The sequence below is a fragment of the Lates calcarifer genome, linkage group LG2 (assembly GCF_001640805.2).
Source record: "Lates calcarifer isolate ASB-BC8 linkage group LG2, TLL_Latcal_v3, whole genome shotgun sequence".
In the NCBI taxonomy this organism is placed as follows: Eukaryota; Metazoa; Chordata; class Actinopteri; family Centropomidae; genus Lates; species Lates calcarifer.
In genome coordinates this window covers 23,088,916-23,377,273 of record NC_066834.1, presented here as the reverse complement: position 1 = coordinate 23,377,273, position 288,358 = coordinate 23,088,916, and the positions used below count along the sequence as shown (strand labels likewise).

The 288,358-nt window shown below is 40.9% G+C and overlaps 4 protein-coding genes and 1 long non-coding RNA gene across 13 annotated transcripts; 1 reads left to right on the top strand and 4 right to left on the bottom strand.

Annotated features, from left to right (window-relative positions):
- Nucleotides 1–56,396: 56,396 nt before the first annotated feature.
- cd276 (CD276 molecule) lies at nucleotides 56,397–120,282 on the bottom strand. Of its 2 annotated transcripts, XM_018666865.2 has the most exons (8): nucleotides 120,008–120,282; nucleotides 113,704–113,799; nucleotides 102,353–102,703; nucleotides 99,842–100,138; nucleotides 77,774–77,911; nucleotides 73,968–74,009; nucleotides 69,236–69,274; nucleotides 56,397–57,286 (listed from the first exon to the last, which is right to left on the bottom strand). In XM_018666865.2, exons 2-7 carry the CDS (start codon nucleotides 113,747–113,749, stop codon nucleotides 69,252–69,254), a joined length of 897 nt encoding a protein of 298 aa, XP_018522381.1. In that variant the 5' UTR covers nucleotides 113,750–113,799; nucleotides 120,008–120,282; the 3' UTR covers nucleotides 56,397–57,286; nucleotides 69,236–69,251. The 2 variants fall into 2 exon arrangements, with proteins under 2 accessions (XP_018522381.1, XP_018522380.1); XM_018666864.2 differs by lacking the exons at nucleotides 113,704–113,799; nucleotides 120,008–120,282 and adding an exon at nucleotides 105,103–105,292.
- A 590-nt stretch (nucleotides 120,283–120,872) lies between these two features.
- ubl7b (ubiquitin-like 7b (bone marrow stromal cell-derived)) lies at nucleotides 120,873–125,532 on the top strand. Of its 3 annotated transcripts, none has more exons than XM_018666862.2 (11): nucleotides 120,873–121,031; nucleotides 121,452–121,628; nucleotides 121,731–121,850; nucleotides 121,963–122,048; nucleotides 123,621–123,705; nucleotides 123,799–123,856; nucleotides 123,974–124,107; nucleotides 124,380–124,429; nucleotides 124,533–124,709; nucleotides 124,812–124,925; nucleotides 125,147–125,532. In XM_018666862.2, the coding sequence occupies exons 2-11, from the start codon at nucleotides 121,454–121,456 to the stop codon at nucleotides 125,285–125,287; spliced, it is 1,140 nt and encodes a 379-aa protein (XP_018522378.1). In that variant the 5' UTR covers nucleotides 120,873–121,031; nucleotides 121,452–121,453; the 3' UTR covers nucleotides 125,288–125,532. The 3 variants fall into 3 exon arrangements, with proteins under 3 accessions (XP_018522378.1, XP_018522379.1, XP_018522377.2); XM_018666863.2 differs by having other exon boundaries at nucleotides 120,935–121,031; nucleotides 121,448–121,628; XM_018666861.2 differs by lacking the exon at nucleotides 120,873–121,031 and adding an exon at nucleotides 121,110–121,130.
- Nucleotides 125,533–129,406: 3,874 nt separating this feature from the next.
- On the bottom strand, nucleotides 129,407–225,054 carry zgc:158464 (uncharacterized protein LOC791139 homolog). 6 transcript variants are annotated; one of them, XM_018666785.2, is made up of 8 exons: nucleotides 224,200–225,045; nucleotides 208,323–208,455; nucleotides 157,178–157,396; nucleotides 156,122–156,220; nucleotides 146,784–146,930; nucleotides 140,103–140,277; nucleotides 139,781–139,900; nucleotides 129,407–133,012 (listed from the first exon to the last, which is right to left on the bottom strand). In XM_018666785.2, exons 1-8 carry the CDS (start codon nucleotides 224,629–224,631, stop codon nucleotides 132,826–132,828), a joined length of 1,512 nt encoding a protein of 503 aa, XP_018522301.1. In that variant the 5' UTR covers nucleotides 224,632–225,045; the 3' UTR covers nucleotides 129,407–132,825. The 6 variants fall into 6 exon arrangements, with proteins under 6 accessions (XP_018522301.1, XP_018522302.1, XP_018522304.1 ...); XM_018666786.2 differs by having other exon boundaries at nucleotides 146,814–146,930; XM_018666787.2 differs by lacking the exon at nucleotides 129,407–133,012 and adding an exon at nucleotides 133,022–139,466 and having other exon boundaries at nucleotides 224,200–225,054.
- A 14,380-nt stretch (nucleotides 225,055–239,434) lies between these two features.
- On the bottom strand, nucleotides 239,435–255,914 carry LOC108876881 (uncharacterized). Its single transcript, XR_001960045.2, has 4 exons — nucleotides 255,751–255,914; nucleotides 253,045–253,120; nucleotides 252,749–252,791; nucleotides 239,435–239,582 (listed from the first exon to the last, which is right to left on the bottom strand). It is a non-coding gene; the product is annotated as an uncharacterized LOC108876881 (long non-coding RNA).
- Nucleotides 255,915–270,782: 14,868 nt separating this feature from the next.
- Nucleotides 270,783–284,420, bottom strand: ube2q1 (ubiquitin-conjugating enzyme E2Q family member 1). The gene is given in 14 exon segments (XM_018666893.2): nucleotides 270,783–274,065; nucleotides 275,543–275,609; nucleotides 278,243–278,338; nucleotides 278,481–278,529; nucleotides 278,675–278,733; nucleotides 278,829–278,919; nucleotides 279,013–279,073; nucleotides 279,704–279,767; nucleotides 279,769–279,789; nucleotides 280,389–280,529; nucleotides 280,966–281,019; nucleotides 281,341–281,463; nucleotides 283,198–283,302; nucleotides 283,704–284,420. Coding segments are annotated over 14 exon segments (1,122 nt in total). The 5' UTR covers nucleotides 283,863–284,420; the 3' UTR covers nucleotides 270,783–274,033.
- Between the last annotated feature and the right edge of the window lie 3,938 nt (nucleotides 284,421–288,358).

The following is a 288,358-nucleotide window of genomic DNA, read 5'->3' as shown; positions in this document are numbered from 1 at the left end:
GCAGTTGAATCAACTAAACCAGGGCTCATATTTACCCAGTGTCTGGGAGTAGGAAATTACTTCTAATTGGCCCAAAATTCTCACAGTGAAGCACAGCTGTTCTTACTTTTAGATGTGAACAAAAGAATTTTACCAACATTTTTTTTTTCTTTTAAAATAACTCCAATCATCTCCAGGACAGCTTCTGAGCTATTTTTAATGATTACACGCTTCACCCAAAATGTTATTGTTGCCCACAATGTTACACTGAACAGAAATTCATATGAGCTTTAAAAAATGAATAGGTGTATTGGCTTAAATTGAGATGTCAGCTATTTAAGATGAAATCTAATGTAATTTGAAAGTTCAGTCATTTTCATCTTATCTACTGTCTACTGTGTGCTACTGTCTTCTCATTGAAGTTGTGCTATTCTCAGTAAGTAATTATCATCTTTCCTGCATCAAACTGAATTCAGTTGACTACACACTGGAACCACTGAGAAAAAAAACTTAATACTTTGTAATGTCACACTATGATGTCATCTAAGGGTGAACTCACACTAGGCGACCTGTACCATGCACTGACCCCCAAGTTCATTTGACTAGTGTCGCCTCTCTGCACTCTGCATGCCCACTTGAAGAGGTAAGCTTGGGCCTCTAGTTCAGTTGGACACGGTACGTATCTAGAGTGAATGCTAACCTTCCCCAAGCCCAGTGTAATGTGTGCGCAGACCAGTGGGGGGTGGAGAGGGGGGACTATCCTGCTCAGGCATGGTACAAGTTGGTGCAGTGCTGGCTTGCAAGAAAATCTGTTGAACCAAATAGGAAGTGAAGCCACAAACTCTTTTAGCTCTGATACATAATTATAATACATAAAACCAGCATTTTGGAGCTAAAAGAGTGCGTGGCCTCATGTCCTATTTATTCTACATACACAAATGTAATTAGTTTCAGTTTGCTTTTCTTTCTATACACAGATACCTTAATTCTGGATGCACAATAGTGTCCATGCCTCCTGTGGTATTTCTGTGATAAATAACTAACACAGGATGGTTCCCAACAAACCAAATAATAAAGACCTACTGAGTAAGCACATTTATGAAAAAATGAAAAATGTCTTTCACTTCACGAAAGATAACAATTTTCCTCACAATTTAATTAATGTGAATAGCAATTAGAGAATTAGAGAGCAGTTAAGACAAGAAAGGGATGTCAGAGGTAGAAACAAGTCTGGTGTCACCAGTGGGTTTGAAGGACAACTGCTATGGCTTTAATGTGTCTTTAGTGCACAGATAAAGAGGAAATTGAGACTTGGAGGTGAGAAAGACTGTGTGTGCCAGCATATGTGTGTGTGTATGTGTATGAAAGAAAGGGAGAGCAAGAGAGAGAGAGTATGCAGCCATGGCAGAGATAGAAAAAGAGAAGGAGACAGATGAGCCTGTTTGTGAGAGAAAGTGAGGTGATGCGTACCCAGGCTGGAAAGATTATCTTTATAATATCCTTTAGACTGTGGCACACTCCTATTTTCTACCTTGTAGTTTGAGTGCATGAACAATTTAAGAGAAGATAATCAGTGAAATTTCTTGTGTTGTGTATTGTAAAAAACCTGCGATGACGAAGGATTTTAAAACTCCTCTAATCTGAGCGCTGCTTTAAAAGTTGCTCTTTGCAGCTCAGCCTTTGGAGGAAATTCTTGGCACTTTTTGCATCATTTAGGGGAGCTCACAGTGTGAGTGAAATTAAATAATTAATCAATGTGTAGTTACCGACCTGCAAGTTTTTGAATGTCCTGTCCTTTTTATTTTTTATTTTCATACAGATACAGTAATAGCATAATTAAGTACAAATTAACCAAAGCTAATTTTGGTATTTATTGTCATGATATACTGTATATTTAGCACAGCTGCACTTAACTGAAGAAATATTCACCTGTGTGTTAAATTACAAGAGTCATTGGCGTATTCTAATTGAACCAACAATAACTTTAAAGTATGTTTTGATACTTACTGTATTTATATGTGATTAAAGCAACTCTTCATGTTTTACATTTTAGCTGATCTATGGCTAAAGAGCATCTGTTTGTTTGTAGCAGGGTTAGCTGTTTACATTTTTAGGTCTGGTATAAGTTATTACTGTCTGAAAACTGGTGTTTCTAATGGAGACTGGGGAGATTTTGCAGATGAAGCTAGGCTAATATCAGGGTTTCACATGAAGTTGTTTTACATGTAGTTGAGGAATGTTAAGATTCATGATGCAATCTTTTGAACACCTGTAACAGCTTGAATAAGACGTCTAGCCCCTGCCAACTGTGTATTTGTCAATACACTATACAACACGTCTGGGAAGTAAAGTTTTATCAATGCTCCAGAAATACTACTTTATGCGTAAGCAGCCTTCATACAGCTCTGTAACCTGCATATATCATAGGGTTACGACCCAACTATAACTTCACACCGGGTCTATTCATCAGGGTCTGTGATGCATGGTGTGATTTTCAGTGTCAGCACAATGTGTACAGAACAGTAAATCAGATAGGCTTTATGTATGTATAGACGTAGGTGTGTGTGTGTGTTTGTATATCTGAAGAGTATGTTTGTACTGTGCACAGACAGAAGCCACCATTGACATTACATTGAAAGAGACAATGTGATTACAATTGATTAAACTGAGCTTTGTTGTGTCTTTCTGTGGTGCATGTTAATGGTATTTTGTTAGAAAGAGGGTGCACTTCATAAACCATTTCAAAGCAAACAAATCAACTGGTAACATGAAGGAGATGATGTGTATGTTTGTGAAAAGAGTCTAAATCTGTCATGATAACACACTATGGAGCATATTTTCTTTTCATGAGCTTATCTGAAACCATATGTCACTGCTTCTTATTTTATATTAATATTAATAAGCCCTATATGTGCACACAACTACAGACAGAATTATATACTTGCGAAAAGCTTTTGATGACCTTGTGAATAGATTAGTAACCAACAGAGATTGTCTTATTACACATAATGAGTCAAATTCATCATCAGAAGTACAGGACTTGCTATACATTTGCAAAATCTTATCAACACATTTACTGTTGATAACACGCTTCTCACATTACTGTCATAATTTGGCTTGGCTCTATAATATATGGTTGTATTTTATGTAACTACATTATGGCCTTTTACTGAATTAACAGGCCTTATAATGGTGATGATGAAGTGCTTTGAAGCACACAGCCCTAATTGTGTTTCTGGGCATCTTAGCAGTAGTGTGTTGATGGAAATTAGTGATTCATTCAAATGTAAGCCTCAGCACTAGAGACGCTGAGATGCTGATCTGTCAGACCACACAGTTCCCGAGTGTCTCTAAATATCAGTCCTCCTGAGTTACTGTAACACACAGTGCAACTGCATGAATCTGAAGTCCCACAGTTCAAATTGGATGATGACACAGTAAATTTTAAATACCACAGAACTGTAAGCTGCAGCATTGATTTTTGTAAACACAGGATGATATATGGGCTTATGTTTTTAGTTGAACTTGAACTAATAGTACAGCCAATTACAATACTCAGAATCCCAAAGGACTGTCAGTTCTACACACACAACAAACATTAAAACATACGTGTTAGCATATGGAGACACATATGCAGTGAGGGCAACAATATTCTCATATTGCAGGGTTGAGCAGCTTCATTTAACATTTGCTCATGCGCCATTGAGTGAAATTAGCCTACTTTAGGCCAAAGCAACACAGTCAATTCGCTGTGAGAGCTGCTTCCCAAGAAGTCAATAGAATGTATTGTATTACATGCTGGCAATGATGAGGGGAGCAGTCCAAAGGGATAATACAGACTGAAATGCTGCATACCTTAGAGGGTTGCACTGGAATCTACAGTATAATATGGGCAAGCAGAAAAATAACAGCCCCACTCTGTGGAGTGGAACCGGAGGATTCAGAGATCAAATAGATAAGCCACTTCAGACCTTTCCATTTCAGCGCATGATAGAGCTCACATCTCTAAATTCTTGCTTGGCACATCATCCCTTGCCTATTTGATCTCTGCTACTGATGCTTAGAGTACAAGGCTTGCCTGTGTTAGAGGACTGTGATCCAAACTAAAGCTTAATTAAATTCTTAATTATTCAATTGACCCAGCAGCTGGTGATCAGTGGAAATGAAGCATGAAGAGGGTGTTTTATTAAAACCCGTAATCTTAAATTATATAAGCACTGTCACCTCAAATGTGCATTAGCCAGCTTCTGCATGATGCTAATTAGAACAGGAACTAAGTACACATCTTATTAAAAATCATAGTTAATGCCAACGTCTTGCACTCACACGGTGAGTAAACTCTGGAGCTGATGTCACTAAATAAACAGATGTACTTAAGACTGGTAATGAAATTACAGACAGGACTATTTCTGGCTGAGATCCAGGATAAACTGAGAAAAAATGAATCCATCAGCCTTTCGTGGAGGCTCTCCCACATACTTCATCCTTTGTTCAGAGCGCCACTAACTGCTCACGGCACCTGAGCTACACCACCGCTGAGAGTATGGTACACAAGGAGGAAAACACTTAAGTAGATATTTACTTCTCTTCAAGGTCTTCATTGTGCATCATGCTTCCTACCACTGTCCCAGTGTAGTGGCCCCTGCCTCAGTTTGTCAACACTTATTTTGTAGTAGACTGGGAGCTGGAGACAAAAAAAAAAACCCTGATTACGGAATCCCAAGTGGCGCTTTCACTGTAAAGACACCATTTTGATTCTGCCGATATCATTTCGCTGCAGAGCCTACGTGCAGAATGGCATGAGAGGCCAAGAGCATTCTTCTGCTGTCAAATGAAAACTTTTATCTCTTAATTCTTCTAGGACTTAAACCCTAAGACTCTAAATGCAGTGGTAACAGTAACCCTGCTCCCAGCTTAGTTTATTTTATAATTTTTCCTCAGTTCAACGGATTTACACTACTTCTCTCTTTTGTACTGAGCTTTTAAGGGCTTTTGATATTAGAGAATAATCCACCTACTTACTTTTGTAAACAAAGGTGAAATATTGCTCTTCCAGGTTTTCTTGATACATGTTTGCAAGCATAAAATGGATTTGGAGAGGACTATGATTCCTGCTGTAATAGTCCTTCTGCTTAGTGACATGCAGGCTTGGGAAGTGACAGTCCCGCTGGAGCCCAAGCGTTGATAAAGGCCAGATGTTGCCTTTGAATGCATATCAGCACAGCATGGGGAGGATCCCTATGGAATCACGCTGCTCATTATCCTGCCTGATTGGACACTACTCTGACACACCAAGTCCAATAAATGGCACGTTTTACTTGTATCATCAACCGTAATTACCTCCACCACCAACCTGGTGAGAAGAGACGAACAGATTGCGGAGACTGCGCCCGCACACACCCAGTGATAAGTTTACAAAGTGAACCTATGTCCTTTCTTGGCATTCTGGAACTCCAGCTCCAACTCATCAAGGGATTGCCGCTCACTTTGATGTGTTTTCAGTGAAACACTTGTAATTATCTTGTTTGTGAAGCATTACAGGTTTTATCATGAAAGAGCCATTTGATCATCCGAAATCTTTGATACAGTCGGCCTGCACACCAGTAATAACATGCAACAATGATACAGACGAAGAAGAAATTTCCACAGCATTGAATGCAACATTATCCAGCACATTGCCTTTGGAAATGTATATCATTGAATTAATATTTAAAGTCATAAGCTTTCTTCTAACTCCTCTTTTAAAGAGCCTGTAGGATATTTAAGCTTACTTGCATAGTCTGTGAGCTTAGCCTGTGAGCTGCTTTTATTGTTACATTTCCTGCATTTTAGCTGTTAGTATTTGTAAGACACACATCCAGTATTTCACAAAGGTCACCAGAATGCATGCTCCTTCAACCTTGGGTGTCCAGTAATATCTTTCAGCCCCTTGCAGAGTGAGAACAGATGGAACCAAATCAAAATGGAGGGAAATGAAGGAAATGTATTTGAGTCGTATGGGCTGAAAGGGCTGGGCCTGAGCCAGACAAGCTACAATGTACCGGGAGCTGTGTTCCGACATATGTTTTGCTATTTCAGTGTGTTCCAGAAGAGTGCATTTGTCATGATCCACATGGCCCAATATCCTGAAAGCAGATTGGGATCTCAGAGACCTGGTGCCATTTGACAGGAGACTTGAGAGTGACCAGTTTCTTGGCATCCTGACAAAGCAAAGCTATAAAAATCACAAGAAATCACATGCAGAGACTGATCTGAGACATTCTATATTCATCTCTTATTATATTTGATTATGTTGCCATGCAAATATTAGGTGGCAAACAAAAGGTGCCTTTAATCAAACCGTAGGTGACTGTAATCATACAAAAGCCGCAGCCAATAATTGGTGTTTACTGAACTGCCTCATATTAGTTGGAAATGCGTGAAATGTCTTTTGAATGCTATCAGTTATGTGTTTGCACAGGTATTGATTTAATCATGCTAAGAACCCAAAGACAACACTTAGACTTAGCTTGTAAAATTACAACAGTGAGATTTAATTTAAAGAAGGTCTGAATGAGTAAACTAACAGAGTTACACAACCTCCCCAGTAGTACAGCTACAAAGATTAGTTGATTAATTGATCAGTTAGTCTAATCAAACATTTGATTGTTCCAGCTTTTCAAATATCAGGAACTGTTGGTTGAATAAAACAAGCAGTTGAATACACTGGTTTGGGCTGAGGGAAATTATTACTTAAAAAAAAAACAAACAAACATTTTCTTACAAATCATGGATGAAATGATTAACCCAGAAAATAATCAGCAGATTACTATATAATGAAATTAAATAGCCTTACCCATTATATTGATGAATGACAGAAAGACACAGAGAGGTGGAAACAATAAGGATTGTACTGTATGTCTTTGGTGCTAGTATCCTTGTATTTCTGTTAATTAGCAGGATGTTCCTGATTTCAGTGAAATTCTGTCATAAGTTGGACTATAAACCAAGTAAAAAATTGTTTTAGCAATGGCAACAAATTGTGGACATTTATAAAGCAATTTATTTTCATACAATAATTCCTATCAACAGGTGAAAAAGCTAAATTCTTGTATGTTGCTGAACTCTTTGGGTCAAGATAAATGAGACCATAACCATTTCCAACAAAACAAATGGAATCCACCACATGGAATCTTTTTCCTCATGTAAACCTTTTCCCAAATTCAGTACATCTTTGAATGATCACAAAGTCAGTCAGTGTCATCTCTTGGATCTGGATTTTGACGTTACTATAATTTACTCTTTACAAACATGTTTCCGTTGTTTGTAGGTCAAACGCACATCCTCCAATTGTTGCAAAGCGATCTCGCAAATGATGGAACTTCATCCCTGCGTGGTGCTATAGTAAAGTGATAAAGTTAAATGGTCATAGCTCAATTCAAATTCACTTGAGATTTTTAACAATTCATCCAAGGACATACTGTAGAACCATGTACAATATGTTGTAAACATTATGATGGTCTATGTCTGCATTTTGCATTCATCTCAGGCTTCCCATTTTAGTATGAGGAGAATGTCGCAGATGAAAATCTGGGCACATCCCTCTGCTGAGTGTCACTATTTGGGCTTGAACCTGAAGGACTCTTGATAATACAGGCCTAAAGGCCTCAACTTGACCCCTACAAGTGAAGTCCCAGTCCTTCTCCTAAAGGCTTTTAGTTTGGGTAAGTGGGTTGGACCATGGGGCAGATGGTTGTAGGTAAATGGGGGACCAGACCAAAAAAAAAAAAAAAAATGTCACTCACTCTCACTCTCTCACTCTCTCTCTCTCTCTCGCTCTCTCGCTCTCTCTCTCTCTAACGGATGATTTGAGAGGGATGATCTGAGATTTCCCTTAGAGCCATACCTTGGTCTCAGAGAGACACATTTATTGCCTGCTATCTCAGAAAGGAGGCCAGAGAAGACAAAACAAGGTTGTGCATGCTCTCTCTCTCTCTCTCTCTCTCTCTCTCTCTCTCTCTCTCTCTCTCTCTCTCTCTCTCTCTCACTCACTCACTCACTCACTCACTCACACACACACACACACACACACACCAATTCAAGGTAGGGTACAATAAATCTTAAGTCAATTTTAAAGGATCAAGAAAATAGTACTCCTGGTCAATGTGACTGCTCTTAATTCTTCATGAAATCATACCTGTTTATGCATCATAACTGGATTTTTTTCTGGTACTGCATTCACTCATTTGTTGTGTATGACAGTTGTGTTTGTATTGTTCCACATCATAAACCTTTGCATATCTACATGAAAGCTTAATACAATTGCCAAAAGATAAGCTAATGACAGATATGATGTAACTGTGATTCTTATTTTCTGTAAATTCTTTGACAAAAACAGTTACAGGTAACCAAAACCACACTTTAAGTTGAGCTTGAAGTACAATGCAGCTGGCTTTAAATAATGATGTGTGATGTGTCCTAGGTGCAGGGATTAATAGAGAAGTAGCAGGGAGTTGTGTGTGACAGGGGAAGAAGGTGAGTGCAGGCACAGGACGGAGGATTAGACAGGGCTTTCCTTTTCTTGACCATACACTTGTATCTTTAGGCGTGGCTTTTACCCTCCTCCTTGGGGGCTGGACAAATAAAAAAAGTACATTAGACCTTCATCAATTATCCCTGGATCCCCATAGCAAAGCCCAAGGTGAAAGCAGCATCCCATTAATAAAACATTCAATTAAATATGATCATATGTCTTTGGCTCTCAACACAAAGTGTGCATCAAAGTGATTCCCCTATAGTACAATATTCTAAATATAATCAATAGTTCACCCAGAAGGAATAAGATCTACTCTGATGTTAAAAACATATAGCCTTACCACAAGGAATGTCTACTACTTAAGTTAAAATTATGATCAGATTCTATTGCATAAGGATAACGATGCAGCCTTGGTGTTATTGTATTGGTGTTATGGTCCTTGCATTATGGGTGCCTGTGTGTATGGGCAGGCACATGTGCACATGTGCATTGGTTTCAGGGAGTTATGGTTCTACCCTGAAAAGAGGCAGCATAATAATGGCATGAGAGTAGTATTTATCACATGAAATAACTATTCCCCCCTGACACGGGAGCAGACCTTATCCCTCCAAGCCATCTGCACAAGAGGGAGCACCATGCACCGAGAGACCATAAAATCCAATGTTCATCTGAGCATGTAATATAATACCATTGTAAAGATTACCCATGTTGGTCAGCTCACACAGAGGCCTACTGCGCATGCACATGGAGTTTTACCACAGCTCTTCAAAAGGAAGACTGGCAAATATTATATACACTTCATCAAGCCATTATCCTTGACCACACAGAAAGGTGTGGACTCTACGTTTCATATTAAAGGGGAAATCAATATTCCTTTCGTTACACACTATCACACTGATACAATACATCATGTGCAGTTTTTTCAACTTGATAACAGTAAAGTGGGTTGAAAAGCTAAAGCTCATTCAGAGACAGCTTACCTGCTTGGCCAATCATCCTGGATGTTTCTGGAAGTGTTTTTTCCCCCCACTCACTGAAAGTGCTGCAATTTCCTTTACCTACCAGCAACTCTCTTTCATGCAGAACCAATGTGTGCAGATTGCTGAGCTATCTTTTGTTTTCATAGTCAGCCCTCTTAGCAAGTGGTTGTCATGGAAATGCTTTTTCCAGACTATGACCTGTACTTACTAAATGTACATTGACCTTCAAAATTGAAATGACAGGCACATCGTGGATGAACAACAGCAACCCCATTACCACCCCCCCCAAAAAAAAAAAGTGTAGTTGTTTCAGTAAACTTCCCGGAAAGCCTCAGAAACTGATGGCTCACATACTGGTTTGTCATCTTGAAAATGGCTGTGAAGTATGAAAGAAATAAAGGATGACAAGGTTAACACAGGCTTTTTCACACCACTGTGAAGTTGCTGCACATTTTTTGGACAGAGAACCATAATGTCTGCCGTTGCAAAATCAAAGACAAAAGCACAAAACTGCCTGAGGGAGTTTTGTTATGAGTTCCCTGAGAAATTTATTTGATACTTTATGATGCTCTTTTATGGCATCCTCATTGGCAGATAACACATATAAATATGGCACACTTGGTAACAGTGGTCATGTGAAGTAAAATACATAAATTAGGACTGCAAAATGAATTCCATGAGCGAATTATTAATGTACTCATTAAAAACAAAAAACCCCCCTTACTTGTGAAAAGGCACAGAAACTTCAGAATCTGAACTACTTTAATGATCAAACATAAATACTGTAATAATACAACCCTTCCATATAAGAAAATGGCCATTACCCAGTTCACTGTATATCACAATCACGACTGAAGTCCTACCCAGTACATTAACTCTTTTACACTTGCTACATTATTCTGCACATCTGGTATAGGGACTGGGGAAACATCCTCTTGTGCCTAGGAAGTAATGAGTTTTGCATTTCATGTAGAAGAAACAATGGCTTCTGGATAAATAAAAGAATTGGTAATTTTGCATAAGACAGTGGCCGCTGGAAGAAAAGACACCAACAGGGGAAAAGAAACTGAAAATCCAAGAATACAGATGTACTCACTACAGTGTTTGACTGACAACTGATCTCTGCAGAGTGCAGAAATCCCTGCTTATCACCAAAGAAGAAAGAAGTTTTAAAAAGTGTTGAGGATAACAACTTCCACAGGACTTTTTTTTAACTAATGAGGCAACATATTGGCAACTTTGGCAACTTGACATTTAACAGTCTTTACAGGAACACTTGGTAAGAGCACAGAATTGGTAAGTGAACCTCACATATAGTAAAGTTAAACATGAAGAATATACAACCTAAATCCTGATATCCATGACAAAGCATTCATAGAAAGAGCAATAATAATTTTGCAGGCCGGTGCTCTCTGTTCAGTGTCTGGGCAAAACCTAGAACCAAAGTATTAGGAGACAATTTGCATTCGGGAATGAGGAGCTATAGGGGCAGCCATCTCTGCCTGCTCTCTTAATTTGTCTCACTGTCATTTCTTCTCTCAATCACTGAGATGCCACAGACATTACAGGCAGGCCATGGACCCTGCTGGGAGTGCAAACAGTGATGAGTATCAGTATTGACATTGGTCTAAAAGGATCAGTTAGCCTTCTCTTTACCCTGCAGGCCTCGCAATTCCCTATTCATACAGAAACAGCCTACAAATGGGCCTCTCCCCTGGTGCTCTTACTCTCTGGTGATCTCTAAGAAAATACAAGGAGCACTACACTGCCTAATGCCCCATAAAATTCTGACATCACCTTTCCACAGGAGAGGAGGACACACTCGATTTGATGGGCTAATTGTGTGTGGCATAATTAATCAATGTCTCCTGAACGACAAATTCCCACATGCACACTCCCAATGTCTCGTGAATGCTGTCGAAAGTATAGGGGGTAATTGAATTTACATGTATTTATTCTGCATTATCAAGTGATGTAGTTGTAACTGGCAGATATCTGTCACCTTCCCTCATGGTGAGGAGAAGTGCCAGATGTCATGACAACTGTGCACTGTGGACTGAGTTTACCTTCAGTAGGGCACAAAATAAAAAAAACTAAATACTGTGACATAATGGCAAAAATTACCAAGCTTAATTAACATGTAATATCAGCGTGTGATAACAAATCTATAAGTAGCATCTACTAGTTTCAGTGGACACAAAAGAGATAAAAGAAAGACCCTGCAATGCTGCCTAAAAATGAAAACAAAAAATGTTCCTTTCAAAGCTCCTAATAAATTGCATGATTTAAAGGTACCCTGTGACCACCAGCAGCATTATGGGGCAATGTCTTTACATTTCCATAATATAAGTTAATTAAACTATGTATCTATAAACATATACACTTAAAAACAAACTGCTTGAGTGGCTGCAAATGAGGTAAATTGAAGTCAGCTCCAACTAAATTAAGGCAGTGTTGTTCTTGTCTGCACTCTTAATAAATACTAAATAAATAAATGATGCCTATATACCACTGTGATCTTGTGTAGGTCTTGTGAAATCATACACTATGTAATGTTGATACATACAGAGCACCCATTACAACCTGCCCATTGAAGCGTTAGATTATTCAAACTCTCTGGAAGAATGAAAGCCACTCTGGTATTAAATGGTCTTGCCTTACCCTCAAGGAATTATGATCGATCAAAGCAATAACTACCCCAAAGTGAAGTTACAAGCACAGAATATAAACATGAACAGGAATACAGTTCATCTATTAAAATTATTACATAGTTATAGCAAGCACATGAGGTAAAAATGATAAATAAGTTAGTGTTAAATGTTAACATTCAGCTCTCATCACATTAAAGAAGTCCACCAATTGAATCCTTCAGTGGATTGGATTTCCATTGCTCAGCAAACAGATCAATTCTAAATGTCTCTTCACTTAGTCGTCTCCCCCATTATGGAAAAAACAAGCAATCACTGTCTACAGTCCGTACTGTGTACCATACCAGCAGGCTACACCCAATATCTTGAGAAAGCTGCAAAACAACATTTGAATAAATCTCACAAACAGAAGATGGGTCGATGGTTGTCGTGGGTGCAGTGAGACTATACTGTTGATGTTGAACTTCACGGTGGTAAACGAAAAATTACTATATACTGGTTGGGCTGATGAGTTGCCTTTTTTGTCATTAAAATTTCATTGATTGGCAGAAATGGCTGCAAGTTACCTAAATGAAGAGTGACAGAGGGGATGGAACGTGGCAAAGGAAGATTAATTCTCCTCAAAGTCCTCATGAAACCTCAACGTATTAAGAAGTCACATTTTGGAGATAAGCTGCATTCTGTAGATAAATTCGGAATAAGTCACATAAATCGCAATGTAATGTAATTTACGCTGCCATGACACAACTAAGTACTGCTATGACCCTGAAAAGGTTCTATGAGGAAAAAAAAACTGCCAGGGTACAGGTACAGATAGAGGTTTAAATGTTTTTGCCACTTTCCCATGATAAAAATAACTGAGATTATAGCTGCAGGGACCATTGGGCTCCAGTCCAGCAGTTTAGTCATGGAGGGGGAAAAGGTGATTTAAACATTGTAACATTTATGCAGAAAGCACCATTCAGTACTAGAAGAGAAGGTATCATTCTGCGAGGGCTGGTGTATTTTTATTCATGGACAGGCACATTTTTTGTCAAAAGACATGATTACTAGAAGATCAATGAGCACCAAGGGTCAATGCACCAAAGGTAATGTGAAGTAATTAACTGTACAAAAGGGATTAATGTGGATGTGGACTGCAGTCATAGATTAGTTTTGCAGATATATTCAGAGTTGTTTTCCAAAACATCTGAAATTGGGCTGAATGAGCACTGAGATATGGCATGAAACATCTCCTCAATAAGAGCATATGCACCTTATGCACAAACTAATCCTACATTGTTCATAAATGGTTACTACTTTATTGTTGCCTTCTTTCCTGCAATTGTTGCCACAGTGCTACATTTTTTTTGGACATTATCACCACCAGTTGTTGACCAGTGAGTGGCCTAAAACAGGCAAGGAAATGCATATGGCGTCACATGCGTATATGTGCATCCTAGGATATAGGAATGAGCCTATAATGAAGTATAACAACACCACTCTATAGTCTTTGCCACAAGTACTTGGTAATTGTGTCTTTTTAAATTGCAAGCTACTGGGAAGTGTGCAAGAGTTATTTTTGGGTGGTTTGGTGCACTCAATATGTTTTTTAAAAAAAAAAAAAAAAACATTTGGCAGACAGATAGTCCAAAGTGATTTGCATAAACTCCACACTGCATGACAGAAAAGAAAAGAAGATGGGGGGAAAAACAGAAACAAAAAAGTATAAAATGTATAATTTGCAAAAGATGGTAGGATACATGTATTTTACTGTACAATACTACATGATGTGATATGATGCCATGCATCAAAATACAACAGAAATCTGAATATAACTGAAATGCTGGTCATACAAAAATAGACAAAAGAAACATATCTAATAATTAAACAACATAAACATGAATGTGGTAAAGAAATCATAGGATGTATGAAAGCATGAGTAAGCAAAGATTTGCAGCAGTAAAAAACAGTAAAAACAGTTTGCTTCATTGACATAAGTACAGGAAAAAGCCAAACAATGCCTCGATTTTTCATCTTGTGTTTTTCATACACAGGCAGTGCCTTGCGTCTACATTTGTTACTGTGCTAACCACGCGTTAGCAGCTGACAGTCTGTGATCAGCAGCAACAATGTGGGGCAGCAACAATCTCAGTGTCTCTGTGTAGAGATTACTGACCAGCGAGAGAGAAATGAAGAGATGCTGTTTGACGTTCTCTCAAAGCATATGAAATGCAGCACCGCATGTAGCTGGGTGTCTGACTTTGGGAGGACGGATCTCTTTGATGGTTGCAAAGATCAAAGGCAGGAGATTTGCTACTATCTGCAGTAATTTCAGAGCCCCCCCACCACACACATACTCCTATATACACTCACCCTCCATTAATCTATTTTTCTTAAATCAAAACAGTTCATGTTTGTCAGAAAAAAACACACTTCAGTAAATTTAACATCAATGAATAAACAGCCTGTTTCTCATTGATGAAGATAATAAAACTAAACTGACAGTTTTACATTACATTCTACATCATACAGCAAACAGTCTTCACGTTAATTCTGTTTACTTTAGTGCAGAGCCTGGGCTCTGGAAAGGGCTAGCAACTTTCCAGTGACTTCACTGAAGCCAAAGGGACAACAGACATCTTTTCATCACGGTGTGAGCTCCTCTGAAAGAACTGCCAATAGTTGAGGTAGACACGGAATAGCCAGATGTCAATGCACTATCATGCACCGCTATAAAACATTTATGAGCCATTAGACTGCCATGCCAGAGAATGCTGCTACTGCTTATGAGGTCTGAAAGGCACAGGGAGAGAGCAGAGGCGCACACCAGGTGAATTTAGCCATCTCACAAGCCAGACCACTCTTTTCCTTCAGTGTATGAGGAATATTTGCACACCTAAACCTACATGCGAATTAACCACTGAATCCAGTTGAAAAAAGCAAAAAAAAAAAAAAAAAAAAAAAATCATATTTCAACATTAAATCACTCAATGCCCTGAGAGATGAAACATTTCCTCTCATCTGCTAGACTGTACCGCAAGTGGATATCACACAGGCCTCTTCACTGCATCATGTCAGCTGAGAGGCCAGCGTAGATATGGAAGCTAAAGCCCTTTTTCTAAGGGATTTCTCTGTAAGAAGGTGATTTTGTTCTCTTGGTGTCTGTTATATTACTTTCAGCATTTCTGCCGCTAAGACGAGATCTCATTTCAGCATCGTGTCTGAGAGAAGAGGCTTAAGGGAGATGACAGGCCTCTGTCAGAGCCTCCGTGCCAGGAAAATTAGGGTTACACAATTACACACAGTTCCACAAGCATCACCAAAAAGCCCTCTTCGTAATTGGATCCATTTTAGGGGGTTTAAAGCCCGTTTCTTTGATATATACAGTCAGAGGACCCTAGGAACAAAATTCATCCTCCTTTTTCTGTCTACATCTCTTTTGCATTTAGACTGGCCTGAGGAAGAACAAAACGGAAGTGAAGTTAATCCTGTCACATTCAGTTGTACTGTGCAGATGCAACATGTCATTCTAAATCTGAATAATTATATCAGCCTCTATTTTTATTTTTGTTTATTTTTTTTACCAGAAAGGAAAGACACCTCTGTCATAAGCAGACCTAGAGAACGTTGACTGATGTGACAATATAATGGAAAGTACTGCATATGTTGTTTTAAGTTCTATTTTGAGCATTAATTGCTTCTCCAGAGAGGTAAGGTATCACAAAGCAAGCTTGGATGGATACAATGGTAACTTATGTTTTTAGCTAAGCCTTAGCAGCTGCAAGTGTAAGTACTGTATGATACCCCTCATTAATGAACAAAATAAGTGCATGCTACTGCTTTTAATTTGTGAAAAACGCATTACTGTTAACTAATGCATGCATAATACTGGAGAATCTTATAGTTATTACCCTTCAGATTTTCATTACATCAAATTAAATTTGTGTGAATATATGGGTAGCATTTTTTCAGCATTAGTAATTTAATGTATTTTCATTCAGTGCTTACTGCTTTGTACAAGAAGTTACTGAGAAATGCTTTTAGCTATTCCAAGATAATGCTTGTAATTTTATCTTATTGGAAAGAATGCTGGGGCTCAAGGTTTAGTCTTTACCTTTCCTGTCTCTCTCCATCTTTCAAATAAAGCAAAAATACAGAAAAAACATAGAAGGATAAAATAAAAATGTCTCTCTGTAGCAGAATACAGACATTTTCTGTGCGGTTTCTCTGTTGATCAGTTTTAAATACAGCAAGGAAAGAATGAAAAAAGGAGACATCCTCAGAGATTTCTTATATTGTTCTTTATGTTGATGTGTCATTTTCCATAAGATCTCAAATTACAAACCTCAACATAACTAGTTTTTTGTTTGGTTTTTATTTTGCTTGAATTTTCAAGAGTTTCAAGTTCAAGATTTTTAAAAATCTCTATATAAGTTTCAGATTCAGATTTCAAAACCTAATTTGACATTTTGTCAATAGATTTCTAGTGAATGAGCAAAATATTTATAGGCACATGCATGTACACTGACGAATGGCACCAATCCTTACTGAAAGTTAGCTCCCAAACACGTGCACTGAGTCACAGGTTCTTTTTGTAGCCTTTAACTACTCTAAGAGTAAAAGTGGGAGATGGGCCTTTAAAAGCTGCATAAAAAGTCAGTAATTGCAAAAAAACAATGAAACTGGCTTGTCGAATTTATGAGAAAAGGTCTTCCACAGCCTGTAGGGGCTGCAATGGACAGGCTCAGCTGAGCACTGCACTGCCTAAAGATCTCATGCTGAGCTTCTGCTCGTAACGGGTGGGGAGAATTATTTAGATGAGTCAGAAGATTTATGAAAGGGCTGAAAGAAATGGGTGTACAGTACATTTCATCCTGCTACAAACTACAATCTATCTACATCCAAGTATGTAACATACAGTCATCAGTGTTCAAAAGAACAATTTAGTGGTTGAAGGAGCAGCAAATTCTGCCTCTTTGAAAAATGTGTTTTGATATACTGTAGACCAACCTACACACTGCAGCTCACATACTAATTAGATCCTTCAATCTTTAATGTCAATTGAAGGAAATACATTCATGACAAAGTAGGCTATCACTTCTCTCTTATCACAAAACGCCAACTGCGTGTCACCTCGTATTCCCCTGGGTGTTTATTACAGCCCCTGGGGATCAAACTGTCTGGGGGAGACTATAAAGGTGATTGCAGTGTTTATGAGAACTGATTTTCAATCAGGCAAACGCAGTAGAGTGACTTTCCTCTTGAGCACAATTCAACCCTTCACATGCTGAGGAATAATTGCAGCTCATCTGAAAAGGTTGTTTTCATGCTCTCTCTTTCAAGGTGTAGCTTCTACATTTGCTATGTTCGCCATTTTGGATCTGTTTCTTAAATGTGCATGACTCAAGGAAACAGTAGAAGACAATAAGATAAAGTTACTGGAGCACAATGTCATTCCCCTCAGGCAAGGTTACATTAAACTTTATCAAAAGCCCAACTGTAAACTCTAGTTTTGCACTTGGCACAGTTAAATAATTTGTACATTGGTAAAGAGAGGATATTTGGATCTTTGCCAGCGTTGAGTTTAATGCAAGAAAGTGAGAGGAAGGGAGTTGTCATATATATCCACACAGGACCATCCACACAGGCACACTTACTGTATGTACACAAATTCATACAATCAACCTGGCACACTTGTTTGCCTTCTGGCTTCATTAAAGTACCTCGCTGTCTTCCCTCCCCCACAGCACATACAACCCGTCTTCCTCTCTTCATTCTCTTCATTTTCATCAAAACATTGCAGATGAGGTCCTGAGCTCAATTAATCATTCTGCAACCCCTCCTGCGCTGCACCCCTATTAATCACAAAGCCCACCATACTGCAGGGCCAGGCCTCAGACACCCTTCTTTCTGGGAGTAGTTGTGTTGTCATTCGATGTGTATACATACCTACACCCACATGCAAGCGCTCACACACACACACAAACATATCTAAAACTGCCATCCTTGTACCATAATCTATTTAGGGAATAGGACTTAGGCTTATTTCAGGGTCTTCCTTCTTTACTGCGGACAGCCTGCTCAAAATGAAGTGATAAAAAACTATTTACCACACAGAGAGCATAAATAAGGAATTCCACTAGTAGTCTCATGGGAAAAATATATCTCATGAAATATGAGCAGAAAATACATTCTCCTACATCGAGCTGCGATTGTCCAATCATAGCTCAGCAATCCCAACTAGGCATGGTAGGGCATGTCAAGCTTTGGATTACACCACATGCTGAAATGGTGTGTATGAGGTTTCAGTAAGAGTAATATTAGTATCTAAGGAGTTAAGATGGTGGTGTCTTTTTTTAGCCTTTACGATTCCAAAAACAAGAGCAAAAGTCTAAGGAAGGAATGGATTAAACAGTGTGTTAATCTGCTCAAACTAAGCTGCAAATGTTAGCATGGCTGGCTGACTGGCTTACTACCTACAAATGCAACCTGTCATTAACTAACAGCATTATTTTGTAGGGTTACAGATTATATCAGAAAAATACCTCAGTCTTACAGCAAGATATCATGTGTACAGCCATTGAGCCATCCTGATACCCTAAGCTTGTGAATATTCTCATTTATCCAGGTCATAGTTATCTCAAGGAAAGTTTAATCGAAAGCAACTGGACTTAGTTGTAGTCTAGGAAGACGTTTCACCTCTCATCCAAGAAACTTCATCAGTTCGTGTTCGCATCTGACCAGGCTGGGACTGGACCAGTCCTAGACTACAGCTAAGTCCAGTTGCTTTCGATTAAACTTTCCTTGAGATACCCTAAGCTAGCTACAGCTGATAAAATCTGCTGGCAGAAGTTGTTATTTCATCTTTACAAAAACTCAGTCTATTTTCTTCCTTCTGTGTTAAGAGTTGTTTAAAAAATGGCTGCATATTTTGAGAGGTAAATTCTTCCACTGTAAATTGCATATGTGCCCTGCCATAATGAAAAGCTTGACATAGCAACAGTAACTAAGGAGGGATGGTTTGGTGACAGGTAAATTCAGCAAGACAATTCATCCCCAAATGTTTCCTCCTCTGCTGAGTATAATCTTAATTTTCTTTGACACTTTGTTCTTTAAATGTATGCAATTGTACGTAATTAGGTATAGCTTTGTAATTATATTAGTAACAAACTAATGGACAAATTGTCAAATTAATTTTTTAATAGGGAGAATTGGCTAGAAAATTATATTTTTGTTGCAAAGTCTATTCAAAATTAGCAATAATAATAAGGTATAACTTTCCGCCTCTGTATCATCCAGCTGCAAGTTACGCTTGTCAAGGTAACTGATGTGAAAGCAATTCCTAAGATTAGCCCAGATATGGCTCTAATTGATCAATATTTATTTATTTTTCCTTGACTTCCTTTGTTCCTCTGGTCTGTTGTCTAACAGAAGTAGAGAGTACAACAGCTTGAGAGGCAGGGGCAGCCTGCTTAATTATAATAAATTTGTGTCTCTTATCTGTCCTTAGTCAACCTTGGCAATTTTTACTGCACTCCTTTTACTGCTCACTCCTCCAAGGCACAGAAAACACCCATCTTTGCGTCAAATATCTGCTTAAAACACAAGACAAAGCCCTATCTACAGGCAGCTGTGAGCGTGCTAAGAGAGCAAATGATTCAGCTCCTCAGTACAGCACAGCTTGGCCTGTGATGCATTGGATTTCTCAGCATTCAGGAGACAGTAGACTCTCATTTTGTGAATGGACATGTTGAAATTATTTCTTGATAATGGACATTACATCTGGAATATTAACAGACTGAGCGCTGACTATAGCTGTAAACCAAGCTGTTATAGATCAATAAGACTGTTTTTCTTATGAGGTTATGAGACAACACCTGAATCTCTCAGTTATTATGACAATACCGCACAAACAGAGCTGTTGTCTTGCAGATGCTGTCGATGAAGCAAGCAAATAACAATCTCCCTGCAGCGAGAAAGTGGAAGGCAGTGGTGATGGAACACCAGACCAACAGCACATTGCAAGAACACTGCATGAACGCCACTGAGAATTCACAAGTTGGTTGTGTTCCTATCAGACAATCTGCTGCTGGTGCAGTCACAGTCAAAACAATTCATGGCCTCTCTAGACATCCTATATTGTACTGGGCACATTATAGCACTAGTACTGCATAACTAGAGACTGAGAGTCCACCCATGTTAAACATGAAGCCATGGTGCTGCTAGGATTTCTGGTTATAAACACACCTGTGTAGCCAAATGCTAATATATAAATCTCTTACTTTGAGTCAGTCTTACAAACCCCAATCCGGTGCTGTAAATACTCACTAGAACACAGAAAATGTAGTAATTTACTTCTAAATGAACTGAACTGCAATACTCAGCTATATTAGGACATAACTCAACCTGAAAATGAAGCTACACATCTGAAACCCATTTGTAAAGGCCTTCCACACCCACACAGGTGTTTCATTTATTTGGGCCAATTAGACCTCTCCTTAGGTTGAAGTTGTGTGGAGCGTTACTGAAAATTATGTGATGTCATTGGACCCAATATGAATGATAAAGAGGTAACATCCCTGCCCATGCAGAGGGAAGTCAAGCTTAGTTGGTGCACACCCACATAGCCCTCAGTAGTCAAAATAATTGAAAACACCTGTGAATGTAAAGATACTGTGTAGGGCCTTTAAAGTTTTTTTTTTTTTTTTCCCTCAAGTAGCAATGAAGGAGTGTGGGGCTGAGTGCCACAAACAGGTTAGGAAAGTTAAAAGTATAAAGTAAGGATGGGATATGTTGACAATTTAAAAAAAAATCGAGAATAATGCCAGTCTAATCCCTTAAAAAGTAAATCATCTCTCAAGACACTGTATTCGAAGAATTATATTAATCCATTCTTATTAATCCATGCAAATTCAATATCATATAAGTATAATGTCTTACGATTAACTTCTTTGATCATCCACGCCTCTAAAACTTGAGTAAAATCCACCTGTGACAAATTCAATAAGCATTTCTCACTGCTGACAGTTTGATATGTTATAGCTGGAGAAGAAAAAGTGTCACTAATACCATTAATGACGGCTCAGCTCCATCCCAGGTGTGCCAGTAAGCCAATGAGACAGCATGAAGGAACCTGGCACCAGAGCAACTTAATGGAATGCAGCCATTAATGATGTTGTTGGTTACATTTGTGTTTGACAAGCCAAAATTTCTGCTGAGGAAAGTCTCTTGCTTAGACATGACTCAGTAAACACGCACTCAGTTCACCAAGTCATTTCTTCTTTAGATCACTCAAGGAAAAATAATCCCCACAAAGTTGCATTTCTTCATGAAAAAGTGTTTCTTAATGAAAAGTGTTACTCATCAAGCTGTCAATACGCCTTAAAACGTGTCTGAATCGTATGCAATGAGAGTCACGCTCTCTCTAGCCTCCAAAGCAGCATCAGAAAGGCTGTGAATGCTAGGTTGCCTGTGAAGCCGTGGTTGGTGCACACATGGGATGTGCTGGCCTCTTTGCAATGCAGTGTGTTTGACAGCTGGTTGACTACAACTGGTAATGCATTATGCAAGTAATATATAACTCTATGTCTTTGATTACACGCCATCTATAGGTGATCAAAGGCTCATTCAGAAATTCAAAGCAAGTCGATTTGACAAAGTAATCCATTTTAACCCTTTGAATAAACAAAAAAACATGCTGGTTAGTGAGTGTAGCTCATCTGGCCACTGTTAGAGGATGCTAGGTTGCAGATGTGAAATGGTCAAGAATGCACAGTCCCAGTCATTTACAATAGCAAGCAGCTTACAATGATATGTAGCCACTGCAAACATTTTTCCTGGGTTGACCTTTTCTTGGTCTAGTGTAAGATACCAGGCCATAGTGATACTTGATAAGGCCACAGAGTGTAATAACACTCAGTTATTATAGTTTTAGTGCGAGTACCAAGAGAATCAATAAAGGTGAGGGAGCCTGTGTCTGATCCTGACACACAGATTACAGTTTGGAGTAGTGCAATGAAGATTATTGCCATACACATGTTGCATTTCTTTTAACCATGGCTATATTCACCTTGACTGTTTACATCCTCTCTCAAAAATTACTGTAGTGTTGCAATTTGCACTTCTGCTTCTATTTGAAAACAGATTCCTGTATCACTGCAAGACTTAGGCACCCCTTGGCATAAAAATGTAGTGCACTCTATGGTCCATGATTGTAGGACAATCACAGACCATGATTTTATTCAGTGTTGTGATGTTGAATACCCTACATGCTCCACTGGTTCAAACTCTGAAAGGTGGAACCCATTCTCTTTATGCTCACATTCATTCTTTCACCAATAAAGTTTCTTGACTCCACAGGGAAGGTAATTAACAGAAAAGCAGTGGTGTGCACATTTGCAATGCCCCAAAATCATAATTTGCACATCAAACAGCCTCCACCTTCATCCCGGTCAATTTGCATATAATACCACAAAGGTGCATCAATGTCAAATGGAAGTCTTCATTCCAGTGCAGGATTTACATGTCTCATCTGCTGGGATGCTGAGGTAGGTGCACCTGAGATACTCAAAGCACTTGGTAAAATAAAGAAATATAGGGTCAGATGATGAGCAAAACAGATACTGAAATCAGGAAAGGAAGGTGTGTTATACTTTAAGATATTGTAATCATGATGAATTATCAGAGAAACAAAGGCTGCTTTCAAATATCTGTGTTTCTTCTTTTGGCTCTTAGAGTTTTCATCACCATGGCCTGGGCTGTCTCATAGAGTGTACTCAGAGATTTCTGGCAAAATCCAGTTGAAATCAATGCAAATCAAAGCAGATGAACAGGGAGGTGGGACATCTTGGCAAGAATCAATTGAAAAAGTCAGTCACAATCCAAAGAAATCGATATATTCAGATAATACATTATTACTGTCACAATTAATATTAAAACAAACTGCTCATAGTTCAAGTTCAGGTACAAAGGTAAGCCAAGGTTTGCCAGTTGTTGCACTCAAATGTAGGAAAATGTCCATGTTGAATGATGAAGGACAATGTCCCATAATGTTTTTTTTAGTTTTGTTATCAGTATGTAGTATGTGAGTACATATCGTAAATTGAAGACTGATAGGACCGTGATCATCAGCCATTGTTACATTATCCATGCCATAAAGTATGGACACATAAAATATTAAACACTTGTAATTCATATGTGAAAGAAATGACACAATAAAAATAACTTAAAACAGTCACTCCATGAAAACATTCCCTATTACAAACAACTTGTCAGTTTAACTAGGATAAAACAGTTATTTGATTAGCATTTGTTTGCAAGGTTACTTCAGTTCTAAAAAAAATCTAATTTTATTGTGGTGCTCAAATGATACAGTAATGCTATGCAACAGTAATAGCATAATAATAGGAGTGCATCTGTTATTCCACAAAAATCTTGATTGAACGATCAAAAACAAAAAAAAAAAAAAACTGTATTCTGCACACATGCACACATTATTCAGCATATTGTTAATCTGGTTATAGTACTCAGCATTTTTCACACACACCAAACAGATGTATTCATCACATGATTCTGAGGGAGAGAGGTTTGATAATGTAACCACTGACTGTAGCTGCACTTTAACTATCCAGCTAGCATAACACACTGGTTTGGATACTTGCATTATTTATGCATTTTCTCTCCTTGGAAGGACACATTAAATATTTGTTAACTTATAAAAGCATCATGCAACAGTCTGCACCTCAGGACTATTAATTTTCCACACACGCTTTATTGTAAAGCTCCATCTGCTACACCACTGGTCCTATTACAGCAAAGAAGGAGGACTTGAATATTGGAGAGGAACAGTTAAACTTCAAAGATGGGTGAGAACACGAGGGAGAGACTCTATATCGACAAATAAACAAGGCAACATTGTGCAGTCACTCTCAAACAACTATTGCAACATCTGAGCTCCCAGTGATGTTGAATATTGGCAAGAAGTGCACAACAAAATGAGACAAAGGGCACAGTGACTTTGATAAGTGTTTTTTATACTTTCACATAAAATACTAGCTCTGTTGTGTTCTGTTCATACTAGCTTTGTTCGCGTCTTGTTCTTGTGGACAAAACAACCACTCCAGTTAAAATCTAAATAAAACTGACAATGTTTGTTTACTGTAAAGGAACTGGGACCAAATATCACATTTAAACTTTTCTGCCCCCTTTTCCACACTTCTAAAAATTCAACTGTCTTTGGGATAACTTTCAATAATCTTAGGATTAAAAGCAGGGTGTGCATTGCATTAGTCATTGTTTTAATTTTTATTCTCTAAATAGTCCCAATAAATCATCTTTAATCACTAAACACCCCATGTTAGTATCCCTAATTTCACTCTATGCATGCAGATAGGCTAATTACACTGCATTATAAATAGAACTTGGTTCTTTTCTGCAGTGATTAATTAGGTTCTATGTTGCTTCATAGAAACAAGATTGTATTACAGATTCCAACATGTTTAGACTCCAAACTAATGAACATGAAAGAAACCATAGTACAGATTACTATTGAATTCTATAGGTTTTGTTTATTTGTTTATGTCTTTGTTTATTCTTTTCCAATTAAGATTAGACAAAAAAATTAGGCCAGAAAACTCAAACACAAAGCCTTCATTCACTGTTTACGTGCCCCAGCATGAAGACCAGTCCCCCATCAACCGCCTCTACAAAACATGCCAGAGATCATTTATTTCAGCAATCAGCACAAACAGTGATTTGATGTTTCCGGGTACCATTATCTCAGACTGCAACTTGGGATTCACAGACTGGATTGTCAGATATGTGACAAACTCTGCTATGGTTGAATTGTTGGTGTTTAAAATACTGGAAAATAAAATGTATTTTCAGAAATGAGAGTATCTCTGTGATGTACTTGCTATCACACAGAAATAAATTACACATACCTCTAATCACAAAAGAGTGTATCACACTGTAAGTAGCATGCATAGCTTCAAGCTATACAGTATGAAGGTTGCATTGCACTGTTCATGCTGATGTACTTATTTTTACAACTACACTGGATGGCTGCTAGAGAGTGAGTAATAGCACCTATAACAAAAATAAGTATTTTTAATATTAACTAAAATAACATGATTACAACTACTATGACAAATACAAGTTAATATGCACCTGATTAGTTAATTAATAATCAGGCTACTTTGATATCCCTGCTAGTGCACCGCTGCAATGGAAGACTGACACAGTGCCAAATATACACGACTATCAATACTTGAAAGTCAGCTTAATTCAATGCCATTGGCCCCCTTACATTGTCAGTCATGGTTACCAACATCATTTCAACATTGTTTTAAAATCCAAAACTTGAAGCTGTCTGGATAAACTCCTGTGTATGACACGATGCAGCAACACAAATATTCAATACAGACTGTTAGTAGCCACTGACATTGAACTCCAGACAAAAACAAACACAAAGATCTTAGAAAGTTGCTGTCTCAGTGGTCTTCTGCTGTGTCTTCTACCATATAGCTGCACATATTGCACAAGTGTGTTCATTTTAAACTGTATGATTCCTGTCCTTGTTAATTCAAGCTTGTGTGGTATGTTTCAGGGATTAGAATCTACTATTCTATTTTTGATTTAGCAAGAACAGTTGGCAAATAAGTTCTCCTAGTTTGATCAAATCAGACCTGAAGGTCATTCACTCACAACTGCACATAATTCTCAACTTTAAGACGGAATCTGCATCAATATTTTTCAAACTTAAATTCAATATTTATTGCCTGTGGATGTAATAGAGAGTGTTTTTTTCTGATCAACTGCCTGAAGAACTCACAGGGACAAATCTAGAGGCACTTGCAGCCTCCTTGCCACATGCAGTGCACAGAAAAAGGTTTTAATAATTTAAGGACAACTCACAAAATATAACAACTTTTCTTGGGGTGAAATCAAGTGAATTGGTAATTATGTGCTGATTTACTGCATGTAATTGTTCAGAGGGGAACGTAGCATCAGTTCATGTTTTGACAAAGAGCTTTGATTGCATTGCATAATCAAAAGTTCAGTTGCTCCCTTACGTGCACCCACTAAAAATTCTTTTAAAGCTCAACAGGAAATGTTCCATTGCCAACATCGATAAGCGTCTCCCTAGAGTATAAAATTCCTCTTCCTGTCTGTAGTTTCACCTTAGGATACAATCAAGGCCACTATTATTTAAATTCTTTTTGTACCCTTGTGATTACATTTCAAACCTTTAAAATACCTCTTGTTTTTAGTGGATGAGCCACTGCATTGTGAAGTAATTTAACACTCCAGCTCCTTTCCTCTTGGCATAATTAACATATCTAGTGTGTCTCTAATTAAGCAATCTGGATATGCCCATTTGTAACATGTTTAAAAAAAAAAAAACACTGAAAGAATATCATGATCCATTTTTTATCAAATCTGATGGGGTATCAATTTCCATCTCCCTATTAATTGAAAATATGTTTCAGAGATAAACCGCAATATATTCCATGCCCACAAGACATGATTATCCTCCTGATTGAGTATATCAGAAACACAGATCAAGACAAGGGAAGCAGACTTCAAAAATGTCAGAGGATCATCCTGCGTATTGTCACAGGATTTCAATAAGGTATCAATGCAATGTCTGGTCCATCATCGTACTATGAAAATCCATGGCAGACAAAGAATGAAGGCTGCTAAACAAACAGGCAGAGTTTAGAGGGCTGGCTGAGGCTGCCCAGTGGGTCGTTAAAGCAGCCTGCCTCGCTTCTCTTAAAAGCAGCTCCACTGGAAGAGTCGCCCATAGAAACTCCAAACTGACAGAATATTTCATTAGGGCCTTTGAATATTTCATTTGAATACACATCTTCGGATGCATTTCCTCTTTTCCTCTCATACGTTGGGAATTCGGCACTGCAACAATTAAACACACTCATCTGCATATGAAAAGGAGCCTGTAAAATCCTGTAAATCCCCAGGCTCGGGTGTAGCATCGAGGCCCATCAGCTCGCTCGTCAATACATCTCGTAACGCTCATTACAGCCCTGGCTACTCCACGCCCTGTCTGACATCCTGTGGCCCATAGAAACCAACATCCAGCTCTCCCGACCCGCCTGGCACTGCATCACCATGGCAACCACTCTCTTGCTCACAAACCCTCATAGATTTTTTTTTTTCTCCACAGCTACATTTCCTGAAGGCTGGTTCCAAACATGACAGCTAGCCATCCAACTGGTGTTAAAGCACTTCAAGGTGAAGTTATGACAGTGTCATGTCTTAGATTCGCCCCCCTCCAAAAAAAAGTGGGAAGGCAGATGAAAATAATTCAGGACAGCTGTGTTGTAATCATTTTAGAACTGATCTCATTAGTGAATTACCATAATGCACTGAAGCTATTCTTCTGAGATGTGGTAACTGTTATTGTATCTTAGCCATTTTGTTTTCCTGAGCTGCTGCTTATTTATGAGATATGCCAACCGCTTTAGCACTCAATCTCAGATCCCAGATCCGGATTGTCATTACAATAAAAACAAAGGCTTCGAGAGAAACTAATCAGATTATATTGTTGTTTTTTTAAATCATGAATATATTATAGTGATGTCAATTTGCATGACTTATTATTCCACCTCCATATTCTTACCAAAAAAGTGATATTTTACATGCAAACAATCAAACATTTGTAGATAGTGAGAGTGAGAGTTTGTTTTTGTGAATATTGTTTTTCTGTGATTACTACATGTGAAATAACTACAGCCAATTCTGTTTCAAGATCATCCGTGTCAACATAAGGACATTTCTATTTCATTTTAACCTGGACCTTCTTTTACTTCTCATTGCCAAAATTTGCTGATCAGAATTTTATCAATTATGATTTTTCACTTTACAGCTTCATATCTTTTGATTTTCAGGGAGCATGTTATATATTTCAACAAAAAACAGAGGGCTATCCGAAGATTGGAACTTAAGTTCCCTTGTGAGACACACTTTATGAGTGACTTTTTTGCCTATCTCCTGAGTGAGCTTTAATTCCAGTCCACGGGTGCCATTCTAATTTTTATTGCAATAAAACAGACATACCCTAGCAGTTGCTATGATTACCACAGACTGATGTAAGTACCATTAGCTATTGTTCCTATTTTGCTTTTGTGCTATTGTATCTTTAGTGAAATGTACAAGTTAAGTAGCCATCATCAGTGAAGCTTCAAAGGTCAACACGTACTTACTGCGATTACTTTTGCCATGGAAACCAAAGTAATGGACAAACAGTCTTTTATTGCAGCAGTGATCTAGTTCTGTATATATCATATGGTTATTTTTCTTTCTTGTTTAATAATTGAAATGTTTCTTTCTTTTGGTGTGATTTGTCTCTGTATGCCATAATGAGGTGTGTACCACACTACAGATCACATCCTGATCCACTTCTACCCATCTACTGTATCTTCCTCACTCAATTCATTAATTTTCTTCTTTTCATTGTCTCAGTGGACTGTTACTATATCTGGCATTCACTGTTCAAGCTGCACATGACAATTAAACTGACATGATGACAAGCTTTGTACTGACAAGTTAACAGCTGCTGACACCTCAGCTCTTGTCACCTTTAATATCAAAGTAACAAACAATGACAACTCTGTTAAATTCAGCATTCAAAAACGCAGGCAAAAAAATAGTGTTTGAACAGTATTGGTCATTAATTCAAACAGTGCTGTTGACCCCACCAATAGTCACCATTATTTTTTGTTAACAATGAGCAAGTAGTTGGTTTCATTTGCTTTAAAGGAACTACTTGTAAGTTTTGCTATCACTACATAGCCAATGCTAGAATTAACAACTGTTTATTTACCAGTCTGGAATAAACATTTGGCATCAAACCCTTTCCTTTGCTCACCAAGACCTGCCTCTAGCAGTGGAAATCAATGCCAATGTTAACTATCACCTTTTTTCTAATGAGTAGTCTGCCTTGAAGACAAAGCTCTGCTCAGGGGGCATATTGTAACCTCTTGTATTGTAAACACAATTATGGCTGAAGGTCTTGGCAAGCAACCATAACCACCACCTGCTCCAGGCAAGAAACCATGTTCAGAGCCACAGAAAAATTCCAAATAGCCCCTTTAAATCCCCTGAAAACTTGGTTTCAAGTATTTCTCTAAAACAATACATATTACTAAATATAAAAATAAATAAATAAATAAAATAAAATAAAAAACTCAGGAGCTTATCTGGAAACATAAGCAAACAATCTACCAACTGTCATCAAATTCTAATTTAAATGTCGCTAAATCCCAACTGAACCACGGAAGTAAGTGAGTCACCTTTTTCCAACAAAGCCCCATCCCCTTCAAAACAATGAGAAAAGCAGAGAAAACCACAAATACAGAAAATTCTCCTGTGAACTAACCAAACTGTCAACTATCAGAAAATGCTGTGTTCATGCAGGACCCCATAACTCATACTAAGAAGGTGATGAAGAAAATGGGTTTTCAGGGCCTGCATTATCTTACATGATGCAGCAGATGAAGCATATGATAGCAACAAACCTTTTCTGCTTTAATAGGTGATATTGCACAACCTCATTGCTATGGTACAATTAAATACTAAATAAATTACTGAGTAACTAATGGTTATTTGCTTCCCAGCGCCTGTTTTACTGTTGACTATCATGAGCTTGTATTTATGGTCATTTTAAAACACACTGCTGTTCTCATAACTTTCATTTACAATGGGGAGGGAACTGAATGCTTGCACCATCTGGTACCATTTCTACCTCAAAGAGAAAATGCTTCAAGTCTCAATAGGGATTTTCATTAAAACCTGATCTACAATGAAATACTAAGGCAATGATGCCACTTAAAATTTCATTTGACTAATCCTTTACTTATGTTGATTTCCTTGTGCAGTCACATACTGTTTTAAAGAGGTAATAATCACTACAGCAACAATTACAGTCATAGTTGGATATTTAGGCTTTCAAGTACAAAAAGTCTAATATTAAAGCTAAATAAATAAATGCCATTTTCACTGGATCTGTACCAATACCAAAATCTGAATGCAGTGAGATTTAATTTACCATGAGAGTTCAATTTGCTTAAGAAAAACCTCTTCATTGGTGTATAGTAAGGTCAATTTAGTGTGAAAGCATGAGAGCAGTTTGCAACAGTTGTGTCCATGGAAGCACCTTTGTGTGTGTTGCGATAAATATTGCATGCTCAGATGTGTTTTATTGTACTATATATGACAGCTGGCCACAGCGTGTGAAACTGCAGTGCATCTAGATGGCTGCTTTTGGGTCGGAGACAGATCATGATGTCTCTGAGCAAAGTGGAATCTAGTATCAAAGGGCTGCCTTGGAGAGGCGACACAGAGGAAGAGGGCCTTATGTTGAAGCTTGAAATATTTATTTGATACAACAGACACTTACAGTTGCTGCAGCGCAAGAGAGACATGATTGAAAACCACAGCAAGCCATTAATGTTTCACATGTGGTTGTGTGCGATCCAAATCTATTTTTTATTATTCTCGTGTTATTTATATAGTCAACAAAGACTTGGACTTGTAGGCAATTAATCATTTTGCTCACTTTTCTCCCCATTTTTCCACAATGTTCACTGAACATATTGTTTCAACTGAAGGCGCCGCCTTAAATGAATTCTTATTAGCCATCTAAAAATAGTCTCCTGGTTTCAGGGTCTAGCCTGCCTATAATCTGACAAGCACAGAGGGAGCATCATGACCAGCCAGCTGCCAGAGCCTCAGTGAAAAACATAAAGAATATGGGCATTATATAAATCTCCTGTGGAATATCAGTAGCTGCTATGAAAGATTTCTTGCCAATCATTAGCACTGGAAAATCAATATGAGGAGACAGCCACTGCTTGTCTCATGTCGCACAGTACGACTGTAATACTAGTGTATTTTTTTTATCCTTTTTTTCAGATAATGTTCTATCATCATCATCATCAGCTATTGGTGTTGATGACATAAGCAGATTTTATGAGATCTCATGCTGTGCATTTACATTAGATTAGTTTGCTGTGCTTTACTATATGTTTTTATGTGCTTTGTAACACTGCATGCTTTATCTATATCTGCTCATTGTCTATTTATGTGTTCGTTTACAGTATATCATTATTGTCATTGACAATAGAGTCACTAGTCAGAGGTTTTTACATGATGGGTTTGCAGTGCTTACGTTAAGATTAGTAGCTTACTGGTGTTAACACAGTAGCAAAATTCTGAAAACAAAACTGCCATTGACATTGTCAACCCAGTATCCTCTGTTGTGATACATGTTGCAAACTGCAGTTCTGTTATTGGCCCCAAAAGTAGCCAACAGTGCGATACATCTATGGATATATAAGTCACCAAACTAGAGTACAAGTCAGTTGTTAAGGTCGAAGTCAGGGTAAAAGTTGAAACTGATCTTCCAATATGAGGGTACTGCTATTCTGGCCCACTGTACACTGTAAGTTTAACTTTGCTTTCTATTTTTGTCCCATTTTAGCAGTTGATTGGTTTCAATTTCTCTGTAAATATGATGACACCAGAAGACCTACATGTTCAGAACAAGTTATAGGAAGTTGTATCATTTGCTTTGCTTGACTGTAACTCTTGGGCTGGAGTGAGGTTGAGAGATAAATGTGTGCTCTCACTTCATGCTAAAAACTGTTCATGAAATCCTCACTAGACCATTTAACTCATGGGATCAAGAATCAAACACCAATGCGATCAATGTGCACATACACAGAGGCGATAGATGGTGAGCTAAAAAAAGAGCAATTGCTTTGGGAATATCAGTGTCTTTGAGTGTAATCTGTCTTCTTGCATTCCCTTCAGTCACCATGGGCAACGTTTCAATGTCTGCAGTGCAACGACCTGGATTCCAGTCCACTGGGAAGAAGGTGGGGATGCAGGATAACAAACTGCACGAGGGACCTCAGCAAGGATTGGCTTTAACACATGCACCAATTACAGTGAGCACAGCGTGCATCCTTTTCCAAACACTGCTGAGCGCGCCACACACCCCCTGAGAAAACATCTGCTTCCGTACACAGATCCCAATTCTACTCCCACATATACACGGGTATTATTCTGGTACACATGAGCACACACACATACAAACGCAGACAAACCTTGCAAACACACACAATTATGCACTAAATAAAATAACAGCTTTTTGTTAAATAATATAGCACATTTTAATTTCCTTCTTTCACATCAAAATAGAATTGTAATGAATATCTCTTTTGCTATTATCCTTATGCTCACCAACTGTGAAATTCTAAATTATTTCCAAAAGCACCAAAACAATCAATCTAATTTAATCTTTTATTATTTCTATTTTCATAAACACGAACAAACCATTTTATGAAATTCAATGCAATTTTAACTTTGCTGGTCTGTGAGATTTACAAACTCTGTGCAATACAATACTCGACATACTGTATAGTACTGAGTTTGTAAATGCATGTTCATATGTTTTGATCACCCAGTCAGTACTAATATATAGTCAATCACCACAATGGCAATAAGATTATGTGTACAGATCAACTTGTAGAGGTAGGAATCAAGTCCCAAAATTAAGAGGTATCAAGCATTCTTCCAAAGAAAAGAAAGAATATAGTATAAAATACATGTCTTTGCTTTATTTAATAACAATATCCTATGATTGGATATTCAACCCTCTTTACATATTACATGTACAATATATGTTGGGTTGCCCACTCAACAAACCATCATGTAATTATAACCTAAGCTGCCTAAGCTAGAGAGACAAAATGCCCCTAATTTGCATGCAGATGGACTATTGGGACAAACGGGGATCTCATGGTGCAAAGTGGGGCCAAAATTACGATGAATGACCCAAGGTTTATATCTAAAGATAACAAGCAGTATATATTCCTAATTCAGCCTCTGAATAACAAAAGTTATAAACTCTAAATAATTATTTCTTCTGGTTTCGACTTTTTATCCAGGGATAATTCGATCGTTTGTTCAAATTTCATCATGTTAAAAAATGGATGAAGCAGGAGCACAAGCCTTAAGAGTCCTAATGCCCCCTTATGCCAGGATCAGACTACATAATTTTTTTTGTCTTTCACAATGGCCCCAATGTCAGATTAGGCAATCATTGAGCCATAAATTCTTGCAGCGTCTCATCATAGTTCATGCCCATGCATGTCGTCTTGGAGAAGGGCCAGGCGATTGTTAACACGTTGTTAAGCATTGTCAAGAGCATACCAAACCTACAGGTGGCGATATAACTCTAACACCACGGTTTCACCAGACAGCATATAGATCAGCGAGAAGGAACACATCGTAGGAGTCACACTAGGCAGGAAAATATTCAAAATTCGGACATACTGGATGTTTTGTTGCAGTGTTGTGAACCATCCTAGACACCATATTGCTGTTCTCCAATTGTGTCATATTACAAGGCCATGCCTGTGCTCAGACCCAATGCTGAAAATTTGTTGACTACTACAACATCATGTCACAATTGGGCTGAATGTGTAGTCTGAACTGGGCCTTAATCATAATCTACAGATAAACTTAAGATACCAACCTAAAAATACAAATATATAATGTCCTCGGTTTACAGATAGTATAATTTATTCAAAGATTTAAGAACCACATGTACCAAATGCTTGTATTGTCACCTAAATGACCTTCAGATAACATCATCATTACTCGGTGGGTGTAGATCTGTTCACACAGGTGCATGCTACCCATCAAATTTAGTTTTCAGCAGTTTGATCTGATTATGTATTCCCTTTTCCCCATTTTTATTCTATTTGTCATTTGGCATATCTTTTTTCTTTTCCTTTTTTTGCACATTCATGACCTGCAGTTAATAGCCCAACATCACAGCCTTGTATTCATCATTTATTCATCATTCATCTTGAAGATCAACAGACCAAGACAAAAGGCACATCAGAAAGAAAGCAACATAAAGCAATACCAAAGTTAGGATTTATTAGTATGGGTTATCTCAAAAATAGAAACTGGCTTGATAAGAATATTCAGAGTATAAGAAAATTATTACAGCCAGTTTTTTCAGACACTCAAAACTCTAATCTCACCTGTTGACACTGAGGAGGGTGGAATTTGCAGTTCAAATTGGTACAAATTTTGGTATGAATTCATGCCTGTGTTAATGCAGATATCCTGCTCTTACAAAGGCAAGAGAACAGAGCAAATTTTGAGGCAGTCAGTAGGCATAAACAGATCTATCTACCATCTGGCTTTGCCTTTCTCACTTTGATAAAAAATATTCTCACACATCATAAAGGCTGTGCTGGGTTACATTTATTTGCTGATTCTGACCAGCAGTCTTAAATTTAAAAAAAACATGGTTGCATTTTAAATTGATATTTGTGTAAATGTATTACTGTTTAATGCTGCATTAATACCGGCAATTATTTCCCAGTTTGACTGATCAACAATGTGAGATCACAAAAATAAGTCTTGCCTTCCTTTGAATGCTGTTACCTAATACTAGATATTTTCACATATAGGTATTGAATAAAACCCCAAAAAGACACAGGTGTCCCTGCCAGATAGTGATAACCTGTCCTCATCATCGTCCTGGAAGATGTATTAGGGGATCGTCCCTTTCAATTGGTTAAAGAGGGAATATTATGTGCACTGCATCTGCACTCTCTAACATGAGGGGTGTGCTCTGTGTGTTTCCCAATCACAAATCACAAAGACAAGAGCCTCAATTAAATTTTGGGAGAATAAGTGCATAATCTCCTGTGCTTGTATGCATATCAAACTGTTTGGCTATTCCATCCAGATTCCAAGTCTATACACTGAAATCATTCTCACTCAGATTATATAAGGATCAATGCACACTGAGCCCCCATGAAAGATCTCACAGCACTTTCTTCAAAACTCCAGACACCATTTTCTCTGGACAATCAAAATCATATTTTATGTTCTGCAAATGGGATTATTATGGAGGCCTGTTGGTTTATGAAGTAACGTACTATAAGTGCTTTAAAGAGGCTATATTCCTTTTCATGCAGCATTTACAGCAGTGCTGTTAGTGCACAGATGTAAATGTACCCAAATATCACCAAAAGAATAGCATTTTTTTGTCTATTAAATAAAGAAATAAATCCATATTTTTCAACAAGTTGTTGTAGTTTTAGCCAAATGCACAGTCCTGTTTGCAATATTATTGATAAAAACATGGTGATGAGAATTTCACTGTTGCCTAAAACATAGGGAACATGATCTTCCCACATATTTGAGGTGCTGCTCATTTATATTTTGGTTGCTGCATGTAATATTTGTGCTTTGAGACTTTGTACCTCCCACACAAGAACGTCCTAAGAGAACAGGAGATTGGCCATTATTAAAACCTGCAGTGGTGCAGTAGGACTTGCAAACTGATGCAATATTCATATAAATTTGACAGAGTTCATTCACATTTTTCTGTTGCAGAATAAAATACAACATGCATACTTGTCACTATATGAATAAGTACATGTCTTTGCTAAATCCCCTGATTTGTCATCACTCACTGCCAACTGTGTGCTGTCTCAGCACACAATGCCATGAATCAAGAGTGTGGGCAAACAGAGTGGTGGAAATAATGATGGTGGAATTCCAGCCTGTCTTTCTAACAAATTTAACTACAAAAAAGTTATGCACTGTAATCCAATTTTTGTGAATACAGACTTGACTAACCCTGTAGCATGCTGATGACCTACCAGAAGAAGCAACCACCTCTTGACAACCATAACTATGTAAGGCTGACAAACCCCACCTCTGTATCCATGACTTGACAGTGACTATGTAGGTCAACATCCTCTGACAGGCTCTATATGCTTAGGGAGGGTAGCTGCACATTGCAGAGGTAACTCGCGCACAGGGTGACAGACACAGACACACACAGAGACAGAGACACACACACACACACACACACACACACACACACACACACACACACACATACCCTTCAACCATTAAAGACTAAGCAGTCAGGACAGGTGCAGAAAGAGGTCATGAACATCTCAGCACTAAGCAACTGATACATCTCTGTAGCACCATGGAAGATGAGGACACAGTGACATCACACAGCTCACCTCATTTCACTCGACTACAGTACTTCACTACAAAAATGTTATGGCCAAAGTGGGCTGTTAGCATCCAGGAAGCTCCCAACATAGAAACCACTACAGTTCCATTCAGAGATAAGAGCAAGATACAAATCCACATTTCACTCAAAATTATGTTGTAATTAAAAGGCACAGCATACTTAAACTTACGTTCCAGAGGATAAGTGAGTGAGATGTAGTCATTCACAGGCATGACAGGCAATCACACAGACAAATTTCAACACTCACTGTAGCTCCTATACATTGGCAGGTTCATAAATGTAAGAAGAATTATTTATCATGCGAAAGAGCCACAATACACTGGCCATAAGGCAGGAGTCCCTAATTACTGCCTTGTGGGGCCTTGCTTATCATCAGCAGCAATTTTTGTGTGGCAAATATTCCCACAACAGCCTTTGATGTAATTACTTTCCAAACAGCTCCCCTCTAGCCAATATCCTGTTCTAAATTCATGGCTTGGCTTGTTTGCGACGTCACTGGAACACACACGTTTTTCATTTGTTGCCCTGTAGAGAACAGAGACGCTGCAACTCCACTGACACAAGGGAGCAAACCACAAATTATTCACCACCACAACAGAGAGTAAACAGGTGAAGTGAAGACTACTGAAGACACGCTGGTAAATATGATTCATAATTTTAAAAATGGTATGGCCAATTCAAAGATTTTTAGTTTAAACAAAAGGCCTGTATTTTTGTGAAAATGCAGTGCAAATCTGAATGACTTTTTTAATTCAATTGGTGTTGCGTGTAATCTATGTGATCAACAATTTGAATTGTGACTATAAGCACACTCTGTGAAAGATGAAATTCATGGGTTCATCACTGAACTCAGTAAATAAATCAAAATGTAAAATATCTAATAAATAAAAAATCTAAATATTTTCTAACAATGTAATCAAGAGACTGACTGTTATAATCAGAGTAAAATGTCTAAGCCATGTCAGCAGCTCTACGAGGCCATACTATCTAAAGCCACATGCTAAATCCTCACACATCTTAGTTTAGCAAGTTAGCATGCTAAGATTTGCTAATTAGCACTAAACACAAATTAAACCATGAATGTACTAGCAGAGAGGTTCACTCAACTCATTACAATCCATCCTCAAGGGGACATGAATGTGTACATTTTAATTCTCAATTGAAGACATGTCACTGAAAACCACAAATGTCATCTTGACCCATGAATACAGGTAGGGCTGAACGATTTATCAAAAACGAGCCACAATTGCGATTTGAACAAATGTGATTTGCAAATCACAAAGACTGCGATTGTTTTTACAACAGTCAGTGCACACGTCATTACACTTTTTTTTAGCTGCCTCACGGTTCACACACAGAGCACTGCAGGAGCAACAGAGCGATAGGCTGTAAACTTCACAACCAAATCGAGTTAGATACTTGAAAACGGAGGGCAGAGCAACAGCACGACACAGTCAGTGTGAGTCGCCCCGATTCTCTCCGCTCTGGTGTCAAGTTCTACCTGCATGCCCATCCTGAGAATGGACACAGCTAAAGCCGGTGTTATGACAAATTAAAACCGATGGACAGTGTCATCAGGCTGGCAAGAGAGATAACTGAGCTGTAACCAAGACGCCAACAAGTCTGCAGTGTTTCTGCTATACATATTATGTAGCAGCAGCAGAAAATTATTGCCACTGATATTATAAAGTTGCAGAATACCCGGTTGAGCCAAGAAGGAGAGAGAGAAAGAAGAGAAAAGGAGAGAAAATGAGCTAGTTAACATTAAGTTAGGTTTGTATTAGTATTTTGTATTTTCTACCGGGACAAATACTGTAGAGTTTTAATTGTCTGTGTCTGTTTCTACCTGCTCTGTGGGCCTGTCAGTCTCCTGTCTTGACTTTCAAAATTCAGGTCATTCAAAGTCAAATCGCAATCGCAATATCTGTCAGAAAAATCGGGGGCTAAAGGAAAGGTCAGGGCCTCACCAAAGTATTTAAGATCATCTTCTGGAGACTATGAATATGATCCAAATTTCAATGCAATCCATCAAATAGTTGTCACTAAAACACAAAAAAGTCAAACTGTTGGTGGTGCCAGAAGAAACGTCGGGGGGGTTAACCAGAGTCAGTAGGTTTCATTATCTGGGAACCAAGACTGTCTGTACAATATTTCAACTTTATTTGTTCTGGTCGTTGTTGAGACATTTCAAGTCCAAAGCAGTGGACCGACCATCTGACTGACAGGCAGATAGAGTATACAGAAGAACCATGCCACTATGGCTGAAAATTAAAAAAAAAGAAAAGTTACATTTGCAACAGTCAACATAACTTACTCAAGATTACTGCTAGCAGCTCAGCAAACATCAGATTTGAATTTATGTTTAGTTACCAAGCAGCCATTACTGTCCATCCTTTATTTCTTAGGTGTTATAAAGTAGTCAGACATAATAGTGTTGTCTTACTCCTCCTAAAAAGCTTCCTCACACACCTTTTTTTGGTGCTGCCTGTTCTTTGTTTGCTGACATTGATATTTCAATAGAATTCAAGTTAATTACATTTTCTCTTTGCCACCACACCAAACCACCTTAGTCTTAATATACCTGTGCAAATCCACAGTTGTCCTTTAGAGGCAGAAAATTCATGACAAGTAAACCAAACTACCAGGCCTGTGTGTCCGCTTGATAAATAACACACGTCTCCAGGTGTAGAATACAAGGATCAAAATGCTTAGTAAATTAAGCTCAAAGAGGCTTCAGAGGCATTCACAATTACGTCCTTTTCATCACAATGGCACTCATTAAGGAGAGCTAACTCTACTGAGACAATGTACTCAGGCAGTTGTCGGAGCTCAAAATACGTATACCATAACATTGTCATGTGAATAAACTGGGATTCATTTAACACATTTTCATTCAGCAAACTGACTAAGGCTAAAGTCTTTGTTTGTGCCTTCCCTTGAAGTCACTGCCCCACAACTTTTATTGTGTTCCAAGGAATGAAGTGGCCAATAAATAGTGAAATGTGCCTTTTCTGAAGATCTTTTATTCATGTACTGCTTCTATAGCTATAAATCAAAAACAAATAAGTCTCACTGTAATGTAAAGTAACCTGTTTTAGGCATTTTTCATCACATTTTCTGACTATCGCAACTTTATTAGTGACCGAAGTGTTCACCCAGGCCACCAACCTTAACAAAGTGCAGGATCCAATTTCAGTTCTGGCTTTGAGAGCGCCAAAATGATCACTTTAAACAGCCAGACATAATTTTGCCTAATAGAATACATTATCACATGGCAACGGCCAGAGTTTGTTTTGTCACAGAAAAGATTATAATGCCCTGCTGCAAGTTTTCTGTTACACACTGTGAAATAAAGATCACAAACTGAAGGTTTTCAAATGAATGTGACCTTTGAACCAGATATCTGTCAGCACTTTCACAAATGCATCACCATCTTCATAATGACTTGATGAAATCTGCTCCAAAAGATCGTTACATATTTTGGGTGGGGTGGAAAGGGGGAATGCATTTCTGCTCATGTAACTTGACAAATTGTGCTTCAAGGTTTCTATTTATATCTTTCTCATCTCACAGGGAGGGTAGAATCTTCCCAATTCCCTTGCCGTTTGCCAGAGGCTTAGTGTGACATATTGCTAATCTGGTTATTATGCAATTTATCAGCCGTCTCTCTTTTACAGCCGTGCATGGATATTATGCAGGTTTCTTATGAGCCTAACTGCAATAACACTGCAAGGAGCTAATGAGCAGCCGCTACTACTGTGGTAATACATCTCAAGTCACTTCAGGGTACTCTTGTTGCAACAACTTGTTAGTCTAAGTCACTCCATTAAACTAACCAAATTATTTTTTTGCTAATGATATAGAGAGCCTCTCAGGCTGGAACCAATGGATTGTGAACAAAACAAGCGAAGAAGATGTCATCAGAGTCTACTGTTTGACAGCAAATACTTCAGGAAAGAGAAGTTGCAGACCTTGCAGCAGACCAAAAAGCCTCACGTAACCAGTACCCTGAATGGATGCAAAGGGAAGCGGGCATTTCAGCAAGGATTCATTATTGCCTCTGGCATCTCTCAACATATGAGGTATGGCCACAGCCAAAGGAGGAAGCTGTTTTTGCAATGTGAGCGCGGCTTGATATGGATGACAGATTGAGAGTGGCCTGAAGCAAACATCTTCCAGAGCCTTAGATGGTCATCCTTTTTCAGCAGTGGCTGCATTTTTGCACCATCAGCTAATTAAGGGTGGCCTGTCATTAAAGACGCGTAAATCAGACCTTAATGTGATTCAACAGTCTTGGTGAGACACTGGGCGGGAAGAATGGGGTCCTCTGATTTAATGGGCCCTGAGCAGAAGGGGATATAAGTCTTGATAATGATGGCCAAGTACAGTGTATTGATCACCGCTCCCTCTGGTGTCTATGTGGGTTAAAGCAGCCAGGAAGGAAATTGAACTGGGATTTCTCAGCTGTGTAGAGCAAGCTTACACAGAGGCGAGGTGGTCAAAATAACTTGACTAATGTGTTTGTATAAGACCACTCTGGTTCACTTTGTCATTTCTACAAGATGCCCACTCATTTGTCCAGCTGGCCACAACTATAGCAAAATAGTCAATTCTGTAGGGATTTTGGTAATAGATTGTTCTTGTCACATAAAGTGTTCTCTTTCTAAGGGAAAAAAAAACTAACTTTACCTAACTTGCAGATGACAACTGTCCCGGAATATTTCTGCACACAAAGGATTGCGTTCTTTGTAAATAGTTCTCTGATTTGTGACTCTTTAATTGTCAAAAGGATAAACATTCACACACAGTGAGTGCCAAGTACCAAAATTAATGGTAAACTCTTAAATCTGCAGTTCCAACTCTGTTCTACACACAATTCCCTTCCCTGTCACCACTCCTTCATAAGAGTGTTAAATGCTGGCAGAGGCTGCACTGGGAAATTGTTAAGACAGTTAGGGCTTCCTCTAATTATAAGACAACAGGAGCAAAAGTTTGACAGTTAGCAGTTTGGCATTTTGCATTCCCATCATTATTGAAATGAAACATTAAATATTTATTGCATACGAGTCGGGGGGGAATCATTTGGCCCAGTGTCATTAAGATTTTGGTTAATTATCACGGCCCATTGGGTCCAGCACCTCCTGCAATGTGCTACTACCCTCTGTCCATTATCCACTATGTAATTATCAACACACACTGTCTTGCCACCATCACAGCATTTGCTCTTGGAAACATGTTCATAATTACCTCAAGATGTTGATTTGGCAAATGCTGTTAATGGAGGGCTCCTGTTAGTTTCCCTGGTTTTGAAATCAAAAGGCATTTATGGAGACTCTTGGGAGTGCGATCTGCAATTACCTGTTCCTGCAGTTTTCAACTCAGTGTTTTCAAAACTGCTCTCTTACCATGTTTTCATCACACTATATTTTAAATCAAAAGTGCAACAATGGTGTCCTGTCTTAGTGTAATAGCAATCTACTGTCTGTCAAGCTGAGTATGGTGTCTTTCAAAAATGAAATATTATTGTTTAACAAGAAAGATGTTGGTTGTACTTAAAAATATACGCAACACAGCCCATTAGGTCAACACAGTGTCAGGAAATTCATCATTTTCTGATACACAACATCCACAGAAAGATCTAATAAAAACAGCCTACCGGACAAGACTGGCACAAACCTTGGGAAGATCTTGCAGAGAAAGGGTCTCACTTCCAACGCAGTCCTTCCCTGAGTACAAAACAGCAGGCAGAAAATAATGGAAATTCCCTTTAACAACACTAATTTTAGATACACTGCATATTAAAAGGTTTTTGAATAAAAAAACTATAAAAATATTTTACAATCTTACAATATGTAAGGATGGACAAATCACAAATGTAACATGTTTTTTATAGCAGTCCTGTAGCTAGTCCCCCCAACAGAAATGTTTGTATTTACTATTGGTTTACACTGTATAGCTCCTTATAAAGTATCTTTATTTCTGGCTAAGGAATCTTTACCACTGACAGCGTTACAGTCTCTGTGACTCACCAGGGTTCAGAGGACTTTAATAGAGATAAAAGGAGTACGCGTTCCTCCTCCGGTGAACAGCTTCAACCCGTTTTCAAGGCAAACAGAGCAAACAAGAAAGAAGGACGTTATCATCGGCTGTTTCCTCATATGAAAACACTGTCATTAATCATCCGCTAATTTCAGCTGACTTGCTAGTGTCTTGTTTGGTTGCTAGCTAACATGTTTGCAAGAGCTGCTTACCTGCTTTAGTGGTGACTTAGTTACCGAGATATAGGCTACACCACATTAGACTTAATTTTACCATATATGGTAATCTTCACTTCACACCCCAAATAAGGAAGTTTCAGTTACGTAAAAGGACATAACTTGCACATTGCTGTTTAGTTCACTAATGTTTATGTGGACTCGCGCATTTGCGTCAAAGATCCGGGGACAATCTAGACTGCTCACTGATTGGTTGCCACACCCTCCTCCTCTGATTGGCTGTAGGAAACATTGGTTTAATGAGTTAAAATTAAGATGTACGATATAGGCCTTCATAGTTATCATGTCTTTTCTACACCATGTATTATTGGTGCAGAAATAACTTGTGATATGGCACAAGTTACATGGTTTTTGTTGCTGCTTCTCTATTCATCATGTCAAAAATCAAAAGCAGTGTGCACAATTTTAAAGCAAACTAATCTTAATATCTGCCTATGGTGACACTTGAAATCTTAAAAAAAAATACTAAATCTATTTTTAACTCAACTTTATATGGTATTTACTTATAAAACTCACCAGTTTCACTGAGCAGCTGCATTCATCGCAAACATATGGAAAACAAGGAACGTCACAGACTGATGATATAATCGTGCAAAAGTATCCAAGGATAGAAGTTCCCTTTAATGTCAGAAGGCACATTAAAAAAATTGACTTCTTTGCATTTGGCTGTATGCACAACATTTCTGTGTAAGTTTAAATGAATAATAATATAATTTGGCTAGATTGTGGTAGAAAAATTAGGATTCATGAACATATTTCTACATCACAGAGGTGGAGGCCATCATATGGCTGTGAAACATTTCTTTCAGGCCCCTAGTGTGTCCAGTGATGACAAACAGTAGGAAAGAAGGACTGAACAGAGCAGTGCTTTCCTTTGCCTCATGCCTCTTCTCCTGCTGAGATGCAACTGCAAGTGTGTGAGTGTTGAGATTTCATGTAACATGCTGCCTGTCATGTGTATTATACTGCCAGGCATTAATTACTTGTTTTGCTCATGAGTCCCTGCATAGCATCTTGCGCTCTGTGACTCCTGACAGTGTGGATCAAGCCCGATCAGATGTGAGCAATCCTTCCTACGCTTTTCAAAATCCCCTGGTCAATTAGCAGGAAGCTGCAGGTCACATGACCTGCCCTGATCACAAATGGCATATTTGGCCATCTGTCAGCAGTTTGCAGCAGTCAGCTTTTGGGAGTAATAAATGAACTTTGTGTGTAAAAAAAACATATTTCCTGCTTATGTCATGTAAAGTACTGAGCATCTTTGAATGACATAAATCACATGTGCCTGATTGATGATTAAAATTAAATGTGATTTCCTTTAGTGGATGTACCGCCTTACGTGTGAAATATAATAGAGTAAACATGTATGTCAGTTAGAAGTCAATAGATTGATTGGAGGACAAACCACAAACTGCATCACCACAACTCTGCTGACTGCATGATATAACTTCACCATGATGATTGTGAATGACAAGAGATTTGTAGCATTAATCCTCAAAATTGTTCTGAGGGTTTATTCTGGCTTAATGTAAACATAATTAAAGTGTCTGGCTATTGAATGTGCTACAGTGGCTTAGTGGCAAATGTTGCATATATAGTCTTCTCAAATCTGAATCATGTGGGTTTCCTCCATTTCTATTCTTTATGCTCATTCACCCCAGCATAGGCCAATGTTTAATCATGCTCACATGCTATAGAAATTTAAAGGATATTTTGGGAAATACACCTCTTTGCTGACAAGCATTAGATGAGAAGATTAGTAACAAAACCAACCTACCGCCTCTAATCCACACTCATTAACAAGAAAAGCCCCTGCTCAAGAAAAGAGGTATAATCAAAGACAGCTTATGCCCTGAACGTAGCTTGCTGTATGACAGGTTAACTTGATCTTAACCCCAGGTCTCACAGTGGTTTTCTGGCTGCATCTCTCCACTGAGCGTCAGTTTCATCGCCAGACCAGACTGACACGCTCCAGTCCTTTTTTCATTGTGCTATGGCTGTGAGTCAGAGAACCTTTTTATTTTAATTTCTAATTCTTCCAACTGCCATAGTGCTATCTAGCTATGCAAATATTGTAGTTTTGAGATCTCTGCCAGTAAGACCACATGTTCTCATTCTTTCTTTCTGGGATCCCCCTCAGAGCTCCTAATGCTCTCTTTTCATTTCCTACACTGCAGTGACACATCTGCACATCACAAAAAAAGCACAATTATTTTTGTGATTTGATGCTTTCCTGTACATGTGCTTAGGGGAAAAAAACAAAGTAGGTCTATCTTCTACATTTAGTCCCAGTTATTAGCATAAGAGCCTGGAGGCTGGACAATGGACAATTGATTGCCGCAGAAAAATTGATGGTGTCATACAAAATTGAGCTCATTATGCTAACCGATTTGTAAAGGAACAAAGGCCATGTTGTATGACTGACACAGCAACACAAGTTGCATTCTTAAACAGGCTTTTCTGTTTTCCTTATATAGCTACTGGTTGTAGAGTTTCTCCTCCAGTGGTGATACAAGAAGTTAATCAAGACAGCCAGTGGGGGGGGGCGTCTTTCAAAATGAAGGACCTACGATGGCTATGAAAGCTCAAAGCACATAAAAAAAACACAAGCAAATTATTTTTAAACATTTTCATCAATTTACCAATACATGTGCTGCAAATACACACAACTGTGCATTTGTTTATTTTGTTGTGATGTGTGTATTTGCAGTGCATGCGGACAACATTGGAAAAAGCTCAGCTGCTTTTTTTTTCTTTATTACCTTTTGGCTATTACCTCGTTTCACACTTTTTGTGCATAAAGAAAGCCTCTCTGACTATTATCTTTGTATTTAGCATGGCAGTGGCTCATGTGGCCTCTACCTGTCAGCATTAATTTATCAAGAATTAATCAAATATGAACCAAACACACCATGACTGACTCTTCACTGTTGCTTTTTTTTTTTTGTAGAGGCTTTACTCCAATTTGCAGCAGGTCAATATTTGAAGACATGCAGCGTGGGGTCACAAGGAGTTTCACCAGTCCCTCCCAGAGAAGGACTGGACTATTTTCATCACCAAACACAGCTGCCAACATCCAATAAAAAGTAAGAAACAGAGGTACAGTGCCCGATATAAAGCTTAAATGACCTTACTTTTATTTTTCTCCTTCTATTCATAGAGGAGGGGGTCAAGGAGATGAATGCCATTGAACAGCTGTGTTTATTCATTATTCTTATCCAGTGTGATAATCCAAAGTTTATCTGATATGGATTGCTGAGAGCAGAAACACGCCACAGGAAAGCATGGGTAATTTGGCAGAAATAGCAAGTAGCTCCAACACCCCCACCCCCTAACCCCACCCCCACACAGAGCCTAATCTTTTATTGAACAACCTGAATAACACAAATGAATTCGTGCATCTTTATTTGTAACATTCAAAGGGACCAATCATTATCTTTTAATTACTAGTACCCAGTAGTGGGGCCCATTAAAGCAAAGTAATTAATCTAACACTTTGGCAAGGGAGGGGATCTGCTGTACAAACAGCAAGTTCATTGAAACTGATTTTGAGCTATTATATTTACACATGACAAGGCACTGAATAGCGAAATTAAAGGTGCAAGCAAGGACTAAAGTGAGGCAGTACAAACAACTGAAGGTAGTCATGACATGTACACCACACTATAGTTTATCAGACGCTGTTTATTTTTTCGACATTCCCTTTTATTTTCTGGCTCCATTGCTGAGCAAAACACCCCTGGCACAATGGCTAAAGATAAAAGAACAAAAATAAATCAATAAAGAAAGAACAAATACATTATGATCTCACCACAATGGCTTGTGCACCACACCTTTGTCTGCATACATATGAATGCTATTTATATCCCTTGTTAACATATGATTGTGTGCTCTAGCTATGTTGATGATTGATTAACATGTCAAATTAAATCACTGTCAAAGTAACGTTAGCTTCGTTGATATTCCAAACAGACCAATTACAGGCATTAATTGAGTGAACCTGCTCAGCTCTCAAGGACAAGGGGAGACGACCACAACAATCTGATTTCACTGTATGTAACCGCTAACATCTTTGGTGTGGTTTATAAAACCATTCAATCAATTAACATATTCTTATAGATAAATGTCACCAAACATTTGAGCTCTGACAAAGGCATCTTCTTTGCTCTTGTGCCAACCACAAATTCCACTCTCATCAAGTGTGTTTCCACCATTGCAGCATGTTCATGGCAAAAACTACTAAGAAACTTACTGCTAGCAACCAAAAGTCAAGACAAACTAAGGCAAAATACACTGTGGTAAAAAGGTCAAAATAAATGGTACTATATTTGTTTAATGAACTTGTACATATAAATAATTAGGGAATATAATTGTATCATTGCTAATTAGCGAGATGTTATTTACAATATATAAATATGCAAAAACGCTGATAATATAAAAAGACACATACCTCGAGGGGCAATATCCACAGAATTTCCTAAATCTGCAGTTGGTCTCAAAAAATTCCAGCATCATATTGCTCTTGCAGTATCCATTTCCCATATTGGAAGTGAATATTGCTGTATCGATTTGCCATTTTGATATTGCACATCCATTTTCTATGTCAGTAATGGACATCTCAGTATCTATTTCACACAAAGATATATTTTTTATGACAATAATCCTGCGTCATAGTCATATGGTGCATACTGTAAAAGACTGAGAACCAGTCATGACACTGTGCTACTGCTAGTTAGTTCTCAGTTTGATGCTGTGTGTTCAACACACAATTTAAATAGATTAGTACAACATATCACCATACCTATCTTGCTAAAATCATAAAAATACTTGGGAACTGCAACTGCCCTCTAAATAATATGATAGAAAATATATTTCTAGCTTCCCCTTGTGAAAAAAATTGAACAGCGGGCACAACTAATTACACTGTTTTGCAAACTTTTTATTTTTGCCTCAAGAAAAGAGAAACCATCATCACCATCGGAGGAAAACAAGAACGTACGGCTCTAGAGGAAGATGCTTAGGAGATTTGACAGCCCTGTGGTAATTTGTCAGGGTCGTTTTCCATGAGCGTCTGAACATCGTCCCCACACTTCACACAGGAAATGATTCATCTGCATCCAGGAGAGAAGCAGAGCGCCATTTCGAAATTACCTATGAGTTATCTCCTCAATAACTTCTAATCAGACAGCTGCCGTTTCCTCCACTGTAAACAAAAGTAATTACAGTAGATGTGATGGATGGAAAGAATAAGACAGCTTCTGCATGCTCAGGACCAGTCTGGGACTCTGTAGAGCAGAACACTTTAATTAGGGATGGCCTAGCCCAGCACAACTGAATGAGTCTGACAAAGCACACGTTTCAGTGGCTAAAATAAGCCTCTGCCTATGCATTGTCTTTTGTTTTCCCAAGTTTGGGCCGGTGATTTACCTCAGCGCCTCTGAAGAAGTTGTTTTGTGAAGCGAATAGAATCTAGCATGATATCACTCCATCCTGATTAAAGGTAATGAGATTCTAAATAGAATTTAGGAGAAAAATCAAATATGCAACCACAGAGTCAAATAAAAACTGTGGTTTTCATTGGCCAACCAGGAGTGTCATTACTTATTTGCTCTTCAGTGCACTTGGTGATTGATCATTATTTATGAAATGTATAAACTTGGAGTAGATTGGGACACAGATAAACTCCATATCTTGTGTACTCAATATTCGATATAGGGACACACAGTGCATTTATTATCCAATACTGTGTTATCAGGTACAGGAGCTTGGGTGGCATTGTGAGAGAACCATGCTTTTGTGTTGCACAACCAAATACAAATAAGAATACAGCAAATGTTAACATGCTACTGCAGTGATTGTGAATACGTCTTGTCACCTTTGGAATAAATTATATTGCGAAGCCCTAAATGGGTATTTTACAAATGACATGGAGTTGGGTCCATGTGCACCCCCTGCAGGTCAGGGGGGAAACATTGATATTTTAACAATAATTACACAATAATTAACTTTTAAATAATTGAGAACAATTAATTATAATTAGAAATCTGTAGGCTCTTGAGATGTGTCAGTATGCTATATGAGAGAATAATTTTGTTTGTAGACTGTTACTTAAAAAGTCATCCTGCCTAAAAATGTGGCTATTTCTGAGAGTCCTTCATAACAACCTAAACAGCTGTTCCAAAAGGGAGTCACACGGGTGCTTTCTGTTCTGTGACCTCCAGATCTGGGAAAGTTTAGGTAACTAAAACTAAAATAATAGAGAGATCCCCTTCATGGTTTAAAGAAACCAATACTTACAGTTACAGGAGATGGAACACAAACCTCAGTCTGCTGTGTCTAAGTCAGATGCTCTGTACACCTTCCACCCCAGAGTCTTCTGTGGTGGTGGAACAATGTCATGCCTCTGCTGCTGAGAGAGAACAGTCATTATTTGCATGACCACAACAAACAGCTCAAGCGCTGAAAAACAATCTATGTAGTCACCCTGCGGTAGAGAACTGATCCAAATTTTAAACAGTATTTTACAGTAGACACATTGTGACATGCTGAAGTAATGCTGCCTTTACAAGAAGCAGCAGCTCCTTTGATTTTCACTGCAGCTCTGGGGTATCCTTTTCTGTGACTCTGCATAGCCTCCTCAGATCTGCTCCCTGTAATATGCGTATGCACAAAGTTGAAAATGAACCTAAGATGGAAGGTATCAACCTGAATTAATGTTCTCTTCAGTCCAACATGATGTGACACAGATAAGCGGTGATTAAAGTTTAATGGCATTACAAGAAAATGCTTTTACTTCATTGGAAACCAAACATGCAGAAATGGATAAAGGGTGTAAATCGAACCAACACTGTTGTGCTCATATGAAATATGAATGAGAGGTTTTAGGTGCAAGAAAACACTGAATCATGAATAGAGTCTGGTCTTTATTGATTAGGATTTGGTGGCAGAATATCTTGACTATAAAATCTTCATGAGCATGAGCTCATCGCTACATATATGTCAGACTCAGCCATGCTGTTTCCATGCAACCAGTATTGTTAGGGTTATATCTACTGACTGCATCTTTATCAAAATTGCATCGTTAAGATATTTTGGCATAGTTTGGAACAAAAGATATTCTCATTTATGTGTTCGACTGCATGATCTTTTATCTTTTGTTGGACCTTCCTTTGATGTTTATTGTAGTATCCAGGGATCTTCAACCTAACAGTAGCCTACATATTATACAGTATACCACTAAAAGGGCCCTCCCCTCTGTGCTCAATGGGTACAGCTCCACTACCTGTTGTACCCAGTGCACGTACTGTACATGTCTTTGATGTTTTTTTTTTTTATAATAAACTGACCTTTTCTTCTTGACTTCTTTGGAGACCCACATGCTATTGCTTGAACTCTGGCAATAATTTCACTTAGCATGTCTCACAGAATACTGATCAGTGAGCATGAATGCTAGTTGAAAGAGCATGTTCATGTTGGTATAGGGGGCATGTAGCTGTCACACATTCATTTGGCAAATCATGGTATTTTGATGAACTGCCTTGCCAGGTTCAGTTAGCGGGAGCCAAAAGTTGGATCAAGACCAGCGTCAGTGGCCAAGGTTTCAACAGAGTAAGTACCATACATGAAATAAGGTTGGGGCACTGCACACCTGCTAAATATGCAGGAGATGTGTGCAAATTTGTGAACTCATGCATACTGCTGGTGAGTGTAAGTGTGTGTTTAATGTTTGAGTATAGAGAGTTTTATTGAGAAGTACCTACTGTATTGCTAATGGGGGAAAATCTCTTGTATTTTTTTATCTTTTTATTTTTTTTTACAGCCAGCAGCAATATAAAATTTGTGTGAATTTTTTGCTGTTACTGTTTGCCAATAATAATAAGCCTGTCCAAGTGTTTACTTCCAGCCTTTTACGTTCATGGATGGGCTTTTCCTCACAGCATGAGGATGACACTAGGTCAATGAAGTAGGTGCCATGTTATTCGTTGTACAGGGGAGCTATAGCTAAACTGGAAATACTTCTCTTTTTTATTAATTAGACACATTTCACTCATAAATTAAAGTAAGACTACTGTTTGAGAACCAGAGGGACACAATGACCCAGCATGCAAACATGCACCTTAGTAACACAATTAATGACATTTCAGAAGAACAAAAATCTTTGAATCTCAGTCTTTTCATCCATTTTTTTTTTTTTTTTAACCATTTACCTTAATCCAGCAGCCCAGACTCATTTCTACCCAGCCACATCTTCCCTCCTGGGGGACCCTAACACCCTCCCGGGCTGATGTGTTCTTGGTCTACCAAGTGGAACACCTCCACAGGGAAGAATCCGGAGGGCATCCTGATTAGGTGCCTATTACCACCTCAACCAACTTCTTTAGACACAAAGTAGCGGTGGTGCAACTCTGAACTCATTTTGGACATCTAAGTTCCACACCCTGTCCCTTACGGTGAGCCGGGATTACAGGGTGGAGGAATGCTATTTCAACAGCTAGAATCTGCAATCCTATTCTTTCTTTACCCAGAGTTTGTGATCTTAGGTGAGCTTTGGAACTGGTAAATCAAAAGCTTTGCCTTCAGTCTCGGCTCCCTCTTCACCATGACAGTCTGGTATTATGCCCACCACAATATTAATGGCAATCCATGATCTTATCCTCTACATCACTGCTAGAAATATTAGTCGTCCTCGTTTTTTTAACCTCAGCTATATCAAAAGGTCAGACGTGACAGTGCAGTCTTAAAGCTACAGAAAAATCCCTTCAAGGAATTCTGTGTATATATATATATTCACCGCTGGTAAAATTTGGACTGAGGCTTTACTTCTCAAAACCTCAATTCTTTTTTTTTTCTTCATTGTAGCTTCGCTCTCCCAGCAGAAACCTTCATTGTCTGACTCTCTTAAATCCTTACGCCAACATCTCATGCCCACTAAGGCTGCTTGACATTCAGTGAGGAAGATAAGAGTGTTATGAATTCAGGTGGGTTTTTTTGTTTGTTTGTTTGTTTCTTCTCCCACTTTCACATCATGACTCACTTGAGGAATTTCGATCTAACCTCAAAACCAGCTCTTTTGCCCTTGAAGAAGACACCCTAGTGTGGATGTACAGCTTTGAAAAGAACATGTGAAACATCAACAAGGACATAAGGAGCTCTTTACAAGCTTTTCTTCATTTATGATTTCTTCAAATTCACCCATCTGTCTTCACACATTTTACTTTCTGATATTCTGGCCTAATATGAGATATTCTGGCCTAATATGGGGGTTTGATGAAAGGTCAGTATCTTAAACTCAAAAATTAGGTCTCATCTATCACTGATATGATTAACAAAACATGGAGGTGTATTGGTCTGCAATTGTTCTGGCACTCACACTGATGCTGCTTCAACTTCAATAATTTTATTTCTCTTTTTTTGGTCACCTCAAGCAGTTTGACACCTCAACTCTCTTGCTGAGATTTAGAAGAAAAGATTACTTAAGAGAAAATACTCTTGCATCTGTCTGTTAAATGTGAAGCTACAGCTAGCTTAGCAGCTTAGCACAAGGAGAGGAAATAGAGAGAAATGGCTAGACTGGTTCTGCCCAGTACCACTAAAGCTCACTATTTGGTATGCTACACATTGTTTTACAAAAACGTAAATTACAAAAACAAAAATTACTTTATGTGTTTTACACATAAAGTAATTTTTGTGTGCCTTTTAATCAGGGGCTTAGCTTAGCATAAAGGCTACAAGCAGGTGGAAAACAGCTAGCACAGCTCTGTCCAACAGTAAAAAAAATCTTGATATTGATTGATATTTGTGAACTAGAAATGTAAGCAATGATAATTTTTTCATTTTCTTATTTTCATTTTTCATTTCTTACCACTGGACAGAGTTGGGCAAGCTGTTTCCCTGTTTCTGTGCTAAGATAAGATATCGATCATCTCCTGGCTGTAGTTTCAGATTTAACAGGCAGTTAGGAGACTGGTATCAATCTTGTTATCTAACTTTCTGCAAGAAAGTGAATGAGTTTATTCCCCAAAATATTGAACTTTGATGCAATAACCAAAAATGTAAGTAATCATGTTTAATTCCCTCAAGGATTGAGAGGGGAAGATTCTGTGCTTTAAAGGGTTAGACGTCAATGCTTGAGGGGTTACAGCAATCCTATAATAATTCTAGGGAAACTTCATGGTAATCCCACAGTTATTACAGAAGTCCTTTCATCCCAAACTAGGAGATGCAGTCTGGCTGAACAATGTGTTGGTCTTAAAGGAGTACCCACTCTGACAAACAGACCTATAGCCTATGTTAGTTTCACATTATATGATTATAAAGAAATTGGGATTTTATCTGAAGTAAAATTTGCAATTTCATTACGTGTGATATATGTGTAACATGAATATTCTCTGAGCATTAACACTGACTTGCCCTGAAGATTCTTTTGATTCCATGGCTGTATTTTTGGTATGAAGACTGTCATCATGGATTTCAATGGAGACCTAAGGAGTGAATGCTATTTCCGAACATGGAAAAAAGTATAATTATTAGCAGTTTCATTACAAAAATATCAATCTCAGTATTGGCTTTCAAAGCCTCATGTTTGTAGAACACGATCACAGTTGCTTTGCCTGTTTTATGTTTTGCTCCAGCCTCTGCATACTAAATACATTATCGAACCTCCTCAGGAGAAATAAAACACAGTGTAAAAATGCTGGCAGCATTTTCTCCTTAAGCGGTGAACAAACCCAGCAGATCGTAAAAATGATGCAAGGATGCTCACGGTGAGCAGATTTCTTAGCAAGTGTTTACATACTACGCTTACATCCAGAGTAGCTGACTACTGGCCGTAGCCCAAGCTATTTACATGCACCTTGATAACTTGTGATAGAGTATCCTACGTTTCCATGAATAAACCAATTACACAGTGGTCTTCAATCCTGGTCCTGGAGCTGGCTTTCTTTACTACCCTCTACTTAATTGCATTCACTTGCTGTCCCTGGTGTGAATCAGTCCCTGATTAGACTGCTAGAATGAAACGGGTAGAGCCGTGGGGTTCAGAGAACTTGGACTGAGAGCCACTGACCTCAGGTGTCCCATCCCAAATAGAATATGGGCCACTAGCAAGTATGAAAGGGAAGAACTGCCAGCTGCCTCCTCTCTATTTGACTGAGGTTATTTTTAATAGAGGGGACAGAAATTATTCATGTACTAGTGAAATTATATAAGAGATGTACATGCTAACTTTGAAGTGTCTGTTCAACAAAAGAGAAAAAAAAACTCAAATGGGGATATTTACTAAAGAGAACACTAAGCATTTATTGTGTACTAAAATTTAAGGAGCACAGCTGGCTCTATTTGAGTGACTACTTTACTAGGACCTCATGTTCAAATCAAGTCAAATGCTGAGTAGCAGAAGTGCTAATATAAATCTATTGTGGTGTTTGAACCATAATCTGAGCCAGGGTGTAAGAGCCGCGTGGAGTAGGAGCATGGCTGTGTTATTCTGCCTGGAGTGCAGAGTAGCTTTTTGAAAAACAGGAGCGCTGGTTGTTCTCTCTCGCTCCTACATATTGTATCATCCCGTCTGCATTGATAGCAAGTTTTTGCCAGGCTTTATTTGAGTGAATGTGACTGCTTGAGTGTTTGTTCAGTATGTGTTTTTTAGCCACAAACAGCCAACAGATGTGTTCCCAATAACAACATGCACTAACTGAGTGTGTGAGGCGTGCCTCTGCGTGTGTATGTGTGTGTGTGTCTCTCCTCTGGATCCTGTCTCCGCACATTCATGGAACTTGGGAAACCTGCAACTTTTTGTCAACGTGAGCACACACATCTTTGCCTGTGTTTTAGTGCTTAGGTCTAAACTCTTTTTGTTTGCCCCTGTTATTATTTCTTGATTGACTTTGTGTGCACTCATGTCACCTCTAAACTTGAGTAAGCATTGTACCAGTACACATGAAGGGCAGCATTTACCTTATTTTGCCGTTGGACTGGAGCTGGGGCAGGTTTTCTCTCACCATGAGTGGAGAGCGAGGGGAGGGATGTGAGTAGAAAGCACAGTGATCATAGAAAACTTGAATGGGACTGGAGATGGCTAACACTCGCATACTCTGCCCTAAGCAACTGAATCACAGTGCTAAAAATGTGTAGAACAAAATCCAAATAAGCAGGAATTTCACAGACAAATATTTGATATCTTATCTTGTTATTTAATTTGTAATTTATACTTCTCTAATTTAATTCAGACTGTACCTACCACATTTGAACATATTTTCCTTCCATTTAACCATAACTAATTACTTTTCCTCTTTTGACATGTATCCATGAAACTACTAAAAGTACATATTAATAAGGCCAGATACCTAAAAATGATTCAGTTGTCTAAGCAACAAGAAGTATGATTCACAGTTGCATCCCAGGGACCCTCAAGTGTTCTGTGTGTGATGGATCATTATTTTCCAATCTTGTCACGTGAGTATATTTGGATTCAAATATGAAATCATTCTTTATGTGTATGCATATCTGTCTGAGGCTTGGCTGTGGGGCAACTAAAAACCCTGCCAAGATGACACTGGCATCTTAAACAATTATCCTTTTGAGCCCAGGACTGTGAAAGGTGATGTTAAGTGTGATCAATAACGTATGTAAAATAACTCAAGTGAAAAACTATACCACCTGAGAGCAGGTTTGTGCTGCATGCCACTTATTGGACTTATTTGTATTTTACAAAAAAAGCACCTTTTCTATAGTGACCACCTTCTTCTTGCTTTTTTGATTTCCAATTGATGGTCATTAACTAATTTGTATTTGAAGGTCGTTTGAAGTGAATGTAATTTGGAATTAGGGACTAAGAAAGGCTTGACAGACTTCCAAATTAAAGAGGGCTTTTAATTTAATTCATAATTCAATTTTAATTTCCAAGGTTTACATTCAACAGGGCCTAAAGAAACGTTGCTGCTTCACCAGACTTCTTTAAGTATGACGTTTCTTTTCTATGATTTTTTTCCCCCATATTTTGGTTCCAAGCACCCATATTTCACAACTCACAAACTTATTTCCACTGGCCTTGTGTCCCTTCTTCCTACAGTGTAAGATTTAGAGGTCTTTGCAGACATTTCAGTTTAGGGGACCACTGGTTCCAGCACTCACAGTAAGAAGAAAGAAAATGTCTTCAAGACTGGCATTTTCTTCTTTAAATCCCATGACATTTTTTTTCCAGTCCCTGAATGAGAGAATGAGCGCTTCTCAGAGAGGGGCCAACCAAATAAACCCCTCTTTGGGCCTAGAGCCACTAATCTGTAATTTAATTTCAGGCGGGTGTCTGGGCCATGAGGACACACAGCAAGGTCAAGGGCTACTGTACAGAGAGATCTGCGCAGTTGGGCACAGCCTGGGGTTTGATCAACAGTCTCATCCAGCTTAGGAAGAGGACACAGTATGTCTGCGTGTTCCTGTGCGTGTGTGTGTGTGTGTGTATGGGTGAGCTTGAGAAGTATTTCTGCACCACTTATATAAGTCAGACTTGATGCAAGGTAGCTATTTCGCATATGACAGCAACAAACAATCACAGAGAAAATCCATTATTCAAAACAAGTGAAATGTTTGGGATGACTGAGCATCTGCAAACAGAGAGGGATTAGCCCTAAAATAGGACTGCATCTAACTGGGAACAATTCAACATGTCAGTGTTGATCTGCATGTTAATGAAATATTTGTATTACTTTGACCATAATTCATGTTTCACTCATTATGTAGAATAGTCTAGTCGGCAGATAAATCAACTAATGGAAAAGTGGAGGGATGAGTTTGAGCAGCACGGCTTATCCCGTGTGTGAAGAAATGTCTGTAATAAACTCAACCTTGTTCTGCCTGAATGAGCACAAAGCGGCCCCGGGACGGGACCAATAATTACCAATGACCAGGCAGTTTCACCATGTCTCTTTAATGTAAATAGGCACTGGGTTATCTGACACAAATGGCTTTGGCACTCATACATGGCGGTATGGTATAGGGACTTGCTGAAGTACCTAAAATATAAAAAGAAAAGCAGTAAAACAACCTGTACAGCCCCTAGCCTGGAAGAGATAAAACATTCCACACCAGCAGTAGCAACTAGCTGAGATAGTCTGTGTTCATTAAAAACAATTTCTTACATATAAGGCTGTCAGGTCAGTGAGAAAATCAGGGTGTATCCCATGCACCATTTGCAGTTTGTTGGAGCTTAGCTGGCATTCAATTTCAATTCCCTCAAGTTACTGAATATAGGAGAGCGGCACACACTGACAGGTACAAGTTACCCCAACGACAGACGCTAATTAGCAAGTGCAGGAGTAATGGGGAAGCCAAGCTCTCTCTCTGGCAGAGAGACAGTGATGGCAACTGAGACAGGGTCATCTCTTTAAGTGTCTCACTTCCTATTAGACAGGAGATCTCTGGCACATGCCCCATCACAGCCCGTACGGAGTGATGTCAGCGACAGAGAAAGGATCCTGTCACATCCTGTACTTTTCAAACAGAGCTTCTCTTTTGCATACTGCATAGAACACCGACCCACTCAGCTGCATGCACTCACCGCCGCGGCCCTCCATTGACAGAGAGGGAAAGGAGGGCGATAGAAAATAATGGCACATGATGTGTTTATGTGTTTTGATGGAAACTCGAGGGAAAGTCTTAGAAAGAGGATGATGGACTCATCTTCTGCTCAGCGAGGCTTTGACATTCTGTAGGGGACGCTGGAAATAGTCTCCAGGTTGATGGATAGGTGGAGTGGGATTACCCGCCAGACTCATCTCCTACCCACCGTCTGGCCCCGACTCCTGGAAAAAGACACGAAAACACAGTACATATAATGTCAGGCTGTTCACTGCAGGAGAGGTTATTAGCTTTGAAAAGTAATGAAACACTGTAGGCTGGTCACAATAACCAGCCGCTAACCCAATAACTAAAGCGACTACACCACTAGTAAGATTTGGGCTGGTAATAATAATTTTCTACCATATTTATTATTTGTAATAATGAAAAAAACAAACAAACAAACTGTAGTGTTGGAAAACAAACAAAGGTAAGATGCATTTCCAAGGATGCAACAACCTTCAAGTCTCTCTCCATCTATCTTGCCATCCTCTCTTCTGTATCACAAGTATCTTTTTGAACTTCTAATGCTTCTCCTCACTTGTAGCCCCTGCGGACCACCCCTCTGCTACCACGGTGAAAGAAATTGTTCTCCCTGCATCATTAAACAGTTTGAATTAACTTGGGTGGAATTTAATTATGTCACACATGAAGCTCTTCTACTTGAAGCTTTTAAAAGCAATATAGTTGGCTATATGCTTGGAGGTTCAGTTTTTAGATACATTATTCAAAGCAGTCAGCTATATCTGCACGCAACTGGACTCCTAAATGAATACAGTGGGCTTTGCCCATCAGGACGGATTCTTTTAATTTCTGTTTCCTGGTGAGATATGGTGCCCTGTGAAGGAGCTAATAATCTCTGCCTCATAGAAGTGGAAAATCAGCTCACACTTTTTGTTCCATTAAGGCTTTAGCTATTTGTCTAAACCTATCATGAATCTATTTATGATTTAGATATACTGTAACTTGAATAGCTTTGACTCTGTGGACTCAGTGAGCAGATGTACTCCCTGTGCTTGAAGTACTCACCTGTGTCTATCCTAATATTTCATCACAGGATATACAAAAATAGTTGTGTTAGTGAGCTTCTCCTACCTTCCTAATTGAAGCTCATTATCATCCCTTTATTACATTTTACACATGACAGGCTGGTGTAATGTGGATAAATCCTAAATGAAACCCTAAGGGCATTGCCAGCAGCTTCAAAATGTCAAAGCAAAAACTGATACAGTTATAAAGTCTGTCATTCTAAATGATAGAAATCTTTGCAAATTGCAAAGCTCACTGCTGTTTTATGGAAGCAGCGCTGTATTTGAAAATGCACTCTGGCTTCCATTTGCTCCCTGTCAGAAGGTAATCCAACTTGCCAACTTATCCATCACCAAAATGAACAAAACACAATTTTCACATGTGCATTTTCTCATCAGATTCAAATCTACCTCTCCGTGCCCCTGGAGAGATCTAAGGACATGTCTCTCAAAGAGGAGTCATGCTGAAATGAAAGACCTCTACCTTCACCCAGACACTTGGATGAACTACAGCAGAGTCAATTAAAATCTTAGAAAATAACAGGAACAATTGCCCTGCAAAGACTTTTTATTCCCTGGGATTGTTAACACTGGCAATCAAAAAGTAAACTCCAACTTAAGTGTTTAAGAGACAGCTTCTCTCTGTCTGAGAATCCAAAGCATCCATGGCAGCGCTGCACCACTCCTCTACTCCCCACACCTGAGACACAGGCTGATGGACAGATTCATTTACAGCAGGTTCACGAGATTGCACACTAATTTACTCTGGCTATAGGAGACTGTTCATGTGAAAGATACAGCGGCACAGTGGATTCGATCTAATGAACCATTGTAAATCCACACTGTGCCCATTTCTTTCCTAATTTACATTGAAATGTAAGTGCCATATCTCATTCTCTCCGTCGGTAACTTCCCTGTCTTTTTTTCATTTATATAATTCTGGAGCATCACACCAAAAAAACAGCAGGCCTGCTGCTTGACACTGACAGAAACAACAACAATCAAAGACAAATACCAGGTATGGGACTATGAGAGTAAATGTTTGGTAATAACCTTGGAGAAGTTTCTGGGATAATGAGGAAGTAGCTTAACCTTGGTGATTCTTAAAGATCATTACAAGATGATCAAACACACCGTGACAATTTAGCTACGCAAGAATGGATAATTATACAGCATAATGTATACAACCCAGAGAGGATATACAGATCGGCTTTCATGGATACATTTACATTTCAACAAATAACCTAAGCCTTAAAGCAGAGGGCTGCAATAGAAATAAGATCCCATGGGTCCTGCAGGACACAAATAGTGGGGTGTGGGAGATATTTAAATAGCGGTTCGTATCATCAGTGTGGGAAGAAAAATAAGAGGCTATTATTATTAGGCTTAACCATGCGTGTAAATGCATAGCCTTCAAGTAAACAGTATGGTTTATGCCTCCAAATATGCCACCAAATAAAGTTAAGCACTGCACTGTCTCCCCTGTCGACCAGCAGTTGACCTCATTCTATAATAAGTTTTGAAGTTAGTTACAGTTGAGGACAAATTTATCAGCCCCCCTATGAAATTTTAAGTTTTTCAAAATTTCCCAAGTAGTTTAATATAGCATTTCTAAACATACTAGTTTTCTTAAGACAGCATCAATTATTTCTATTTGCAACAATAACAGAACCATTTCAGAAAAAACAAAAATTACCAGGGTCAATATCATTAGCCCCCTTAAGAACTGACCCTTTTATTGAGCCATAACACCAACCACTATTGTTCAATGATGTGCTTTAACTTTGTAATGCTCAAATAATGCCTGTAATGCTTGTAAAATCAAGTTAAAACTTATCTCCCAATTTAGACACAGTATAAAAACTTCAGTAAGGGTTTGAGCTGTCACTTGAGAAAGCATCATGCCAAAAACAAAAGAAATCAGTTTAGCTTGAGAAAAAGAATTGTTGATGCTCACAAAGCAGGAGAAGGATGTACAAAGTTATCACAACGTTTCCAAATGTGAAGAACTGGAGTGAGAAGTATCATCAAGAAATTAAGCCACACAGTACAGAACAAGCCTGGCAGAGGTAGGAAGCGAAAGATTTTAAAGACCCTGGAAAGAAAACTAGTGAGAGACCTATCTAAAGACCCCAGAACAACTGCCAAGACACTAGTGAATGACTTGGCTAATTTGGGAATTGTAGTCTCAAAATAGACAATTACTAGAGCTCTGCACAGGAATGGACTGCAAGGTTGCAGACCAAGAAAAACTCCACTTATGCAGAAGAGACACCTTCGAGGCATACTGAAGTATGCTGAACTGAAGATGAAGGTCCATGCCAAAAGGTCATCAAATATGGAGGAGCTTGAGAGATTTACCTAAGAAGAATGGGCTGGGATTTCTCAGGCGATGTGTCAGAGACTTGCTGAAAACTACAACAAACGACTGCATCCAGCAAAAAGGATACACTATTGACAATTAACATCAGGGGGGCTAATAATTTTGACCCTGGTAGTTTTTAGTTTTTGTGAAATAGTTTTGTTATGTGTGTGAAGTAAAATAATGTAAGCATCCAAAATAATACTGGGATGTTTAAAACAATTACATTTTCATAAGGGGCTAATAATTTCGTCCTTATCTGTATACAAACATAAGAGACATTAGAAATTACCATTCACAATGTAAAGCTGATGAATATATAAAAACACATCACATCTCACTGCTGCAGCATCAGAGAAACTTTAAAAGGCTTTTAATAATGCCTTTTTTTCAGGTACTGTCTTCTGATGAAGGATTAGTAAAATAACACTTGGATATTTTTAAAAATATGTTTTCTTTTTGTATGACAAAGTTACAGCCAGTGGTCGGTTAGCCTAGCTTAGCACAGGAAGTGAAAAATGGGGTAAACAGCTAGCAGGGGTCCTCCTACTAGGACCTTTAAAGATAACTAAATAACATTTTTTTTTTCAATCTCTATGACAAACAAAATTTAAATACAACATGTTGTGGTTTTACAGTTAAATTTTTTGTTTTTTTTTAAAAAAAAAAAACAAAACAAAACAATGTATTATAATGTATTAATTTGTGCTGGTTAGAGCCAGACTAGCTGTTTCCCCTTATTTCCAGTTTAACACAAAGCCATGCTAACAAGCTGCTAGCTGTAGCTTTATATTGACTGGGCAGACACAAGAGCGCTATCAATCTTCTCACCTAATTTCCATCAAGAAAATGAATGTAGCATTTAACTTAATCATTTACTCAGCATTTCTTTTAACGTTCATTAGAGTTACACATGTCTTGTTCTCTGCAGCATGGGACAGGTAGTTACTTAGCCAAAAACAGCATTGCAGAACTGTGTAGGAAATGTCTCCAGGAGCAGGTCTATATGGCATTGACAAGAAATAAAAAAACAAACAAAAAAAAAAAAAAAACAGTCCTGTGCAGTGATAATTTACAATGATCACTATGAATGATGCAGTAATGCAGCAGCTCTTGCTACAGGCCTCTCCACTTTGTCCCAATAACAATAAGCCAGAGTGAGGTGTATGACAGGTCATTCTGTTACCACTTTAGGTGTTATTCCAAAGCAGCAGCACACACCACACTCTAACAATCTCACACCTTTATCAGCTCTTTTCCTATGGTTGAGATAACCCACCCTCGACCTCGTCTCCAAAAGCAACCTGCAGCCCCCTGGTGTTAATTATAAGTCTTTTCCCCCCAGAGCCCAGGTGGGACATGGAAGTGTATTAATCTTCATTCTTCACTTCAGTCTTAAGGATTGTTTGAAGAGACTCCTGTGGTAAGCCCCAAAGGCGAGGCGACTCAGAACCAAAAGAAGGGTAGAAGGAGGGGAAAAAGTCCCAGTTTATACTGTGATCATGCTGGGATGCCAGCCACCTCAATAGGCGAGTCAATCATTTACCCTATATCACATACTCTCAGTATGTTAATCTAGATGAATATTTTGAGTCACACAGGGTGACATGCCATGACCGTCTTCCACCTGTGTTGTGATTTATCTATTTGCTGATGCAGCGTGAAGGTGACTGTCACCTTATATGCTGAACTGAGCAGAGCTGAAGGACTGTGACATGTTTAAGTCAATGAGTTTGCATTCAGCCCCATTTCATCTCACACTTTAGCCTATCATGGGTATGTAGAGGTCATTGTCATGGTTACCATTTTAATAATCTATACATATACCACATAGTCGTTTTGCTCTTTTAATGGTGTAGAATAACACTGTTTCATGATGTGTAAAAATATACCTACTGTATAGCAATAAGCCATTGCGGCTTGATGCACAATTACGAGGACCCCATTGTGTCTCTGCACCTCATTGCTGCCAATGTCACATGACAAAAATAGAGGGAAATGAAAAAGACAATCGTGTAATACCTTACAAAAAAAGCCCTGCAGACTGGAAGGCAGATAGGCCATAAGTGATTATGACTGACAGGTCTGAATACGCAAGTCTTTGAGACAATGTTCAACCAGAGCAAATGAGTGTAAAATGATCATATTAACTGACTGACAGGTTGAATATTCACTAATACACTAATTAGCTGCATGTGACACAATAAAACAGTCACATGTGAGCTTTAGCTTCTTCTTCGTCTTGCCAAAACATTCTCAAGTCAGTGTTATCAACAGCATCATTTCTGTGGACTCCCATTTTGAATGACACTCTCTGTACATTTGATCATGATCCTCCTTATCTAATTAGTTAATCTACTGCTATGGTTAAAAAAAAAAGTTTCAAATGCAGAGACATGCATGTTTAAACTTTGTCTATCTAAGCACATGCAACTGGATAATGTGTGCACACTTCAGAAAGCTACACATAAAAGTCATCTCGCCATTTTATAAACAACATGTTCAGCATATTCCTATCACAGCGGGAGGGCTGTTCACTGTTTAGGTTTGTGCCATCTGTAAATTCTCTGGTGCTGAACATATTCCCTTTGATAGCCATCCTTTGTAAACATTCGGCTGGGGTCCATTTAAAATCACCAACTTCTACTTGTGATAAGACTAATTTAGATTTCAGGCATTGTTGGTCACTGCAAACTGGAATCCATTTCAAATGAGCAAAAGTTCGGAGACCCCAGGGGGAGACTTGGATATCATGTTGCCAAAACACAGCAAAAAGGCTTGGGTTTGAAGAACGGTCAGTGAGCGTTGTCTTTGTTCATGTACGGTTCTTCAGACATGTCGGGTAGGTAGGGAAACTGACAGCGAGCACCCTGAGTGAGGAATATTAGGTGATGCTAATATGCTACGACAAAAGCCATGGCCTAGTGACCGCACGTAAAGCAAAGCATGTCATCACCATGGAGCTCTCAACTGCCCACAACACTGCAGAACATATATGTGCTGTGGGGTCACAGGTGCTGCTGCGTGTGCTTGTGTCTGCATGTTTGCAACATTTAAGAAATATCATGTAGATTACAGATCCGATGCAGCTTTTTGCATTTTACATTACAGTTTTCATTGCTCCATCTGGTGTCCATACTTGTTACGGGCCTTTTTTTCATTATCTATACATTGATAACATATCTCAGCATCACAGTGTCCCAGTTGTCTGTATTCATGTGTGCACTTCCGTTTGGTGTGTGTTTTTCAACATCACCACATCCCTGATCTTGTACACAGTCTCTCATCTGCATTATGAGTAATCTATGGTAGTTAATTGAGCCCAGAGGCAGTTGGTTTCAATGAGGGCTCCTGTGCATTTCTGGCAAAAACAGTAGAAAAAGAGCTCTCTGGAGAAGGTAGCTCTCTGTCGAGAGGCAAACAGAGCAGAACCCCTACCGTGTTCATTAGTTGTCATTGATCAGTGATTCAGTCGCTGTGCAACTCCTACCACAGCTCGAATATTACCGGTTTCATGTCCTAAAAAATGTATATAAACGTATGAAAGTGGAGCAAGCGCAGCACTTTCCTCATTATATTTTATTTTTCACTGCACTATTTTGATGTGGATGGATGTTTGCCAAGGTTTTCAATGGTATGCAGAGATTGCTACGCATGCACACTTGTCCATTCCACAGTTTTCTGATATCAATATGAGCTACTATATTCGGTTATTGGCTTCCCTCAGAGACTATCATTGCTGCAACCTATTCCATCACAGGTGATGTACTGTAGAATGAGGCTGCAAGGTATAAAAATGCTGATAAATGGCTGAGACAAAAGCATAAATAATGCAGAGATTAGATATACTGGAATGGGGAGTCAAACTCCACTTCAAGACACCCCACACCTCCCTGGAAAGAGTCCAATGTAAGTGTCCTGTCTGACATCATCAGTGTCTGCCAGGCCTCACCTGCCATATACAGCAGAGAGGAACTGAAAGGAGCTTCCCTCTGTCTTTCCTAGTCCCTCACTACGCCTCCCACCGACAAAAAAAAAATCTGTTCATCCGAGGGCTCACATCCCATCTCCTACACCTGGCTGCAGCAGGCTTTTAAATACACTTAGACTAGTTTTCTCCTTTCAAACTTCACTCTATTTTATCCCCTTTTATCTACTCCACTTCCTTTGAGGAAGGGCTCCCTATGCACAGTCTGTACTTATAAAACCATGACAGAGTAAACTCTGAGCTATTACTGCAAAAAAGAATAACAATGAGATATATTCTTAGCATGACAGTCCAGAGTTTAAGTGAATATATAGGGGTGAATTAAATCAATATTTCACAGCTCTGCTGAAGGTGCAGGGACCGTGCCATTATGTAGCACTAATTGCACCTATAGGGCCTATCTTTAAAAAATGTAATCTGCACTCTCATTGGAATTCAGCGAAATGTCCTCAGGTAGATGACCGGGTATAGTCCATGCTGCTCCTCATTTCACCGAGTTTTCTTTATTCCCTTCATGTCTGCCTTGAATATTTATTCTCTTCTCATTTGCAGCCAACTCAGGCTAGGCCAAGGTTCTGCACAATACCATTCCTTATTGCCCCTTTACATATAAAAAGAACCAAAAAAGACTTAAAAAAAAATCATTGTAAATTATGAACTCAGGTCTTGCAATCCAATGCAGAATTTCACCTGGAAATTTAAAAGGTTTCTTTAGACAGTCTTACTTCTAAGATATTATCTTTTAGTGCCCAAAGAACAATCATACTGATATTCAGCTTTTTTCAAGTGTTGCTGGAACCAGCATTATTCAGATACTGTGGTTACACATCAGTCAGGGGATATCTTTCCAATGGTGAAAACACGGAGGAAATTTCAAAGGAAAAAGCCAAAAACTGTGGAAAATTACCAGCGACTCACACAGTTCTCTGAAGCCTCACATTAGCTTTTGGTCTATTGTGGATTTTTACCCATATTTACGACAGTGGTTCTGACCTATTAGGACTTAAATCTGCTGGGTCAGTAAGAAGAGGATAACTGCAACAAACCATTACTTGCAACCATAACCTGCTTACAGAATTTCATTCATTTCATTTCAACAATGATTAACAGCCACCTTAAGGTCTTTGTGTGACCAGGTTGGCATGATGATCAGTAACAGTAACATTTGTGATAGCACACAGTAAGTCTGAGCCACTAAAAATGGCAACAAAGCAGTGTGCACAATCTGCAAAGTATTGAGTGTGCTGCAGATATCCATTTACTATGTTATCTGTGCTTGGCTGCTATAATGAAACAATAAAAGTTTTAGTGGATGAACATAAGTCAGGAATGAACACGTGTATCGATAAGGTAAAGGTTTATGAAAACAGCGTGCCCCCGACTCTAAAACGACTTAATTAAATGCAGGACCTTTCTTTATTAAATAAGATATGCTGCACTCTGCATAAATGCATTAATCGATAGCAAAACTGCCACACAAATATTAGAATAATTGATCCAGGATGATTCAGCAGCCGAGAGGTCTAGGGGCTGGGGGATATTACCTAGCAATAACAGTCTCGGTGAAGGTCAGTAGATACTATAGTAATGACAAATGTCCTCTCTTTGACTCCTACTGGCCAGACTTTATTTTGGCTAGTTACAGGAAATTACTTTCTGCACTTTCCATCACCTTCAACTCACTCGGCATGCTGTGGCTTTGCGGCAACAACCAATCAGTGTATAATAAAAACAAGCGGTAACTGTCCAACCTTGTAATAAAACATATTCACACACAACTGACACCATGCTGCTGCTTATTAAAGTAATTCAGTAGTTTGAGGCAGAGTGAAGAACAGATATAGCATGGGTCCATACTGTATGCTAATGTGAGATAGTAGTGAAGTTAAGTGTTAAGTGTTAAGTGTCTCATAGACAGTGGTGTGACTGAGCAGTATCCAGTTTATTTTTCTCTACCTCCTCCGTAATAAATATGTGCCCATACACTACAGACACATACACAGACATGGATGCCAAATATACACAGCGTGTCAAATCTGCTTCTGAGTTGCTGCTAAGTCTCAGGAATATAGGGATTTCTAGTACAGATTTCCTTTATTAGTTGAATGAAGTGGTCTTGTACGGCAAAAAATATTCACCAACAAACAGCTAAATTAATCAAAATGTGTCTGATTCTCTGACAAAAGACAGACCAGCTACACTGTCCTGTTATCTCTCCAGCACCAGAGTGACAAAAAAACTTGACATGCCATATCAAAATTGATGGGAGTGCCTCTAAAGTGTCTCCAAAAATATCGCCATCCGATATCAAAACATCTATGTCACAACAAAAGGGAAATTATATTTTCCGCCTTTGAACACAAAAATATCCTCAGCCCCAACAACTTATGTCCTCTGTTGTTATATTCCTGGCCTATAGAGGTCCGTGTGCTGGGTTCAGTGAGGGAGAGCCTGACACAGGCTGGCCATGGTTGAGTGCACATGGGACCACTCTTGGGAGTATCCCATTCCTCTCCCCAAGGGTCACAGGGTCCAACATTGCCAGCACCCTGGCTCCCATCACTTTGGGAAATGCCTGCCTGCCTGCCTAGCACTGCATTACTGCTGCTGTTCCAGGTCCAGGTCACCCTGCTACTGGAGTAGAGTTGTTAAAAAAATAGGCAGCCATACAGTCAACCCTCAGTCTGACAATATAAGTGGGTTACTAGGAAAAAAACACACACACCATCATTTTTAAACTTCGGGACACGGCTGCCTACCATTCAAACCTAGTCAGGGCAACACTTCTTTAGCAACTGGAGACTGAAGAAGTACTGAGGAAAGGTCAGCACAAGAATGATGACCTACACCAGGTGATGATACTGGCATACCATAACTGAGGGCCCTAAGATCCATACAAAGATATGAAGTATAAAAGGCATAAAACCAAACGTATAAATACCCTGGTTTCCAGAGAACATGTGGTTGTCCCTTTCATGCACCCAGGAGGTAACAAACAGAGTCTGTTCAGGGGAAGCCATGGAAGCATCTCTGGCAGGGCAATTCCAGACGATATAGGTATAGCACCTAGTACAGCATCCCACCACCTGTGCTGCCATTTCTTTGGTGACTCCACATAAAGCAGCGGTACTGATGAGGTTTCTCTCAGTCTGGTCGCATCATTTCCAATGTTACTTAACAATTCTTCACGATTGTGCTTCCATTTATAGCACTCTTCCTTCACTTCAAATCAAGCAGGCCTGTCACAGCACCGGTATCCAGAAACCAATGCAAGTCAGAAAGTTATATCAGTAACAGTCTCACAGGCTGCCCATTCCTATGTCAGTGTAGGGAGTGTAACTGTCCATGGTGCTGAACGTCTGTTCACCCCAGATGAGGCTCAATAATACATAACATATAGCATATTTCTAGCATATGGTATTTGTAGTGTTATATATTTCCATTTTGGTGCATAAAATCATGCATATGCTCTGAGAACTATACTTTGTGTTGCTACTCTTGGGGACATTTTTATATTTCAATATATTATTATAGATTTTTCATTTCTGTATTATGGATGGAATCTATTTTGTGTATAATGTAACTCTGTGTTGATGTACTGTGCTCTGCTGTACTTAATACTTGGATCATCCTGTGCCTTTATACTGATCACACACTACACAGTATGTTTTTATTAAGTCTGATGAAGAGTGACTCATCCAACAGTGCTTAGAACTACTTTGGTGCATTATAAAAGACCCTGCATTGTGGACTGTTCACCTCATATGTTCAGCTGTGTTTCCATGCTGCAGGGTGACATAGTCTCAAAGACTTGGAAAACTGCAGCAATCCACCTCTTAAGATCAACAGCCAGACTGCAGATTGGGGGTCGTGACTCTAGCCACAAGTCTGCTTTTCAACAAAGAAGTAAAACTAGCACTTGGACCAATATTATCCCATAAAAAGCTGTGGCATTAGTTAAATCAATACTAATAGGAATAAAGGAGAAGTTGACTACTGTGCAAGTGTCTCTACAGTGGTAGCTGGGATGTGTAGCTAGCCAGCAGGATGGTGAGGCTGGCATATCCATTACAAATTCACAGTAAATACTGGGTAGTGCAGGCGTAGTTAATGGGAACTTGGCTGTAAGCAGAGAATGTTTTCTTTTCTCCTCTAGTTTTGCTTATAAATACATGTAATGTTCAAGATGGGGCCCAAAAAAGCAGTGGCACATTGCTTAAATGTAGCAAAATGATCCTATTAACCTTATTATGTAAGGCTGTGTTGTAAACACCAAAATGGTCTGCTGTAGCTCCTCGCAAGCTGAAGCTGGCAGCTTGAAAACTTCATGAGGATGACACTGAATATGCATAGTTTCCGACAGAAAGCAAAAGAAAGACAGGCTGCAATGACTCACACATTAAATGTTTACCATTAATCAGACTCTTACAGTGGCTTTGAGCAGGCTGGGGACTTTGGGTTTGCATGCCAGATAAAATAAAATAGATTTGTCACATCAGCCAGTGACCCTGTGATTCCTGAAATCAAAATGTCAAGACTTCTCATATTCCCGACTGTCTGCTGAATTAATGCAGCCTAGCCTCATTACAGCAGCACTTACCCATAGCCTCCAGAGACACTGTGTCCTCCAGAGCATTACTGCTGAGAATACCAGGCAATTGTGATAAGGAGAAAAGAAAGTTTGACACCTGAGGAACGCATAAAAACACAGATGTACTTAAAGGCACAGGCGTGCACATATTGTAATCATACTCACCTTTATTCTCTTGGCCTTAACTTTTCAGTAGTGTCATGGCTGAGGAAAAGAGAACAAACAAGAATGAATACTTGAGCTCAAAATACAGTATGAACAAAAGATCTGTCAACAGAGCAACTACTGTTAAGTGCTCATGCTGGCATCCACTTTCATGTCAATTGTCTCATGGACCAAAGCAGTTACACAGGCTTTGTAGTTGTTATCGCATCCCCTCCTCCTTCAGCGTCCCTCCCTCTCCCCTGCTCCATCTCTTCGCACCAACCTTGCCATGGCTAACAGGAAGCAGAGGGCACAGCGCTTTATTTAATTAGTCACAGCAGCTGAGTGCTCATGTGGAACCAAACAGGGGAGGCAGATTGGGGTAGTGAGATGGATAGGCACTCTCCCACCGGGCCTTGGCTGTGCTGTCAGAGGAGCATAGATTACATGACAGAAGGGGGAATGGAGGGGGGCTGGATGGCAGGAGGATGTAAATGGTGCCAGTAGAGGGGGATTCATCCCAGGAAAAAGATTGCCTTCACTCCTAAAGTACCCCTGTCCTCTCACAAAAGCACTCTTTTATACTGTTACTTTTGTCTAATATGCAAACCACCGAGCAGTGGGACTGGCCTGTTGTTGTGATGCACAGCACTGAGTGGTTTGACTGCTTTTATTATCTGTGACAACACTCATTATTCCAAATGATTTAGGAGCTGCTATTTTTCCCTCTATCTCTTCTGACAATGATCAGGTGGCCTTTTCCTCATGGACCAGCAGATAACCTCTGCGAGGTTGCAGAAGTTGCTCAGTGGGCAGCACAAGATTCTTGATGAGTTTCTTCCTAAACTCAAGGGGAGGAACAAAAGGAGAGAAAAAAGTTTCTCAAACAGCTGGCAATTCTTTTCTATTTTATCCAATAACACTTTCTCAGGCTGAAGATATGGAATATATAGAAATAACAAGAGAAAGCAAGTGCAAGGAATATCTATTTGTACATAATTAGAGAGTTTGGTGTGGTGTGAGACCTATATGATTTATGTGATAGGAGTTTTATAATTCCCATTATTGTCAAACCAATGGTACTTGGCCTTCAACAGCATCTGAGTTCACCCTTGGAGAAAACACAGTAGTAAACATGTAGTTTACTGTATGGTGCTGAACCAGCAAGGAACACGAGTGCAGCAACTTGAATAATGTGCGCGCAACTACTAAGCAATGGTGTGCAGGGAGCTCTTTTAATTAGGGCTCTTGAAGTTATCCAGTGACCCACATCTAATAATGAAGGCAACATGAATGTTCTATTTACATATGTTTAGTCAGTAATGTGTGACCGCTGGGAGAGCCCAGGGGCTGAGTATGTGGTGCCAGTGAAAAGGGAGGGCATGTCAAGCAGAGCTGCCTGGGGCTGCTTTCTGGGGCCCTCTCATTTCGAACTGTAGCAATGTGGAATGGTATGTTAGTGACCTGCAGGTCTGTCAAACTGGGTTATGTTATAAGAATACTGTATGCAACTTTTTAATAAGCCTTGGTCTGGTAATGCCACATATTCCAAGAAGTTTTTTTATTCAGTGGGCCATTAAAACTCCATTTCAGGGATTTTTGCCATAACCTTTATGCTTGGTGGCTTAAAGTAAGCTTGTAAATTTATGCCATTACAGGTACGTAAGAAAAACAAACTCCACAGGGGTAACTTTAAGGTCAGATTTTGGTGACAATCAAGACTAAGGAACAGCCAGGTTTTCCAAACACAAAACTTATTTTATCAGTTTTGTTATTCGTTACTAATTGCCTACAGTCATCCCATTGCCAATCTGCAATGCAGTTTCTATGGTTAAATTGATCTATAGTCAAATTTGCTATATGTATAATGGATTATATACCGTGAATATTGTGTTGCCCGTGTATTATAGTGTTATATTTTCATTGCTATGTGAATAACTAAATAGACAAGCGAGAGTGCTGATATAATAAGCACAGAGGTGACTTTGACTCTGGTACAGCTGTCCTTGTTTCTGTCTGTGTGCTCAAGAGTCACCTTTACACAGCCTTAGCTAGACTCTTTAAATCAACACAATATTTAGGGTGATGAGCCACTGGGCTTTTAGTGGTGGACCTGACATGAAGGAGTCAGAAGACAGTGAAGGGCGAGGGCCTCTCTCTGCTATCTGCTGTAAAAGGTCCTGGTATTTCCTAACCTTCCACCTTCATGGGACCTTGCCTCGGTTAAGAAGGGTTAATAAATCCGTTTTTCATACGGAGCCTCCTTTTCAGAGGGCGTGTCAAATTGTTCTTTCCGACAATTCTTTGTCTATGAAAGAACTGGGTCACTGACTAACACTCTCTTCCGGGGGCCTTGTTGCTAAGGCCCAACGCCTTCAAGAGTCCGGGATTTAGGGAGACAGGGGCTTGTGCACACAAACTGAAGCCAGCTTCTGACAGGAGGAGCTGCACTTGCGTGACTGCATCCCCTTCTAAACAGCATCATGCTCAGATTACCAAACGCATTTAAGAGAGGAGGTGGGGAGGTGAGGGATGAAGGCAGCAAGAACTGTACACACTGCACATCTCTGCATGCGGATGTACATTAGTGCATAACAGTGCCCCTCTCTGTGTGTGGTGTGGGTGTGTGTCCCTTTGCATGAGGCTGCATGTGTAGACCTGTGAGTGTGCACTTTGTGTTTGCATGAAGGGGTTGCTGTTGGCTTTAGCACCTGGAAATAAATCCAGAATTTGAGCGCCACTGTTTGTTAAACATTATTTGCTTCTGCTGTAAAGGCAACAAAGGGATCCCACTCCACTGCAAATGAATGAGCCCAGGTCCCTAGTTATCACTGGTTATTGTTCCAATCAGGCTGGCTTTGAAAAGGGAGGCGCGCTCTCCTTTGGACAGTTCATTAAGATAACACACAAATGTGGCTCCCCATCATCCTGGGTTTATTAAAGTGGGGGCTCATTTCAGCTCCTTTGTCTCGTGCAGGAACCTCTGCCTTTGTCAGCGCAATTGGAGCCAGATGGCAAAACAAAGCTGCCTGTCTGAAGTGCTTACTGAGTGATCTCAGAAGGCAGAGCTATTAGCTCAACTTCACCAGCTCACCGCCTACAACGTCCACCTGGATCAACCAGGTGTGTGGACGATGACGAACGGTGGGCGCTACAGTGGTTGCAAGTTGCTGTCTTGTCACTGGAGTGCGGGCATACTACAGTCCTATTCCCAGTCCCCCTCTCCTTTGCCCAGTCCCTTTAGCTAAACCTGAACTATTAAGTCTCGCTAGTTGTGGGTTGGCTGACCCCGCTCCTGGCTGCACAGATCTCACTGAAACATTCATGAGAGAGGCATTAGAGAATAAAAGCCATTGTCCCCCTTCACTCAGAGACTCTCCTTCACCTCTCAGCTTATTAAAATCACATGGTATTAACTTTGCTGTTCACAGAAAGGCTAAATAATTCAATCAGACTAAAGAAGGAGTCAAATGAATAACTCTAATGACATTAACGCTTGAGGGAGAATCCGCTCAGGACTGTGAGGGGTAGTCCCTGAGGCTGGGCAGGCAGAAGAAGCTTGCTCTGCTTGCTAATGGCGAAATTAATTCTGGACTCATAAGGTCATATTCATACTAAGCAAAATACCACATCACTCTCATCATGGAAAAATAAGCACACACAGAAGTATTTTATCCTGGTTCACTTGCACTCTTGAAGAGAAAAGGATGAGTACAGAGTGAAACCTATGACTTCCAAGAAAATCCAAATTCTGTAACTGAATAGGTATTAAAGGAATAGTTCAATGTTTTAGGAAACATTACGCCTGTTTCATTTGGTATGTAATAATACTGATACCACTGTAACATCTGCACAGTAAATATAAAGCTATGTAGTCAGCAGCATGTTACCTTAGTGAGGTACAAAGACTGGAAGCAAGGGAAACAATTAGCCAAGCTACGCCTTGGTAAACAGCATCATTTGGATATAGGACATGGCAGCTCTATTGTTGGCATTTTGTGGGACTTGGAACTTGGGGAAATTGTTACCATTAAATTTATAGACAAGATAGATTTTACAGTTACGGCTGTAGCTTTGGGGCAACGTATAATGTAAAACAGCTTGTTGGCATCACTAAATTAGTGCGTCCATCTCCCTCTTTCTCTCTCCACCTCAAACACTTACACACAGTGGAAGAGTTATGCCACTAGGGCTGCTGTATGGGATGGATTCGGTGCCTGGAGCTGGGTCTCATTTCTCACATGCACTCATGCTTCATCAGCGTTCACTCACACTTAGGTAATGAAAGATTTGTATTGAAAGAAGACAGACTATGGGTGATTCTTATGTTATTTGTCATTTTTGTAATTTCAGTGCTGTGCACAGTAAATAAAATAAGTAATAATGTTTGAAAAAATACAATTCTAGATCAAATTTCCAATGAGATCTAGCACATGTAAAGAATTAATTGGCTGGTTGGTTTGCCCACTTGATACAACATTCTGTTTTTCAGTAGTCTTCAGTGGATAAAATGTTCTGATGCCTGACAGTGTTTATAGACTTGCATGATTACACTGCTCAGAGTGCTGAATGCAAAATATTAAACATATTTAAATATTGCAATATCAGTTTTAGCTAAAGGATGTAAAACGTTTAACAAGTGGATTTTCAACTGCTGTCTCTGGACCACACAGGCCTGCACAGCAGTGCTAGCTAAAACATACAGCAGGTCTCTGATGCATGCATCGGCTTGACCAGGTGTGGACTGGCTGACCTGTCTTTGACTCCTCTTCTTCCAGCACCTTGGCCTCTTCAGCTGTGGGAAGACAGAGGAGCCATTATCAGTGGGAGCCACAGTACAAAGGCAAGCATACAATGTAGTCACTTCATCACAAGCCCGTGGTGAGCTGATCCTTCACAGCTCAAAGGACAGGCTGTGATGAGACAGCCTATATGACGACGAGGCTCTGCACAATGGTACCCCAACCACATCCTACACACACACACACACACACACACACACACACACACACACACATACGCACATACGCACAGAGCCATACCCACCCCTTAACCTCCTATCCAGCCCTTTCACAAAGACAGTAATCACATTAGGCTTTAGCTGCTGGCTCTCTGAAAACCCACTGTCAACAGAGTTAGGGAGGCAGCCCAGTGATGGCTGTCACACTTACATACACACGTGGCACATATTGTGCACATACGCACACACATACAGGCTAAAAATAGGCCTGGGAGAGAGTATCCAAGTGGCTGATATTAATTCTGTGACACCATTTCCACTGCAATTGGAGTCGAGATTCACTATTTAGTGTCAGATACATGAGATTAAACTGATAATGGAACAAAATTAAATGTCAAGGCAACACAATTCATTTGTTTATATTCCTGTACATTTGTCTGATTTTCCTTGACTTTGACAGCAGAGACTACAATCCTCTGGGGAAATTAAGCAAAAATCCTTATTATTACAGCAGCAGAACGTGCTGAGTTTCCAGATTCAAATACCCTGCATATGCATCTATCCATACTGCACTCTTAAGGTTCTCCTCCTTTGTGTTATGCTGTTTTTTTTTTTTGTTTTATAAAACCACATTTTACTGTCTTATGTACTCTATATGCCCACACATTATTGTTAGACAGCCAAAAATATGGCTTTTGTCAGTTTAAGATTTTGGGGGATTTTTTTTTTTTTTTTATTCTGCAGACTGGTACAAAGAGGATCTTTTGTTGGCAACTTCTAAATGAATGCCTAGAATACAGTTTAGAGTTAAACTGTTAACACTTTGAGAGTGAAATCCACAAACCCTCCTTGGAAAAAAAAAGCAATATATACCTCTGCCTCATATGGTATTACATCCAGATACAGTATGTGTGAGCCCATTTACCCTCACCGCTTTATTCAACACCTCCATATCGACAAACAGTCCCACCACTGTGGCAGCAGTGGAAATACCTTGGGGGGCAAGGCTTTGATAGGAGAGTGAGGCTCATTTAAAGGAACCTTAAAGTCAGGGTGAAGACGAGGGCATCCACAGGGCAGTGAGTGAGAACTGTTTCCGTTGTACATTGAGACTGGTTCAATTTTATGGCCCTATTGGCTACATGCCACATGAGTGGGGGTATAAGAAGGGGGGTGGTTATGGCTTAGGCGCAAAAGCTGGACAAACCACATATAAGACGAGAGAGTCAGGGGACAGAAACAGCTACTCACTGGAGCCAGGAGAGTGTTACTGTTCCTCATCATCCTCCCTTCTGCCTCTGTGTTTTCTTATACTTTCAGTGGCACAGCGCTGCTGCTGAATCTCTTCAAACACTGCTGTGACATCATGGGTGATTCAAATGTAAGCAAACGCAAATGGCTCCAGTTAGCATACCTACAGTGCTATAAATACACTGATTAGTGGGTCTAATTAATTTATTCTTGCACCCTAGAAACAGCAGAGCCTTCTTCATCTTAAAACCTTTGTGCATAAGTCTTAATGACAGCAGCATTTGTGCTGCGTAGGTTTTAATTCATCCTCTCTCCCTTTGAATATCAACTATTGATGGCAAAAATGAAACAATCTTGCTCATTATGAACATAATGAACAGCTTTCTTTTGCCAATTTTCAGGGATCAGGGATTTTCACAAATGTCTGTTTTTATGAGTAGCTTGTAAATAGAGTAAAATCAATCTATGTGTCTCTTATTTCGTGGATTTCATGGTTTCACATGCACATGTAGGCGATCAATTGCAGCATGAAGTAAACCCGAGGGTTAAACCCTGTGAAACCTGTGCACCACTGTGGTAAAAAGCCCTCAGGGAAACACTTCTTTCCTTACGACTTTCATCTGTCTCACAGGGGAAATCCGTCGCATGTCACCCACACATGATCTCAAGAGTAGGCCTGATTAAATCATATGCTTATCTAAATGTAAAATGAGCTTTGGAGAAATGGAACAGTAGCCCTGGATAGGCCATTGAAAGCATATGCTAGATACACAGTCACAGTCTTTATGGAAGGAAGAACAGAGGAGAGTGATGAAAGAAAAAAAATACATCAGAGAGATCAGAGCCTTGCTGGTGTTTGGATACAACACTGCCCCTGGAATTGAGCTTTCTCTACCAGCTGCAATACCACTAGCTGCTCTGTTACCATACACATTTGGGTGCTCCACATACATTATGACAGGGAAGAAAAATGACTTACTCACTTCTCCACTTTTACTGACCCTTCCACCCTCACTACCCAGACACGGTGAAGAGAGAGTCAACTTCAATCTGGCCATACCCAGGAACACCATTAAAAGATAAGACAACCACAATTAGGTTGCACTTCCCTGCTTCCTGCCCTCCCCACAGCTCTGGATATGTGCATAGCAATCCTATTTTAAGCCCCTCCACATCTGTATTCAGACAGTATTATTCTATCAGGAGTATAAAAGTCTGCATGATATGTGAATAAGTCAGCGTTCCCAGTCTTCCGATTCATGCTTGGGAAAACACCAAAGACTGCGGAAACATTGCTGGCAGGGGACAGAATAAGACTTAACATTTCAATAAGGCAGACAGTGGATGACCAGATAATCAATCCAGCCGTCAGTGTAGGAGCCGCAGGAGAGAAATGCAGCTCCTCATCCAACCCACTGAAGAAAAGGGCCGCACAACCCTGCGAGCCCTTTGCCCGTGGGAGGAACTGCATTATATTTCTCTCTTTCCATTTCATTTGATTTCATATGTTCCACGGAGCTATTTACTCTTTCCTCTGAGTCTGTGTCACTTCCATATTTATTTTTAAACCTCTGGGCCCTGGTGCAGACACTGGCTGACCTTTATTTAAATGTCTCCTCCACTCTGAGCAGATCTCATTACAGCAGAGCTGGTGGCTTTGCACTATCTATCTCATTTCAAAACTTTTTCTCTTTGCACTTGCGGCGATCCTCAGCTATTCCGCAACGCTAATTACTGAACCCGAGTAATGATGTTCCTCTCTGCCGAAGATATGTGTCCCACCATCTGAGATCCTGCCTATACGCATTAAGCAGAACTCCCTCTGGATTCTCAAAGTTCCTTGAGCAGTTAACGTCTCATCACTGCTTTCTGCTCTATCTCCCTCACTCTCGATGCGCCTCCCACATGATCTAGGCAACACGTCGCAATTATGCATATCATCTACTGGCCCACTCTGAGGAGTATAAGGAGTCATTCTGCATTTTAATGGAAGGCCCTGAGAAGGGTTGAAAGGGCCTGGGAGCATGATAGGTTAGCATCTATTATTCAGCGAGCCCTTGAACTGTGTATGCAGCAGGCCAACACAGCCCAAGAAGAAACAGGAGATCATTTCATTATCCTTTTTTTTTTTTTGCACATAAAGTTGCCACTGCTCTGAGATCCAAGTTTCATATTGCTTCTAATGAAGGCAAGATAGCCCAAAAACATGCTTTTATCTAACCTTGGGGATTAAACACAGATTTTCAAGAGAGTCATCACCAATGAATTGTACTCCTTGTGAGAATATACTGGTTTTGAATGTGCAGAGTCACCCCACCCCTTTTTTTCCTCTCTTCCATTCCATCTACCTTCTCTCCTGGCCTCCTCGCAGCTCTCCTTGATCTTCCTGCGGCAGACAGCAGCCAGGGCAATGAGCAGCACCAGCAGACACACAGCCAGGCCAACAGTTACCCACAGAGCCACCGGGGGGAATGCGATGTTCTGACCTGAAGCAAAGGGCAGAGGGAGAGAGGGGGCAGAGAAGGGAGAGCCTCATTATTCACTCTTGCAGAGCTAAAATAAGAGCACAACTGTCACCGCTGTATCCATCACCATTATTTCGCCATTTGACAATTTTGCTGTTAGAGTCCCTTGTCATAAAAATCCTGAATTATCCAGACTGCAGAACTACTAAAGCACAACATGATGACACTGATGATGATTATTGCCATTATCATCTCCATCATCATCACATCCACTCTATATTAGGCTTGACTTTCACAAACAGGGGAACCGCCGGAAGAAAACAGAAATGCATGTGAACCTTTGAATTGAGTAAGATCTTCTTTACTAGTGTCCAATTAAGACACTTGAGTCTTTCAATTGAGTCCAGATGGCAGATAACGTACCAGGCGCACATGACTGTGTTGTCGTTTCATTCAAACAGCAATGGCACAGCTTTAAGAGGATGTTGGCATAGAGTATCCCACCCCCTGCCTTCTGCTTCACATGTCTAAATTCAGATGCATTTACTTCATATATATATGTGTGTGTGTGTGTGTGTGTGTATATATATATATATATATATATATATATATATATATATATGTATGTATGTATGTATGTATATAATGATGAGGAATAAAAATTGATCAACAGGACAAAAACGATATCAGACACACAACCAGATTTCCATGTGGTATTCAAACTGCACAGAGGGAGAAGAAAAGGAAACAGCAGAATAGAGCCACTAAATAGCTGTGAGCCTGGCTGTAGCACAAACAGACCTCCTTCAGAGAGTGCCTGCTCTGGGCAGAGAGGGAGCGACAAAAAAAAAAAAAAACACTGAAAAATGACTGGCATTGGAAAGAGGAAATGATGAAGCATCTGTAAGGACTTGGCATCAGCTATGATGACAGGCAAACAGGCTATCATACGGCCCAGCCAAGATGGAGGGCAAATAGAGGCATCCTTTTGGAGGTGATCAATTCTCAGATGGAAATCCAGTCCATCTGATGCTGAGAAACAAATGTACCTGATTGTTCCACAAAACAGACTTAATGAAAGAAGCCCACAGAGGCTCATAAATGGGAGGACGGATATGCATTTATAGAAAAGGGTCATTCAAAAAAATCAGTTCAGCCTTTATCATGCTGTCGTGGTGGTCAGTCCACCACTTTGGTCCAGACTGAAATATCTCAAAAACTGACAATTGCCATCGTCAGAACAAAATTTCAATTTACCTTGGTTTTATTTATATCTGCAAAACTAATGACATTCCCACAAGCCTCAAGTGTTCTTTGTATTTAGTGCTAATCAGCAAATGTTAATACACCATAGAAATCTGGTTGTGTGTCTGATATCGCTAAACTAAGAAGGTGAACATTAAACAGTAAACTTTATACCTGTTTAATATCAGCATGTTAGCATTATCACTGTGAGTGTGTAAGCCTGCTGATGTTAGCTAAAAGCACCGCCGTGCCTAATTACAGCCCTGCAGAGCTGCTAGCATGGCTGCAGACTCTTTGTCTTGTTATTGCTACTCTGTGCTTTTTGGTGACTTGATTGTGTTAAATGGTGGTATCACATTAAAATGAATCACTGCATAAAACCACTTACTTCGTAGCTAGATATTAATCTAAACTACATATCGTGCATTCTATGTAATTATTACAATTTAATTTTAAGGTCGCTGTAGGTTGTTTAACATTATCTATTTCAAGACAGTTTCAATACACAAGACACTAAAGCCTCTCTAGAACTGCTGCTGCAAAACAGGATAAACAACCAAATGTCACAGAGAAAGGATAAAATCTGGAAAGTCAATCCTGTCATTTTGATGAAGCTGCGTATGCCTCCCCAGGCTAGTCATGACTGATGATGCTGTGGCTCGCTGTCCACTGAGCCCTTCACTCTGCTATATTTAAAGAATGACCATCTGAGAGCCACTTCAAACTAGCAGCGAAACCACAAAACATGTATGAAAGGGGAATAATCATACACGAGCTGTTCACGACTCATAAAGTCAGAAAAGTAACAAATGTGTCTAGCTCTTTGTGACGAGTAAAGAAGACGGGGTGCTCTTTGTTTCTATCGTCTTTCTCATTCTCTTTTTATTCTCACACCTTCCCACCACGCTCTCCCTCCCTCAAGGCAGACTGATAAAGACAAATGCCATAGTCGGCTATCATTGCTACGCCAGGGCCCAAAGGGCTGCAGGATCATATTTTTCTTTTTCTCTTGTTTGATGATGTGATTTTGTTTTCTTCAGAAATAGATTTGTCTCTAATGGCTCTGTTTACCTATCGTCTCTTTCCCCTTTTCCCTATTCCCTCTGTGCAAGGGTAAGGATGGAGTGCTTTGGGCTGCACTGTCATATTACCTCGAGTCTGCAGACTTCAGATCTGCACCAAACGGCAAACTTAGACTTCACACATTTGGCATTGTCTAGATTCTACAAATGTGTAGCACTCATCAGAATACTCAAAGTCATATATTAAAAGAGTCAATTAATATGATTAGAAAAACTAACTTTGCAGTGAGCACTGCTGGGAGAGGAAGGAGGTCCTGCATTAAGCTGACATGATGATGATAGAAAATGAAACAAGACAATCATAATAACGGACATAAATGTCACATGTTCACCAGGGTTCCTGCGTGTATTTACATCCTTGCACACTCAATGTCAGTTGGCTAGTCAAAGTACATAAATCACATAGGTATAGTGGATCTTGCCTTTATTGCCACATGAAAGCCTGAAGTCATGATGAAATTCTGCACATTTCAGCACATTTAAACTACATGCTACATTTTATGAAATTAGCTTTTATTGGATAGTATATGTTTGATGTGTGGAAGTAAAGCTGCACTGGCTTAACATTTGCATTTTGGCAGGGCCACTATTTCCAGGGAGTCTCTCCACAGTACTTCACTGTGACATCATGAATTAAAAGTCACTTTTTCATATGTAGCTCAGTAATTTCTCATTAGTAAAAATGTCACAATGATTATTTTGCAAACATAAAAAAATGAAAGCAAGTAAATTGGAGCAGATCACCACCGTGTGCATTCTTTCTTATTTTGAAATTATAGAAGATTTAGCCAATGTATTCACTTCATTTCATTCATTCATGAAGGACCATAGCCCACAGCTGTCTGAACAGGTAGAGGTCAGGTCTGTCTCATACTTCACTGATAGATCCAGTAGGTGGACACAGTTGCAGAAACACCTGCAAATATAACACCTCACTTATAATGTTCAGGTTTTATGGAAACTGTGTCTGTGAGGCATTGAGTCAACACTACAGCAGTTTAAGAGGCTATAAAATGGTGTTGTTGTATTATTTACTATTATAATATAAATATACTGTGATGTGCTATTGTGTGCATTGTTTGCAGCTTTTTTGTTGTTGAACACAAAGTTCTTAAAAACATTATATATAATGAAAAGATACCACTGGTAGCTACAAATGTACCTTCAATTTATGTTTGCAGTATTTTTATACAGGTTACATCGACCATACCTGGAGCACATCACCTACTGTTACTTCTTATACATGGTGGTGTTTCACCGTAGGTGTTTTGTGTATCATAGGAGGCCACAGCAGGCTGCTCAGGTAAAAATAGATATTTAATGGGGGCAGGCAAGAGTATGATAAAACATCACCTCCATATGGAGCCTCTAACACAGGGCGCATCACCAGTGAGAAATGAGGCTCCCTTAGTCTCTGGAAGACACTATAGGGGACTCACAAGGGGCCAGCTTAGGTATTGTTTGGGCTTCAGTGAATGTGAGAGCCAAGATTTGCAGGCATTTTTACAAGCCTGAGTGTTTTCTTTCCAGCACCTTTGGTGGAATAAAGTGCTCCTAAGACTCCCTTGCCTGTCATCTTGGTTCTGCAACGTGAAGGCGGTGGAGATCAAAGCTGCTTTCTCTCCAACTGTCACCCCAGTTTTACCTGCCTAGAAGATACCTAGCCTCTTAAGCTGTGACCAAAGGAGAATAATGTCCTTTGACAGGAGGATGGCTTCAGGCTAAAAAGAGCCTCAAGGCTCATTGTAGACAAGCTGGAGGGATGAGGAAGAGGAGAGGAAGAGTCAATTAGGTTTTTCTTTCATTGTCAGGATGAACAAGCTGGCCTTATCCTGCCTGGTTGTGAAAATAGAGGAAGAGAGAAGGGGGACCTGTAGAGGAGGAGTGTTGATCACAGAAGATCGAGTTGGACTAGGGGCTAGCCCAGGGGTTGAGCAGCAGCAGGGCCCAGCCCTGCTGGAGGGCCTATACAGCCCTAGAGACTAGAGAGGCACAGCCAGCAACAGGACTGGAAATAGGTTTATATATCTCTCTAACAATGAGTCACATGGCAGAGATGAAGACATTCATTCAGACAATACAGTAAGGCAGGGTAGAAACAGTAAAGTGAATGAGATATAAAACTCAGTGAGACAAAACAGGAGCTCACACTTAAATCACATTCACCCAACACTGGTGAGGTGATTGATGCATACTACCTCAGCGAGTGCAAACAGGCTCGCCGACAGTGGTGATTTAAACTTCTTTATTCAGTTTCTGTGTAGCACCGCAGATCTCATAGGAAAGAGATTGGCAGAAACAATAACAACAGTGCTAATGGAAAGAAGATGGCCTTGGTGTCAGAGGACACGGATTAGCCAGAATGAAAAACATGAGCATGAATATTAGCATCACATTCAACGAATGACTTTGAATTTGTTTCAGCTTCAGTTTCAATTACCGGCCTTTATTATCAACCTCAGAGGTGTCCATCAAAACCTTTAAACCCTCCCCGTTCAGCCCTGGCATGAAAAGCTTGTGACCACGCAGGCACACCAGCTCTAGGAACACCTCTCCTCCCTGGGAGAGGACAAGAAGCTCACTTGTAGAGGAAAAACTTGGCAAACTGAGATGGATGGCGACAGGTTTTTGTCCTGTCAGCATCTTTGCTCTGAGCCTTCTCTCCTCTTTTTGCATTTCAATAAATTGCTTTTCAGCGAGATGCTACCTCACTGTCTTATTGGCATGCAGAGACGCAAAGCGCTCGTCTCTAGGACGACCTAGCGCCCATTTACTTACACAATTTGTCTGACATTATTGCCCTTCTCTTGACGCCATGGGCTTGTGGCAAACATGAGTGTATGATGTGCAGACGATGGCACATTAAAACAGAGTAATGGCTCTGCATTTATAGGAATAAAGTTTCTAACAGCCCTCTTTTTTTTTCTCAGTGGGAGAACTATAAAAGCCATCTGGTGGCAGTGGGGAGACGTGGTGGAGAGTAAGAGGGAGAGTAAGGTGGATGAGGTAAGTGAGTGAGTGAAGGGTGGAGGGGATGGGGTAAGTGGGTGAGTGACCGAGCAACCCTAGTGGGTGAAAAAAACAAGTGAGTGAATGAGTTTGTTGGTTCATAAGCAAACAGGCATCAAGGTAGTAACTGTGTGAGGGTTTTCAGTAGAATATTCCTTTAAGATAGACCATTGGAGGCTTTTAGCAGCACATGAGGACACTGAGCTACTGCTTATATATATATTAGCTTATGTGCATTGCTATTCATACATAAATATACATTATTCAAAAATAACTACTAGACTGAGGCTTGGTGCTTCAACGTACACATAATGTTTATGTTTATTATTACTATATGTCATGTTACCACATCTACATACAAGGAAATGTGATTTCCAGCTGCTTTAATAATGCAGGGGACATCTCTTGGTGGCTAACGCCACATAAAGTTTACAAAAATGTCCATAGTGTCATACACTGTAAACAAATGGCTAAGACAGAATTCACTGAAGTAATCTCAATGACTGTCTGGAATCTTTTTGTGTATTACCACGGTACATACAGTCAAACCTATGATGACAGTCACTGATTTATCTGGGAGGGAGACAAGGGGGAAGCTAAGTCACAGGCACATTCAAAGGGATGATTTCAAGTCTTACTCAGCTATGCCAGAGGCAAGGTTAGAGTGAATTTTCTCATCTTTACAGTTGAAGGTAATCCCATACCCAGCAGACTGGCTAATTAACTGAATATACAGCTCAGAGCCAACTGTATGGCTGTCGTGTTAGCGAGACAGATGCTATATTACAGGCAGAGGGGGTGTGAGGATGTGTAATAGCTCTGTGCAGGAATATATAAACACATGCCTGGGGTAGAGGTGAGCAGTATAACCGGAATAAACTTCACACCGGTGGAGATTCGTGCCCTGATGTGGATTTGGCTACACCATTTGTTCTGGTACAGAATGGATTTTAAATGTCACGTCAAAGTGCACCGCAAGCATCGGCTTACTGCATGTTAACCAGCGAGCATACGCTTCTCTTTTGCACTAAAACAAATGCACATTTGCATGCTAGGAAAAGGGCATGTGAAGAGATTGAGTCAGACAGCTCAATAGAGACAGGAGCAAACCATGAGGAAACATGTCAGCAAGTATGAGGGATGTTTGAGAATATGCTCCCGCTCTGACACAAGCAGCACTGGCACTGGTGTTAAAAAAAGAAAAACCACAGTGCAGACATTGTTGCCAGAACATCTGTCCTAATGATGAGACAAGTCAGCCATGGAAGGACATAGTGAAAACATGGGATTCATGGCACATAAGGCACACTCGCAAATATTTCACCCAAAACAAAAATGAAGTTTGTACTGCAGCTGTTGTGAGAAAGTGAGGCAAACAACACACATGCTGTGTCAGCTGTGGAGTGTGTGCTCTTAATTTCCACCAGGTATGAAACTCTCCTCCACAACTAAACTATATTAATAGTTAACCATCACAACAATAATGTCAGATAATAAATTGTTACCATCCCAGACTGTCCTGCATTTGGATATTCGATTGCAATTATGAGAAAAAATACATATCGTGATATATCTCATTACTATCAATATTTAAAGTACACTGTGCTATAACTTTCATGTCATAAGGGCCAGCCCTTGTACGGGAGAGAGATGAAAGTGGACGACTATACTGTCTCACAACAGGTCTGCCCACCCCATTTAATACCGGCCAGGCTAGCTCTCTCTCAGCATCCCCCATGTCCCTCCCAGCCCCACTGGGGCCTCAATTAAAAACTCCTCTGATGTCTAGTAACTGACAGAGACTCCATCACTTCCACACATCCCTCTCCACTGAGAGTGGCATTAAGATGTTGGAGGCAGAGTGGACTATTGATTTTCTTTTTTTTTTTTCCTTCTTTTTTTCCCCCTCTGGTCGCTCCATTTCTTCACTGGGCCATCTTTGCAATGCAGGCGGAACTTGGGTGCAATAATCAGTTTACAACGTTGTGTTGTCTACATTTTTAATTGGCTTTTAAACGAGCTGCCTGTGAGATGCTGAGGATGTGCAGGAGAGAATCACTAGTGACAGCTATCAGTACCAAAACAGACTATTTGGCTGCTTGATAATGCCAAGTGGAGGAGCTAAGAGCAGAGTGACAAGGACAAATAGGTATGAAAGGACTAAAGAGTCATTTAAAACAGAGGGTATGCATTGATCCTACCAAACAAGCTCAAACTTGTTCTACACGTGAGCTACTTTTTGTTCCTATTAAAGCAGCATTAATGAATTTTTGAGCTGTTAACACATCATTGACACATTATCACCTTATAAAGACGTTGCCGATGTTGAACATTGCAGCAAACAGTTACCAACACATCCACACCCAGCAGGCACAGGGCAACATTAGCATTCATTTGTGGTTGTGTTTCTGGCCATCGCACAAATGTTATGTCCAATATTCACTAACCTTTTAGCTCTTTTCTTTTTCTCCACCAGCCTTTGGGAGAAATATCTTGCTCTTTAGCTGCTAAATGCCTCACTGCTCACAAGGTGGTTGCTAGCACTGTCAGCCTGCCATTTAGCACTGGTCATGTAGCATACAGTGGATTTATCGCAGGTTTTTTTTTTTTTTTTTGGAACAGACGCCTGCTGCTGTCATCAAAACAATGAGCTGAAAGACACTAAACTGCTTAGTCAGGTGATAACTCTTGTGTTGTTGTTTTTTTATTATAAGCAACTCCTTTCACATTACATTCACTCATTCAAGTCATTGTTAATATAAAAATATTGAGTAGTGCAGCTTTAAAGTGTGTCTGCATATTTACATGCTGATAATAGGAAATTGCTTTGTGTATGTGATTAAGTCCATAGATAAAAGCATAAACAGGGCTCACTATACATAAAATACTTCAACAACACATACAGTAACTAATATGCAGTACTTTTGCTGCTAAAAACCCATGCTAACTTGGTGGATGAGCTAAAACTCCATTGTACTTATTTCAATGGCTCACTGCACCAAGAACAAACTGCAGCTTGAAATTCTCTGCAGTTAGTCTGTGAAGTGCACACCTATTGCTGAAACAGCTCCTGTGTTGCATCAGTATAGTGCAAAGTGGGTGAGAAATATCATCCGGGATATGAACTTTAACATGACACTCACTGAACATTCAAGTTTATTAAGTCATGAACACACCTGGTAGTTGCACTAGCTTTTGTAAGAGTCTTTTGCTTTTTGTCTACTCAAGATTGCTATGAAGCTGCTATGACACAGCTAAACAGCATCGGCACTTAGCCCTTCTATCTTGTGTGCTCTGCCTTATCTCTTACAAAAGTTTTTTTTACAGTCGCTGTTGATTCTGTCTAAAATCTTCTGGTTAGACTTTAAGAAGTAATCCACAAATTTCAAAGTATCAGTGTTTGTTTTTGAAGAAGCAAAGCCATAGTTCAAATCCATGGGAACAGTTGCTGCTTACATGATAACATCTCTGAATACAAAATGACAGGATATGAGCTTAGCCCTACATCACAAAGCAATGCAAGTTCTATCCGAAGCATTAAAGTACTGCCTGGACCTCTTCAAAGAGCGCAAGTTCTTAGTATGCTTCTCCCACTGCAGTATTACTAGGAGAATATATAATGACAGATTTTTTTAAAAGACATGTCTCTGTATGTCTTTGCCTAGGGCTCTCATTATAAAACAGCATTTCTCATTTTCCTCTACTGCAGTGTTTGGTGGTTACTGGAGAGACAGATGAATATTCTCAAGGCACTCGAGCTAGGCCGGGCTCAGGCTCTGGAGCAGGTCAGCTCATTCCTGTCAGCCGTTCATCTCAAGAACAAAACCAAGCGTCTTCACATGATTATTTGCGTAGTTAACATAAACAATGTTGAAACACCTCTACTTAAAGAAACAACAGTGTATTCATTTATTCAAAGCATTTTTAAGAATGCAATGTGTTTGTTGGTAGGAGAATACCTACCTTAAACAAAGTTGAAAGCAAAACACAAATATGGTTCATACCATTCAATGCCAATGAGTAACCCTCTATGTTATCATTTCAAATTTGACCTTAAATAGGCTCATTAGCAGCCTTGTACCACATTTGGCTAGAGGGACAAAATGTAGCTTTGTTTCAAACTGACATTTTTGCAATCACTTAACTCAGCTTAAATAAATGACTGCAGTCTCTAAAATAGCAGTATGTTCTATTGTCAGAGGAAATGATTTAAGTAGATAAAGATTTTAGGCTTTTAAACACTGACACATCTTTACCATGTCCATTAAGGGCTCAGCTGGATCAATACACACAGCTCCTCTTTAGTCAGTTATTGAGTTTAAAACATAAAACAGTTTCTCCACTAACTTTTGATTGACTGTGCTTGAAGTTCTTTTAAAATACCTTCTAACCCAAAATCACCACTCAAACTGGTGAGAGTATCATTATTTATTACTGAAATTACATTAAAATGTAACATTTATGGCACATTTACACGGTTTCTTTATTGCAGTCATTTTACAAAAGCAAAAAGCTACTTGGGGCTGTGCTTTGACAGTTCCTTTAGAAGAGTCCCTAACAATGCCTCTAAGCTGTTCCAAAATCACTGTCAAGTGCAGCTTCTCATGGCTTATTGCTTAAATATACTTTGTCTCCTTCCAGCACTTTTAAAATATGATATCTTGGACAGACTGAAAAAAAATGACTCTGTAAATCTCTTTCTCAGTGGAATACAGCTAATCACAGTCTCACAACTTGTGTGTAGCAAAGTTATTTAGCCTGTGAAAATGCTTAGCCACTGGCTGAGAGAGGAGCCAGGGACTATATGTTCATACCAGTGTCCCACAAGGGTAGCGCTTTCCACACAACTAATACATTATGACTAAAATAAGGCCAGCTAATGCACAAATAAGGACATTTATCCTCACATTTACTCTTCACATGTCTACACTGAGGGCTTAGAGCCATGTAAGTAGGTTCTGATACACTGATAAACAAATTTCTGCCAAAATTGCTTCTTGAGCCCTTCTGGCTGCAAGCCTTGAATAGATAAATACAGAAAAAGGCAAAAGAGGTAGAGAGAGCAATAAGAAAGAAAGAAAGAAAGAAAGATAAATATATGGATAAATAATATACAGTCATTTTCTAAGAGTTTACATGGCAGACAGCAATCCACAGGACTGTGGGCTACTGTTTAGCTGTCCTTGAGCAAGGCTTTAACTCTTATGAGTCTTTTGTGGAGCTCCTCAATGACCGGCAGAACGAGACTGGTTGTTCCCAGGTGTGAGCATGTAAACCAGGCCGCTGCTATAAACAGCATGCGTGCTAAGTAAGCATTTTTGGGTAAATAAAAACAAAACTGACTCTTTCAGTTGGTCCATGACTTTCAGAAAATGTTCTTCCAAAAGAACTACAAATGCCTGGAAAACCAGTCACAACTTTACAGTACATTCCCAATTTCAGTGTCCAAACTACTTCAAAACACTGAGACGCGATTAAGTCAGCCACATTTACTACATGTGATGGGAAATGTGTTCAGATACATACTATATACCCGACTTAATAGCACATACTACAGTGTGGATTATCATTACCTCTCTCAGCAATTAGTCTCTCTGTATTGTTCTTTTTTTAGTTACACAATAGACCCCAATAGCCCCCAGTGAACCTAAATGACAGGGAGTCCTTGAAGCAAATGTGAAATTGAGTTTGTCCTCTTTTCCTCCCTTTTTATCATATTTTGACACCATTACGACGCACATTGCTGTTGTCTTTGAAGCTATGTCTGCCCCTTGCTTTAAAATGCTTGATAAATAACAAGAAAATACTGGGAGAAACATTATTTAAGACATTCTTGGAGAATCAATGGCAGATTTACAATGTACAGGATTACAACTTGAATCCTATTTTACTCTGTAACCTTGACAGCTTCTTTCCCTGCTTTGGAGTGCCGGCACTAATTCTTCCTGTGGTACACAATACAAAACAGGACACACTTACTTTCATCTCTGGATGTAAGTCATCACTCTGCTGAAGCAGCACATATTTCAAACCTATAACCATTTACATCATCGCGCCCACAATGTCATCACATAATGTTACGTGGCTTTATGGAGATGTAGTGAAATATTGAAATCCAAGGACATCAGTTGTCAGCTGGGTTTGTTACTTAGCAGGTATATACATAACCTGCAAAGACATATTCAATTTGTGGGATCATGAATGAGAAATGGCATTGAGAATGGGACATCCCTTTTAAGAGTGTACAGTGCATCGTGCAGAAAATGTGTAGTACATATGAGGGATTCATTTATTAAATTTGGACAGTTTTTCCATCTCCATTTTATATTACATAGTTTCTATCCCTAATGTTTAAACCAACTATGGATGTTAAATAGTTTTATGGTATATTAAAGGAATACTTCCACATTTTGGTAAACAGGCTTTTACACTTTACAGGTAGTTAGCTTCAGTTACTACCAACATGAAACACAGATGTTAATTAGTCAACTTTACAGGTACTCTTAGACAGATCTTTGGGCAAAGCCAAACTCACTGTTGGCCCTGTTCTCAGTCTTTTCTGGTTGGAGCCTTTTTGTATATTTAACAGACAAACAGATATAAGAATGCGAGTACAGACCCTAATACCTAACTCTTCAACAGAAAGAAAATAAGCTTATTTTCCAAAATGTAAAACTTTCCCCTTAATTAATATTTAATGTATCTGCAAACCAGTTAAATTGGTTTAAAAATTCTACTCCCTTTCCAAACATCCATCTTCAGCTTGGTTGAACTAAATTTCTTGGTTCCACAACACAGCCACGGTACTCTGAAAACACTCTGAGCAGCACAACCCTGTTTGGATTGCTTAACCCCTCTAACAACCACATCAGGAAAACGACCCGACATTACAAATGGCATCACTCTCCATCTGGTAGAATAAGTGGCTGAAAGCATCGTGAGAGATACATTATAGATATGACAGACTCTTGTGGTGTGGGTCACTGAGCTGTCTGTGCCGTTGACAGAGAGTTGCACTCACTGCGGCAGCACACACGAGGAGGGCAAGTGATGAAATTAAACACAGTTGACAATATTAATAAGGTAAGAGGAGCGAGTTTGTTTCCTCGTGGACAGTTTGTCTGTAATGAGCTGCAAGTTGTCAGGCTCTGGGGAGACAGGCGTGGCTACAGAGTCCGAGCCTGCGGGAAGATATTAATGCAACCTGAAGGGGATGTGAGTCATCGCGAGCCCGCTGTCCATTCAAACTGGTATCATAAGGAGCACGACTGCAGCACGACTTAATCACAGTCATTACAGTGGTATTTGACACTGGGGTTGAAATGAAGGGCTCTGTAATAGGTGTGTTTCTTATCACAGAGTGAGTCAGTGAGCTCTTACGTATTTTTAAGACAAGCTGTCAGTACAGGGGGAGGTGTGTGAGTTGAGCACTACGCCCTCTCAAAACTGTTCTCCTCTGGGACATAGCCACACTCAGTCTGTTCTTAACTTCCATTTCACACTTGGTAATCAATTACTGGTCTCTAGAGCTATCGAAGAAAAGAGCCACCTATCCTGAGAATAAACTAAATCTCTCAACGCCTCCTAATTGAAAACACATTATGGCGCTAGACAATGCTCTTTGTGTGTAGCCAGCCACTAATTTGGACTGTTTGCATGCACAGAACAAAGCAATTTACTGAGGTTGCAAACATCCTTTGCAGGACAATAATTCATGGTGTTATCAGGTGCAGAGTTTAAACATCAAATAAACTGGCTGAATAATTAAATAACTAAACTTTGAAGGCGTGCCCAGCTGTTTGTTGGTGGCTATTCTCCCCAGTGACTCTGAAAAGCTGAAACTAATATGATTTCATATCGTGAAGCCAAGACTGATGCCAGACCTCCCGAAACCAATCCCTCTTACAGGATTTAGAGGGAGCTGTGTGAAATGTACACTGCAGGGCCCCACCGGTCCCAATGATAGTCCTTGCTGTGAGTCCAAATCAAAATGAACCCGATCAATAACAAAAGAGGGCTTTTGTGCGTTTACTGCCATCATAAATACAGTGTCCTGAAAAGGAAAGTGAGGGAGGACAGAGAGAGACAGGTTTCTACCAGGCCGGGGACAGACATAAAGATGTCAGACTGCTGTTTGTGGGAAGGTGGCTGCAGGAGGAGATCACACTGCCATGATAAGGTGGTTTTGGAGGCTGAAGACAGGAATGAACTCAAGGATGCACGTAGACAAACACAACAACAAAACATAGGCATACATGCACATATGATGCACACACACACAGACGGATGACCTTTTCATACAGAACAAATGCCAAACATACGGTAAAGAGGAAAACCCACTGTCTAGTAGAACACACTACATCAATGTAGCTTTTAACTGTGGCAAAGAAAACCATTTTGTCACCTGAACATTGCAAAAAAAAAAAAAAAGAAAGAAAAAAAAAGCCTTTAACACGAGAAAGTCAAGATGGCAGAAAGGAGGCGGGAATGAAGGGAGAATAAATCCCAGCACAAAAGAGAGGAGCTCATTTTATCTTTCTGATTGTACCATTCTAAAAGAGCATCACACAGACCAGAAACTGCCCACAGCTGAATCCAACCCAACAATCCCTCAGAGCTGCTAACAGTAAGACTGGGAGCATGACAAATAACGTTGCCTGGGCAATAATACAGGGATAAAATTTCCTATACTGAAGGCCCAGAAGACGACGTTTAAACATCTCAAAGTACTGACAGCGGCAAGTGGCCCGAGTTAATAATCCTGATAGGAATTAATGTGCTTACAATGGTGCCATTGCTGCCTACCTGAATTTATTTTAGATTGCCTACATTACTTCATCTGTCTGTTTGGTTGTTTTCCCTGGCTGGGCTCCTGATAAGACAGAGCATGCATTCAGCAAGAGAAAGAAGGCCTATTTGTGCACTGGACACTAATTAATACAGTGCTCTGACGGGAAAGTTGCCTGCTTGCTGCTCTACTGACAACAGATTCATTTATACTGCTGTTTTCTGCTTCTCCGAAGGCTCTGTTAATTGCATTTAAATTAGTCCTCGTTCAGTAGAGAACAAGGACAGGCACAGTGGTTTGTTATAAAAGCTGGGAGCTGGAAACATGATTTTGGGCAACATATTACTCCAGAGTTGACTGACGGAGCTTTTGATAGAAGATCCTACCAGAGAAAGGCGCAAACATGCTTTTAAAATATTTCAAGAGTAATTGCAATTACTGCAATTTCACCACAGCAGTTGCTCTAATGAGAGAACCTTTGAACCAGTAGAGCTCTGTGTTTTTCTGTTTGGCCCTTTGGCAACACTAGCACAGAAATGCTTTTACTCTGGGTTAAAACACAAAAAATTCCCTCACAATATTTTCAGAGATTCAGTTGAAAAATACATAAAGTATGAGACAATATTCAGAGAAAACACTCACTGAGGGACTTCTAAGAGACAATATTGGAATGAGCACTTTATGGCTCGAGTAAGTGCGGCAGGTAGCTATTTAGATGGCAACGTGCTGTCAGGATCAAGCTCTGAAGACATAATAACATAGTCAAGTAAAAGGGGCAAGAAACAAGCTGGCACACATCTAATGAAGGAAAAAAACCTACGTAATGAATAGCTTGATGCTCTCACACAGACCACCTACCATTAGCACCTGTGTTAGATTCCATCTCCGAGATAAAGGTCAATGTTTATATAGCAATTAAAGATGTTTTTTAACCTTGATTTATCCAGTGAGGGTTGGTTTACCATGAATGTGCTTCACAATCATGCAGTAACAAACATTCCCCTTGGGGAAATATGCCCCACAAAAACAGTATTGTACCTGAAGTAGAATAAGTTGGTGAAGAAAAGACTCTCTGAAAGAAACTGGAAGGTCTCAGCAAACTGGAGAAACATGCGAGTGAATGTGGTCCAGGAGACATGGGGGAAAAACACTTCTCAGCAATTATTTTTATTCCTGCACGAGGGAATAAACGTGGAATAAGCGACCATGAGTATTACTGCACAGGGGCCTTACATTACTTCACTGCAGCAAAGAAGGGCTGGGTGAAGGCCCATGACAGTTGGTTGAAAAACACACAAAGGACACACAGTGTTGTTGGTGTATAGACAACTAGAATTACCAACTTGCAGTTGTATGCCTCTGCCTACTAGTCCAGTTGAAGTTAGTTGGTGTTTGAATTCTTGAGTTATGGCCAAAAACATGTTTTGTGAGGTCAAAGTGATCTCTGACCACCAAATTTGAAATAGATCATCTTTGAGTCCAACTGAACATTTGTGCCAAATTTTAAGAAACTGCCGATGCAGACACTTTAATGTCACCATCTAAGAGCAGAGAAAGTAATAGCCTCTATAATGCTGACAATTCTGACCTTATATTTTGAACTTGCAAATTGTAAAAGATTTGCTATATTTTCTGCTACATACTGATAGAGGTAGAGTTTAAACTTTTCTGAGTGTTCCTGTGTGACAGGGATCCTATGCATTATCTAAGACTTTGGCTTTTACTTGGGGAACAGTCATATGGAACATGAAATCAAACATAATTGTTGATGCTGAATGTTACTTTTGACTATACATGCATATGTGGAGAGGTTGTATGCTGCTGTGATGCCAATGTTTCTTAGATGCCTAAGACAAAATTATCCTAAGGAAGACAATAAAGGCTAAGGCTATTCCTATTCCAAATCCTAACCATATTTTAATTGTCCAAGGAAGAAAATTTAAACATATACATATATACACAATATAAAAAAATCAGCATAAATATTCAGCAATATCCCTGGATGTCATTTTATTAATTTACAATTTTTCATATACTTTGGTTTTACACTTATGACCCAATGGTCCCAATACTTAGTCTCTGACTCTCACCACTCACTGGAACATAAACTAGGGGTTATCAGAAACCTGCACCACTGGATTGATAATGTGTCAACAAGAGCCCAGGCCCACGAAATGGAGTACAAACATTTGAAGGATGCACTTAAAGCTTGTGGATATCCTGACTGGACCTTTGTGAAAACAGCCACAAGATTTAGGAGGAAACAAAAAAGAAGAATAAATGCAACAACATTGTCATCCCATATTTGTCTAAAGTATCTGAGAAACTCAGGAGGGTCTTCAACAAGAACGGCATCTCTGTTTTTTTCTTTAAACCTAGCAACATGTTAAGACAGCACCTGGTCCATCTAAAAGACCGCACATCCAAACACAAAAAAAGCAATCTAGTGTATGCGGTCCAATGCAGTGAGGCATGCACAGACATATATATGTTGGTGAAACTCAACAACCCTTCAACACATGGCTCAACAAAGGAGGGCCAACTCCTCAGGTCAAGACTCAGCAGTTTACCTCCACCTTAAGGGACACTCCTTCGATGACAACACAGGACAGATGGTTTGAAAGAGGAGTGATGGATGCTATCTACGTTTAAGTAGAGAAACCATCCCTCAACAGAGGAGAAAGGTCTACAACGCCACTTAAACCCCACCTACAATGCTGTCCTTTCCCCTCCCAGGAGATTTTACAACCTCAGCCTGATTTGACTCTAAAAACTCTAATGACTGTCATATACACTTTACTCTTTATACTTAATGGACCTGGATGACTGAAAATCTCCACAGATTCACTTCTCAACATGGGCATGCAAGAATTGATTTAAAAGGGAACTCATGACATGAAAGTCTATTTACAGGCTTTGTGAAGTGTGAAGAACTGTGTGAAGTCTGCTAAACTGCCCCAAGTTTGAAAATGAAAAAAATCTAGAGGTATGGATTCAGAAAGTGATCTTGCCAAACCTCTGTAGCCTGCTCCTCGTCTGTGCTCGAGGCTAGTGGCTAGAGGCTACGTTAGCCGTTACAAGCACAACATATCCAAACCTCCAACAGAAATGTTGCCATGCCATTCAAGTTGATTTTTGGGTAATGTAGGAGCCAGGTTTTGACAATTATGAAGAATCGATTGAATAAAAAAGACATTTCTCTAATATTCTCATTCATTTAATTTATCCTGTATCTTAGTTAACATTTGGCCATGTGGATTAACAAATACAGACAGTTAAAAACAGCCAAATAAAGGCAATTTGCACTTTCTAAAACTTTTATCCATTTGTATGTCTTTGGAATGTGTGAGGAAATAATGAGCATGTGCTGGTAACCCACACAAAAAAGCACAGGGGAAGCATGCCAACGGCACACAGACAGGACTGAGACTGGGAAGCAAATCTGGGATCCTCTTACTGTGAAGCAACAGTGCTAACCACTGAGCCACTGTGCTGCCCAGTGAAAAGCCAGGGAATGCCAGCTAAATAGTAAAATTCAGCAGAAAGTCTCCCTACACCACGTGGGGTGATCTCCCTCCCCGTCAGCGAGTTCATCTCCTGCCTGTCAGGCCGTAGTGCCACAACTCCGAGCTCAGCAAACGTTTTCGTCTCCATCTTGCTTCCTGTCATCCACTTCTCACCCCTCCTAACCCTGTCTCCCTGGCTCCCTCTCTCTATCTTCGTGCCTCATCTCTCTATCTCCTTCTTTCCCCCACTCTATCTATCTCCATCCGCACACTGTTCGCTGTAAATGCTGTGCCAGCAGAGTGATGCCGGGGAAATGGTGCCATCCTCATTGAGAGAGCAAGCAGACGGACTGGGGGTGGTGCTGGAGGGCGGGGGGGTTGCTCAGTGACAGGCCCTGAAACCCAGCCATCAGACAACACACTGCAATCACACAGCTCCAGTAGATGGGATACATAGCTAAAGCTCCGCATTCAGAAAAGGATCAGTAAAAAAATGATAGGATATAGACTCTTGATCCCCCAAAACTGCAAAAACATTATTCTTTTTGAGGGGAACAAAGTGGTCAGAATAGGCTGGGAGTGTGAGACAGCAGCAAGCCATCAAGACAGGCGGAGGAGGAGAAAGAGGAGGAGGGGGGTTGGTACATAAGCACACTGGCCAGGCAAGCAGACAGGCCACGGTTCATTTGAGGACTGAAGCTGCTCCTTTCCATCATTCGACTGTTCATTAATACCAGCTGTTCCTATGGGTCTCTCCGCAACTAAGCCTCGCTGCACTCTGCAAAATCTATCAATATCCCAGCAACACAAAAACACTGCCTATTCTAGAGCTCGGCTGAAAAACTGACCGGCAGCACTCCGCAGGGCACGTTCACAAAAATAACCGTCTCTGAGATGCCTGATAACAGTGTGCCATGTGCCGTGTGCATATGCCGTTGACAGCCGGGATGTTTCTGGTGGGGTAGTTAAATTGGTGGTGACTATAAAAGAGGTAAGATTAACATGGATGACTTAACAGAGACTCTCAAAGTGCAGCTCATGCCAGCCCACATAGTGCTCCGCTCAGTGTGGGTAAAGGGTTCATTTTCTCAAAATTAACCTTGTCAAACTCCTGTTCTGCCTGGGGGAGATTTGTATTACTATTGTAATTTTTCAATCAGAGATTGGGGAGAGTGTGAAATTTTAACATGCTTGTTCACTCTCTGCTGCCCCCCCCCCCCTCCCAATCCCACTCACCCCCATCTCCCTCTCTTTCCTTACTCTCCTATTTCTTACTCTGTTTTTTCCCCCCTCTCTCATAGTCCATTTAGAATTTTAAGCAGATTTTACCCATTCTTATAATAGGATTCTCCACTGCCTGAGTGTGTTGTGTATGGGGTGTTGTGTGTTTGGAAGTGTATACAGCAAGCAAGTGTGTTTGCTATATCAACTCAGGCTCGGCACACTCCACACTCTGCTACTCCAGCAGAAGAGTTCTGCTAGGGTCAAAATTAATTACAGAAGCTGTTAAGCACACACCAGCTGTTGTAAACAAATGCAAATGCATTTTCATTTCAAACAAGCCTCCTTGTATCGCGGCACACAAAATACTGTAAATCTTCTGTGTGTTTACCAACAACTTTGGGCCATCATCAAGCTGTGCTGGTGCTCCTACTGAGAAATTACTCTTATTCGTGTACACCCAGTTGCTAAAAATCACGACTGCCACCGTTTTAATTATGGGTTTTCCTCAGTTTATTTGTGGATTTACTTCTTTTGCTGTCTCTCTTTTAGTCTTTACAACATCACACTTCAACAACGCCAACTGCTCTTTAACTGGACCTCTCTTTTTCAGTCTGTTTTGCTCATGGCTTCTTTGAGTGAGTCTGTTCAGAGTGATTGCTTTATTTTTTGTCTGAGACCATGACACTCTGGATTAAGAAAAATGACAATCAAAGCCTATAAAACAGCTCAAATGTTGTATCTTTTAATTCTGGTATGTTGAACAGATGTGAACCTGGGTGGGCACAATTTAGTGCAAGTGCAACCTATTTAAATAATAAGTGAATTCATGAAATTTATAGATAATGAGGTGTTAACTAAAATGGCTCCAGCAGACGGCACACACTTAGCAACAACTGGGCAGCGGTCAAATAGTCCTTTTTGCTTAGGCAAGTTCATAAATGAGAAATTAAATGAAATGAAAGTATCTCAGCGGCAGCTGAGCATAGGATACACTGGACGTTCCTTTATTAAAAGAAAGGAGAGAATGCTGTCCCATAATTCCTTGCAGCAGCAGCGTTTAAAGCGACGCACCGTCGTAGTTACACTGTGGCAGATTCACATACATGTAGATGCAACAGAACACCTGTTTTATCCTTGTGACATGATCTGAAACCTCTGAAAATCCTCTGAAAATCCTTCCCCCCTCTAAAAAAATGTATTTTCTCCACTTAACAAACTAAAAAAGGTCAAAGCACCTATGACAGGAAACTATATACTTCTGTCTGAACTGAAGTTACTCTGGACCCCTGCACAATTCCTTTTTCTATCGTTCTTTTAATTGTTTGACTTTCTTAACTTGTCTACTCCTTTCACGTTATTGTATTATTAGTGTTGGACAGGAACCATATTGAATTGTAGCCTGCTGTCACTGTACGTCTTCCATGTGTTATAAATAAAGTTAGTTTAAGAAAAAACACCTAGTGTAAGTGCAGTTGAATTCTCTAAATACTGTGGTTCTCTTTTCCTATTTCCTTATCAGTTCTCCTTGCTGCTTTCCTTGACTTCATGACGTTTTCCACTGGGGTTAAGGAAAAGTGGTTAGGAAAGGAGATTTTTTTGAGATTCGACCGCAGCCCAGGTCTCAATTCATATATTCATACAATTTCAGTGATGACCCTAGCTAACAGTCCATATGACTGCCGCTCATTTTGAAATGTTAAAATGTCCACATTCACATCAGGGAACCAGCCTGTAGAGTTAAATGGTTTGGCTTAAAATGTATAGTTTAAACTAAATGGTACTGAAAAAAGGAATAGGAAAAAATGGAAATGTCACTGTTTCACATCACCTCCCTTGAAAAAAGATAAAAATGCATGACAATCTAAATCACCAATCCAGACGACTCAATCAATTTTTTTTTTTCAAAATTAGAGTCTCATTTGTAGAGGGGAAATAGAGGAGACGAAAAAACTGACATGAAAGGTAATAAAACAATCATATCTGTTTCAACCAAACCTAAAATAGTGTATCAATCCAGCTAAGGGAGAAGGGTAATAGCAGCCACAGACTATTTTAACTGTTACCTCACAGTCGTATTTCATTCTCACCATGTGTTTAATACCTTTCCACTCCCCCAATGGTCCCTCTGACCGGTTATCTGTGCTGTTTTGAGAGTGGCCGACCAAACCGTTAGAAAGGCCACCCTCCCTCGGCCCGTCCAGCGAGGCTGCCCTGCCAATCGGCCATCCTGTTTCCAGACAGCACAGTCATTTCCCAGCCCAGTGGAGCAGCACTCCCTGACCTCTGCCTCGACCTCCGCCTCAACAGCCCCGGCTCCAGCAACAGCTCCAACCCAGAGAGCAGGCTCGGACCACCTTTACTTATTTATGAGCCATTTCACACAGTGCTGCTCCCATTAGAGACCCAGCCTTGGCCCACCTTACAAGGCACTCTCCTTGCACTTAACACATACGAGTACACCAGCAGGGCCGGGGGGACATGGGCACCATTAGACCTATTGCATCGGTACTGTGTGACAGTACCAGCTCAAGATTACATCAAACAATCAGAGAAAGGCAAACATATCAATCTACATCTTGGTTAGCAAACATTTCCTGCAGACAGCCACTAGGAGACCAATTGCTCCATCTTGCACAGTCTTTTATTACTGTATTGCCTTTTGAAATGTGTGATGAATAGCTATTTGACTATCCTCAGGGAAATAATCACCCACTGATCTCATTTAACGATGCACGAGAACTGATGGGTTATGCTTATTGGACCATAATTGGACATTTCATTATTTCTCATTCATTTCTTTGGCGCCGAACTGTTCCTCTAAGCAGGAAACAAAGAGACTTGGAAAGACAGGGACGAAATTTGAATCTCTACAGCATAAAATTCAAATGACAGATTGATTCATGAAAGCATGCAAAACTTTAATGAGAAACTCTGTGTATGCATGACTGAAAACAAGATTAGTCTGTGCTGGTAACATTTAAACACTGCAGGGAGCCAGTGAACATTAGCTTGTTTACCTTGCACTAGAATAGAGGAGACAACATTGACTGAACGACCTAGAAGCTATTTATAAATGGAGATGTGGACCCACACCCACCTGTGATTGTGACAAAGGCGTAGCCCTCCTCGCCCAGCAGCGGGTTGATCAGTCGGCAGCTGTAGGTACTATTGGGCTCCAGCACCACTGTCAGCACGCTGGTCATGGTGAACAGCCCCTCCTCATTGGCCACCACTGAAGTGGTGATATTGTCCGTCAGGTTGCGCCCGCCCCCATCCTGCCATATCACGCCAGCCTCTGGAAAACCACCGTAGGCCACACAAGTCAGCGCCACCTCATCACCCGGCCGCAAGTTGGATTCAGGGTTCAAAGTCACCACAGGCTTGGAGTAGGGGGCTGAGAAAAAGGGGAGGTGAGCGCAGAATTAGGAGAAGGAGGTGAGGTTTGAAAATAGGTTTCAGGAGGGGAGGGGAGGAGAAGAAGAGGTAGGAGCGGGTGAAGAAGGGGAGAGGACAGGGGAACAGGAGATACATACTGAATTTAGTTAGATTCTCTGCAGCGAGAGTCACCCTGGGAACTGTTTGACATGATTCCCATTAAATTCTTAATTATATTTAGGGAGCTTAGCATAACACAGTGCTTACGATCCCACAGATACAAGACAGCATCTGTGGCACATCCTGATGCTGCATCCCTACACTCTAACGCCGCTCTCTCTAGAGAGCCAAAGCGCTGAGCCACTCCCAGAAAGGAAATACGGTGCCAGCCGGGAGGTGGAGGTGGGCGGGCCTGGGAGAAAAACTGGCAAGCTCAGAGATTTGGGACGACTCAGCCTATGGCGTGGAAAAGAACGTAGAGGGGTGGAGGTGAGGGGTGAGTCGTCAGCCGAGGCTGACATCATGCTTCTCCAATCCCCAGAGTTAGAATACAAGTACAGAGGTGGCGGAGAAAGAGGCTGCTGTATTCCCAGAGCCAATCACTGCACAGCAAACAATGGGGTGGAGCTGAGGGTGAGATGAAATAAGTTTGTCTGAGCTGCTTTTTGAAAAGTGGACTCTCAATACAAAGATAGATTAAGTGTGATGGTGCACACTGACTTCCCCAGTTGCCCATTTGACAGGCAGATTTCCATCGAGGGCCCCTTTCATTTTCTTCCGGCACAGCATGAAGGAAGTCTACAATGTTAACTGTAAATGCCTGCTAAAAATAGAACATCTAAAAATCTAATGCATAAAATGGAGACAATTTGTCACTGTTGGAGACATTGTTTTCCTTCTCCCAGGCCAGGAGGAAAAAATGTTATTCATTAACACCGCCTAATGCACATCCATCCTCAGAGAATACAGAAACAATCTCACAGCAGATATAGAAATGTGAGAAGGAAGGAAAGGCACACAGTATCATTATAAATAAATAAAAGGCTCTCAGCTGTGAAGGTGGACGATGTAGTCACACAGCAGAGAAGATGTTAGTGATGGCTGATTGACCGTAACAACAGCTAATAATCAAAGTCAGCAGATATTGACCATGACAGAGACCACAATCAGCGCTTATTGACCAAAACTGCTCAGCGCCCCCGAGCAAACTGCTTATCACCTGTTTATGTCTTTTAGAAGAAATGATCCTAAATCACAGTCTACATTAGTAAATGTACAATACATTTTATTGCATACTATTAGTGCATTTGCGTGTGTAAGCACTGGGGTCAAATCACTTTCAGCACAATCAATTCATAGTGTAAAGTGACGCTACTGTGCAAACACTAGCTGATGAAACAGCATTTATTCATTATCTTGTCATCACATAGGAATGTACTGTACTGAATGAATCCTTCAGACAGCATTTATTTTTCATTTGTTACGTTACTGGAAAATTTAATATGATAATTATCTTGCACTCATGATTCTCATGATAAAACCAGTGGGAGAGAGTTAAAGGGACATTACGCTTTACACATGAAGATCAATTCACTCATTAAGAGAAATATTCAGCCTGCGAAAATAGTAGGGGCATGGAGTTTGGAACATGTGGGCATTTATTGGGCAGGAAAAGTCTGACAAAAGATGTGGTTACACTGGATTGTGGGTAATGTAGGGTTCAGGATTTTTGGAGCTTGACCCATAATAGAGTCAGGATGCCTCAACCTCCCTGCTGTTTAAACTTTGACCATTTGTTCTTTCAAATTGACCTCCTGCTAATCCTCCAGCTTAATGACAGCGTAAAACTTAATTGCTTGAATAGTCCTTTAACATGAAAGGAAATACATACATTTAGGACTGTAATTAAGCAATTAATCTCCCATTTATTACTATTCAATTGATGATTACATCTATACAGTGTCAGAATTTCTTTTTTTTTTTTTTTTTGAAAGATTTGATGGAGGGGAAAAGCACATACAGAGGTGTGGGAAATTGTGAGCCTTTTTCTTGACATTTTTGCTTGAATCACCGATTATGAAAATATTGTTTTTTTGTTCATTTAACTGGAAACAATACTGTGTTTTTTGTGTGTGCGTCTGTCTATTTTCTGCGTGCCACTAGTCGTAACAGTCCATGTGCATGTTCATCTGTTTGTTTCTATGCGTGTCACAGGCGTCACGGCGTGACTCACCGGCCACCTGCAGCAGCAAAGCGGCACTGCCGTAGTCTTGCACCCTCACGAAGCAGGTGTAGCTGCCTTCATCAGCCACCACCACCCTGCTCAGCAGGAGCGAAGCGTTGCCCAGGCCCAGCTGGGCGGGGAACAGACTGGTGCGGTTGGCGAAGCTCTCGGCCTGGTCCGCCAGCTGGTCGTGTCCCTCCCAGTACCCGTGCACACTGCGTTTGGTGTCTGTCAGCTGCCAGAAGACGCTTAGATCAGACAGGTTGAAGGAGCTGGCGTGGCTGAAGGAGCAGTTGAGTACGGCGTCTCTACCGTGCAGTGCCACCACTGGCTGGTCCGGGACTTGCACTTCCATCGCAGCTACAAGAAAGCAGGTGAGACATGAGTGATAAACAGAAAACACTCTTGAACTGAAAAGTAATTGTGTTTTTATCTGCTTAGAGTGGTGTTTTGCTATATGTTAGAGGCTGTCAGGTGGACTGCCAACCACAGAAAAATATATGAAGTACATCTTTCCTGCAATCATCTAGACACAGAAACCTTTGCTGTGTCAATCTTTTCTATCAAACGTAACCTATTTGTCACCGCGGAAGTCTAAAATAGACAATAAACAGGATTAGTAGATACTATTTGGCCCAGGTTTCGTATAAACATACAGTATTCACTGAATCGCAGCATTAATTCAGTGTGCTGTGTTCAAATGTGGCAGACTGACACCTACTCAAATTTGAATGTCTTTGAAAAAAAAAATCAATGCAGCATTTAGAAATATATGCTGTTACTGCTTCAGAAACATCCACTATGTTTGTGCAGCATGGTAGCAGGCAGCAGGTGAGACGGGATGAAGGCGAGGGGGAAGAAGAGGAAGGATCTGGAGGTAAGCATTAGGACTTTGTTTGTGTTCCTATAGGCTTTGCCTCCTGGCGATGGCTCAGTGCACTGAAACTCCATGATGGAAGCAACAACATCTGTACAGCTTTAGTTAAATCGTTAGTTAAATCTAAAAAAAAGAAGAAAAAAAATCTGGTGGTGGGGGAATAACTGCAGCAAAACTCTTGAGTGTGTGTTTTTGTGGGGATGAAAAGTGATGCCTCTACTCAAAAGCTGCAGATTTTTCAGTGCACCTGTGCGTATGCATGTGTGCATGTGTGTGTCTGTGCGTAGGCTATTGTTTGTCTAGACTAGGCCAAGAGCAAAGAGTACACTGCATAATCATTCTGGATTAGTAGCCATCTCAGGCAGTCCAGAGTACATCCATAGTATTCTCAAGAGTCAGCATTCTCCATTGATCCCTGTCTGCTGTTATACAACTCTGAGACACTCATCAGCATCACAGGGGAAGAAAAAAAAAGCCACTCAGCCCCTGGAGCAACACACTCCTACTTTATGCTCAGCCTCTCTAATTGTTATAATCACAGCAGCATTTTAGCTGCCTCACTTCTTTTTGAGCTCTGTCTATCACACGGCTAACATCAATGTTGAATAACTTTGCCATGAAGGAGATCTGACTGCTGCAGAGGTGCAATAATCACTTCCCCTATTAACAACAAACAAGTATTTCATCTGAGAGGGTTCATATATGGATAGGTATTGCTAAGCCGAGGCAGACCTATTTTCAATCACATTCAGCCAATCCCAGCAATGTAGCCTTCTCCACATCACACCACCACTGACCTGCTCAACTGTAGGAACAGTGCCACCTACTGCCTAAGCTTGCAAGTGCAGAGCAATGGGACAGAAAAATGCACATTTGCTGCCAATGCACTACACTCTGTGTGGTTCTTAACCTGGGGCTGTTGCTTAGCCTTAGTTTTTTGTTTTTTGTTTTTTGTTTTTTTTTTGATATAATGATTAAATGATACAAACAAGTACAGGGCACTTAAAATAAGAAAAAAAAATAGATAAATAATGACATAAAATGTTTTCCTCCTACAATATTATGTCAAATGGAAATAGAAACAGGAAAACAAAACTGTTTTGCTATTGCAGTCCACTATTCATGTGTCATGGGGTCATGGTTTGGCAGTACAAATTCTGACCTGGAGCAAATCAAAGTCTTTATACCAACCAAGTGCTAGTCACACAACAATTCTCTGACCCCCATGGTGAAAACAGAGTTTTTTTCCCCCCTTTACTGTGATTACAAACGCTCTGCTGTTGCTGTGGGGGTTTTCTATCACCCCATATTCTGCCCACATTCACCCAGCAGGGGCAACAGCATGGCAAACAATACAGACGAGTTATCAGGGCAAAGCATGGCAAAGGGAGGCGGCACCGTGCCACCGTCAATAGGGATAACTGAGCAAATTTTCTGGAGCATGTATTTTGGCTGTTTTTGGAGGTGGCCCAACCTTTGCGGTAATGAATAGGTCGCTGGTCGCTGTTTTTTGTACGAGTGGAGGGTCAGTGACAGCCCTCTCCGAGATGTGCATGTTTGAAGGAGGAGGAGAGAGAGCAATTAAATCACTCCCCAAGCAGCCTGGGATGACTCACACCACTGAGTTCATACAGGAAGGGGGATGGGAAAGGAGCGAAACGGAGGAGAGAGAAAGACAGGCCGGCGTCGAGCTCACACTTAAAAAGATAATATCGGGAAACAAGCCAAGGAGGAGGCTGTGGTGGAGCCTCACACACTAATCCCTTAACACGGACCAAAGCCATGTCAGAGAGGAGACAGAGATAGAAACTCCCCTTTTTCCTTCTACATCTCCGCCTTACGCTACATCTTTCACTTGCTGCTTCTTTAACCGGTGACCTACCAGTTGTTCCGAGGCCAAGGAAAGATGCAGCTCTCTGCAGGGACCTTATGTGGAGACACTGACCCGCTCTTGGAGAGAGTACACAACAGGAGCATTTTGCATTTGCATCAAGGGGAGGGGACTGGGCAGGAGAGGAAGGAAAGCTAGGCCGGCTGACGTCATGGAAAACGAACATCTGATGTCCTATTCGTCAGAGGTGAAATTCCACGAGCCGAAGCAAATCACTGCACACTTGGCTGTTTTTGATCTGGTGCTGCTTACAACAAACAGCGTGTTCTTTGTACAGTGGCTAACCATTTGATCGTCTCTCCTCAGGTCTGCTCTCGACATGAAAACACATGCATTCTCCAAAGAAACACGCGGAAGTAGTAGAGGTTAAAGATTAGAACATAAGTGGTCTTTGGTGAGAGGGCTGGGGCGCGCCTTGTAGTCCGGCCCGTGGTGCCCTCTCAGAAGGGTAAGTGGGGATCTCACCGGCCTCTCCCTTCTCCCCCTCGATAAAGAGGTGCTCAGAAGCCATAGAGGGCAGGCTGGAAGACGTCAGGCTGCAGGGATTTACACACTGCACTTTGTGTTTATGGGCCTCAGCTCTGTTTGAGTGCCTGCGAGACAGAGACGGGCACTTTCACAGCCGACATGAAATAAACTCATTACAGTCTTTGCGAGCGCTGGCAACAGGGCCCCCGCTTAGCAGTGAGGCACAGGGCTGGCTAGAAAAGGCTGCAAGTGATCTTCATACTGCTCTCCAGTGTTCTTTCAAGACTACCCACCACCTTGTCACTATCAACACCTCCCTTCGTCCTGCCTTCCTCAGGTACGCAGAGCATTGGTGCTGTTGGATTTGCTTCTATCTAGTGTTTTTTGAACTTATGCTAGCTAGGCACATGAGGTGCACATAGAGGCTGAGACAGCGTAGGATGCAAGCAGACAGCAAATAGGAGGATCACAGCATTTATAGGGAGGGTGCATGCAGGGTGATGTATGAGGCTGTTGGTAAATAAAATCCAGTGATACATCTCACATCCCCCTGGCAGACAGATAGGTGAGTGTATATCCACATGCACTTACACATACAGTAGGTGCACAAAATCAGGTAAGTGGACTGGAATTATAAGCCCTCACCAGTCAGCCTAGCTCGCACCTGATTGTGATGTGCACATAAAATGAAACAAATCATACTTGTGTTGGTTTCACAAGTAAGCAAACTCTAATTTAGAATAAGAACACGAACAGGATCACCTCTACAACTACTGGTGCTCTTGGAGAGGAAAAAAATTCATTTTCAAAAGGAAAACATATGCTCTTCCCTGGTAGATTCCTTTTTCCCTCTTTAAAGGGACTATGTGTATGTTTTTTCTGTTTTTTCCGAATTTGGTTTCTTGCCAGGAGCAGGTGCCGGTGATTGTTGCTTGCCAAGAGCTTCAGCCATTGTTGCATTTACAATATAAGAGGTTTTAGTATGGCAGACTGGACGCTACAGTCACTATCGGAAAGTAATGAGACAGGCTGGCTGGACCGGGGCCAGCTGTTTAGCATGCTGACTTCAGTAGAAGAAAAGAAGTGACACAAATAGAAGTAAAACAAGAATCAACATTGGTGTTGCTTTCCACCACTAGAGACAGCTCTTGGCGAGTAAAGGAATGAAGTCTGATGCTGAACTTGCTGTTTTTTTTCTAGACCAGTAAGTAAACAGTTGTTAATGCTAACATCAGCTATGTAGCAATAGCAAAAAACATACATATAGCTCCTTTAAAAAACAAATATAATCTATTTTTTGGGACTGAATATTTACTTCAGTATATTATCATATGAAGAATATGCACTCTGCAGCATCACAACATTACAATATACTGCTAGGTATATTTCAGAAAGAGGAGAAATCAGTGCACCTTATACAAGTACACTTAAACAGTGACAGGTCATAAGGCATACATATTAACATCACAGCAAGAAAACAACAGGTATAATACCATGAATAATGGCTTAATTCCATTTACCAGGGCTCTGATATTGCGTGTAAGTAACAAACCAAATGCTGCTGATGCAGCTGCAATTTGCAATATTGTAAATAAAAAGTCAAAAGAAAAGCCAAATGTGGAGTGTTAACTGGAAACTTGTCCCTCTCTCACTTTCCTCCTGCCCCTTACTCACAAATGTACACTGCATACAGCAAAGTGTATGCCCCAGCAGCCTGTGCAGAAAGTTTCGTCCTATGTATTAATTTTACAGTTTTTTTTATTGTGTTATCCTGCAGCTCAAAAAACGAACCAAATGGCTGACATAGGTATGTGCAACACACCTTCAGACAAACACAAGTGCACAGAGTCAGAGATGGTTATCGAGAAGCAGAGCCAAATTAGGTCCTGTTTGCTGACAGGTCAAAAGTGAAACACCTATCACATATTTTCATCATTTTTTATTGTGTACCATAAGCACAGTAGCAGTCCCAATAGACACATAGATCAATAACAGTTAAAATGTGATGAGCAAGGGAGCAGCTATTATTTATATCACCTATCTATCTATCTATCTTTATCTATTGTCATGGAATACAACTTGCTAGGAGATGGAAATTGAACATTAGCAGGGTTCTGGTGAAAATATGACTGTTTGGAACATACTGAGTATACAGATGAGACGAAGTACAAGAGTTTTTATAGTGACTTATAGTGACTCTGAAATTAAATCTAACTTTTTGCATTTTGCATCTACAAAGAAGAGAGGGTTTGATACTCAAACCAATTTAGTAGTGTGAACTTGAGAAAAAGTGTGAAATAGCAAAGCTGTGTCTTTCTCAAGGGCTGTAATCACTCTTTTGATCATCCTTAATTTATATCCATAGACACAAGCTCAGCTTGAGCCGCGGCATGCACCAGTGGTAGTGAGCTGTATCAAACTGTTGATCATTGCAAAAATTCAATCAGCTTATCCCTCCTGGGAAAAAATACTCCCAACAACTGAACATGCCAGAAATTATTATTTAATTAGTCCTGACATTTATTGACTTAACAAGAAGAAAGGACTGGTGTTGCACAAGATCTGTTGTGTAAAAGCGGGAACAAGTCATGAGTAGACTTGCATTAAAATGGATCACTATCTCTTCCATTGCATTGTAAGGTATAAGTATCACAGTATCGTTAAATATTGGTATCAATAAGCAGTTTCAATGATACTGGGATTAATAAAATCCAAATAATATCCAGTCCTATACACATATTCATACCACCCAACACACACACACACACACACACACACACACACACAATTTCATACAGGAACAGACACCCAAAGGCCAGAGAACACATTGATATTCCACACCTGTATGACTGCTGACAGCTCCACAGCAACACTCTGTCTGAGGAATTGGACACGAGGTACGCTGACACTACAATGGAGACGCTGTTACAAAGCTGCTCCAGAGCAGAGAGGTTCCCATCAGCATGACCAGCAACAGCGGTCGCACATACACAAACACACACATGTACACAGCGCTAGCACACAGGTGTCCGTGGCCCCTGTACTGTCTCTGACACACAAAAACATACACACCACAGGAGGGCTGACTTTGTTGTTCAAAGTACTAATTTCTACAGCTTTCTACAAAGATTATTCTCACATTTCACTGACCCCAGATTCAGTTCATATGTTCCGTCAATGACCACAAGCATGCACAACACACACTTTAACATGCAATTCAATACTCATTTAACAACACAACTTCACTCCAACTTGACTCAGTTCAATACCATTCAACCACACAAAGATTAGCACCCTCACAGTCTTTCATTGGCGACTGTTCAGTGACTAAGTAGAGCTATTTACACTACCAGTGGGGCCACTTGTTAAACACAGTGAGTATACATGTTTAAATGGTATCTCTGAAGCCCTGCTGCAACATATGACACAGGAGGAAATGTTAATATGATTTCATACATAAGGAAAGCCAAGCACCAGCACTGGAGGACAAATTGCAGAGGCAATATTGACACAGAAAAGTAAACAGGTGCAATACTAACAGACCGCAGTGACAGTAGGTTTCAGTCCAAGAGGACAAGCAGGAGAAATAGGCTTTTACAACACTGCCCCCTACTGTTCATAAGTGTGACTGCAGCTCAACACATTTTCATTCTGGACAATTTTGCACCACCTGTACATCAAAGAATTCCACTCAAAGAATCTGTGAGCCCTTTCATACCGATTATTCTTATGATATAACCAATCCCTGTTGAAGTCTGAAGGGAAAGCTACCTTTTGATTTCATGCTGCCAGGAGCAGATGTGGATGTCCACAATGCTCCCATTCGGGAAAAAAAAAAAAAAAAAAAGCATCTGGAAAACATTAAGGGAGCGATGGGAGTGTGTGCATGGTAAGCATGATTTGGTTGGAAATTAGCAATCTGAAAAGAGCCTTTGTCTTGAGCAGGGGTTTTCAAATGGCTTCTCAGTGAGAAGTGAGGCACAATATGGATGAGATTAAGTGTGACTTAAAGCCTTCCACAGTGTAAAGGGGTCACTTTCAACATTATGCTGTGAACATAATCTCTTCCTTTCCCATTTTTGCTCCAGGAACTCATCATGGAGCGTGAGTGTCCTCACTCAGGAAGAGATACAGATGATGGCAGATCGGGAAGACAAGGACTCTGACTTGCTTATTTTCAGCAATGTCATAAATCAAGATGGGAGTCACTAGTATGCTATTTTCCTTTTTTTTGCCCCCATCTCTCTTTTTTCCTCTCTGCTCTCTCATCTCTGCTTCCTCAGTCTTGCTTCCTTTGGAGATGTATGCCATCTCATATCCCGTCAATAACCTGTTAATGGGCTCCGGCAGTCAGATAATAGTGCTGGCTGAAGAACAGTGAGCAGATAAGGCCAAGCCTCTGGCTTACGAGCCTGAGAGACAGAGAGCCTTTGATGAGCAGGAGGCTGGGGGCAGAAAAGAGAGGAGTGGGGACAGGCAGACAACGGGAGCACCTCAAGGTAGCAGGAGGGTCACGGGGCCAGATCTGATTTGAAAGCAGCTAATTTCTAGTAACAGCGGGCTACATTGAGATCTACATACACTATGGCCAGGAGCCAGAAAGAGTTGATGAGGAAGACAAAGAGGCACAGAGGGATTTTCCTGATCCCTCTGATGAGACAGGTGTTTTACAACTGCTGCCAAATGAAATGAAGTTTTCAGCTCTTTCACAGGTTCATATCCTTTGCTGATTCATAGTCTCAAACACCGGTGTGATGCGAGGTCAAGCAAGGGTTGGTTTGCCACCAGCTGTGCGTTGTCTGGATGACAGAGCCACCGCACCCGACATCACTGCTGCCACGTCACAGAGGCAGCACCCTGAAGATGGGTGTCTCTCTGTGTCAGCTGCATGGTGTTGCTTCCTCAGCAACTCAGTAGCTGTGATGCTTTCCAAGCATAGATCAGCATCCGTTCAACCCATTCATCACAGCCCACTAGACACACAGCAGACCCACACATGGCTTCCGGGCCCCTCTTCCCCTCCAGAACTGCTATCTGTGCATATTACCCATATCAATTTTTTAATGATCCCACAAGGCAGCCTTTTTAGGACTTGTTGAAATAATCATGAGGTGCTTGTTGGGTAATGCACTCCGTTTCAATGAGCGCTCTGTGAGAAAAGAAGAGCTGGGAAACGGTGAGACAGAAGCAAGCCAATGGAGACTGGTCATTATGTATGCATTGCGGCGAAACCAATCTTTGTTGAGCCTGTCCTCGATTGTTTTTAAAAGGATACTTCACTGGACGCAATCAAATTAGCAAGAACATCACTGATATGGGGTAATAACCCTAAATTGAATTTCTGCACAGGCTTAAGTGTCCCCTCACTGCAGAATCAATTGCTGTGAAGAGAAAAGGAGGACAGGAAGAGGGCATTCATAGTTAGCAGACCTTTAAAAAGTACACCAGAGATGCAGGCATGAGCAGGCTATTTTCACGCTCCGGGGCCCGGCCATAATGTGTGCCTGCCGACTACTACGCTAGATGCAATCTATCCAATTATGCTAATTAATTTGAATTACCTTACAGCCCCCATCACTGACGGTGAAAGCAGGTCAGCTTTCCATTTCTGGATTTGCATGAATACGATTCTCTTTCATTGTTTGGTTGCTAAGAGCTGCACACGGCGAGCTCTGGCAGCCTAGTGGCTGTGCTAACTGAACAGAGAGTATGACAACAACAAGCAATTAGCTAGACAGCCTCCTGTTAGCTCTGCCACTGGCTGACACTGCTGTATACCGCGCTGGAGTGAGCCAAGGATGTTACTGTACTCAGCCACTGCTGTGGCTCACTCATTACTGTACATATACATTGATGTTTTATGCATTTTGCTGACATTTATAACCACAATAAGTTATAATTGGTGTTATAAAATGAAACATAAGCTATTATAACTAACCAGTGGGGTCAGAGGGTGAAGCCACAATGGGTTGGTGTCATAAATTTTCACACCCCCGCCTCCTCAATAGTGTATCTAAGCACAAAAACAACAACCCCTTGCCAACAAGCGTCTTCACGGCTACTGTGACACAACAGCTGTGCAGTGCTGGATGTGTAACATCAGGGAGAGGTTGCAGTGAGAATGATCCATCATCTGACTCCTGAGTCTGTTTACAGCTGGGAGCTACAGAGACAATGTTACTGCGATGGGGATGACAGTGTTGTCATGTGCTGTCCTTGTGTTTTCCCTTCCACAAATAGTCTTCTCACAATAGGATGTGTTTTGGCAGAGACCACAAAGTGTAATCGTGTCTACTGATATGGGCACTTGCTGGAGTTATCGAGCAATGGTGCGGGTGAACGCAAGGAAGATTACAGCCAGTAATCCCAGCTGAGGGACCTGGAGACCTGAGAGACCCTGGATCATATCAACACAGACGTGAACGCCAGTACACACACAAACACACACAGCTGCTCATATAACTACACAGGTCTGAAGGTTCTCTGTTTGTGTGGACAATAAAAGCAAAACTTGGCTGTTTATGAACGAAAGACAATCAAGCTGACCTTTAATTAGTTGCCCAGATAATTACAGTTGTCCCATAGCTGGTAAAAAGAAAGAAAAGAAACGCTGTGTATTCATCTGTCAGCCCACAGTGTTATCAAGCACATACCAGCGCTCCCAATGAAATGAAGTTAATTAAGATTGAACTTATGAGTTGTTGTGAAATGCACCTGAAACTCTCTTTAGGGCTGGTGCCACAGTTTAAGCTACTAACAATACATTATAAATTAAACAAACTCCACAGAGCATGTAGTGTTTTTGTACCAGCATACAGTGTTACATATGCAGACTATAGCATCAAACTAGACTCCAACTAATTCACTTAGTGCTCCAGTTAGCAGAGAGAAACGGAATCATTGTATGAGCTACAATAGCCCATTACCCGTGAGTTAAAGAGCTCCATCAGTCTCCGACGCCTCCTCCTCCTCCTCCTCCCCTTCCCTCCCGGTGAGAGCGAGTTAGGCAGTGGATGCCACACAGCCAGTAATGAGCAGGCCGCGGGCCCATTTTTGCTGGGAGAGAATAGGTCCCTAATGAACCACTGAAGACACTTAGGTCCACTGAGTCAAGATTGAAATGTGCCACTGATGGCCGATAGGAGGTTGTGTCAGCTCAACCAGAAAGCACAAAAGGCGAAAAATAGCTCTTTTTAAATGATGGCGTTTTGGACAATAAAAGTTCCTTAAGAACTTTGCAGGTTTTGGCAAAGTATGCTGAGCCCATGTTTAACCATTTTGCTTTCGGCATGCATTAATATAAAGGTATAACACCCACCATGAGATTTTAATTTACATTATGCCTCAGCCCCAAATCGACTGGGAAAAGAGTGGTATTATAATATATGCACTGTTGATCCCTCTTTTGACATGCTCAATTCCCTTCTTTTATTTACCGTGTCGTGAGATGTTATCACGCCAGCTCAGACTATTTGTTTCTCTTTTATGATGACACAAGTTTTTCCTCGCGCGCCATTTCTACTGAAGTAAAACTTCTGAGCGTGTGAGTTATGAATCCTCAATTGCAACATCAACCAACGCCGCGCTTCCTAGTGTTATAAATATAAGAGGATGACTTCTTCACCACACTCCCTGAGTCACAGCAGAAAAACTGCACTTGTAGCGTTTTTCACAGAGGGCCTCACCCTCGCCCCAAGCTCTCTACTCTTCACCTGTCTGGAAAAGGTCAAAGCTATCCTGTTTTACAAGCTGAATTATGAGAAAAATATATAAAAAACACACTCCCATATCATTGAGCTGTAATTCCTGTGAAAACTAAGCTTAAAGGAATTATAGTGAAAAATGTCTTTCTACTCCCTCGGGCGGGACGTTTGTATAAATAAGAATATGTTCTTTGTCAACTCATCTGGATGGATGAGAGTTTAAACAGAGGGTTTATAACTTCCCAACTACCACCACATTATTTTTGGGAGCAGCCTCATTTGAACTGTTGTTTTGCCCAGTGAAGCCTTTGAAGGGTGAAGACTAATAGGCCCTGCAGGGTGTATTGTTTAACAGGCAGTGGCATTTCCCACCGCCGTGGCTCTGCCCTAATGGCAGGGCACGGGCAGGGGCGACACCCACCCATAGCTTGGATGGCTAGCATCGCAGGCAGCAGGAGGGACAGCATGGTCTTCTGGGGTGGATTCAAACCGCAGGTCAATTTCTTCAGACACAGCACTGCAGGGGTGAAAAAAAAACAACAAAACACATCAGACATCTGAGGAGGCGGAAGATTGTAATGACACAGAACACAACAGTACAGCAAGACAAGAAGATGTGTGGATAGAAGGGTGATTAGGAGGTGACAGTCACAGGGAGGGGTGCCTTCTACGTCTTTGTTTTAGCTCGCTTGGTAATGCAGGCGGGTGGACTTTGAGACAATGAGACACTCCAACATATATCATGAATTATAGGCAGTTTGAAAGTCTAGAATTATTTCTTGTGACTTATCTAAAAGTCTGAAGGTGATGATCAGGCTTCTCTCTGGCCTGCTAAAAGCTTTTCTCTTTCAGAGGGAGGGGGTGGACCTGTGATGACATATGGGGACTTCCAAAGTTGAGAGAAAACAGCCAAGTCATTCTCTCTGCCGTCCAGGGGGAAAACACTACTTTAGGAGTGACCAGAGACAGACAAAACTATCCCCTCCACATCTAGTTCCACTCTGTCATGCATGAAATATTTATGAGATATTTATCTCAGAGAGATTGGTAGAGGTCACTATCTGTATTTGCTGAGACAAAAACCTGAATTTGTATTTTGGAAAATACTGGAGCTGAGCTTTTTTATTCATTGATATGAGGTCACTGATCTACAATCACCGATTATAAATAATAAAAATAGTTAATGTCACAGTTCCATGTTTGCTTCGTTGCCTGTCTATTGGGATGAATGCAAAGCTGTTTGGTAGCTTTCATAATCTCTGACCACCACAACAACTCAGTCTGTCAGCATTACCACATTGTGATTAGAAATGATAAGTGACAAAGAAATAACAGATTGTCTAACTCATGTAAGTTTCCAGTCTCTGCAGGTCGATTTTTTTGTTTATGGAAACCAAAAGCGTTTCTCAAAGACATGACAACAGGAGAATCTGGAGGGGTTTTTGTGGGATTAAAAACTGGAAATAAACACCCTTTTCAAGTTTTTAAAGAAGAGAAAGGTTGATGTTCTGTGGCCAAAACCATGTTTTCTTCATATGCTTTTCAATACGAATAGTACTGAACAAAGTCAGAAGGAACATATTTGAAAAATAATAGTAAACAGTATGGATTAACAGTATGTACTATATGCAAGTGTGTGAGAACAAAAAGAAAAAGAGGAAGATGAAAACAAAAAAGGGGGGGAAATTCTATTATAAAACAGGCATACTCAGCATTTGGAATACTAAGCAAATGGGGTGTTTCTAATTAATAAAAGATTAATAACCCCACTATAAAATGTATCTAGAATGATTCTACAGTCATTGAAGTCATTGGATATCTTCACTGGATAGCTTTATTGTGTTAGAATAACACAATGTGCTATTATGTTGCTGTTCATGTGCTTCAAATAGAGGGTTTCGCAAGAGACATTTCCTTTAGCAGAAAAGGAAGCAAGCAACTATCTACCAGCAGTCATACATCTTGGTTTCACATCGATCACTTATTTAGCATGACATCATTTCTTAGCTTAGGAAAGGACACAAAGGTCTGCTTCTTTTGTGTCTCTTTACACTCATTTCCTCCACATCCTCCTTCATCATCCTGTGTACTTTCTATTCTTCTTTTCCTACAAAGGCAGGTTTCTGTTCGATGAGACAGTGTGTGAGAGCTGGATGAGGAAAATTATGGTGGATAAAAGCTGCTATGTGTAGACTTTGTGTGTGATTATAGCATATTTCAACTTATTCTGCACAATTTTTTGTTTAAAAATGAGCTTGGGAGCTGGGGAAAACCGATGCAGCGTATGTGCGTGTGTGTATGTTTCAGCCCATTCGCTTCAGAGGCTCCAGGTAAGATTAGGTGTGTGTATTTTTTATACTACTACCACTGGGAGTCACTAAATTTAGACATTTTCAAATTCTGCACACAGGGGTCACAATGAGGGAATACGACAATTAACGAGAGAAGCAGGCTGTGTTTTGGGGCTGGCATTACAAATCAGCAACACATCAGAAAATTGAAGCAACAGATACTCATACTGCTGGTTGGTATAAACTGGCACAATGGCACAAAGACCCTCCAGGTGGTTGTTAAATGAGAAAGTGAGGCGTGAAATACATGCTAGTTTTGCAAAAACCTGGTATTTGTGTCAGACATATAAATGTGAGACTAAAATCAACTGTGTAAAATGTTTTCTGTCCAAACCAGTCACAACATTTTGAAAAGTTCTACGTACACAGTGGAGCATCAAAATCTGTTTTAGCGTCATGGCCATTAACAAACGACAAAATGGTGCATTATTGCCCCCATCATGTAAAGGGGGTAGCTTCATGAGCAGACTGTTATGCTAAGTCCGGTTCATCTGGCTAGATTTAGCAGCTTAATACTCCATTTTGACCTCTGTGAAACTCCAGCCATCACACAGCAGCACATACTCTTCTTAAATTGGGTTTATCTCCATAAAGAAGGACAAAACATCAATAGTACTGGCAAGTAATTCTGAGAAACTCAGATTTCTATATCCACACTGTAATGCATAACCTTTCTTTTTTACATTCATTTCCTACTGAACATGTTTTCAAATCAGAGAGAGAAGAGGAGTATTTTCAGTTTTCCACTTTTTACCACAACTGGGGAGTTACCCAGTGTTTACAGTAACCACTGTGGGTGCTACACAACTTTGAACATCAAGGTGTGGCTGAACGCTGGGTAACTCCCACCACCCGAAGAAAAGTGATGAAATCTTATCAAAGTCCTCCTCCTTATAACATCTCTGACCTTATGGCTGAAAATATCTGTACAAATCCTCAGCTGCAATTTCAGCATACTTTGTTTTGATATGTTTTGGACATGTAGAAATACAAATCCAGAGCAAGCAGATCAGTTGTGGTGTTTTGGCACTATGAATCATTTCAATATTGCTGTCAGCTGTAGCTCCACCTCGTGACTTAACCAGAGCTTTTTCCATGAGGCTCCATTTATGGCTTCAGCAGAGAGGATGTGGGCAGGAGTGCAGCTTCATCACAAAGTTTCCATAACAGCGCTGCTCACCACTTGCTCTCTGGACTTTCAGAAGGCACTAGCCTGCCAGAGACAAGCTCAAGATGCTAGGCAGCAGTATTCCGATCTTCCTACATATTTACCCTCAAAGGCAGAGAATAAGCACAGACATTCAAGAATTGGAGTAAATACTAAATCAAAAAATAACCAGACATATCACAGCCTCCTCCTTAAATATATCTGTAAATTTTCCTATGATCCAAACTATGCCAACACACCAAACCACAGTCTGACTTTGTCTGTGTTGTCCAGACACCAGGAAGCCATCAAAGGTTTTTTTTTTTTTTTTTTTACTGTGAATGACTCAAGCACTTTACTGACTGCCATGCACTTTTTTCTTCCTTTCATTTTATGATTCAGCTTTAACGATTCAGTTTAAGGTCAGAGATCAAAACAAGCTCACCGCACACGCAAGTCCCAACCTAAAGAATATGATGTAACTTTCACTGTAAAAGGTTAAAAAAAAGGAAGAAAATGCTATGATATCTGTCACTATATTACAACAATGAATCAATAGTACTGCCAGCTCTTTATTCAAGTTTCAATGCTGTTCATGGAATTCATTAATAATAGTGCTCTCTAAAATGAAGGCCATTAAAATGAAAAAGAAACAGTCCCTGAAAGACTGTTTGACAGCCTGAATATCTTGCATTTCTTTCAGTGGTTGGTCGTCAGCTTTTGAGACATAATCACCAGTGTATTTCATTTTGACACTGCGCTAAGGATTATTAAGCTTCTCACTGAGGTCAAAGGAAAGAGAAATGATTCTTGAGGTATCACAGAACATTAAGATTTACAGTTCTGCTGTGGTCACTGTACCATTGTACTATTCTTCTGAGAAAATCTGACAAAATCAGTTTGTCTTTTTACTGACACTACTGTTCTTGAGTTCCACTCCTCTCCTGGATACTGAGGCTGTTCTTAAACACTGTTAATGTAATGAATCTGACTGACCTTCTGGGCTCAAATGTCTCATTGGCATCTGGCTGGCATCATTGCCAGGCTTCTCAAACCATTGGGAACCATTCAACCCCTGATGATAGGGACATTTTCAACCTGGGTGGCACCAGTCCCATTAAGGGGAAGCGGCATCATGGGATGAAAGGTAGTCTTTCAAATCCATATGGCAGCAGTGGTTAAAATTCACCAAGCCTTCTTTGATGAGGGGAAATGTGCCATGCCATGTCGATTAGTACAATATCTAGTCAAACAGTACATTAGTTTGTCAAACTGGGGAAAGAAGGGGTCCATAAACTTCAAGAAAGCTTTACAGCTAAGAACTTGTATGAACTTTCCAACTTTCATTAAAACTATGGAAAATCTAATCTACAGTTCAGACTAAGCCACGCATCAGTCTCATACAGCAATCCAATAATAGGCAAGAGAAGGCAGAACTAGACTGTATATTTTTATCGGCCAGATAATTAACAGGTGAGACAGTGACAACTGTAAGGCGGATGTGTCTTCTCAAAACCAGAAAAGTATGTAGGATCAGTGACAGATTCTCCAACATCCTGTGTACGTGAAGCCACGGCAGCCACTTTAGTGTAACCTTTATCTTATGGCAGCTTGACATACTGTACCTATCTGTGCAAAAATACAGATATGAAATAATGGCATGAACTGCCTGCTGTCACAAACTGCAATCACATCTCCAGCAAAAATTGCAGCGGAGCATCTCGTACAATGTCAGATAACATCATTATCTTTCTGCTGTATCAGTGATCATTTCCCATACAAGTTGTCAGAATGGTAAATACTTTCCTCCTAAATCCCAAAGGAAGCTGTACCTGCCAGCAGAGCACAGCTGCACTATCATGTGATAAGGGCAGCATGAGGACAGGCAAACATTCTAGCCGCAGCCTAAAGCCCCAGGACCAAACTCCGCACAATGGGGACTGAGCCTTTGCAGCAACCGCTCCATGGCTCTGGAACGCCCTGCCTGACCACCTGAAGGCCCCGTTGTCTGTAGACTGTTTCAAAAAACAGCTCAAGACTTTTCTGTGTAGGAAAGTGTACTAAATGAATTCTACTTATAATTTATGTTTTACACCCGTTTTTAACTGTTTTTATACTATTGTTTGTTGTTTGGCACTTTGAGATTTGTCCTCAAATGTAAAGTGCTTTATAAATAAAATTCATTATTATTATTAGTATGAGTATTAATATTACTATTATTATTATTAAAGCACAGCACCTCCTGTCCCCACCATTCCCAACCTTTTTTGCTTGTGATCTCATAAAAACTAAGGAATGTCTACTTGCAAACAACTCATCACTGGTTGCAGATGTCTTTGTGATTTGACCAGCTTAGGAAAAAGGAGATATTAGGAAAAAGTTTAAAAAATAAACATAATTTAATTGAATTTTAATTAAATTGTGTCTTTTTTAGAACTCTTCCATCCTGTTAATCATCTACTGACCCCTTAGATTAGACTTGTGACCCCCTCTTGGGTCTCAAACCATAGGCTGGAACCAACTGTGACCATCCTGATACAGTTTATCCATCCATGCATTATCTATACCACTTATCCATTAAGGGTCGCAGGGGGGCTCAAGCTTATGATACAGTTTATCCCATCCACAAAAAGAGACAGAGAGGGAATAGCAAATACCTGTATATAAGTTATGCATTTATAAAAGACACATACATATGGGGCCTACTTTATCTGTACAATTTCATTGTCATACTATTGGGTGAGGATGTTTCTTTTTTTAATAAACTGACTTGACATCAGTGAGAACCTCTGAATAAACTGCATCACTTGCCAATAAATGCAAAGGCGCTTTTATGTCCCCATTTTGAGTTATGGAAGTTGCTGTTACACTGATTAAAATGCAGTGATGCAGTGTTCACTTTTTGTCAAATGGGGGCGCAGTCCATTTCATTCATAAACGTTACTTGCTCCATCTATAGAACAGTATACTGTGTAGCTTAGCATACGTGCTGTCTTGCTTTAAAACTACAATATACACACATACATGTATGGCTATACCGGATCGCCTGTGGCACTGAGCCAGTGTCTGGAGCCAACTATGTGGACCAGTTACCCTGCCCTGAGTTCATGAGGTTCCTCTGCTCCCCAGCTGTTGCTCGTCTTTGAAAATAACCGAACTTTACAGTTTTATCTTTTCCGTTAGCTTAAATTCAACAAACTGCTCTGCTTTCAAACACGCTTTCTTACCATGTTAGGAGGGCGAAAACTTAAAAACCACCAACCATCCAGCGGCGGTGACTCTTTTCTCTTTCCAGCACAACCGATATTATTTTCCAGAGTAGTTCATTCCTTTCTCAGTGAAACACTACAAGAACTGCTGCCGACTCGATAACAGTTTGTTTTGACGGCTGGTAAAAGTGCAGGATGTTTGTTTTTTTCAGATAGTGAGGGTGCCTTCCATTGATTTGGGACGGTTCTCTTCACAGAAACCACTCCTTGCTGCTTTGTCCAGCAGTGATGTCATACCGAGGGGGGAAAGAGTCTCCATAGTCCCGACCCCCGAGTTAACCATTTGGTGAACACACCGGTACCTACCCCGTGCCCTTCTTCTATAGTATAGCATATGATGAATGATAAATCTTATTAATGATATTTTTCTTCCAACACTCGAAATTGCTTCTTTAAAGAATTAAATATTCGTACCTTTATAAGGTGTTCTGATTTATTATATGGTCTTTAAAGGCATCACTACAGTATATTCAGTACAAAGGACAATTTACTTATTACCTGTAAGAATGTGTCTCTTCTATACATTTGTATCACACTTTTAGTCGGACTGGTGATCGCTGTGGATAATTTAGGAGACACGCAGACCGTAAAACTACTGTCTGGAATCACATTTGCCCAAAACATTATACAGCATTGGAAAATCCTGGAAAATCATTTGGGAATATGGTGGTGTCGAGTACATGAAAAAAAAAAGTAGGTAGATATTTTTACGCTTTAAACAAACAAGTGTATGAGCACAGTGTAATGGTTCAGGCATTTATAATATGATCGTAAAACAACAGTTTTTTCTTTGTCAGGATGCGCGCGTGCGTGTGTGTGCGCGAGAGAGAAAGAGGGAGAGAACGAAAAAGAGACAGGGTGGTTAAGGATACAGTGAGGTACACAGAAAAGTAAAACCTCCTTTGTTCGGACAGTGGAAGTAAACGTAGCGTAGACCACGTGACTAAAACCAGGAAGTAAATTGAGTGTCAACAATAAAGAGGTGAGTGTGCAGTTCTTTTATAACGTGTACAGTTGTTGTGGCATTTCTGTGTGACATTTATTTTAATGTTATCTAGGAATTGCTTAAGCCAGTCATACGGTACGGATAACTTGCGTTTATTTTAGCATACCAGCATGCCTCTTTAGCCAATGTCAAGCAGCTAACCGGGGTTGCTAACATAACTTTTTATCTCAAACCCTCCCAAAAAGATAAACATCAACCTATTTAAATGTTTTGTCCCGAGTCACTCATCTACAAAAAGCCAAACAACAAAAAAGAGTGGGATTCCAATATTTTACTTTTACCTAACGTTCGGGACCACAGGTTTACACCGGTAAAGCTGATAAACTCCAGCTAGCTTCTATAATTATCGTCCATTCCCCAATGTTAAGGCTGTGCTCTGTTTGTGTGATGAGGCAGAGATGGCTTCTTCAGACTGGCACCTGTCTTTGAAGCTGTCGGATCAGCCCAAATCCATCTTCCACTTCCCAGAGATGATGCCAGGGGATGTTCCACCTGGAGGATACAGAGTCGCCACCTTAAAACAGCTTGTAGCAGCTCAGCTCCCTGACTCCATCCCAGACCCTGAACTAATAGGTCTGTTCCAGCTGTGGCATTTGAACATAACAAATTAACTGTGAATGAAATGTGTATCTGTTATGCTTAAATGTTTGTGTCTGTGCTCATGTTGCATATCAGAGTTGGTCCACTGTGGGCGGAAACTTAAAGATGATTTAACACTGGATGCCTGTGGGATTCAACCAGGATCCACTGTGCACATCCTCAAAAAGACTTGGCCAGAGCCAGAGAGCAGTCCAGGTCTGTGTGTGTGTGTGTGTGTCATTTAAGTATTAAGATTTGTGTTTAAGTTGTACTGTTGGTGAAACTGAAAGCCTGAACCTGAATGTGTGTGTGTATTCCTCTTCTCTAGAGACTGTAAATAGAGCAACTGCAGCCAGGGAGTTCAGGGTGTTTCATGCTGCTCTTCACTCTCTCAACTCTACCTACAGAGACTCAGTGAGTAGAAGACACTCACAGTGTCAGTGTCATAGCAGCATCCATAGTGACACCCTCTGCAAAATATCCTCCCCCAACTCTGCAAAGAGTGTAAATGATGTTCCATTTGATCTACTTAAGTATTTTCTTCTTTTCTTAAACCCTTTACCTCATTTTAGTCAGTGTTAAGAAGCACAACATTTGGTCCTTCATCCACTGCTCACGTGTTTTCTCTCTCTCTGCCAAAATATTTGGACACTCTTTAGGAGGTCTTAGCTTTCTGTTATAGCTGAAAGGACCTAGGTTTAGGCCTTTGCTAGATTTATAGACTTGTGTGGAAACATCTAGTTTTTTCTGGCAGTATAATTTAAGTGCATCTTAATGATTTATTTGATAACTTATTTATTTATTTGACAAAAGGCTCAGTTACTTAATACTGTGCATACTTTTTAGGAGGGGATATGGAGTTCATCCTGTCCTCAGTCCAGACCTTGTCCAAGTTATTTGGCACAGACAAGAAACTACATCCAGCAGTGTTTGGGAACTTTCTCAGGCCTTACAGTAAAAAGTTAACGGTGTTGTCCTTCAATGCAGATTGCAGGAAGAATTGGGGTGTTTGCATTTTACTAATTTAACTAATTTAACTAAAAAAATTCTTCTACACTGTCCTTTAGGTGTACCTGCACCTGTGTTCACAGCTGTTTACTACTGACTGGATCACCCTAGTTGCATTTTAGTGTGAATAGGGCCCCAGGCATCTAGGAGCTGTTCAAAGATTATCCTCAACAGAAACAGGTTTAGCTTTTATAGGTTGGCAGCTTTCCATGGCATACTGTAAACCCACCAGACACAAATAGTTTTTGAATGCCAGCCTGTCGGTCTGGGTGATAAAGGGATATGCACAGGTAACTGATCCTGTGGATGGAGGTACTTGTCAGCAGCAGATGGGGTCTTTTCACATCACAACACAGCACACAAATAATGTTTCAACCACACAACCAACAACAGACTACAGTATCTGCAGTGTATTCATATCATGGAATGGTTTACTTCAGTGAGTCACAGAGCAATAGTACTGAAATCTGACCGCAGCATCAGCTATGGGAATATACACATACACAGATGTACTATGGTATTGATGGTTAAAGTATTATTTGAGCACTGTATTATGATTCAAAATGGGTTTTTTTTGGTGGTGAAGTAGTTTTGTTTGTTGTTGCTCATTTCTGCCTGTGAAGCTGTCGGCTCACTGGTTTATCTCCATCTCCAAGATCTGTAGCCGCATGTAAAGTGTCAGTATCACAAATGGGGAACTAATTCCACCTTACATTTACAAAATGCTACTTTTAAAAGAGATTTCTAAAAGAAATGCACACTACTGTCTATGTTGAATACGTACTAATTTACATAAGAATGCAGGTTTTTCTCCACAGTTGACCTACATATGATTCATAAATAATTTATTTCCATTAAGTATATGAATAATGCTGCTACGATTCCTGCAACTCTTTCTGCTGGAAATATTATTACCATTTCTTCTGTTGCTGCTGCAACATTTACAAATGGCACTTACTGTCTTTTCCCCACACATAGGTATATAAAATGCTAACAAATAAAGAGTCCCTGGATCAGATCATAGTGGCTACACCAGGGCTCAGGTCTGACCCAGTCGCCCTAGGTAAGTCCTGCTCAGTTTCATAAACTGTCCTCCTGCCATCTCATTGCACCATGCAAATATGTAAATAATAACATTTACCTTTAATCTGTCCAGGCGTGCTCCAAGACAAAGATCTCTTTGTGCAGTTCACGGACCCCAGCATGCTGGATGTGTGAGTGTGGCTCGTCTTTGTAATTGGCTCTGAAGCCACACATAAAAAGTTAGTACTGGCACACAGGTGCAAGGACATTTAAATTCACATCTCTTACTTTTTCTTTCTGTTTAATAGATTGATCAGTTCGCACCCAGCCCTCGTCAATGCCATCATCCTGGTCCTGCACTCTGTGGCGGGCAGCATGCCTGCTCAGTCCAGTGCCAGCTCCTCTCGCAATGTCTCTGCCAGTTCCTACAGTGATATGCCAGGTAAGTCCATTACTAATAATTATAAAGAGCTACTGTTGACAAGCTCCAAATATTGAAACAACTGAAGCAGGGCAGACAGTACTTTAATATTTTGATACAATGCAACAGATTACTGCTTGCAGTATACAGCCTGGCTTTTTAAAATAGAGCACACGCATGCACAAAAAATATTTGTTTTGTATTCTAAATATTGTTTCACCGACATATTGTTTACTCAGTAAGTTTTTTTTTTTTTCACTAAAAATATACAGCTGATCATTTTCATTTGGCAGGAGGCTTCATGTTTGAGGGCATGTCTGATGATGAGGAAGATTTCCAGTCCGTGAGTCACTCTGGTTGATAACCAACATCAGATAGCATGTTTAGGAGAACTGATAATGCAAAGAGCCTTAATGTATTCCTGTGTGTCTACATGTATGCAACAGGGGAGCCCAGCAGGACCCTCCAACAGAGCTGGGGCCTCAGCAGGGATACGACCAGTGTCTCTGAGCCACAGCGGAGCGACGGGCCCGCGACCGATAACACAGAGCGAACTGGCGACGGCTTTGGCTCTCGCTAGCACTCCTGACAGCAGTGCGGTCACTCCCACAACGGCAAGCCAGGTGAGATTTATGTACATTTTTCAAAAACCTGGCTACATTCCTGCAGATGAATACTTTTATCTTTCCTTTTTCTCCGTCACTGTCATTTTCTCTTTGATTTAGTCGGACCCCTCCAGCGGTGTGGCCCCCATGCCAGCAGGCACCCCAGTCAGTAATGATCTCTTCAGCCAGGCTCTACAGCAAGCTCTGCAAGCCACCAACATGTCTGCTCTACAGGTGAGACTATTAACTGGCCGACATATTCAATTCATGGAGGAAAATGTGCTTAGAAATGTCAAATAACATTTAAAATAATAACCGGCTTGTTTATCTTCACTGGCAGAAGATTTGCATTTTATTGTCATCAGTGAAAGGTATACACTGCAGCTGCAGAGCTGTTCAGACCAGGTGTTTTTTGGATAAAAAATTATTCTCTGAATGTGTTTTTGTTTGGCCAGGGCCGCTGGCAGTCCCAGATGCAGCAGCTCAGGGACATGGGGATCCAGGATGAGGAGCTGATGCTGAGGGCGCTGCAGGCCACAGATGGTGACATCCAGGCTGCCCTCGAGCTCATATTTGCTGGAGGCCCAGGACTCTGAGCCCGTACCGAACGGACAGAGGCTTTTATAGAGGAGAGATCAGGAGACAAGCTTGTGACGCTGCTGCCCAGAAATGATAAATTATGGCTTTAGACGTACAGTATGTAGAGTTTTTTCTATTATCATTATTACCCAATTTACCTTAAAATATACACATTACTATTTCAGCAGAGCAAAGTCATGACAAGTTTTTCCTATTGATGTGACTTGACTTGTAATAAATTGAATTATGCTTACCTCATCAACTCATCAGCCTGTCTTCCTGTTATTTAATTGGTGACACTGATTGTAAATGTACTACACTGGTCCAGGCAATTTAAATAATCTACTGCATTTACATCATCCTTGTGCAGCCTATGTAATTCCCCTAGTTGTACACTAGATGGCAATGCAGTAGTACGTTTCTATCCAGACATGACTGACTCTCACAGGTCATCCTGGCACACATGCTGCTTGCTTATTTGCTTTTTTCTTCCTTTCCTAAATTTAAAATCATGTTCTTGATCTGCCCTCTGTTGAGCAGTGTTTGATAAATGGCTGCTGTATTTTTTGTTGTGCGATTTCATTTTTCAAAGGGGACAATTTGCTCAGACAGCCACTAACATAAAAATGAAAGTTGCGCAGATAAGGTGGAAGCTTTATTAACATCCTCTGACATGTTGCTGTGCCTGTCAGTGCATTGTTGCCATTAGCTGAGACCCCCCTCTCCAAACCCCCGAGCCCCCAGCCCCCCCCCCCCGTATTTTTTCCCCCTGTCAGCCTCATTACAGACAGCTACATTTGCTTTGTCTCATTGTCTCCCATCAGGGTATTTTAGGGGAGGACATATTGCACGCCCCCCCTCCGCTATCTACTGTTCTCCATCTACAGTAATTGCCCTGCTTAGTTTTATTACTGCATCTGTGAATGTGACAGCTCAATCAGTGGATTGCCCTTTCATGAGCACAGCACCCAAACAGCGCTTTGTGTCCGTCTGTCCCCATTACCATTTTATATGCATGCACACCTGCGGGCAATTTCCACCTCCAACTGCCTCCAAGGGTATTTTAAAAATAAAGCATTTCCACTGTGCTGAAGGAAACACTGTCATAGCTTCAGCAAAATAATAGTGAATAAAAGTGTCATTGTCTTTCTAGCAAATTTAAAAGGAGACCTCTGAATTTTAAACCAAGCAGGGACAACGGGGAATAGTTTTGCATTGATTTAAGATCGAGACGTATTATTTGTTTAGTGCTTCACTGAAATCAGATGTTGCAGCAAATATCCACTGTAGTACAGCATGTCAGTTTACTGTTGTTAGTGCACAGACTACTATCTCGATCTTCTTTCAGCATATTCTGAACAATTTACCGTGGCAAATCACCATGTGAAGTTGTCATGGAGACACTCAGTGGTGTGCTTCACACATGTGGTATAGAAAAGATGTTATTGCACACCGTGTTTAGGTCCCTTTTGTTGTCAAATGTGAGCACACTACAAATAAGTATTGACTATATGTAATCTCTCAGGGCATTGCCTGATATTAAATTCTCTATGTGAAACGAGAACTGAAATTACAGCACAGTATACGAACCGATAAGTGCTGTTTAAATCTGTTGGGTCTCTCATCACCTCTGGATATATAATACCTGGCTATTCCAAAAACATCTAAAATCTTTGAGAGAGAGTTAACTCTTTGGGTTTTTCTCTTTTGTTTGTTTCATAATGGGGGCAACCACTGGTAGCATTTGCCATCACAAGTGTGCCAACATTTAAAGAAGTCAGAGAAATAATGGAAGACAAGCTGTTTCCTAGCTACAGTGCTACTCTTTTGGGATCATTATAGTCCCTATTTACACTTTATCACAAGCCCCACTTCAGCCCACAGTCCATGAGGTTTTGAATACCTGCAAAGAGTCACGTATTTGTTGAGCTTGGAGCTTTGAAGCTGGCACAAATCTGCCCAATTACTCCCGCAGTGACCTGAAATTCAGGTAATGAGCAAGGTTGTGCACCATGTCATTACAGGCAATATGTTAAGCCAATAGAAATCATCAATGGCAGACCTTTTGAAATGGTGTAAAAGCCTGTCTAATCAAGACTTCACAGAGAAGCAGAACAATACCAACACTATTCTCCCCAGATGAAATCCTCTGACGTGCCAGAGGAGGAGGGAAGGATAGGGCCGGTATAATGTGTTCCATCTGCTTTTGTCTTTCTGAAAAGACGCACCTCATGTGTTATTAACATAAGGTCTGTTACCTGAGATTGCTTTCTGCCCGGCGTGACTGAGCGGAATATGAAATGAGGTTCTGATGGACACAAGGCCATTTTATCCCCTTGTGGCCCATTCATTGCTTTCAAGCCATGCTTTTTATTCTTCCCCTTCTTTTTCAGCGCTCTTTTTGTCCACAAAAGCTTCTTTGATGCATTTCATCCCAGGTGCTTTAACCCTTGATGGAGCTTCCCGGGAGGAGAACAGAGCTGCTGCTGCTGCTGCTGCAGAGGGAGAGGCAAAGATCACGCAGAAGCTGAACACTGTGGAGGAGTTAGAACGGAAACTTAAAATAGCAACTTCACTCCTTGTTTGAAGTTCTGGATTTGATCGAGTCGGTTGAGACGAGGAAGATGAACTGCTTAATCTAAAATGACACGCGGAGCCAGCGTTCTTCTTGAGAAATGTTGTAGTAACTCCATTTTTGCATTTTTGTGGAGAAATTGCAGGATGATTCTTTGTGACTCAAAAAGACAAAAGAAATGGTGCAATAACGTGTTTGGTTTCACTCATGGCCATGTACACACATAAAGTATGGGCCTGTTAACAGAGCCTCTTTGTCAGAACCACAAACGCAAAGTTACCCACTGTGTGGTTCCAAGCTTGATATGTGTGTATTACAGTTTGAGAGGCTGTGAGCCCCCTATCTGCGCCCTTTTTGAATGCCTGCCTGTTGTTTGGTTTGGTGGCCAAAATGTGCCCCATAAAAACTGTTTTAGCCGTCACAATGCAACAGATTTGAAAGCGATTTTAGGGTGAGGGATTAAGGATTTCACTGTTTAAACTGCCTTCAACAGCACTGAATGCCGGACTCTGAACGGTTTCATTTACATGCAGCCTTAACAACCCCAGAGGGTGTGATAGCTTGTAAGTATCGGAGTGATGTGTCTGGCTGAGAAGTATCCACAATGAATGCAGTGCAGTAGAGCTTTGCATTTATACAGACTGAAACATGGTTTAATACTGTATTATATACTGTAAAGCCACAAAGAAGTACCTTTGTTTTGTTTTTGTTTTTGGAACGCATCCAGAAAACATGGGTCTGCCTGTATTTGTCTATGTCTATCGAGCTAAGTAATTTGGAACTAATTACAGGGAAAATAGAGTCAGTATTCAGCTGGTAGACTTGCACTTAATGAATTCAAAATAATGGCTAGTATTAGGCAAACTTACAATTCAACAAATGTGGAGGATTATGGTTTTAGTAATACGGGAATATTGAAAGGGGATCTTACCATAATTAGTAGTACCAATGTACAGAGTTCTTCCAGGAAACTTAGCATTTTACAGACCCATAAAATAAAGTGTTACCACTGAAAATCAACACTACTGTTCTGTGTCCTCTTTGTTGGCTGAGACATATCCTCCAAGTCCATTACTTAAGGCAAGGACTTTCTTCAAATGCCAAGAATCATATATGATTTACACTTCATTAAATTCACAGCATGATCAAAAATAGCTCACATGCACACAATGCTGCTATAAGCTACTTTATTATTATCAAAAAGGGCCAGAAGCAGGAAACCTAACTGCAGGAAATATGGACGAGCTGGCTTTAGACAGACACATCAGGCGAATGCTCCTGGGATGAACAACGGAGAGAGAAAAAAAAATATTACAGGACTGAGCTACAAAGTGGATCAATAGAGAACAAGTGCAGGAGAACTGGCTTTATAATAGCTCCAGCATTCTGTCCTTGACTCAAACAATGGTCGCTCTTCACTGTTTATCAAAGGGCTTCACCATGGTAACTGGCGATGGTGAAGATACAGGAAGGAGCCTTGCTCCTAATAAATAATTATGTGTCTGTGTTATTGTGGTGTCTCTATATGAAACAAAAAAGGTAATTAAAAATAAAGCGCACATTTAACTCATAAACCCAATTTTATTTATTTTGAACCTTGATGCCTCTATGTCCCCATACAATACATTCAGTATATACATTTGGCCATGAGGGACTGTACAGAGATATGTTATAGTAGTGCATACATACGTGGCACGAAAATGTACACAAAGGAAAACTCATACATGCCACTTTACCACAGTAAAGTGATACACAAGATACACACGGGGCAAGTCGATGGCTGATGGCTGCTTACACAAGCACACTCGCACACATACACACACAAACACTGTTTCATGCATGCACGACTGTGTGTACACACACACACATACACACTTTAAGACACTTCTGAGGGAGGAGAGGGGCTCTTTCAGGTTCTCATAATAGAAATATACGAATGTGAAGAGTGTGACTGCTGATTGCAGCAAATCCCTTAGCCCCTGTCAGAACACCCTCTGCTCTGTCTCTCCCTTATTCTTTCCCCTCCATCTCCACGCTCCCCACCCCCCATTCTCCCTTTCTCTCTCAAAGCTAAGGCCTCTCTCTAGGCAGTGTGGCCATCATACACAGGCTCTTTCCTATAGTAGAGAAATACTCACGAGCAGCAGCAACTAAATAAAGAGCCTCTACTGTTTGATCTCTTTAACAGAGAGCATTTGGAACATAAAGGATACATCACACATAGTTTATTTTAAATTTGCATTTCTTCTTAGGATATCTTCTTTCAAGGAAATACATAGGTCCACTGCAACAACATACTATTCCCTACTAAAGCTGTAGAGGTTGCCTCATCACACGAACAGACATCCTCATAATGACATACTGTACTTATCTGACGACAGCGATGTCCGTCTGTTCACTTACTGCACCGGCAACACAGACGTCCGTATACATCCCGCTTTCTGCAAACTACTTTCACTAATCAGGTCATTCTGCTCATTACATTTCCTCCCTGTGGACATTTTGTACCATCACATTGTCAACATTTGGTGGAGGCACACACTCCTATCATTTTCCCTTCAATGACTGCAGTTTATAGTTGCATAGCACACAGCGGGAGATATAGTCAAAGCCAAAATTTATTTGACTTTGTATATACAGTGGTCATGCTCGCTAAAGTTAGCTCCTAAATTCCTCATGTCAGTCATTTTCACTTGGACAAAGCCACCGAAAATTTAAATTTTGCTTGGATTTGCTCATTAAACCACCAACCAAATGAATTCTGCAACTCATGAAGCTGACAAAAGTTGTTCTCTGTAGAGACAGCTTGACCATACAAGCATTAGGCACCCTCATTTAGACAGCTCATAGTGTGGGTACTGTTGGCAAATCAGCGCCTTCCTGCTGTGATTGGTCAGCAATATTTTATGTTGTGGGCTGAAATATTATTGGGTCTGTTGCAATAAATGGCAGAGGGCAGGCCACAAAGACAGACATGTCACTCCTATGAGTTGCTAAAATCAAATGTGGTTAATGAGTGCAGAGAAAAAGGAACTTGGTGAGCCATAGGGCTGAATTTGAGTGAGTTTTTTGAGTTCAAGGGAAGAAAAAAATGGCAGCTGACAACCAAAAATATTCAAGCAATAACTGTAACCAGTTTGTACCAGCAGGGTTAAAAAAAAACACTGGAACTCAAAAAGTCTGTGCACACATTCTCAATTGCATACAAATACCGTACACATGAACGAGCTGGACACCTGCACACTCACTCACATTCACACATATAGAGTATGCACATCTGGTAGTAAAGGGTAGATGATAGAGAGACTGTTAAGCGGAGGCATGACAGGTTGAAGTTAGGCGTTTTATCCAGGTTCAAACAGGCTGCGCTGTGATTTGTCCGAGGAGAATACGCGATCATCATCTCGCGTGAGGTTTGACAATCCCGTTGGTCAGGAGACGCCGTGACTCGTGTCCACCCAATCTCTACCCCCTCCCGCGCGAGTCAGGCCACTGAGGCAAACGTGCATTTAAGCAGAACTTGAAGCGACAAAAATAAAATGTAAAGCACCACAGTAAAAGAGGCTGGAGTAGTCCCAAAAAACACGATCACATCGGCACAGGACGATGAGGGGTGAGGGGTTTGGGGAGGGCCCGACGGGCCATCACAAAGGAGTAACACATCAGCAATAATTACCCCAGAATAAATTACAGTCACAGAACAATCGTTAAAAGCAGAACTGGAAATCAGCTGATCTAGCGGACTGATTTGACCCATGCATTATAAGGCATTAACCAAACATCTGTTACTGACATCACACAGTATCATATTAGTGACTATACATACAATTGCTGATCTGGAAAATCTGTTATCTTTTTTTTATGAAAATGTTTTAAAAAAAATCTCGGATTAATTGTATTAAAAAAACATATTCCTAAAACCAATGATGCAATTTTAAGGGGATTGGGAATGTCGAAGGGAGGGCAGATCGATGTCTGCAATCCCATTGTACCTATTGATCTGCAGATGGGTGAATGAAATTGATTTTCTGAGGTAGACAATGCAGGCATATTTCATTCTCCCGATGCAAAGCCATTCTAAGCAGGGGTAGCGGGGGTAATTTGGTCCAGTTGGACAGGCTCTGGTCTCTAGCCTCAGCCAATTGTACTGTGTCGGATGGGATGACCCATCCATCATGCTCTCCTGCCTGTCTCACCGCTATGGTACTTACACTGTCATTGGCGTGATACACCCACTCAGTGATGGATAGCAGACAACATGCACTATGACAAGATAGAGAGATCAGTCTGCACAGCTCACAGGCCTGTTGTCTCTGTGCAGCTGGGGACACACCATTCATACCAAGGCCAGTTTATTCAATATCCTGGCCACTGTATGGGACCCATGTGGACAATATCCTTTAACATGCCTCATAAATGTCGCTTCCCTTACACGGCTCTCACAATCTTCAAGTCCCCTTACAAACGAAATTACAGTATCAGTAGAGCCTAACCAAATGAGAGGATCAGACAAACTTGTTCATACACAATTGTCTTGATGTGCACTCTTAGGAAAAAAGGTACAACAAGTTATGATAAAAAGGTACATCCCAGTGACAAATGTTACAGTGTTGTACCTTTCTTTTTCTTTGAGTGTTAAGTGCTTGGGGAAATCAGCTCAAGAATAAATGAAATGATGTTCATCAGATTGTCAGTCTGTGATGTAATGAAGCGGGTGGCTGTCATAAATAAAATAAAATAAAATAATAAAGACTTCTGCAAAAATTACGAGTCTGTAAGTATGAGATAGTATGCAGTAGGCCTTCAAAACAGGTCTGGATTCTGTCAGCCAGTGAGGTGTGTCAGGATCAGCAGTTTGGGATGCCACTGTTCGTCTCCTGTGAGCCTTACAGGGCTCTGTCCAGAGGGACAGGAGGAGTGGAGCCACAGGTTGGCCCAGTGAGTGCTGCAGGGGTCAGAGCCTGCAGGTGACCCATAGGACTATAGTGTTCTGATGGCTACAGGGTAAAGCAGGGACATGTGTTCAGCACCCTTGATGGGCAGCTTGCGGCTGGAGTAGAAATGGATAATCTCAGGCACGCTGTCAAAAGGGCAGCTGTTCTGGCCCAGGATGTACTTGTTCTCCTTCGTCCGCGACAGCTTCATGTGCATGAAGCCCTGACTGCTCCTGCAGATAGCGAGAGACAGAAGACAGGGACAGAAAACATTCATCTTGTTAGTTTTATAAAAACAACATCAAAAGTCTACATTACATATCATATTTTCAGAGGTGATAATTTCAACTTCCAATGCTAACATTCCCACAATCACAATGCTAACATGCTGATGGTTAGGTATAAGGTTTATCGTTGTCACAGCATGCTGAAGTTGGCTAGAGTATTTTAAAAATGAAAAATCAGGATCGCTGAAGTCAATCACATGGGAACCATGAATATCTCTACAAAAATACTCAACATAATGTTGTGCTCATCCATCTTGTAGATGTTGAGATATTTCACTGGATAAGTGAAAGCTCTGACCTGCTGATGGCGCTACATGAAAAGTGATGGGGTCGTCAAAGTCATTAGGATTCGTCTTCTGGGAACTTCGGATATCTTTACACAATTGTTGAGCTATTTCAGTCTGAAACAAAGTGGTGGATCGACCGACAGACAGTCTGACGTTGCCATCCCTAGAGTCACGCCACTACTATGGCTAAAAATATAATTTAAAGTATATAAGAAGGAAACTGTATATATGGGAAACTCAACAGATCACCCCTCCTTGACAGCCCATTTCTCATTTACTCACGCAGCAGTTGCTCCCTACAGTACGTGACAATGTTCTGAAAGCTGGATTACCTCTGATAACTTTGGAGCTGTCTGGGGAGGAGACTAAAAGGCAGACTGCTTAAGGTTCTGGGTTTCACATCCAGAGCATAAGGATGTGGCTAATGAACCCCCAGGATAAATCACTTAAGCTACAGCAATAAATACACAGCGAATTAAAAGCGCCCTGTGTATTTCTAGGAGCCTTCGATCGATACATTTTACACCTTGCCAGTAATCTTAAGACTTAGAATAGAAAACTACTTTTTTGGACTTGTTAAGTGATGCAACAGTGAGCTTTAGTGAAGGGCTGATAAAAAACTAATGGTCTCTATAACCTACAGTAAATATACTGTTTTGGTAATTTGTCTTTTCAGAATACATTAGCATAATAGCTATTTCAATCAGCAGCTAATGCTTTTAGCAACTTATGATTGCTGTAGGCTCAGATACTATGCACTCGCTACAAATGGACATTATGCACATTATGTCATCAACGTAATGAGCATAATGTTCTAATCACTCAGCTCCCACCTATTCTACTTTATATCATGTTAAAAATTTCTGCTACTAAAGTGAGCAAACAAACAAACTGCCACGAGGGAACCCAAAGGATTACCAGTTCTTACTAACCTTTTCTGTGACAAGCAGCCAAACACACCACATCAGGTAAGCATGACAGCTTTGAACACACTGACTTATGGGGCCAGTCAGTGTTATCTGCACTTTGCATTCTGCTTGTGTCAAAGATGTTGAGGAATGGGACCCTCACGAGGACTGTGTACATGCAGGGTAAGTGTGCACAAGCGTAAGTACGGGAGATATTATTTATTCTATCAACAAACTTCAGATGTGGGAATATTATTCTGCCAGCGACAGACATGAGAACACATTTCAGGTTTGATAAGACCGGGCGGTCAAGACTGTTGATGAGGTTCACAACCTTTACCGCATGCCATGCTCCTCTTTTCCATTTATATTTGTTTCTCTTCCTTATTATTATTATATGGGTTCACGAACAGTCAGGCAGACAAAGGAAGCAACTACTGCTTTTGAGGTCATTGAATATATTTCCCACTGTAAATATATGTACATATTTGCGGATGTGCCCATTATCTGTGATGAACAGGAGCAAGGACTGGGCTTTAGGCACCTTAGACATGAGGCAAGTCCATTCTTTACTTATCTCGTAATTGCATGTGTAAAGCCTGCGGATGTGTTCTCTCCCTGATGCGCAGAGAGAAAACTGGCACAGAGATAAAACTGAAGTGGGAGAGAAAGTAAAGAATGTACAGGGTTCAATTTGGGGACATCCATCAAGAATAAGAACACATTTAAACCGATAAATGGCTTCCAGTGAGATTATGCTTTATTTCAACAGATGAGACTTAAGATTAATGTGATTTTAATTATTATTAAGTTGTGGAGTCCTGCGTACTGTTTATGGCAGATGATGGAGAATATTGCAAATGTTTCATTGCCAACATATTTTTTTATAGGCGAACTGAGGTAGAAAGCTGCAGGCTGAAGTAAACACAACTATCAGACGTCTCCATTACCGTGCCTCTGGCCTCGATATCTGAGCATGTCATTAACAAGTTCATCGTGATTTGAGGAGAGCAGGACAAATTTCCCTTGCCACAGGTCTCTGCAATTCTAGCATTCTGCAAGTGGTGCCAGGAGAGCTCATTTTAAAAAATCTTCCCTGCTAAGTGCATTTGATGAATCTTCACGCGGTGCGCTGGGAGACAGGTGTTAGGTTACACGGAGCCACACTTAAAAAGGCAAACACATCAATAGCATCATTTTTAGATTCCCAACTGATCTTCCAGTCGGTGTTCGGGGCAGCTTATCACGTTACAGTCCTGCAGAGACAGAAACCAGGACAACAGAGCAATACGGCAAGGCTGCTGATAAAATGAATATGGGGCTATTTTTGAGAAGACAGGCCTTTTGTGGTGTTATCATACTCCGTGCTTGTGGGCTTCTATTGTCTAATCAGGATTAATCTCGCTAGGGAGGTCTGCTGTCCTGTTTATTGAGGTTTATGACTTTGATTTGAACCCTGTGGACCTCAAAGCAGGAGCAGTCTGACAGCAATCACCGCTTATCTCTACCTTCAACATATTGGATTGCTCCGTGAATGATGCTCTCAGTGTTATGAATCTATGGCACCAGAAAAAAGGCAAAGTCATCCGGCAAAAGATAATGATCCTTGGCATAAGCGATGACCTTTTTAAGAATTACTGGGCATCAGATATCCCATGCGCCCATTATTTCATATGAGCACAAATTGAATGAGTCTGCCCAGGACGATCCCTACCATTCTGTAAGACACAATTGATGAAAAATGGACATAGTTAGTGGTGTGAAGTGGGCTAAGATGTTTAAAAAACAAAATCAGTCATCTAAGTTCAGTCTGGTTAATGGACCAAGCAAGAACTCTGAAAATATTTCCTTTTTTTTTTACCCTTGGCTTAGATTTCAGGAGCTTTTAGGAGATTTATCTCTTCTGTGCCACATAAAGGAAATGTGATCTTTTGTGTTTAAAAATAATAATAAAAAAACCCATAAAAGCACGAGGTGTCTTTAGAATAGGAGTGCAATTGCAGATGCAAAGACTTTTCAGTTGCTCTCTCAATTGGCTATTTAGTTGGCCCTTGTCTGTGCTCTGGCATCAAACAGATTCTGCTGGATAGATTTTCTTCTTTCACTAACAATTTCTCTGCTCAGCCAGTGGAAACATGCTGTGAAGGGCTCTCTCATGAGGTGAGATACAGGATGACGCTGTGCTCTGAGAGACTTGTGAAGGGTTTAATATGTTTCAAACACCTAAAAGGTTTCTCTCCACAGAAAGAAAAAGAGAGAGATAAGAAGAGGTGGGGGGTTGGGGGGCAGGTGAAGAGGAAAAAAGGGGGTTAGGAGGGCACAACAGACAGAAAATGCTTTCTGTCAGGCCAGAGTACTCCTGAGGCTGGGGGTCTCAGGGACGTCTGTCTTTTATCAATAATGCAATACACATACGTGCTACCTCATGGCCTTATACATTTTTCAGCAACCTCAGACATGGTGGATCTTCACCTTGGGTTTCCACTCATTTTCAGTGGCAGCAGGAGAAGCGTGTGAGGAGGCTGAACTCAGAGTCACCTCCACCTGCTGTCTGGTGGCACCTGTCATTCCCTGCGAATCAGCCCGCTGATTGTTTTCTAGGCTTGATGCGAATGACGCCAAAGGCACAAGTTATGAGCTTCTCAAACACCCAGGCTGCTGACTCACACAAACGTACACATCAGTGTCTACACGCACACACAGGCAAACACCTTCAGGAAACATTTTCTATGCCAATGATTTTCAGATTTTTGTTTTATTCTGCTGCAGGTGTATCCCCTGCCAGACATTAAGCTTGCAAATACAATAAATTGTGAGCAGTTTGTTATAACAATACAGAGAAAAAAAACAACTTAACTTGTTGTGTAGCAATGACATCCATTAGCCTTTAGGCCAAGATTTAATTATTACTCCTTAGAAGCTCCTTTTTTTTATTTTTATAACTTTGCCATCATCAAAGCCAAGCCCATCAACTGTAAGGGTGAGGCATAATAGCTTGCTTTCTAAATGTATGCTTAGGGCCATCGGGGCACCCCTGAATCCTGTCCTGCTTTAGGCCCAAAAACCTTTTGGCAGGCCCTGGAGTCAACTACCTGGCAGAAGGGTTAAGAGTACCCCTGCTGGTTAAAAGTCCAGGCCATCCTGTACTGCAGTTCCCACCGAGTCACAGATATTAAACACCTCTACTGCACCAACAGTAACACAGTCTTCCCAGCACGGCTTTTTTTTTTTTTTTTTTTTTTTACCCTTCCTCTACTTCTCAGTGTGACAAACAGCTATTATGGGTGTCACAGAAATCATCTCACAACTTGCTTTTAGTTTCTCCAAACAGTTGCCTTAAGGTCAGGGATGCAAGTATGTGGAAAGAAGATGGTAAAGCTAAAATAAAGCTTCCCTCACCTCCTCAATTCAGTAAAATACTCCCCTATTATCTGCTCTAATAGTGCAGCACATTATTAAGGTCAGGTGTGGGCTGCGGGATGTGAATTAGTGTAAATGCGTGAATATTAGTAGGGCCATTACTGAAGCAGAAGGTGAAAACACTTTTTGTAAAAACACACATCAAATAAAACTTTTATTCAGAGTGAAATACCTTGCTTTTATTATTGCCTGGTTGAATTCAGTCTGTTATAAAATATTCAGCCACATAAGTTTCAGCACTTTTCCAGTGCTTCCTGGTCTTAATTCATTCAATTAATCTTGCAATCAGCAATTTCATTTGAAGGAGGTTAAACCCCCAGTAATAGGTAATCTCCTTTTCACCAAAATAGAGAGATGGACTGATTAACTGTCTAACTTTACAAAAGTATCATTATAAGATCGTGCTCCAGAATTGATTTGGTGCTTATCAGGGGTACATTCAGCAAATTACCACAACATCCCCCATAACATTTGTATTTGTTCTACGTGCACTAGAGATAAAAGTATAGTCCGCTTGGATCTTACTTACACTGTACATGTCTATTTCATATTTTATGATTTAACAACTGGTTCTTAAAGATGTCTGGATGAATATTGTGCTGTTATTGTGCGTGTTTGTGTGGTTTTCGGCTTCTTTTGGACTATAGAACTACAGTATTGTATTGTTCATATAGGATACATGATCAATAGCTATTAAACTGTGGGCTACGCTGGGTGTCCCTGATGAAACTTCTGTATCGCCTTCAGGACAGTGCTATTCAATAAAAAGAATGTGCATTCACCATGTCTGTTTTCAGTTTTTTAGTTTTTAGTTGTTTTAGTTTAATTCTTATTTCTGTTAACATTCAATATATGTGTATGTGTGTGTGTGGCATCATGAACAGTATGTGTGTTGAAATGTGGATATTTGAGGTGTTTAGTACTCAAATGTCAGACAGACATTTATTCCCTTTTGTTTGTAGTAAGTCATAACCAGTAGTTGGTTGGCTGTTCAACAGATAGTAAGACATGTTTTTTCTCAGTCAGTAAGGCAGAAGAAGAAGCAGTCACACAAACATAAGCAGACGATCAGTCACTGCGACGGGAAGTTAGACTGGCAGTCAGCTACAGTAGTATGAAGAGAATTGGAGCAGTGAAAAGCATTACATTTCCCTGCCAAGATATATAAGCCTCCAGCTAGATGAATTCTGGTGTAATAACAAAGGGTAATCAATGTCTCTTGGTGTATTATAGTTTAATCTTATCTGAAGGCTGTCACAGAATTGTGGAGATTTTTCTAAATGTCATATGGTTGAGCCTGCCTTGTAATGTAAAATGGACTTAATATACAGCAATTGTGAAAAGAGCATTTGTCAACAAAGATTTTAAGGTTTCATAACTAAGAAATTTAAATTTCACAGTTGTCTTTGACAATTTTTCAGAGAGCAACAAATTTCTAGTTTATGTTTTTGGCAGTGTTGCCCTGGCACCTTGTCCTGACAGCTGGTGGAGGTGAAAATGATCACACCGAAACCACCCAAGTCGCACATTCCTCCTGAGATGTGACCGCACTGCAGGCCTCGAAGCTAAAGTAACCTCTACCAAATGTCAGACTAGACTAAACCAATCAGACTGGCTCCTTTGAACTCTCTGCTGGGTGGGGCAGAGATCAGGGGTCGCTGACGAAGGGCAGCGTTAACTGAGTTGTGGGCACATCAGAAAATGGAGGAGCCGACTATATCAGAGGGGTTACCAGAGTGAGGTGGAGGACGAGGGATGGGCAGGATGCCGGTGGGAGGCAGAGGTCTGAAAGGTGAAAATTATTACCATACTGAAAAGGTGGAGTCAGCAGACTATTGGGGCATGGGTCCACAAAGACCTTTACAAGCAAGATGTTGGATGTGTGTATGTGTAATCCACCAGTAAGCATGTGTAGCTGCTGTAACACATTTTCGTTTCTGTGTTCTGTGGACAAACTTGATTTTCTTAACTCTCTGAAACTTTATCAGAATAACTTGTTGAGAGCTTGTGCAATTACTTTTTCACCAAGCTGCCATGTGCACTTGTGTATCTAATAATACTGTATGTGGCTCATTAATGAGGAAAAGAGATGTCCTTACTTAAGGGAGAGGGAGTAGTCGTTCTTGCTGGTCTCGCTGTTTCTCACCAGGTAGCTGGCCTCCTTACACAGCCTGAGCAGAGACTCTGCATCTGTTCGACTAATGGCTCCATGGTACCAGCTACAGTGAACAGGAGGAAACAGAGAGAGTAGGAGGAACAAAGGAATGGTAAAAATAAGCAGAAAATAGAACAAAGGAAATCAAACAACAAGGGTCAAACCTGCTCATGAACACAAAATGAACAAAACGGCCAAAAAGTGGCGCACTTTAAAATAACTGAAAAATTCCCATTATAACAAACCAACACCGAGATCTGACTCACAACTGGCTTTCCAGGGGCATGGTGGGGTCAATACGCTCCCCGAGGGAGGAGCTGCAGTGGTCCAGTGACGTCATTTTAGTGTTGACCAGACAGCCGCTGGAGTGTCGCTGCAGCGGGCGAGTTTTCCCCTCTTTAGTAGGTGACATTCGGGACTTTTCCACGCCATCAAACTGGACTGTAATAAAGGGAAATACAACAATTGATAGATACTGGAAGGATATGTTTGATATTTCAAAAACATTCACAGCTCTTATGATAACACAACCAAGTCCTTTACATACACCTCACCCAGACTTCAGTTTTGTGCTTAACAGGATGTAGACATTTGTAAACACTGTGACGTGAATTGCTGTGAAATGTTTCCACTCAACTACATTAGTGCAATGTGTGAGAACTGAAATTCTGATTGTGCTTTTAAACACACACACACACACACACACACACACACACACACACACACAGTGTCACTTTGTGTAACTCATCCAACTGAAGGACATGTACACACAACGGAGGAGGCATAAATCAATCCTTCTCCTCTGTGTACACATTCCAGCGAGAGAAAACACACACACGTACAAACTTCCTCCAAACCACTCAAACAACCACATGTGTCTGTAAATACAGCCGTATATATTACAGTATGAGTCACTCTTTAAGAACACACAAACAAATGTACACAGTCATATAAACAAGCGTGACTGAAAAGTTCGCACAGACACAAATCCCACGCACAAATGCTGCAAGTTAAACATTAAACTGGCTTTTCAAAACTCTCACGGTTAACTGTGGACATGACAAGCTCCCTTGGCAACTTCACGGGGAAGTGTTTTGAAGGTATGTGGTGGCTGGAGGTGACCTGTGCTCATGACATGACATGGCGAAGGTCACTGAGCAAATTCACAGCCAATCGGCACACAGAAAAAAAAGTGGTTATTTACAAAAGCTAACATGAGAACAAAAGAGAAGATAATATTCACGAGGGCAAGTGAAAGTGAATTTGCACTTCTGGCTGAGGGTTATGGAGGCCAAAAGAACGAAAGGCTCAACAGTAGAGGTTGCAGTAGTGTTATGGTCATCTCTGTGTGTGTGTGTGTGTGTGTGTGTGTGTGTGTGTTATAGTCATTTTCTCTCAGCCATCCATCAGTATAATTGATGTCAGAGCACCCTTGGTGTTAGAAAGACCTATTTAGAGCCGCTGACATGCTTCTTGAGCAATAACGGAGACTTGGCTTCCTACATCAACTGTAGGACAAGCATTAGCTGGAGACTGCTTTAAGGTTTAAGATCAACATATCAAAGCTGAACCTTTGATGGAAGGAGTTAGTGTAGTATGAAGCTCACAGCCACTGGATTGCGACTGCCTTTGCAGCTTTCTGTCACTAATGGCCAGTTTTGCATCTAGTGTTTAATTACCCGGGATGAACATGGCAGCTATCATAGAGACAGACAGGCACTGTGATCTTCACAACATGTCGATGCAGATGGGCCTACAATGGTCTAGACTCTGCATTCCAGTCAGGGGATTGCATTACACTTTACAGTTTGCGAGCTTGCCAAGTGTTCCTATACCACACTGAGTGGAAGGGCTGACAGTATCGTATCAATCCATCATTTTAAGCTACAAGAGACAACACCATGTCAACAAATTTCATTCAGCTTGTGGACACCCCTAAGTGGGGCTGAACGTGAAAACACATGACCGTCTGCGGCTACTGGAAATCAAACAGTACATACAAATGGTAAGACACAGTAAGTATTGTACAGGATTTGAAAGAAATTAAATTCAAAGTGAGTTATATGTGATCTAAATGGCTTTGTAATTTTAACATCTTCAACTTCATTTTAATTGTGTGCTACATCATACTTCATCTCTATTACATTTCAAAGTGAAATATTGTACTTTTTACTCCGTAATCATGGTTACCTGCTTCTTTTCACATCCAGATTTTATATAAAAAGGTTATAAAGTGTCTAAAATTGTTACAGAGTTAACCAGTAGGTCCTCATGTTTTTGGCTTGTGAGCCCTTTCAAAAAAGCAGTATCTGGTTTTGTGGCCTTTTCAGATGTAAAATTGTGTATTATTTCAGAAAAAAAGCAAAGATTTGAGAAACTTTTTTTTTAAACATTCATATACAAGAACATTATTTTTTCTTCTTTGCCTACCCCATTAATCATTTCACAACTCTTCAGATTTATTGTACCCTCTGGAAGAAGCCTCAGCTCTATGTGGAAAAACCAGAGGATCAGACTATCTAAATGTATATTATGTAGGTTAAAAAAAGTTCTTCCCTTTTACTTAACTATAATTAGTCTGTCAAGGTCTATTTTTACACTGTTACCTTTTACCAAGGTAAAGGATCTGGGTCCCAGCACGGCTAGTGAGATATCGTGGTCCAACACCAAGATGCTGTGACACAAAGCTGTTGTTTCAGCTCCATCCACCAGGGGCTCCCCTTCACCTCCACACTCAACTCGAGGTTGAACTCACTGGCCTTGCGCTCACTGATGCGTTTCCCTAAACATAAACTCATGGAAATGATTATTCCAAATGACTCCAACTACCGTTGTTATCCTGGCCTCTGCACTTCTGTTCGTTATAGGGCTATGGCTGAGTCTTAAAATGACAGCCAAATTGTACTGTTGCATGACAGCTGGGTAAATTGTGGCTCTAACCTCAGACTCGTGTCAGACTATGAGCTTAAGCTTCACTTCCTCAGGGTCTGACACTCGGACTACTGGCAGTCAAATGATGCTCCTGTGTTGCACGTAAGTCCACATGAAAGATGTCATTACTTCTCGACTTTTTCATACAGTCCATTTGAACCACATGCCGACTGCTGGGAATACAGTGCGAGTGGGATGAACATACAGTATATGTGTAAGGGTGAGAAAAATAGCGTTTCCATGGAAACTGACCAAGGGGACAAGGGAGATGCATGTTTGCTCTGCTCATCCCCCGTCAACGCTGACAGATCACAACATGAAGACGCAGCCAATTGCTCTCTCTCTGTCCTTCACTTCCAATTTCTCCTCCTGTTTGCATATGTCTGGCCCTTCCGTTTTTTCCCCCGCTCACCTTCTCTTTTGATCTTTCCATCTCACGCTCTCTGGGCCCCATCTCTCTAACTCACTCTGTCTTTTTCCCTGCGTTTTTACACGTCAAGGACAGAAAAAGATAGTGGGAAATGGACTGTGGAGGAATTTCCCCTGAAAAGAAAGGAGAGACAGAGCAGTAACAGCTTTGATCTGTTATCTCCACTGTTTCTGATGGTCCTGATGCTGGGCTATCGGTCAGTCACTGATTATGTTCCTGAAACAAAACTGTTAGACGTAACCAGCTTAAATTATATGTCCATATATAAAATATACTTTGAACATTACATGTTTTTTTTTCAGTTCACCTCTGATCTAAACACACCAGGCTGGAAAAGGTTCCTGCTACTGTGGCATAAGGATGAATGTTGCTATCTTGCTTTCCCCACACAGGCCATCTCTCAGTGTATCTACAGCCCACTCAGCCAACCGCCTGACCTCAGCACTTCACATTTCCTCCATTCTACAGGCACCCACACTAATTCCTCCCTTTCCCCTGAATTCAACACAATCAGTGCTTTATTTGACCTTGATTAAACCCTTTTTTCCTCCCGCACCTGGAAAAGGGTTGAGTGGTTATTCTCAGTGGAACTCACCCCTTCAACCTTTCCTGTCAGAGCTGAGACTTTTCCAAAGGCAGAGTGCACAGCTCTACAAGGAGAGTATTACCCTGAAGAGAGAGCCTCCAAACTAAACAAAAGCTATCATTTTATTTGCTCAAGTGCGAAAGGTGCCGTGTCTGCTTTGATTGCCAGAGCCATCTCACCGGTGCTGGCTTCAAACTGCTGTAGAATTATGTTTTACGGCTGAATATCAAGGGGAGTGAACCAAAGTCATTCCCCTTTCATTCTCTGGAGCACACAGCGCGAGACATGGCCGACAGGAGATTGACGAGAGGATTGGGCCACAGGAGAACAAAAGCCCTGAGAGGCAGCTTAAGAGAGACAGGAGTGTGCACATATAGCAACACAGCAACACACATGTGCACACAAAGATACATAGGTAAATGTGCAGGGGCATCTGCGTGTGTGTGTGTGTGTCTATGTTATCAGTATTGTTGCTTGTAAAGTGCAGCAAATGGAATCTGTGTATCAGATTGAACTGTCAGTCAGATGGTGACTGATGGCTGAAAGACCTGCCCCCTTCAGACACATCGCTTCCTTTAGAGAGCTTTATAAAAAAAATTAGAGGTTGGGGAGGAAGAGTGTGTGAGAGAGGAGGCTGATTGGCTAGGACACAGATAAAGACAGAGGTCAAAATGACATTTCCATGATTACACTGCGACCAAAACAACATGACGTGCTGCGATACAATGCACCAGAACACAGCACGATACAAAACAAAATAATGCCAGAAGAACTCAAGTAAGAAAACACAATTAAATGGATTAGTCACATGAGAATGCCTGACAAAAAGTTAACTTTTCAAGGGTGTCACTCTCGTCACTCTAAATAGGCTTGTTTTCCCTGCAGAGCCAACAAAATCACAAAACCAAAAATGTGGTTACATTCATCATCGAGGCTTCTGAACAACCTGACTACTCCTCTTCCCTCTCTGCACACACTCCTGCGCAAATTCCTCTAATTAATCTGGCTAATTAATTCTCATTTACTAATGGTACTCCTATCAAAAAGGATGACTAGTCTTAGGGGTGAGACGAGTCATCGGCCGCTGTATTGTGAGGTGAAAATTAAGTTTTCCAGCTAGGATGTGTGAAATGATTAACAGGTCTGCATCTCATTAGAATGTGCTACACACTGAAAATAGTGCTCAGCATGGTGTGATGCATCCAATGCATCCAAGGAACTGGTACCTTTAAATAAATCGCTCACTTTTATGTTGATATTAATTATGTGCATTGGGAGCTCAAATAATGATTTGTCGGATGCCCAGAAGCCCAGAAGTTTAATCTCTGATGATTCTGCCATCTAGGATTATTTCTTCTTTTATATGAATCCCAAAATGATACTGTAATTAGGTTTTCCAAGACAAAGGCATGAACAACAATGTGTCAGCTAGTGGTTCAAAAATTAAATCTGGATATCTTTTAATTTTTTCTCCTTTTTTAGTCTTCTCACTGTAGATCATAGGAAGGAGAAGGTAAGAGAAAGGCTTCAAAGTGTAGATAATTAATTCATGTCAAAAAACAAAGCCAGAAGCTTTTCATTACACTGAGACAAAAGTGGCCTCCATTTATATGTAGATGTAATATCTGCCCTGTCAAGCCTCATTTAAATTTTCATAATGAGGCTGAAAAGATAAGACAGATTTCCCTGAACTGTAATGGATATTATTTTTTTCCTGGTCTATATTAGAGTAAACCACACAACAGTCTTTAGAAACACATACAGGCTCTTAGCTCTTTACCCTGGCTGAGCCAGTCTTGAGTATATAAGCAATCCTGTGTATAATGGATGAGTAATGTCTTGGTGTGTGACTAAGGGTCTGCTTGCATGCTGAGGTCAAGAGAGTGCATTGTAACTGTATTCACAAGGGTCGTAGAGGCCATCAGCTCCCCCCTGTGTCTGCCAAACTGACCTTTGACCCCAGAGATGTAGAGTGGGGCCATACTGGCTCAGACAGAGAGAGGATCACTTTACAGCTGGACGCCAATCTTAAACCCACTCACATCACAGAGGGAACCAGAACCTTTCCCATGGATTTATGGACATAAATCAACTCCTTGCCCTGTCCTCGCCTACAGCACACAGCGGTGTCCTCTTACATGGCCTCACTCTAAGTCTTCCCACTCTGCCAGGGGAAATCCCATTCCTGGCATTAGTTCTGCTACACGTCCTCCTTTTCCCTGGGTAATTACAGCAGTTCAGAGTGTGAGTCTGTGGAAGGCCTTCAAAAATCAACTAAAGGCTCTATTGGTTGAAAATAGATGAATTACTTGTCCATTGTGTTTGGTAAAATGGTAAATACGGCTAAACCTGAGGTGAGGAGACTCAAGTCAAGAACTGAAATAGCCTCAAATGAGTTTGGCTTTTCAATTCATGTAAGCCACTTGTAGAGAACAGTGGGCCAGAGGGACATCTGGGACGGTTATGAGTATGTTGACAAGAGGAAATGGGGGTCACAGCGAATGGCAATTACGCATGCAGAAGGCAGTTCAGCACAATTAAAACTAATGAGCCTTCAGCCCTAAAACCTGCACAAGAGTTAGTGATTTTCTGCCACATGTAATCCAGATGGAAAAGTGCAGCCATTACTGAGCTAATACCTAAAGTCATATTATACAGTGCCTCTAAAAGATGTAAACCCTTTAAGTAAGTCATCACTGACCAGCAAATTCAAGGGAATGCTTTCACACACATGTATACAACCTAACACACTTAAACGCTGGTGGTTTAGTGGGAGCACACAAACAACTCTTTACTGTTCAAAGTGCTCATTAATGAAACCAAACAGACAGATAGACACACAGGGGGACATTGTTGGATGGATGGACAAATGGATGGGAAGATGGATGGTTGGACAAATGGATTGATGGATCGTTGAATTGATGGATGGTTTGACAGACAGACCGACAGAGGGGGTAACTGATGGGAAAGACACTGGACAATGTGAACACCAACACCCACCATGGTGGTGCTGGTCACAGCTTGTCTGACCTGGCGAGGGCTGAGCTGTCTGGGAGGGAGACTCCAGCTCCTCCACCAGGGGAGGGCTGGTGTTGAGTTGCCCGACAGGAGGGGGCCATGGTAGGTCCTTGATCACTTTAATCTCTACTGCAAGTGTCGCCCAAGTCACCAGAGGAGAGGTGGAGGGAGGGAGAGGACAGAAACAAGAGGCATAAATGGACAACGACAGAGGGAGTGAGGAAAGGGAGGCAATGACAAATAAAAAACACAGAGGGAAGAAAAAGAGAAAAGGAAGAGTGGGTAAGTGAAAAACAGATAAGAGCAGGAGATGCCAGAATTGTGGTAGAGACATGTTTTGTTTTCTTGTGATCCAAAAATCAGCAGCAGCTGTAGACTAGAAAAGGAAAGAATACAACAGGACTGAAAAGGAAGATAAGTTAGTTCTAAAAGTTGGTTTGGGTTTTTGATAGCTGGTTCCACTTTGGATTAAGTTGCAGGTTGATTAAAATACACAGATTGCTTCAGTACAGAGGGCTGAAACTTACAAAAAGCATCTAAAAAGTTTTGTATTCAGTATATAGATTTTAATTCTTAAGCCAACTTCAATGAAATGCTTCAGCATGTCAATCCTATGTAAGAAGCTAGGCCTTTTGGACCTTCCCTTCTCCATTGTCCCAGCATGAATTATCCTCAGGATCAAGGTCAGACCCAGCCTAGGCTAACTTTAGTCTCACCTTTGGATACAGAGATGCACCAGAAACATGCAATGAAAAGTTCAGAATCCCCAGTTTTCATGCATGATGCATAATGCATGATGTGCTGTATGACAGACTTTACTATAGAGATAATACAAATAATACAATGCTGTGCCTTAAAGGTATATACTATAAAATATAAAGCTGCTTAGAGCTCAGCTACAGATAGTCACTGATACAGTACATCAGCATACAATCTGCTCTTATTCTTAGTGCGCAGTTTATAAAAAAAGGCCTTAAGGCTCTATATTAAGATAAACAACAGTGTAGACAATATCCTTCACTGGAACAAACCTCGGAGCAATCTATCCTGGCAGTGGACACTCCCCAGGCTTTGCCCCTTAAATAATGTCCAGCACGGGTATTACCAGGGTAAACTGAGCACTCTTGCAAAAGCATATCTGTCACTGGGGGAGGGCCACTTGTTAAATAGCTGGGGATACTTAATAAATGGGATGGAAAGGGGAATGTTTTTTCATCCTCCAAGCAAATGCTAGTGTTAAAAACCAAGGCTAGTAAAGAACTGCAGTCCAGCAGTAGCAGCTTTGGAGAGCTATTGAATGCTCCTCTGGAGGTTAAGATCGATATCCAACTTGGATCTTCCAGCAAGGCAAGTCGTAGTGTTATTAAGAACAATTTAATGTCACTGTCCATGGTGCTGGAAATCTTACTGCAGTGGGTGAAAGTGAGGAAAAGAAACTGAATTCAGGTGTGATTTAATCAGTCTGGTTGGTGCTTACGGAAGACAGTGCCCTAAAGCAAAAATGAAGAAGTCTCAAAAATGGTGACAGTGCTTATTCTAAGCTTCCTAAGGGAGAGGAAAGAAGAAAGAATGGATGTTGCCCCTGTAATTAGCCCAAAATTAATTTAAGAAAAAATGATGCAGATTCCAAAAATGACAAGAATTGAAAAAAGATACTAAAACAAAAAAAAAAAAAGATCAATACATTTGGATGCATGAGATCAATGAGATCAAGCCCAATTTAACTTAAGAAGTAAGACACGCCCATAAGTTGCTACAGACTTCTTGTAAGAGATGTTTTTTTTATTCCTATTGGTTATAATAACATTCATTGTTTGCTGTATTAAACGTTAATACAGTATATCTGTTAAGAGCTCAAGATTGCTAATAAGTCAATCTTAAATGAAGGACAGCTATTATTTTGTAATAGTTTTAGAAAGTCACATTTTGATTCAGATGAACACCCCCTCATTTAAAGAGAGTTGACTAAGTGCTACTTCAGCTGCCTGAGATGAAAAGAATGCAGCTGTATTCATAACCATTAGTGTGTCACTGTCTTTTATTGGCTGGTACACAGGCTGGTTTTCAGTGGGAGGATGAGCATAATTTTATGGACTTGTCTGTCTTCCACCCTGCAAGGAATTGCAACAGGGTGGTGCAGGACATGCTAATGAGAAGCAATATCTGCGAGCTAGATGAAGGGGGGGAAACTGGAGAATATTCAGTCCAACAAGCAATTAAATAGCTGGGCCTGTGGTGTCAGGGGGCTAATCTAGAGAAAGGTGGCTGCAAGGAGGAGCTGCTCGTTGTCTATCCTGATGGGAGAGATGTGGGGTGGTGCAGTGGCGACGGAGGGTGGGGGATGGAGACAGAAGGTCAGAAACTCTGAAAGATAACATAACTTCCTCTACTTTGGGGTGAAGTAGGGGACTCTCTTCCTATGAGATTAAAAGCCTAATACTCATTTCACATTGCAGATTAGAGTGTAATTGTTTGGGGAGCAGAAAGCTGCCTGCACTCTGCAGCCTCACAGTGAGGACGAGGAGACGATGTGGGAGTGTGTGGCTCAGATTCGCTTGGTTGCACAGCTGAATAATAGCATTTAGCACTGTGAAAATTAAACTGATTCAATAGCCAGGTGCTTTGTTTTTGCAAAACTCGGGGTGACTGGATTCTCCCGCACCTTGTAACATATTCAAAAATACTGCCAGTCCCAAGGCCCTCGTGAATAATCACTGGCTGTAGATGCCATGTTGCCGCACGGATGAGTGCATCTTTACAGCTTGTAGCATTCTTCAAAGACAAATTCAGTGACAAATTCAAATTTAGGACTATGGTGATAACAGCAGTCGCCTACACACACTAGAGCTGATTTACACATTGACCCTGAGGGCTCATCAAGCTGCCACAGATTTTTCATATATCCGCCCCCAGTGCACTGCCCTCTGTGGAACATATACAAACAGTGTTCAATAACAAGAGAACACACAGAGATCCTGCAGAGTCTAATGGCTATTTCTGAGGGAATATGTAAATATGTCCAAAGATTACCACATCTTTGTCATCTAATCTGACTGCATTTGGATCAATATGAAATCTCTCGTCTGCATAATCCTCAATCCATATCAGTACACAATGCCTCCTGATGACATAGGAATAGAGGCTATTAACAATTCTAAATCGACAAAGTACCTGCCACCCACATGAACTACACAAACATGGCCGTGTTAGGACTTTGAATAGAAAAATCCAGAAACAGCTTCATGTGTCACTCACATGTCCAGTAAGCTTTGTATAAGTGGGATGTTGGCAGGGTGTCACCTGGACTAAACACTCCCTGTTTGAGCACCAGCATTCAGTGAGCCGGAGTGTCGTAAACACTACAGCTGATTAATTATTTGCTTCACAGCAATGTTGACAGTACAGTTGATCAAATGGACCAGAGAGGGCTTGAACAATGAGCAACAGTCCCTTTTCTTTATCGGAGTTTACCTTCCCTTTGTTCTTCCAGGAGCAGATCTATTTTTAAAGCCAGGTATTTGTTTACCCAGGCTTTTCATTAGCCCATGGCATTTCTTCACTGTAAACAGTGCAGCACCATAAATCACCAGCTATGCTTGTTTCCACCAACGCCATTTAATTTAGTTCTGCTTAATTTGGTTGGCTAATTGCATGCATATTCAAAACAAGCTGGAAGATTGCGATGTTTATGCCACGCATTATGAGCAGAGCTCGGAACACAAAACCAGCCTCCTCTGAAGACATGTTTGTTCCATCGGCACCCAAATCATTACAGATAACAACTGTGTAATGCTCAGGGGGAAGTGAAATGCCACCTCATAATTCTCTGCATACTGTATCCATCACATTATACGGTCCGAATCTCTTTCAGAGCGCAGATCTGTTTTGAAAGACCATGCGTTTGTATCAAAAATGAAAGTGGCACAGAAAATGGGTGATGGAGATGAGATGACAGCTAGGCCTTTTCCTTGCTCTTCTGCAAAGAAAGAGAAGGGAGAGATGGGTGAGTGACGGCTGGCCAGCAGAAGCTTCCAGGGGGGGCTTGCTGGCAATGCGCTGCTTCTATACTCTGTGAGGGAGGTTTACAGTGCTGTTGTGTGGGGCCAATGTGTGTGAGTGAAGATAACACCCGTGGCAGCGCCCAGAGAAAGATGGCAGGACACATTTGAGGCTCATGAAAGAGGGCTGTCAGGAAGGTTATCAGCGGGGTGTTGCAGCAGAGGCCAGGAGGATGAGACAGAGCTGCGGAGTGACAGACAGCATTGGGGGAAACTGGATCATCCAAGCGGAGAGAGACAGAACCATGGCACCAACAACACAGCTGGCTTTAACCCTGGTGCAAATAGTCAGTGCAGGACTGTAACTGAATCAATTATTTATTTTAGGACATTAGACATGAGCCTCAGATTTCTGGGTCGTTAAGCCCATGAAGATTCATTAAAAAACCATAAAGCTACCCAAGACCTGAGGGAGCAAGCGACAGCACCTTCTCTTATCTCCTGTGTTAAATGCATTGTCCCCCGCTGGCCAGGAGCCAAATGAAAGGAGTTACTAGCAGGTATAACAGAGGGCAAGGAGATTAAGTAACAATGGCTCTCGATCCCATTCCTGCTGTGACGAGGTTCAGATTTCCGACGGCGGCGTGTCCATGTCTGGGTGGGTGAGTGAGTGAGCGTGCCACATGCATAACCAAAGCACGTGGGCTTAAACTGATGGACATTCGAGCACACTTTCTCTTGCCCTCACATGCAGGCTTCTTCATGTGGTCAAATTCTCATGTGTCTTCCTCACTCTTCACCTTCAGGCTCATCCATCACCCACTCAGCAGCCAGGAGGGAGGTGGAAAAGAGGCTGTGGCAAGTGTGTGTGTTCGTTCAGGGAGGGGCAGGGGGGGCAACAGCGAGGATGAGTGATTAACCAAACCGCAAGTACACAGCCTCCCAGCACCCTAACAAGGCAGGGAATTTACATTCCATTGCATACCTGTCAGGAGATAGCCCAAAAGTGAATAATAACACCAGGCCGAGTATTCAGAAGAGGTGAGCATGCAGGCAGTGATAGGGACAGCTGAGGAGAAAGGGCTGTAGCCGGGAGCATTAGTCTGCTCTCCTTCCCCTATCATTAATGAAGACAAATAGTCTTATATGCAGATTGCATTATTGCGTTATACCAGGGAGGGAGGGCATAGGCAGCATTTGGCACTTACTTAATCCCTTTTCTTTTTACACCCACTCCACGCTTTAGTAAGGTTGTGCATCTTTTTTTCATTATCTGTTAATACTTTGTTTGCAGACACTTTCATTTCCCACATAATTGTTGGAATATAAACTGTGAAGGTTTTGATGTGAAAAGGAAAGTGCCTCTTGAAAACCAAACAGTGAACAGTATCATTAGTCAATGATATTACACAGCCATAAAGTCTTTCAACAACTATAGAAACATCACTGAAGAAAATTGCTCTTTAGAAACAGCACATGGGGCTATAGTTAGTGTGACTTTAAAACAGGTCCTTTGACTCAAGAGGTGCTTGAATCAGGCCTGAAATTGCAACCGGATAACATCTGTAATTGTTGATTGAATTGCTGAGATCTCGGGGGAATGACAACATCAACACACCAGTCAAGTTGGGCAAATAACACGAGCAGTCGGACAAACACACAAGTTGTTAACAAATCTCCTGTTCAAACATGTTATCTACAATATAATAATGTTATCATCGATTATGTAGAACAACTGCAGTAGGCCATTGTTAAATCACAAAATAAACATGCAAAATATATGGATACTTACAGCATGCAGGCTGGAAAGTATAAGATTTACATTTAGTTTCTCTTTCAAATTGGATGGTTTAGATAAAATGGCTAAACCTTCTGCCAATAAAAAATAAGACCTTTTAAAAACTATATATATATACATATAAAATAGATACATATCTATCCATTTTCTGATTTATTTCTAGTTTCACATCTCCATGCAAAATTCCCAGATTCTTCCCCATAGTATAGTGACTACTTTTAGACTACTAAAGAGGGCCCCAACAACTAAAAAAGTTCAGAAAAGGTATCTCTAAAAATGGCCCTGCTGTGAGAAACCAAAATATCTAGTTTCAGGATCAACTAAAGCAAGTAAAATATAAGCTAAGACTCTTAACCAACCCTGAAATCCAAGCCCAATCTGGATCCCACAGCTACTAGAGCAAACATGTCCAGACGTCTCATGCTCTTACAGTAAGCCCATGACTTTTTGACTCTAGTCTACAATTTCATAAACCGCACATAACCCTACTTTGAGTATGGATGCAAGACAATATACTGCCACTGTGAGACGTGAAAATGAAATTTATTGTCAGAAAATGAAAATGAAAATTATTGTCAGTACCAGTAGTGTTATGAAAACAGCTGTTGAGCCAGATGTTTAAGATGGGGATCTCCAGGACAAGATCAGGGTAACTGGGCAAAATGTGATGAGGTACTCTAAGCTGACTCTTAAAACAGTCTCATGATGGATGACACAGGAGTGACTTGTGAAGTAGGAATTATGGGATTGTCAGCAGTCCAAAAAAACTGGCTTACAAGTGGCCTTATACTCTAAGGCAATATATAATTTCTTGACACTGGAGGTAAGCTGGTTGCAGAGATCAGAGCCTTGGGTGCAAGCACATAAGCTCAAACCTTAAAAGGTGGAAAACTTTCTCTAAGCCTCTTGATGTCTGGATCCAAGGCCGCCCTACACTGACACCTGCAAAAGCAACAAGCCTGTGCTGACAAGGCTTGTCCCAGAGATGTCTTTTCTCATCTTTGTTCCTTTTTCTGTCTTCCAAATAGTGGGGAATTATTACCGCCTGAATTAAACATAACACAAAATGACGACGTGCAATAAATCAAAGTCCTTTTTTGTCTTTCTTCTTTGAAAGACACTAAAGACTTATCTCTCCAATTCCCAGCCAACACTTTGATGTCCAATGGAAATTAAATTAATCATCATCAATAGAGGGACACAGGCTGTAAAGGGGGATGTGAAAGAGGGATGTGTTGGTAAATAGTGCCCTAAACAAACTCTTCTGAGTGCTGCTTGACAGAAAAATAATGAGGGAGAGAGGGAAAGTGATTAAGAATGCAGCATCCCTTATTTAACTAATCACTGGCAGAGGCAGAACAGCGTGACTCCTATGAAGGCCTCGGTGCCTAGAATACACAGAAGTAAACAAGAAAAAGGGATTAAGTGACAAAAGTAGGAAAACATTGAAAGATGATGTATGAATAAATAGAAAAATGATACATATAGTGTATACATACAATTTGATTTGAGCCTGCCCAAACACGACCAAGCTCTCTGAAAAACACAACTGCTGCCACAATGCAATGCAATGAATCATCCATCATGTCATTTAATCTGTTAATAAGTGTTAAAATCTTCTAAGCAAGCCAAAAATCCTTTTACATATTGAGAAGTGATACTATCTTTGAGTGAGGAGGTAGGTGGTGCAGAGTGGTACTCTCATCACCTGCAGGTATGCACCAAATGATCTCTTGAGCCTCTTATTCTTCTTCCACAAATGAGATTCATGAGCTTGCTACCACTTAAAGCCACATAAGGGACTTAACGCACATTTAAACATGTTACATATCACAGTTAAGTCCACTTCAGCATCATCTCTGTCTCTCTCTGCTCTACTGCTGCGTCTGTTATTATGGCTCACCACTCGCTGTGCTATTCTGACGGTTTTAGATAGTCATGTTAACATCTACAAACAGGCCAGCTGGAAATTATAGGATTAAATTTGATGCACTTATTTTTTTTACAATGTCATCAGGGAAGATTTACCAAGGCTCATCCATCGATGTGGAATAACTGACTGACTGACTGTATCTGTCAGCTCGCAGAATTTTTGTTTGAGACATTGCACAAAAATTAGATCCACCTCCAGGTCTCTAAAGCAGCACCAAGTGAGCCCATTAGCACTACTGCCAGCAATACACTACACCATAAGGGATTAATTGCTCTCTCAATCTTTGTATTGTAATCAATTTTGCTTTATTGAAATGCCATGTAATGCTATGCAGCCTTCCCAAAGCACACAGATGGGACATGACAGATGAATGAAATATCTAGAAATAATAATAAAGGTATTAAAAAAAAGTTAAATGATGAAAACATACTTGTGCATTATTTTCATTTAGCGTCTCGCTCTGTGAGATTTTTATTTACACTTCTATAAAGCTCAATTACTCTTCCAAGTGTAAAAAACAAATTACAAATTCAGCAACTCATTTCCCCCAACTGTACAGCACAATGAGCCTTCAGACCATGCATATTTTTATTGGCTGTAATCAAAAAAGAAATGGCTCATCCATTGAATAATTTACCCAATCTGATGTTGTCATGTACATACACTTTCTGAATCTTAAACCGAATACATACATAAAAAAAAGTGTGATTAGTGCACCTAAGCTAAAATCTGATGAAACATGGTAATTTAGATGTTTGTTATTGTTAACATTTCTAAGGTTCATGCCTTGAATGCAATGTTCACTATGTAACTGGGAAAGCACCTCTATTGGAGCTGGGCTCTTTGTGTTTATTGGTTGACAGGTGTGTTTGTTTGTGTCTTTTTATGTAGAATGGAAACAGGAGTACAGAAGTACAGAAGACATCACTTAAACATCAGTCAGCCCTAGGTTTGTGCAGAGAAAATATCCCAAGATGAAAATACACTATTTCATTTTTTTTTTCTAAATGTGTTGTTAATTATTATCTTTTCACAGCACCCTTAAAGGTGGGGGAAAATATACAAATTCACTCACTTAAACCCATCACCCCTTCCTCTAAGCACCAAGAAGTGCTTACTGCTCTTATAGCACTTGTTAAACTCGTGTTCACTGACAGGCTGATTTGAGGAGAATTTCCACAGTGGCTGCGCCACTTTTAGTCCACTTCAAGCACTAGGCAATCACACCAGTAGCATCCTGATAATGTCATTCGAATCAACGAAGTGTTAAAAGTGAGGTGTTTTGCAGTTGAAGTAGGTGACCTTTTCTCAATCTACTTTTAGATTTTATTTTAAGACAATGACAATTTAGAGCTGTTCATTTTAATTTTACTGTTAATCAAATCCTACAGGAGCCAGTAAACCTGCAGAACATGTAAGCAACATCAATTTTGATGGCATATTCAACCTAGGTGCAGTAAGTAAGTAAGAAATAAACCCCAAACTGTCAGGTTCAGTGCAACCCAGAGGGTTCAGGCATCACTGTCATAGTTCTAACATGAATATATACAGACAGACAAGAGACACTCCCCAGCCCCGTCTCCACTGGTACCTGTGAGGGATTTAGAGGTGCAGTCCTTCCTTCTGTGGGGACCTGATCCAGTGCCACTTACAGAGCCCTCGTAGCTAATGCAGTCATAACAAAGCAGAGCTGTTCAAGGATGAAAAAGAAAAAAAATATAAAGAGAAAAGGCGCGATGAAATATAGATTCAAGGGTTGCGGATTTTCAGTTAAAAGGCGTGGCATTTTTTAATTTTTATTTATTTTTATTTTTTTTAAATTTGGGGTGCATATTTATATTCCAAAGCCGTATTCTTTCCAGGAACAGCCCTGTTTGATGTTATGGCTGTGTTAGCCATGCTGAAGCCCTAAAAACACAGTGACTAACCTGCACCTACATGCACCTGCACAACCAATCATGCCCCCACCCCCTGAGCAGCACAGACATCAACTGAGTTTAAACAGACAGCAGTTGGATGAAAACAGCACGCAGTATACTGGACACCTGCAAATGAACTTAGCGGGTGCTTTAACAGAGGGGGAAAAAAAAGGGAGTATTAACAGAGTTAAAAGCAGCAGCAGCAGAACCCTCAAACCTGAGAGAAGCCATAATCAAATTTGTTAGAGCTGGAAAAACAGACACCTGGATTAGTAAAGCAGAAAAGAAACAGTTTCAGATTTAATTGTGTTAAAAGCTTGACATTTAAATAAGGCAACCCTTACTGAAAAGCAGTCATTGCTAAACTGAATTTGAACATAAGCAGATTAACTGTCTGAGAGCTTTTGACATCATAACTAACATTATGCAACAGGTAGAGCTGAAAGATTTTAGCATTTTTATGTATGTGTAGTTTCATTTCAATTAGGATGAAGAAAGCTTGTTTTCAGTCTGTTTCAAGAAGAGGTGTACTTCTAAAAGAATTATGTAAGAAAAGAGTACAGCAGGTAATCTGTATTTTTTCCTCCAATATCCTTTTATTCTTTGCTATTCTAGCTTCTTCTCCTTGTGTTATATACTATAATATGCTGATGGTTATCTAGTCACCTTGACTGGGTATAATAAAGTTCAGCCTGCCGTCTCTATGGTACTGGCACTGGTTGTCGTACCTGCAAACGCTTTGGAAATCCTCTCCTTTTTCCACTCCCAGGGCTGGTCGTACTCCTCGGGGGGTCGCTCGTCATCCTGGGGCAGTCGGCTTTCTCGTGGGCAGCGCGAGCGCTCAGGGTCCGAGTCGCCGCCATTCTCGGCCGGCTCGTACGGCGTGTCGTACAGGGGCAGCTGCCTCACCGGTCCTTCCTTAGGCCCTCGTCCAGAAGATCGTATTTCTGTAAACAAGGAAAAAGACTGGTCATTACTGCTAGGTCCCTGAAATAAAACTTTACCGATGAAAATGGCTCAGCAGGGAAGAACACTGTCAGCATATGAGAAATAAGTATTTATGACCGTAGATGCACTTACAAGACACTAAAGCAACACATTTTGTAAAGCCTGACTTGCACATTTCTTGTATGTATGATGAATGTGAGAAGATATTTCAACTGATTTGACTGGGAGACAAAATAGCCTTGTAGTCACAGTTTCAGCTACGTGTCTTCTTGTTATTATATAACTGAATCACAGCCATAACAAACAACATCACCTTGCAGGCTTAAGAGTTGAATTTACTCCGAAAGCAGCTATGAGCCCAGCAAGTCTCTCAGTTTTTATGGCTGGTATTTTTTTTTAGCATTGCAGAATAAATGCACAATGAGCCAAAGTGAGAAATAAAGTCAAAGAATGTACGAAATTGATAAAAATGATGTTTTTAAGTCGTAAATTGTCCGATGAAGCAGTTCAAAAGTTGCCCAGTGTTGTTCAGCTTTAATGAAAAAGTGAACTTGACCCGGAACCTCAACTTTGCTATACAGTAGCTCCATACATCTCAGTCAAACTGTCGCCTAAATGAACACTAACCAAGAGTAAGCCAGGAACCCAAGCAAGTCTTAATGATGGCATAAGATGGCTACAGATGTTGTGATCATGGGGACTGTCCACAACATTAATGTATTCTGGGCATTCTCTCTCTCTTGTCCTCATTTTAAATCTCAAGTGTAAATCCCCCAACCAGCAGTAGTCTGGAGGCAGAATTGTGCATGCTGATGGGAGGTGTGAACAGTAAGGCAAGGGCCTCTCACATGAAGAGAATCGTGGTGACAGTTTTTTGTTGCTGAACTGATGAGAGACAGGGGAAAGGGATGAGAGAGTTGAAATAAGGGGAGAAGGGGTGGTTGAGAGGCAGAGCACCTGCAAAAGCACAATGAGTAAGCTCCCTGAGCACGGCAAAAAATCACACAACAGTTCTGAACAGCCTTGCCCCGGGCTGCATATCCCTGCTCTGTCAGAACAGAGGTGGAGAGAAAGAACCAATTTCCTCTCTCACCTTCTTCCCTCTATCTTTTCCCCCTCAAAACTATGAACTCAACATTTAGTGTCTCTATCAAACCAGTGGCAGAAGAGTGCACATTTACACGTTAGTAGAATGATTATTTTCTTCAAATTAAGATCTCCCACTCCCTTATTTTGGTAACATACAGTATGAACTAAACTCAAAGTCTAAAACCCTAATTCCAGTCACTAAATACTATTATGTTCATTACGACCAAATATGACAATAAACTATTAGAAAAAAAACAAACAAACAATATACTGAAAAATTTCATGGTAAACTGTGTGATTGTCATCAAGATTTGTTGCTCTGGTGTTGAACTGGCTGGCAGACAGACCAACTAACCATTGACCTACATCATCATACTTAAGCAGTCAAATTTCTCAATATGGACAATTTTCACACAAGTTTTATAACCTCAGATGGAGAGAGGAGATTTCCTCTACAGTAAAAAATAAAAATGAAAATAAAAATGTCCAACTCAACAGCTTGGAGTACAACCTCTCAAAGGCAGCTACTTTGCAGCATGTGCCACTCATCCAAAGATGGCGAGCGAGAGAGCACTTACGGTGCCAGAAAAGAAATCGCTGGACCAGAAAGCTAGTACTCTGTCAATATGGTGGGGATTTTATCTATCATAGTGGTAGGGCAAAAACAAATGAGGGCATAATGGCATCTGTTGTGAAACCTTCACATGCTGCAGAAAGGGACCTGCGTGTTTTGTTCTGTGATGCAACCAGATAATACCTGCACACCAGTTTCTCCGTTTTTTAAAAACATTCCCAGCTCTCTGGTTTGTCCGTAGATGGAGCTGTGTCCATACTTTCTGTGACATAACGATTTATCCAGCAGTTTTTTTTCTAGACACTTCTCCTAAAGGATGCTGCAGAAGGAAATATTAAAATCAGATTTTAAAATTCTTTCAAAATTGCATTTCTGAGGAATACAGAATAACTCGCTGCTGCTTTATCATGTTACCATTTCAACACATTGCCTGAATGTGACTCTTTTTCTTTAAATGTTACATATAATGTTTATAATCTTGAATCTGATATATTCATGATTTTGTGTTTCTTCAACATTGTAAATCTACTTAACACCAGCAGAGCTAAGCTAGAATGCATGCAAACCCTTTTTTCCCTCCATGTGGAAGGTGAAACAGACCTGACTCCTAATGAAGCATCGTGCCCTTGAGAACTCTCCTCTTCTCCCCTTTCCTCCTCCCCCTCCTCCCCTCTTCAATCTCCCTCTACTCATATGAAGTTGTTAGCAGCCTGCACCCTTCCTCCTGGGCCACATGAAGCTGTTAGCGGCCAGCACCACCATAGAGTAATGCAATGTGAAGAGAATGAAATATTATGCCACACTACTGCATAATTGCCTCTTAGCCCAAGGGAGCTCTTGCGGAAAAATGAGCAATGCGTTGAGCCTAATGGAGCTACCCGCCGCTGGTGGTAGAGGTGGAGGGGTGGACTGAGGTGAGGCTGCCAGGTCCCGTATCTCAGCGTAATCCCGCATTAGTCAAATTCACACTCTTTGATCTTAGCAGTTAAAAGACTTGGTATTACGAGATCCTGCCGTGATTGGATCCTACCTCCCCCGCAGAAGAACAAATAGCTCTGGAAGAGGGTGAAAGACGCAAAGTGAGGCTGCCATACGGGGTAAACGGGAGAGGGGGGAGTATTATTGGTGAGGTGGTGAGTAAATCTTGTGGGAAGAACCCTTTAATTGGAGGCACGCTGCCTTCGATAAACTGCTGCGGTAGATTAAGACTACCTGCTAGCTCCCAAGAATGAGGCCTTGTGTGAGGAGATAGGAGTCTTGTTGATCCCCCCCTTCCCTCCCTCCCACTGTTCTGAATTCTTTCTTCCTTCTAACGTCCCTTCCTTCCTTGTTTCCTTCCATCCTTCCCTCTTTTCTTTCTGTCAGCTCCTGTTGAGGCATGCTTGGTAAAGTGGGTGGGGACACATCCGTCTAGGCAAATTACAGTGATTGGCATGACAGCACGGTTACATGTTGCTACACAGCTGCAGTCTATCTTCCGCCTTTGACCTCTACCCTCTGTTTAGGGTGAGAGGTCAGGCACCACACCCTCCCTTGATGTACCTCGTACCTCCCCTTCCCCGGATGTCAGAGTTCCTGTCCAGATGCTGCACTTCCTCTCTTTTGCCTTTTGCTCCTTGCCTTCTTGGCCTTTGCAACCCCTACATTCATGCCCCCAAAGAAGTTTGCAAAATCTGATTTATTTTCCCAATTTTTCATTCATGTATTTCATAAGCACCAGCAAGAAAGACATGTGATGCTGCTAAAAATAATGGGCTGTTCCTCCAAAGTTCTGAGTGCTTCAAGTATTTTAAGCAACAATTAAACTTCTACAGTGTGCTGCTCTCAACAGGGTTTCAACAGCCATGTAGCAGCGGTAGCAGCACTGACCACAACCATCTGTTTAGTGCCACTAAAAAAGATGAGTGCGGGGACAGCAGAGCATACTGCTGAGAACCAAACAGCTGCATTCGAGCTAAGAACCATTTCTCCCTAATGAGAAAAGACATAGATAGTGGCTGTCATAAAACCTCAACTGTAAAGCACGAGTCCGTTGAATGTCGGTTTCCACATGTGAGTGAAAAATCAGAAGCAATGAGGAGACACGTTAAGCTTTGAAACGAGTGACAGATCCAGTCTTTGTTATCGTCTTTCTCTCTGGTTCACAAACAGGAGAGATTAATCCTATGGGAGAGAGAGGAATATACTTCTTGCAATAAATCCAGGGAGGCTCCTGTTCCACTTACTACAGGAGGAGCCCTCTGGGCAAATTACCATGGCAGTGCAAGGGCAGGAAGAGAGCTCTGGATTAAATCAAAAAACATTAACTCCAACCAACCTGGCAGCCGCATCCTGCTGCACATAAAGGACTGACCAGGCCATCTCACCCTCATCATCCAGACCACTCCTTATTCCTCCTCCTGCTCAATTACTGCCAACCAGTAAAAGTGATTGCATTTGCGAGAAAGTAGCAAACAACTGCATAACTGTGCTTTTATTGCTTAAAGCTTCTAATATGTTAAGGAAAAACACATTTATCTGTCTCTCTGGTTGACTGCCACCCACCCACACTCCCACTGAGCCAGAGACTTTGCTGCTGCGAAGCTCTTGCAGGGGCACAGTGAATATCTGGATTTGATTGAGGGGATCTCTTGTGCACTAGTGAAGGATTAAATGCAATTGACTTTACACCCCAGGAAAACAATGGCCAGAAAATACATGGGCTTCAAGGATTTGCTCCGCCTGCTCCACCAACAGAGTCACTTTTGAAGAAATCTTGAACCTTATTATTTCAGCTAGATTAGTTATTAACAAGGAGGATCTCTGCAGTGAAATAGGTAACTGAATATACATTACACAGACAAAAAGATAAATCACACTGTAGATCCTTTATGATTCACACACAGGTCTGATTTACATAGCCTCTGCAGAAAGGCTTGTATGCAGCAGTGAGATATTTATGTAGCTTTGATTTCATTCTGTTTGATTGCCCAGTTCTGCGAACAGCAAACAGTGTCGATCTAAAGGAACCAGTCAGGGATTTTAGCCATATAACGGGCCACCCACAGGTATTGTGTGTCAATCAAAGAGCTGGCTGACAAGTGAAGGTGTTTGCTCCTTGACCTGTGGCGGCCTGCTACCGAGTGTCATTCCGCTTCCATGAGTGGAGCTGAGGCGAGGCTTTCGCCGCCAACTGTTCCCCACAGACCTCTGGGAGAATAGTTGTGATAAGCAAAGACAAAACAACCCTGTCGGCTTTGTGCTCACATATTGCTCCAATTCTGATTTCATTTTCATGTCTCATAGTGTCTTCAAGAAACAAAAGCGGCATAGACAAAAGGAATAAATTAGCATGTGCACTTCTGCTGTATGTCTTTTCTACAGCCTGCACAATGTCAACATTTTTTACTTGATTTGATATTTAGAGACAATGTGTAAAGTGTCTGCAATCAAGACTTTTCCAGTCATGCTCCGGTCTATCTGTGAACATGACAGGTTCGTCCATTTGCAAGGAGGACGTGCGTCTGGGCTTGTGTGTCTGTGCGCTGCTGCGTCTCCATCAGCCTCCCGCAGACAGAACAAAAGCAGCAATGCCGTTTGTTCTCTCCGTCTCCTTCTTCCTCCTCCTGGCTCACACTGTGCCAAGCTTGTGGTGGGTACACTCTGAGGCCTCTGCCTGCCTGTCACACACATATATATATACTTTCGGGATGCCTGGAAGCCAAAGCTGAGACAAAGTCTATTCCTGCTTTGGCCCAGAGAGAAGAGTATTTTGGGTCTTGCTACACTATTTTTGGTTTGTGCTTTCTTATAAATGCCTTTTCTGCCAGGAGCCATACTTCTCGACAGACAAATGACACATAGTGAGTGGCGCTTTTGGGCAGACTCAAAGAGCTGGGTCGCCTCAGTGAGCTAATCTTAGGAAATTTATCTAAATGGTATTTCTAACAAGCCACAAATGTTCATTCATTTGTTCATGGACATAATGTAGAAACAGAGAACCAAGAACATTAAAGAAGAGTTAAGCACTGTGTAACCAGTCACATGTAATATCCTAGTGAAGGCATGCCTGTGTGGGTGTGTGCACTCGTGTATGTGTAAATTTGCTGTCCCCCCAGATGGCCTGAGGGAATAGAAGCTGAAGAGTGTCTTCCACAACACGCTGACATGTATATGGATTCATTCCCTTTCGGGAGCAGGAGAGTAAGCCTAAAGAGAAAACATACACAAAGCAGAAAACAAGAAGTAGGTGGGTGATGACGGAAGTAAGCCAGACATAGTAACAGAGACAGAGAGAGAGGAAGATAGGTTAGCGTCAGAGGGAGACAGAGGGGATGGATCAAAAAAGAAAGAGACAAAGAGCAACAGCGAGTGAATAGAGAAAGGGAGGGGGAAAATATGAAAATTAGAGACAGGCTAGGTGATGCAAGTTTGTCACAGAGGGAGAAATAAACAAAGAGACTGCGACAGGAAGTCGAGGAGAGTGATGGGAAGAGAGAGTGGGAGACACAGACACAAGGAGATAGTGGAGAGAATAATAATATGCACAGCAGTGAAAAGCTTTCCATATCCAGCAGCTAATGAACACAAATCACTTTTAAGGCTCACTATAGATGGAAAAAAACTATAACTTATTAGGTTCAATATCAAGAGACCACTGCTGTTACGTGCAGTATACTTGTATTAAATGAGAGGGAGCTTTCCAACTTACTTAACTGAAATCCATCCAACAGTCGTCAAGATATTTCAGTCTGGACCTTAAGTGTTGGGCCGATCTGCAGACCATGAGACAGACAGTGCTATCTCTAGAGCCATGGTTTAAAACAGAAGCTGAATTCAACCTTTCAGAAACAACATGAGGTCAAGCCCTGAACACAGACAAGCTGAAGACGGAATCGAGTTTCCTGTTATCACTGAAAGAATAGCTAATTAACAAAGTCTGGAGTCTAGTAATGAGTAATTAACTAGATTTGCTGTTTAACATGGGATGATGTAACACAGTTGAGGGACTCCCTGTGATTTGATCCTGCCTCACTGTGTTACACTGGCAATGCCTCACCTATGTAAATGCCTGTCCACTGCAGGGCCACTGCATGGACGGTGCCATTGATCCTATGTGGGGCGCGATTGCAATTATAGCTCGTTAGGACTGAGGTGAAAGCTCATTAACAAAAGATGAATTGGGACAGCGGCTTGGAAAGGTGCCCGTCTACCTACATGAATCACAGAATAGCCCTCACAGCTAACTCATGCAGCTCCGCAGTGAACAAACAAAAAGACGAGCGGTAGATCAGCATACTGACAAGGCGACAGCGAGTACAGATGTGATTAGTCATTTTGCCGTTGCCGTCGATTGCACTGCAGTAATAGAAATTCCATTTGGACGACGGTCAAACACACAGAAGCTGGAATCTTTTCTCGACACACAGTGAGGAGGACTTAATGTGAAGCAGTGACAGGCTGCTTGGCTGACGCTGTTGGATGCAGAGGGGCCCACAGCCTTGTGGGAGTGGAGCTATTTTTCTGCAGGCTGCGGTTCTGAGCTGTGCTTGCTCTGTGGCTATTGTTCCTGAGCTGAGATAAGACTGGCGGTGGATTAGAGGAGAGTGCACCCAGAGTTCAGGTTGTGTATGGCTGCTGGAAGGGGAAGACAGCATGGGGATGGGATTGGTTCTGGGAAGTGAACTGGGAAGAAGGAGAGGAGATAAACAGAGAGAAGCAAGGAGAGGAGAGGAGAGGAAAGATGAGTTGGCCATGAGTGCCTCTTGTCATGATGCCTAATCTGCCTGTGTGGTCGCAGAGGAGGGGGGACAAAGGGGTCTGATGACACGCGGATGTGGCTGTGATGAATAGTCACTTCATGCCCCCACCCCAAGGGGGGTCAATAGCCCATTAATGGTGATAGGCCTGCAGCAACAGTCAGCAAAGACACACTCGCACCCCCACCACCTCGCTGCCTCAACCTTCAACCAGTTCACATTCCCCTAGGGGATGTCAAGACTGTTCATTCTACTCTTTTCTGCTGGAAAGAGAAGAGAGTTGAGAAAGAGATGATAAGAGAGAGAAAAGTCCTATTTGTGGCACAGGGGAAGTCTTGTAACACAGGCCTTGATATAATACAGACACAGGTCAGACAGGGGTCATACATGTGATTCACAGCTACACAACTATAGGCATTTATATTTCAGCTTTTAGAACGCCTGAGCAAGCCATGTCTTGGTATCTTGTTTAAGGATGTTTCTAAAACTGGACACTGTCAGTAGCTCTTAGTGGGTAACTTGAGTTCATCCTGATGCTTGGATCTCCAACCATTTTTTCCTCAACAACCATCAGCAAAGCTCAGCCCTCAAACAAAGCCAAGCATACACAGCTGTACACTTAAATAGGCGCCTTGCTGCGAGTGGGAAGAATTTCATACTTTTAAGTCTTCCTCCCCCTTTTTTTCTCGATGTTTTTCCTTATTGTGCGATAATCCGATAATCTCTCCCTGCAGCACAACAATGCAGAGAGAAGCCGCTGCCGAGAAATCTGAGGGAAATTAAGTTCTATCACCTCCACGCTGAGCGGAGATGACAGTCACTGTACTCTCCTTGGGCTGTCTCTCATTAGTGGAGATGGATGCACGCTGAAACGCTGACATATTTTACTCACAAACTGGGTTACAAACAGAGGACAGAAGACAATTTTTTCTTGTGGCAATGTTACACAAGTTGAACTTTGTATGACCTCAGTTTTACTATTAGTAATATGCCGGCAAGATTAAACTGCAGCGGCTTTTACAAATACACCCCATGAGCACTTAAAAAATAAAGCATAATGCCACTCTTACTATTCCTGAACTTCAAAGTCGAAGCTCATTATGAGCCACATCAAGCATAAAATGAGGAGGAAACTGAAGCAAATTAGAAAAATATAGTGTAACTACTTCAACAGAGAAGCATAAATATTCATTATGTCAAAAAAAAGAAGCTGTTGCTTCTTTTGGCTAGAAGGGAGAGAGATAGGGAGACGCTGGAACGCTTGGTATTGATTTGTTCCCTTTATCCGAGATGGCTACTTCTGCTGGAGCAGCATTGTGACCTGTTTACCAATCCTTCCAGTCCGGAGGACGTGCATGTCCTCTGGGAAACGTGCATTAGCAGGGCTCTGGCAATGCAAATAGTTACACAGCAGTGACCTCAGACTCTCTCTATGTGCGTGCTGTTTTGACCTTCACATGAATGCCGCCTCCTGGTAGGTGCTCCCCACATGACTAGGATATGAGGAGAGGGTAAATACAGTAAGGGTGGATTACCATGGTAAGCTGCTAACACTGTTTACATGACTGTATGTGATCTAACCTCCGTCACCTGGCATTTGAGCGAATAAAACACAACATGAACGCCAACAGATTAAACAATGGGAAACACTAATGGGCTTTTGTACAAAAGGAGAGGTTAAGCCTCAACTGGATGTTTTGCAAAGGTGTTGTTAGGTCAGTGAACACTGAGAGAATTCTGTGAGTAGCCCCAGCACATCTAGGTTATAATGCAAAAATCTGCCGACCATTATTTGAAAGAAGTTAGCATTTACTTTTATAAAATATGATATTAAACTTTAAAGTTTAATTTAATTTAATTTAATTAGAAGGCAACTCATGTCCTTAGCTCATAAAATTATTGAATTTCTGCAGACTGAATTATCTTTATGGAATTACAAATATAGCGAATGATGTGTATTTTGCCAAAATGAATATAAAGCATTTTTAAAAATGAACTTACAAAATCTGAGGGCAGCAACAATTTATAACTTAATCAGTCGGGCATTTCTCTGGTGTTGAATCATTTCTTTTCAGTTGGCCAGAACACAGCATGTAGCTTACTGCTGAATTTTATTCAGCTTGTGCTTCTATAAAAAGCAGAAAAAATGAAGCCAGACAAATGGCCCTATTTCTGACATCCAATGCACTCAGTCCAACTATCAGATATGAGACTCTGCAATTAGCCACAGCCTAATTAAAACCTACTGTACAAGTGTCTGGCTACAGCTTGAGGCTGTATTGTTGTTTACTCCAGCTTAGCTTTTGTTCACACATGTGCACTTGGCAAAAAAAAACAGAACTAAATATGAAATCCTTGTTCATAATGATAAATATAATAAGCTTCACCCCTCTACTGCTCTGTCTAAACACTGTCTGTCCACTCTGGTCTCTGTCGCAGTGTATCTGTACCCAGTGAACAGCACAGGACTACAATTCTGCAGTGCTACTGTGTGTGTGTGTGTGTCTGTCCTCTTCAGCTTCCATTAGATCAGACATCAGAGAGCCCAGAGAGAAGCTTCTGGAGTCCCAGTCAGACCTCTCAGCTCTGTCCAACCTGATTCACTCTGACAGGTCAGACGGACCAGTGCAGAGTGGGGCACATGAAATATGATCTAGCTATAATGTCACAACTTAACAAAGAAAACTGAGATAAGCAGACATAATGTAAAGGCCATTATATGTTCTGACAGATGCAAGCAAACGTGTATCGCCTTTTGTCTTTGCTTTTACCATCTGTTTGAACAGACAAACAGAGAATAGAAAAAGTCTTATGTACTCCCACAGCTTCTCCTCATTTTCATCTGTGTTTTACCCACATGCCAACCAGTTGGCACAAATATGCTATCCAAGCTACACACAGGTGCAATTGAGTGTAGACCTGTCCACATACAGTACAGATTGGAGGAACAAACACAGAGCAGCAGATGGTCATTTGCATTATTTTCTTCTGCACCATTGTTGCTCCGAAGACATGGCAGGTATGCAAAACCTTATCTTTTTGGATGAGCTGGATTTTTAGCATCTTTCAGAAGTAGGCTACACAGTGTTGAAATGAGATGTGTTTTCTGCTTTATATTGCTGACAAAAATATCAACATCTAGTGGATGTAACTAAAAATTATGTGAAAAAAAAGCTTCAGCATATTGTTTTTTATGATTAAATCCTGCCCATGATGATTATTCTGTCTCATTTGTTTGCAGGTCGTAAACCTGTCCAAAACACTGGAGCAAGCATGTGACAGAAATGTACTGAATTTTGTTTTTTATTAAAATCTTTTCTGTTTTAATAAAATCTGAAAAAGTTTGTCATTACATTGTCTTCACATTGACATTTCATTAGTCTCATAAGCCATTTGATTGATTTGTCACGCAGTATCAAAATCTAAATTCTAGATCCCTTGTTGGCATTTCAGTCAATATTTGACACACTGCATGGGATGATGCATAATTTTTTACAAGGGATGCATTTCTGGAATTTCATTAGTTCCTCACATGGCTCACTGTTAATCAAAGGCTTTTAAAATTCATGGGAAAGGCTTACATATCAGTACTGCGGAGCACCTGCCCCTGAGGAGTAAACAAGACAAAACGCAACACAGAAAAAGAGGGGATGTCATTTTGGTTGAAAAGACAGGAATACATTTTAGTACTGTTGTGAATTTATGTTGTTTGGCTGACTGAGGCTGATTTACTGGTAAACTACTTAACAGTGATATGTGCTTATGGTGACATACAACAAATACACACACACAAAAAAACATAACACGAATCCTGCAAACAATATGAGTGCACTGCGACAACACGTAACAAAACATCAGTTTAGTGTCTTTCCAAGTGAAGTTCCTAATACAAATCTTCTTCAAATTTGCTTTATTCACACTCCACAAAAAAGCTGTCCCATAAAAGGTGAGCTCATTTTCCTTAATGAGTCAAACACACAACAAAAACTCCAGAAGACTGAACAATGCATGCAAATCGACCCCGAGGGTGCACTGTGGAAAATGAGCTCTTGTAAACAAAACTGATTACCCACAGAAAAACAAGCTGCAATGTAAACCTTGACTAAACTAGTTCTATCGCTGGCTAATGAGCAAATCCTTCAACACCTCCTGCAGTACTGCCATTCCTACATAGGATATTACACAGAGTAGTTCATATACTGCAGGAGTGAGACTGGTTTAGGGCCTGCTGATTGATGGCGTGTGGGAATTAGTGTTAAAGATTTTTGGCTTATACCTTAGTGACCTCAGGTTAAAGTACTGCTATGCCAATAAAAGCTTGTAATGGAAAAGTCACTGGCATTAGCATATTTAATTTTGAAGGCTTGCTTCTGCAAATATGATATATCTGCAGCAGAAGTCTGATATCTGTCTTTTTTTCAACACAGCTACTGTGTTCTCAACCATTTACACTGTTTGTTTTGGATAACATATTATATAATTGTAATGTAAAGTTCTTGCTCTTGTGTAATAGTTCCTTCTTCCTTTTATTTTCATAGAACATGGTTAAATATTAAAGTCAATACTACTCATGTCTTACACCAATAAATCGGATCAACCTCATCATATTTTTATAATGACTTGAAAAAAATCTCAATCCTGCCAAAAAAAAAAAAAAAAGTGGCATAAGAAGGACAAACATGGCTGCCTTCATTAGTGCTCACAGCTTTCACAGGATTATACAGTAATAATACTATGTCAGTGTATGCCGTGCCAGGCCCCATGCCTGAGTTTTATGATGGCTCTTTGTTGGCTGGGCCCCAGACATGTGGCTGCAGCGTGCCACGTGGGCTCCTCCACCAACCTCACAAGCAGCAACGGCAGCACCGCTAGTCTCGTGGGGAAACTCTGCCAAACATCCATCAGCGCGCTGCTGACTTTTATAGCCCAAGTCCCAAAAAATACCACTAATGAAACTACGGCTTTGAGAGTGTTCTCTGCCAGCACAGTATTTTGGAAAAAGCAGTGTCACTATTGCAGAATAGTTATTAACATCTGACTGGAATCGGGTTTGGGAGTTGCAGTTGTGGTGATGTCCCATATAGAGCATCTTTGCGCCCAGCAGTTAAAAGTCAACGGCAATCCCGTAAAAACACTCAGGCCAATAAAAATGGATGATGCTGAGTGAGTAATCTTCCCCTCATCCCTTTCCCGGATCCAATAACGTGCTGCTGCCATTGTGGAAAAAAAAAGGAGCTTGATAAGAGTGCCAAGCTATGGATCACACCACTGACGTAGCAGAAGAAGTTAATGTCATAATACAAGTCAGGAGAAGTGCTTGTGTCATTAACTCTTGACCATGCTCTGACAAAATGTATGGATGTGTTAGGAAATCTATTCTTTGAATACTTTAAAAGCCAGAGAGAAAAACTGGCTAGTGAAGGTGATTGAAAGAGGACAAACAATTAACCTTTTTTTTATTATTATGGCTGAAAGGAAGAGAGGGAGCCATTGCAGGCGGTGAACATGCAGTAGTGATGTGCCCAACTAGGTTTCATTCTCCCACTGCATCCGCTCTTTCCCTCAGGAGTGCAATCATCCTCGATGCGGTTTGGCCGCTTCCTTCAACCCCAGCAGGAATGCCTACTCCATTGCCAAGATCCCTTTCACAAAATGTGAATGCAAGCAAAACACAAAGAGTCCAACAGTTGAGCAGGATGGAGCTCATTCTGTCGCGAGGGCAGCGAGCGTGTTATCACAGGGTTACGAGCAGCTGCCGAGCGCGTTTCGTAAAGGAATGCCAGTGTTGATCTAAGCCATCTCCCTCTATACGTCATGCTACTGGGAAGGAATGGCACACCGCTCATTTTCTACTATAATTATTCACATGCGCAAACATACGCGTACACACAAAGAGATACACACATACTAAAAACTCCACCTTGTAGAATAAAACCATCCATTACTGAGGTCTAAAATACCAGGCCCGGGCCTCACGAGGCTGCATATCTGCTGTTAGCCTGGAATTCAGTCTGCGAGAGAACCAGCAAATGGAAGGCTTCAGGATTCCTCTCCTCCTCCAGCAGTGTGGGCGACTGCACCAGTCTATGTTAAAGAAAGGTCAGCTGGAATACACACAAATACAGTACAAGGCGTGTAGTTACATGCACACATTGGAGGGCACATGTAATTGGCACAAATACATACACAATACATGAGGTGCATACTAGGGGCTGACAACCACACGCACGCCAATGGACGTACGTCACGCCACCTCAATAACACCCCCCCACCACCACCACCCCCCTTTCACAATGTACCAAGGGTGGGCTGACAAGACCCATCCCGCTCAGAGCTGCTAACACATTCTTGCACCTGCTGCCTCCCTCCCGACTGCTGCTCATCCGCTCTCTTCAGGGAGCACACACACACACACACACACACACACACACACACACACACACACTGGATTCCACACCGGTGAGGTGGCTGAATGTCGAACAGTCATAATCTCTCTGCTATGCGCAGTTGTGCTGTTAACCTCTGACAAGTGTAATTCTAACTCGGGTTCTCTGTTTTCTCCGATGAATAAAACATATTTTTTGCTGAGAAGGAGTCTCTAAGGGACTGACAGGAAATTAGGCAGATGAAGAAATGTTAGCGGGGGGGGGGGGGGGCAATTTCTGCCAACTCTGGTAGAGCGTAAGAGACTTTTGATTTATGCTGAGTGGGAGTTGGGAGTCTATACTGTGTGTCTGCTTGGCTATATGTGTCTGTCTGTGTGTGTGTGTGTGAAATGTGAAACAGACACAGGCAGAAAGACAAACTGACAAACACGAAGGCAGAATGTTCCAGCAGTGTACGAGACGGCCTACTGAACATACAGAGAAGACAGAGGCTCCAGTCCTGTGGGTGTGGAGATGAAAGACCGAAAAAGTCTGACTTCTTGCACTTCCTGCTGAGACATAGGAAGCTACCAGAATCCTGTCAGGAACAGGAGGGGCCAACTTCTTCTGGCTCAGATTCTCCAGAACTTGTCACTCTTTCCCTCACACACTAGAAGCCAAAGAAAATAACAAGTTCCTTTGGTGTCACCATCGCCTGTTTCTGTGCGTGCACTGTGATCGTTCCAGGAGGAAAACAGTATGATTCATCACTTAGGACGCTTGTTTGCTGAGAGGCTGTTCTCTGCTAATTCTTCTAAATCATAGCAAGGCAGACAGGAATAATGTCAGAGGCGTCTTATCACCATGCTCTCTGTGTGCTGACATTTTCTACTGCTGTTGTGTAAATTCTTGTGGACACACTGTGGAGGATGTGGCACCAGCAAACACATTCTCCGCTGGCTAAGTGATGGCTGACCTTTCCGCTGGCAGTATGCGAAACAGGGAGCTCAGGCTCACGAGTGAGTCCTGATAGGACACAAGGAGTGGAGTAGCGGCAGATGCAGCTAAAAAAAAAAAATATTGACGACTCCAAGAACTCATGAATAAAAACATGAAGGAATGAAATAGATGATGCGGTTGTTGTGGATCAGGGGGATTATTCCATCATCAACGGTTTTGTTCCCTTGAAATGGTTACATTTGAATGGCTGTCTGCTTGCATTAGCAGGCTTCATTAATAACATTCATTAGCCATTCAGGGTCTATTTGAACAGAGCACAGAGAATCTACAGCCTCCCCTGGCTCCAGTCCTGATACACTTACATGGACCGTGTAATGCCTGCAGGACAATTCAATTAGGAAAGAGGCATTTGATCACTATTAAGACTTAAGACTCACGTCCTAAAAGCGTAATTTATCACCATCAAGGTCTATTGTATGACAATGGTAGATTAGGTGTCCTGAACATTTTCTGAAAGGTGACACATGGCTTCCCAGAACTGTTAGGGGAAAATGAGATTAGCCTTGTATGTGTCTCTTCTAAAAATGGAGCCCAGCAGAACTAATGACACCACTAGCTTGTTTTTATTGTTTTTCCTACAATAGATTCTCATTTGAACATGGGCCATTTGTTGGCCCTCTCCTCGTAATTACACAGCTTCTTGTAGCGAGGAAGCATAGGGAGATGGAATCAATCAAAATAAACCCCTCTGAAGAGTTCACTTTAAATCATCCACAAATCAAGGCCATGAACAACCTTCACCTCAAACAAGAAAAAAAGAAGCATTGTGTTGAAACGAAACCACTCCGAGACGTGTTTGTGCTGACTGAGATTCTGCCAAGTGGGAGAAGAATGAACAAGAGCTGACAGTGAAAAAATGAGAAAGAAAGGGAACGGAGGGAAGGTGAGGATGCCAGGAAGTGAGGCAGGGCGAGTGTGTGAGCGGCCCACGGTGCCAGCTGACCCACTGTTGGCAGGTCTGGCTGCTTGGGCCCTCTGTTGCTCTCCAACAGTGCCCAGGCACAGAGGGGATTCCTAGGTAATTTGTCCGCTTGTTTGGATAATCCACCATCTGCGGCAATGCGAAACGCCTCAGGCCCGTCCACAAGCCTTCATGCTGGACCCAAATGTTAAACATATGGGGCAAGCAAAAATGGAGTCCAAGTTCCTCTGAGGGCACAGAAATTGCAAAACAGGACGCTGTTGGGAAGCTATGGTTAGATGCAATGACTCTCCAAAAATGTCTTTGTACAAACAGAGGAAGCTTTGGGTTGTGCTTTTTTTGTTATTCCCATAACATCTCAAGTATTTGAAGCTGTCTGTAAATTCAGTTTGACTTGAATTAATGGTGGCACGATATATTGGTCATTTTATCAGCATCAGTATCTTTTCTGAGGACTGAAAGATTTCTTTTTTTAACTTGAGGCAATAGTGTGATAGTCAGCATTTTACAGGGTATGGATCCACCTGCTGCAGAAACATTGTCTTTGGAATTATTATGCCCAGACAAATGTAAGGAAATTAAAAGATCTAGTTAAGTGCAACAATCCAAACACTAGGGAGTGTTTATTCAACATCTCCATTTGCACCAAACACCACCGTTGACGTGTAATAGGTAAGGTCCACAAGTGGAAGACAGACTCATAACTATGATAGGTGAAAAATTCACCTGTCTGCAAAAATATCAATACTGTGCAGCTTATAAGGGCCAAAAAAATCAACAGCAAGATCCACTAGTGCTGTCTTTTGCATATTCTCAACCTAAATTGCATTTTGTACACACTGTGTTATTTGTAACACACTGCACCCAGTACATTAGTTATCTTGTTTGCTAGCAATACATAAAGATGTGTACTCGGGACTCAATATGAAGATTGCTTTCTCCAGAGCTTATCTCACCAACATGCAGTTATTCATTCATGTACTACTAATTTCACAGTCTGCTGAAGTGATGATTAAAAATGTTTAGTATGAGGAGAAAAATTTAACAGGTGCTCAGTGGCCAGCTGATGACAATCACGCTGATGGATTTCCTGTTACAGAAGGCAGGACCGGCCGCCAGCGTCAGCAGTGGAATGGTCATCTTTTGTTTCCCTTCAGCGATATCATCGTCACCTTCGGTCTTACGTAACATGTCCTCTCTTATCGGACTCAAACTGACCTGGCGCCTTTCTAGCATGAACAAGATTGATTGAATCTGTGATGCTCAAGTGACACCAATGAAAGCCACAGAAAGCACCTTTGTGAATGTGCAAGGCAATTGCAGGATGTCAAAACATCGGGTGGGAGCTGAGTGATGTGCTGCAACTGTCAGTGTTAAATTCTTTTGACTCACATCTTCTCCATTAATACTGTAGATTCGATCATTCTGCCCAGCAGTTCCTCCAACAGTGGACAATTAACAGACAGACTGTCTCTTCACTACACTCAGTTGGATCAAAGACCATCCTGATCCTCTGATGTAAAACAGCTCCGTGCTTTGCTTCCTTTGAAAGGGAATAGAGCTCACTTGAGAATGAATGAATCATATTCAAATATAGTCTGTCAAACAGGTCTGTACCACCCACATGAGCACGAAAGAAATGATATTTGCAGAAGTGAATGATAGCAGAGGATACTCAAATGTCATGGAAAACCCATCTCAGACAGGTTTGCCATCCTGTCAAGAATTATTACTTTCAATTTCCTGGTTGTTTATAGGGACAGGAAACAGAGCTTTATCTTTTACATTACTGGGTTTTTCAAATGACCTTTAAGAAATATGAAAATTACTTTCCATATCCTTCCAGGGTCAGAGCAAGGATCAGGACAAAGACTGGATACTAAGAATGGTGATATTCCAAGCATTTTCTTGGATGCCAGAATTGGTGCCAAATACTTAATGTGGGTTAAAATCAAAAAATCATAAATATGCAAATATTCCCATGTGGTTGTGTGTGTGTGATATTAATACTGAGATGGTGCTTCAGACATCATTTCAGTTCACCAAAAATATCAAATGTATCAAAAGATGACGTGATGGAGAGTGCCACCATATAAATAATAAAAGCAAACTGAACAAGAATTATTCACAATTTCACACACCCATCTTCAGCTTAATACAGCTCAATGACTGTACCTCAGAACAGCAAAGAAAAGTGAACAGGTGAAATGACAGGAGAGGAATGGAGCAATGAGTGAGAGTTGGCAGAGAGAAATTCAGAGAGTGACTCACTTTGTTGCACGTCTAAGACTGTGCTTCACCCTATTCTTCTATTGTTTTCCCTTTGACAACAATGTATTGCGGCAACATCACAATAAGCTTTGAAGTGCTGTAAAATGACATAAAGAGTACTTTCATAGGAGGATATTTTGAGTCACTGGCCAGTGGTGTGACCAGATCTGGAGATGACTACTGAGGCTGTGAGGTGAATAATTTGGGTTGTGTTTTTTGGTTTGTAGCCTGGCTGCATGAGTGAGCCAATATTTTTAATTTATTTTGATTTATGGTCGCTTTAAACAAATGACTCATGGTAATCAAAGATGTCGTTTTCCCTTGAGTCATCAACACCTGCTGGTCTTACACCAAAAATATTCCCTGGAGGACACATCACTGTTTTAAATCATTTGGTAATTTACAATGGCTCTCTGCCGCTAGTTAGACAATCAAAGAAATACTGTGTGCTTCGAAAATAACTATCAAGTAGTCTTTCTCAGAGAAACAACCTTTTGTGTGTTATGTGATATGAAGATTCTTCTGCTATTTCTGATGAAATAATGATGTAAAAAGAAGATCGGATGTTCTACCAGCTACTTTTCCACAGAAAATGGTAAGTGTATGACATTTATATAGCACTTTTGCCTTAAGTGCTTTGTAGTTCGCCCCTCATTCACCAATTCAAACACATACACTCACAAACCAAAGGCAGCAAGCTAATCATTGGTCTAATCATTGGGAGCAACTGTGGTTCAAGGACAAATGTAAGAACAGTGTAATTTAAACAATTCACCACCTATTTTGGTTATGACCGGGCTAAAAGAAATGCTATGTGCAACAAGTACAGTGCATATATGACCACTGACCAAACAAGTAGATCGTGAATAGGTACTTCTTATGGACATTTTTGATATTGTTTTGCGATGACTACTACTGGATGTGTCGTTTCTGTAAAGGCCAGTCAGTGCAGCTTTTTGTCTAGTGTCCTTGACTACAGGGATTAGAAGATTAGTTCTTAAGTATTGTGATTGTGGCTTTACAAAAGAGTGTGAATTTTAACCTGTTAAATGGAAAACTGATAAGAGACAGGCGTCTGAGAAAACCAAACTGCATTCCCACATACCTAGCGTCTTCAGTGCTAGTTTCAGTGCTTTTTGTCTCTGTGTGTGTCAGAGAGGACACAGAGCACGATCCACGCCAGCTTCCTAAATATGTAATTTGACAAGCACATTACGCAAAGTTTTCAATGTTATCTGAATGACTGTTGTGCTTTTGAAGAGCGGGACTAGTTCATTTTCTCAACGCTTACCAGTGCAACTTGAGCATCTGCATGCTCTCCCAGAATGCTGAATGAGTGCAAATTGCTGTAATGAAGCTATTTCATTATGGGGATGAGCAGTGCTGAATAAACAGGAACAACAAGGCAGAGTGCTTCATTGAGCCATCTGTGGAAGTACTTTGGCAAGGAGTGCTGCTGTGTTTACAACACTGATGGCTGGCAGGAGGACAGAGATGACTTCTAGCTAAGTGGAACAACAGTCATCTCCAACTTCCACTGATCTACAAACAAAGCTAATGCACAGCAGGGGAGGAAGAAGAACTCTATAGCATAGATCATAAATATTCGGCTAAAACACTGGTGGTGTCATCTTTACTGCAGCTTTATCCCTGATTCTGAAAAGAATCTACATTAACATGGATTTTCTCCATTACTCTATTTAATAACATCAGGAAACTGACTTAGAGGTACCTTTACCTTATCCAATAAATATCCATGAGACTCAAATGATAAATTATATAGACAGAGATTAAAAACAAAAGACAAATTGGGGGCGCCCCCGTAGCCGAATGGTTCGGGCACGTACCACATGGGCTCAGGTGACCTAAGCAGCTGGTCCCCAGATTGACTCCCGGTTCGGCCGGACCTTTACTGCGTGTCATTCCCCTGCTCTCTCTCCCTGTTTCCTGTCTCATCTCCACTGTCCTGTCTGAATAAAGGTGAACCCCCCCACCCCCCACCCCCTAAAAAAAAAATATTACAAATATTACAATTACAAAAAACAAAAACAAAAAGACAAAGAGCAGACATAGAAATGACTTCCCAGGTGGTGTCCTTCGATAATACAACATAAAAAAACCCTCTTCACTCCACTCATGCTGAGGAGTCTGGAGTGACAAGACGCAAGGTAAAGCTGAAAGAACACAATGAAAAAAGCCCACTTATGCTGACTTCAGGGAGTATACAGGAAGCTGAAAATAGGCCAAGAGCAATTTCACCATGTTCTAAAGACAGCCAGGAGAGAGACTGAATAAGAAAATGAGCAACAGAGAGAGGTAAAGAAAGAAAGCATAGCAACAGTTCTAATTCACACTGATGTCACCATCAAGCATTGAAAGACTGTCATTTAACATCTTAAGCAAAACTACCTGGCATGTTTTTCCTTCTTGCAGGGGGCAATTCAGAGTTAGCACTTAAAGGAAAAAAGAAACTTTGATCAAATACAAAAACATACATAATAAAGGTTGGTTTACCCCTGTTCAAAAGGTTTTAGAGCGGAAATTCACATTGTTGGTATTTGGAAAGGAGGAGAACTTTGAATAGAAAAACTCCAAAAGCAGAATCAATATTTCTTTTGGAAATAAAAACATTGCAGTTGGACTATGAGGAATCCACTTGATGCTTCTAGTACACTACATGAAACACGATTAACATTTTACCAATGAATTTTAAAAACCAGGTCGTTTAAATTCTGTGATGACATTGTTTCCATGCATTTTAATCCAGGTATGCAAAGTAAGAGAACTGTTTCTGTAGCATTTTAATGTGCTGTTGTTATATCAGAGCATACAGCAAGAGTTAATGATTGCAGCGGTCAGACCAGTGACCCTCTGCTTAAAAGGTGGCCTGTAATTTCCATCCTACTCTGCTGTAACAAAGACTGTAGAAATCAGCTCATTTTCATTCACAAGTCATGCTCCACAGATGGGTACATGCTAAAGACGAATACTTCCCCATCACATAAATCGCTTTTCTTGCTTATGCGTCGGTCCGGATCGGCTCATTTTCATGCCAGAGTCACATTCTCCAGACATGTCATAATTACTTGTCTCCTGACATTCATTAAGTAACATGCTGATTTCCCTCCTTCCCTCAATTGGGCTTAATTGACCGCTTTTAAAAGCCAAGCCAGTTCTTCCATTAGAACAAAAGCCAGACAGCTAAATGTGTCAGAGAATTAAATGTGTGTACGTGGGCATACATGTGCATGTGTGTGTTTGTGTGTGTGTGTGTGTGGGCGTGAGCACGCCCCTGCACAGTCCCAGCACTGTTGATTGCAGTAATGGGCTGGGGCAGCTGGTCTCAGTTTCCCTGTCATCCTTGTCACAGTGAATGGAAGCTGGAGAGTCGGCCAAACGGCAGCATTTGCTCGCCACGCGGCCCTGCGTCTTATCCTCCCGGTGCACTGCTAATAAACATCACAGCTAAATGAGATACATGTTGTGACTGGACACTGGTAATCCTGAATTACTCAGGAATAGAATGTTAGATTGAAACCTTGAAAAACCTTCAACAAAGCTACACACAGAACTCTAGCGATTAGTAAACGTGCATCTAATTTCATACCTCTCGAACTGAGATTCTCAAGTGTAGTCACTTCATTAGCATTATCTTTTCCAGAAAATGTACAGAATGCATTTGAACTAATGGTCACAAATATCCCAAGGGTCTCAGAGGAAAGCAGCACACCTGCAGGGTATGCTGCTTTTATGAGAGTCTGTTAGTCTACGCTGCATCTGCGACGTGCTGTTTCTCATGCCACGTCAAGCAAAATTAAACAAACATTAAACATTCATCTTAATGGCCCTCTTAATGGAGTGAACCAGATGGGTTTAATCCACAACGCATCCATCGCAGGTCTGAACAGTTATCAGATTAACACAACCGGCAGTAACTGAGCTTTCCCGATCTCTCATTTTCCTGCCATTTAAACACAGCTTACCGTCAGATTGCTGACCGTGTGCGATGTCTCAATTACACTTGCTCTCACCGAGATGATGCTAATGCTCTTAATTCTTTGTAATACCATTAGATGTCACAGCCAATCATCCAACCACACATGTATTCAAGTTCAAGAGAGCAGAACAATCTCATTTCAGTTTCTTCCATTTAGCATTCTATTGTCCACAGTACGAGCCCATTAAGATATCTTTAAACAGTTGTAGTAATTCAGGATATTTCAATTAAATGTGTCTTGACTCAAAAGGTGTGTGCCATTAGAGCCTGGAGTGACTGTCAGACCTTCAGGGTCTGTCAGTTAGTATAATTGCAGTGTAACTGTACTGGAGATGGTGGCGGCAGGAGGTGGACAAAACAGGGAGAGAATGGTAATTGAAAGGTAGCTGGTTGGACTCTTAGCAGCAGCAGGAGGGTGTGTCCCTGCTGTGCTAAACCTGGCACTGCACCTGGGATGCTGTATTGTAGGGTGGTTCTGAAGTAATACACATAGGACACATAATGAGTGCAGTGAGGAGAGACACTGCACGTGGGAGGACCAACCAACCTTTCACACAGCAAGACCCGTCAAGCTTTGGATTTCTCCACATGTAAAAGCAATAATGAGTGGTGTTTTTTTTTTTTAATCACCTTTCCAAAACCAAAAACACAATAGCAAAACAAAACATCTTTTGCAGAAGTGAAAACATTAACAGTAAAGCAGGAATCTGCATGACTCCTCAGATGTTGAGGATGCTGACTATTGTCCAGGGATATGTAACTTTAGCCTCAGTTTTGAGCATGATATCATGTCTTATGCATAGCTTTCGTTTCAAAAGTGGTCAGCCATAGACACTCTTTTCAACCAATTCACGTAGTTGGAGCTAATGAAATCTGCAGTTGTCAGAAAGAGAAATCAACAGTGGCTGGCTAAGAATAAAAAGCCTACTTTAGCCAACCTCCATGTGAAATTGAGAACTCAATAAATTTTGATTGGTCAATCTAGAACTTATTTCATTGTAAGCTGTATCATGTGGTGTGCAATAACTGAGAGCTTGACAAGCCTAACAGTTACTAAGAAGAAGAGGAAAAAGAAAACATTCAACTAAATGTCTTTTTTTGTAGTGGCAATAAAGTTATCCACACGTTCACAAATACCGGTCTCTACTAGTTTAAGTGTGTCTACTCTGGTTTGTTGTGGTAATGTCTAAGTCAAGGCACACAAGTTAAAAAAGTCAGTAGGTCTGCTGGAATGATCTTCACCCGACTTGACTTCTGGATTGTTTCCTTATCATGTTACCCAGCCAGGCAGAACTGATACTGTCCTGCGGTCTATCTGTTTATTTTGTAAGTGCTTGAGCAATGCAGAACTGCTATAGACAAACTATGCAAGATAGGACTCCAGTGCTCCATGCCAAACTCGCCTGCAAAGGAAATTCCATGTTAGGAAGGGAGGCATTCTCATTCCTGAATTTCCACAGAAGACTGATAAAGATTTCTCTTGTAGTGTCAGTTGAAATGACAACAACCCAAGTGCAGACAGATGTCAAATCCAAAACGCTGTCACATAGCTCCTAACTGTGAAGTTTGACTTGTGGCACACAGGCATTTTTACTCATTTTTACTCAAAATCAAAGGTTTTGCTTCATTATCACTGATATAAAGGCTGATGTTTGAGTCCCACTCCCATTAGGTCTTCACAACTAACGTGTTTCTACAAATGTGTCTTGTATGTGTCCTGTCCTAAAACATAAATGCTGTAATTATTCCATCTTTGCTGAAGTAGTGGTTTAACACTGGTTTATTTTAATAAGTAAGAGAATTATATTCTGACAAGTTTACTTTCTGTCAGGAGAAGTTTAGATGAGGTTGTGGCCTGTTGTTTACTGGCTGCTCTCTTTCTATGAAATTATTTTACTTGAGTCCTAGGAATAAATTAGTTCTGTCATTGTTAAGCTGGATATAAACACAGTGCAGTGCAGGAAATAATTACCATGAGAAAGCACACACCACCACCACCACCACCACTGTGCTTTATTTAGAACATCTGCAGTGCTTATTTGCTATTAAGATTATTATTACATTGACGTCCATGTGGGAGCACCATGCTAACCACGTTTATCAAGCGGGGGGATCAGCAGGCTGTCTCCCTACAACAGGGACAATCAGATGTTTCAAATATGAAAATGTAAGGTCAGGTCAGGGCCGTGCAGGACAAACTCCATGAATACAAATCAGCTGTGAAGGAGAGCTGCCAATCCAGAAGCAGAGATTTGGCTGCTACACACTCAGCCAGATGGGAGAGAGATACACAAACTCTGTGTTACAAGAGCCTAATAACAGTGTAACAGCACTACTCCCTGCACTATTGACCCCTGTGTTAAGGTCACCAGATGAGGATAGAAATGAACTGTTTTCACAAGTTGCAAACTCTTGTCTATTTTCTAAATAAGATATGGTCACATTTTACTTCTTTACTAGATAACTAGTTTCTAATGGACAGAATCCTCTACAGTGTATTGCATTCTGGCCAATGTTATCAACAATATATTTTCACCACTTACCTGTCTATGTCCCCGTTCATTGAAATTGCTCATCAAAATTGCTCATTTAAATTGCCCCTATGTCATCCACTCGAGTTACATTTTCCAAAGTGGATAATAAGAGCAAAACACATGGGTGGCAATACCACTACTGTGCTTTAACAATTCAGGTATTCTGTATTTTTTATCTTATGGGTGAGAGCTACATCAATTTAGCCTAATGCCAGTGAATCAGTTACCTCAGATACAAAACTTCAACTGCAAGCAATTGTTCGGGTTCTGCATGTGAATCAGCTTCTAACGATGGATATGGTATTGGCTTTTTGCAGTATTGTATTTTTACACATTTTTACACAGACATTTTGGTTTCCCTGGGCTAGAAGGACCTTAATAGAAAAGTTAGTGAGTGACAGTGAAAAACTGAAATTGACAGCAGACAGTAAAAAAAACAATCTCAGACTATGATCTGAGGAATAATATATTGAGAGTTACAGTACATAATGACTAGTTATTCAAAGAATAATAGGAGAAGAATTAATTAGCCTGTAGTGAGTAGGCAATAATAGGAACAAGTAAGGAATAAGAAAACTGTGCATAAGCAAACTGATTTTTTTCTTTTTTTTTCATTCATTCTATTCATTTTGGTTCATTACAAGACTTTCATAAAGGACCTGAACCTGAGAACATACAGGGAAACACAAACAATGCCAAAACAGCAAAGTACGTGAGTTGTTCCACAAGGTGATTGATTTCTTGCTGTATATCATTCGTTTTGTGTTTTTCTTCAAGTAGGGAGGCTTAAATGAAAGACAGATTGAGGCCCAAGAAGAGCAGGACTGTTGCTGTGGTTTGCGTCTGCAGATAAACAAACACCCAACTGTTGACTGTTTATAGTATTATAATATAAAGCTTGTGTACCTGCATCACACAGCAAATACTGGCTTCATTTAAAAAACACAAGCTGTTTTCTTTGCTGTCTCAACTCAGTGAACAGTTTTCAATTACCATTCAGAGAAGAGTTACACTTTGAAATTTTGGCAGCTGACCTATAATAAGAGCAGTAACAATAACTCTTTCCTAGCGCTGTCACTTGGCTGTAAGAGGAAGCTTCAAGGAACAGGCAGAAAGAGTCAGCAAGATATATGAAGACGTCTGGCAGGTCATTTTCAGCCATCCAGCAGTCTTCAATGTAAATGTGTGCCGATGCTGACTCAGGCACGGGTGAATCCACTCAAGTTAATGAGTTTCTACACAGCAAAGATCAACAGTAAAAAAAAAAAATTCTACAGCTTAACATCAATGCTACATGCAGGATGACCATGTAAACGAGCTTAACGTGTAGCCTACATACAAATTAGCCTTGATTAAAAACAAGCATCAGTCTTTAAGATCATAGCAGACACAGGGAAATATATTTATAGAATATATATAATGTATTTTTAAAGAGCTTTATTTCACTTCACCACCTCTGTCAATGTTCCATTGTAATTCATATTGAGTCGACAGAAAACCATCAAGGAAACAATAAAAAAAAAACTTTTTTCAACTCCCAGGGCCCTAACACATCTTTGCTGGCCTACAGAGGTTGGCGGCCTATTTGCACAACTCGTGTTCGGAGAGTGACTTTGACAAACTCACTCTCCTTCCCACATCTTAAGGGCCTGTTTGAACTTCAGAACAAGCCCGAAGCCTGTTCTGAGGACAGCATTCAAATCAATCTTAAGACCCATATATCCAGCGAAGTGAAAGCATAACAGTAACACCAGCAGCACTAGGGTCTGAGTTATCCTATATGTGAGATTGAGGCTTATTGTCTGTTGAACAGGGAGCACTATTCTTCAGTAAAGACAAAGATCATTTTATAAATAGGGAATAAAAGCTTCTAGATACCTGCCAGTTTGACATTTCAACTCACACTCGTCTACTGCCAACATTTTCAGCAAGGCAAGCATTCACTTCCTGCTCTCTGCAACCTCATCTCTCTGATTCAACACTTTCCAAGGCCCGCCTTAGCTCTCTTAGACTATTTTAATTATGCATCAACTACTGATCAAAGACAATTAATAGGCAGAGCAGCCTTTTGACTCTGTGGCTCTTAACCTTGTAAGGCCTTCAGTTCTGCTGAATAAATTATCAGCCAAAGGGATCTTGTGTTTGCATAGTGTTGTTAGACTGAAAGGTCTGCTGTGTGGGCAGCAGTGCACACTTATCATTTTAGACTTACTCAGGTCTCCTGGGTAAATCTGCAAGATTTTGTACATCTGCAGCCTTGGCAATACCTCACTTGGTAGAAAACACTGATAACCATCAGCTGATCCAGTCCCACCTCCGTCAGTGGGCAACCAATCCCCTTAGTAAACATCATCAGTATGCTGACAGAGGTACAAGGATCAGGGTACTGGGGCTCAACAATAGGGAGCGTGATTTCGGCATGAGAAGCCCAGACAAACAGGTTGGTATTCTCAGAGGAGAGACAGCTGGAGAAACAGATGCTTTGTTTATTTGCACAAGAAAGCACACATGCCCTTTGTCAGCACAACCTTGTTTCACATTCACACTGCTACCAATCTGACCTGCCCAGTACAGCCAGTATTTAACTGTGGGATGAAGACCAGCTCCAGTGGAGCAAGTGGAAGTTGAACATGTCAGGCCACTCAACAAAAGCATTAATCTCATTTGGGGATAGACGGTGAAAAAAAATCAAAAACCACAACTACTAAAAGGGGAATCTAAAGCTAATAGGGGAACAAGCTTTAGTGTAGTTTAAAACATTATACTTCACCAACACCTGTCATTTCCAATTCTACCTTGTGCAGGGACAAACAGGCACATATAACCTCACATTCACCAGCAGATAGCCATCTATCACTGTAAGACTTGCTAAAAGTGAACATAAACTCAATACACAAACACATATTTCTCAGCCAACATCCCAGAAGGTTTCTTGCAATATTATTTTATGACAAAAATAATGGTTTGCTGCCACATTTATATTATTCTGTGCACTAGAGACCAACTGTTTTGCTGCATTTTATTGGAGAAAATGCCTACCTTTTCTCTGGACAGAAAAGGATGCTGTACGTGATCAGTTTGTTACACCCAACTAAGAAAAAAAAAGAATCTAGGGTCATTATAGACAGTGCAGAGACAGGTGGGATGTCAGAATCCCTCTCTTTCATTTTGTTTAAAGAACATGACCTATTTCTTTCACTGACTCCCCCCTGTACATTTCGTCTTCTTTCCCCTTGTACATTTCCGTGCTTTCACAGAACAGAGGCCTGAAAAGGAATGGGAGTTTTCATTCCGGATCTCCTTTTCAATTAAACTCTCTGGCTTGCCAGGAGGAAAAGCAGTCCAGCTCTTATGCAATCCTCTTCCAAACACTGAGGCTAAGTGGCAGAGAGAAGAGAGAGAGACAGAGAGTGAAAAGTGGGAAGAGAGACGGGGAGGAATGAAAGGAGCGCAGGAGGAGCGGCAATCCTCAAAAGTGTCTGGCACCATCTGACCCAGTGAGTGGCTTTCCTTTGTCAGGATATGGAGAGTGTGGGTGGGAGGGAAGCAGGGCGCTTCCGTCTCCATTCACATGCTTGCTTCACAGACACGGCCATTCTGTCGCCACACGCCTCCACAAAGCTCTCGTAAACACACAGTCAGCCCACCTGACGTCACGCGGCCCGCTGCCTCTCACCGGGTACCCAACAGATCCATTACAGAAGTTGTGGTTTCCATCGAGGGGGTTACAAAGCCAGTAGAGATGGAAAAAAAGAGGGGGGTGGGGGGGCTGGCTGGAGCTGCAGAGAAACTTTGATAAATATAGAGGGTGATAACAAAACTCCCCAGGGAGCAGGAGACTAGGAGAGAACCTAGAATGAGAAATGGGGAACAAAGGCGAGCTGCAAGGTTTCCGAAAAGTAAAACTGCTGCGGTGGCTGTGCATAAACCCCCTACCCTCTATCCAAACCCCCCCAATCAGCCACTGTCTGTATCCTCAGAGTGCACAGCCGCTGCTGGAAATACTAGGTCAGACTTGTCTGAGAAAGGCTGCGGGCTGCTCAGGCTTGGATTTTCTGCATGGTTCTTCACTGCTCCAAGGAAGCCCAAAGAGTCCAATTACTCAAGATGAAACTGCAATTATAAGAAATTGCTGATCAGCGATATAGGAAAGATGTCCGCTCAGAAGTGACAACACAGATTAAGATTTATATGCATCCAAAATACAAGTTCTGGCATTCGATGGCTTGTCTGTGAAAATGCTAACATCATTGAACATGTCTCTAATGTAAGGAGACATGACTAACCTTTTTTGAATCAGTCATTTACAGACATAAACACGTCACTCTTCCTCCCACCCTCTGTTGACACACTTTGAGAAGTGCATACAAAGACTCACTTCACTGTTTCCCTGCAGTAGCCCGCATAATCAGTACCTGCATGCATAAATGTAATATTCACAGCAAACAATCCCAGTGGACTTCCAGTTAAAGATGAGGAGAAACTCCAAGAAGAAAAGGCCTGTGAAAATTCAATGCATCTTTCAAGTAATGAGGATAAAGCTTGCTACATTTTGCCTTGGGATGTATGCGCATGGGGCAGAGCAGCTCTGTCACAAGGAAATGAGGAACCAAAGGCATAACATATGCCTTCTACTTTCTAGCTTACACAACTGTAGCATGAGAAACTTTGAAATACTGAGGTAACTTAAATAGAAAAGAGACACAGAATTGAAAATGTTTGGTATACATTCATCAATCCATTTTCTCATTCTTATAATCCAGGTTCAAGGTTAGGTGGCAACTCCAGCAGCTCCTCCTAGGGAATTAAATGGCCAAATGGATTTTATAATCTCTCCACAATATTCTGGGGTTGGACATGTGCCTTGGATACATCCAGGGAGCTTTGTGATCAGATGTCCTGGCTGCTTCGAGATGTTTGACTTTGCCACACTCTCTCTAGCCCACCCACACTGCAAAGAAAGGTGGCTTATATCTGATATCACTACATAAAGCTCATGACCATAGGTAAATCAAATGCTTCACCTTCAGGTTTAACTTCTTCTTACATGACAATCAAGTATAATTCTTGCATTGCCACTGACGCTGCACTGATTTGCTTGTCAACCTCCTGCTGCCAATTACCCTCAAGACCGCAAGATGACTTCTCTGAGGTGGTAACTTGTTCCCCACCCAAAATGTCCTCCATTTTCCAGCAGAATTCCACGCTCTACTGATTTGGAGCGTGCTGGTAGACTTGCTGACCACCTCATACTCAGCTGCAAATGGCCCCAGTGTGTGCTAGAGGCCATTTTGAAACACTAAAATTAGTGTTTAGGATAGCTTAGCAAGCAGCTCAGTCATTTGAGTTTTGCATAACCACCATCCATCCCTTAACACCGCTGACCAGCACTATCAAGTTTATTTGATGCTTTTCAAGATAGCTTTGGTACTGTAATTGCTTGTGGTCTGCTCTGAGTGAAAGAATAACACAGGATGAGAAGAGCCCATTGTTATTCTGATGGTCCTGTAGACTCCACACTCTGCCTTTGTTTCTCTGGTGAGGAAATGACCCACCTGCTGCAATCCAAGTACAGAGGCTTTATTGCTCAAGTGTTTTGTTGTGGTGAATACTGCCTCTTAATGCAGAAGGAGCACTGGCTACTAAGCAGAGGCTGTAGAGGGTCTCTCCAGATAACCCCTAAGGAGTCTAGGTATGTTTCCTTTCTAGGGGAATCCATCAGAGCATTATACATCAATGCACCGGCGCAGCTGTGAGAGAATATGAGGGTACTCAGGTATGGTAGAAACTCGGCCGAGATCGAAGCAGCAAACAGTAGTGAATACACCACACACATTATATGCATGTGTATCCTGAACACTTGCACGAGCACACACGCACACAACCTGAGGGAAAGCAGTATTGGCTGGAAGTCAGACTGTCTTGGCCAAATGCTTTAATTGTCTTTCCAAGAACCACATGAGAGGGAGTTTGCTGTCAGTCTCTCTTCTCGTTTGATCAGTGTAATCACATTAGCCGGCTTCATTCCTTCACACTTTGAGAAGAGAATCTGAGCTAACACACTGCCCGACTAATTAACAACAACACATACAAGAAGCATTGTCCACAACTTCACCCTCTCATTAAGTGATTTTCAGAAGCTCTCTGATTAGTGTTGAGACCATGTCCATGGGTGAAAATCACAAAGAAAATGTTAGTAGGTACTTGCATGAAAATTATTATCCACCATCTAGTTTATGGTGTCGAAAACTGTGGAGAATCGTTCTGACTGAAGTTTTTCACTTCAGCCTGATTTATCTGTCTCGTTTATTCTGTTTACTAAATCCAAACCGAGAAGGCAGCCAGGGGACGAAGGCAGTGAAAAGGAGAGGAAGACACCAGGCCAAGTCTCCTCTGTGTGTTTGTGGGTGCTGATGAGCTAGGCAGAGAGGGTATAGAGAGGGTTTCCTGCGGGGCAGCAGTCTGCTCTGAATGGGCCAGCTGTTCTCTGCTCATTCTCATGTCCCAGTGCCCGCTGAGCAGCCATGCTCTGCCAAGAAGAAGGACAGACACAGCCTCACTACAGCGCACACAGTGACAAAGCCTGCTTTTATGAGGGGTTCTATTCAGAGGTGACCAACAGGCTCCAGGATAACTGGGGAGACCATATGTTCTAACCAGGGCAGAGCTTCTGCTTCTGCTTCTGCGTCAGTCTTTCTCCTCAGGACATAGTCCACCTCCATTCAACCCCACGATTGGCTCGGCCTGACCCGGCACGGCTAGCTTGCGGGTGGCCTCGGAGGACCCCAGGGAGGTGTTGATGGGCTTGGCGTCCCAGCCCGCATGCACTGCTAGCGGCCTGCTGACAGTTACATGTGGGCCTGCTGACGGAGCACCGAGGGGGGAGCCGAGAGGAGCATGGTGAAGCAATGTAGCCAGACATCTGCGGACTTGCGCGTGGCAGTATAGGGTCAACTCTGAGACAGGGGGGTGAAGAGTAATGGATGCCTCTGGTTTGTTTGTCAGCGAGTGCAAAGACAGGTGCACACAGACAGAGCATAAGGACATAATGGAGCAATTGAGCACAGTCAGTTAATCATTCACTTCTGCAACTGACTCTTCAGTTTCTAAGAGTGGCAGACCTTGAATGTTTTCACTCTGCTGGGAATGACTCCACTCTGGCAGAATACAAAAAGTCAGGAGGTTCAGACTGAAGCATCACCTTTAGAGGCTCTGAAGGAAAGCTTAATAGTTTTCAAATTAACCTGGGTTGCTTATCTCATTGAAACGATAGCGTGATAAAAAGCATATATGCTCAGATCACTGAGATACTCTGGTATCGACATGAATAATAACATGGTTCCAATCACCAACACAATCAGCACAAGAAAGTAAAATATGCGCTGGAATTGTCCTGAGTAAACAAAGTGATTGATTATATTCACAAGGCCATAATCATTGAATGTCATGATGTAATTACTCTTTAATCTCACTTCCAAATGAACTCTATGGTAGAATCCATTTTTCATCAGAAAGAAATTACACGCTGCTTTTGCCATTTATAAGTGGTACTTGAGAGGATTTACTAAAAATTTAAATGCATGGTATATTACATATTATTCCATATAACATATAATATTTCAACACTGTCCAGGATAACTGAGACAGTGTACTGTAAATATTAACACAGTCTTGTCACTTTTGCACTTATGGTAGTCAACAAAGCTCTCTGATTCTCTGATTTTTCTACTCTGATTTTTTAATATATTCCTTTTTATGTTTCCACCTGTCCCTCAGACAGTAGGGAAAAGTGTACTGTAACTAAGATTGACACTATAAACATTTGGTTAATTGTCCATTAGTTTACACTCAGATGCAGACTGCCAGAAATCCTAGCATGCAAATATAAAAGAGAAGATCTGAATCAATGAGTACAATATCTGAGACAGGTGTTTTGAATCTCTGAAAGATATGCATTTAATTTCCACAAGCTGTAAATCATGAAAAACAAATTACGCTGCAAATATTTCAAATCTAAGTTTTCAAAACCTGTTTTGCTTTTTCCTCATAGTGTTAACTCTAAAAACTTTAAACCTTTAATATAGTATTTTTAACTCTATAACTTGTGAATGTTATTTTGGTACTTAATGACTGTAAATGTGAGCTACAAAAATATAATGATTATAACATTATTATTATATAATTATTACATTGAAGAAATACGTCATTTTCCTGAATATGGGTTTGTGTGTAGGTTGGTTGTGCTGCCTACACAAAGGCTAACAGCAGTATCAGAACCACCAGCAGTACATTTGCCCAGAAGATAATAAGTACCTACACCACCCACAGTAATGCACGCAGACAAAGATGCGACATACAGACTAGTGCTACCATCACCATCATACAACACAAAACATTCGCCTCTGTAATTCACCTGCTGCCTTGCGTAAGCAACACATCTCTTTGTCTGCCACATCTGCTTGGGCTTAATGAGCTCTGAGGCCTGATAATGTATTAATAGCCTGCAGAGATCAGCACTGAGGAGAGGTTTCCTTCCTCTGTGTGCATAGGGGACAAACCAAAAACAGACGCTCATATGTTGTCGGTACTCATCACTGAGAGTGCGGCGCTGATGTGCCTGCATTATGTGAAAAAACAGACAGTATGTATATGGAAATGCAGACATGTTGTCAGCCATCTTGTCTTCAGTCATTATCCAAAATACACTGATGTGGGTACAATACAAATTGATGCTTGTGTACTGGATGTCATTTTGACCACACATGTTGCTGTGCTTGATGCGTCTACTCGGTCCTAGCTGACTAGTGAGGTCTAGTCAGTGACCGGTGCAAAGTAAAGCCGCTCTTAAGAGGACGGAGGATTTCCTGTAGCTGTCAGTAAGGCCTGAAAAGCGGAAATGTCACCAGCTGAGATTTTACGACATTTATTGCCAGTTTATTGCCAGTCCCTTCACTTGCACTGCTTTACCCCCAAAAGCTTTATACGTATGCTTGTCAGGGCCACCAGTGTCTGAGCCATGCACAAGTTCAAATATAATGCGGGCTGACAGCACTCAAGACAAATATGCTTTGACATTAATGCAGGACATTCTGTGTTTGATTTTTTTTGTTTGTTTGTTTATATGGGTGTGTTGCAGCAAGACCTGATGTGTCACTATTGAAGAAAAAAACATACCAAACTTTTTTTTTCCTTTTAGCAAACTAAAGGTTCATTTTGAATACAAATAATTAAATTCAAAGGGTGCATTATGGCATGTGTATATCTGTGTGTTTACTACAACTATCTAACACTGGCTTTGCCTGTGTTGTCCACACAAGCCATTTAAAATAACAGAGGATTGGAGGGTACTCACATAATAAATTTAGTTAAAAATCTTTCCAGCCATTGTCCAAGCTCTCTAGTGTGTGGTTCTGATTACAAAGCAGGAAGCCAACAATAACATCTGCGTAGGTGGACATAACATTAATGTCCAAAGAGCTGTCATCACCTTGTAGCGTCATCGAAAGCTATTTTCAGACAATAAGATGCTACAGGGTCAGATAAAAAATGTCAGGCAGACGTAATACATCGCAACCGCTCTGACCGTTTTACCTGATTCCAGGTTTGCACACTGGGAGCTGACCTTCACATTTCCTGGGAGAAATAATCCAGTATGACAGATTATAACAGCCATTAGTGTTTCTAAGCACGTAAACAAATGCAAAGATTTCTGTGACTCAGATGTTCTGTGCACTGTGTGTGTGTGTGTGGATCTGATTACTCAGCAGCGGGTGTCAGTAACTCGCAGCAAGTGACACCAAGAAGGTTAAAGGAAATGTTAGGAATTATTTGAGTGTGTATATGAGTGTAACCTTGCTTGCTCAGTGGCTAGCTTACAGTAAAGTGACAGGGTGCCATTCTTCCTCAGAGACCGCAGATGACATGTCTGGCCGGACACAAGAACACATACTTGTTGAATGCCGGACTGATGTCATTTACATCCAAACCACCAATTACATGAGCTCACACTGGAAGTTTGGTGGTTGAAACTTATGTTTGTTTCAGACACAAGCACTAATTCAAATATCTGAACTGGCATGAATAACACGGGTGAGGAAAATAAATGAGCAATGTGTCTAACTCTTCCACTCCCAGTGGAGCCTGGCACTGAGGATTGTCTGACTTTAGTGAACTCCCAGAGTTTAAGATGTGGAGTTAACTGTATGAGTGTCAAGTCAGGTTTCTTGTCTTTTTGATCTCCATCAGTAATAAGTATCACAGATCACTCAGGCCAGTAAACATAGGCACACTTTGAAAGTTTACTGATACCTTGGATCAGAGCCTCTCAATGTTGAAGGATGACGACATTTCCAGTTGTTTCTCAGCCATTTGGAGTCAACAAAGTTGCAAAGTGTAGTTAAGTTCTCAGTTTATTTCATTTTTCTTTTTTGCAAGATTCAAGGTTTTCAAGCAGCAGCAGAGCTTTCCAAAATAGTGTACAGAGGCTGTGTCACAAAATAATAACTGAGCTGTATGTATTTTATCCACACTCAAGGTCCACCTACTCGCCTTTTCCACTGCTTTCAACTGTATCACAGTCAGTTGAGAGCTGTGCAAAAAACTAGTTATGGGACAATGAGCATGAACACGTCATGTCCTGGTCCACCTTCAAATGAGAAAACTCCATCTGCCTGTCAAGGTACATGATATGGTTAAAAGCTTTGCAAACACCTAAACTAGTGGACTGTGACATGGAATTGTTATGTCAAACTATTTTTTCCATCATCAACAATGACCTTTGATGCTTAAATACTACATAAACACAATGCAGGCAGCAGTCAGCTGATCAAAAACAACAGAGTACAACTTCAGCAAGGACTACCATCTCAGTAAGTCTTTAAAATGCACGAGTTTCAGAAAACATGAATTTCAAAACACATCTAGGCAACATTATCACTGGAAAATAGAGGCTTCAGAACAACTTTCTCCACCTCGTTTTCTCAAAATGGTCAAAGATGACAAACTGTCTCCTATTGTCTCGCTATCAGGTGCCTAGAGGAAAAACAGTAGTTGCAAAACTCAAGGTGTACACCCACCTGCACACATACAAAATCTCCCCCTTGGTTGTCTACCCCCCCGCAAAAATCAATGTTGGTTCTGTATTCTGAAGGCATGACCCAGTGCAATCAAAAAGCCTAACCGTCCACCACAGAGCTCCAGCCCCAGGTCAGCCAGCCTGTGCTTCATCCCCTGCGGTGATCCCCTGAAGTTCCACATGAACAGAGGTCACTCTCCTGCTGGATTTCTCTTAGATTCGTTCACACTTTCACTCAGTTTCTTTTCTTGATTTTTTCCCTCCCATATTTTTGGTCTATTTAGCTGTCTCTCATCACTCTCCCCTGCTGCTTTGAGTTCAGACCAGCAACCATGTTACTTAAGCCATGACTCATCTCCTAAACAGTAGATAGGCTATACAAAGAAATAGGAGAGGTAGATATAGATATAATCGGAGACAGTATGTCTCCTTCCACATGTTGCACAAGTTTTAATCAAATCTCTCGAGGGGTGACAAACAAAATCAGTGTATTTCTATCAAACAGTGCTATGGCAATAATATATAAAGACGGTGTGATGAGATTACAGGTGTAGGAACTCTTTTGTAATTTTGATACTGCATTTCACTGCTGTTTCACACCTGTGGTGTATGTGAACATCACCAACATCATTGTTTATTACAAAAATCAGTTTCCATCAACTTTTATCACATCTTCCATTTACTCCGGCATTTACATCTGAGCCAACTGTGAGTTAAATAGAAAGTAACAGTTTGTTTTTCATTGGTTGCTCTACATTCATTGGAAAACATATGTATCACCCCTCCACAGCTGAGTAAATACACACAATGAGTGGGAATAAAAGTGTGAAATAGCCTATAAAAAGGGTGCCTTATGACTTGCCAGAAGGAAATCAGTCAAGCTGCAAAAAAATTTGTGGGCAGGAACATATCAAACTACCCAAATTTTAGAGACATGTCTTTGAAATCAGCCAATTATTTTTGAAGCCTGGATTTCCTGTGAAAGCCAGATGCAGACTGAAAATGTGAGAGAAAGACATAGCAAGACAGCAAAGGAGGAAAAAAAAAATGAAAGGGAAAAACAGTCCAGCCAGCCCTTCAGTAGCTCTCAGCATCCACTGTTTCACATCAATACAGCGATCAGTATTTCCAGATCACTGAGCTGGGGGTTAACCACGGCTCTGCGATCTGCACAAAGGTCACCCAGGAAAGGCTTGCTGTGAGGTCCAGTGACCCACCCCCAGGAGCCAGACTCTGGGCTCCAGTCTGGCCCAGGCTCCCTTAATCACCATGACCAGAAAGTCAATACTGCGCACGAGTCAATTACCCAGGGAGGAGAACTCATGGCGCCACGTGATCCAGGAGTTTCCCTTATCCAAGCAACCAATCTCTCTGACAGCCAAATCATAGGCAACTTATTGGATTCGGTGGAGAAGGAGATCTTTACATTAATAATTCACTCTGTCCGTGGCTGCATCTCATCTCCCTCAGTGCTGCAGAGAGTGAGACCACACTGATGCACACAGCAGGCGAGAAAACGCAATGGTTGAATGGAAATGAGCCTCTCTCACTCAACTATCTCATTCTCTGCTTCTCTGCTCCCTCTGTCCTCTTATTTGTTTCTCCATTCTTTTTTTTTCTCCTGCACCTCTGTCTTCTTACCCATTCTGGTCGACTGGTGATAGCATTCCTGAGCTGCTTCTTTCGCTCTTTCGCTGTCACAAATTCTCAATCTTCCACACTCGCTCTCCTTATCGGCGATGCAGTTGAAAACACAAACAGTGGATAAATGACGGCCTTGGATATAGTTTCTGACTTTCATATCACAAAGATTTATGCTAGCCTAAAAAGGTAGGTAAACTATTCTGGGGGGGAAAAAAAACAGCACTGAAAGCCTACTCTACTTTTCCTCTGTCTGTCCTCATTCCCTTCTCCACTGACCCATACTGCTCTGATGCTAACAGGACTGCAGTCTTCTCTCCTTCACTTCTATCCACTCTCCAAATTATCTGTCTTTCTCCCCTCCTCCTCCATCTCCCTCCTCTCCCCTTGCCTCCATCCCATTTTGCTCTTGCCACTGGTATCCCGGTGGTGATGGAGAGCCTAGCCTCCCTCTGTGAGCTGCTGTCCCTAATGAGGCTCCTCGGCCACAGACCGTATCAAATTAACAGGCTGCACCAACCTATTACAACCCGAACCCACCAGCCGGGCCCCAGGCAGGCCCAGCTCCTCACCTCACTGCACCGGCGATCGCACTCCGTGATTGATAAGATGTGATGCAAACAAAGACAGTGGGGTAGGAGGCGAAGGGAGAGATAGAGAGATAAAGAGAGAGAGAGATGGTAGGAGCCAAATTAAAGATATACACATCTGTATTTTCCCTGCAAGGAAAAATATCAGCCTTTCCAATGAGTAATTATCCTCTTGATGGAATAAGTAATGAGGGGAAAAGGTCGCAGATTACCTATGTGAGGAATATCCGTTTTATATTCATCGAAGCAACAGTGATTAGCCAAGAGCGCTGGACTAACAATACACACAGGTCATCTGAAGACTCGTTTCTATACTCTTTAAATGCCTGTTTCAAAGTTATTAATTTTAATGACTTTACATTCTTGTCTTTTGGTGGTGGAGTCTTCCAAAGACATCTGGACTGGCTCACCGTCAGGCTTAAAATACGCCACTTGGATCGGAATGTATGCACAGGAGAGTGTGTTATGCTACAACCATCCATCTGCCTAATTGGATCTCGAATCTTGGAACACACACTTGACATGCTCTGATAAGGTTATAATCTCCCTTGTGCCTTTATGGTGCTAGCTCACTATTTTAATTAATTAGTCACCACAAGTTTAAGCATGGTATTCCTTTATAACTGTGAAAGAGGACAGTATGTTCAAGCAGATGCACTGTCCACATTACAGTTGGGTGATACAGCATTAATACATATACAGTACACGTGTTCATTGTTCACGGCAGAGAAGTATACAGACAGTAAAAAAGGAAAGGGTAAATGCTTAAATCAGGCTACAATAATGGCAGGATTACCCTGTGAGGAAAGATAACGGTGTGTGTCTCTGGAAGACAAACCAAGAGAAGGTCATTCCTGAATAAATGTCACCAATAAATTGGCTCCCAGAGAGAAAAAAAAAGACCCCCGGGTTATTTTACAAGACAACAAGACTCCTATAAAAGAGCTTAGTCCATATAGTCTATCACAGGGAAAACAGGAATGTCCCAGACAACTGCCTCCTGGCTAGACTGATAGAGAGGACCGAAAATACACGGTGGAAAAGACAGATGCAGAAAATGAGACATAGAAAGCAGAACTGGACTAAAGGAAAGTCAATGTACAGAAGAGAGATCGAGACAGGAGGAAGTAGACAGATAAAGGGAGGCAAAAAAAATGGCAAATGGAGATATGGTAAAGACAAAAAAAGAAAAGGGAAACACAACAAAACAGGTAGCAAAAGACAGGAAAATGTGAAGAGGCTACATACGAGAGATGGAGAGAGGAAAACACAGACAAGCTCTGTGGAGAGATGCAGTGCTGGCTTAAGATGACGGCTTCATCACGGCGCACTCGCTCTTCAAAACCCTCCTCATCTAACCCTGTTGTCAAAAGACTTTCCCAGCTACATTACTCACACTGCAATAGCAGTTGCAGGCTATAGTCTCCTCGGACTGTGCTCTATAGTTCACACAGACAGAGGAACAGACATTACCTGTTTCACCTACCAACATTTCACAACACAGTAGCAATACTGTAGAGAATATTTTTTTCTGGCAAATGGCATAATTTCATATTTTTTATATTGGCAAACACATTATTGCTACAACAGTTAAATGGAATAAATCTAAAATATTGAGGTTGTTTTTGTTTTAATTTCTAATCTGAGACATTGGAACTCATAGGAAGGCTTGAACACAGAGCAACCACAATAATATGGATCTAAGAAGCCCTACCATAGTCTTAACACAAACAGTTGGTGGAGTGCAACATGCACACGCTCATATACACCCATTCTCTGATTTTGTCCTTCTGCATGTTTCACAGTGCCTTTCGTCAGTCTCTTTCTTTCCTTTCATCTCTCTTTCAGACACACACAAAGAGTCCAAAACAGTCCTCTGTGTGAAAGAGGATATTAGTTCTGGGTTATGATAGAAAAGTCTCATCAAACAACACAAGGACAAGGTGAATTCGAGGGTATTGATCCTGATGTGCTTAAACTGCAGATGAGTATTTCCCAAAAACCTAAGGTTACAGAGAAGGTCTACTCAAACAGTGGCTCTAAGCTCGGCTTTCAGCCATATCAGATCAGAGTCTGTACAGCGTTTACTCAGAGGGGAAGATTTTTTTGGGGGGGCTTTGGTCTGCATATCGCCTGGACAACTAATTCAATAAAGCATGTTTCTGTGCATGCGTGTCTTATTCTCACACACTCCCACACAACCCAGTGTACTCTGATATGCTTGGTACTGGTTTCAGCACATTGTGCATTTGTGTCCCTGTGAGTGTTTATCTGGTGTTCCTGTGTCTGCCTTTTTTTTTGGGTGCCCATCTGTTCCTGTCGTGTCCTTCAACAGCTGCAGAGTGCTAGCCGCCCACTCGCACACACTCACACACCTAAAAAGCTCTCTGTCGCACCAGAGTGTCAACAGGCCTGGTTTCCTTTCCAGTGTGACTGCAGCCACCGCAAAATACGCAGGTCTGCAGTCAGATTGGTGCCAGCCATCTCCCTGTCTATTACTAATTCACTAAGTCCGTCATCCTCTCTCTTTCTCTGGTCCCTCTCTTTCTTGCCAGCTGGTAAAATCAGACCAATAACCCCCCCATCAAGTAACTGCCTGCAACAAAGATGCAAACTGCGACCTGAAGTTCCATCACCACTTCAGGGTAAATGGATACTTGACACATCAAATGACCCAGAGGAAAGTGTGTCTGTGTGTGCCTCTATCTGTGCATGCATGTGTGTATTAACAGATCTCATGCATGTGTGCTGCAGGCCCCAGGTAGCCAGTGAGTATGAATTCTGCCCTGTCCTCCTCTGCAGTGGCCCAGACATGGATTAATGGTGTCATTAATCTTACCTTTAAAATGAATGACTTCAGCACCTCCAACCTGTGCCAGAGTGGCTGCCCAGTCGAGGCCCCCCCCGGACTCCAACACCCCGCCCCCCCCTCCACCCACTCAGCTGTAACGGATGGATAGTGGGACTGTCATCCTATCCATCCTTGGCCTGGCACAGCCTGGCACAGTGGGATATCAGAGGCCAGCAGGAATGCTCTAGCCAGTAAACACCACTTCCTCTCAGTTTTGCTTGTGTCCGTGTGTGTGTGTGTGTGTGTCTGTGCGTACCACGCTAGTCTGTTAAAAATGCAAAACGCAAAGTATTCTCACCGTAGAACCAATGGGAGAGAAACTGTCACATTTGTCCAACTGCTGCTGAATATGTTCGAATGCAAGGACGCTCTCTGCAGCTCGAGGTCTTTCTATTTAATGACGCTCACCCCACATGGGGGAGGTAAGCTGTGGTGTAAGGATATGTGGTAGAAGGAAAGAACAATAAATAAATCAGTCAATGCTGATGAAATGAAGGTAAAACAGGGAGGAAAACAAAAATGTATGACAGCTCTCTACGAGTTACAACCTGTGAATGCCAAATGCGGGTCTCTCTTTTGGCTGAAAACTAGTCATTTTGCCTGGGGAAGCACCAAATTTGGCTCCACTGCCAGCCTTGGAGAAAGCGTATGCAGTAGTTCTGATAGGAGTGTCTATACAGTGTTTTTCCACAGTGGAACAGCAGCATCACACCGCCTTAATTTCCATTACACCAACCTGCTTGGCTCCATCAAACAGCTGTTACAAGCTTTGGACTCCTGTGATGTTGGGTGAATTAGAGTTGCTTGATCATGCTTTAATCAAAAGCAGCAGGTTATTTATCAATCTCCAGATTATTTTCTCAATTAATCAGTTAAACAGTTAATCTATAAGGAAGGCAATGTCCTCAAATGTTTTATCTTGTCCAACCAACAGTCCAAAACCCAAATTTATCAAATTAGCAATTATAAAAGACAGAGGAAAGTAGCAAATGCTAACATTGGAGAAGTAGGGACCTGGGAATATTTGGCATTTTTGCTTGAGAAATTACTGAAACAATTGCTGCTATGATGTTTGTCATCTTTTACAAACCCTCAGTGGTATAGCACAATAGGATTTTCTATCTTTTGCAGTTATGGTGTTGCTGTGTTTTGCCATTAGAAGGAAAATATATATACATAAATATATATTACAAAGCATATCATAGGTAATATAGTGTAGCGGGTGTAATGACAACAGCTTTACATGACTGCACACTTAAGTGTTTCTTCAAGATGCATTAAATTTTGCGAAACATCAACTGTTCATAACAACAACAGGTAACATAATGAATTGCTCACAACAGCGCTGCGTGTGTCAATATCTAGTGGAAATGTCAAATGTATTGACAACTGTCTGGCACCAAAGCCATGCACAAAGCCGTGTGTGAGTTGTCTGAGCTCCAGTGCTGGGTGACATTCATCGCTAAGTGAGGGGGAGGGAGGTTATCAGACTGGAGCTCCAGATTTCTCATTTCATCAATAAGTCGTCACTCTTCCTGCTCTTCCCTTCTCCTCCCACCTCCCACACCTTCCGCTCTCCAGTTTCCCCAAATGACCCTCCACACCACAGTGGATGCTGGCCATTATCTAGTGGGCCAAACGCACATACACATACACAAACACACACACACACACACAACTATAGCCATAACCATCTGGACTGTATGTCACTGTCAAAGTGAGGGAAACACACAAAACTATTTTTAAAACATCAGTTAAACCAGGAAATGTTCTGCTGAGTATGTGTGCTGTTTTTTGCTACACAACACAGTTACACCCAATAAAGTTACAGTTACAACTTCATTCTTCACATAAAAATTACAGCTCTTTTCATCAGTTCTTTGAAACTTCTTGACTGGTTCTCAGTTCCTCCTACAGAAACAATTAATGAGGTGAGATTTGCTGCTGAGTCATTGGTAACAACCAAGGAAAACAAGGTCATGGTCAAACTGTGCTCATTTACAAAGTGGGTGTCTGTTGTTTCAAGCTAATTATTTAGCAGTGATATTGGCTTCAAATTTCAAAGATAAAGTTTTTGTATTATGCTCTAATATTTGTTTCAGGTCAAGGCTCAACAATAGAATCACACTGATGTAATGGAGGGAGCAGAGGAACTCATCTGACTAAGGAACTGGAAGGGAATATACAACTGCAACTAACTTATGGAGGAGAATATTTATATTTTATCATGAAACTGAGTAACTGTAGTTTTAACTGAGTTCATGAAACATTATCACACCTAATTTTCAAAATAAATTATCCTTCGTTAAAATTATGTTGTCCAACCAGCTAGCTAAGATTAAGCTGCAGCTCCACTCTGAAAGTTCAGGTTCACTCAAGGTTACTCATTACATAATGCATTTTTCTTGACAAGACCATTTTTAAAAGTTAAAATAATATGGCTCCAACAATAGCACCAATCCAAGAAGGAGCAGAGGAAGGAAAAAAAAGACCACCTGACACCAGTTCTGGCACTGTGGAGCACTGGGTTTTTCCTCACTCAGTGCCACCCTGTCAGATCAGTGTGTAATAACTGTCAGTCATTTCTCATGGGATCATGTAGATGTGACATAAGTAGGGTAGCTCGTTTCTGACAAAATCTGGCAACCACTGAATGGGGCGCAGATGTAATAAGTAGTCAGAGAGCAGGGTGGGAAACTGCAGTTTTCTTTTAAATAAGTAAACACCCTATGTTGAAGAGAAAATCTAACAAATAAGATTTTTGTAGCTATGCGACTTGGTTGGGAACTTGAGGCCATGTTTTTGTACCTAAAAGGAGGCTTAGTTAAGTATAGGGAAAACAAACTTTCTTACTTTTTTAAGATACTATGATCATTAATAATCTGCTGTGTTGCAGGGTGTCCTGTGTCATTATTTACAGAGGTTACTGCTGAGCCTTTGTGGCCATAACTTACCTCACCCTGCAGCAAAACCCGAATGTACTTAAACTATTCTTGAGCCATGTCATCACTCAGCTGAGGAAACAAAAATCATCATCACTCACAAAGCCTGTATTAACAAATCTTGAATGTAGACCAAACCAATAATAGATACTGTGAGGCTATCGTATGCATAACTGCTAGTCATTTAGCACCTCTCAGCTTTCCACTATTTGTCCTCAAGCTACTAAATAATAACTTTAGTTTTATGGTTTAATGTATTTTAGATGTGATCTCCAGTTATGGATGACTGGAGTAGAGTGTTAGTGTGGAGGATGAACTCAGCCACTCAAATGCTCTGTGTGTCAGTTCACTCGATGACCTTTAAAAAACATTTCCTGCTAAACACGGTGACTCGTGTATGGAAACTTCTCCCACATCGTGTGAGATGAACTCACAACTGTCTGTCACAACTTGTTGACTCCATGAATTTATTATTAACCCTCACAGCTTTTTTGCTTGTTTTTTCTCTCATTAATTTATTCTACTCAAATTTTTCCCAGACTTATCAGCTTCATATTCGTCACTGTATAGGAACCAGATCCATGTTTAGTCTTGTCTTTCAAGAAAATAAAGAAAAAAAAAGATTATAAAAGGTGTTGTCATATATTAAAGATTACAGTTAGGAATCATTTGAGCTGGTAAAAAGAGCAGCTGTGAGCTGACTGCATGGCCAAAATATCCTTCAACAGTGGTTGTTGTGAGGTGTGAGAGGAGGGAGGAGGGTGTTAATTATTCACTTCCCCGTCCAGTTTCCAGCTACTGGCCTTGCTGTCCATGCTTATTTATAGCTGCCTATAATCAGCTGCAGTAATGCATTAATGTGCTGCTGAGGTAATTCTTAAGCAACCCTTCAAATGCACAGAGGAAGATGTGATTGAAAACAAAACAAAACCAGAGATGAGTGCATGAGTGCAATATTGTACTCTATTATTACAACACACTAAACCAAAATTTCCATACTAATAAGCACAGATTTCTAGACGTTCTGAAAAAAATAAAGAAAAAAAAAAGATTTTTGGGAAGGTGCCACTGTCGGTACATGCTCCGGATGTTCCTCAAGTTACAGCTCGGGGCAATAAAAGCAGGGTTGCAGGCCAGGAAATGTGCTGCCACATGTACCTGCCATTGCCTGGGGTGAGTTTTCACTCTTGTGAGCGAGTGAGAGAGAGATGGAAACCATTCAGCGCACCAGGCTTCCTTTCTTTTCTCTTTAACTGTCCCCACAAAGTAACCCACAGGTGCTGTAATATGAATTTGTTCCCACTGACTCTGCCTCTAGGTCTCCCTCCTGTCACTCCTTTCCTTTCCTGTTTCTGTCTCAGTTAGCTTCTCTCCAGTCCTCATGTTCAGTTCTCTTTTATTCTTATTTTACTACTCTCCCTTTCATTTCTCTGTGTTCATCTGCCTAGATCATCTCTCTCACAGCATCCCCACCTCTAAATGTGTTCCCTCACCCGCTCAGGCCATTGCCAAACTGGTAATATCCCTGGCATTTATTCTGTAGAGCCAACAGGGGGCTTAGTGCCACACTATCATGAGTAATTGAAATAATCAACTTCATTGCTAATGACTCATCTCCTTGGCACTGGATGCTTGTCTCAACATCATTGGGAGTGCGGTGCAGGAGGTGCCAGTGCCGAGAGACATTTCCCAGCACATTTCTCAGACAGAGAGAGAGAGAGAAAGAGAAACAGCGAACACCCATCTACTGTGAGTCAACCATTATGGAAAACATCAAGGTTTTTTCCCCCTCTGGGCATTCTGGCTCTGTTGCACAACCCTCCTGCTGCTAAATGAGTGAGCATGACCTGAGAGATGGGATGAGGAGAAACCGAGGTTACAACTTTGACACAGTGTGTAATAAATTCACCACTGGCATTAAGTATTTCACACTAGAGGGGTTATTTTTGTCTGATACCCCACCACACACACACACACACACACACACCTCAACATACACTTAAGGTGCGGTAGCGCTGCTATAGCTTGAGGACTGGCAAGTGGACTGGACTGGAGTGTATTTGTTCGGGAGAAGTTGTTTGTACAACATGCCTCCTTTGCACTGTGGGAAAACTCTCACATGGTTGTCTGCCTGCCTGACTGACTGACTGACTGACTGAGGAGTGTAGGGAAGAGTGTGTGTTCATTGAGAAATGGCTTGACGCAGGCTGCTCTGCAGTGCTAGCCCAGCCCCTTGTACTTGTCAGTGTAACAAGTCTCAACAGCTACAACAATGTATGAGCGGAACAGAGTCAAGTGGAGCAGATAAAGTAACATCGCAAAAGTTGATTCCAGCTTTGTTTCTAACAGCTCCTCCTGTGATTAGGTGCTGCTGCTAGTGCTGAGGTATGCAGGGAATGGCCATACTGACAGCTGAGGAGGTGTGTGTGTGTGTGTGTGTGTGTGTGTGTGTGTGTGTGTGTTGGGGTCACTGTGAACATATCTGTATGTATTTACATGTGTGAAAGGGATGCAGAAAGAAGGATGTGCGAGTGTGACATCTGTCATGACCTTGCACTTAAAAATACATATACACTCGTCTACAGTACAAGATACACACCTTCAGTACAATAACTCAACATGCCAGAACACCAGCTGACAATGAGGGGAGAAAAATGTTCTTTCTCAGGCTCATGCACACACACAGACACACACACGGGTACAAAGATAGCACATGCAATGGCTGACGCGTGTAGACATGACAAACATTTGAGGCACTCTGGAAACACACGCGCAGGAAACGTTGTAAAGACAGAGTGGCTATGCACATGTCTTCACATAACTGCAGGTGGTGCAGTAAGCCTCGACCAGCAGCCAGTGTGGAGCAGCTTACAGGAGGAGGGGGGTGGGGCTGGCTTTTCAGGTTAAGGAAGTCGTGACATGCCCCTCCAGCAGGCCCATAAATCAGCCGGCTCAACCTCACTAAGGATGGCTCTTGGGAGAGAGAGAGAGAGAGATACGGAGCACACAGAGCAAACACACGCACACATACAGGCACGAGCGCCAGCCAATTCAGCTCACACACATAGCCACGCACACATGCATGATGGCGTGCGTGCCAACAAACACATACACCCACAGCAGGAGCGCACACTCTGTTATGTAAACGGCTGTGGCACTTTTTGCCTCAGGCCTTACACGCCACACCTCCCACTATGTGGTTGAATGTGTGTTTGTGTGTTTAAGGTGTGAATGTTGTGTAATCAAGGAATTATAATTGTGTCTTCAAAATAGCACATCCGGTTTCTACATAATTTAACTTTAAAAACATGTCATCTTGTGATTTATTTCAACATACAGTTAAGCAACATGCAAATTTGTCGGTCTGTTCTAACCCAGTGTGGACGGAGCCTTAGGATTCTTGCATCTACGCAACAATCTCATTTTAGTCTTTATGCTTTCAAACTGAAGTTGCAGGAATGAAAAACAATGGAGGAGGTGCAACTTGGGACACATAGCAGGTGTACTTAAAATTCATTTCCTCTCTTGTCAACAATAATGTTGTATAGAATTAGAAACCCTGAAAGACTCAAAGGAGATATTTTGCATGTTTCCAAGCAAAATAAAGTTCAGAAAAGAATCACATCAGTGTCTTGAAATCACACGTCCAAACATCTGATTGGCTGTTTATGGCCTGTGGTTTTTCCTGCGCAACAAAAGCCTTTTTGCTCCCTCATCGCTACAATGAATGCTTCTCCACTGATGTTTAGATCACACAGCTTGCAGTAAAAACACAGTGAAGCTTAATAATCAATCAGGTTGTTTAACTCATGAGGTTGCAATGGCTCATAAAATTCAAAATGCAAGGGAGAGAGGGGTGGCATGTGACAAGCCTTTTCTAATCAGTATATGAGACTGACCTCATACTTTCTGTTGGCAATGATGTCACATGCTTGTACAGAAAGTACTTGCATCAAATGCAAAATCATTGTACACACTGAGCTAACTGACCTTAAGGTTTTAAGTTAACCTGCAAGAGCAACAGCACGTAAACATGTTTTGCTAATCTCTTAACACCAGTAATTTTACCTTCAGCTCATTTGCTATCCTGAACATCCAGTGTCTGATGGTTTTTACTGGGAAAAATCTTCTCACACATAAGATTATTAGTCTCAAGATGTCAGAAAAACTGAATCTACTGGAGAGCACTAACAGCTGCAGATTTCGGAGCTAATAAAGCGAGACTTAATAAAGGCTCTGAATCATATACGCTCCATCACTGCAGCTTCCGAAATAAAACTAGAAATGTTTCCTCATTTTTCTCTGTGGAGTTACCATTCTCACCTTATGCAAATTAGATTGTTATGGAGACTTGTCAATTCATGGGATCATTTGCGGAAAAGCTTAGTCACACTATTGCTTCACAAAGCAGATACTGTCTCATCATCACCAAATCTCTTCTAAGTGCAGTGCAAAACCACAAGTGATTGCGCAACACACAGCGCTACAGATACTAATCTGAGGTGCCCAGTTCCAAGAGTTTATGACATGGAAGTGCTTCTGCATGAGTCAGGAAACATGGAAATAGGAGCTGAATTTTGTTGATGTGCAAGGTTAATATCAAGGCCGCTTATGTAGGAAATCATAAATATCAGTATCAGCGGATACTGAGTATTTTATTAGCGTGATTGATTGGGATATTTAAAAAAGAAAACCTTGGCACAGCAAAAACATGCTTGTGTGTGTGTGTGTGTGTCTCTGTCTGTGTATGTCTTTTAAGTGATATTCCACCTGACGGCACCTCAAAGGTAATCGTGTGTTGAAACTTGAAACCTAAAGGTAGTCTGTGAAGAGACACTAAAAAAGTCAGATCTATTTTCTGTATACATCATAGATTTAACTGGAAACACTTTTTATAAGAAACTCTTCTTTACACACATTAAATTTTATAAGTTGAGGCAGTTAAAGTTCATTTATGAGGAGGTAGACTAAGCGTTTCATAGCTGATATAAATTTGGCTGGCGGTAAATTAAAAACTTGCTTTGACAGCCATAAATAGTAAAGTTTCTGATTTGTTGGCATGTTTGGGGTTTGGTGTCCATCTGCACCCATCTGCGAAAGCAAGAGCTGAGAAGGGAGGGAGGCTGTTGGAGCTTCAGCTCTATCTTCAGCCAAGAGTCTGAGAGCTGAGGAAAACTCAAGCATTGTTAACAGTGCAGGTCATCGAGTTACAAAAAAAAAAAGAAAGAAAAACTGTGTCGCCTGGGGAGTGAAAGTGAAAAGAGACGAGAGAAAGCAGTAATGACAGAATGAGACAGAGAGGGAGATGCAAGCCTCTAGCTTCACCAGTGGTTAGATGCTTTCTTTGCTACAGTTCCTCTCTCTACTTTTTTTGCCAACTAAATTCTGAGCATGCAGTTCTGCCTGACCAATGCACACCAAGGCACTGTCAGAATGAGAGATGCAGCGATTACTCTGGAGAATCCGGCCTTGCACAGTGAGAGAAAGCCAAAGAGCAGCACCTGACCCTCATTACATTTTTGAGGCACCCTTGAGCAAAGCATTTAACCCACAACTGCACAACGTGGAGCTGACCTCAGCAGCATCAGTGTGTCCAACTGTGTGAATTTGGAGCCAGGTATTGCTGATAAACGGCAGATATGCTCAGAGTTTCTACCCTGTGTAAAGAAAATCAGCAACATACTACTAATTTGGTTCAGTCTCTCACGATTACAATTTTTCACAAAGCATTCAAATTATACAAAAAAATAGTCTTACACAAATGCATTTAGCCATGCCTTGATTATTATGAAGGCTATAATCATAATTAAGATTACAATCTTACCCATAGTCATAGTGCTTGTGAAACCATCCATCCATCATTAGGGAATAAATCCATGGGTTATTACGAATATTAAATGGATGACAGCAGAGCTAAAGAAATCCACTAACAGCTCTATTAAAAACAACGCCCTGCCAGCTCAGTCAAAACAGCAGAAAACAAAACAAGATCTGGTAATCAATAGATATGATGGATAAAAGCAGAGAGCCAGAAAACAACACTACATCAGGTTTCAAAGACAAGAGCAACCAGAAAAAAAAAACCCAAAAAACTGAAGACTTCATCAGATCAAATAAAGTATTGCTGCCAGCATAGTTTGGTTTGTCAATACACCCAAATGCGGAGCTGTGTTGAGTTAAATTTAAAGAGGCACAGAAAAACCTGGAATAACCTCAAGATTCAAGTGATACTGCAAAAAGGCTTGTTCAGATTTTTTTCTTTACAGCCTCCTCCACCTGAGAGAGCTGATAAATCTTCAGATTTTGTACTCAGCTGAGGCAATGACTGGGCCAGAGGTCAAACCAGTAAGACAGATGAAAACAAGAGATTGTCTGGAGGCCCATTAAAAGGAAATTGCTGAGGAGGGACAGAGACATTCATGTCCTGTCTTTGTGGGAGCACTGGGAACAAGTATGTGTATGTGCGTTTATAAGAATATACTATGTGAAGGAGGGTGAGAGGTACTGTTATACGGTAGATGATGTGACAATGTCAGTATATCAAGGTCTAAATAGCGATTTCTTGTAGTCATCCAAGTTCCAGAAACATCCATTTGAGGTCTGACATTCATACGAACGTTTTTCGGAGACATTCTTTTCAAGAGAGGAAGAGAGAGAGGAAAACAGCTGGCACATGTTTTGTTTTCTCCACATTTTTTATCATTCCTCTTCCCTCTCTGCACATTCTTTGTTCTTTGTCATTGCTGTGCTCATTTAGCCACAGAATGAATATGTACTCTGACAAAGCTGTGTGGAGAATGTGGTTGGGCTGAATTCTTATGTTAGCACACAGCTATTGTTGTCTCCAAAAAAACAAAACACACACAAAAAACTGCCTTCCTGGAAATCCCAGCAAGTGACTGTATCCACGTGCACACAGTTCAGCAGAATAAATATTTAAAAAGCACCTCTCCTTTTATTGGTCCTATACCTCTAAGGTGTGTTTTAATCACTTATAGGCTGGTATGATTTCTGGAGGTCGCTTTTGAGAACGTTTTGACATCTTTCATGACACACAGGTCATTTCTGCTCTGCTGCACCTGTCATGTAAATTCACATTAGGCCCTGTGAGCCTCTTCATTAATTCCCAGCTTGGAAACATAGGGCCAAATCACACTGCATATTAATTAGGACTCTACTAAGACTAACTATATGAAGTCATAGCACAAAGCACAAATCCCTTACTTATAACTTAACCTGCAATTACTGAAGGTGTGAGGGTGGATAGAGAAAACCAGGAACCAGGAACCAAAGAGAGGATTGAAAGTGTTGATCTACCTGCCATCATCTTCTGTGCCTCATATGGCTCCATGTAGCCGTCATTCTCAGTCGTCACTTTTTCTGTGGTGGTCTGTGTGCCACCAGCCTGCTCAGCATCGAAAGGGTCCGCATAATCTTCGAGGATAATGAACTGCAGGAAGAGGGAAAAAAAGGAAAGGTGAGATGTTGGGAGAGGGGGAAAAAGTGACATATCAAGAGGGGAATTCATTTTGCTGCTCTGTTGAACACTACAACACAGGTAGGTGTCGGGAGAGGTGCATGACAGATACTGCTGTGGTCTAGGACAGGACCGATTGATATACACACCCAAGGCAGGTCAGGAGATAAAGAGAGAAATGCACAAATAACACCCCACCTCTGTGTGCCTCAGCACACCACCACAATGCCTCGGTTTTTAGCCTTACAGCACACTCTCTGCTACTGCTGGTCTGCCTAATTATATGATAGCCTAGTGACAGGCCTACATTTCAAAAGTAGAGGAAAGAGGACCACAACTGCTCAACTTTCTTAAGAGAAACAATTTGGCAGATTTATGCCGAGCTGGCAGTGAGCCACGGCTAATTGTAGTCTTGCTCTTTTGCTGAGCATTTTGTGCAGTGGATGGCAATTAGGTGGATGTCCCGAGACCCAGAAATATAGCTCAAACCTTTAGGGAGAGGAGCAACAGTCCGTGTCTATAGTGCCTTGGGGGGATATTTGTTTCCTTGAAATGTTTGCTTCATCTAGCAGGACGCTGCTTCAAAAGTAAAGATCTTGCCTTTGAAAGGAACTAAACTCCCATCTGAGCCATCTGTCCTCTTGGACATTGGATCTAATGAGGGGGTGTGAGTGCAGGGGTTTGGGCCAGCTGTTAGAAAATTGACTTTTTATCTGTTGAGGCTCCTGACGGTGTAGTCCTGCCAATCAGTGAGCAGAGGAGAGGGGCAGTGCATGTTCTGTAACTTCTGAAACATCTGAGCAAAGAGTTTTTAAGGTTAAAAACCAGTGCACAAACAAGGAAACGCTTATGCATACACCTAAGTAGGCATGTAAATACATACATGACATGGCACTACACCCTATGAGTCATATGCAACAGGAAGGGATTTGGCCTCATTATAAACAAGCTCATCACTCATCTGGTGGATGGAGCCGGGCGGGGCAGACTGGAGGTGGACCGAGCCTCATGCCCGCCGCTCTGTGCCTCCACCTCGCCACCTTTCCTGAGAGCAACCACTGTCCATCTTTGCCACAGAGAGAGCACACTTCCCAGAAGCAAACTGCATATGCAGGCCACCCATGAGAGTGCCACACACGCACACACACAAACACAAATACACACACACCTGCCAAGCCTCAGGGAAGCAAGCAGAATCTATATATCCCTTCCAACCTCCGGGATTTCACTTCAGCTGGGAAAGCACCAACATTTTGACAGAACCGATTGAGGTCAAGTGTCATTTAACAGAGTTATACATTTTTAAAAAACACAATGTCTTGATAAGTTTCCAAGTGTTAAATGCTAGAAAGTTCATAAGGGATAATTTGTAAGCTGCTTAGTGACAGAAAAATGCTGGCAGGTATATTCCTGCACAGATCATCTGCACTATACATGGATTAGGCAATAATAGCAAAGGAAGTTAAGTACCAAACGGATGTGTTTCATAGCAGCTACTGTGTGTTAAATCCGCCTTCTTCAATATCCCCTCTCCATCTGTTTTGGGGAAAATAACTAGGAGTTTTTTCTGCCACAGCATAATTATGGGTTCCTCAAATGTTTTGCTTCTGTGAATTCAAGCAGGGGGGGAAAAATCCAATACAAACATTGTCCTGGTTTGTTTTCGTGCCACAAAAAAATATACACATTTCACTCGCAAGTTTAATTAAAATTCATCCATTCTGATAAGCAACATCCTCTCGGCCCCAGAGACCCCAAAACTCTCTGCAAATTATGCGTTGCAGCCACAGCGTCATTACCATCTCACACCTTGTTGCATGGAAACGCAGCCATCAGTAATCATAGCGTTATGTGCCAAACCCACCTCAGATACAGTCACTGCTAACACAGCCCAAACCTAAGAATAAGTAAGTAACCCTCACTAAAAAAAACATATGAATCACCTAAATGGGAGGGATGAAGGCCAGTGCCCATTTGACTGTGGTCCGCATACTGAAGCTGAGTGGCTCGAGGTTTGAGGCCAAAGTCCGCAAATGTGATAAAACACTTCAACTGCTGCATCTTACATTCTCCTCAGCAGCTATAGATGACAGAAGTCATTTCTGTCTTTGCCCCCAGTGAGGTTTTAGCAGAATTCACACCTTAAAACTTCTCCCACCTTACCATTTCATGCACCTTCATCATTAGCCAAAGGATGTTTGGCCATGTCTGAGGAAATAATGGCAATCATTTATTGAGTTACGTGTGGGAGCCACTCCAAAAACATGACATCATCTTTTTTGCTTTCCTGTTGACATAATGCAGGACGAATAAAGGGCAGGGCATGTGATGAAAACTTCTGATAGCATCAGACAGAATGATGCCAAGGGATTAAATGCAGTCACAAATTAAAACTAAAGCTTGGATTCTAGAACAAACAGTACTTTCCTTGGCCCACAAGGGCAAAGGCGGCAAAACACTTCATTTGGAGGCTTGTTACTCGAATATATGTGATTCACTGCTCTGTTTACCTTCCCAAACAATCAAAATCAGGCTCAACCAGAGTCTAATAAGGATGCTGGTACTGAAAGCAAAACAGGAATCTGCAATCAGTCAGAGGTGTGTCTTAGTTGTACTTAACTTTGTGCAGAGTCTGAGCAAGTTTCTTGACATCCCTTTTACATGATTTAACTAACAGATGGATTTATAACACATTAGAAAGTATCTACAATCAAGACTTCTCATTTAAAATTCTGTTGGTCTGAATCAAGGAATGCATCCACAGCTGTTAACACCATGAACATTGTAATTATGGCCCCTGTGCCCACATACACTTAAATAAGGTTGTAAAGGCTTGTCATCAAACAGCTTAGATTTAAGATTTACATTTTACAAGCATGTGTATGTTTAGCTCAGAGTTGGGCAGTAAAAGCTCTTTTCAGCACCTGGCTCGTGTTCTTAATTCCAGTCAGCAGTGACAGGACGACTTTTCTTTTCCCATCAAAAGTAAATTTAAGCTGATGACAAACAAGTTTCCAGCCTGCCAACCATTGAATAGAAATGAAACAAAAAGAAGTTGGTGGTGGTGGAATTTAGTTGCCTCTTGGTATTTCACTTTCATTTTGAATTATAAGGCAAATGTGTTGAGGCAAATGTCTCCACAAAATGGTCCGTAATGTAGATAACTCATGTTTTTGAACGACTATCTTTTTATCATGGGGGATTTTCTGAGCCCCATGCTCAGCGGTCAGTTATCAGCTCTGCCCAGTGTTTACATTCATTGTTCATTTGTTCATTCATTTGTTTACATTATCACCCGTTGATTTTAGCTCACACAGATCCTTCCAGAGCATCTGGGGATTTGAACCATCGACTATTTAGATCATCAGACAGCCTTAAGAAGGCGCCATCACCCAGCCCCTGCAGGCTAGTCCATGTTTGGGTGGAGGATGTGGTTAATATTTTCAAATCGGTTCAATGTGTTCTTCCTGTCCCACTGCACTAATGACTATGCGACAGCAGGAGGAGCATGGGGTTGTGAGGAGTGGGGTGCTAGAGAGCGGTGGCTTCGCCTGGGGACACACCATCTGCCTTGTGGCATGCCAGGGTGTGTCAGGACTGCAGCCAAGCCACACTTGTCATGAAAGTAAAATCCCCCTGCTTCAGCACAAGGCTGCAGTGCCTCAATATATCAGGTCTTTGCTAAGCTGTGATGTAAGCCTGTATGAATCTCACAAAGCCACCTCACAGGCTTAGGCCACGTCCCCGTGGTAGTTTGGGTCCTTTACTGGTCTGCAGCGTAGAGATAGAACTCACTCAATTACTTTCATTCCACAGCTCAGATCCCAGGTTGGCCATGTCTTACACCTGCCAGAGCAACAGACTTCTTGAAATGCACTGCGGCTCTCAGGCGATGAAGCTGACTTCAAATCAGTGGGAACAGAGGGAGAACATTAGCGAAGGAGGGAGACTATAACAGGCACCTGCCACTTTGGCTCATTGTTTTCGACGACGCTAGATCTTCTAGGATTACAATTCGATTGGGCGCCGGTCTTCCATTAGAAGTGAGAAAATGCAGGCTAAAATTCTCCTTCTGCACCGTTAATGGAAAGAGAATGAGTTTGGCTGGCTTATCAGATAATCAAGAGCAGAAAGAATAAAAATTTCAGAAAATGCATTAGCTGAAATTCGAGCACATGGATGGAAAATTTGGTTATAATAATTACAAAATAGGCTGCTGCATTTTACTTTGTCTCCATTTTGAACATGTTACATGTCTAATGGCATTTTGGAACGACCAGGAGCAAATGCAAAACTGATTATTTCAACATGCCACAACCACATAAAAACCTGTGGACATATTCATAGATAAAAATACAGACTAGTCTCTCTCTTGCAGAATGAGTGCAGACAGGAATATGATATTAATGTCATGGCTGGTCCAGGAAGGATTGAATGCGTCAGAGTCTAGTCAAGGTTGAAGCCCCTCTGCAACTGCCAGAAAAGTCAGCAGGCTGTAGAATGAGGGAGGACGAAAGAAAAAAAAAAAGAAGAAAAAGGACTGACATGTGTGATTTATGTCTCACGCCACAAGGGATTTCAACCACTGATAACCTAATACAACTCAGTGCTTAGCAGCTCAATTGCATCAAGGCATTTCAAAGGGCGTTTTTTTCGCAGCTATTGCTCTTTTGTTCTTCGGCGTAACAAAAAAAAGGTAAACATGCCACTATTGTCAGGACAGAAAGCCATTTTAAAGAAAAGAAGAAAGGAGGGGACGGAAGACAAAACGAGGAGACACTGTGTTTTTTTATCTTTCTACAGGTGAGAGCTACAATGCATTGAGTATGTTTAGTCCTCAAGGATGGAAAAATGTTCACGTGAAAGAAAAACTCAGCAAGCCTTAGCTCCTTGAAGTGCCTGTGGTGATGGCTCCTCCGCCTTATCTATGTCTATAAACACAGGATGAATGCTTTGTGTGCACTGCACAGTTGTCCGAAGATAACTTGGCCACAGTTTTCTACAACAAGAACATACTGGCAAGAAAACACTCCCTCAAGGCGATTTATTTGAGCAAAAATGATCACAGCTCCTCTGTTGACATAGTGCAGTTACAATCAATACGATACTTTCGTCTTTCTAAGAAGCGAGTGCAAATCTGGTTACAATTCATTGAAGGCCCCTTGTGTGGACTAAGCCCTACTGGGTTCTATATCTCCAGAAACAGATTAGGCAGATGGAAAACTGGTTTCGCCTGTAAGGGAGAGACAGCGCAGGAGTGCATTTCCCCCCCTGCAGAGCTGACATTAATGAAACTTTATTGAAACGTTCCCTCAGAAGCACGGTTGCTGCTTAAGCATTCTGCCTCTCAGTGAGCTTGGAAGAAGGATGCGCCTCCTCCAAAGGCCTACTTAGGAGTCTGCAGAGGAAGCTAATCAAATTATTATATTTCCTATAAAGACGCTTTTTCGCAATCAGTCACAAGCTGCTGCAGCCCACGCACAAATGAAGAGCACTTCACTTGAGATAAACAAAAAACTGTTTATTTCCAGGTATACTCATTTTCTTTGCTTTTAATCTAATTGGACAATCATTCAACAGCAGCGATTCAGTCTTAGTCAGCGCACTACTCATCCTTGTGAATCAACGAAAACAAATTGCGACTTCGTGGGAAATAAGATGAAAGCATGCCCACACATCTTCACATGTATGACCTAATTGTTAGTTGAAAAACAGGCACAGGCTTGCAAAAAACCCTCTATTGTTTCTTACCACTCAGCCTAAAAAGTACAGGATTATTATGGTCTATATGTGATGTATACTTTGCTGTGTACGTTTTAAGCATCCCCCTTTGCACATCACTGTACTCAGCCATCAGTTTCACATGTGTCTCCCTTAGAGACATCTGTGCCGTTCAAAGAGCAGCTTCACTTCTGGCTGCCGACTTATTTATTACACACCCCCCCTTTAAGATTCAGACCACATTAAATGTTGGTTTTTCAGATCTCTGCACTCTTGCCCATGTGGGGCAGCTTTCGCACGGCAGTCTTTTGGCACAAGTGATTTAGCCTGGTGTTGATCATGGTTTGTATGGGAATGCTTCCAGATGCAGCAACAGCAACACTGATACTATGCACTACACTTCAGTGGAAAAACATCAGCAATGTATAAAGGAAAGGGATGTAAAACACATTATGCACATCTAGATAGTCCTCACATAACCACCCTGAGTATGGGTTGCACATATGCACATATGCATTATTTGCACACTTGCACACATGAGATGTTTAGATTAGATCTCAATCAGTGCTGAAGTTAGATGTCTTTTTAACATTTATTGAACCAGGAAAAGTCTCAGTAAGTAAAATCTTACAAGAGCAATTAATTTAGCAACTGATTCTAAGTAGAAGGAAACTTAGATGCCATTTCCCCCGATTCAATATGGGTTTTAGGAGACAGATAGTAGGAAAAAGTTCTGGGAGTGAAGACAATAACTTCCAGTGTTCATTATCAGTGCTCCTTCAAATCAGACATTAAGTCTGTAAAAAACTTATACTCATGAGCTCCCAGGCAATCACAAAGAACTTTGAAAAACTTTGAGTTTAAAAAATCTTTTGACCTGCAAGAAGTTATACGATTAAAAAGATAATTTTCTTTCATTTTCTGTGATGGCAGTTGTCTTTCTGACTATGAATCTTCTTCTTCTAACATCAAATCTCTGTCTCTTACAATAACCAGTGAGGTCTTAATACCAGTGCAAATAAACACCTGCTGCTGTGGCCAAACTACAGCTGGTGACAGAGTTGATTAAATCATCTGTCATGACGATGTCATGTTAACACAAGACACCATATGCAACTAATACAATTTACATCAGTTTTTATGACTATCTCAGGCCCTAAAAAAAGAGAATCGTTTTGTGTCTTTTAAAAGTTCAAAAAGTCAAGTATGGCTTTAAATTAACATGTATAAATAATTCATATTCACTGTTAAATGATCTACATACCACCTCTGTACTATCACTTTACATATGTATAGATGATATAAAATAATAAAATAAATATATCAGACGTGATAAAGATGAGTGTCATTGAGATCCCTCAAACAAACTAAACAAGTTAAACTGCACTTGGGAAAAACTATACACCTCAATTGTCCATTCCTCTCTGTACTTTATATTCAACTTGAACAAATTACTTCACTTCTCTGGCTTTCACAATTTAAAACATCTAAATGAGTAACCTTGCTTTTCAATAAATTCTAACTCTGGCTGCCCTTGTCTTCTGATGAATGAATGCATCTTTCTTGAGCACCGGAGGCGGTGAAGCACAAAAAGCACCCTGACTTGTCCCTAAGGACCTCCTTCATTGAAACACACTCCACACACAGCCACTTAAGACCTCCAGTGGAGAAGAGAGAGGAGGCTGTGGGTTGCACCCTATGAAGGTGCTCTTAATATGCGACAGATATTCAAGATTAAGCACTTGACGACACGCTTGACAAAATCCAATTTCCTCCCTCTGCCCCCATCCCTGTGTGACAGAGTTATTGGCAGTGTTTCTGCTACATACAGTTAGTGGTGCGGCACAAGAACCGAGAATAATTCAGGTGCTACAAGGGAATGTTGGAATTTTATAAAATACAACAATCCCGTGCCCGCGTGACCGAGCAATTTGTCTTCAGCAGTTTCCATCATCCCTACAGTGACAATTATCATCATTCATTTTTAATTTGAGAATAAGGTGTAGTTAGCTGAATTTAAGTTGTCTGCCTACCAAACCCACAAGTGTGCTGACATATACACTTGCAGTTCACTCCCCATGTAATGTTTCTCCCATAATTCACACGCAAAGTGGCTTCTATAAGACACAAACTGACACAATTAGGAAAGTAGGACTTCATGAAACAACATGAGGAGATCCACTGGGATGAAGGCTTTGATTTTGGGACGCTGATTTATAAAGCAGTGTGAAAAACAAGCCGCAGTCTGGCTGTAAACAAAGCTAGAGATTTTGATGTGAGGACGTCCCAATTGAGGCTGGAAGCTCAGTGGCCTCAGATAGCCTCTCTGTGCGGTGAGGATGCACTGAGGTCCCAGCATAATCGCCTGCACTGACAATAGGGTGAGCGCACAGGGTGGAGTCCCATCGCGCTGCCATTGCTACGTGGCTTCCCACCTCTCTGAGCAGGATAAGCAAGAGGCAAGAGAGGCTATATTCAGACGGATGAGGGACAATCATCAGTCTGCCGCCACAAAGAGCCCTCAGTGGAGCACGCAACAGCTACGTGCTGTCACCATTTGTCACTATTTCCGACATCTAGATTGCTCAAGTTGAAACAGCCGGCAACATTAACCCTGGTTATATTTCAGCAAGGGAGAAGCAGCAGCCAGAAAAACCCAGCCTACATGCAGAGGGGCAAGTGCAGACTTGTCAAGTTAAAAAGGGAATGTCACCAAGTTGTAAACACTTCCTGTCAGGAAGGGAGCACTTCCTTAATCCTGGAGCAACCAAGCCATTCCTTATTTTCCAAAAAACAACTGCAGATAGTGGCTCTCTTTCTCTCCCAGTGTTCCTATCACAATAACAGCTAAATTTAACTGTTAAAAAAACAGAAATAGCAAAATTTGACAACCAGATCTAAGCAGCATCACAACAGAGTCACAATTATTTAGCAGGCTCATTTCTCATTCACACAATGTATGAAATCAAAGTCTGGAATCCCACTAAGAAGAAATGGAAGTGTTCAGCTTCCTGGTGGGCACTCAGATCACAGGGCAGCTCTGTTTGCAAGACGGAAGTCTGGCTGCCTCCTGCAGTGTGACACAAAAACAGCAGCCTGCACTCACACGCAGGTGATACAAAGGCAAATGGGCTCTCTGTGACATCTATCATATACTGTATTCTGATTCAAAAATAACTAATTGGTTACAGCTAGAGTTTGCATAGATTTGTACTGAGGGAGAGTAGAGCATCAGATTTTACAAAAATAGTGTAAAAAAGCCAACGCTTTGTGTAGATTCTCCCTTTGTGCCTCTGATGGCATGCAAGCTTAGGGCTCAATTTGTTTCCTTTTAATCGGCGTGTGACGATCTGCCTGCCCACCAGGACTCCCTCCTCTCTAGACTCAGCTACACACATACACTGTCATTAAACAAAACAGAGCCATGTGTCTACAACTCCCCACTGGCCAGGGCTGCAGCACTAGTATGCAGGCTAATTGTAACCTGGTGGAATCATGTGACTGATGTTCCGGTGCAAAGCTAGAAAAAGCAAATCGCGCAAGAAAACCCAGCAGACTCCATCGGGACTCTTTAAAATGGAGAGAAGGCTCCCAGATGGAGGGGAAGAAGAAAATAAGCAAACAATGGCTAAAGGCCATCATTTCGAAGGCCTATAACTTTCAGGCACATGTGGTGGCATGGTTGTATATAAAACCTAACCATGACTAGTTATTACACTCAATGAAGCTGGATTACAGTGCCATGATGTAAATGTAACAGGATTTGTGGATTCACCAAAATGATATCTTGATGAAAAGCCGAACCTTTCGGTGCTCAATTGAATAACCATTACATTATGGCCTCCAGCATATCCTCCACTACAGGATGACTTCATCCTGTTTCAGTGGAGGCGGGGCTTGAACATGCACACTGCTAGGCTGTGGAGCAAAGAGCACTGTGCTCCTTCCTTCCTTTCAAAGTGCCCTTCCAGGATTCTTGTTCAGGTCATAGGAATGCACTGTGACGCTCTTTTGACAGTAAAGCAGTGTAAGAAAAACAGTGAGCATAAAACAAGTTTGGCATGAAAAGAACAACATGTTGTATTCTGAGCAGCAGGTAATTAGAAGTGAATATTTTGTAGTCTTGAGCTGGCCAGGTTGACTTTGAGAAAATGCTTTGGATGCTTAAAATAGTTCAGGAAATGCATGGCATTCTTTGACACCTCAGTGAACAGTGGGTCAAACTGGATACAGAGATCATTCTTAGCTTTTTAAGGCAACAAAATCACCATCTAGTCTTAACCGTTATGAGTCAGTATCTATAGCAATACACCGTCTACAGAATTTATCGTAATTATCAAAATAATTATCTGCTTACTTAAGATGTAAGTCACAATCTGCCCACCACTGATGGTAAGAAATTTGTCACTACTGAGCATGATTAAGAAAAACAACAGCTGCACAATCCAAGACATGCACAACACAGCTTTCACACTAATCTGCTGATTATTTCAACCTGGATATCACGTTGTCACAGCAGTGAGAAATTACTGCAACATCGCATCCTTATTAGTGCAGCCATATATTATATTTTCAATAACCTTTCGACTGAGAAAGAAAAGACTGCATTATGTTTAGCGCTATAACAGGTTTGTGGAAGCAACAAAGGAAACATCCAGTCAGGCCAGCTATCAACCTCACCAGCCTCTCTGTGATACAAAAAAGGTAAAGAATTGCACTTAAAAAGGGGGTGCTATAACAAAACATGATGGGCTCTGATGTTTTCATCCATTTTCTGGCTCCCTGAAGAAAACCACTCTCGCAGACCCAGGTGATATTGACGTTTGCGCTTGACATTTCTCCTATCACTGGCGGAGATGAGAGCATAAAAGGCCGGTGGGATGCATTTATAAAACTTCACTGATGTCTGGAGTGCCAGGGTGAAAGGCCACATGAAGATATTCACACTGTGGGGAAAATGAAGCTGAACCAACTTCAGCCATGTACAACAGACACTAAAATCTGCAGGCCTTTGAAACAAGCCTCATCTGCCCATGCTGAAAGATTGTAGCGTGGAAGGTGTGTCTGGTGAGGAGAGCTCTTCTCACTCACTGCGGTCCACCATCTCAAGTTCAATCTGATCATTACACATCTAAATGGACTCAGAAGTATGCAAAAGACAAAAGGAAGGAAGACAATGTCTATTCTATGGAAGCCTGTACTGCAGGATGGCTGCCTTTGTCTGGACTGGTATTTGACATAGTTTTTGCTATTAAATACAATGTGTTTGATCTTTACCGCCAGGACAGGCACTTCTGACTCATATTCTGAGTTTGTTGAAGCTGAACTCATGAACATGTGATCATCATTTTAATCTAATTTGCATATTGGAGTTTGGTAAAACATTTAAGACAGACACATTCACCATGGTTGGAGATGTTGTCTATATCCTGGTGGTGAGAAATGTTGATCTGATTAAATGGGACGCACCTGTGCTGTCTAACGTCTTCAGTAATATTACATTCACATTCTTATTAACTCGACAGTTGGTATGATTTCACAGCATATCAAGAACAAGGTGAAACATTTTGACAAATGCGACGTATCTTTGCCATAGTCTGCATGTGTCTTATTTGTAACAATTCTATAATGTGATATGCCCCTATTTTAAATCACATGTACTTTCACAAGACAATTTTATATATTTTCTAACTGGCTGTAATCTGGGCCAAAAGCGCCAAGCAGCTGATGCCTACCTGAAGCATTCAAAGATTAAAAAAAAGTACAATGTTCATGAAAAGGGGACATGTTATTACAAAATATACTAGAGAGACTCATTCTTCCGTGTAGGATAGTGAAAAATTTAAAATGGCAGAAAATCTCTATTTTGAACCAGGGAATGCAGGGAAAGGGGATACAGGTTCTAGGACTCAGTTCCTGAGTCATGAGCGAAAACAAAAAGCGATTTATAAACGGTCCTATCGTAGCAAAAATCTGCTCAATTCTTCTTTGACCTACGGCCTGATTTTCACTGCAATGTGTGGAGTCATTTTTAAGATATCATGCAACTGGCAAACAAACACACATACATACAGGATCAAGAACATAACCTTCTTGGCAGAGACAACACTGGTTTTCCACCTCCAGCATAATCAATTGAAATGCTGAGCCAGGACTTGAATGAAAAAAGAAAGGGAAGGAGCAACATAAGCACAGAGGAAATCTGACAACCCAGATGCCTCTGTTGGCTGCACAACAACTGTCTGGGCTTCTGATGCAACTGCGTGCTTCTAAAGATAGATATGCAAGCCGGTTCATAGGATCACTGAGTCAAAGGGACCCTGAGCCTTGAAGGGAGTCAAAGTTAGATTGGAACAGCAGCTTCCCAGGTGCACAGACAGACACTGATGATGACGGGCTGCATTTTGCAAGGATGCCGCAGCCTGTCATCTCCGCGCCATTGCTTTTGTTTACACATTTCCGAGCGCAGCCCGTCATCACTTTCGGGGGGTGTCCTTGAGAGAAGTTAGGTTAGTGCTGAGTAGAGCGATGAGCTGGGAGATGAGGCCTTTAATTAGCTCCAAGGCAGGATGATAATTGATCATCTCGCTCAACTCACTCCGCCATGAAGGGCCTGGCATCATTAAAAACAAAATACATCACAATTCCTTGAAAACTCACAACTACAAGTGACAGTGTGCACAAAAATATATCTCTATATGAAGACTGCAACTTCAAACTAAGACAAAAATCCTCTGAATAAAGTGACACCTCAACGACACAGAACTGAGCACTGTGAAATTACGTGTGACAACTATGAAAATGTAGCAGAAACATTATCATTTACAGTATAACACTGTAAATCAAAACTTCATTATCTTGCTTTTTCCCCATGGAAGCCTGGTGAATAGAAATGGACTTCGCTTGATGCTGCTATTGGCATTTCAGGCATTAGGTAAGCAGTGATATAATTAGCATTCATGAGTCAAGTAATTAAAACGTCAATGTAACCAAGCAATGCAGTTAAGACACTTGACTCTTTGCTCAGTCTCCAGCAGTCAGCATTTAGTCTGTGCAAGTAGAAAACAACAGTTTCTGTAAAGCTACTGTCTCCACTTACTACTGCACTAATATGCATGCATGTATAAATATCTGCTACAAGCTAGAAATACACTTTTTCTTTTTACTCACTGTCCAGATGTCGTTTACAAAAAAGGCTGCCTGAGAAAAGTAACTACATAACAGTTCCAACATGAAGCATCCCCAAATGAGAACACATATTCTCCACAAACCATCAGCCTCTCAACACTATCCTGAAGGGAGAGTGTATTAAACAAACTGCAAACAGCGCGTCCTCCCACAGAGACTGTTGATACAAGTGCCTATATAATTGGACAATCCTACATTAGCAGCGCTTTTAAAATTCTCACCTGGAGAGTCCCTCTAACAAGGATTTACATGGACAGCTGCAGTAGGAAAGAAAATCCTCAGCTTGAGGTCAAACTGTAATCCTCACAAAGGTTTGAACACAAAGCCTCGCAACACTCTTTAAAGCAACAGTGTAGTTACTGAGGAGCATGGTGACTTATTGGAAAGGTTTTTAAGAGCAAATTCTTGATCCACTATTCTAAAAACATCACATACATCATCAGGCATACTTGTGTGCACGCTCTCATTTTTTTGATATTTGAGATAAACTTAACCTTGAAACTAAATAAATGTGACAACCAAGACTGCAAGGCAGTGTGTTTTTTTGAGAGTTATTCCTGCTGCAAACTTCCCTTTCCTCCTGAGGGTGTCAGGTGACTGACAGTAAGCCATGCAGTTAAAGCGCTCAACTCAGCACAATGTAAAAAAGCCAAAAAGCGAGACTCTTTTACGAAGACAAATTAAGGCTTTGTGATTATTATGACGGATTATACAGCACAGACAATTTTCAAGTCAGCGGAAGCTTTTTTTAAATTCACCACTAGATAGATAGAAACAAATTCTAAAGGGTGGCGAAACAGTGGCGCAGATATCTCCAGCTTACAGACATCACCAGGGCTGGTGTGAAATGGAGGGACAACCTGGATAACAAGTTCCAAAAAACAAAAAAAACCCACAAATATTATCTTTTTTTTCCCCCACTGCAGCTCCCTCCCTACTGCTACACCCTTTTCATTTAACCTTCAGCACCTGACAAGAAACCCCTTAAACCCTCCTCTCGACATATTGCTTAAGCCCACCAGTTGTCAGTACTGATTTAGCTCATCTATAACATTGCTCATACTGCTAGGTGTGAGGTATTTAAAACATACTATACAATCATCTGCCTGTCTGTTAAAGCCATATGGTGAAAGAGGAGGGGCAGAAGCAACTGCACTTGTGACTGAGGGAGATCCAAATAAGCTTCAATTAACATGAGACAACTATAATCTGTTTAATCAGCTTCAACAGCTGCAGCGGCTGGGTGAAAATTGTAAATTCTGGTTTCCTGCTTGTTTTGCTGATAAAAGATAATGTCATGTATGAATATTAAACCTGCAAAGCAAAGTTCATGAGGGCTGCTAGGAGTGGTGGCTGACAGTTTGGGAAAACAAACACTGGCACAGAAGATAGTTTTATGAGCTTCACTTGGTTCCTGATCTCCATGTTGAGGGCATATGGGAACTACAGATGACAGTAACAGTTGTGTTTTATGTGATCAAAACTGGGGCGAAAAGAAAAAAGCACAGTCTTCCTTCACAGAACACTCTTGTGACAGGTTGGAGACACTGTAGAATATAAATGAAAGCGTTGAGCTAAAACCAACTGTGAGCTCGCCACATGTCAAAGGACAGGTGCGAAAGCAAACAGGAGAGGAGGGGGAGGAAGTAACGTGAAGGTGAAATCAGGATGACCACAAAAATTCTGGAGTGCAGTCGTGATTGAAGGCGTGATCTGAGGAGGAAAACAGTGGTGCACAGTGTGTATTTTCACACGGCCGTGCTTTCTCCTCTGTACATGAGCTGTGCAGACACTGAAACATTCCTCAGCGGGATCACACTCATCATACAGTACGTCCTTAACCCCGCTGACACTGAGCATCTCAGGTTTCTCCAAATGAACCCGCTGTGTGTGAATTCCTGAGAAGCCTGACATGACAGCGTGCTCCGAGGCACAGCCTGCAGTGCATTCTGCCTGCATGTCTCCATGTTCACTTTGTGCTGATGAGTGTGCAACCGGCTCCATGCAGGGGCCACAATTAAAGACTAAAAAAAGCAAAGGCACAAGGTTTGAGCTGTTATACTCAGAGAACTGTGCCAAGAGTAGCTCAAATTAGAATCATATATCCATAAACTCATCACAAGTAATTTCCCCCCAAGGCAGCAGGCATCACTGCAATAAGAACATCCACTAAATTGATCTGTCTTGTTAAGTAAGATTAGATTAAAGTTAAATTAGAGACACTGTGGATAAATCTAGATCACATTGTTGCTTGGGAATAATAGAGAAGCACACACAGAGATCTCACATGTTATACAGTGAAGCAGAGTTTGCCTGCATTTTAACTGTCAGAAAGTGAACAAAAAACACACACAGTTTTCAGTATTAAATGCATATCTGTTGAGGTACTGCGATGTGTGTCAACACAGGACTTAGACTGTTCCCTCCATAGTACTCCCTCCCCCGTAGTGCAGGTTAGTTATCTGACAGAGGTGGTGGATGTCGCAACTCCTGTGGACAGCCGTTGTGATAACAAGTTCTGCCGGTTGTAACGATTCATTCCTTACAGGAGTAGGTCAAGTGCTTCATTAACAAGAACACATTTTTTAAGAGAAAATAAGAACAAGTATTATGAGAAAGAGCTGTATTTCTGCGATGTATTACCTTCGAGAAACATTAGACTCAAAGACTCAGTATTTAGTAGGATTGATTAAGCTAACGCTATTTGTTTCTCCGGGGTTGTAATTTAAAAAATTCAGCCTATAGGCAAGTTAAGAAGCAAGTTGTTGCTCTATGCTTGACTTAATGTTTGGACTAAACTTCACCTACCTTCTCCTTGTTGTCGTGGTCCGACGGAGGCGAAGTAGGAGATTTAACACTCCCTACAGCAACAGCCTGGGTGACCGTGACACCGCCGCCCGGAGCCGGGCTGCTCTTTTCGATTGTTTCCACCTTGATAAGTCGGTGCTTTGGTGACACATACTTGATATCCGTCGACCCCACAGTGTTCAAGCTCGGGCCGAATGAAATATTTCCACCTGGAGTGTACGGGTCCTCGAAGTCCAGCTCCTTTTGAAGTTTGTAAGCAGCGAGGATGTCCGGCTGAGCGGGGCTGGGGAAGGTGGCCCCGGAGCTCGTTTGTTGGTAGCCAGGCGCACCGGGCACACCGGTGTGACAGTGTCTGTAGTCCGGCTTCGGAGGCGCCGGAGGGGGTGCTTTGGTAGTTTTGAATCCTAGGTGCTCCTTGAACCACTTGGCCATGCTGCCAGTGCATCGCTCACAAGTCAATGAATGTAGTTTACTTCCACCTTTCCTGCCAAGCGGAGCCCGAGAATGTTAGTCAGAAGTGGGATCCTCGGGTCACCCGCGGCCGGCCGAGCGGGTTCGGAGCGCGTCGCCAGACTCGTGCGACTCCGTTGGGTCCGTTGCTGGAGAAGAGTGTGCACGCGAGCCTGGCAGAGAGAGCAGCCACGGGCACTTTCTGTGTCTGCCCTGCCCGCAACTCTGTCACTCACACTCACACACACTCACATACACACACGCTGTTGTCGCTCTGACTGCTCGGCTGCTCTCCACGTCAGGTTTCCAGACTACGCAACATGGGAGCGCTTGTGCAAGAGAGGAACACACGCCCCCCCAACGCAACCTGCCCTCCCTACCTGAGAACTTTCACTGCCACCTACCGGACTTGTGAAACTCCGCTCACTGTTCACTGCTGTAAATACCAGTCACCGCTGCATGAAGACAAGGCGTCGCCAGTGTTAAAACCCTACAGGCACCGAGCCCCCTTCAGATCAGCGTGTTGTATGCAGGAATCCAGAATTTCTAAGGAGGCGAGATGATGCCAACAGCTAAGGGATTTAAGGAAAGTTTCTGTGGCCCACTGTTTATCCCTAACTCCACTTAGTGAGCCAGTGCAACTGGGCAGGCTCATTTAAATCTTCATCTATTACCCATGTGCTAGTCCTTATGGTTTATGTTGGTTATAAAATGTCATAGGGATTCATTTAAAGAATAAGGATTAATAAATAATGAAAACAAAGTTGAGTTAATGTATTACCCATCTGTCTCTAAAAAATTATATTTCCAGAAATTTACACTTTGAAAAGGTAATAGAGCTCAGTGCTTAAAACCCCTTCTTCCCCAATAAGACTCAAGGGTAAAACGTCCTTTGCTCGTTCTCAGTGCTCTCATGTCCAGATGGCCACTGCAGACTGTTTTAATTGCAAATTGCATTGCAAATGACCAGTGGAGAGGCGTGCTGGAGTCTATACTAACACCGGGCACCACTCAAGCTAAGTTCATTACATTAGTAGAGGAGGTGAATTGTTCAAAGCAACAATACAAGTAAACATTTCTCTCTGAGGTGTCTTTCCATCTCGGATGCACAGGGTCACAGGTCCACATGCTAAACACTGATTGCCTTTGCAATCAGAGGACAGATGAAAAGAAAAATCCCATTTCCCCTCCCAGAGACATACTCCAGCAACAGTCTGCATTAACAGGAGTCATGGCTGCGGTGCAGTGGGTTTTTATGAAGCAATATTTCTTTTTAATAACACCACACACACACACACACACACACACACACACACACACACACACAGCCTTGAGCAAGTCACAGTGTACAGATCAGAGTTTAACCCTGGCAGGCCCCTGGGAGAGACAACTCCATGCTCTGGAGATCAAAACAAAATCTATTATTTCTGTCCTGAAATCCTGCCATCATTGCACTTTGGGCATGCACAGAGAAATTTGACCAGTGCAATTTCCTTGCACTTTAAAGGAATTTCACCCCACAGCCAGGATGTTAATCTGTTTAACTAGTGTATTATACATAAAAGCTTTAAAACAAAAGACGAGGGAAATGGGTTCAGATGGTCTTTAGTTTATTGCAAACACTGGTCTTTTCTGTGGCCAGTTCTGGGAAAAACAATCTCTCAGACAGAAGAGCACAAAGATGGAGGTCTGATCCAGCTCACGCATTACATGGTATATTTTCAGGCTGCACTATGCATACCGTATAACTTAAGTGCTGCATTTATTTGTACAGAGGATGAGATATAAATATTTCTGGTGCTGCAGGGTAGTAGCCTGTCTCATGCTGTAGGTATTAAAGCATCTGTGGTGGGCAGGAGCAGGTGTGTCATTTAGGTTACTGAGCTTGACTCACATCACAGATCTTTTATTGCATTGCTACAATTGCATTCACCAATTTCCTCCAGCTGCCATCACTGACACCCTTTAAAATGCAAATCCTGTAATCCACTACCTCATAGGATACAAATAGTCCTCTTAAGTATACTACGCAGGCACGGTGCTCGCTGGGGGGAATTTATGCAGAAATATATGGGACTCTGCTTAAGTTTCATATTTTATTTAATATTAGAGGTGCTGGTAAATTGCCAATACTTCTCACCAGATGGGAGAAACTGGAAAACCTTATACACACAGGTGCTTTCTTACAGGAATCTAGATACATCAGGAGCGTTTCTGTTACCTGCTGTCCCTATAGGCTGCTCATCTTAGCGGAATGACAACAAGTAGGCTGTAGGACAAACTTTTCTTAACTTAATCTTTAAATGTGTGTGGGTGATAGGGGATGTTGGCATGTACAGCATATAGCAAGGATTGGATTTAATTTAGAAGGCATGCAATTATATGCAGAGCTCAGACAAGATGACAGCTTAGGTTTGCTATAGGTGAACATTAATGCCTTCAACAGTTGCTGTACAGCTCAGATGATTGACATGCTGTGCAAGACGTATGACAAGTTTATTTCCCTCTTTAAGTCTGCTGGCTTTTGGGTTTCTCGTGCGCTGCTGGAAATGATTCCACAGCAGGACCAGGAATAAGTGCTATGGTGATGGATAAGGAAATCAGGTAAACGATTTATCAGAAAACATCAGCCCCATATTTTAGGGGTACTATAAGTATAATATATAAGAAAGATATAAGTGTTTCCTAACCAGTAACCCGGCTGCTAAAGATCTAAGTATAGCACTATTTTATGCTACATCTTATATTATTACTGTATTGGTCATACCACAATGTGAACATTTACTGCATGTTCCAAGCTCAGAGTCCTCTTTATTATTGTAATGCCTTGTTTCTTGCCCCGGCAATCCAGTGAATTGCACAGAATGTCACAGCTTCAGGTTTAGAAGGACTCAAAAGCAAGACACCAGAAAATGTTTAAATAGTTCACCTTTATTAAGGCTCAGCAGGCAGAGGCAGGCAAAGGGCAAACGGTAGGGAAAGTCAGAATGTGGTTAGTGGTCAGTAACAGGCTGGTAGATAAACGAGGCAAAAGGAGCAGGCAAAGGCAAAATCCAAAAACAGGCAGGTGAAAACTGGCACAAAAGGCTGGTCAGCTACAGCATGGGAAACACAATATACAGTCAGAGAATGAATGGAAATGGGCTGGTATAAATACTAGAGCTAAGAGCTAATTAGAGAAAAGGGAACAGGTGAGTATGTGGGCAGGGTCAGAGTCAGGTGGCTGAAAGGCGGGAAAACTGGGGTTACTGCAGGGCAGGCAGGAGGGCATGGTAGAATCTGAAATGACATGAGGGTTGGTAATATGGAAACTGCTAGGCAGAGAACGAATGAATGCATGAATGACCTGTGAAACAGAGTGCTTTCTGAATGTCAAAATACTTCACCAGTACACTATTCATGTGCTGTAATACTGCATTACTATTGCACCAGTCTGGAGTTAAAGTGCCAACTGAAAATTTTACAGCTTTCTTTGTAACATTAAATCTCTTCCTGTGTTTTAAAACAGACTGGTGGAGGCTGTAACTGTGTCAAATGATGCAGGTGGAAAGAAATTACTGCATGTGAAAAAATGCTGTGCAAACAACTGAAGCACTTTGTACAATGAGAATGTTTATGTTCAGTTTGCCTGATTCATTCCCCAGGGGTACCCAGCAAAGTCCTAGATGATAACACAATAATTTACTGTGAAAGTAAAATACTAATTAGAAATAAATTTGGCTGCAAAGACACATTTTAATGTACATAACACCAACACATACTGAAACTAAAACATGAAAATGAATCTATGCCTCCAAAAAGGAAACAGAATCATATCTTTGGTATCAGGCTACATTTTGCTTTAATGTATAAATCTAACTTGAAGTAAATTGAGCAAATTACCCCAATTCTCAACATAAACAAACACCGCCAGGTAAATATTCATAAAGGGATATATTTCACATTTGTAGCTGTAACAGTTTGACAAAAATGTATGGTAGTAGCAAGTTTTTCTCTGCTTTACTTTTTCTGACTTGCTCTCCCTCTTCTCTCTCCTGTCCTTCATGCCCACATCACTCCCATGTGCGTTACACACACACGCACTTAAACACAGACATATCGTCATCATCGTGGGTTATTTGATGTATTATATTTTTAACACAATTCTGATTCAGCTCCCATAAGTCATCCAGTGTACTTTCATGCTGTGCTCTTTCCTATGCATCAATTATTTATCCAAACATTTATACCATACAGAACATCCACACTCCAGCAGTCTCCATGGAAACATGATTAAGCGGTTTAAGCAGTTGCTGGACATTTGAAGTCAAAGCTACGAAAGATGTGGGCTTTGCGCCAGGTGCATTCAAGCATCTTTCTTTCTTTCTTTCTTTCTTTCTTTCTTTCTTTCTTTCTTTCTTTCTTTCTTATCTTCCCTTTTTTTGTTCTTCAGACAGAGAGGGTTGGAACATCTGTGAAAGTGTAAATGTCTCCTGTCTGTCAACGAATGTGTCACTGAAGTCCTCAAGCAAGGAAATCAATATCTAATTGCTCAAGGAGACTATGGAGCTGCCCACAGTGAATGTGCTTACTGTAGGAAACAGTTTGAACATGCGATGAGGCAGCTGTTGATAAACAGGAAGTATGATTAGAATTAACTAAACTTTCTGCATTAATGAAGGCTTAATGGAGAGTTACCTTCCATCTACATGTCCCATATAGCCGCAGAATTCAAATCAGTACTGAGTAACCCAGGTCAAAGTTAGAAAAAAGAGGAACATTTAAAGCTCTCTCAAGAGTCATGTTATCTTACTTTCATTTTCATTTCATACTAATCATAATTAGCAATTAATATAGTCTATTGGTATCAATTTAGTTACACTCCAAGTTAAAGAAATCAGGGCCACCAATCTAATATCAGCTTTTATCACCCAGCATACACACTTCCAGTCTGAGATGTGTGAGGACTTAAAAACGTGTCATTAAGCTGTCATCTCACCTCAATCTACACCTCCACCTCATCACTAAAGTGGGTATTTAAAGAATTAATGGAATTTTTAAGCATTTACTTCATTCAGCCAGTCACTCTTGTTCATTGAGAGAATGTCTATGACATTTAGGACACAACATGTACAAGTGTATTGCCCAGGGAGACAGAAGAAGTCGATATAAAATTGATATACATCCATAGTATCAGCACAAAACATACACAGTAGAGGTTGAAGCACTATGTCATATTTTGCCTGCCATTCCCTAATAAAGCCATGTTACCCCATGCGGTTCCATCCCTTGTGTTTGAGCTTGTGTGTGTGTGTGTGTGTGTGTGTGTGTGTGTGTGTGTGGATCAATCCTTCCCATTTCTCCAGTCTGGCTGCACAGCTTTGTTTGCTTTCCCATGCCTGTCAATCAAAGAGCAGGCTGGGATCTTAAAAACCTAGCTCCTCTAGCTTCTCATACAGCAACAGTGTGGCTGTCACCTTCAGTTGTTCCAAGGAAGGCCCGCCACTGCAGAGATGAAATGAAGTATTAATGGCCGCCTCTGCTGTGAAGGAGGACAAGGACAGATTACTAATCTGATTTATGTGTGTGGTCCCCCTGGTCTGCCCAGATGCAGGTGCGCATAGATATGAGCTGAACATACATTCACTGTTTTATTACAGACTTTGATGGCAACAGTAGAAACAGGTGCAGTATATCGCTGCGTTGTGAAGCCTGACCTCTGTCTAGCGGGGCACAATATGTGTCCTCTCCCTGATTCGGTAGTTTCTGCTTGGCCAAAGAATTCATTACAACAACACTATTTGTACTACACTGGCAGTCAGTGGTGCAAGAAGCATTTAGATCCTTCACTTAAGTATAAGTACCTATACCATAAACTTACTGCCAGATACTCAAAGTAAAAGTCCTGCCTTTAAAGTTTGCTAAAGAAAAAGTATCGAGCTACTAGAAGTGAAATTTACTAAAGCATCAAAAGTAAAAGTGGTCAAAATGGGCCCGCTTTCAGAGCGGTATTATTACATTAATGATTATTCCTGGTGCATTAATTTGTGAGCTACATTTTGATGTTTTAGCTGGTTACACTGGAGCTCATTTAAACCGCATAATATAATGTTGGTTAGTTTGAGATACATGTTCTGATGTACACTGACTCGTTAGTTACTGACTAGCTACAGCTGTCAGAAACATCTAAGGGAGTAAGAAGTATATTTTCATCTGAAGTGAAGGGGAGCAGAAGTATGACTTGCATGAAATGAAAATTACAAAGCACAAAACTTCAGTAAATACACTGAGCTACTTTAACCGCTTTTGGTGAAAATTTGATACCAAGTTGTACCAATACCAGCATTTACTGTGTAATTCTCTGAAATAATGAGGAAATGACAAATACACACAACAGCAGCAGACAAATCATATTCCTGGTGGTTGTCTGAGCTTTCATGTGTAGAGTCTGATAACATCCTCTGTATATGAAACAACTGTGTGAGATTTTTCTCCTGCTGGTTTGCATATTCAATTTGAGTGGAGCCGCTGCAACCTCAAATCAGTTTACCTTCTGATGTATATGTCAGACCTATAGCATAGATCCATGAGATGAGATGGCCTACATTTTTTTAATGGAATTATTCAAGGCATTCCTCTGGCTCTCCTAAAAGCTCAGTCCTCACACTCTTGCACAAATCATGAAATGCTGTTATTGCAGAGTAAACAGAGTATCTGCAGACAGGCTGGGTGAGGGAACAGATCTAATCTCAGGTGTTTGATGTTGGCCGAATGTGACCCTTCCTCAGTGGGCAGCCGCTCTCCCTTTTGGCAGTTCCAGCTCCGGGCAGTGCTCTGATTCAGTCTTGTCTCACTGGACTCTCCCTCTTGTATGCCTTTTGCAGATCTAACAGCATGTTTCAGTGGAACTCACGGCCTTGTCAATTATTTATCCCCCTAAATATTTTCTGCCAGCCTTAGTTTAATGATTATTCTGTCACTCTCCTGTGGAGGTCTAAAATTTGTTGGCAAGAGAAGCACTCCAGTCGACATGTTACCTTTTGAACCCGGCTAAGTATGTCACCCAGTTTGATAGAATCCACACTGTCAAACTGTGCAAAATAAGGATTTACTGCCTATTAACTGGGGATCCAAGTGTGTAGCTGGAATGCTTAAGATGCTGCAAACCTGTGCTGAAAATGAGGCAGAATATTTGGCATATATCCTGAGTGATTTGTGGTCTTGACGGAGAACATGAAAGGACGGGGGAACAAATGAAATTCTGAGGCACAACTTCTGAAGACGGACTACATATTTTTGTGCTGTTTTTTGTGCTAAATAAAAATATAAAATACTGGTCACAGTCCTGCTGTGTAAGTAGAGAACAAAGGTTTCCAACCTTTGCCCTCTTTGTTAATTGCAGCTGTACGCTTCAAGACAAATCCTACTATCATGGGTGCAGGGATGACAGTTGTTTAGTATTGTAGTTAGGGATGTGAGTGTATTGTGTGTGACTGTGATAGATCAGAGCAGCATGGATCACAAGCTTGCTTCTTCACTCAGTGTGACACAGCCAATGGCCTCTGACGAATGAAAATTTACTGCTAGCTTTTTTTTGTCTCCTCACTGTCCCTTTGTAATACACTGCTGGTATGCAATAGCATATTTAGACAGAATATGGGGGACAGGGAGTCCTCAGAGGACCACTAATATCAATGGATTTTGCTAATGCTGTTGCAAGGTGACATCCTAGCCAGTCCAATTCTGTCAATTTTTTTTAAATCTAAATTGTCATTATGGTCATTAAACTCTCTAAAATCCATCAAGTGATTTTAAAACTCTGTACTTGCACACCTCACATTGTTGTTGTTTTTATTTCTCAAAAGCTTAATATTTCTAAAATGGAGGATTTTCTCCCAGTAATAATAATTATGTACACTTCTTTTTCCCTCTTCCTTCTCCCTCCAGTTCTCGCATCAACAAAGTGATTATTTTGTCAGCCGTGCCTTCACCTTGAATACGATTTCATTATTCCAAAGCACAATTACCAAAGTGAGAATTGCCAGCAGTTAAACTCATATTGATTGCCTTGCTGGAGGGTATAGTGATTGGATACCCCCCCCCCCCCCCCCCCATTGCACCCATCCTCATTTTCTTTTTCATTTTAATTTTAATTTCTAATGTATTTCTCCGACAAAAAACAGTCTCCAACTGTGCAGGTAAACTGTGGCTGGTGGACGATAAGGTGAATTTGGCAATCTTAAAAGCTGGTCTCATAGCAACCTATTAGTGCCAGTCTTTGTGGTGGATGGTGAAACGGGCTCCCAGGCTCTGGGGGTGGGGTGGTGGTGGAGGGATTTGGCTTAATGGTGGAGCTGCAGAGAGCTGTAAGGAGCCATAGAAAGTCTCTGGGGTGTTTCTCACTGAAATACTCTCTGCTGCAATTTTGGGGGGTCTGTAAAAGATGAGAAATGTTACCCAGCGGCTTCTTGCATTACCTCTATTGTCATGCTAATGTGCAAGTGTCATAACCAATAACAGGCTGATTGGGGTTTCGATGCCAATGTCGGAGCCAAAACTGGTGATGAGTGTGCCCTCAGTTCCTCCTTGACTGACATCTTTTCACCCTAATGGCTGCCTTTTTCATTTTTCCCCTATGTGGTAAAGTGCACAGGTCTAAACAGAGTATTGAACTGCGAAGGCAATATGTACCCCCCTCCACCCGGATGCAGACTGCCAGGAAAGCAAGTGAAAACAAAGAACATTGATGGGCCTGCTTGATAATGAATTGCCAAAGTGATACACAGATTGCTGTGCAGTATTTCAGTGTATGTGGTTAAGAACTAAACCAGGAAACATTTTCATAATGAAAGCAAACTGCCAATGGCACCCAAGGTCGTAGCTGTTTGCATTTTGTGCAGTCATAACTATCCTTCAAACATCTGTTCCAGACATGTTTTAAAAAATGATCTTCACCTTAATATAATGCTATTTTGTGGAAATGTGCAAAAGATGACAGTGAACAGTGTATTAATTATATATTGATCTCTGGTTTGTGTTTTAATGTTGTTGTGGTTGGCTTGCTATCCTGCATCTTTTGTACATATATCAATAATTGTTTGTCTTGTAATTACATATTGATTCAACAAATTCAATGTGGCTTTTTTTTTTTTTTTTTTTTTTGCTAAATTCCCCTTTAAGACAAGACCAAATCCCCACAGCCTGATACAATCTTCATTTCCCTTTCAGAGGTGTATGAAAACATTTATTTGCTATCCAGGTGCATAATAACTATCATTAGCATACCTTTGGAATGTGTCGAGCACTGGGAGACATGGACAGTTTGCCCTGCTTACATATGAAAACAATGCCTCTGCTGTGGAGGGCTGCAGCTGCTGCAAGAATCTGCTGTGAGGTTTCACATGCCACTAAACATGAACATCCAGCATTCTTGAGTACCTCTCTAACACCTTCCCAGACAAATTAGACACAGCTCAGTAGCACTCAATGGGCTTCACCCCTGGGAAATTATCACAAGACAATGGGCTTCTCATCTTCATTTTATGTTCTGAGGGGGAAAATGGTTAGAACCAGTTTGTGGGGTGGGGGGGGAGTTTTGAGACTTCCCTTCAAGAAACAGGAGAGACTGGTGGTATTCGACAATCACAGGGCTGTGAATGATAAGTAATTTCCTCAAGGGTTTGTCAGTGCACAGGAGCGGATCCCTGAGACTCCATACAAGTGCTGTTTTCAGAGGGATGATTACATCCTGAAGATGATGGATGTGTGGCGGGCAACGTGGGAGACAGGAGGATGTCCAGGCTGCTCAATGGCTTACGACTTGCCACTGGCAGCCATAACCACAGCCTCATTACACACATAGCATGAGCTAAACTCTTCATCCTGTTGTGTGAACAGTTGACAGGTGATCTCAATAGTCCTGCTCAATTAAGTCCCAGAATTCACACCCCTTTCTTTTAGGGTGGAGGTCTGTTAAAGCCCTCCAAACTATAAATGAAGATATAAAAAAAAGAAGTGCTGAGAATCTATTGCACAGGCTGTGGCTAACCCCACGCTCTGAGGTGCTCAGGCAACCAAAAAAGAAAAAAAGATGAATCCCCCACTTGGGAAATGTCAGAATGATATAATGATATTCTACATATCCAAATGTGAGAGACATCTTACTTTGGAGGGTATTTTGCTGCAGCTCATCCTTGGTGTGAGCTTACAAAGGTCTTATTTGCATATGATTTTCAGGAGGATTTTGGAATGGAGCAGGCAGGCAGCGCAGAACCCTGTTATCCACATGCACTGACCCATTTCAAGCTGATGACCCAAACAATCCAGAGCACATTTCCTCAGCCACTACGGTTCAGTGACGGGATAGAGAAGACAGTTTGAGTACTGAGTTCAGAGCCTGTGAAAACAAAACTGTCCAACTATGTAAAATGTTACTGTTGAACAGAAAGGAAATTAATTTAGCAACAATAAAGCAACAACAACAATAAATTATCAAATGTGATGATTTGCTGTTTTTCTCTGTTTTATATATTATAGATTATATATCTTTATCTGTCTGAGTGTGGACAGAATGAGATTAATGAAATAACATAGGGTTTTTGGAAAGTGTGACAGTAGACTGTATGATGGATCATGGGCTTAAGACTCTAATGGCTCCTTGAAACTGTGCTTTGTCGAGGCACACCAGTGCTTTGAGCTAAATGCTAAGAAAAGCATGCTATCATGTTCACAGTGACAATGCTAACATGCTGATATTTAGCAGGTACAATACCATGTCCACCACCTTGGTTTAGCACGTTAGCATGCTACTGAGCACAAACACAACACAACTACAGCTGAGGCTGATGGGAGTGTAATTGATTTTGCAGGTATTTGGTTGTAGGCCACAGGCACGGCTAAAAATTAAAACACAGATTTTAAATGTGTAACTTCACAAAGCATCAAGATGTGTTGGTGTACAACCAGAGCTCAGTTCATCCTTACTTAACTCAGTTGCAGCAGGGCTCTGGGTTTGTTTCTCTTTTGGAGGTCTTATTCTAAAATGCTCACTCTTAGATCTTGTTATCTGTTCAGAAAAATCTATATGCATGACATCCGAAATGTACACTCACCTCCCCAGTGACTGCTCCACTGATTAAATCAGCCAACTCAAGCCAAATTGTATTCATATACAATAGCTCAATATCACAAATCACAAATTTGCCTCATGGGGCTTAACAATCTCTGCAGTACAGTGAGTCTGTTAACCTGATGGCGAAGCGTATACCAGACATATATTTCCCACTGAAAGACCCCAGACTTGTTTTCTCTTAGAAACAGCCACCTTGGCAATAACCAGCAGTAGTTTATTAGATGTATCTTTATGTACTGTGAAAGCTGGGAGAGCTCCAGGCTGCCGTCTCACCCTGCCTCTTCTCTCTGACTATTGTCTCGAAGCAGCTGTAATTCTGGGCCTGTTAGGCTGATAGCAGCCATCTGAAAACCTCTGAGCAATGCTGAAACAGAGAACAATTTCACCAGTAGATCTCTGACAGATGCAGTGATCATCAGCATAAAGTTACCAGTAATGATGCCCTTGTACATTATGCACAGGTCTTGTAGCTCGAACATCCTTGTGTGCCGTATGTTGTCATGTTCTTTCAAATCCTTATCCATTATATCTACTTTGCTTCAGTGCTGAATGCATGGTACATACTGTGTGAAATTTTCAAACCATAGATGCCATTCTTAGGTCTATTACATGGATTCCTTTCAGACACATTTCTGTGGAATTCAGCATGATGTTATGTACTATGCTTGGAAACCTTGGAACCTTGACTTGAAGTTAAAATGAGTTTCTGCTATTTGAACAAAGCTTGGCCATGCAACACGGCTCTGAGTGATGGACTGGAAAGGTTAAGCAATACACAGTCAAAACGGTCATGATGAGTTTGATGCCACGAACCCTTGTGTGCTCTTGCAAGAGTTCAAGACTTCATAGTTCAAATTTATTTAACTCATTTAACATACTGAAAACCAAAAATCCATTTAATGGAGAACAGACTTACGATTTGCACCACAATGTCTGCTCTCCCCAGTGAAAAAATACAGTCTCCAGATAATGACATTTGAAGAGCTGTTTACTGTGCAGGAATGACTTAAATTCCAAGTTGCACAACTGAGCCCAACTGTCCACCTCTAGCATGTGTATATGGCTGCACACCAACCTCAGACTGGAACTTTAATCAGATTGCATTGGATGGTAATAGGCTCATGGTTAGACAATTGAATTTGTGACCAGAAGTCCACCAGTCTGTAACCAAGACTGACTGGTAAGGTGAATGACAAAAGTCAAGGTCAAAACAGCAGTTTCAGACTTGTTTGATGAAAAAACTGAAAAAGGTGTCTTGAATATATTAAAGCTCGCTGCTTCTGAATAAAAAGGAAAAGTGTCCTAAGCATTTATGCTCTTTGATAGTTACAGTGATATATCCTGCAGTGATATCTAAGAGACTAAATTATCCTAACACTGTAGAATCCTCCAGGATGCATTAGGAAACCATTTAACCCAGCAGTGCGCAAGAGCACAAAAACTGGGAGTTATTTTGCATGTACTTAGCTAGCTTCAGCGCAACATAAATTGAGTTCTAAATGGAGCAGCGCACACCTTTTCTGTTTCCCCTGGGATATAATCCCTGTGACAGCTCCTCCCCTGAGAACACAGTCTGTATCTTCACAGAAAAGAGAAAGTTCTGGGAAAAAGAGGGAGACAGACTGTGTGAAAGAGACAGAGAGAAAACTAGGTTTTCTGTACTAAAAACATCCTTATTCACCAAGGTAATCCACTGCCACAAGGTCGTGACCTTTGTGTTTTCTGTCATGGTTTAAATTAAAAATAGTAGAAATTATTAAGAAAATCAAGATTGACATATTTGTATTAACTGCTCATTTCTCTCTTTTGTTCTGTCATGAGTCAACGATACATTTTCCCAAAAGAGATGACGTGCTGCTACTGCAGTTATTGCTGCAGACAGACATTTGACCAGACAATAACCTAGATAGTACAGGACTGGAACGACCAGTGCATACATTAGGTGATACACGAAACAGCTCATTCTTCCCGTGCAGAGCTCAGTTTTATCATTCCCTTTGGATGGATGCAAGCCATGTCCCATCTGAGTGAGCATAATTAACACCGGGTGATAAAAACTGAGCCCCCGGGGAGCTGTCCACTCACAATATATTTAATTGAAGTAAATGATATAAAAGGATAAATTGTGAGTTATATCGAGCTGCCTTGACTAAAGGGTTCAACCATAAAGTATTATACAAGGCACAGTCATTTTCTTTGGAGCATTCATTAAATAAAATGGTTCCAGGCACTGAAAATCAGGCAGGGATCTGGACAGTGGTGCTCACTCTCCCCATCCTACTCCTCTCTTGAGTATTTGCTTACGGGTCGATGTGAGTTCTTTTATGTGCTTCTGTGTATGTGTGTGTTTGTGCATCTCTTCATGCTAATAAGCCGCCTCTGACGGTCCGTACTCACCTTTCTGCCCTGGTCTGATCGGACCTCTGACAAAGCATCACAGAGGTCAGGGCTTCTGCAGACAGACCCCTGGGTTTCTGATCCACTGACTTCATCAGCATGCACATATGCACACAAATACATGCAAATTCAAGCGAATCAACAATTTCTACCAGCACCCACATTCTCTCTCTCTCTCTCTCTCTCTCTCTCTCTCTCTCTCTCTCTCTCTCTCTCACACACACACACACACACACACACATATGCAAAGCCACACATAAAAGAAGACTGACATATTCAGTCCCACATTTACCAAACAAATGCATGTGTGCGAACACAGTTCCCCAAACTCACAACAATTCACGTTTCTCGAGTGCTTCCTCAGCACCAAGACCTTATTTAAACCAAAAAGTTCCAATCAATAATGCAAGCAAGATGTCTGCCCATGTATGACATTTATATCTTTTTACCTCTAACATTCATTTTCCCTCTTCAGGTAAGACATCAGACATGGACTGCATTTTAATACCAGGTAAATGAAGGGTTTTGCCAGAGCACCAACAGAACAAAGCGACATGAGAACACCAGTCCCAACTGTCTTTCTTGGCTTCAAATCACTGTGACTTTTGTTGTACAAATTGTTTCAACTTCTCAACACAGTCAGTTAAATATCATTTAGATAAGAAACAGAGAAATATTTGGGCAGTTGGACTATTTCTACATAAATGTCCTTCTTTTTATAGATCTATGGCCTATGAAGACACTGTAGGAGTTAGTCTAGGTTAGACAGTTGTTGGACCTTATAAATTAAATTCACTGAGATAATCTGAAGTTATGTATTGCAAACAGCCAACCAACCGACTGGTTCATAGAACAGATTGTGTACATGTATTGGTTGATATAGTAATGAATGGAACTTGTGAATGAAGGGAGCAGAGTGTCTGAGACACTGGAACATTTATGAATGAAGACCGACAGCAGGTAGAGATTCAGTAGTAGAAGGTTAAAAAAGGAAGCGTGGAAGAAAAAAATAATTCACTAAAGCTCTATTAAGAGAATATTATCTGGCTCATTTAAATTCACAAGGGGATTTCATAGCGTGTTGAAATACAGCTGGCACTGTTATCAAGAATGACAGACAAAGCATGAGCGGGTAAAGGGCCAATGGTGTGTTAAAGGTCACATTGACATGTGGCTCCAATCTTTCACCTGTGAACCTTTTGATGACAGTCAAACCTGTCTAAGCTCGGAGCTTCCTTCCTGTCTAGAAAAAAACTATAGTACAGTAGTCTGCACAGCTTCAACTCTTACCTACTCCTGTGGCCTCTGGAGGTCTGATGGTTGAGATGCATCCATATAACTGCAATGTCCACAGTTTGACTGCCAGCTGGGGGGCCTTTGCTGCATGTCATGCCCTTCTCTCCCTGCCCTTCTGTCATGTCTCTCTCTAGACAAATAAATAAAGGGCAAAAAAACAAAAAACAAACATTACTTCTCCTGCTATTTGCAGCATAGTCTGTATTTTTAGACATACTACCGCCACTAAGTAAAATATCTTAACAACTTTTGGATGAATTGCTTAGAACTATTGTACAGACATTGATGTTTTCCACAGGATGAATTGCAAGACTTTGGTGATCCCCTGACGTTCCATCTACTGCTATCAATTTCTCTAATACTTGGATTTATGTCCGAATACCTGCCAAAGTAACAACATTCCCATCAGCTGCAGATATCAAAATAAATCCAGCTCATGATTGTGTTTCTTCTAGGCTAATACATGCCTGGTTCCACAGCCTGAGTCTTGCCCATATACAGCATGACTGTCAGGTGCTACTTCCACATCTGGACCAGTTCTAGCATGCACACAGAAAATCTTTCAGCTGACAGCAGAGTATAATAGCCAGAATTATCCCAGATGTGGAAGTATACGGGCCAGACTCGGACCAAGGCCGGGCATACGTTGGGCCAGAAATTGTTTATTTCCTATTTCTTCGTGTTATTTGCGAATTAGCTAATGTTAGCATGCTAATGCACCATCACAAGGTGGTGACCGTCGGAAACATAATATCCTCTAAACATCAACGTGCTAGCATAGTCACTGTGTGCATGATAGCATACTTTCATTAGCATTTAGCTGTCCTTAAGTAGTCTACAGCATTGCACAGCTTCTAGCATGGCTATACACTTTCTTGTCAATTCATCAATACATGAAGCATTTACTCTTTAAAAGTAATTACTTTTACTCTGCGAAAGTAAATTATGACACAAAACAAGAAAACAAGGACACCCTCACATTTGAGAATGTGTAAACTGGAAATGTTTATAATTCTCACGCAATAAATGAACTAAACAATTAATCAACTAATATTTTTAGCAGTTGATTTTCTGTTGATCTACTAATTTTCTGAGGCTTACATCCACAACACAGTTGCACAAATCATCTTTCATCATGTCTCCAGTTCCTCCTCAGCTAATAACTTCTACACTGACATATGATCAGATGAATGTGTGTGTACATCTGTTTGTGTGTGTGTCTGTGCATAAACATGTGTGTTTGTATGATGAAAAGTGCACGCTCAGGAAAAGCCATTATGTTTACTAATGGTAAAATGATGTCAGAGAGGCTTTTTGAGCCACTTAGCTCTGCAACCAGATCAATAGTCCAGCTTTGGGATTATTTACACTGTCCGCATCTCATTTTAGGGTTACGTCCTGCTCATCACTCACAGTTAAATGTATGTTTCTGTAGCAGGCCGCTGAACAGGGCAGTTGTTTGGGTCAAACAACCATTTTCATGAACCTGATTAGGTATAGTGGGTGTCTATTATGGTATTGATTTTTGAGTCATTCTGGTTGAGATCATCAGCTAAGTGGGGTGACACATAGAACTGAACATAGACCTGAATCTGCAGGGAATTTATTGACCATGGAAAAGAAGCGCAAGCCCACATTTAGAGCAGTTCTGTTAGATCCAGCCGAGCTCAAATGGATTATTTACACTGATCACATTTCCTTTAAAGAATCCAAAGGAAAGAATACAAACACACACACACACACACACACACACACACACACACACACACACCTGCATTGTTAAAGACACAGGAATTTATGGTAAGTTCACAAAGAAATAAGTTGGAAAAATGATTATCTGATATAATTAGATGGTCATATGAGGGAATGACAATGCAGTACTGTGTTATTGATTCCTCATAATTTTACAGCTTGAGCAGGCAGCATTACAAATAAGACAACAGAGGGATGTGATTAACATTTTGCCAAACTGACAGAGATCCAAATCCGATGTTTGGTAGGTGTTTGGTTCACCAGCAGTCTAAAAATATCTGTATTGCAAAGCAATCTGAGGAGGATCAAGCTCTCCAGTGTTTGTTTACTGCTTCCTTCCTTTTCAATAGCCCCTCTATTTGAATCTGACATCACATTGTTTATTTCAGCATCTCCATGCCTGCCCGCAGAGGCCAAACGGCGAGGAGTGATGCTAAGATCTTGTAACATCGTATCTTTGATTCCTGAACCTCTGCCACAGTCCTGCCAAAGCGCCCGCTGCACTCTGCTCCCATGCTTCCCTACCTTTTCCGCCCCGTCACAGATGAGAGAGGAATACAAATGTGTGCAGTCCCTTGAAACCCAGCTCCCCGCAAACCAACCCCTTCCCCCAGCTCTCCTCCTCCTCCTCCTCCTCCTCCTCCCACTGCTATACCCCTTCTCCTACATCCACGCCACCCCCTGCTTTCCTCCTCCCTCCATCCCTGACTGCTCTCCTCCAAGGACAGCCAAAGACATTCTCCAGAGTGAGATAAGAGTGATTTCAGCCGACACAACGCAGCCTGTCTGTGGCAGCTGCCTGCGGGTGTTACCGGTGGAGCCACACTGAGATTGAGACTTTGAATACATGTTTGACTTGCTGTCTCACCACTAGTGATGTGTTGCACTGAAAAAAAAAAAAAAAAAAAACATCCATATTTGTCTTTCTTCATCAGTGACAGGGGCGACAGCAGATGGCAGAAAAACAGCACTTTAAAGCGTGGGCTGCTTGTCATGTTACAGATATACTACATGTGACCCAGGTTAAGAAGCCAAGGCCTGCAGCATGAATGATGAATGAATGGGACCTATTCTTAGTTGTCTGCAAAGGTACCATATGATGCGTGTTGTGTGTGAGCCGATTCTCTTCTCTGCTTCTTATCCCATACATACAGTATCAATACCCTTTCACATGACTGATCACTTGATGCTTGTTGTGATCTGGAGGTCTCTTTGTGGTGTTTTCATTTTATTCCCACCGAAAACCGATGAAATATGTGTTTCATGAACAGGCTGTTGAAGGTATTAGTAAATATTTAATGCCTGCCTCACCAAAACAATTCAAGGATTCAACAGCAGAAATAAATCATCGCTTCTCACCATTCAGCCTGCTGAATTACTCAATAATCGAATGGCTTTAATCAATTAATCAGGATTTTGTGTGAGAGAGAAAGACAGAGTGAAACATAGTTAAAAATGCAGCAGGTGACACTTGAACTCCAGCATCATGAATTTATATTTGTGCCAGCATGCAGTTCTTGACAGGGAATGTACGGGTTTTATGACCATCATCTATGAAGTTATTTGGCTGCAGGAGGACAAAGCAGAGAGAGGTGATTAAAAAGCAGAATGGAATGTCACACCTAATAGATACAGAGCCGGTCAGAGGAAATAGGAAAAGAGAACGGGAGGAGGAAGGAGGATGACAGGAAAGGGGAGAGAGGAGACAAAATGCAAAGGAAAAAAAACCCAAAACAGCTATTTAACTTTATGTGTGTGTGTGTGTGTGTGTGTGTGTTTGTCTGTGCACGCATGTCTGACAGAGTGTATCAATGCGTGTGAATCTTGTGTGTGTGTCCACGTGAAGGGCCTGTAGAGAAATTGGAGGAGTGTGTGACTGGAGGTGTTCTTGGCTCCCCCAATTTCAGGTGTAATTACCCAGACAGAAAATGAGAGGTAAGTGGACTAGACAGAGGCCCCCTTGAGTCCCCCTTCTCTTAGATACAGCCTCCACCCCCCCATCTTCTGTACAATACCAGGAGGACAACATTTACAGCTCTCAAAGGTACAGTATGTGCCACCTTGGCCTACAAGATAAAAAAAAAAAACGTTGCTAGCTTCACAGGGATATTTTTTAAACATCATATGTCAAATGTTTTAATTCCAGTTCCACTACACAGGGGTAGTAAATAGTTCAATGACAGGCAGACAGAAAAAAAGAAATAAAAGATATTTAGACTGATTCACCTGCTGAAAAAGTTTGAATGGTAAATGACTGTACTTATATAGCGCTTTTCTAGTCTTTCCAACCACTCAAAGCACTTTACACTACAGATCACATTCACCCCATTCACACACAGTCATACAGCACATGTTCTATATATAACGCGCTATCTAAACACGTTCACACACATCGGAGGCAATTTGGGGTTCAGTATCTTGCCCAAGGATACTTCGGCATGCAGACTGGAGGAGCCGGGAATCGAACCACGATCTTCTGATTGGTGGGCAACTGAGCCACAGGGTGGCTCAGGAGGTATAAGGAAATCATTGTTCAGCTTGTTCTCTCATTTATCTCTTTATCAATCTATACATTCTCTACCTTGAAAATACACACGGCTATATAGCTACTACCCATCCCCCAGGTACTACAAGTGATGAATAAATGAATCTGAATATTTTGGCTTTCATCAGTATGTCATTATGTGATCAAGTTAACTCTTTGCTTGCTACCTCTGTTGATAGTTTGTAAAAATGTGAGATTGAAGTTTTGTTTTTTTTGCTTTAACTTGCTATTATGAAGTTAATGTTGGTTGCACAATGTAATGGCTATAGAATAATGATACCATGTGTTAAGACCAGTTCCCAGTAAGCCTCACTTTCACTCAATCTCAGAATTCTGTCTGCCACTGGGTATGAAATCTCCTGGGAAAATGAAGGCATGATTTACAGTTATTGCATAACCAAAACAAGTAGAGGATAACACTTTTGTTTTTCTCGGTAGCTCTCGGTAGCTTTCCCCAGGTGGTGTAAATGGCAGACAGTGTAACTGCAGTAAATGTGGAGACTCTACCCAGCATAAGAAAAAGAGCCTGGCTATTAATTCTACATATTCCAGCAACCATGATATGCTTTTCTTACAATGGACCTCAGCTTTGCTACATTCACAGTCAGGGTTAAGTGGGATCTCCTGGGGAATGCACAGTTTATCCTCTCACACAAACTGGCCTGACCACACTGTAGGTTTAGGTGTACCCTGCAGGAATACAGATACAGCATGTGTCTACGGTATATCTTTTATGCAGTCTTCGTAGACAACAGCAAGGTCTAATGTCAGCAAAACCTTCAAACTGTTTAATGCTAACCTTGCTCAGTATCTCCAAAAGTGACTTGCAACCTTTTCTCGCAGCCGATCCACACTCTTTGAAATAGTGTCGTGACATTGGTTTCGCTGCTTTCAACAAATGTTGACTGCTTTCCCATAGCCAGCTGTAAGGCCGCCTTCTGACCTAGTAAAGACTGTTTTTGCCACACCTGCTCTGCTTCCCAAGCCTCGTTTTGGGCAGTACATTTGTGATCCAATGTTACAAATATTGTCTGGGTGACAGGTTGCCAAGAGAGCGCGCCAACTGGAAGCTGTTAGTCCTCCCACTCTCTCCTACATTTGGCTGCCAATCCTTTCACTGAATCATTTCCAGGTTAAGGATGCACATGGTACAGAAACAACCCAACCACAGATCTACAGTACTGTATATGTACCCTACACATCTTTTAGAGAGTAAATTTTTTGGCAGTTGTAGATGTTCCTTGATTGTGTACGTCGGTGCCATGGGAGGTCCAGTGATAGCGGAAAACTGTCCAACTTCATCTTTTGGCTAATCTCTCTCTCATCTCAATGGTTTTCTTTGTGGCAACAGCAAATTCTTCCAATCCAAACCACTCAGAAAGGTACTGCATCTACAACCATCTCATGCACTGGGCCCGTAAAGAAAACATCACAAGTATTCTGTCTGCTAAGTTGGCAAATTGGCACCATCTGTGACATACTGCACCATTATCTGTTCTGTTAGTCAACTGATGTAGTATCTCATATACAGTGTCTGAGGATCATGCAGTTATTATAATAAAGTTTACATTTACTTGATAATTTAACATGTTTAACAGCTATGTTTACTGGATGTATTAAGTTACTGATTCTTACAATTTGTTACACTGTGTTTCAGAGTGATTGGTTACTGTGCAGGTTAACAGTTTACCACTATGCAAAGGACTAGTGCTTTTGATTGATACCACTGGATATGTTGCTGCTCACAGCCAGCCTGGCTTCTGACCTCTGTAATGCCACCCATTGACAGCTCTCTCTCCGCCAGCTGGAGAAAACAATTAACGGATGTAGCCATCTAGCTACATCCATGACAAAGTCAGGAAATTACCACAAACATGGTGACAAGTGTGGATGGGACTGATGAAGGTTGTTGTAAGCTGACTTACAGGAACATCGCCTTCTGAAAAAAAAAAACATTCAGAAAAAGTTAATTGCTCCTGGCAACCACCATTACCACAGCTTTTTTTTTTGTGCATGCATAATATTTCTCATTTAAGTCTCTGTTGCTCTGTAATGTCATACAGAGCTGGGAAGCAGAGATTGCTGTGATCAGTTTTGTCTCCATGTTGTTATTTGGGCAACACCACTGTGCATTCAGTTCCTGCAGGAGTAATCATCAAAGGACACATAAACAAAAGCCCCATGCCAAGCTGTTGGGTACCTTTTTGCCTCATTGAATCTCTGTTACCAGCATTTGTGTGTGCATTAAAGCTTCAATTGAAAATGACTGGTGTCCTGCCTCTTCCTGTATCTTTGTCTCTCTTGCATGTGCGAACACACGGTGCTCCAAACTAATATGCTCGAAGACTAGACTCTCTGAAAACACTGAAATCTGTTGAGGATGCTAGTCTGTGACATTTGCTACTTAGTTGAGACATCATCGCAAAGAGGTGAAGACCCTGCGCTCTTTCTCTCTTTGTACAGTTCACCCAAGGCTGTGTGGATGGATGGCTCCCTGTCAAACTGCTAAATTGTTAAGCCTATAATATTCAGGTCTCTGGCATTTGTGTGCAGATTGCTAGAGCGAGGTCGAAATGCAAGGAGACATTTTTTATGGTGTGACCTTCTCAGCAGACACCCCCTCCTCTCTCCTCCTCCTCCCATCTCTCTCTCTCTCTCCCTCCCTCTGTCTGCATTCCCCACTCTGTCTGTGTTTGTAACATTTCCCCACACGGCTCAACGGGTGGTTTTATTTATATGAGATGTATCTGAGCATCCCCTGCTTTCACCAGCTGAAGAAAACTGCGTCCACTGAGTCGTACACAAACACAAACACACACCACACGAGAGAAACTGATAACTGATGAGGAAAAAGACAATTCAGAGTTACCAGCAAGTGAGAAACAAATACAGATTTTCTCTCATCTTCTGTCATCATCCTCTTTTTTAGTGGTTCTTAACCACCAGACTCACATTGTGAATGTAATTTTTGTTCCTTTTTTCTTTTCTTTTTTCCCCCCATTTTTTGAAAATTGAATCATGGAACAAGGGAAGCTAGAATAAAGTCAAACAAAATGATTATCAGTAGAGTCACAGGCCGCTATTCACCCTTGGGCAAGGTGATGGAGCTGGCAGGTGGTGAACACAGGGAAGGTTGGTAAAGTAGAAAACAGAAACGCATAACTGGAAAAATGTCTATGGACATGCTTTAGAGGGACAATACTCCCTGTTCTGCAGTAAAGATTATAAATAACCAGTTAAATACCTGGTGTGCTTTCCAGTCATGTGAGCGTGTGTGTCTGTTGAAACGTGCGTGAGGTGTTAATTTGGCCTGCTGATGGTTGTGCACTGCAGGTGTGTGTCTTTTGTGCAGTATTTTGCATTTGTGCAAACTTGAAACTGGCTTTACACACTCACACACCCTTTTCTCCCTGTTCCTTGTTTTCTTGGTCTAACATGTAAACACTATAACCAAATACAGATCCATTATGCAGATAAGGACAGCATGCACAGATATGAATATCAGCATAAATGGAGAAGTAGTGTATGTGTGTGTGTGTGTGTGTGTGTGTGTGTGTGTGTGCTGGGGGTTGTTTTATTTTGCTGTTTTGCAAAAATGTTTTCACATATTTGATAACTACAAGCAGAAACCCCATATATTGAAGCTGCAATAAAGCCCTCTTATCAAATAAGCTTCTCACAGTGCCTCTAGTCTGAAAACACTGGGTAGACTGTAGTCAAACCTGGATTGTACACACTCTCACGTCAGAGCAGCTCCACATAACTCTAGTCACTGTTTAGCTCTTCAAACTGAAAATAGAGATAATTATAGTGTGCACACTAAAAGACTTCCTAATCATTTTTGATTAACTTACAATAGGAATAAGAAGCCTGTGGACATTACCTGAGCCCCTCTTACTCCTCCTTTTCCACCACCTCTTCTCTTGTATGTGGATATTATGACGTGATTCTGCTGATAATACCCTCCAGGTCTATTCAGTCCTGGTTTATTCAGTCACAGTAGTCACTTGGTGTTGAGGGTTTTTTTTGGCTTGCTAATTATGATGCCAATGCAATAAGAAACAAAATGCCAGTCTCATGCTATACCTGAATTCTAAGGGGGATGTAGGCAGCCAGAGTGGTTTGTCTCAGTACAAGATAAATTGAAAAAGCTACAGATGAGAATATGAAAGTATTTAATGTCATTAATAATTAAAATATGAGATCAAATTTACCATCTACAGGCATCCAGTTGACTCACTGTTATCTATTTAATAATTAACTCTAATGCCTGAAGTTGAGATAAACAAATAGATTTTGCTTACTTAAAACTGCGTTCAGCAAAATAATTTAATTTGTCCAGGCAGGAAAGATAGTTAAATCCCCCTAAAAAAAGAATAAAGTCAAACCTACTTTTCACAAACTTGTGATACTATTTATGGTCTACATTTTTTTTAGCAGTCACCATACAGTTTATTTACAGTTTTGAGTCTCCCATTTACATTTATTTATTATTATTAAAACAATGCAAGTTGTCAGAATGCACTGTAAACCAGTTTTCCTTTGACATATGTCTAACAAAGCTTGCTGATACCACCAGTAATCACCACTGTCATCAAATCAACCAGGACTTAAATCTTGCACTATTGTATTTGTGTAAGGGGGAAAGCAGAAAAGTGTTTGTACTGTAATCATAGGGTAATACATACAGGGTAATATATGATTAAACAACACTCTCCACTATATTCTTGGACACCTAATAACATTAACATCAAGAAAATACAGCTGAATCTGAGTAAAGAATGTCTTGATCCCTCTCTGGTATTAATGCAATTTCAGTTATAGCTTCCATCAGCTTCCAATTCTTTGCACTCTGCCTTGCACCTTCTCCCTCTAACACACACAGTCACACACACACACATATATTCAAACTCACAGATATGTCAGTGTCAGCAGAAAGCAGTTTTATAATCAATTTGGACTCGGGGGTGGAGTGGGTTGATGTTCCTTACAGCAAAGTAAATCCCAAAGTGACTGTTGCTCATACAGTACAAGCATGGGCAATCAATTTCACCAGTCTGACCACTGGAGAACTGGGTGTTGTGCAAGATATAAGCTGAGCCAGGGTTTAGGCAGAGAGCAACAGTTTCCTCAGCGCTCCCTCAGAGTGAGGTACACTTAGTTCTTCATGTCCTCATGCAGAATTTTATTTCCACTTTGCACCTTATTTCTGCATCAGTGCTGAACCATTGCTGAAAGAGCCACACATCTAAAGATGATCCATGATTACATTTACTCCATGATGTTCTCCTGTTGAGGAGATGAATATTCACTGACAGTACCAAATATTAATATCAGTTCCCCAACACTAAGCTACCTTCTGGAAACCAGAATCTCTGTTGCCTTAAAAATCCCATTTTAATGTGTTCCTTCATGTGTTGGATTTGCTGGCAGAGTTTGCAGAGAGAATGTTAGGAGATTGCAAATACAAAAAGTGACAGGTAAAAGAAGCATGAAAAGATGATTTACCTCTTATGCAGTGCTGCATTTCAGAGCAATATCTGTCTTTTCCAGTAAAGTTATGCACTTTCACAAGATATGCCAATTTGACGTAGATTCATCAGAGTCATTTGTATTCCTCTGAGGTCCTTTAGTTTTATTGGCAATCTTATAAATGTGACTCTCTGAAATTGTAGGCTGCTTTAACAGTGGGGGCATCAGGTTTTAATCTGGCTTAAAAGCCCATTAAAACCCATGAATCAGTTGGCATGATAAGGAACTGTGGAGGACACAGTCGCCTTTCCCCCTTTAAGAACTGTGTAATTACTTCTCTCATGTTTTATATAGATTAATGAGAACACAATTTTCTGGGAACCATTGGTGAGCTATATCTCATCCCCAGAGATGAGGACAAATATCTTTGTGTCTCCAAGATCTTGTGACTCAGGATATTTATTTTTATTTTTTGGTTAAGTTATTGCTGTAGTGGTTTTACAGGGATCTGATGAAGGATCTCATGAAACCTGCTGTGGGCCCCACATGGACTACAAGTTGAGCCCCAATCGGGAACCAGGGTGCAAAAAAAAAAAAAAAAAAAAAAAAAAAACTGTCACTCCAGTCACTGTCACTCCTTGTCAGTCTGCCCATGTTGATCATGTAAGAGGCAAAGGTGAGTTCAATCATGGACTTAAGAAGGTGGACATAAAAAAGGCGGGCCCATGGGTCCAATGTGTACCTGTTCTTGACCCAATCATTACATTTATTCTCACAGCAAAGGACCTATGTGGGGCCACCATGGCAGTCCACATGGTTGGACACGCATGGGGGCTGTTTGAGGCTGATGGGTTTTTTGGGGGGCCCTTGGGGGACCCACATGGACATGATTTCTGAGCCATATAAACATGTGCATCACCTCATACTTGCCTGTAAAGGTGTATCTGTCAATTCAAACTTAATCTGAGTACAAGTACAATCACTGTTGTGTTCCATGCTGTAATCTGTTAACTCTTCCCTCATTAACTTCTACCATTAATTACTGAGGTACATTTATCAAGGTGAAAAATTAGGATTCATACAGTAGCTTTTACCTGAATCTAATTGCATTTATTTACCCAGTGCATTAGAATATTCATGCACTTGAAAGCAGAAGCTCATCTCTCTGTTCCTAGACCGCTGCAACTTGTTTTGCCTGTCTCGCAGTTGTTGTAAAACATGCAAATCTTTGCCAGTAAGCCAGAACACACCTGTTGAAATCTGGTGGTCTGGCCAAAATCTGCCTCTTCAAAAAGCACCAAGAGAAAATGTGAGGATGCTTCTTTCATTCAGCAGCCTCCACACTCAGCGCACCATGCTCTCAGACCCACGCACACCTGTTCGCAGAGCTGGTCTCCTCTTCCCGTCATCTAATTTGTGATTCATATCAAATGGATGCATGGCTAATGTACAAAGTACTGGCTTGCTATTTGATTCTGGATATTATCTGGATCTGTTCCACAACCTGATAATGATGACAGCTATCTCTCTCTCTGTCTCTGTGTGTGTGTGTGTGTGTATGTGTGCGTGTACGGTGTGTGTATTTGAGATGTACAGAGAGAAACGTTGATTGTCCCTTGGTCCATGCACAGCTATTAATGAGACACCACAGTCATCGTTTGTACCATCTCCTCAGTGCTGATGAAACACTGTTCAGTCTATGCAGCTCCAAACAGCCTTTCACCGTGTTTTCACAGAAAACCAAAGCCCCCATCAGTAACCCCAGCCCAAAGTGTATTGTCATTCCCCTCATGCTTATTTAATCATTGTTCTGTCTATCTCACACTGTCATATTCTCTCTTCCCAACTACCTCTTTCATTTCGAAACCTCAGTTACACTTAAAACTGCAGCACACGAAATCTGTGGTATTTACTATAGACTGTACATAGAACACATCAGAAACCCGGTGAAGTGAAGGGTATGTACAGATTTTTCTAATGGCATCATAATAATAATACCCATGTCCGTTTTTACATAAAAAAATACATTCTAAAAGGTCGTAAAGCAGACGTGAGGCTTTAGCACATTGAGCTGGCCAAGTCAAGGTGGTATCTTCCACGGTAACAGCCTCTTTTTTTTGCATAAAAATCCTGCTTTGAGTTCATGGACAATATCTACTTGCCAAGCGACAGTGAATTCATATGTGCTGATTGTTGCAAGTGGGTTTGTTGAGACACAACATCGATAGTAAACTCAGACTCACAACTACCAGAAGATATTTGCTTGATTTGAGTGGTTTGCACCGCGGAAACCACACATTCACTTCAGCTGAACTGCACAACACACTCTGCACAGACTGAGGACTGTGGATTTTGACCCTTATGTCTCATAAGGAAGGAATCTCTTTGCAACCAGTATGGAGAACCATTTTTTATAATGGTTAGATCCTCAATCTATGAATCATTTATTGATCTCTGATTAACTCTGAATTACACATACAGTTAAGTATTTTTAGAAGCTATTTTTCATTACTTTATGATTACATTACTATATCTGTGTCCTTCACCAGAGCATATGTTTGATTTTGACACTGGTGGAGTCTGCAGGGGCTCCGCTGGAAGCTGTGTTTGAGGCTGAGGGACACGTCCTTATTGTCCCCACTAAATTCTCCACCCGTGTCCCCTCAAGTAAAGTAAGAGGTCATCTTACCAAAACTGACAAGCAGCTGCTGAGTTTTTTACTGGGAATCTACAGTTCGCAGCTCCCAGCTCCAGGTTCTTAATGACAAACCAAAGACAGCAAATAAATTGAAAAAGATTGTAATCAATCAATTCTTCATTTATACGTCTTCCTATCAGTTTCTCCTGTCACTCTCTCCCCACTTTCAATCAATCCTATTTCTATGTCCCCATCTATCACTTGCCCTTTCTCCTCCTGCTTATCCTTCTGCCTACCCATATATTTATCTCACGTCTCCTTCAGCTCTCTCTCCCCTGTATCCCCACCCACACACCCTCCCCATTTCCTCTTGATCTTCCTCCCTTCCTCTCTTTCTATCTTTCTATCTATTAGTTTTTCTCTCCATCAGTGTTATCACGCCACGCTACAGCCTCGCTGATGTAAACTGACATGTGAAATATAGCTAATTGGAAGGTCTGGCACTATTTAATCCCATCTGACAAAAAATCCATTTTTCCCCTTCCCTCTTTCTATGCAACATTCATCAACTCAGAAACAAACTTGTTGCTTGAGGTATGTAAGGATCAATTGTAACTGAGTCATGTGCTTCCTATTTCAAAAGAGGAATGACAGTATATTTCCAACATTGTTTTCTGAGACTCTTGAGGCTACATTGGTCTTGACATCGGTGGCTGATAGGCAAGAGTAGCATTTTATTGATGTGAGGTAAAAAATAAACTGCTTTGTTGGTAGATATATGGAAAGTATTGGCTCCTTATACGTCTTCCACATTTTGTTGTGTTGCAGACTTTTTGAATGGGAAAGAACCCTTCAGGAAAACAATGGTCCATTCTTGTTTACCACTTACCTTTGCTGCTGCATTGCTGTATTTCTTAGCTTGTTATCGCCACCTGTAGATTGGTGTAATAGTGTGAGATCATTAGCAGAAATGTGCATAGCTTCCATGGGTACACGGGAACCAACAAAATGAGGATCCACTCCTCACATATTGCTCCAAAGCACTACTAGTGGTCAAGAATTCCACAGGGTACCTTTACATAAATAAGTGTAGACATTTAGATTTAACACAAATGATGGGAAAAGGTATTGTGATACTGGAGCAGTTCAGTAAGAATGACTGTTAGTAGGACATGGGTAACAAACCTTGACCTCCTGTGTTACAGTGTGACATTTTGCTGATCCTCCCATTCACCTCCACATCTTCATCCTCATCGTCCTCCTGAATGAAGAGAGTCATAATTACTATGGCTGCTACTATAAATACTAAGATTTTGTCACTTGAGCACAAACATTGTTTTGGGGCATTAGCTCAAACAACTGATGTTGCGGTTTTTCTTCAAGGAGCAGTTATCAAAATAATATATTTATATTTTATCCAAAAAGTCAATATGATGCCCTAAGAATCCAAACTCAGTTTATTACTCCTTTTATTTTTACTCCTGATATGTGCCATTAACCACCAGCTTTGGATAGGAAGAACAAGAATTAAATTGCAAAGAGAAGACACATCTCTGCAAGATGACTGGTCTCACTTGCCATAATAGAGACAGGAGCAGAATCAGTGGGAGCTGAGAAGAGGATGCGATTGCTCTGATTGCCCCTTTTCCACCACAACTCTGACCAGGATTATTAGCAAGAAAATGTATGATTGGAAACCTCAATTTAAAATGGGTTGTGTGGTGTTGTGGTTACAATGAGTTAACTGGCCCCACACTCTGCTGTCTATTTCTTTCTGACTATAAGCTCTCTGCAGTGATGGAATGGCCAAAGTAGTAACTGGGTACATTTACTCAAGTAATGGTCTTGATTGAGCATTTTCATTTCATGTCCCTTTATACATTTCAGAGACTGATTAACCCAACAGTAGATAAAGATGTAAAAAAAAATATTGCTACCTGAACCAGCTACAAGCATAACAATTCTCTCACATTATTGCATCAGTAATCAGTAGTCATCATCCAAATCATCATCAGTAATAAAAATCACTACATTAAAGTTCAGAAAATATATATTTGATTCAACAAAATTTTTTAAATCAATTGACTGGAATTGGATACACATTCAATTTATCTCACGACACAAGCAGATGTTCTTGCTCGTTTTAAGAAAATTAGACTTTTAAGACTGGACATAAAAGTACTTGATAAGATGGGGATTTCTGCAATTAGGGCCCATTCTACCCCCATAACAAGTACTTTTATTTTACAGCTTAAGGGCATTTTACTGATAATATTTTTGTATTATTGCTTCAGTAAAATTTTGATGCGAGAGCTGTAACACTATCTTAGTATTTGAAATTGTGGTATTATTACTTAGACTTAGGTTCTGAATACCCCTCCACTACTTGCTTTGATACTGTGTCTCTGTCCATCAGCACCTGAATCCTGAGCTAATGTCCATTCATTGCTATCACTGCCAATAAGTAACTCTCACTGTCTGATGTGAAAAAAATCTCAACTATCCCTTTACCACATAAATGTTTACCCCTTTGACCTCAACTTTCAACATAATTCCCTTGTGACTGATGGGAAAATTCATTCTTGTAATCAGGGCGAAGGCGCTCCCAGGCTCCTCTTAGCATGTCATTTTGTCATCCACCGCTGCATAATCCTTCTATCTCCACAGAGCGGGCCAGGGCAGTGAATTAATAATACTCTCTGAAGGCTGCGGCTCAAACCTCTCTCAAAAATGAGGTCCGACAAAGTCTCCACTCTAATTGTATAAGCATTGCCACTTTTTGCCCGCTTCCAGGCACATCAGTGGAAGTGATGCTTGCAAGTGCTGCCCTCTTGGCCCCGGCGCTGCTGTCATATCTCTGCCCTGCCAGCTACCCCCTCAGTGGGAAATCAAATACACTTAATGGAGAGAGGAAACATTACCACTGTAATCGAACCTGGAACGAGATAAGTGTGTCACCAATCACCACCTTCCTGCATATCGTCGCTGTGGTGGAAAAACCTTTTACCGTAACTCCAGTGTCAGCAGTCTTCATGATTTCACTTGAATGGTAGGATGACATGAGGTTTCATGCGCTGAATGTATTCAGTGGCCTTGAGGCACATGAAACCCATTCAAAACCCATACTAGAATTTCACCAATGCACAGCAGGCAATCCTAAAATTCAGGAGAAGTTCCTTTTTTAAAATGACAAGGCTGTAATAACAATAATGTGACTATATGGAAATACAGGCCTTTTATTCTGGTATTTGATGCGTTTGTGTTGCTCACAGATGGTCACTCAGCAACACAGACAGACAGACACACACACACACTGAGCCACACATGTCCATCCACTGATGGCCTAAGCAGCTTCTGGTGGGCTACAGAGTGCACGGCCAGTGGATCAAGTTCCCCCTTTGATTGAGGTCAGTGTTCCTAAGAGCAGAGGCTTAGTGGTGCTCGGCTCACCACAATCCAGCTCCTGTTTCAGGGGGAAATGGACAGACCTCAGAGGGCAACCTCAAGGTGAAAGACATGATAAGTGTTGGGGAGTACTGGAGGATTGATGCTGTGTCACACATTAAAGATGTGGATTGGTTCTGTTGAGTCAGAGGACTGAGGTTTCTGAGAGATGCTGACAGACTTTAAATATAAAGTTACTGAAAGAACTATTGTTTTGTTCTTAAGCAGTTCAAAGAGTTTGTAACTTATCTGAATGGGAGATTCAGCTGAATTAAAGAAAGAGGGAATAATGGGCAAATATATTGCCGTGTCATCATGGTTAAAACACACAAAAATCCAAAACCCTAATGATGATCTGTCATGATTAGGGCGAGTAGACAAAGGACTGGAGCAGTTTGTTCATTTATTTGAATTAAAGCCACAAACAAAATGAAAACAAAAGCTTACTGTGATGATGAGGCAAGTCCACAAAGTCCAAGGGAGAGGTTTGGCAAAAAAACACAAGGAGTCCAAGAGAACATGAGATAGTCCACAAAAACCACAAGCAGAGTGCAAATAAACAGGGAGGAGATGAGACAGTACACAGGGGATGATTACTGATGGGACACAGGTGGGACTGAAAACAAGGCGGGAAAGACACAAAGACAGGAAGTAAAGTACATAAGGTAAATCAGGAAATGTACCTACAAAATAAAACAGGAAGTGCTAAACCACAAGTGACACAAGAGGGAGGAACACTAAAATAAAACAAGAACTAAAAGTCACTCTGGGAACAGGTCACGACCTGATTGTGTTTTTGCCAAATGGCAGCCTATAAACAAAAGTCTTCTGAACTGATTGTTTTTAAATACCACTGACAATTTTGTAGTTTTGTCTAAAAATTAATTAAAAGGTCCTATATGTAAGATTTTGCTATTGCTACATAGCCAATGTTAGCAATGACAACTGTTTACTGCTAGTCTAGAAGAAATGTTGTGAGTTCAGCTTCACTCACCATGGGCGGTGGGAAGCAACACCAACATTAACTATTGTTTTACTTCTATTTTTATCACTTCTGTTCTTCTACTGAAGTTAGTGTGCTAACCAGCTAGCCTTGGCCAGTCCCACCAAATAATACTACCAAGTATTGCTGATTTCTATCTTCTTGTCTTATAAGCGCAATGATGGCTGAAGACCTCTGTAGGTAAACAGCTGTTAAAGCTAATGTTGGCTAAGTAGTGACAGCAAAAACTATATATAGCACCTTTAAGTGAATACTGTAGTTAAAAAGATACCAGTAAGTCTTATTTATTCTTCTGTTTTGTGAAGCCAAGAGTCTTCTTGAAACTTTCAAGGCAAGACATTTGTCAGTTCTTTGTGAGAATCAATACAGCCAATATTTAATCCCTGAGGTTGGATGGTAACTGGCAAATGAGTCAAAATCAATCTGCAAAACACAGTGAGCCGTGAGGAGTTAAATTATCCCAATCAAATACAACTGCACAAAAATATCCCTGGTCTCCTGTTTTCAAATTAGATACCAAACTTTTTGTCATCCCTAGTATCTGTACTGATTCATTTTACTTGAAATATTGTTCTATAGACTGTATTTCAACATATCTATGATAAAATATTCCACTATTGATAAAATAACTTGGTTGCACATATTTTAAAATAGCACTGGGTATGCTATAGGTATACACTATTATAATTGCCCTCAGAATTAATGAGTAATTTACTCTGTAATTACTAGTAAATGAATAGTAATCACCAATCATAATGATTCAACTTACAATGTATGATTTGAATAAAAACATTTACTGTGGTACAATCACAATGACTAGAACATGGAGGAACATGCATTTTCAATATTTCTTGGTAATTTTATGTCAGTGAGGTAGGGCAAACTAGTTGCAAAGAATTAACAGAACAGAAATTGTGAGACATTTCTAACCTGTCTATTTCACACCAAAGCATGGCTGGAAAATCAGTGTTACAGTATAAGTGGGCATAGTTTGTGCAAATGATTATACTAAGTGACAAATTATAGTTACCTGAGTGTCAGGAATGCCCAGTCCACAGTAAAGTGTAGGTAGTACTGAGAAAAAATGTTAGTCAAGCACAAAATTGTCAAACTAAGTGTTTTTTTCTAACTAGATCTTTCACAAATGAATGCTATTAAATATTGGGGTTGAAAACTGCAACTGAAAGTTTATAATGTGACATAAACACACAACCCAAAATGCTGGCTATGTATCAGAGTCCAAAAGCTTGGCTTTGTCGTTCATTCTGGCCAACTCTCTATGTCACACTCACACAAGGCAGCGCGGTGTAGAACCAACAGCCTTCTCTCCTCATCACAGCCATACAGTAGTACATTAACAATAAATAATGAAGAAATTCATCAGAAGAGACTTTGCATATAGATAGCCTACTTAAGCCGGAAGCGACCATTAACATAACTTGCAGGGAGTGGTGGATAATTAGAGTGGCTCTCCTTCTTTCCTTCCCTTTCTGTGACTAATGGAGAGGCCATGGTGACAGAAGGAGGACACGGTTCACACCAAGACTCTGGTTCATCTAATAGTCACTAAAGTCTCTACAAAGTGGGGAGACCCCTGAACGACTGCAGACCTGCAAAGCCAGAGAAATACTTGACAAAGAAGAAACTGTTTGATGGCTCAAAGTTTTAATGGCTTCTTAGGTACACATTTACCTCTTAATTGATCTTAACTTTCTATTAGGTGGTCCCAGTGGTTTGCTGCTATGGACTACAGACTACATGATGAAAATCTATCTGAGCTGAATACCTTGAGTAGGGCTGTGACTTGCTCAACAGCACCTCATTGGAATTTTAAGTTAGATGTGTTGAGAGTCATTTCATGCAAGAGATTTAAATTTTTCCTCTAGGTTCAAGCAACTTGTTTTAGCACTTGGTATGGTGGTGTGACTGGAGGGCTACCTGCACTGGTCCTTTTTACTGTGGGTGCCAAAACTCACCTTGTTTTCTTTATTTGACCAAAATAAGTCTAAATCCAAGGGCACTGCTTTGCTACTGAGTGACTTTAACTCAAGGGGCATTTAAGCCTGTGCCCCTCTGGTTTGACTTTAGGCCAAATATTCACCCCAGTCCTAATCCTGCACATAAAAAAGGCACAAGGTGATTAGATGGTAGCTGTGACAGTTTCATGTCCACCCATGGGCTCCTGTAGTTGAGACTTCTAACCACCTGTGGACCTACAAATCTTAACCTGATAGATGAAGTGCTTATCCCTGCTAGATTCCTGCCAGCACTCACCTAATTATACAAATCTCTGGGAACAGGATATATTAAATATCATCAGGATTTAGACCACATCCATCAAACATCCTGTCTTTACTCCCTTCGGCAGGGTGGATCTCATGCACATCAATTAGAGCAGGGCCATGCTATTTATAAGTGGAAGGGTTGGGGGATATGTTGGTGGACTGGAATGAGTTTCAGAGTGGTGGTATGGACTAAAAAATAGCCTATTCTGTAATTAATGTTGGCAGCCTGGTAGTATTTTTTAAATATGCATGCAACTCTTTCCCTCACAACCTTTCCAGTCTGCTGTTCCCTGCTGTCAGAAGCTTCTCACTGGCATTGGCGACCTCAGTTGTTATGGAAACTCTGGCTAGTTAGGGATGTTAATGCTCTAAAGCCCAGTGTGTTAACACTTGCTGCTGCTAACATATGACTCTCATTTATTTTTGTCATTTCCTGTAACACATAAAAAAAAAGAAAGCAAAAAAAAGATTAATAGCTAATACGGTTTGGCCAAAGTTTGGATGATGTTGCAAATTAAGGAATGCGGTATGTGTCAAAAATCTGCTGAGGCGTTGTTATTATGTCGATGAAACTTTCTTAAGGGCACCACCTGCAGTGCCAAGTGATATTTAAACAGCTGGAGATACTGCTGTTATTATATCACAACATTTTTCATAACTCTGGGTGGCAGTTGCAAATAACACATTTTCCCATGATTCCCATAACCATGAAGACTTGCAGGTGTTCTTTGAGACATTAGCTAAAAAGGAAAATGCTGTGCCTACTATCACATCATTCAGAAATATATAATCTATATCTATATCTATCTATCTATCTATCTATCTATCTATCTATATATATATACATACATACACACACACACACACACACACACACACACACACACATATATATATATGTTATATATATATATATATATATATATATATATAAACACCATTTTATCACTATAGTAGAGGAAAATCCTTTGGCAGTTTGTTCATTTTCAAATCACTGCCATAGCATGAATGGTATGTTAGTGGTGCAGCCCAGTGATTTGAAAAGTGTCATGTTGGAGACCTGAAAATTGATTCCAGGACGTGACAAAGCCCACGTGCAATTACTCATGAACATGACTGCTGCTCTGCTGCTCTCTACGGTCTGCTCAAGGTTTCCAGTCATGCATGCCGGAGCGAGAGTGAGACATCAGGCTGTGAAAATAACACAGACAAAAGTAGTCTATATCTGTACCTTGCATAAAGTCTTACCCTGAAACATGATATGACAATGCCAGGTAATTGTTCATTCATCACATTCATATAAGTGAGTGTGTGGTGAATGTATATGTCTCTCTGGCTGTGTGTGTGGCATGCAAATTTAATCTCAGGTTGATGGAAATAAATATCAAATTTGATATGACATTACATGATGTTTCTGCCTCCATGTGAAACAATTTGTGTGGCGATATTGTTCTGGGTCAGGTGTGGTTTCTGAGAAAACATATTGTTGATAGGTTAATGCAGCCATTGACAATACTTGCAGAACAATGTATTAAACAGCAATCTGAAAACAATGTGATAGTGTGAAAGGGGAAACTTAACATCAAATGGCATACTGAAGCTGTGTCCAAAATCGGTTCTATTTACTGTATAGCACACTACATTTACTGATTGCTGATTTGAGTGTCTGATTTCTAGGTGTAAATTTGTCCACCCACTGTAATGTCACCTCAAAGATTCCACAGTGGTTTTTAGCAGCTAAAAGAGACCAAAAACAGAACTAAAGAATTAGAAGAACTAGTGAGAAATAGACTTACATGGCTACAACCATGACACCACATGATAATGTTGCTCCATAACTGCTAATTAGCAACTGTTTTCAAATGAATATGAAGTCAGATTCATACGCCAGATTCATTCTGCTGCCCCCAAGCAACAAAATCAGTCTCAGATACATGTTAAAAAAACACATTAATTTATGTCCAAAACTTCTATGCTTCAGCCTGATAGCTTTGTTTGGGTGGAGGAGCAGAGGTTTCAGCTGGAGAAGATGGCAGCTGACATTTCTCTTGTTGAGTACAAGACAGGAGGAAGAAGAGAAGGTGGAGAGATTGTCGGCAATGTTCATTCCGTCCTCTCACAGTTGACGATGGATGGCTGCAACACTCCCCTCGCTGCCAGCCTCTGATAAGCCTTCTTTTTGAGGCCCAGGGTGGAGGGCCCTCTTAATGGAATTGCTCCCATCTTGGTTGCAGTGGTCTATCGACTGCTCTCACCAGTGAAAGAGGACCCCCTTTGTGAACCGAATGAACCGGGAGATTGATGAGGCTCGGCTGTGTGAAATCCCCAGCTCCTATCTTGCCCAGAGGCTCTGAAGGACGTCTATTTAGGGTGATATAATTCATATGTATGTGAAAATGAAATGGCTCTTGCGGAGCTGTCGCAAAAGCAGTGTAATGCCAACATATGTCACACTCAAGTGAAACAGCCAGGAGATCTTCCACGCACTTGGCGACAGAAAACACAACATAATCTATGTCTCTGTCTCTGTGATGTGCGTCATCAGCCTCCGAAAATATGATAACATAGACTGTAGAAAAATGGAAAGAGATGAAAAATGTTTATGTAACAGTAGAATAATAAACGCCACTGCATTAACTTGTAGCACGACCCACTTCCTGCTCGAGAGAAATGATTCATGAGTTAAGTGATATGCTGTCAAAGGGATCTTTTCTCCTTAAATGTGCAACAACAAGAGTCCTTTATCTGCAGGTAACAGTGGTTGTCTAACATTCTGTAATACAACAGGTATCCCCTGAGAGTTCAGGAGGCAGACGACAGGCTGATAAGATACTTATCACCGCTGAGGCTCTACAGCCTTATCTCTCTTATAGAACCTCTTACCTTTTGGCTCTCACACAGACAAACAATGATCCATTCTCAACAAGAATTTCAGCTCTGTGTGGAGGAAACTGTTTGTGATTTTGATGTCAGTTTTCTGGAACTTTACTGCTGAACTGCTATTATCACTTATATATATATATATATATATATATATATATATATATATATATATAAGAGGAGGTGGAAAAACATCCATATTTTAATCACTTTAATGTGGACATATGTTTCTTTTTACTCCTATCTTAAAAACGTGAATCTGTTTCTGTGGACATGATTAACACCAGCATTACTCCTGAAGATGTGCAAGACTTTTGTGCCAGTAGCAATTCAAATATTACTTCATGGCACAAAGCCCATCCTGTTAATTCAATTGCCCCCCAGTAATGGAGAGTCCTTTGTCTTTTCTGCTCACCCCTGTCTCTTCCGTGGTGGTGCAGCCATTTAGCCAATGTAGAGGTCCCATTCATCAGGGAGTGAGTGCTGTCTGATCATCTGTCACCAGCTTCCTCACGTCTCCGACATCCCTCCTGCTGCTTCTCAAAATAGAGCAGCAGATTAGGATGAGGGGAGCTTTTTAGCCTGATCCCAGGAGGTCCATCATCCCCTTCACGCCTCCTTCCAGCCTCCCCCGTTCTCCGCCTCCTCCATCCCCCGTCCCTCCTTTATACGTCCTCCTTCTCCACCCTTCCTTCCCCTCCTCTTCTTCCTCCCTCTCCCTCTCATCCCCATTTCCTCCAGCATCTTCACCTGATGGAGCCATCGAGGGAAATCATTGTCCAGAAGATGCGTTATGTGCTTCGGGGGGCCACCATTAGTCACAGGCAGATATACTAGTCCAGACATGGACACACACTGGCGGGGCAGAAAGGATAAATATTGACTGGCTACAGAGGAAAAAAATTACGAACAAAACAAAAGTTTCTGAAAATCTCGAGTAGTGTGATTGTGAACTCATTGCAAATGGTCTAAAATGATGAACATAATTAAACAGCAGATACAGGTGAATTGAAAATAACTTGTTTTAAAGCACAGGTGTAATTAATAATATTAACAGTGGTCTCTCAGTAAGCGGTTGTCAGTGAGTCAGCACACACAATTCCAGGACCCTGTAAATAGGGCATCTAAATAGCATAAAGACACAATTGAGGTTATTAATTACACCTGAGCTTTCCCTGTTATCACATGTCAAAATGTCTGCTGTGAAAAATTGACTGTGTGTTGAAGGTACAGGGGTCAGATCATATTAACTTCAACATCAGGGCAAACATTTAATGTGTCGCCCAGTGTAGCCTGGATTCTTAATTAGTGCTCTATTAAAGGCAGGTGCACTGTAAAGGTCACAAGTTCGACCCATGTTTAAAATGCATTCACTGTGTTGGCAAGTATGTTGTCTGATATGACACACATTTTGTGTTAGCTGATCAATAAGAAAAATATAAGGGTATTATAATATGTTCTGTGTGTTTCTTATTCTTGAGTCTCATGCCAGATCTCTACTGTTTAACGATGTAGTTCTAAAGACTTATTTTACAATAATCTACCCACATAGACAGTGCTGCCACTGCTCTATATCACGTCTTCTTCATACAGAGCAGCCATGACATTACTGCCTCGGTACTTCTCAAATACAAGGCTATGACGTGGTCAGAGTAAGGAAGCTTCACCTCTGGCACCACTTAACCCAGAGCCATTTCTCCTTTTAGGAAAATTATAAATTATGGGGTATGCAAAAAGACTAAATGGATCACATGTAACACATCTCTGAAGTTTTACTTTTTTTTTTTTTTTTTTTTTTTAGATTTTTTTGGGTGGGAGTGAATGGGTGTTGATAATAAGATTATAATCGAGTTATCTTTTTAGGGGAAAAAACATAATAATTATGGAAAATTCTCAGTTTATATAAGCATGAAATCAATGAATGAAAGCAAACAGTAGTTTCCTCACTGTTGATACATATAAGAGAAACCAAATGGAACGGAAAGTAAACGTATCACTTACTGTACTTTTACTGCACATTTTAAACTGTAAATTGAATACATTGTATGAGGCACAGGCATATTACCTGCACAAGTCACACTACACAGATGAACAACAGTGCGTACTGCAAACTCATCCACTTTGTCCTTGCACGCATGATCTTCACCAGTCACTGTGATAGTACTGTTTAAATAGAGCCAAGTGCTTTGCAAGTACTAAAGTATAACCACCTTTAGTTAAAATGTTTTTCAAAAATACACCAGAAATGTAAGATAATAGTTTTTTAAGATGATCTTTGCCTTGAGAAATGTGGCCTTGCTCACTGCCCTGCAGGTACTCACACTCAGAGAATACCATTTGAAAGGTATTGTACAGACCTGTAAGCGTGTGCATGATAAGAAATGCTGTGGTAACATCTACAAAGAACAAACAAAAGATTATCCTGCTCAACTTAATATAATGAAACAATAATGAACCGTGTCGACTTTGCATTAATGAGCCTGTGCCCTGCACAACCCTTGAATCTGTTACTAAGTCTAGACTAATGCTCCTCAAATACAGAAATTAGAATTACAATAAGTTCTCTTTTTTTTTTGCCTTACAGCTTGGTGTTTCTCAACCATATTTTGCAGTTTGCCTTCATCACAGAAGATGGTGGGGCTTGTTGATTGTTGATAGTTGTAAAAGTGTAAAAGCCTCAATAGTAGGAAAGGAGGTTGTTAAGGTCCCATAAAAATAAACTGAGCTTAACACAGCTGAAAACAAAAAACTGAATTTTTAATTAATTAAAAGGTTTCCCTTTTCAGACTGGAAAAAAAATATGCACTACATCTAATTCAAAAAGCATCACAAATGATTTTTCTATCTGCTTATCTTCAGCAAATTAGTTATTTTCATTAACATCCCGTAAAACTTCTAACAGGAGAGGAGAGTGCTGCTTCTTTAGACAGTTTGAAATCAATGCTCAGACAATAATTCAGTTCCATCTCTTCTCTGCAGTCGGGGGGCTGCATAAGGGAATCACAGCAAGATGGATGGTCCATTTCACTGAGATCATTGCTTTTCCTATTGATCGCCCAATGCAGGTCTAGCCTGAGTCCAGACATGGTGCTGAGGAGATATATCCATGGCAGTAGAGGAGCATAACATGCACTTGGTGCCCCAGGCGCTCCCCCCAACACACACATGCACACACACACACACACGGATACTCACACAATGGGTAGTTTCAGCAAAGCAAGCTGATGGGTCAAGTATACATTTTAACAGAACTAATTCCCATTAAGATTGTCTAGCTGGTCTTTATTGCTTACTTTGCGGTAGCTAGTTAGCAATCTGTCTTGTTTTCTCTTGCATTTTCTTGTGCATGGCTTCTTTGTAAAACACCACTCATGCTTTAGTCTCCACTGCCTGAAAGCCTTAACAATGACAAAACTTGTCTGCTGTGATAACTGTTGTACAAGATACGCAAAATGCTATAAGTCACAGCCCTCCCTGGACACTATCTCATATGAAAGTGTTTGGTTTTCTTGTCCTTTTTGTTCTGTCTGGAGGAAACTTTCTGCTACAGTGCCCACACAGTATTGAGTAAGCATCTGGAATGAGTCATAGCCCCTCTAATGGAAATCCATTTAGCTTGGTCTGAAGTATAAGTCTGCGCAGGGAAGCATATCGTCACGCTGAACTGAACCTCTGGCTATCTTTCAGCACAGAGAGGACAAACAAGGCAACATCTGAGGTGAAAAGACCTAAACAATCAAACAATCAAAAAAAGGTATTATGTGATCAACTGAGGGCCAAACACTGAAAAAGAGAAGCGGTGTTTGCAGCTGTTTGTATCTTTGTCAGACTTTTTTTTTTTAGTTGTAACAATATTCTCACTGCATACAGAATGATGACAGAAATAATGGTTGTATTCTTTTGTCCTCAGTCAATTGCAAGCACCTAGTCTTGGGTGATTGAAAAGTGAAAGAATTATCTGATCTGAATAAAAAGAGCTATGAAAGCAGCAGAATATGGAGAAAAATGCAGATCCACGGATCATTAATATTTACATATACTTCGAGCCAGGGAGAATTGGATTTTAAAGCTGGCCTTTTAGTGTAATGTATGCATTGTGCCTCTTGATTGTGACATTGCTGCAGCCTGAGAGGCAAACTGTGAATACATTTGAAGTGAATCTTTTAATGGAGACATGAAAGAAGGCCCGTGAAAGGTCAGTCGCTCAGTGGTGCTGTGAGCAATTGCACTCCCGTAAAATGTTTGGGTTGCTCAAAATGTAATAAGACTGGCTTCCCTTCCAAAGTGGAAGAACTGTGTTGACTAAATTGTGCAGTCTTCTCTTTGCCAGTTGAAATATGAAGCAAAATGTTTTCTCTGGACCAGGTGATGGTTTCTGTAAAGCACTGATGCTGGTGGATAAAAGCATTGAGTCTCTAAAAGCTCTTTTTTTTAGGAATACCAGCACTGATATTCTGTTCTCATAACATTAAAAAATCACTTGTGTTTTCACACTCATGAGCTCACAATCCTAGATTGATGAAACATATTGCTGACAACATAAAAAGTTAAGGTGATGTACTGCATGTAAACGACCTCCGGCAGAGGTGACGTTAGTGTCCCTATTAAGGTGACACACAACTGCTGAATGAGTAATGAGCTCCATCAGTTTTTTTATGTCTTTGTTCATACCCTCTCTTCAACTTTTATAATTTGGTTCTGTGTGTCTGTGTGTGCTGGTTCAAAAGACTTTATTATTTTCAATTCAGCGCCCCATCTCAGACATCTCTCTATTTTCGAGTCCTTGATGGTGAATCTGTCACTGGCAGGTGATGTTCATTGGGACATTCCCTTCCAAGGACAGGGGCTGTTTACAATTAGATAGATGATGGATATATGTATGGATGGATGTCTTGGGGGATATTATTGCATATATGCAAATACTTGTATACAGCATTAATAGACCACTCCTGAATTCTTCTTGAGACTAGAGGCTACACAAGTTGTTATGAACATATCGCACCCAAATGTCAAACAGTTGGTGTTGAGTGGCATTGTCATCATTGTCGATCATTGTCCATTGTGAAGCTGACATTGTTATAGGAGTGCAGTGCTGAATCAGTGTAGTACTTATACAACACATACAGTCTCAAAACTAGTTCGTTAGACATTGGAACTGCCACGCTGGAAAGAGGGTGGAACAGCTGGTCATCATCAGGGAAGAGACACAATATTGTTATTTATTTCAAAAATGGATAGTAATACACGCAACAGAGACAGAAAAGTTCAGTGCCCGGCTTGTCTCTCTGTCTGCAGGCCAATGACAACGTGAAGTGGGTGTGAATGTCAGGTTGTCAGTTTAGGAAAGTTATTGAAATGATGACCCCACTCCCCATCCTCCAAAGAAAAAGGTTAGAATACTCCCTCATCCTCTCATGTTGGTCTTAGATACTGAAATTGCAATGTTTCCTCTAGACTGGTATGTAAACTGCAGCTAACGCTAATGTTAGCTTTGTAGCGATAGCAAAAACTTTCATGTAGCACCTTTAAGGTTGGGGAGCAGTCACTGTTTGGTTAGGTTTAGGCACAAAAACTACTTGGTTTGATTTAGAGAAAAAATCATTGTTTGGGTTCACATAAGTACTCCCTTAAGATTAGACAACCTGTGTTGTCATGGTTACAATAATAAACATGCGGTTAGAAAAAAAAAGTCTATACAATGACACCTGACTTTCTCATTTGCTCCCATCATAATTATTAAATCATAATTATTACCTGAGCTAAAATGAGGGCAAGTGACAGTGTGAAGAATTTTCTGGTTCTTTCTCTGTAATTAAAACCCACATAGTTCAACTAACCCACAAATGTCACAATAGTCCACATAGCTCTGTGCAAATTTAGCTTAGTTCAAGCAGGATGACCGTACCCCCAAAAGCTCCTCTGAGTCTACCCAGCAAGAATCGCCCTGAAATAGTAAAATAAATAAACACAGAGCTGCACACAACATATTTTATTCAGTAGCCATTCACAGCTCATGAAAATTATAACACTCCCCACACTGCCATTCACCACCAACAGAGAATCAGAATTCATTATACCCTCTGATTAGTGATCCTGATTATTATTATTTTAATTTTTTTTTCATTTAATTCAGACATGGGCCTTTCATATGATAAGAAAATGTCATGACTTTAAGCCTAAATTTCAGAAAATGATTGACTGGTTTGTTTTGTTCCAAAAGCAGCAGCAGTGGAGAGACTTTTGTGGCTGTCCAGTAACAGTGTCTGTGGGGATGACACCTGTCTTATTGCTCTCCAGATGCTCTGCTCTAACATCAGGCCATTCAGAGTCACAGCGGGATTGGTCCTTCAGCCACTGATTGCAGCGTGTCTTTCAAAGCCAGTCGTCATTACTGCAGCTCTGTGCCTGTGCTCTCAATTTACTCTAACAAGGCTCACACAGACCACTATAAAAGTGTTGGTTGTCTATCAATATCAGGAAGCACCTGCTGTCAATAAAAGCATCTGGCTTTGTTACTATGCCGCTGCACTGTTTAAAGTATCTTTGGGACCCTGACCGGAGGAGTTGGCAGGAACAGATTACATTAATTAAATTAATCTGAATAAAAAGAGAGATGACTGCAGGCTCTTGCAGTTAGTTACATACTGATGAGACTGTATGGTTTCTTTTTACTCCAAACATCCTTGAGGTGAGGAAGCTTGTGTTTTCAAGATAGCAGGTATAGTGTATCATTTTACACAAGTAAAATACTTTTTGAGAGTTTAAGATGATAATAAAACTGTATATGCAGAAAAGGCTCTTATTCTCACTGTTGTGCTGATAATTTGGATAGGAAGGATTTCCTTTTTATCTTAGCATTTTGTATAAATGTCAAACTCACTTAGGACCTAAAGTTAAAGTTTAGGTTTGAACCTTAATAGTTCAAAATTTGCTTCTTTGTCTTTACAGTAAATATACAGTTGGCTGGAGCCAGCAACTGGTTAGCTTAGCTTAGCACAAAAGCTGTAAATTGGGAATAGCTAGCCAAAATCTACCTGCTAGCATGCCTAATGCTCATTAATTAGCATGTTATATCAAGTATGTTTAATCCATCCACAAAACAAAGTGTAAAAATCACAATTCCAGGTTTTACAGGTGGTTATAGCAAACTATTCCTTCAACTGAACTGCATAATTTGTTAGGATCAGTGAAAATCAACTCTGGTTTCACAATAGTTCTCAGTAATGAAGCATCTGACACGTCAGACTGGTTGGTGAAGGGAGCATGATCAGCAAGGCAAAAGGCTAAAATCCTCACAGCTTCTCTGATAACACTCAATCTGAATCTGGGTTTACTCTCATGTGTGTTACTGATGGAAGGCAAAGCAGTGAAAGTGATGGACGCAGCCGTTAAGCTGCAGGGTATCAATCAACTCCAGCTGATTCTGAATGCGGCCCACCCTGTGCTGTGCTCTGGCCCAGGGTGAGGGAAGAAAAGTCAGCTATTTCTTGCTGTCTCCGTGTGGGTACTAGCAAGTTAATCACAGAGATGCACAGCCTCTTTTCCTGCGGGCCCAGAAGCCTTGTTGGTCTCTTTGCAGTGCTGTGTCTGAGGCGAGCGACAGGGCTGGACAAACAGATTGGCTGAAGCTGGATAATGAGGCCTGCTCCTCTCCAGCCAAGAGGCCAGTCAGCCAAAGCCACACATAAACAAAAATAAAAACTGCTGCAATAATAGGCAATCAACCTTTCATTGGTGAACTGCGTGAGTTCCACTTCTCACTCCCCTCCTCCTCCTACTCCTCCTCCTCACTTCAACCTGCCCTTTAATTTGTATTGTGTTGTGGTCCAAATTCCCACTATTGTCAAAAAGTACATTCTGGTTGTTGGTTTGAGTGATTTCTCATATCCATAACTATCCAGGCTGCAACACGATCGACCACAGACTCAATAGGTCACCCTGTTATCTACTGCAGCTCTCCTGCTCCTCATAAGAACTGATAGGGATTGATTCGGCTATTTATCTATCTATGAGAGCAGCGCTTGCTGACCCACCATAACTATATCTGACTCAAATGCACTGATGAGAGAATATGAGCTGTCCGTATCAGACTGTACCCCATCAATAGCCTCTCACTCAAGCAAATGACCTTATTATTCATTCATTCAACCTTGAAGGAGATGAGCTACACAGATGTAAAGAGCAGGAATGAGCGTAATTACGGAGCACCAACTTCTGACTGATATTACAAGCAGGCAGAACTAATACTTGAACATCACCAGTGATTAAAAAAATATCCCCAAGCTATAAGTGTTCTAATACCATCTAGTGGTGAGTTCTAGCAAATACACAGACACACTTACAGTGAAAATCCAACGAACCTGACAGAAGGAAATCTTTTACAAATACTAGGCACGATAAAATCTGTTCATCGTACACACCCAAGACACCACCTGTTGCAGTTATTACCATCTGGAAGGTGCTATAAATCACTGCTATCCAAGACAATCTGCTACAAAAACTTAGTTTTCTCCATAGCACTACGGACACTGATGTCCTTAAGTGTACCCCACACACTCCCCTCTTAGCAAACTGCACTACAACTGTAACTGCTGATTTTTTGTGTATACAGTTTTGTGTGATATTTTGGAAGTGTTGTGTACAGTATTTTTTAACTTGTGAATGTGTGATGATGCTGTTATGTATTGGACTGGTAAACTAATTCTACCTGCATAGGTAATTTAACTTATCAGACTTTGAGCCACATGATCATTTGATTTCCAGTGTCATCCCTCCATGTGCTACTTCATTTAAGGTTACCTAGAATAATTAGAACCATGTAGGCCCTTGAATATACCCTGTTTAATTCCACATGAGCTGCATTTTTGCATGACAATGTAAGTGGTGGGGGTGGATGAAAACTAACACCTAAACTTTTTGGCAAAGAACACCATCTACTGGAAAACACAAGAAATACATTACCTGGAAAGCACTGATTCATGTAGGCAGCTGTAGCTTGGGTGGTTAAATGGGCCATCCACTGATTACAGAGTTGGTGGTTGGATGCCCAGATCCTCCTATCCATGTGCCTAAGGGTCCTTGAGCAAGACACAGCATTCCTAACATGTGGGGAAAGATGGAAGTTACTTTAATAAAACATCAAATAAATATAATGTAACCTAAGCGAGTTGGTGCAAAAATCAGCTGGCTAATCAATATTTGAAGGTGTTCCTGTGTGGCACTGACACATTGCTGTTCAATACCAGGCAAACAGTCAGTCAGTAGTTTGTTGTTGACAAACAATGTTCATGAATAAGAACTGAATGAGGAGATATTTCATAAAATTCTTTATTCATAAACTTGATGCAAGTTTACAAATTACTTTACATGGTCAAAATCACCCTTGCAATGGAAAAAAAAATGAAACCAAACCAAAGCATGCTAACAGTGCATAACTTTATAACCCGGCCAACGCAGTTAATGAAGCAAGGTAAAGAACCCAGAATCAGGCTAGTTCAGACCTCAGACCAATACTTTGCTCGCCAAAGCAGAGAAGGTTTTTTTTTTATGTTAGTCAAACAACTTGTGTTGGTGTGAGAGGAGCTATTATTATTCAGTGCACAACAGACTTGAGTACACCATTATTCCAAGGGTCAGGTTAAAGATATAGGCTTACAATCACTCTGATGGCACACAAATCTGAACTGCTTTTGTTGGGAATCCTGGCGTGTTTAAAAGGTAAATCCGAGCAGGTAGATGTCTTTTTAAGTACTTGTGTCTCATATAGTATCTGACGTGGTTCAATTAGGAATGCACAGGGAGAAATTATCCTGTGCACTGATGTAGGTAACCACAATTAAATAACTCATGAATAAATGGATACATCAAGTCTTTTTTTAAAACCACCCAACCCAACCACTCTTTGCCTTCAGTAGCTTGGGGAAAACACCCATTGATATATTGACATGCAAAATACAGCAATATCAAAGAGACAGGGCAGATGTGTTCTGAACCCCTGATCAAGCGTAGGATAATCTGAGGGTGGGAGCAAATCCTTACTCCACATTATCTGATCATTCCAAAAAACTTAGCTTAGTAATTATTTATCAACCTCAGCGGCATTCAGAAAATCTTAATTGTGTGCAAGAGCAAAACACACTGCAAGGGGCGTTATTTTAAAATGCCCCCCCTCCAGCCCCCAAAAAAAAGATCTTGCATTTTATGACAATATTCTGAAGCAATCCTTTGCAAAGTCGAGTGTGCAGTATGTATTCCTGAGTTTGCTTCTCCAGAGAATGCAGGGGTGGGCTCAACAATGTGACCAAGATGAAGTGATTAGTACATTACACCAATGGCATCACAACAGCTAACAACCATGCTGATGATCCATAGTCATGTTAAGATTTTAGTTGTGGTGAAACAAGGAAGGAAGGGGAGGTTGTACTTGTTACATCCTGCAAGTCTAAACAAATGTCAGACATGCTGAACATGAACAAGCTGTATGTTTTCACACCCATCTCTACCTGTTTTGGAGATACTGGTGTCGTGACTGAGGTTAGAAATTCTATCTCAACTCAAACATGAGGAATGACTGTATGGATTAGCATAACTAAGCTTTCTATGCTGGTTTTCAGGACAATATACTCAAAACAATGCAAGTAACCACACAATAGAACACCCACAACAAAACGTGTAACTGCATTAATTGGAATGCTCCACACAGTTTTCTGCATATTATTCACATTACATCAAAGACCCAGCACACTGAGGGGGTACAGCAGTGCTGCCAGTGGTTATGAATAGTAACCAGAGAGATGGTAAATGGGAAGAGCTGGGTCCCTCCTGTGGCAAATCTGGACAAATATTTATCAAAACTGAACAAATATTCTGGAAATGGAACAGACTCCAGTCGATCTTCCCAGGTGTGAAAGCCAGAGAGTATATGGTCAAGACTATTGCTGTGAATTTGTCAACTCTGGCTGCGGGTTAAAAACAGCCGTGAGGTCGAGGAAAAGTCAGAAGGTAAAAAGGTCACTTTTTTCCCAGACTGCAGGATTGGCAAAGTGGTCAGGATGTGAACCAGCTACAAGCACTAAGCAGGTGACTACACTGTTAAGCTGTTAAGACTAATTTTCTTCAATACAACAAAACTCCACGAGACTGTGTCTTCACTGCATAGCCTTACTGAGGTTCATCCGGTTTGAGTGATTAGATATGAAAAGCCAAACCTCTGGAATGCCAGAAACAGCTGTGTCTATGCCATTATTGTTACATCCACTGTAGTGAAGAGGTGCCATCAAATAAGGGGAATGGTACTGTCATTGTTGCCAATAACATGAGGATTACAAATCAATATAAAAAAAGAACAAAACCGCAGTAGTCATTAAGCTTACATAAGAACATGGTGTACTTTTGTTTCCTTCTGCAAGAGTATCCATGAAGCAACTTTTCCTTATTCTAAATGGGTCTCAAGAAGTTGCAGTGCCCCTGCTGGTAATAGTCAGGGGTATATAGTAATACAGTCTCTGCCCAGCCAAAGACCCAGACAAGGTTACATTATAAACAATTAAATCCTTTTGCAGAAATACAAATTTACATGTTTACATGTGGAGTTAAAATCAACTACATTACAGTGTGATCCAATCCAAACACACCCCTGCTTTGCCTGGTCATGTTTCTTGTGTTGCCAGCCTAGCCACACTCCAAACCTCTCCTGCAGGGAGTGGTCCAGCTGCTGGTTGCGATGATGACAGTGGTCTCCAACTTTGGAGCTCAGCAGGACGCTGTTCTTCATTATGGGCTGTCCCCACCCAGGCTGCAAAAGTCTCTTCATCCTCCTCCCCACCTCAGGGCTTCAAGCTTTAAAAGATAAGAGGTTTGAAAGCAAGCTAGCCTCAGAAGCGTGTTATTCCAGAGGAGGGATCTTGGCATAACAAAGATAATACATGAGCACAATATTACAGAGGCTGTCCATGGAGAGAAAAGGCGGTGGTTCTTCCCACCACCAGCATTTAAGTGTCCTTCCCAGTCACCACTGCATCATATCAGGGAATGTCGCATGCCATTCTCAGATCCAGTCCGTGGCCAGAGAGGCACTGTCCAGTGACTGGAGCATCAGACTGCCACTGCTGGAGGATAAAGCCATGCCGCACCTTTTGACTCGCAGCCAGCACGTTACCTTGACATGCTCAATGCCACAACCAAAAAGGTGAGTTTGCGCGCTATTTAGTCCATCCTTTTCCTGGAGTACAGAATGAATGTCGCAACGGAAAAATTAGATTGTATCAGACAACAGATGTACAGAGAGATAAGTATCCGAGGAGAGGACATCCTTGCGAGTAGCTGATGGATGTAAATTTCAGATGAGGGTGCGTGTGTGAGTATCTGTGTGTTTATGTGCTAGTTTCTGGGTGGTCACAGAATGAGGAATTTGGTTTGGAGTTCAAATTCTCATGTAGAGAACATAATGGTTTGCAGGATTTAAAACAAAAAAAAAACAAAAAAAACAAAACAAAACATATTGGTCGCAAGAAAAAAAAATCTAAGACATATGGTCCCAGTGCAGGAAAGGCAATAGTCTGTTTTAGCCATCCTCCTTAGGGGGTGTGTACCAGCCTAGGGGGAAAAAAAGCACAACAGAGAATGACTATACAGTATTTATTCATTTATTTCTTTGTATTTAAAGTCACCACAGGCAGCACATCTCTACCACCAAAGGCATCAGGGTAACGTGCAGATGATTTTTGCCTCATTACCTGCACACACTTTTTCATGCTGATCAAAGATTTTGTGAACTGTTTACATGGGGTGTGATTTCATACAGTATTTACATGTGCCAGTGCTTTTAATCCTAACAGCTGTGTGACATGCGTGAAAGTGATGATGAGCTCCTATCTATCGTCTGTTGCTGTTATTGTATTGTTCTTAATCAAGCAACAGCTTGGTAACAATGCAAGCTTACGTATGCATGCTTACATGAAACGTACTCTGCACCCCCTCACATTTACATCAAAACAGAGGGGATACGCAGAAATAACACAGCCTGAAAGTAATCAGGTTGAATTGTTTACGTGGTTTTTATTTTGATCAATTTATGGAAACTACCCCTCTACAACTGACTGAAATGAAATCAGTTTGGGCTTCTTTTTTCTGACAAAGATGTTTATATGGAGCATTTTAGTCTGTTTGGGCCAATTATAATCTGAATATTAGGCTCAAAGTAAACATACCTATTAGGATGTATCTGTGTTTCCAAATTTGTCTGGTTGGCACAAGAACCAAAGCACACCAAACCACTTTTTGGTTCTGTGTGTTCTGGTCAGCCAGGCTTTCAGTTCTAAACTTTTGTATTCTACTGAAATTAAATATAACTAAATGTAGCCTGATGAAGCAAAAGTAATTTACATATTTTTACCCGCACTGTCTAAACACAGTGTGTGTTTTCACAGAGGTCAAGGACAAGAGAAAATCTGCATAAATGTTAATCTTTGAGCAACTGACATACCAGTGCTTTTTCTCCAATAAAACGGTTTAACTTTAAAATGTAAATGTTGATGTTTCTCTTTTGTTGATTTGTCACTTTCATGTTTAACTGCATAATTCACTGGATTTGTCTGGGTATATCATTTATTCATTTACTTTTGCTTTTCGGGTCACATAGGCTCCAACAAGACCCCAAACAGGAACTGTTTGCTATTGTTGGGTCAGTAAGTGTAAATAATGGTAAATATGAAATGGTGCTGTCAATAACAGATTTTGATAGAATCATGTTGACAGCACAGCTAAAGTGACATAGTTATTGTTCAAGTTTCAGTGATAGAGAATGAAATTTATTGAATCTCAGTACAACTTGTATAGGTTTAACTGTTGTGTATCTAGTTCCTTCTTGTACAAATCTCTAAAGCCACTACACACCAGTCACATGATGTGAGTGTAATGTGTACTGCATGCATGTAGATGTTGTCCATGTTTGGTACATACACAACAGTCTAAGCACTAATTTTCCTCAGCTTTGAGGCATGGGAGGGATTTGGTTTCAGTAAACAAGGTCAGTAATGCACTCTGTATGAAACTGGAGACAAAAAACACTCACCGTTCTTTTCATGGATCTGAACCAGGGATTTGTAGGACTGCTGTGCTCTGGCAAGATTGTACTGGTTCTGCATTAAAAGATGAAAATGTAGTCAATCTTCGAGTGTGCACTGGGGTTTATGATGACAGTACAGAACAGGAAACAGCAATGACAGCTCTTTTCTACAAGCAAAGAAAAAAGCTTATCACACCATCTCCATTTTCAAGAGCAAAATGCTGGCACAGGATAATGAACACACATTCTACCCTTGTTTGACCATTCATACCAGACTGCTGTCACACACAGCTGGTCATCACCATTCACGTAAGACCTGGCTTTGCACCCATAGTTCTACACACATCACTAATGAACCACAGAATTACACAAGACTTTGTACAAATATACATGATAGAGGCTGAGTGTAGCAATTCTTATAGTTTCATATCTGGGGTGGATTTTTCAAAGATTAACTTTGACTATGGCTTTAATCAAATTCATAGTCAGATAGATGCCTAAATTCATCAGTTGCACAAAGGTGTCTAGTTCTTGACTAATTGACTAATTTTCCATGATTTCTAGGTAAACTGAGATTTTTTTCAAACTAAAAAAACAAGGCTTGTCACTCAAATGACTCAGCTCTCTTTGCTCCAGCAGAAAATGTTTGCCTTCTGAAATATTTCAACAGTTGCAAGGGCATCCAGTAAAATAAAATCTCAATGGAGTGCAGATCTGTAGCAGAGCTGAGACACTGTGGCTTTTTTATGAGACAGGGCTCAGTACTTCTGCTAACTCATCAGTCAGGCTCAGAATAGTTTCCCTGGGCAGTCAAAAATGACTCACAATGTCCTCATTGGTTTTCCAACTGGTTTACTGTGGTCTCTTAAAACTCTTTTGTTCCTCGTTGCTCATTCCACAACAGTGTTGGCAAACCATAAATTATGAGCCATATTTTTTCCATTATCTTTTGAGGGTCGCAGGGGCAGGCTGGAGCCAATACCGGCTGACATTGGATGAGAGGGAGGGTACACCCTGGACAGGTTAGTCTATCAAAGGCCTGACATATAGAGGCAAACAACCATTCACATCTCATCTATATCCATTTAGAGTGGCCAATTAACCTAACCTGCATGTCTTTGGACAATAAGAAGAAGCGCAATACCTGGAGAAAACCCACACAGGTAGGGTTTTGAACGCAGAACCCTCTTGCTGTGAGGCAACAGTGCTTAGCCTGTGGTAAGGAGGCTAATTAACCGACTTCAGTCCTTATGTTTGTAAAACTGTATGATTTCTTTTAGACTAATCTAAGAACCAAATCAAGACTAGCCTTAACACTACACACCAGTCTAAGGTCACTGTGACCCCTGCCTTAAAAAAGTTGCAGACAATGTGCTACATTTTCCAATCATCCTTCAGGTATGTCTGAAACAGATACATTTCTATTTCAAAATCAATACGGTTATCTGCACAGGCCACATAAGGGATATTTTGCACTCGTACTAAATTACAAATTGTTTTTACATGTCAAGTCTATTTTCCTCCAAGTTATATTAGTATCTTCAGCGTGTCAGGTTCTCACCACTGTGAACCTGGATGACCTACACTGAGCACTGTGCCTGAACACATCCTGTGTAGACACAAGATGACTGAAGCTGTTCTACTTTTGTGCTTGCTTTCGCTACCAACCTGTGTCAACACTGTGCATGCCTATTGCATTTCTAAAGTGACCCAATAGCATCTAAATTTTTAAGGAAAGCTCTGTTCACCCTTTCATACTAAAGGGAAGTTGTTTCAAGCTGGCTGAGAGACCAGGTTGACCTATTCACACTGAAAATAAGAGAAGGACTGAATGGGACACTTTTTTACCCCAGATCATTGAGTGAATCTAAAATAATGCAGACATCTTACTCCTGTCAGGCCTTGACTGAAAACTGCTAGGGGTCAAATTTTAAGATTTAATAGTACACCAAAAAAATACAGTAAGTAATTTTGGGATCGGTAGCTCCCTGGTACATGCTCACACGCTCATTATAATCACTAACAAAATGCTGTAAGAGAATAAAATAAAGCTATGGTCCATTTGCACTTTGTTCTCCAAATGAAAAAGAACATTTTCAAAGCTGTTGTGTCAGCTAATTTAAATACCTCTCACTATCCAATGATGCAGAGGTTTTTATGTCAATAAAGAAAAGATGTCTGTGTTCCAAACAAACTTTAACCCATTTGCAGATTATGCTTACCGAGGATTTATCAAATTGGGAAAGACTGAAAAGAAAACTAAGAAAGTGAGAAACATCAGCTAATTTAAGTCAACGTCAAAAGATATAACACTACAAAATGGAATTTGGTTGAATCATGAGATGAAGCTAATGAGGGGGACTATTCATGTAGCCAAAAAACATACCAAATACAAGTGAAAGCAACAACTGTAAACTGCAGCACAAAAAGATAAGCATCTACCTTGGCTAGCCTGGTAGTGACATGCTGCACCTCCCACTGCACTTGGATTTAAAAAAAAAAATAACAAAACCTCCTCCTGTTTCTGCAGAGCTGCAGAAACAGGAGGTTATCACACAGCACAGCTTGCCATCACTAAGAGGCAGGAAACCAGGCTCCTGGGTCAATGCACTGTCATCGTGGTCCACATCATTCATTATATGAGGTCAACATTATCACAGGACATTTCCTGACTTAAAATGAAACCTCTAGTACTTCCTCACTTACTTTATTGGCTCCAAACTGCACTCTGGCTTTTCCTTTGACTAAAGTGGCATTGATCTGCATGATGACAGACTCAATGGAATAGGCACTGCTCCAACCCTGCAATCAGGAAACCGAGTGTCAGTAAAGAGTAGGTTTTAAAAATATAAAACTGATGCAAACAGAATCTTAAGTAATATCTTATATCACGCAGTGCAACCTGACATTAATTTAAGGCTTTGGAAAAATGTATTTGACATACCTGTTTGGTGAGAAGTTCCATGCACAGGGCACCTCCTCCGAGAACATAACTAAAGCAAGGAGAGAGAAAAACAGTATTATCATTTTGCCTATTTATCCAGTTTTTAATCTAAGTTGTTTCACAAACTCAACCTTGTCCTCATTGGACTACGGAGATGGAAGAAACTGAGAAGTATACCCTCTAAATGAACTCACCCTCCAGAAAGCACAGGCGAAACTACCCGGACAAAGGGTGGATCAAAGGGGAAATTATCCTGTAGCAACGAACAGCAAAAATGATTAATTAACAGACTTCAAAGACTCCCACATGGTGTTGCATTTTCATTAATGCAAAGTCAGTTTCACTTACTTTATATGAGAAGTTTAGTAAAATGTAATCCATTCCTTCCTTTTCCTTTAGGACTTGTAAATCACTGTGTAAGGGGCTATCTGGATCCACCCTGTTGGTCAGTAAATTATGCAGTCAGCTTATGTTTACAGTGAGATCAGAAAAGGGAAAATAACACATGAAACAAGATCCCAAAATTACTTACGTCCTTAGTTTGACGTGCCATTCATACAGGCTGTCGTTAACAAGCTCAACTGAGTAGATGCCTGCAAAACAGACTGATTATGAGTGCTCAGACGTCTCCCAATGCAAGCTCTAGTAACAACTGTAATGATGATTTAATCTCCATTTTCACTCTTAAAACTAAAAGGTAATGTAGGGAGGGAAAACATAAACTATTATGACTCGTATCTCACACATATCATCATTTCACTGTAATAAATAAAATAAAAAAAACTTCAATATGAGCCTCTGACTATTTTTTTTTTATGGTTTGTGCTTCATTTCTCAAAGAATCCCATTTCTTTGTTAAGCTGCGTGAAAAGCATGTCAAAGTGCTTATAGCCAGTACAATAGCATACATGAGTCCTTTGAACAACAGTAAAGGGTGTAGCTTGCAGTATCTCATGAAGGTAGAGCTGGCCTCAGGATAAGTCATAAAGAGTTAGGTACCCTCTGAATTCTGCTACAAACTAAACTCACTCTCAAATGCTTCATGTCATGGCTCTAATATTGCCATGCTTGATTTCCACTAATACTTATGTATCACATCTCAAGAATAGAATTAATGATTAATGTGAGTGTGGGTTTGTATCTCTGCATTTCTGGGTAGAGCTATTTGGGTCCTTTTCTCTAAGATTGGCAACAAGGAGCAGACCTTTGTGCAGTGTGCATACCTGTCTTGTAACTCTGAGACCTGTAGATCTCTCTAAGCTCCTTCATCAGGCGGTCAGAAGCTTGCAACTGAACCAGACACAGCTCCCTGCAAAACACAAAACAACTGTAACAGCAAGGACAGAGCACATGGCACTTTGTAATTCACCATGGGGGCAAACCTGTCATTACTACTTAATGTGAGACAATATCAAAGAGAAAGCTTTATCCTGCTAGACGCCAATATTTATATCTCTACAGCCCTTGAGAGAATGTTTCACAGATCCTCAAAATATTTAAAAAAAAAAAAGAAAAAAAAAAGCAAAATGGGCCACTGACGTAATTGTATTTTTGACACATCTCAGAAACCAAGAGTGTCCCACAGATGAGCCACTGAACAGGATGATGAGCAAGCAGAGACCCCTTCCCAAAAGAAAAACAAATCTTTTCATAACTTTATACTGCCTTGAAGGGCAGACGCTAAGAGAAACTTGAAGATCCTGCATCAGAGCACATTTAGAAACAGGTCACATTCCCTGCTGTCTGATAAATGTATGAATTGTCTCATCACTACTTTGCTACTTAACTTTCTTTTTCAAAACCTCCATTTGTCTCCATTGTCATTGACAAAAGTAATCACTACTGAACCATAATGAACCATATGCCCCATGAAATACAATGTATATACTTCACTGAACTTAGACTTACATTCAAGTGGTCCTGCCTCTGATTCTTTCGGATCTTCTCCAGGATGGCCAGATTCTCCTTCTCGATGCCATCATCCTCTGATTTTTTCCCATCCACAGGCTCCTCCTCTTTCATTTCATAGTGGTCCAGATCCTCTATGTCCTGTTTATTTGTATTTGATATTTTAGGCATTTGAAATAATTTCTAGTTCTCCACCAATACATGTAACTGAAAAGGAGGAGCTCAGGGATTAAAGCTTGTTTAGTAGAATAACAATTTAAAAATAATTACATTAATGTTTGGTGAAATCAATCATAATCACATGAAAACCAGTCAGTATTAATGTGAATATATATATATATATATATATATATATATACACATAGGGAAGATAAAAAGGGGCAAAATTAAAAACAACTATTGCCGTCCTTATTGCATGTTGCAATTACCCATTAACTATACACTGTAATATAGAATGTGCCCAACCTTATCATGGCTTGTAAAAAGCATGTGTGACCAAGATGCGAGGAGAATACACAAGTTTGTGTTATCACTAAGCACTTAACACAGCATCATAACGATCATCATCATAACTTACCTCTCCCATCTCCTCCTCCTCCTCTTCTTCAGATGTGACCTCTTCTGTCCCATGCTATATAAACATACACACACACACACCACAGACAAGGTATTAAGTGACTTGCTGACTGGTCTTTTTATCCTACAGAAAAAAACACCTTTTACTGTCCATGAAACAGGAAGAACTCACTGATCAGTTTAGACAACAGAGTAATATGAATCACCAAAGCCCTCTGTAGGCTGCTATTTCATTGCACAAGTGGATTTAAAGTGCATTATAAAACATCCTGATTCAAATATGCATGTTCCTTAAAAGTTATCAAACACCAGCTAGGGTAATGGGTTTATTATGCCATAGGGAGGTATTTGACAACAACAAACTAGGCAGTCTTGCCTTTCGGTCTTGTCCCACAGGGCCTGCAGGCAGGGGCTGGTCAAGCATCTCCACATCGGGATGTTGGGGAAGGTTGTACAGCCGGCAAAGGTCACAAATGAGTTTCTTCAACTGCTGCAAAAGCTAGAAAAGACAAACCACAGAAAGGAGGGGACACAGAGTTAGATAAACCATTTGAGATTGCAAATACAGCTACACAGCAATGGCACACAGCAGACGTGTGATAGACACAAGCACAAACACAAGCATATGTGAATGAGCCTCACTATGATATGACTATGACATCACAAGTTTCCAAACACAAAATTAGTAATTCATGATTGTATAAGACAAAAGACAATAAAATTATGACATTATTCACCAAGCAGTGTGTTGCAGGGCATTCTCACTGCAAGTGTGGAATAATGTAAAACCCTGCAATCTGTAAGTGTAGTAATTAAGTTGTGGCTAATTAGTCACATATTACCTCAAAGTAAGGATTTAAACATTAAACACTTATTGTAGTAGTGCTTTACATGTGTGCAGGAAGACTGGAATTGTTTGTGCTCATATAAAAAAGAGCTGCCATCAGCTAGTGTGCCCTTGCAAATTTGGTGCAATTCAACTACAGGCTACCACAAAAACATCTGTGCAACAGTAAGAAAATGAATTGATGTTATCTATTTGGAAGAAGGCAAGGTTTGTCCCCTACCTAAAAGACAATGTTGTATTCTTTATCTGAATGCAGTGAAGTTATGAATGAATGAAGTTATAGTGCAAACAAAAAAAGTCTTCTGTCCAAAAAACTGACAGCACTTCTATAAAAAGCATATTTTGTGTCCTACAAATAGAGCATGCAGCTTGAATAACTAGGCTAACTAAGCTCAGAATGTCACCACATACGTAGGATTACATAAGGAGCTGCTTGTCACAGACATTGTGACCTCAAAGGTTGTTCCAATGATCTACTGATATGGCCATTTGGCCTGCTGAAAACCTGCCTGTCTGTACTTGCCAGTTAGATATGTTTATCCTACTCCTTAACTACAAAGTGAGACACATTTATGCAGCACATACAAGCTGTTTGTTTAGGTTTGAAAGCCCATAAGCAAAACTGGAATAAGCTCCTAGTTGTGTAAATGTTGGGAATGTAACACCAACATGGCAAAAACTCAAACCCACGTCAGTGAACACTCTCTAACTAGTCCAACATCTTGGAAGAATGAAGCAAAGCCTGTTTGAGGGCAACAACTTTTGCAATCACGGACAAAAAAATCCAATACCAACTGCACAGAGTATTTAACACATCTAAATAATTAACAGCATATTAAATAAGTTCAAATTAAAGGAAGAGTGCCAAAAGATTTTTTAGCACTGCAGTTATCTGCCCCTTCTGATGAAGCTCATCACAGCAGGCTGGCATTATGTCATAATAATGCACAGAAAATACTCCTGCTGGGAGGCAGCCTGGTCAGTACTTGTTTAGCCAAGAACTTCAGTTAAATCAAATTAAGGGTCGTCTTTTCATCTAGTCACATGTCATATACCTCACGTACACCACAGAAACATTTTTGGCTGACACTACATCAACTCCGTTTTAACTATCAGGATACTTTTCGGGCATATAAAAGCTTTGCTCAGTGTTCATTTTTGTTAACCTGACACCAACTGCTGTATCACAAGATAATTCCTAGCATGTAATAAGCATTCACAGTAGGACTTCCACAAAACCTAGTCTATGAGTTCTGGCAAACTACTGAATGACAAACTAACTGCACTATGACTAATAAAATTGAAAGCGGATCCTCGCACAGTGTACAGAAATAGTTAGGTTTTCCTCAGTGATAAATGGTGAAACAAATGAGAAAGGATAGCTACCAGGGTACTGCCTTTTCTCACATCTTCCAACCTCTCCAAAACTTGCGCCAAGCTCGGGTCATCAGAGTCCACAAACCATATTGGCGGCGTAGATGGATAAGATTCCTAAAGACAGTGGAACACAACAAAAAAGGAGACAGTCACATAATCAATACGTTTGACATGAGTATCCACTTGTGTGTCGCAGGGTTAAATGCAGGGTCTGTAAACAACGTAAATTTTGGGTTGACGACATTAGCATTCAGAGCGCAGCGATGGCTAACAGCTAGTGTTGCTTATAAAGACTGTTTAATGTCGGACTGTCCAACAAACAATCCCCTATCAAGACTGCGTAGCTCCTACTGACACGAATGAAACTACGCAAAACCCATCCCGCATAGCACCAGATTGTACCGTTCCGGAGGTGGCTTGCTACCTGACTAGCAAGCGAACCAGCTAACTTTAGCTCGCTAACGACCAACGAGGGAAGTGTATAAATCCCGGCACTTATGTTACTGTCCGCTTACCGTTATATTACAGTGGATAATTAACAGCTTTTCCCCAGTTACATTAAACTGGCAGCTCAGCTCGTCAGGCTTCCAGTCAATGATCCTGAAACGTTCGTGGTTTGGATCAAAAATGGACTCCAAAAACTTCAGTTCGGCCTTCAGCCCCGACACCGACATCTTCCATGCATCTCCGGCTGGGCCGCTGGGGAGGGGGAGAAGTCGGGACTTAGCTTTTAGCTAGCTAAAGCCACAACGCAAATTTCAGAACAAAATTTGGTCACAAAGTGGCAAAGAACTGACGGGCTGCCCCGGTGGATATAGCTGGATACCCAGTGCCGGCTATAAACGGCGTCCGGTCAAATTTCAGCGCGACCGGACAGATTTGCTAATGAAGTAGCTAACGTAAGCTAGCTTTCAGTTAGCATTTGAAAACAGCGCAGTGCTTGGCAAGATGCTAGCGAGCGAGTTAGCGAGCCAGTCCGTTGTTGTTGTCTTTCCGTCTATTGTTGTTGTCTGCCTATCATAACAACATTTTAAGGCTCTCGCGGTGTCCCGTGACCGTCTCCTCACAGTCCCATCGGACGGTCCCTTATTATTTACTTAACCGGGAAACAATCATACAGTCTCTGCGATCGGAACTTATATCCCGCTGTAGGGACAGTGTTTTTCATCCCGGTGTACAACTGTATCTGGCCTCTTGTGGGGTTTAAAGATGGCGTTCTGCAATCTCCCCGCTCCCGCAGAATCCCAGCATTCAGCGCGTTCTCAATTTATTTCAGGGTGGGAAAATAAAGGAAAGTTTACCACATTGGATCGTTATGTCAAATATTAACGCAGGACAATAGCTCCATAGTGATTTTGATTCATTTGTAAGGCAAAACAACCAGTTTCCTGCTTCAGATATTGTCTGGCAGAGTAACACACTGCACAGAACTTCAAATTGACCCTTTCTAGTGCATCATTTTTGCTTGGGTACCACCAAGATGGCTGAAATGATTTAATTTTCCAGTGAAATTAAGTTTAATTAGAGGGTTGAGCTTCTCTTAATAGTATGACTCAGCAAAATCAATCATTATTAAAAAAAAATTGAGTTTGTCCCAAAATAGGCTGTTTGCTACATAAATGACATATTGACTTTTTTTTGACAATTTGATCATCTTCTTGCTGTTTTAATTTTCAATTCAGCACATCAGTCTGCTTTGGTCTGAATGAGCCATGATTCCAACTATTTTTAATCTAATCACCAATATGCCTGCTCTTTGTTCAGTGTCTTTAACAGATTGGTCACAAGAGTTGTGTCTACATCATTTCATTTTCAATGGGCCACCTGGATACATTGAAAGGTTATTAAAAAGAAGAATATGTGTAACAGTGACCACAATTAATATATATGAAGGGTAATATGTCATCTGTGTTTATACATACATATGAACATAATATGTAAACATCATGTCCAAGTCCAAGGGACATGATGTCTACATGTTATGTATATGTTAAGTCATTGCTACATCTTTGTGTCAGTATAATAAACACATGATTTTTTCTTTATAAAGGCCAATTGCCAATCATATTCAGAATCTGTCCCTTCCTCTCTCTCTCTCTGTGCATGTGTGTCTGTGTGTATTTTGGGATTTTATCTAACTGCCCAGGATAGATCACAATTAATAGAAGATTTTTTTTATTGTAAAGTATTACATCTGAGCATAGAATGTAAAAGCGCAATACTATAAAATGTTGACCTCATGTATTTTACTGGCTGCTCAGCCCTACTATTATTTTCCCAGCGCCTTATGCATATTGTAAAACATATACTCTGCTTGCAAGGGTCCAGGAACATAATCTATTGTAGTCCACAAAAGAGCCATTTGATGGGTGTATTTGTGCAAATCGTCCCTGTAGTAGTACTAGATACCCACTAGGAGGTAGTGTTGCCTTAATATTTTAACAACTAGGCTATGGTTAAGTAGGGTAAACTTCAAACACATTCTGTTGTTGGTCATGCTCTCTGCAAACGGGTGGTTATTGTGTTTTAGGCTATATGAATATCTACTCTGTTTGCATTAATGTATTGTTTATATTTATGTATTCCACCGGTTTTGATTGCTGAACAAATTACAGTACCGTGTCTAGATAATTTGCACATTTGTCAAAAAGTTACTCTTTGATCACTATCTCTTTTTATCTCTTTGAAATTTTAAAACCTGGAAATATTTTGATTGAGACTGAGTTTGAGAGCCAGACAGGGTCAGTACTGGGGAGATGGCACAAAGTCTTCAAGAAGCAGTCCTTTTAGTCCTTGATTTCAATTAGACAGATAGGGTGGGTTTCCAAACCTTAAAAGCAAACTTTGAAAGCCATTCCCTTTGTGAATAAGCCTGTTATCAGAAGAGATTTGGGAGCAGCTGACTAGCCCAGAATAGTGCTGTGCTGTCACCTCTAATTATGCTATCATGAGCTCTCCCTTTCAACAGGGATAACCTTTCTTTTATTTGGCCTTCTCCAAATTAGTATTCCATGATACTCTGTGGATGACACAGGCAACTCACTCACATACTAACTGGCAGAAGTTCTGTGCATAATGTCTAGTTTAGTCATATGTTATACCTCAGATTTGTCATACTCCTGACATTCAGTGGACTGAGCAGAAGCCTGCAAATGACCCTCATATTCTCATATGAACACAGGTCTGTCTCCTTACTCCATAAGCCACCCCACTAGCCATATATGTCAACCTTTATGTATGTGAGTTGACAATTTTTAGATTCAATGCATAGAATATTGCAACTGTGTGCAATAAACTAACAATCCACCTGAACTCACCGAGGTGAGGTCAGGGAATTTGTTAATGTAATGGTTTCTCAGGAAAGGTCAAGGTTCCAGTCTAGCAAACATTGTAATTCATTTTGTGGAGGACTTGGTTGGCAAGAGTGGAGGCGACACTGTAAAATCAACAGGGGTGGTTGTGGATAAGGCAAAGTGTGACTAACCTTTCGTTGTCTGACCCTAAAACTGTGTTTTTGTTTGGTTATATGAGTGTGTGTAGGGTGGCAGCTGCCTCTGCATGTGCGTTGGTTTGTACAGTGACTAATGACATTCAGAAGTCAGGGTATTGGCCATGACTATGATCATAGACATTTATTATGGGTAGGTAACAAAGGTTTGCAAGGAAATTATTTAGTTCCCCATTCAAGTAACAATATCAGAAGCTTTTTCAGAAGGAATAAAAATAGTTTTCCTGCAGTATTTGTGAATGCCTGACAAGAGCTGAAAGTAATAATAAGCTTGGTAAGACCACTTATATATTAAAGATCATTCAGTCATTTTAATTAGGCTATCTCTGTTTATTACTCATAAAGTTTCATTTCTATAGCTAATGGATCTGATTGCTAAGTATGAGGAGAAATGTCCAGTGTCCAGTGTTGTGTTATAAGGGTTTCTTTCTCAGTCTCTCACATACTCTCTGTACTTCCACCTGGTCGTTCCATTCCATTTAACTGCCAGGCTAATTTTGAAGCTGCTGACCTGTGGTACCCAGGTCGACTTTTCACTAGCAGGTTGAATCAATAGTATCCATCCTTGTTGTTGTGTAATTACTCTGTATCGATAGCTTGCTGAGGAGACTGTGTTGATGGACTGTCCTCTACATGTATCTGTTGTTAGGATGCCATGTTATAGAGGCTAGCAGCTGTATAACATCCTGCCAAAAGCAATTAACCCACCACGCTAAACATGTTGCATCCTTCCACAGCTGACGGCTGCTGAGAGGTTTACTCCATGCTCTCTTTAATTACAGCAATATCTGTCCTTCTAGTATATTTTGAAAAGCAATTAATAAAATACAATATGCAGATATATATACAGTACTTGCAAGAAAAAAACATAATAATTTTTCATGCTGTTTTTCATATAAATTAGATCACACTGCAAGAGGAAAGATATTGTATATGGATCCTTGCTGATTGCACATACAGTATTACATCCACTTCATTCATGAAGAGGACATGCAAATGAAGGGGTGGATACGAACAACTGAGAAATGGATCATAGACCTCAGTGTCAGAATTATGTTTCATATATTTTTAGCCTGAGTGTACATAAAACAATTTTGGCAGAGCTTGTCAGGGGTCAGAACAAAGCAAAACAAATGTCTTTGGTTGAATCCCAATTGTCTCTTCAGCCTTGTTTTATGATTGAGCAGCTGACGTGTAGTTTGTCACAGCATGCCTGTGTACGCACTAATAAAGAGGCAGATTGCTGTTGTCCTCAGTGATTTATCCTACCCCTCTGTCCTCCATTTGCACTAGACGAAAAGTTAATTAAAACCCTGCCTTGTCTGCTCATTCCATCCCAGACAGCAAGAGCAAATCATTCCCCAGCATTTACAACCTTTATTATTTCTTTATGAATGACACCAGAGCTGAGGTCACAGAGGGAAGCATGAAGGGCTCTACATGTCTTCTTTTCAGCTTGACCTTAAACCTCATTATAAGATGTAAACGCACAACTTCTGGCATGCTTTAGATACTCTCTTACCAATTGTTGTGTGTGACTATGAGGCAGCACTTTGCTAATTAGACTTTTAAATTGTTTGAATATATACCAGAGGTACACTGAATTAAAAATACAGCAGAAGTGAGACTAAATCCATTGAACCTCAATGCCCTGTTTGGTTC

Bases quoted from the DNA above. Each gene is read 5' to 3' on its own strand.
- zgc:158464 (XM_018666785.2), bottom strand. From the start codon at position 224,631: ATGGCCAAGTGGTTCAAGGAGCACCTAGGATTCAAAACTACCAAAGCA. The intron at 208,456-224,199 runs GTAGGTGAAGTT...CTCTTCCTGCAG, and splicing joins ACCACGACAACAAGGAGAAG to TTCATTATCCTCGAAGATTA. The intron at 156,221-157,177 runs GTACGACAACCA...ATCCTTGAACAG, and splicing joins GATTTCCAAAGCGTTTGCAG to CTCTGCTTTGTTATGACTGC.
- cd276 (XM_018666864.2), bottom strand. From the start codon at position 105,277: ATGTTCGTTTTCCATGACGTCAGCCGGCCTAGCTTTCCTTCCTCTCCT. The intron at 102,704-105,102 runs GTAGGTCACCGG...GCTTTCTTGTAG, and splicing joins CCTTGGCCTCGGAACAACTG to CTGCGATGGAAGTGCAAGTC. The intron at 74,010-77,773 runs GTAGATGGAATG...GTCTTCCCACAG, and splicing joins CGAGGAGGCCAGGAGAGAAG to CTGAAGAGGCCAAGGTGCTG.
- ubl7b (XM_018666862.2), top strand. From the start codon at position 121,454: ATGGCTTCTTCAGACTGGCACCTGTCTTTGAAGCTGTCGGATCAGCCC. The intron at 121,851-121,962 runs GTCTGTGTGTGT...CCTCTTCTCTAG, and splicing joins AGAGCCAGAGAGCAGTCCAG to AGACTGTAAATAGAGCAACT. The intron at 122,049-123,620 runs GTGAGTAGAAGA...CCCCACACATAG, and splicing joins ACTCTACCTACAGAGACTCA to GTATATAAAATGCTAACAAA.